The sequence below is a fragment of the Gymnoscopelus microlampas genome (genome assembly GCF_963454915.1).
Source record: "Gymnoscopelus microlampas genome assembly, chromosome: 14".
Classification (NCBI taxonomy): domain Eukaryota; kingdom Metazoa; phylum Chordata; class Actinopteri; order Myctophiformes; family Myctophidae; genus Gymnoscopelus; species Gymnoscopelus microlampas.
The window spans coordinates 10,507,866-10,782,865 of NC_139951.1; the positions used below are offsets into that span (position 1 = coordinate 10,507,866).

Sequence of the window (275,000 nt, forward strand, 5' to 3'; positions counted from 1 at the left end):
AAGTATTCTGGCAACGCGAACACCTGCCGTGAGTTCCTAACCCAAGTTCAGCTCACCTTTAATGCTCAGCCATTCCGGTTTGCCGAAGAGGCGGCCAAAATAGCCTTTATTGCCAATCTTCTGGAGGGCCCCCCCCTCAGTTACTTCAACGCCCTGCATGAGCAGGGTTCCCCCACAGTTCAGTCTTTCGCCCTTTTTGCCGGCGAGCTCAAGCGGATCTATGACCATCCCATTCGTGGACCACAGGCCGGTCAGCAGCTTTTGAGACTCCGGCAAGGCAGACGTTCTGTGAGAGAGTTCGCCAGCGAGTTCCGTTCCCTCACCGTCGAGTCTGGTTGGAATGACCAGGCGCTGCTCGCCGCTTTCCAGAGTGGGCTCAACCGAGTCATTGGCAGAGAGATCGCCCTGAGGGAGGTGCAGCTTTCCTTAGACGAGGCCATTATCACCGCCATCAAGATCTCTGACCAGATGGCCCAGTGGCAAGTGGAACCCCTTCCCCCAAGGTCCACAGCGTCCTCAGTGGGGGGAAACAGTGGATTTCTGCCGGAGGAACCCAGACGGCCCGTACTTCAAGCCTTGTCCCCCGGTCCCCCAGGTGAAGAGCCCATGCAACTAGGTCGCCTCTCTTCTGACGAGCGCCTTCGGCGGATTCAATCGAGGTTGTGCATCTACTGCGGGCAACAGGGCCATTTCCGTGCCTCCTGCCCCTTGCGACCAAAAGAGGAGGCTCACCAGTAGCAGTGGGGATTCTGGTGAGCCCAGCAGTCTCTTCCCCTGATTCCCGGTGTCGTATGCAGTTTTCTGCCACTCTTCGGTGGCACTCTCAGTCCTTGTCGTTGCTTGCCCTGGTTGATTCGGGGGCAGATGAAAACTTTATTGACTCAACTGTTGCCTCCCAGGCAGGCATATCCCTCGAGCCTCTTCCCTCGCCCCTGCGAGCCAATGCCCTCACTGGTCGCCTTCTTGCTCAAGTATCCCATCGCACCGTGCTTGTTCATCTCATTGTTTCTGGTAACCACCATGAACACATCCAGTTCCATGTCATATCCTCACCTCTTGCGCCCATTGTCCTTGGCCAACCCTGGTTAAGGCTCCACAACCCCCATATTGACTGGGCGGCAGGCAAGGTAGTGGGCTGGAGCTCCTACTGCCTCTCTACCTGTCTGCGCTCTGCCCGCTCTCCGTCTGAGAGCACCTGCTCCCCAGCCATCTATGAGCCTCCTGATCTGTCTAGAATTCCTACTGTTTACCATGACCTCGGTGAGGTATTCAGCAAACAGCGTGCTCTGTCACTCCCACCTCACCGGCCCTATGACTGTGCCATCCACCTGATGTCTGGAGCCCCACTCCCTTCTAGTCGACTGTACAATGTGTCCCGTCCTGAGAGAGAGAGCATGGAGAGGTACATTCATGAATCCCTGGCAGCGGGCCTCATCCGCCCTTCATCCTCCCCGGTGGGGGCCGGCTTCTTCTTTGTGGGTAAGAAGGATGGATCTCTCCGTCCCTGCATTGATTATCGTGGATTAAATGATGTCACTATTCACAACAAGTATCCATTACCGCTAATTGCCTCTGCTTTTGAGCCCCTTCAGGGAGCTACTATTTTCTCCAAGCTAGATTTACGTAATGCTTATCATTTAATTCGCATCAAGGCAGGAGATGAATGGAAAACTGCTTTCAAGACCCCCCTTGGTCATTTTGAATATCTTGTCATGCCCTTTGGGTTAACTAATGCACCAGCCGTTTTCCAAGCCCTTGTAAATGATGTCCTCCGTGATCTGCTAAATCGCTGTGTGTTTGTTTACCTAGATGACATCCTGATCTTTTCCCGCAACAAAGAGGAGCACGTTGAGCACGTCAGGCAGGTGCTTCAGCGTCTCCTGGAGAACAGACTCTACTGCAAGGCTGAGAAGTGTGAGTTCCATGTCACCTCAACTACATTCCTTGGGTTTATCATCGAGAGTGGCCGGATGAAAGCAGACCCTGCGAAGGTGCAAGCAGTGGAGGAATGGCCTCAACCCACTACACTGAAGGATCTTCAGCGTTTTTTGGGTTTTGCCAACTTCTACCGCCGTTTTATCAGAAACTACAGCCGTGTAGCTGCACCCCTTACCAAGCTGACGTCTACGTCCATTCGCTTTGCTTGGACTGCAGAGGCGGAGGCTGCCTTCAAGGAGCTGAAGAGGCGTTTCACCACGGCCCCTGTCCTCATTCACCCGGATCCTTCGCGTCAGTTCACTGTGGAGGTGGACGCCTCAGACTCCGGGGTGGGGGCCGTCCTGTCCCAGCGTTCAGCCGATGACCAGAAACTCCATCCCTGTGCATTCTTCTCCTATCGCCTGGACCCTGCTGAGCGCAACTACGACGTGGGGAACCGGGAACTGCTTGCAGTCAAGATGGCTTTGGAGGAGTGGAGACATTGGCTAGAGGGGGCAGAACACCCATTTGTTGTGTGGACAGATCACAAGAACCTCGCCTACATTCAATCTGCCAAGAGACTCAACTCCCGCCAAGCCCGGTGGGCGCTGTTCTTTGGCCGGTTCCGGTTCACCTTAACCTACCGTCCAGGCTCCCGCAATGTCAAACCTGATGCCCTGTCACGGCAATACTCCCCTGAGGGTTCCTCCAGTCCCGAGCCCATCCTTCCCTCGTCCTGTGTGGTGGCAGCAGTGACGTGGGAGATCGAGTCGCTGGTTCGTAGGGCTCAGCAGGATCAACCAGATCCAGGTATTGGCCCTGCTAACCGACTTTTTGTGCCTGATTCTGTCCGCTCTGAGGTCCTCCTCTGGGCTCACACGTCTCGCTTTGCTTGCCACCCAGGAATCAGCCGCACCCTGTCCCTCCTCAAGCGGCACTTCTGGTGGCCTACCATGACCGCCGATACACAGGCCTTTGTTTCCGCCTGCTCTGCATGTGCTCGAGGAAAGTCATCGAACCAGCCGCCTGCTGGTCTGCTCCGTCCCTTGCCAGTTCCTAGTCGCCCCTGGTCCCACTTGGCCCTAGACTTTGTTACTGGGCTCCCTCTGTCCCAAGGTAATACAGTTATACTCACCATTGTGGACAGATTTTCAAAAGCAGTTCATTTCGTGGCTCTCCCCAAGCTACCCTCAGCCCTTGAGACAGCTGACCTAATGGTGCACCATGTGTTCCGGCTCCATGGGATACCTGTGGACATCGTCTCTGACAGAGGACCCCAGTTCATCTCCCAGGTGTGGAAGGCCTTCTGTCGTGCCCTTGGGGCCTCTGTAAGCTTGTCATCTGGTTACCATCCTCAGACTAACGGGCAAACAGAACGGGCCAACCAGGATCTGGAAGTGGCCCTCCGGTGTGTCGCTGCCAAGAATCCCTCTGCCTGGAGCACCCACCTGGTGTGGATTGAATATGCCCACAATTCCCTGCCTTGCACTGCCACAGGTCTGTCACCGTTTGAGGGGTCCCTGGGTTACCAACCGCCACTGTTTCCAGCTGAAGAGGCCGACATTGCTGTTCCTTCAGTCCAGAATCACCTGCGGCGTTGTCGAAAGATGTGGAAGGATATGCGGGCCGCCCTGCTCGGCTCAGTGGACCGTAATCGGCGCTTTGCTGACCGCCATCGAACTCCAGCACCACTGTACCAGCCTGGCCAACGTGTGTGGCTGTCTTCCAAGGACCTCCCCTTGAAGACTGACTCCAGGAAGCTCTCGCCCCGTTTTGTTGGTCCTTATGAGATCCTCTCCATCGTCAACCCTACTGCGGTCAAGCTCAAGTTACCCCCTCACATGAAGATCCATCCCACCTTCCACGTCTCCCGGCTGAAACCAGTTGTGACCAGCCCACTTTCTCCTCCAGATGTGGCCCCCCCGCCCCCCCGTGTCATTGATGACCACCCAGCCTACACCGTCCGGCGGCTGCTGGACGTACGTCGCCGGGGTAGGGGGTTCCAGTATCTTGTGGATTGGGCAGGTTACGGGCCTGAGGAGCGATGCTGGGTGCCGCGTCGCTTCATACTGGATCCGTCCCTCATCTCAGATTTCCGCCGTGGGCACCCTGACAAGCCTGGTGGATCGCCTGGGGGCGTTCCTTAAGGGGGGGGCACTGTCATGGTCCCTGCCAGTGTCCTGTGTGTGTCTATGTATTTGTCTGTCTGTCTGTGTTTGGGCATGTGTGGGCGTAGGCTTCCTGGCTTCCCAGATTGACGCACCTGGCTCTGGTCATCTCATCTCACTCACCTGCCTGCCATCTGCTCATCAACCTCCACTCTATAAAAGCCCTGGTCTTCTGCTGACGCGCTGCCAGATCGTTTTCACAGTCTCCGTGCGTTGCCTGCCTGCTTGCCTGCCTACCTGCCCTCCTGTTTGCCTTCAGCTCAGCCTGCCTACAACCTTCACTCCAGAGGACTACACCTACCCCCCCCCCGTTCCTCTTTGTTGAATAAAGACCCTTGGACTATATTTAAGTGTCGTGTCTGCATTTGGGTCTGCCAGTTTTGCAAATCGTGACAAAGTTAGATAAAGGTGCGACTTTATCTTAGTATATTTGCAAAATCCTGTATATATATATATATGTATGCAAAGGGTGTTTAAACTATAGTAGGAAAGCACTACGTAGTTGACGTAGGCTACGTCCAGGAGCTCTTTACGCGCATGCTGCCTCCGGAGTGTAGTTTTAGCACAGACGTTAACACCGTGCGCTTGAGCACCTGCGAAGATGGTGTCTCCAGAAGCCAGTTAAGGGCACACACAGCTGCTACTAACGAAGATAGTGCGCAGCGGGGTTGCTACTGCGCAGCTGCGTTGCTACTGCGCAGCTGCGTGGAGGCTCCTACGCAGGTTCTAGGCTACGCACGAGCTCAAATTCGTTTGGGAAACCCGGCCCTTGACTATTAGCATATGAAAAGAATGACAGACTCTGGGACCTACATACTGAAATTCTCTATCACCTTTGGTGATTAACATGGTATGAGGAATGACGAATAGACCCTGGTCAGATGACCTTAGGGTCTTGCTGGGCACATAATATCGTTTTAGCAGGTCAGTTAAATATTCAGGTGCCTGAGCTCATGCAGAGCTCTAAAATTGAACACCAGGACCTTGAACTGAACCCTGAAACAAACAGAAAGCCAGTGCAAAGAGGCCAGATGAACTGGAAGTTTTATTGAGGCAGGTGAAAACTGCAGTAGTCAAGGCAAGAGGAAACAAAGGCACGGATAATCAATTGTAGGCCTAGGTCAGAGTGTGAGACTCACACACACACACACACACACACACACGTATGCGCACGCGCACACGCACACGCGCGCACACACACACACACACACACACGTATGCGCACGCGCACGCGCACACGCACACGCGCGCACACACACACACACACACACACACACACACACACACACACACACACACACACACACACACACACACACACACACACACACACACACACACACACTCACTCAATCCATCTGAACTTACTTTGATTGGAGATCTCTCTTTCTTCGCCTGTCTCAGAAAAGTGGAAGGCAGTGTTTATGAGTTGTTCGCTAGGAGCCTAAACCGATTCAACCATTGCAATGCCAGGTAATCTCTGAAGATCCATATACAGTAGTTGTCTTTGGCCTCCGGGTTCAAAGCAGCCAGTGTGCCAGTGCCAGTGAGCACTCTCCAAAATGTGCATTGATCTCTCCTTGCACAGCATCGATTTGATAACAATGTAGAATAATCTTATTGTCTGTGTATAATCTTATTGTCTAAAATAATCTTATTGTCTGTAACGTCTGTGTCGCTCTGTGAGTGTCCAACAGTTTCTTCAACTACAAATGCACAAAGGTTCTTGTTATGTGTGCGTCTTCTCTTGCTTGGACAGCTGGGACCTCCTGTCACAGACTTGTAGCACAGAGATTTCATAGTGTAGTAAACTCATTCTCTGTGCACAGTTTCGGTATGCATTCAAACGCAATGTTCACAAGTGCACCTGCAGTGATGTTTTCAAACATTTTCATGTCAATGCCAAACTGATATGTATTTGGTCGCAGACCCCCATCAGAAAAGATTGTTTGCCAGGGATCCCAGAAGAAAAGATTTGTGCAAATAATCCAAATTCAAAAATATTTAAAATAATATAATAATAAAATAAAAAAAGCAGATCTACAAGCTCACAATGCGCTGTGAGCTTGCAAATCGGCTATTTCTGAATCGCCTCAGTATACAATAGGGTTAAAGTGGTTAAATTGGTTGTGATGTTCTATTAACTATTGCTGGAGACCCCCTGGATCAACCCCCCTCACTATTCCACCACTACTCATCCTCCTCCTCTGATGTGGGCTTCATGCTCTGCCCACCAGGATCTTATTCGAACAGCTTGTGATTTTGGTCAAATGGCAGAGCACTGGACAGCTTATTTAATGCATTGCAGAGACATTTGTTCAAACTGTCAAAGTCATTTCTGTAGTCCGTACATTTCCAATCAGAGGTGTATTTTTCAACAAACGCAGCAACTTCATCAGACTCCAGTGTGGTCTTGAGCTCACAGAGGGCCTCCTCCACATCAGCATAGTCCTGACCAGGTCCTTTTTGCTTGATCGTCCCCAAGCGTTCCTCCAGCACTTCAACACGCTCGACCAGACACTGGCGCCGTTCCTTGTTGCGCATGGCACCCTCACGGAGAGGGGAGAGTGAAGCTGCTTTGTCCATGATAAGGTCTATGAGATCCATGACTGATTGAAAACAATGAGAGATAGTAGAAAGGGCGAAAGGGGGACAGATAGGTTAAAATACAATACAGTAGATTGAACCATAACATTCTTTTCTCATTATATTGAATAAGTGACAGCTGACTTTAAAGTTGTTTATTTACCTAAGCAATATTACACTTGAGGGTGTGCTTTACCATTATTGGCACTAACAGTGATGAGGTGTTTGTGCCAAGTGCTCTAAGCATCAGTGAAAAGCCAATAATGACAGTAAAGCACACCCTCAAGTGTAATACTGTGATAATAGAAAGGTTACCAAAAAATCTATCTATCTCTCTCTCTCTCTCTCTCTCTCTCTCTCTCTCTCTCTCTCTCTCTCTCTCTCTCTCTCTCTCTCTCTCTCTCTATATATATATATATATATATATATATATATATATATATATTGCTGACAGAGACAATTTCTAGTCCCTGTTGAGACAACCAGCCAACTAGACCTGTCCCCCAAACTGAAAAAATACCACGTGTAGAAAGACACAACTCCATTGTTAATTATTCTTGTGACTAAGATATCAGCTGAAATATAAACATTTTGCTACTACATCTTAATCGTAATAGACCCATCCTCTCACTTCTCTTCAGCTCCTCATGGTCCTCCTTCCTGTCTGCTTCATCCTCTGGCTGTTGAGAAGCTTTGTCGAACAGCTTGTCTAGTATATGATCGTGGTCAACCTGCAGAGCCTTGAAAAGCTTGTTCAATGCGCTGTTCAGACTGCTGTTCAAACTCCTAAACTCACTGCTGTCCTTGTAGTCTTTAAACACATGCTCGTGGAAAGTATCATAGATGAATTTTTTTACAACATCTTTTGCAGACTCCAGTGTTTTATTGAGATCACAGAGGGCCTCCTCCACAACAGCTGAGTTCTGACCAGGTCCTTTTTGCTTGATTGTCTTCACCGGTTCCTCCAGTCCTTCCACGCGCTCAACCAAACGCTGGCACTGCTTCTTGTTGCCCTTGACCTCCTCACAAAAATTGTAGAGTGAAGTTGCTTTGCCCACGATGGGGTCTATGAGATCCATGACTGATTGAAAAAAATGAGAGAAGGGAGAAAGGGGGACAGATAGGTTGAAACGCAATGGATTGAACCATAACATGCTTTTCTCATTATATTGACGAGAAGTGACAACTGATTTTAAAGTTGTTTACTAAAGCAATATTACACAAAAGGGTGTGCTTTACCATCATTATTGGCACAACAGTGATGAGGTGTTTGTGCCAAGTGCCCTAAGCATCAGTGAAGTGCCAATAATGACAGTAAAGCACACCCTGGAGTGTAATACTGTGATTATAGAAGGGTTACCATCTAAATAAAACATATCAAAAGTGTATTCTTATTGTGGGGAAATTTGCTTTCAAAACAAACTAGCTTTATCTACATTTCCCTGGAAACACATGGGGTCTGACAGAGACAATTTCTAGTCCCTGTCGAGACAACCAGCCAACTTGAGATAATGCTTTCTAGAGATTGTCATTTCTCAAACTGAATACCACGCGTAGAAAGACAAAACATCATTGTTAATTATTCTTGTGACTAAGATATCTGCTGAAATAAAACTCATCATAGACAGATTTTTCTAATAGTAGTAGAACCCGCCTCTCACTTCTCTTCAGCTCCTCATGGTCCTCCTCCCTGTCTGCTTCATCCTCTGCCTGTTGAGAAGCTTCTTCGAACAGCTTGTATAGTATATGATCGTGGTCAACCTGCGGAGCCTTGGAAAGCTTGTTGAATGCACTGTTCAGACCGAGGTTCAAACTCCTAAACTCACTATTGTCGTTGTAGTCTTTAAACACATGCTCGTGGAAACTATCAGAGATGTATTTTTTGACAACATCTTTTGCAGACTCCAGTGTCTTATTGAGATTATGGAGGCCCTCCTCCACATCGGCAGAATTCTGACCAGCTCTTATTCGCTTGATTTCCCCCACCAGTTCCTCCAGCCCTTTTACACGCTGGGCCAGACGCTGGCACTGTTTCTTGTTGCCTTTGACCTCCTCACAGAGAGTGCAGAGTGAAGTTGCTATGGCTATGATGGAGTCTATGAGATCCATGACTGATTGAAAAACATGAGAGAGGGGAGGAAAAAAGGGGGACAGATAGATTGAAATCATCATAACATGCTTTTCTAATTACTTTAAAGTTAATTGTTTACTTAAGCAATATTACACAAGAGGTTGTCCAATTAATTGATTAGTTAATTTGAGTTGGTTCATAATAGACCTCTACAGTATATTGGGTTTCTGACATTGAGCTCCCTAGACTCCTGGCTCCCCAAAAATGTCTCATGAATGTATTCAATTAATGCTGTTCATGTCTTTGTCTGGATTTTTTTACCAGACACACTACCTGCATCTCACATCTGTATCAGAATTACACATTCTGCACTTAAGGCTGTATCTTGTGTATTATTGTTGTAGTTATCTTGTATTAATTGTTTTGATTATTTGATAGGGACAGAGAACATTAATGAACACAACCCATATACAAATTTTAGAAGTAAACATGCTGGTGTTATTAGCAAGAATACTGATACATTCCTTGGGCCGGTAACAAAAAACAAAACAAACAAACCAAAAATTACAATGTTTTGTAATTTGTATTAAAAATCTAGTTTGGTGGAAATGGGTGTGGGATATTTGGGGAGTTGCGTCATGATGCAAGGAGTCCAGGGATAAATAACATGTTATTGTGTAAATTACGGAGACAGAGTTCTAAAAAAACAACAACAAAAAATCTGGCTTAAACTGTTGAAAACAAATAAGAAATAGCAGTTAAAATAATAACATAAACAGGACATGTAGTAACAGAAGAGAAACAGACATACCATTTGTTGAATCATGGTTGTTCCTGTCTGATGTTGATAGTAGAGGTAGGCCTACTAATGACACACACACACACACACACACACACACACACACACACACACACACACACACACACACACACACACACACACACACACACACACACACACACACACACACACACACACACACACACACACACACACACACACACAAACAAATGAGAAGCAGGTATCTTATAATGGTAAATCGGAGCTCTGTGTGCACATTTTATCAAATAAAACCCATAAGTACCTTCAGTTCCATCCCTTGGTGAAGATGCATCTGCATTTGTGGAGTAGAGAGGAAAATGTCAGTTTGTTTCACATAGTTACCGTCAAGTTAGTATATCAACATCAGGCAGCTCTAGGCTTATTTACTGTATGTCCCATATTTCTGTTGCTTTTGTCGTGTGATGAGATTACCCAGATATGTTGTGGACACTTCACACGATCACTCAATGTTTTATTGCTGTAATAATTGTTTTGGCTCGTATTCTCATTTATTATGAATGAATGAAACAGAATGTGTGTATGGTAGCCACTCTTGCTACTTTGTCTCCTTTACCATTATCTGTGCCACCTGCTGTGACAGCAGCTTGTTGTATAAACTTAGAAAACAACACATGAACTTAACCGCCCTCTGTGCATAGCATACGCACTGAAGCCAGTAGAGCCAAGGGACTCAACCAACTGCAATTTTATATTATTTTGAAAGTTAAATTGGACATGACCTACCCTACCACAGCGCTATAATTGATTTATTTATCTTTTATTGGAGGTGGACATTGGACATGAGTTGGAGGCTCAACTCGAAACTCCTATCACAAACTGCGCCCATAAAGTTCTCAAACAGAGTCAGACCCACATGAAGTCAACAACATACCCTTTATATGATCTGTTATGAAATTCAAACGCAATATAACACAATATAACATAACATGAACGCATGCACGTGCGCGCGCACACACACACACACACACACACACACACACACACACACACACACACACACACACACACACACACACACACACACACACACACACACACACACACACACACAGTGTAATTACACACATTAGAACCATGTAAAGATTACAACACGACTTTTGCTTGTGAAATTGCATGTAGCTATTTAGCAGTAACTTTGCAAGCATGTTGTATGTTATGTGTAACTTAAAATCAGAAGAGATACTTACTATCATATTTCAGCACCACCAAACCGATAAGGATGATGAGAGCAACAATAATCCCAACAATAATCCCTACAATAATACGATGCCGAGGTCCTTAAAATAAAAAAGACAAAAAAGCCTTTGTTATTACAGGGTCCAGTTTAATCTACTGTGTGTGTGTGTGTGTGTGTGCGTGTGCGTGTGCGTGTGCGTGTGCGTGTGCGTGTGCGTGTGTGTGTGTGTGTGTGTGTGTGCCTGTGCCTGTGCCTGTGCGTGGGCTAGGAAGAGTTGTGGAAGAGTCAGTGTTGTGTCAGTACATACAGTATGATTTAATTTATGTAGTGTGAATGACCTTCTAAAATGTGATGAATTGTAGAAAGCAATGTATTATCATTTATTTACAGCTGCAGCATCAATGGAGGCATCAACCACATAGAACTGATATAGGAATAAGAATTCATCTTTCACAGCGTGGCAAATATTCTCTTCCAATAAAACTGTAAAATGTATTTATTGAGATGGCATAACAGACAACAAGAAACACAAACATACCTTTAAGATAAAAGGGATCACTCTGCTTCACACTGACTGGGTTCTTCATTTCACAGCAGACCTTTTTATCGTCGGTAATAGTCCAGTTCTGTCCAGACACCATCCATTCCCCTTCATCTTTCTTCCAGCTATAGGTGACTGGACCTGAATCTGTGATGTTTCCTTCACAGACCAGTGAGCAGGTGGTGTTTTGAGGTGCACAAGGTTGTCTGTAAACCACTGATGGCTTTGGGACGTTCTCTGTTAAGGGAAAGAAGGAACACAACTCAGAAACTCATTGAAAACATCCCTTACCAGGTGGGGCTGTTGTCTTTCACACAATTCCTGAAAGAGTTCATTACTTTCTTTTCTCATCTGGTGACATATCAGAAAATACAGAAGTGCATTCAAAAGAATAAATAAATGAATGAATGAGTGAAAGCAGCCTTCACAGGACACAATTCATACGTACTGATCACCATAACATTGTAGGGCTTGTCCTCCGAGTTCTGATTTACAACAATGTAATATTTTCCATTGTCTTCTTTGGTCATATTTCTGATGACAATGACTCTGGTTTCTTTATCCAGTTCTGTGCGGCCTTCATATGTCCCATCATGTACTTTGTCTTTAGCAGGCGTGCTCCAATCCCACTCTGCCACCAAAGTTTGGCCTGAGGGTAGCTGTTTCCATAGGGCGACAGTGGTGATGTTGGAATTTGATTTTAGAGGTATTTCAAGGCGTCCTTCCAATGGTATGTATGTATCCACTGTGTAGAGAAAATTATTTCAGTCAGTTAAAGGGTATTTAACTTTAAAACACTTCTAGGGTCATTTTAACTTATCTACTCTGGCTTTTGGGTGCACCCCAGACAGTTAGTAGTTGCTTGATTCAAAATATAAATATTTGATATTCATTTGGTCAGACACACCCCCCTCCTATATAAACCCATTGTAACTTCAAACTCCATATTCCTTCTCCTTTTTTCTAGATTATTTTTTAGGCTTTTATGCCTTTATTGATAGGACAGTAGGCTGACAAGAAATGGGTAGAGAGATGGGGAGTGACATTCAGCAAAGGCCGTCGGGATCGGGACTCGAACCCGCGACGCGCTGTCAGGCTACACTGAGCCTAGGTACCTGGACCATTATGCGAGTGGCCCAGGCCAACTCTATCTTTTTTATGACGATCAAAAAACACATGTCCCTGGTTCTGGTGACTGATTTCAAAATATTTTTAAATAATTGTAAAATTAAATTAAATTAAAAAGTATTTAAACAGCTCTGTTAACAGTAAAATACAATGTGATGTGTTTCAGTAATGTATTGTTTTATAAAACAGAATCTGGCAAACTGGCTTATTCAGTTTGCCAGCTTCATACAAGTCTGAGGACTGAGGTGGCAACTCTAAACTCTAAACTCTACTACAGTAGATCACATCTTGAAACCCAATGCAGAAATATGCAAAATAGGTTATGCCTATGATGCATTTTATCAGACATCATATTGTCGTATTCGCAGTCCACTGCACAGCCGACTCTAATGAAATGGGAGGAAACAGTGACTTGTGTCTAACCGGTTCTACATCAGCTTGTAGATCGGCTACTTTCACATTGGATTGTAGATTGGCTATTTTCAAGTTGATGGCTATTTTCAAGTTGATGTCAAGGATCAAGGCAGGCCTTGATCCTTGACATCCTTGACTTGCCTCAAGCAGGCCTCAGAAGGACTGAGGAGTTTTGAGTTGTGACGTAGAAGGAGAAGAGACAAATGCTGCCTACACATCTGACACCAGAGGTAACCAAAGAGAAGAAGCTGGGAAAGTGAAGACTCAACGGAGGTAACTGCAGCAGCACAGAATTCGGAGTTGCACTGAAGCAATGAGAGTCAATCAACAGTACATGAGAGAGCTAGTGTGTGTGAAACATAATCTGAACTATTCAATGACTAATGTGATGTATTATTGTAATCTGGTTTGATTATTTTCTTTATGATGTGTATTGTCACTGATTATAGATGCAAAGCAGTTCTAGTAGAATCTGTGTATTAATGTGTATTCATTTGTCACTAATAACAATGTAATGCATGTCTAGTTGAAACTAAATGTATGTCACTGCTGAAGTTAGAAGCACTGGTAAGATGGTCCTATTTGTAATAGTAAACAACAAATAACAGTCAGATCTGAATGTGTGTAACCATAGCTACGGTGTCTGTTAACTGTGTAAGGTGAGTTTTCTGCAAGGGAAGCTATGTCATGGTAGACAATGGGGATTCCCAAACATTGTTAGAGAGAGAGTCACACTGCCTGAAGAGGCTGTGGAATTTCAAAACATGTGGTGTCTGACATCATGTAGCAGTAGCGAGGTCACAATGGCCCAGTTAACTGTAACCTTAAACCATGACATTGTGTCCATGGTGAGCACAGTAACCTTGAATGTTTGAAATGTTAAACGTTCAATGCCATAGTATTATTATTATGACAGTTCAAGGTAGTGGGATTTTAAACATGACACAGGTGCAAGGTCATGGTGTCTGGGTCATAGACAGTAACCATGAACATTGTCACTTTCATATTTGACACACTGACCTAACCCAGTGACTTGGGGGTCAGGAGACTGGGAGGAGACTAAGCTATTTTAAGATGATGTAATGGTTAGTAATGATGACTAAGAGGCAGGTGATAGATAGGAAGGAGGTAGAAGGAAGGGAGATTCCAACCCGAGATTCCAACCCCAAGGAGGATGAGTCAACAACCACCATGCAGCATGTTCCCCTGGGGAAATGTTTTGTTGTTACACTGAAAGATCTGTGGATGATTTGTTTTCCTGTTCTTATTTTATGAGTGCACAGCTTTTATTAAGGGGGTTAGTTTAGGTAGCTAAATTATACATAATTTATTATTTAGCTACCGTTACGTATGTTAGTCCTAATATAAATTTTTATATTGTTTTATAGGATTTATATTTCATAATATTTATTTACTATTGAGCATCACAAACGCACAAAACAATATTAGTATAGGCCCTATATATGCATTTAACATAACACCAGCTAATATTACAGTACAATCACATAATAAAGTTTAGTAATAGCCTAGACTGACATTAATGAGGCCCTCAATGTAGGCTATGCTACATTTGGTCTGGGATAATCCAAATTTAATCGTAGGATCGATTGATTGGTGCTTCAGAAACTCTAAATCATATGGCAATTAAATATGCCATCTGTCCTCATATGCAGTTTTCATGAGCACTTTTAAATGCTCACAACGAGTTAATGACTCTGTTACACTTCACTTCACTGTGTTATCGTGGTCTAAATCAGCAGACAGCAGCACTGAAACGCATGCTGTGTGTTGTAGGCCTATACTATGTGTAGGCTATTGTCAGAATCTCTTGGTCTATAAAACGAATTGTCCAATCATCATGAATAATAGCCATAGTATATTCTGAGTCGGACACAGCCTTAAACTATGTCTACATCATGGTGTAGGATATAAGGTGAAAAACAATATGAAATCTATCAAGTCAAGTGATGCATATTGGGTTAACTTATTAGCGTACATCTTCCCGCCAAGTAGACTAGTGTCACTTACTTAATGAAGCCATGCTGAGTCCAGCTGCTGCCAACAAGACACACCACAACAGAGCTCTCAGGATCCCCATGGTTTTGTCCTTACAGAGTGTATCCTAATTACGCGTATAAAGGAGAGTTGCTTATACGGCTCGCAAGCAAATTAATCAATAACTTTTCAAAATACACAACATCCCATAAAGGCGGCTTGGTTAAACTGTTACTATGATGTCATGCTGCTGCTGGAAAATCAAAGGTAAGAGTGGGCTGGCCCTCCTGCAGGTGTGCATGGTTACCGTGATTTGCAGCAGCGTTGCCAGATTATGGGATAGAAATAAGCAACCATGTCTAGGAAAACAAGCCCAAAAGAAGTGAGGGGACCACTGAGTGAGTGGGCCCCACTCGTCCAATGCATATAGGCCCAGTTATCCAGGTGCCCACATGTCCATAGTGCCCACTCATCCAAGGTGCCCCAGATGGTCCCTAGTGCCCAGATGGTTTTGGTGCCCACCTATCCTGTTTCCCACATGAGCACTTCAAACTTATGCATCGGCTATTTGAAAATAGACGATCTACAATCTCACAACACCTCGCATCTTTCAGATTAATCTTGAAAGAAATGTGACATTGACATGAACATATTTGAGAACCACTGGTTTAAACAACATTATTTACAAAACAAGCCCAAAAACCTGCAACCCGCAACTACTAATATTGATAAGCAACTTTACATAAAAAGAAGCCCAAAGTCGCTTATAATAAGCGGACATGGCAACACTGATTTGTAGACGCACAAATACACACAGAACACGTAGCCTGGGGTGTGCCAGTCTTTGAAATCCCCTACCTTTCAAGTTTTGCAATATATCTAGTCAGTGAGTGATAAGCTGTGGTGGAAAAAGTACTGCATTTTTTTTGTTGGCCTACTGCCATGCATACTATTACAAGTAAAAGTCCGGTAATAAAAATGTACTTGTAAAAGTACAAAAGTAATGGCATCAAAATATACTTAAAAGTACCAAAAGTAAAAGTAGCCTACTCACTATACAGAATGTTCCGTTTCACAAGGTATCATATTATGTATTAAATCGAACGGTATTCAAATATTTTGAAAGTAGATCTACAAGCTCCACATGTGGTGTCATGTTTTGAGCTTAGATTCGCTATTTTCAAATAGCCAAGTTTTGTAATAATAATTCAAATCTACAAAGTAACTAACTAGTAGCCTAACTAGTAGGTTTTCAATTAATTGTAGCGGAGTAAAAGTAGGCCTACAATATTTGCCTCTGAGATGTAGTGGAGTAGAAGTAGAAGTATTGAACATTGGAAATACTCCAGTAAAGTAAAAGTACCTCAAAATTATACTTAAGTACAGTACTTGAGTAAATGTAGCCTACTTTACTTTCCGCCACTGTTGATAAGAGAATGGGCCTATTGTTATATCTGGTATCGGATTTTCTTTCCCTGCAAAGGCTGCATTACAGTAAAGTCAATCAAAGTGATTTTATTTATAGCTGTTCTATTATTAGGCCTATGGGATATAGGCTACTTATTGCATAACTATTTTGTGAAAACACATAGGCCTATATATCGAGGTATATGATTTAAAAAAAAGAAAAGTAATATTTGGTCACATCATCCAGCACTACTTTTGTATTAATTGCTTATTTATGTTGTATTCATTCAAATCTATTAAACTGTGGGCCTACTGTATTCTTGCCTGATATGAATGTTGAAATCAGTGAGAAATAAATTACACTTTGCTAACATACGACCTCAAAATCACTGTAGCTTAAATAATTACTGTATAATAGACATGCAATATACTGTTAGTCTGTGTTGAAGTCTACACAGCTGATAGCCTAATATAGACCACGATTGTTTTAAATGTAAAACACGAAACATTTTTTAAATTAGAACAAAGTAAAAAAAAAAAAGAAGCTATATAGAATAAAGAATATCTATCATTAAATTAAGATTATAACATGTTTTAGAGTAGGCTATAATGATTGGATTAATACCTTTGTGGGCTAAAGAAATGCTATTGGTCCAAATTGATCCCAATAATAATAATAATAATACCTGGGATTTATATAGCGCTTTTCTGAGTACTCAAAGTCGCTTTACAAGGCTAAACTAAGTGGAACACAAGCAAAACAAAACAACTTTAATAGGAAAATACAGAGAATAAAAGGATAAAAAGATATGAAGCCTATAAAACCGTTGTTTTCACTCCACCAAAGGCCAAATGGAAAACACACCCCATGGGGCGCAGATGTGCAAGCAGGCCTAGATTTTTATTTTATTTTTTGAATTATGATAATTAATCAACATATCAGCGCTAGACACCGTTGTAAAGGTCAAGTAACAAAATAAGGAGAGCGACCAATTAAAAATCCTTTATTGTATTGGCTAATTCATTACAAGAAAGTTAAAAATGCACCCACACATTGCGGCAGACAGCCTTCATCAGGGTGACTAAACTTTAGTGAGGAACAAATAAGACTATAGGAAACAAGACCTTATAGGCTCATTACCATACTAGATTGAGCAGGTGAAAACACACACGCACGCACACACACGCACGCACGCACGCACACACACACACACACACACACACACACACACACACACACACACACACACACACACACACACACACACACACACACACACACACACACACACACACACACAAAGTTCCACTAGAGGTCAGGAGCATACCGTATATTACATGTTAAAAAACATAGTTAAAAGTGATGTGACATGTTGTCTTTGTTATAAATGACAGACATTCAGTTTCAATTAGGCCAGCTATAAGTATATAATCCATACCATCTTGTGGTTGTGATAAATGACGCGTGTTCAGTTAAAAGTATGTGATCACAAGTGTTAAATGTTAATGTCGAATAGGCTCTATGCACAGCAGCCATATCATCACTTCCTTCCCAGGTGTTACCAATCATACTAATGAAGGCTCTGTTCCATTTAGTGTAGCACAGTGGTTTCCACGACCCCCATAACTCTGAGAGTGTACAAATGGTACACTTTGTACACTCTCCGAGTTACACACCTGTAAGGGGCCATTTGGAAGCCCATGAGGGTCCCTGGACCCCAACTGTAGACCCACTTGTGTAACAGAGTGTTTCCAGTGAGCAAACATGCACAATATCAGCACCCTGACTCTGTTTGACCAGAATGGAACAGAGCCTTCATTAGTATCATTGGTAACACCTGTGAATGTCTTCATAATATGGCTGCTGTGAATAGAGCCTATTATTGTAGTGGAGTAAAAATTACAATAGCTGCCTCTGAGATGCAGTGGAGTAGAACTAGGATTAAAGTATTGAAAATGGAAATACTCAAGTACAGTAAAAAAGTATAGTACTTGAGTAAATGTATTTAGTTATTTTTTCACGATGGATTCTGTATCCATTAACTTAGAATGCCAATTATAAAGCCGAATGAATACGCAAATGTCAGTGACAAAGACCAAACAGCCAGAGATTGTCTGGTCACAGTTGATCACTCAAGTTCAGTTGGTTCTCCTCTGAAGTTCTTCTCTCTTGTTACGGTTGTACCCTGGTTACAACATTAAGACAAATGAGAGAACAGGCCAATCTATTTGACTGAAATATAAACCATATCAATATTATTCATGCAAGCAAGTTTTTATCATACTGATCGCATTCACAATACTCATTTTATCAACTGTTTTGTTTGTTAGAAACAGACATTTTTTTCTATCTCTATTATTATTTAAAGTTTCACCTTAAATCTATAATGTGTGTGTGTGTCTCTCCTAAACTGTCTCCCTCTCAGCTGTCTATCACTTGAAGCAGGGCTAGTTTATGTGTGTGTGTGTGTGTGTGTGTGTGTGTGTGTGTGTGTGTGTGTGTGTGTGTGTGTGTGTGTGTGTGTGTGCGCGCGCGTGTGCGTGTGCGTGTGTGACTGTAAAAAGTATTGAAGAATGGAAATACTCAAGTAAAATAAAAGCACCTCAAAACTGATCTTCAGTATAGCACTTGAGTATATATACTGTACTTGATGTTGATGTTACTTTCCACCACTGATGTTGACCTACCACCACAGACGGTTCCTATATAGTAGACACAGGGCAGCAGGAGAAGATTCATCGCTCTGGAGAGAACCAACAGGAGCCAGCTCACACCACAGTCACTGTCACTGCTGTTACTGGCGTTACTGTTGCCACTGCTGTTGCTGCTCACACTGCTGTCACAGTTGCAGACGCGGTCACCATGGTTAAGAGAATGATCTGTTCATAATGGATGAATAATGACACGTGGTGTTAGTAGGCTACAGTACATTTCTACTACAAACTAGTCCATGCAGCGATGCCCAACCTGTGGGCCGTTATGATATTACAAGTGGGCCCCCACATAATTGATATGAAAAGATTAATATAAAAACATTGTCATGGTATTTTTTTTCTTTAAAACCTTGAAAAATGTTTCAGTGTGATACCGATAAATAGAAACGAAGTATACTATAATTTTATTGATCCAAACCTGCACACAATCAATTGATTGCTGAAAATGCACACGACCTACCCATCTGACCACTTAAAGGTAGGGTAAGTGATATTTTTTGGTATATTTTCTTTTTGTTAAAAAGGTTAAAGTACTATATTCTGATAGTATTCATTGCTACAGATTGTTTGTTCGGTCACAGGGCTCTCTCCAGCTCTTTTGTAAACAGAATAATAGTACATTTTCAGGTAGGTGACATATTTTAAGCCAATCAGGAGAGAGTACTGAAAATGCATTTTCTGTTTAATAAAGAGCTGGAGAGACACTCTATAGTAATGAGTACTATCAGAATATAGAGCTATTTAACACTTATTTTAACCAAAGTAAAGCACTTACCCTACCTTTAACATAAGTGGTCAGTTGGGTATTATTCCAAAAGTTGTTGTTGAAAAGTTGTAACATGGTAAACATACTATATTAATTTCTAGTGAGTAAAATGCATAATCTGCCATAAAATGCAGATAAAAAACTGTTCTACATTGTTCAGACCCAAATCCACCACAGGTCTCCACTCTTCAGAAAAGGCAAAGGGCTTCTCAGTGTCCCAGTCTCGTACCAGGAGTCACTATTTGTAGGCCTATTGTAATTACCCTGTATCAATCATATTGGGAATACAGAATTCATTTTAAAAAATAGCATTTTTATAAACACTCTTATGGACATGTGGTCTTGTCTGCAACCATAAATTGACTAGTCTACTATTCTTTCTAAAATTAGTTACACCTCTGCACCTGATAGTACTGAATACATGAAAGGAAGCGTAGCACAATACTCACTGAATGAAATCCTTGTGGTGACGTTGCCATATTTGTAGAATGTTTTAACTTTTTCCTCCACAAACCAATGCTTGGTTCCACAGTAGTAGAGACCAAGGTCAGAATCAGTTACATTCTCTATCAGAAGATCAGAGGATTCACTAGATTTGTTATACTTTAAATTAGAAGGGGGGTTTTGTTCATTAATTTCAAGAGTAGGTTGGTTTTTATGAGAGCCGTTCCTGAACCACACTATGGAAATTCCAGGTGGCTTTCTGCAGTCACAGGAGAGAGTGATGTTGTCTCCTGGTCTGACTGTCAACTCCACTTCTAATCCAGAGACCCCATCCTGACTGATGTAAATGACACCTGGAACATGAAAACAATAAGAAATTAAATGAACCGCATCATACAGTACCACACACTTTGGTAACACCACAGTAAAAGAAGACCACCCATTCAAAAGAATACACACAAGAAATAACTACCTAAGAATGATAATTTATATCAAATTTCAATAAAAAGACCTCAAGTTTACCTAGTAGAGCAGCTAAAATCAGATGCAGCGTTGCCATGTCTGATGGTGGAACGAAGTTGACAGTGACAAAGCTCTTTGACACTGATGTCAAATATCATATGCACGCAGACTTCTACTAAACGATAAACAAATTGTGATTGGTTGGCTGAGTGGAAGGTTTTCATGTTGTGGTTCTTTTCTATGACAACAGAGCAGTATGAAGCTTTGCACCTTTTTGTGGTCAGTGTTTTAACATGCAGCGAAACAAACAAAAATAAACTCTCCACCCCTCAGACGTAACTAAATACCACACGTTCCATTGTACATTAATAATAATCCTGGCTGACTGATCCTTTGTGGCCCACTCAATGCTTTTGGCTTATATGGACAAAATGGCTCTAGATTCGAAAAATGGGCCAACTGAGACCCACTGCTTCAGCGCCTCCAGGCAACGCAGGCAACTATCTGGGGCACAGGGCAATACGGGCCTTCGATAAGGTCAGAAGGGCCCTATAGGATTGTATACTCAGGGGCCCCAACAGTCTCAACAATCACCTTTGCTCATGAAAGGCTACATACTACTGTTGACCTTCCTGACCTTTTTGGTCATGGGATGCACTTAGCCGTTTTTCAAGACGGGTGAAATATACATTCACCAGACTTTGAAAATCCTCACCGCTTTTACATTTTACATGCAAATACAGAAGTCAATTTAGTTTTATATGAACAAAAAAGGCAAAATAAATGATTCATGTGAAAATGCTGACCGAGTTTCATGAACGGTACACTTGGTTGAGATTTCAGTTCCTTCATCTTTCTTCAGCTGGGAAAATCGAGACAAATGGTTTGAGGTTTGTCCGAAAGCATCTTTGCAAGTTCCCTTTCTTCACTTCTTCTTCTTTCATGTATCCACAGATGGCCAGCTCAGTGTCGTGCAGCCATGAGCTCGTCTCTGGTCTTACGTTGAAAAAAGAATCTGTGTGTGTGTGTGTGTGTGTGTGTGTGTGTGTGTGTGTGTGTGTGTCAATGTGGTCACAGAAAGTCAGATGGGCTAAGACAGGATATCCTTGGAAGAGTTATTGTAGTTGCTGCAGAGCTGTAGGCTTAACCGTATGCTTAAGCATAATACCAATAAAGAGACTATGATAGTATGATCCTAAAATGTATTTCGTACACCAACAAGATGTTACACAGTTTAGTTCATTTGACATTTAAATCTAGCAAAACAATTATACAAACATGCATCAAATTGAATGCAGTCAGACTTTATTTGCAATGAAATAACACTGGAAAAAAATGTGCAAGATGATATCCAAAAAGGAGTCATAATACAGAACAACCCACACAGTAAACACGTTCATAGATATCCATAAAATCATATTGTTATATTGATGGTAAACCACATCTTACACTGTTCTGAGCTTACAAACAAATAGCAATTCAATTTGATGCATTATATGTTTATGGCAATATGTTTTAGCTCATCCAGAGAACTATTTAAACACCTGTTCCTCTGTTGTGAATACTTGGCTATGACACTCAGATTTAAACAGTCAGACATGCATGAGCAAGAATATATAATGTTAAACCAACAGCAGCAAATCCGACCACACCATACTTTAAAAACCAGTGAATTACACAGAGGTAATGTTACATACATTACATTACATTACATTACATTACATTTCAATGTTATGCACAAAGCATTAGATGAAACATTAAAGCTGCAGTCTGGAACTTATTCTAATGAATAAAACACCATTTCAACCATTTCTTATATTAGTATATTTATACAATATAACTAGTAGGCCTACATCTGTGGTTGGAAGTGTTCTCCCTGTTCTCCCTATTTCCTTGAGAAATGTAGACCCTGGTGTTGGGCAAGGCTATGTAAAGAAGGAAAGGTCATGTTCCCACGGCATGCGCCATAGACGCACTCAGTGGGAAACATACTCTGTGCTCTTTAGATACCTCAATACAATGCAACCCTATCGCCAGAGGAAACGTCATTGAAGTTTCTCCAGAAACGTTCAATGACAATGTTTTTGGACCACAAAAACGTTACATTTTTAGGTACGTTACATTTCAGGTAGGTTTAGGTTTATGGTTAGGTTTACGGGTTAAGATTAGGGTAAGGGTTAGGGTTAGCTGTGGTCCATAACCTAGAAGGGTTAGGGTTAGGTCCTTAAGGCTATGGGACTTTCGAGCCTTTGCGCCCGCACCACAGGCTGCATAGCCTCTCGTCTGCAGTAAATATAAAAATACAGTTTTATGGAGTTGAAAGCCAACTCTACTAAGTGGGAACCTCATGTCTAAAATACACCTTTTGGCCAAAATGTTTAATATTTTACCGGAAAGAAAACATTATTTAGTTACCTCGCTGCGCCCTCTATCAATGGAATTTTTCTATTGACAAGAACTGTAGAGACATCTACATTACATTACATAACAGTCATTTAGCAGACGCTTTTATCCAAAGCGACTTACAATAAGTGCATTCAACATAGGTAGGCAAGGAAACTACTAAACACCAGAAGTCTTAAGTGCATTCTCTTCTAAAACAAGCAACTAAGAGTATACCTAGCGCTAAGGTAAAAGTGCAATATATCAGCTACCTACTTTCTTAAACAGAGGAGACAAGTAGGAAAATCAAATGAGCAAGAGCTAAAACAAATACGTTGAAATAAATCGAATAAACAAGACCCAATAAGACAAGAGCTCGTACAACTAATTGACAACAAGTAGGCAAGACAAAGAGGAAGGGTAGTGCTTCCTGAAGAAGTGGGTTTTCAGCCTGTATCTATATGTCATTGTAGCCACTTTGAGCAGGTCAGCACTTGAAGACCTGAGGGGGCGGTTTGGAACATATCTATTAGGCAGGCAGTCATAGAGGTAGGAAGGTGCCGGACCATTGAGAGCTTTATAAACAAGTTAAAACATTTTTAAATCAATCCTAAAAACAACCGGGAGCCAATGGAGTGAAGCTAAAACTGGAGATGTCAACTTGACACATCAGAAGTTCAAAGCAGCTGATCACTCTAGAAGAAAAAGGAAAAGAAAAAACATGGAAGTTGCTGACAGACAGACAGACAGACGCGCGCACGCACGCACGCACGCACGCACGCACGCACGCACAATCAACTTTAATTGGAGCTCTCTCATTCTCCCTGTCTCAGTAAAGTGGCAGGCAGTGTTCCTGAGTTGTTTGGTCCCCAGAAACATGTGTACTCAGAGGATTCAACCATTTCAATGCCAGCTATACTCTGAAGATCCAAATAGTTGTCTTTGGCCTCTGGGTTCAAAGCGGCCAGCCTGTCGCTAGGTTAAAAATCCATCCAAATGTTTCTTCAACTACAAATGCACAAACTGGTTCTTGTTCGGTGTGTGTCTTCTCTTGTTTGGACAACTGGAACCTTCTGTCACGGGCAACGTACATTGTAGCACACCTTATGGTGCCTGGGCTGGAGCACAGAGATCTCATAGTGCAGTAAACCCATTCTTTGTGCAAAGTTTCTGTACGCATTCAAACGCAATGTTCATAAGTGTAACTGCAGTGAACAATTTCATGTTTTCGGCTCCCCCAGAAGAGAAGATCTGTGTGAACAATAGTCTAAATTATTTCCAAAATAGCCAATCAGCTATTTTGGAGTATATGTGTGAGGGCTCACACCTGCGTCGCACCGCCGATCTTACCGATATGTCTGAGTCATCAGCCTGATCTCACAGAACACATTTCAGTGAATGAAAATTCCGTAAATAGACGACTAGAAAACCTGAAAAGCTGTGCATATGAGCCGCGAATCCCACGGTGAAAGAACACAGGTTGCAACCCGGAAGCAGAGCTGTCCATACAACAAGATTTAGGATTCTGTCGGTTGAAGTCGGTCCGTCCCATATATGCACATGATGTGCATAACGGCCAGATCTGTGGCTCTGGACAACCGGATCTCCATATTCGCGTATATATGGGCGTATGGTGGTTTGTTTATGGTTATGTCTGAGTCAGAGTGACGTGGCTGAGGTCCGTCCGCCCGTCCGCCCGTCCGCCTGTACTCCCTCCAATTAGCCAATTTTAAAATAGGATAAAATATGGTTAAAGTGGTTAAACTGATTTTGATGCTGTGTTAGCTAATTTTTCTGGGGACCCCCTGAAATCCTTGGGGTCCTAGAAGGGGTTCAAGCCGCCCCCCCCCCTCATTATTCCGATACACATCCTCTTCCTCCCCGAGTGCTTCATCCTCTGCCCATCAAGGGTCTTCTTCAAACAGCTTGTGATTTTGGTAATCCGGCTGAGCACGGGACAGCTTATTTAATGCATTGCCGAGACGTTTGTTCAAACTGACAAACTCATTACCGTAGTCCGTACATAGGACATCAGAGGTGTATGTTTTAACAAACTTTGTAACTTCATCAGACTCCAGTGTGGTCTTGAGATCACAGAGGGCCTCCTCCACATCAGCAGATTTCTGACCAGGTCCTTTTTGCCTGATCGCCCCCAAGCGTTCCTCCAGCACCTCCACACGCTCGACCAGACACTGGCGCTGTTTCTTGTTCCGCATGGCATCCTTACAGAGAGGGGAGAGTGACGTTGCTTTGTCCAAGATGGGGTCTATGAGATCCATGACTGATTGAAAAAGACGAGAGAAGGGAAAAAGAGGGACAGACAGGTTGAGATACAATACATTGAACCACAACATTCTTTTCTCATTATATTGAATGAGAAGTGACAGCTGACTTTAAAGTTATGTATTTGCAATATCACACGAAAGGGTGTGCTTTGCCATCATTATTGCCCTAAGCATCAGTGAAATACGTGGCACTGGAAATACGTGGGGTCTGACAGACACAATTTCTAGTCCCTGTTGAGCCAACCAGCCAACTTATTAGCTAATGCTTTCTAGAGATTGTGATTTCCTAAACTGACTTAATACTACACATAGAAACACAAAATGCCATTGTTAATCAATCGTCTTTTAACTAAGATATCTGCTGAAATAAAATGATTTTTTTAATAGACAGATTTTTCTACTATATCTTCACATAGATTGTTAAAGTAGTAGAACCCGCCTCTCACTTCTCTTCAGCTCCTCATGATCCTCCTTCCTGTCTGCTTCATCCTCTACCTGTTGAGAAGCTTTGTTGAACATCTTGTATAGTTTATGATCGTGGTCAACCTGCAGAGCCTTGGAAAGCTTGTTGAATGTGCTGTTCAGACGGCCGTTCAAACTCCTAAATTCACTGTTGCCGTTGTAGTCTTTAAACACATGCTCGTGGAAACTATCATAGAAGTATTTTTTGACAACATCTTTTGCAGACTCCAGTGTTTCATTAAGATCACGGAGGTCCTTCTCCACATCGACAGAGTTCTGACCAGCTCCTTTTTGCATGATTGTCAGCACCAGTTCCTCCAGTCCTTCCACACGCTGGACCAGACGTTGACACTGCTTCTTGTTGCCCTGGACCTTTTTACAGTGATTGCAGAGTGAAGTTGCGTTGCCGTCGATGAGATCCATGACTGATTGAAAAACTTGAGAGAAGGGAGAAAGGGAGACAGATTGTTGAAATGCAATAGATTGAACCATAACATGCTTTTCTCATTATATTGAATGAAAATTGGCAACAGCCTTAAGCAATAATACACTCTAGGGTGTGTTTACCATCAGTATTGGCAGGACAATGGTCAGGACCGAGGTGTTCTGTATAAGCATCACTGGGGCCAATAATGACCCTAAAGCACACTCTAAAAGCACACTCTCACTCTAAAAAAGACAAAAAGCCATACAAAAATGTCCATACAAAAAGCCAATGTAAGCAAATGCATGTCCCACCCGTTTATGAAATACCGGTTGTACTAGTCATTAAAGTACCCCATGCATCAAATCCAATGCTTTGTAACTTTATGTAATCCTGTGTGTTTGTTTTACAGTTTAGGAAAACATTTTAGGAAACAACATTTTAGGAAACAAAGTACGAACAATAGTCCTGAAACATCATCCAGACCTTAGTAAAAATCTAATGCATAGGGCCTATTTTATTGTGTAAAATACGGTTCAAGAGTTAGAAGCCAAAATGTAAAGCAGGCTGGTGTAGTGCATGAGGCATGACATATAGACAGGTAATAAAAGAAGAGAAATAGACATACCATCTGCTGAATTTTGGTTGTTCTCCACCAGAAGTTGTTCTTGATACACACACACACACACACACACACACACACACACACACACACACACACACACACACACACACACACACACACACACACACACACACACACACACACACACACACACACACACACACACACACACACACACACACACACGTCAGAACTATTTCTGTGAACAAATGAGAAGCAGTTCTCTTATGATGCTAATTCTGAGTTCTGTGTTCACCAGAGGTACAACGGCAATTTAAAAAGGAAGACACAGATTAAATATTATTGTTCTTCATGGAGAAATGTCCTCCACAGCCATGCAGAGGTCTGAGCACATGGCCAGCCCTCCTAAGCATGTCTTGAATTATCTGTACTAGACCATACCCGGTGAAGGGCGCAGGCGAAAGTACAGACCTTGCTGCAAATAATAATGCTTGTCTGAGATTTGATGAAATTGAGAAACGGGCTTCGCAGTTAAGTTCAGATGGTAATGGGCAATGGCTGTGTGCAAAATCAGATCAAGTGCTCCAGCCAGTGAGGAGAAACGGGCACACAGTTTTGCTGACACGAAGACACCAAGACACCATGGCCACAGAGGTTTGTCAAATCATAGGAGGATATGTGATGTATATTTTTTTATCAAATAAAACACTTTTTATAGATAGAAAAAACATTAGGACCTTCATTAGTAACTTCATTGTTCTTGCTTGGTGGAGATGCATCTGTAGTTGGGGCTGCTGAGTAGACAGGCATCAGATCAGTTTGTTTCACATTATTGCAGACAACTTAGTAAACACCAGCAACCATATTTCTGTTTTATTGCCATGCGAGGAGACTACTCAGATGTTGGTGGTGAAAGGTCACATCACACTATTTTAGAACTCTGTTTTATTGCTGCAATGTCAGTTCTGGACTCATATTTATCAAGCCTCTCATGGTAGGAAAATCGGTCCTAAGTGCCCAGACATTTTATTTTATTATGTGTTCATATCTGTGTGAGCAGGTGTTCTCCAAACATCCAAATCACACAGCTAACAGCATGTGAGGCATCACTGCTTTGTTGAAATATACAACACTGTGATAAATAACACCAAGTGTTCTCACTTTATAGCAACTGTCTGCCAGCCATCACAGTTAGTAAGGAAGATTTGACGATTGGAAGTTTAATATGAAAACACAGATTTCATGGTTGTTATGTTATGGTCAATGATATTAATGATTAAATTTGTATTTATATTTATTATTTTAAGTTTGATATTCAACTCGAGACTAGTCTTCACAAACTGCTCCAATAAAGTTATCAAACTCACTCACCTTCACGAAGTTCAGGAACAGGGCACAACCCACATGAAGTCAACATACGCTTATGCTTTATACGATCTGTTATGAAATTCAAACACAATGATAATATAACAGTGATATGAGGTTAAAGGTGTAGGCTTGTTTGGATATATGTGCATGTACATGCACACAGAATCATGCACACACACACACACACACACACACACACACACACACACACACACACACACAGCAAAATGTTTGCTTGTGAAATTGCATGTAACTGTGTAACTTAAAATAAGTAGAGAAACTTACCACGATATTTCACACCCAGGAGGACCAAACCAACAGCAAGGATAAGAGCAACAATAATCCCTGCCACGGGTGTATCATTATCTTAAAATAAAAAGACAAAAGGCCTTTGTTATTACTGACCCGCCTCTCTTACGCTCGTCTCCCTAAACTCGGTTTATACAGCACGCCGAGCGCAAGCCGATCTGCAAGCCCACAACGCACCGCGGATGCAATGCGGTGTAGGCTTGTAGGTCAGCTCAGCTGTGTTCCCTGCGTGACACCATGTGAGTATAATATACTTAACAAAAAATATACAAAAATATATACTATATTTAAATTAAAAGTTTTATGATAAGAAAATAATTATATATATATATTTGTTTTTCTTTTTTTGGGGTTGAATAGTCCAAAAATCTTCGCCAGGGCTGTAAAATATTCAAATTTGACTTTTATCAGTTTCTGGCATCCTTAACTGTACACACACACACACACACACACAGTATACTGTATGAGAATAGTAGTTTAAGACTTCAAGTCTAAGACTATTCCTATAACAGCATGGCTTCACGTGGATCTCGGACATATTATGACTCCACTCATCTATGTATCTATCATGTTTGACTCCATATTTTGGCAAGGTTTCAGCCAGTTACTTCTACTTTTGCTAGTCACTTCCTTATAATAATAATAATAATAATGATAATAATAATCTACCTTATTATTAGTAGTAGTAGTAGTAGTAGTAGTAGTATAAAAAAAAGTAGTAGTAGTAGTAGTAGTAGTTAGGGGTGTGCCGACACTAATTTCACGAAACGATACGATACGATATTTGGCTCACAACTTCGATACGATTTCGATACGATACGATACGCACTTTTTTTATTATGAAAATATATGGAGGAGAAAAAAAGAAAATGCAAACAAATAATTCTGTTTTTGCATTATTCAGACATGCAAACAAGCTTTTCAGCTACAATAGCCGTTTTGAATACAAATAGTATGACACCTGACCCGAAAAAAAAACATGTTGTCACTCTTTTCACTTCGGGGCCGTTTACATGCCTGATTATTATGATTGTAAAAAAAAAAAAAAAAAAAAAAAAAAAAATTCAAAAACGATATTTTTTTTCTCCCAAAACGATACATATCGTCGCGAAAACGTATCGCGATATATCGCGGGACGATATATCGGCACACCCCTAGTAGTAGTAGTAGTAGTAGTAGTAGTAGTAGTAGTATTAGTATAACAAAAAGTAGTAGTAGTAGTAGTAGTAGTATTAGTATTATATATTCTATATATAATAATAATATTCTATATTCTATATTTAAGGAATCTGTCTGTGTGTCTATAACTCGAATTTTGTCCCTGGCCCAACTTGGACGGCATCCGACCGCCTGAAACTTGTGTTACCCTCGGTATTGTGTTTAGTGCATTTATAGGTGTGAATGACCCTTTAAAATGTGATTAGGATAATTGTAGTTGTGCAGATGTCATAACAGATAACAAGAAACACAAACACACCTTTGACATAAAATGGATCACTCTGGTCCACACTGACTGGGTTCTTCATTTCACAGAAGACTTTTTCAACCTTCTTCCATTTCTCATCGTTGGTAATAGTCCAGTTCTGTCCAGACTCCATCCATGTCCCATTATCTTTCTTCCAGCGATAGGTGACCGGACCTGAATCTGTGATGTTTCCTTCACAGACCAGTGAGCAGGTGGCAGATTGAGGTGAACAAGCTGTTGTGTAAACCACTGATGGCTTTGGGACTTTCTCTGTTAGGAAAAAGAGTGAAGACAACTAAGAAACTCATTGAAAACATCCCTTACCAGGAGGACATAGTGATGATTTTCCTTTCTTTTCTGATCATCAGAAAATACAGATGTGCATTCAAATGAAACCAGCGAACAGTTGGTAGATTGATGTGAACAAGGTTCCTTGAGAACCACTGATGGCTTTGGGACATCAGAAACTCATTTGTCTGTCAGAAACACATTGTCTGACTCAGAAACTGTCTGAAATTGTCTGACTCAGAAACTCATTTGTAGTAGCAGCAAAGAACTATAATTTTGGCTTTGGACATTCTCATCCAATAAAACTAAAATGAAAGTCTCTATAACGACATCCCTCACCAGGAGGGTCTGTTCTCTTTCAAACACTTCCTATCTAACAGAGAGGATTCTATTTGGATTCTACTACGTTTTTGTTGCAATTAATCAATTTGATTATTCAATCACAATAATGTATTATGGACAACATTTACAGTATAGACAATACATGCTAAATTCTACTAAACATATTTTATACTGTTTTCAGCAAACCCACACAGTTTCTACAGGAACTGCCTTTCCTAATTTCAGGTATTATTGTTGCTTAAAACGTTTAAATTAAATATAAATATACATTTTACTATCAGTTCAAATATAAAAACATTTCGGAAAATACAGATGTGCATTGAAATAAACAAACAAACTGTCTTAACAGGACACAATTCATACTTACCAATCACGTAAACCGTGTAATACTTCCATACCTTTTTATCATTTAGATTTAAAACCATGAAATAATCTCCACTATCTTCTTTGGTCATATTTTTGATGATGATGATTTTGTTTGTACTATCCAATTCTGTACGGTTTGTATATTTGTCATTGCTACCGGGCTTAGCAACAAAGTCCGGTGGCACCCAATGTCCCACAACATCTTGGGGTTCTTTAAATAGTTGGACAGCGGTGTTCCCATCTATAGGCAATTTAAGGCTTCCTCCCGGTGGTATGTATGTCTCCTCTGGATTGTCTGTGTGGAGAAAATGAGAAAATTACGCCCATTAATAGTCAATTAATGGGCGGTCAGATTGCACACAGACTCACGGTGGCCCTGCTGAAGCAGTGGCAGTAGGGTTCGGTTCACAGACACGGACAGAGGTGACGCATGATGAGTCCGTGTGAACCAGGACGCTCCCACCGGCTCACTCTGCGTTCCCGGTGAATTTTCCCCCTTCTTACTGTACACACCACATGTTTTACCCTTAAAAACTCAACGCCTTAAAAGTGTGCCTTGTTGTAGATCTGCTATTTTTGATTCGCCAAAGTATAAAATATGGTTAAAGTGGTTAAAATGATTGTAAAGCTGTATTAACTAATTTAGCTGGGGACCCCCCCTCCCAAGGACCCCTGGGGGGGCCCTCTTTGAGAACCAATAAGCTATAGTGTAAACTGGCTCTGGTGAAAACATTGTGCATCCCTGACCTGAGTTAAAAAATCACACCCTGTGTGAAGGAAGCGGTGCCTTTGGGGCGGGCCTTAACTCATTTCAGTTCGTCCCTATTGGTGGTCTGAGTCCACTTACCAAATTTGTACTGAAACTGGAGTTATAGCTGTTTAAAATCCCGTTCTCATCCCGTGCTCATACGCTGGGGGTCCCTGGACCCCTCTTTGATAACCAGTGGCGTGGCCAATGAGAGGAGAGATGGCATAGGCAATCTGCAAGTCCGTGTGTGTGTGTGTGTGTGTGTGCGTGTGTTTGTATGTGTTGCTTCTTTGCCGTGCTCATCCCGTGCTCACACAAACGGACGGACGGACGGACGGACGGACGGACGGACGGACGGACACGCAGACAGAGTCAAACGTAAAGCGGTTGGCACCGCTAAAAATAAATGCTTAAAAAATATGACAATATCAGACTTCTGGGGTACAGATAGTGCTCCACATAGCAGAGATAATAATAACTAGACGCGTCACAATTCTGGGAAATTGCAAAGTGTGGTTGCGCCGATGCCGGTCGTGGGTCGCGGCCGCCAGGACTCGAGGGATATGCCGGGAGGAATACCGTTGGAGGTTGCGTGACGTGCCATTCGAATCGGGTGCCGATCGGATCCTGCCTTCGTGATACGTGCCGTTTTGATTTTAGGAAATAGGCCCCTCCCACTAAATACATAAGCCCCTCCCACAAATGTAACGGGCGAATCATATTGCCACGTCACTCCTGATATCGCTTTTATTTCATTTTGAGAGGATTGATCCCCCCAAAAATCATGCATCAAACGGTTATGTGAACAGGGCCGAAATTGTATCACATTTGACTTGCAATTTGTTTGTACTATTGCACTCTTCTCCTTTAATAAATAATCCAGAATAAAACTCACAACAATAAAATATAAATGCACAATAAAGTGCTGGGTGCGTAATTACTGTGAGTCCTATCTGAACTAATTGTTTGTCGACTACGCCACTTTTGTTATAGAGGGAAGTCCCCTTTGAATACACTTTAACTTCTTCTTCAGGCTTTCACAGGTTCGAGGTTAACTGGTAAGTTTCAATACTTTTGGTTTTGAGAATACAACACTGGCATGAGAATATCCCTTTAAGAAACTGGACACGAATACAGTGTATCAAAAAAGGTAAGTCATATTTATTGGGTCCCTAATACATTGGCTTCTGTGCCTTAAAAACAATCAAATAAACACTATACTAATAAAACCTATATAAACATACAAAACACAATTAATCTACACAACAACTATAAAATAAATTATAAAGTTGTGCAAATTACGCGGGGCTTAATCACAAGGGTTCCTTAGCATGGGGGGTTTCTGTGCAACAAATACTTTTCAAGTAAAGTGCTGTGCCAATAAAGTGCTTCAAGATACTCAACACGGTTTGTTCAGGGGTAATGCTGCATGTCCATATATGGGGGTAAGATGGGAAAGGGTTTGAGGCCAGTCGTCTTCGTCTTCTCTCTTCTTTCTCTCCGCCTGCAATTATAGAGATCTAGACCAGTTCACTGTGCATTTACACGATACATTTGCGTTGTCTCAGGCAGTGGTTATACAGGGATTCAACGTTGCTTGTTCGAATACTCACTCGCCAGCCAGGTTTTTACACCTGGCGCTGAGTTGGTTGCGTATGCAACGTTATCGCCACTTTCCAGTCTCAGCGCTCCTTATATGTTCTGGTCTCACTCGTCTCTCATATGGTCTGGTCTCACTCGCCTCTTCCTCCCCTTCGGTTCGATCGCTTTCTCCTCTTGGTTTCTCCTTTGAATGTAGGCACACCTCGGCTTCCAAACTCCTAGGTGGCTGGTATGTCTACTTCATCTATGCACTCCTCTACTCCGTGTCTCGGCACAACCTTCCCCTCTGCTGTCCTTCTCCTCACTGACGCCTCTGTCACTTGGGTGCTCTGTTCTTTCTTTCAAACGGTCCCGCCTCCGCTTTTGTACCTGCCAAACCACACCTCCCTCTTCTTTCATTTGTCCGTGGTGACAGTCTGTCTGGGGACGTTGGCCATGACCGTGGCCTTGGGCGTGACCGCGTGACTGCCGCTCTGCCACTCAATGTCTCTCAATACATGTGACCAGGGGATCATGGGGAAAACAATTATAAACAATACAGTGCGTAATAATAATTGGTACAAAAATAATAAGATGGTGGGGTTAAATGAGGCAATTATACACATTAAGCACCAATAAAAACAAATTACAAAAGTTTTAAGAACCCCTCATTTCACCCTTGTCACATTCCCCCCTACTTTTTCGTTGGCAGTCCCTGGCAACTGGTTCTAAACGTCATGCCCGTACCTCTCAGGTGGCTGTCCTTGGTTCGCTCTTCCAGAGCGCCGCGGACCTTCAGGTTCCCTAGGACCGGGGAAAAACCCTACATAAGGCGGCCATATTGGTCCCACCGGTTCGGCTACTGGGGCAGGTTCGGGGCTCTCCATCGGTGACCTGGGGGCTATACACACTTTTAATGCATTCCTATGGATCGTTCTATCTCGCCCTCCTTTTTCAGGTCGGATCCTGTATACTAGGCCCGCATCCCCCACCCTCTCCAATACCACAAAAGGTTCTGGGTCCCACCATGGGCCCAGTTTACCTTGTCCCTGTCGGTTCCGGTTTCGTACCCACACCCTCTCTCCAGGTAACAATGGTGGCATACCGGCTCGGCGGTCATAGACCTGTTTACGCTGTCCTGCTATATGCACCATTTTTTTCTCGGCTGTCCTATACGCTGTGGCCATTCGTTTCTGGTGATCTTGCACCCAATCTCCCACTCCCATTCGATTTTGTGACAACGGTACTCCTAATGCTACATCTACCGGACGCCTCAGGTGGCGACCAAACATTAAGTACGCAGGCGCATAACCTGTCGCACCATGTTCAGTATTGTTATAAGCGTGTACTAACTCAGGTAAGTGTTCATTCCATCTGCCTTGGCGATCAGTATCTAGAGAGCGCAACATGTTTAACAGTGTTTGATTAAACCTCTCCACCCCCCCATTACCAGCTGGGTGGTAAGGGGTGGTGCGACTCTTAGTAATACCGTATGTATGACACAATTGCTGCATTAATTCGGATTCAAAATTCGGGCCTCGGTCCGAATGGAAACGAGCCGGGCAACCGAATGGCTGAATAATATGTGTCCAAAGCGCACGGACAGTCGTGGGCGCAGTTTGGTCACGCGTTGGAATAGCCCAACTGTACCTGGTGAATAAATCGGTTGCTACAAGAATATTCTGCCATGCGTCATTCGGCCTACCTAATGTGAGAAAATCAATAGCCACTACCTCCATAGGATACGATACTTCGAATGGCTGTAAGGGGGCCCTGGGCTCTATCCTGTCTTTCAGTAGGCTGCAGGCAACACAACCTCGCTGGAACTGTCGCACCGCCCCCTCCATGCCCGGCCAGTAGAACCGGCGCCGAAGCTGCGCCAAAGTCCGGTCCACTCCGGCGTGTGCCGAGGCCTCATGGAGTCCTTTCCACACCTCCTCTCGTCGCGCCCCTGGACAAACAAGCTGTAAGTAACATTCTTGTGTATGCTGATCAATCACTTGCCTATACAACACATTGTCTCTGATGCGCAACCGGTCCCACTGTCGTAACATTTGCCTGGCTTCCCGTGACCAACTCCTCTTCTCCATAAGGGTAGGCAGTTTCCTCCGCTCTACGCAACTCTTCACCATCTGGATGTCCGGATCTCGATCCTGTGTTCCCCGCCACTCAGCTCCAGCCCACCCGTCCTCTCTCTCCACCGGTGCCAACTCCACTACGGCCACTCCTACAGGTTGAACAGGGAACCTAGACAGGGCATCTGCGTTCGCATTGCTTTTTCCAGGTCGGTACTTTATATCATAGGTGAATGATGCTAGCTGGGCTGCCCAGCGCTGTTCCACCGCGCCTAGTCGAGCTGTTTGAAGATGCGCAACAGGATTGTTATCTGTATAAATCGTAAAATGAGCGCCAGTTAAGTAATCTTTAAATTTTTCGGTCACTGCCCATTTAAGTGCCAAGAGTTCTAATTTAAAGGAGCTATAATTTGCATCATTTTGTTCGGTAGGGTGTAGACTTCGGCTGGCGTAGGCGATTACTCGCTCCTGGCCATCTTGGACCTGTGCCAGAACGGCGCCGAGCCCGCGGCCACTCGCATCAGTATACACTACAAACGGTCGGTCATAATCTGCATAAGCCAGTATTGGAGCCTGCGTAAGGGCAGTTTTAAGAGCATCAAACGAGTTTTGGCATTCAGGGGACCACTCTATTTTACACTGATGGGACTTCACATCATTCGGGACTCCGATCAACAAACTATTTAACGGCCTAGCTATGGCAGCAAATGAGGACACGAAGCGGCGATAATAACCAGCCAGACCTAGAAAAGCGCGGACCTCGCGGACAGTCGAGGGTGGGTTCCAGTCTCTTACCGCAGCCAACTTTTCAGGGTCCGGGCGCACTCCCTCTTTGTCTACAACGTGGCCCAAGAACTTTACCTCCGGTTGGAGAAGCTTGCATTTATCGAGGCGCAGTTTCAATCCGTGTCTCCACAGCCGCTCGAAAACCTGGTCAAGGTGCTGCATGTGAGAGGAAAAGTCAGGTGAATATACAATAATGTCATCGAGGTACACTAATAATGACTCTGTCACCTGGCCACTCAAGCATCGCTGCATTAATCTTTGGAAGGTCGCGGGGGCGTTACATAAACCGAACGGCATACGTTGGAACTCGAACAGTCCTAAAGGGGTGGTAAACGCTGTCTTTTCTCGATCCCGAGGGTCCATACCCACCTGCCAATAACCGCTGGCCAGGTCGAGTGTGGAGAACCACTGAGCCTTGGTCAGGCTTGTTAAAGTCTCTTCAATCCGAGGTAAAGGGAAGGCATCTTTGTGCGTCACGGCATTCAGTTTACGGTAGTCGACACAGAAACGCCAGCTGCCATCTTTCTTCTTCACCAGGACAATGGGCGCTGCCCAGGGACTGCAACTCTCTTTTATCACTCCCTTGTCCAGCATGTCACTCAATAAGGTCTTCATTTCTCTATACATGGAGGGCGGCAGCGGTCGGTGCCTCTCGCGGATGGGTGCCGCGTCTCCAGTTGGTATTTGGTGTTGCACCACGTCCGTCTGCCCAAAATCTTCATTATGGACTGCAAACACCTTCTTCCATTTACACATCATCGCATGCAGCTCTTCTCTCTGCTGGTCAGGTAGGTCATCTCGCCGGGTCAACGCCTCCATCTCCTCAGGTAAGGTCTTCACGGGTCCCTCGTCTTCGATGCTCACCAGGGACACTTCCACGGCTCCGTCGGTTCCTAGGGACAGGTTCAGGTCTCGTCGTCCACGGACGTCGGCCTCCTCCACTGGATATAGCTTCCCTAACTTTTGATGTCTGCCCACGGTCACGCTATACGCGTGGGGGTTGCAGATGCGCACGGGGACTCGGCCATTACGCACGGTGACCAACGCTCGGGCCACTCCCAGATCAGTTCCTTCCGGCATGGCCTCCATCAGGGCCTCGTATTCGGCTCCATTTGGACCTTTCCAGGCACGGCCCCATACTACTAACTCACTGCGGGCGGGGACTCGGATTCTCCGTCGGCCGACAGGCCACACATAGCCCAATGCTCCGTCTTCGTGGGTCACTGCCTCCACTCTCCTACAGGCGGCGAATGCTTTTTTCCATGGTGTCCTCTCCTGTTGGCATGGAAACACAGACCTCCCAGAGAGTTTAAATAATGCATGCCACACTGCGTGGACTACGTTCATCCCAATGATCAGCGGCTCAATACAATGTTCATCTTTTACAATTACGATTCCTCTTCCCGGTATTTTCAGTCCTTCTAATTCTAAATCGAATATGGCATAGCCAGAATAGGGTAGATCAAGGCCGTTTGCTGCCCGTAGGCTAAACACCAGAGGCCCATTTTCCATTTTATCTTGCGAGAACTTTTCGTTAAACAAACTCTGCTGCATCAATGTGACTTGAGACCCCGTATCTAATAAACCCCTCATTTGGACTCCCCCCATTGTTATCCCAATTGTCGGACATTCCCCCACAAACACTTCATTGGCCCTTAACTTTTTTTGTGAACGTTGCACCTCTGCCCCCCGGACCTCGGCGACAGGGCGTACTAGTTTAACTGACTTCGGTCGGATCTACAGAATCTCGCTATATGACCCGCCTGTCTACACTGGCTACATATCGGCCTACCTCCTTCATCCCATTCGTAGCGCTGAGAGGCCGTATACCGTCGCTCAGGTGGCGGTGGAGTGCGCGCTCGTGCGTCATTGGTGCCAGTGCGGAGGAGCGGTCTGATTTCCTTCATGAGTTCCTGCGTGAATCCTTGCATTTGAGTTTTTACGTCGTCCATGATTTCCTGTTTTAATTTTTCTCTCCAAGCAGGGTCCTGAGAAGGGTAGGGGACAGAAATAGGATTAACAGCGTGGCACGTTATTTCAGTAGTTCCATGTTCAGCAGCTAACAGGTAGGCTTCTTCGCGTAAAGCAGCAAAATCTTCATCTGGGTGTCGTCGAGCATATATTTTTAAGGCTTGGCCCAGGGGGCCCTCAGCTAAACCCATAACAAACTGATCACGAAGAATGGCTTCGGAGGGAGCGGTGCTTGGGTCGTGCTGCCGCAGCCCACAGAACAGCTCTCTAAGTCTCAGGGTGTAAGTTTGTACATTCTCTCCTGCGCGCTGTGCGCACCGATAGAATAGTGAGCGCATTTCTGCGACAGAGACAGTTTCTTTATATAAATCATCTAAGTATTTAAAAACTTTTGCCACTGTGTCGCGTTCGCCCTCCTCAACCACACTAATCTGCCGTTTAGCTTCGTTGGTTAGCGTTTTAATTATAATAGCAACTTTCCTGATTTCTGGTAGTTCCTGGGTACTTAATAATCCTCTAATCTGGTCTTTCCATTCCCTATATTTACTCTCGCCTTCTGTTCCACCAAAGGTGGGTAACCATGGGGCACCGGGATACACCGCCATCATCATCATTCTGAATCCGTAAAGCAAAAAACAAAAAGCAACAAAAACAACAAAACAGTACAGTTTCTCTTAAGGGTATTCTCATGTGTTTGTTCTCAACCAGTCCTGCCGCCAACGCCAAATATGTGAACAGGGCCGAAATTGTATCACATTTGACTTGCAATTTGTTTGTACTATTGCACTCTTCTCCTTTAATAAATAATCCAGAATAAAACTCACAACAATAAAATATAAATGCACAATAAAGTGCTGGGTGCGTAATTACTGTGAGTCCTATCTGAACTAATTGTTTGTCGACTACGCCACTTTTGTTATAGAGGGAAGTCCCCTTTGAATACACTTTAACTTCTTCTTCAGGCTTTCACAGGTTCGAGGTTAACTGGTAAGTTTCAATACTTTTGGTTTTGAGAATACAACACTGGCATGAGAATATCCCTTTAAGAAACTGGACACGAATACAGTGTATCAAAAAAGGTAAGTCATATTTATTGGGTCCCTAATACATTGGCTTCTGTGCCTTAAAAACAATCAAATAAACACTATACTAATAAAACCTATATAAACATACAAAACACAATTAATCTACACAACAACTATAAAATAAATTATAAAGTTGTGCAAATTACGCGGGGCTTAATCACAAGGGTTCCTTAGCATGGGGGGTTTCTGTGCAACAAATACTTTTCAAGTAAAGTGCTGTGCCAATAAAGTGCTTCAAGATACTCAACACGGTTTGTTCAGGGGTAATGCTGCATGTCCATATATGGGGGTAAGATGGGAAAGGGTTTGAGGCCAGTCGTCTTCGTCTTCTCTCTTCTTTCTCTCCGCCTGCAATTATAGAGATCTAGACCAGTTCACTGTGCATTTACACGATACATTTGCGTTGTCTCAGGCAGTGGTTATACAGGGATTCAACGTTGCTTGTTCGAATACTCACTCGCCAGCCAGGTTTTTACACCTGGCGCTGAGTTGGTTGCGTATGCAACGTTATCGCCACTTTCCAGTCTCAGCGCTCCTTATATGTTCTGGTCTCACTCGTCTCTCATATGGTCTGGTCTCACTCGCCTCTTCCTCCCCTTCGGTTCGATCGCTTTCTCCTCTTGGTTTCTCCTTTGAATGTAGGCACACCTCGGCTTCCAAACTCCTAGGTGGCTGGTATGTCTACTTCATCTATGCACTCCTCTACTCCGTGTCTCGGCACAACCTTCCCCTCTGCTGTCCTTCTCCTCACTGACGCCTCTGTCACTTGGGTGCTCTGTTCTTTCTTTCAAACGGTCCCGCCTCCGCTTTTGTACCTGCCAAACCACACCTCCCTCTTCTTTCATTTGTCCGTGGTGACAGTCTGTCTGGGGACGTTGGCCATGACCGTGGCCTTGGGCGTGACCGCGTGACTGCCGCTCTGCCACTCAATGTCTCTCAATACATGTGACCAGGGGATCATGGGGAAAACAATTATAAACAATACAGTGCGTAATAATAATTGGTACAAAAATAATAAGATGGTGGGGTTAAATGAGGCAATTATACACATTAAGCACCAATAAAAACAAATTACAAAAGTTTTAAGAACCCCTCATTTCACCCTTGTCACAGTTACGTTTTGTGCATTTGTGGCACCTCCTATGGGTCAAAGTGGAAATGCTTGTGTATGTATTTGCATACATACACATGTCTGGCAACTGGCCCACCATCAGAGAAACCTACATGTATTCTGCCCTGCAAAGCCAAAGAGCAGTAACTACATTTTATGACACACTGACATATCTATTTGTCTATAAAAAATGTACCTTCATGGTTTTGGGGATAAACAATTAGCCTACTTCAAGTACAGATATAGGCTACAACTATTGAAATATCACTTGTGTCTGTAAAGTGTCTGTGTATGTAAAGCCCTTTTTATCAGTTTAATTATTTGCGTATAGTTAATATGAAGTTCATGTTAGCAATGAAGTTTGTGTGTTTCCCAAACGTTTTGGGACACACCCACAAAAGTGATGACGTCATGACGTTCACAATCAGTTTTGGTGAGCTTCGGAGCTACACCAAAACTGATTGTGAACGTCATGACATCACCTCCTGTTCATGTCCACCATGACCTCACCATCTAGCCACGGCCACCAATATTGTCCCCTCACTTTTCTGCCCCTGCCGTGCCGGCTTGATATTGGTCTATATAAGCCCACTGTCTCTAACCCCCAAGAGACAGTGGGGGCAGTAGCATGCCACATGGACACAGGCCGGGGTCTGATCAGCCTCGGTCGGGAGGAGAGTGTCTGTTGCAAGACCCGAAACACCCAGTGACTCCAGGAAACAACACTGATGATGTGTCCAAGTTTGAGCAGGTGAGTTACAAATTTCATCCAATCAGGATTAGAGAACCCCACAAAGATAATGTATCAGCTTGTGTTCCCGTTCCAATGTTGTCTGCTTATTGTTTCATCACTTCCAATTCCACTTGTTTATCCTGTAGCCTATATGAGTTCTTTCTCCTGAATGGATTAAATTAATTGGTATTCCAGCCTGACATTTTTCTGTTTACTAAAGAGCTGGAGAGATGGGGAGACACCCCTGAACACACACTAAAGCAATGATTACTATGGGAATATAGAACAATTTAACATTTTTTAAAGAACGAAATATCACTTACTGCACCTCTAAATAAAATGCAAAAGCGGTTGACTCCTGAGGATGACGCTCTTTCTGCACCTGTTCAGAGTTCGTAAACTAAAGTCATGAACTGCTAAATAAAAACCTATTTCAATTCATATAAACTGAAATTAACAAAATATTTACATTAATAAAATACTATAACCTACACTGTAACCAGTGTTGGGGAAATTACCATAAACGTGTTAAACGTATTACATAATTATTTAATACATTCAAATAAATGTAATATGGTACATTAACATATGTTATGTGCCAATTAAAGCATTATATTACTTTTGCATTACTGCCACAGAACACCGACAAATTAAGCCAAGCTCAAAGGAACTAGGCTAGGGATAATATTAAAGGGTCTCAACATTTTCATGTCAAGGACCCCCACATGGATACGTGTATTAGACAGTGGACCGCCATTTGAAATAGTTAGTGTCAGGCAGGGACGCAGGAGGGGGTGGGGGGGTTGGACATACTCAGTTCCATTGGGGGGAGGGATATGCCCCCCACTTTTGGGATAAAGAAAAAAGAAAAAGAAAAAACCTCCGACATCTACACTTCATGGAGTAAATTTTTTGTACCGAATTAACCAAATTAACCGAATTGAAGTAAAAAAAAAAAAAAAAAGTAACAAATCCGGGAAAAAAACAGCCTGCGTGCGTCCCCTTCGGTTCTAAAATGCCCTCTGCGTCCTTGTTGCCAGGGACACCCATAAGCTAGAGGTGGCAGAATTGACGATGCTATACGATTCTCCTTATAATGACAAGGATTGACAGGATCAGAAATTAGTACATTAGAGGATCATCTGATTGCCTCAAGACCTAATGATTTCCTTCCCCACTAGGCATGTGAACATACACAACAAATGCTGATCACCATTTTCACTGGATTTTCAGCTGTTCTAACCGCTTTTAGGCACTGCTGAGATATTTCCCCTTACATTTAGAATCATCCGCTGCCATGTACGTGCTACGTGACACTGCTTCTAGTGTAGTCAGGTGACAGGTGACAGCCTGTTGATGGTGTTATGGAAGATTCGTGATTTTGGCCTTCTTCTTTTCAATTTAATTTAGTTTTCAACCACAATTTCAAAGTTTATATATGTCTTTATTTTTTTTAAACCCCCCCCCCCCCCCCCCCCCCCCGCGTGCGGTGCATCGCTTGCTACTGACCATGATACTGACCATGATACTGACATGCACTGACCATGATACTGACATGCACTGACCATGATACTGACATGACACTGACATGATACTGACCATGATACTGACATGATACTGACCATGATACTGACCATGATACTGACCATGACACTGACATGATACTGACCATGATACTGACATGATACTGACATGATACTGACCATGCTACTGTACTGACCATGATACTGACATAATACTGACCATGATACTGACATGATACTGACCATGATACTGACCATACTGACATGCACTGACCATGATACTGACATGATACTGACATAATACTGACCATGATACTGACCATGATACTGACATGATACTGACCATGATACTGACCATGATACTGACATGATACTGACCATGATACTGACCATGATACTGACATGATACTGATACTGACCATGATACTGACCATCATACTGACATGATACTGACCATGAAACTGACCATCATAATGACATGATACTGACCATGATACTGGCCATGATACTGATCCATGATACTGGCCATGTTACTGGCCATGATACTGACATACTAGACTGAAAGAACGAGGCCATTCCATGGTCTCGAAGGGCGGATCCAAACCCAGGCGCCCGGAGCAGTGCGGCGCCTCCTATTGCTTCACCAATCTATGTCCCTGCCTCCCCTCCCCTCCCCCCCCCCCCAGTCTGTGCACGGAGCACGCTGACGTCACCAAATTTAGAGCGACGCCCCTCTGCACTCTGGTTGGTTAGGAGTTAACAAGGTCCTAAGACCATCGTTCCTGCGTCGTTCGCCCAGACTTTTTTTCTTTTGTAACAAAAAAAAAAGGATGGGTTTCCGAGGCTACTGACATACTGACTGACCATGATACTGACCGTGACACTGACATGGTAGTACCGACCGTGATTAACCATGATATTGATACCATGTTACAGATCATGAGGCACTCTGCTCTGCAATCTGATTGTACATAAACAAACACACACACGCACACACAGAGGACTGTGCATGTCGATGATCTGTATGTACAGATTATGGTCTCCATTTTGTATTTGTATTCACAATAATAATAATAACGTGCTCTCAGTGCTGAAGCACTTCTTGCCCTTTTCAACTCCACCTGTACTGACATTCTGGACTTCGTTACTCCCTTTAGCCACAACAAACGCACTAAAGCACTTCAACAAGCCCTGGTTAAATGACTCAACCTGTGTCCTCAGACGCCTCAGCAGGCGTGCTGAGCAAAAATGGCGCAAAGACAAGCTCACATTTTACGAGGTTGCCTCTTTACCAGAGAAAATTACCAGAGAGCATTGAAGGCTGCTAAATCATCCTACATCTCCAATCTCGTCACCATTAACAGCCATAGACCTCAGGTTCTCTTTAATATTTTCAACTCCCTCACTAACCCCCGTGATGCCCCTCCCATTGTCCCACCTCTGTATCAAGTTTCAAAAAAATGTTATTGCCAAAATCTCTGACCTCAGAGCAGCACTCTCATTTACCCTGACCCTGCCCTTTCTCCATATCCTGCCACTCTCTCTGTTCGAGCCAATAGCACTTTCTGCCCTTACGGAAGTGGTTATGCTCCTACGCCCGTCAAACTGTCCCTCCGACTGCATTCCCCCCCGCCTTCTCAAATCATATTTGAACTGGGGACCCCCCAAAATAATCATATTTGAACTGGGGAGGGACACCCCAAAATAATCATATTTGAACCCCCCACCCTGGCAAGCACTTGGAATTGTAGGAGTTGAGGCATTACATTTAGTTTGACTCTGTTGCACAGATAAATATTGTGAAAATAGCTGATCAACAAGCTCACAACACCTCGCAACACGGTTTTTTTTTTTTTCTCTTTCTTATATTATTTGACAATTTAGCCAATGTTTGACTATTTTTTATACTGTATAGGTTGTTGGTTGCTTGATGCAGTAATGGTCTATTTTCATTTCATTTTTTATGTATTTAAAAAGTCCTTAAATTGTCACTTTGTCCCATCATCTGGCAACCCCCCCAAAAAAGTCATGTGGGGAAGCCCTTGGTCCCGACCAACAGGTTGAGAACCACTGGGGTTAACCTAGCGTCACCAGTCTTTCCACCTCGGAGGAAAGCCTGGTATGCGTTATTAAAGACCCATATGATCCGGTCTAGGCCACGCCTACTGAAAAAAAAGAAAAGAAAAGAATCCTCTTTCCGGTTTTGCAGTGCCGCTTTGTTTTGGTTCCCCAATCCCTATTTAAATGGAATATAATTTCCCCGTGGGATAATACAGACGCTAAATAGTCTCCGGATAGTGCACGCACATTTATATTTAAAAAATAAGCTAAACTATGCCGCATCAAGGATTTTATTAGGACGGACCTATTTTGGGTTGACGTCTTTCTGGATCTGCCCATCCAGCCACCGCCAGCTTTCTAAGTGTGCTGCGTTTGTGTACCGGAAGTTGAGAGCTGGTTAAGTCCCGGGAAAGACGCACTGTGATTGGCCAGTAGTCACTTTGAGTGGCAGTTGGGGCAAACGCAGTCAGTGGGGCAGACGCAGTCCCCACCAAAAATATTCACTATTCTGTCCCTATCGGTACATAACTCGGACGGCGCTTAGTCGACTAGCAGACCATCGGCTGGTCGTCGCGGGCACTCGCGCCTGGCGTCCTAACTCTTCTATTGTAGAAGAAAGAAGTCCCCGCCCGCGCCCCCGCCCAAAAGGGGGCGCGGGCGGGGCATACACCATGCACTTACATATGTCACCCGGCCACCTGATGACGTGGATGACGCGCCTGGTGACGTAGAGTTACTTCCGCTCCTGACCGGATCATAGACACGAAAAGTTATGCTGCCCAGGCTAACTGGGGTAGTCCTCCGAGGTGGAAAGTCTGGTGACCCGAGGTTACTAGAGGAAGGATGTATGAGTCATACAGTATGACTGTATGTAGCATACAGTAAAGTACATGTAGCTTTTGATCAAGACTATGTATTTTATCGAGTCTGGCTTTTACTTTTGTATCAATCTATGCAAATGTCAAAATTGATAATAAAAAAAAATACATCTATGACAGTCTTGATCCAAGGCTTAAAGGAGTAGTATTTTTTGGGGTGAACTACCCCTTTAAGTAAATGCTGACTAAATACAGTCAGACAGGAACGCCCGCACAAACGTCAATTCGGTTTTAGCCTTGGGGTGAAACTGAAATGACCTTTCTGCCTCATAGTTACATTAAGTTACATCGTACACGATCGTTTGGATCACTTTCAGAGCGATTTTATGGACGATAGAAACATTGACAGCCAAGAAAAATCCATCAGAAGGACATCTGGAACGCAATCGTCCACTTGTCCTCGGAAAGTCGAGTTATTATTAAGATATATATGAGACTAAAAAGACCAAACATCTTCGACCAATATGAGCTACAGATTCAGCTCACTTACAACCACTGGCCCAAACTAATAGCTACCATACGATAGCCTACGGTACACATCACCAGTGTAAAAAGTACTCAAAGTTTTACTTAAGTAAAAGTATCAATACTACAATATATAAATACTCTGTTACAAATAAAAGTCCGGAATTCAAAATGTACTTGAGTAAAAGTACAAAAGTATCGGCATCAAATATACTTATAAGTACCAAAAGTAAAAGTACTCATTGTGCAGAATGTCCCATTTCACAGGTTCGAAATGTATAAATAATGTTTTGAAAATAGCAGATCTACAAGCTGTGGCATTGTGAGCTTGTAGATCAGCTATTTTCAAATGGCCGAAATATTTATAGCCCTGGCTGAAGTGGTTAGTGTGTTTTATAATAATAATAATAATAATAATAGTCAAAATCTACAAAGTATAACTAATAACTAAAGCTTTCATATCATTATGGAGTAAAAGTATAATATTTGGCTCTGAGATGTAGTGGAGTAGAAGTACATAAAATTGGAAATACTCCAGTAAAGTAAAAAAAAAAAACCTCAAAATTGTACTTATAAGTAGCCTACAGTAGTAGATGTACTTAGTTACCAGGGGTCTTCAACAGGGGGTCCGGGACCCCTAGGGGGTCCTTAGAGTTACTACAGGGGGTCCGCCAAATCTTTGTGTGATAGATTTTTTTTACATTAACCACTTGAACCCTATCCCTTTTCTGAGGAGAACTTTAGCCCAAAATAGCAGATCTACAAGCTCACAACGCCAAAGAGTTGTGTGTAGAGGGAAAAAAGAGCAGCAAAAGTTTATCTGAAACACAATTTTATACAATATAGAGGGGGTCCCTGCTTCATATCTCTCTCAGCTAGGGGGGTCCTTGGCCTGAAAACGTTGAAGACCCCTGCTTTACACAACTGCACCTCACCCCTCGGCCCCGTGGTTTCCCAGAAGAGCGGTTAGTGGTGGCATTTTTGTGGCTGGCATCAAAAGCGTCACCTACCTACCTTGTTCTGAGGCCATGATGAATGAAGCCACTGCCAACAGACAGACACACACCGGAGCGCTGTGGATTTCCATGTTTTTGTTGTCTCTGTAGTCTATCTAATAATCGCAAAAATAATAATGTTAAATCACGCAGCATATCCCTCGATGGCGGCTGGATAAATTGAAAGTAAAACACTTTGAAAACGCGTCTTCCAGTGGTGACTGGAGGACGATCACTGGAAGACGGTAACTGGAAGACTCGCCCCAAAACATGCCCAACCCATTTTCTTCCGCGGACCGGTCGCCCCCATGCAGCGGTTCTAGCTGTACAACTCTCGTAGACGTATTTATGATTCTGACGTTTTCAATCTACGAGAGTTGTAGGGTTCACCCCCCATGGACACAGGGACTTTCAGCACCATACCCCGTAGACACTCCAAACATGTACAAATTGGGGGGAAAAAGGTACTTACCTCAACGCCCCAAATGTTAACGCTTTCTACAGGGGGGCGTGGGGGTTTAGGCTAAACCTAACGTTATTCCTAAACAACTTAACCTCATAAAACTATGCCTAAACTTAACCTCAGTAAAACCAACGAATACAAGAACCACTGTAGCTGTAGAATACAACTCTCGTAGACGTATTTATGATTCTGACGTTTTCAAAAAGAGTTGTAGGGTTCACCCCCCATGGACACAGGGACTTTCAGCCCTTGACTATAGACTCTCCAAAAATGTACAAATTGAAAGCGTTAACATTTGGGGCGTTGAAGTAAGCACCTTTTTTAAATGTGTACACTGCAAACAGACAATTCCTAAACGTAACCTCAGTACAACTATGCCTAAACCGTTTAGGCATAGTTTTACTGAGGTTACTTTTAGGAATACCAGTGGTGGCGACCGTGCCGAGGTCGCCGCATTAGACTGTGTCCGGCACGAGCTTGTTTTGGGGCGAGCGTTCTTGTATTCGACAACAAAGTATACTCTGCCTCTGGGGTGGGGGTGGCTTCGCGAGTTCGACGCGGGTCTGTACTGGTCTGTACACGCACAATGGGCAGGTTTTAGGGTGCCCGGTGTTCCCAGAGTAGGCTACTACGCGTCCCTGGATAACCCTCTGGTTTCCAATATATCTGACTATCTGACTGTTCTTCTAGCTATTAGATGCCTTCACCATAGGTTATATTATAAATTGAATGTGTGTGTGTGTGTGTGTGTGTGTGTGTGTGTGTGTGTGTGTGTGTGTGTGTGTAGGGACAACTGGTGGCCACCAAAACCATCTGGGCAGTAGGAACATGTGTGGGCACCTGGACGAGTGGGCACCTGAATTAGGATTTGTGTCCACAAGTGTTTTTTTTTTTTACTTTACATAGCATGCTGCTTTGTTGTAGCAACAACAAGGTCAAAAGTACAATATAAGAGTTTATTTGGCAAAATAGTATTGAGGTCAAAGTACATTATGCGTCCATGCATTGGTATGGACTGGCCTTAAAACTGTTTTGTTGCAAGATGTTGTGACTAGTTGCATTGATACAGCCAAAGTAGCCTACTCATGAACAAATATCTTATCAAGTAAGGAAAATAAACAAAACTAGATCAGGAAGGAATGTAACTAAGGAATACTCTACAACTAAACTAACAAAGGAAACAACAAACTCTCTTACTAGGGCAGTGGTTCTCAACCTGTGGGTCAGGACCCCCCAGTGGGGTCCCCACATGATTTCTTTTTGGTGGGGGGGGGGTCCCCAGATGACAGTGAAGTGACAATTTAAGGACTTTTAAGACCTTTTTAATACCAAAAAAAGAAAGAAAAGAAAAAGACCATCAAAAGTAATCAAACTATACTATACAAACTGGTCAAACATTGGCCAAATTGTCAAATAAAATAAGAAAGAGGCAAACATTTTGAAAATAGCCGATCTACAATGTCTCGCAAGGTAAGATCTGCTATTTGCACAATATTTATCTGTGGAACCGAGTCAAACATTAGTGATTGCCTCAACTCAACATTCCAATTGTCAGGGTGGGGGGGTCCCAATTCAATTATGATTATTTGGGGGGGTCACGGCCTGAAAGGGTCGAGAAACACTGTACTAGGGAACAACGACTCCAGATCAAGTGCATGCAGAGTGCATACCATGCAAATGAGTGCCTTTTAAAGACCTTCTGCAATCCATTCAGGTGAGACTAATCAACTCACTCAGTTCAGGTGTGTCTATTAGGTAAGTGCCCAGTCTCTGGTTCCACCCACCCTGGACTAGGCAGGACATTTCCATTGTTAACAAACATAAATTGACATGCAGAGGATGCAGTATATTTTGTTAGAGTACATGTGAGACTGTGGCATGCAATGCATCAGACCCACAATGACGAAATCAACACAGTTGAACTGGTTTTGCATTTTGACTTATACAAGATCTAAATATGAGTTTACACCCAACCAGAAGACCAGAAACAAGTTCATTTGAAAGACTGTGAAGACTTTTCAGTTTTGCATACATACAAAGGCTATGAGTGTGAAATAAAGTTGTCTCCTGCTTTCTCTCACACATATGTGGCTGAAGTGTTCCACTAGAGGTCAGGAGAGGCTCACTAGGAAAAACATCAGGGCTACCGTATTCAAATCTACTCTTACTCTTAATAGTATACATGCCCAGTTTCAAGCATTGGAGATTGAAAATTATTATTGAAAAATATCTTTTGACTTAGACTTCCAATTGCAAATCATCACTATCAATATCACGATTAAAAAGCAAAAAAATGAACCATACTCAAATGTCAGTTCATTGACATTGAGAAAACAGCCAGAGATTGTCGGGTCACAGTTGTGATGTTTCAGACCACTGGTTCCTGGTTCAGTTGGTTCTCCTCTGAAGTTCTGCCTCTACGGTTGTACCCTGGTTACAACATGAAGACAAAGTACAGTAAATCCATCCCACTAAAATATAAATCATATACTGTACATACAATACAAATCATGCAGGTATGAGGGCTTTAATCATATCGATCACAATACTAATTTGATCAACTGTCCTGTTAGAATGTGTGTGTGTGTGTGTGTGTGTGTGTGTGTGTGTGTGTGTGTGTGTGTGTGTGTGTGTGTGTGTGTGTGTGTGTGTGTGTGTGTGTGTGTGTGTGCGAGCGTGCGTGCGTGCGTGTGCGTAATGTGCATGTGTAGGGGAGACTTAAGCCTTCATAATTCACAGACTACTTGAAATATGCCAGTCATCTTTTTCTATAAGAAACAAATATATGTGCCCTAATTAATAATACAATTTTTAAACTTTCACTAATAAGGACAAGACTGAAATATTATTTATTATTAATTTGAATGCAATCCTCATGTAACAGTGGTTGGGGGCAATTGTAACACTGTAAAAAATAAGTCATATTAACACACTTTATCTCAAATAAAAGCACATCACTAAGTAATATGTATTTCTAATAATTTAAAATTTTTACTTACGAATGTTTTATATACATAATTACAATTATTTTGTATTTTTATTCAAATGATTTTATTTTGTTTTATTTTTTATTTAAATGTATTTTTACTTTGAAATGTAGTGACATTTAGTGAAATATGTTCATTTACTAACATAAAAGTATGTAATCCCAGACAAAAAATCTGCTTGCATTGAAAACACATTGTTACAATTGACCCCGGTCACTGTGTTACAATTGCCCTCGATGGGGCAACCATGATAAAATCCCATATTCTAGCTAGAAACACCTATACTAGCATAGGCTGCTGACGTTAATTTGTGACCGATAACATAGAGATACAATTCATCTAAGTTTAAATCAGCTGACATCTTATCTTTATACAGCAGAAGCAAAATACCGTACACTCAAAAATGTGTTTACACCTCAAAATCAGTTTTTTTGTTGAAAACTTCTGCTGAGATGAAATGATCATTCTATCCTTCCATAGGCAGAGAGAGGACCCTACTGAGCATGTGCACAAGAAGAGTCACCCCTCTAGCTTATTTCTAATTAGAATTATTGAGTGTGTTACTTTTGTCCCCTGTTACTTTTGTCCCGGGTCTTCCCTACTGTAATTCTACTTTTCACTACTTTTACTTGTTGAATTACATTTGTAAATACATTTGTAATTCAACCAAATGATTCTCAATTGTAATCCAAAACAAAGTAAATATGAAATCTCTCACAATTAGCCAGGCTGAGTCTACATATTGACCTACCCCAGATGGTTCCTATATAGAAGGCACAGGGCAGCAGGAGAAGATTCATCGCTCTGGAGAGAACCAACAGGAGCCAGCTCATACCACAGTCACTAAGAGAATGATCTGTTGATAGTGGATCAATAATGACATTTGAGGGGGGGGGACACATAAACACTCAAACGCATTTCTGTCCCCTGAAAACTTTTTTGAAACCTCCAGCCACAGTGACATTTTTTTAAAACGCTCTTTTTGCATTGCTGTGTGGACAAGACAAACAGGGTCGTCTCCACGCGTCTCCGACTTACATTAAGTTACATCGTACACGATCGTTTGGATCACTTTCAGAGCGGTTTTATGGATGATAGACACATTGACAGCCAAGAAAAATCCATCAGAAGGACATCTGAACACAATCGTTCACTCACCCTCGGACAGTTGACTTATTATTAAGACATGAGACTAAAAACTAAGACCAAACATTACCAATCTATGAGCTTCACAGATTCAGCTCACTTACAACCACTGGCCCAAACTAAAGTAATAGCTACAACAGGGTACACCTCACCAGTATAAAAAGTACTAAAAGTTTTTACTTAAGTAAAAGTATCAATACTGCAATATGTAGATACTCTGTTACAAATAAAAGTCCGGAATTCAAAATGTACTTGAGTAAAAGTGCAAAAGTATCGGCATCAAAATGTACTTATAAGTACCAAAAGTAAAAGTACTCATTGTGTAGAATGTCCCATTTCACAGGTTCAAAATGTATAAAGAATCTTTTGAAAATAGCAGATCTACAAGCTGTGGCATTGTGAGCTTGTAGATCATCTATTTTCAAATGGCCGAAATATATATAGCCCTGGCTGAAGTGGTTAGTGTGTTTTAAAATAATAATAATAATAATAATCAAAATCTACAAAGTATAACTAGTAACTAAAGTTTTCATTTAATTGTAGTGGAGTAAAAGTATAATATTTGGCTCTGAGATGTAGTGGAGTAGAAGTAAAAGTACAGAAAATTGGAAATACTCTAGTAAAGTAAAAAAAAAAAACTCAAAATTGTACTTATAAGAAGATCTGCAAGCTCAAAATTATAGCTTGTAGATCGGCTATTTCCACTAAATTCTATTAAATTGTGTACGTTATTTGTCATATCTGCCCTTTGCACCTTTTGTTTACGAAGCCTATAAATGCCATAGTGTTCCTGCAATGTTCAATGACAGAAACACAATTAAATCGTTAATCGCAAATTCGCAATTATTTGAGAGAAATGAATCGTCATGTAACAATTCATAATCGTCGTACACACGGCACTCACTGAATTACATTTTTCGTTTTGAAAACGAAGGAGGAAAAACGTACTACGCAGCCAATGCTCCGTGTATCCATAGCCTCAGTCAGATCACAGTCACTGACAGTCACAATTCACAAGAGGGATTCAGACAGAGGCAGAGATATGCCACTGAAAAAAACGCAAGGAGGTGCTGAAAAGCTTCTACAAGAGATAAAAAACTTTCAAAAACTAGAGGCAGATGCCACCAAATGTTTAATATAAAATTTGCTGCTGCTTTAAGGGCTGCTGCCACTTCTGCACCCGAGAATGTACCTCCCCACTCATCATGTCTGCAGCAACAGCAGAGTGAAGAGAACACAGAGGTTGCTGGCCATGTGAAAAATGTGTTTGTTTCTAGTGCACAATTGAAATCAGGTAAGGTTTAGAACTTTCAACTAAGTATTGTCTGTTGTAGGTATGGATATGTCTAAATTTGTCATACCCATTCATCAGTCCATAAAAAATGTGCATCAGGACGCTCCCACTATGCTTTGCCTGTAGACTTGGGCCTCATGTTCCTGAGAATGTGGGCCTGTACAAAACGTACCCCCACACCTTTGAAATCAAAGGTGTGGGGATATAAGTTTGGATAAATAAATGAATTAAAGTAAGCGTTTAGAAATACTTACTGAATGAAATCCTTGTGGTGATGTTGCCATATTTGTAGGATGTTCCATTTCGTGTATAATGTCTGGTTCCACAGTAGTAGAGGCCCAGGTTAGAATCAGTTACATTCTCTATCAGCAGATCATAGGACTCACTAGATTTGTTATGCTTAAGATTAAAAAGGGGATTTTTATGTTCATTAATTTCAAGAGTAGGTTGGTTTTTATGAGAGCAGTTCCTGAACCACACTATTTCAACTCCAGCATGATCTCTGCAATCACAGTAGAGAGTGATGTTGTCTCCTGGTCTGACTGTCAACTCCACTTCTAATCCAGAGACCCCATCCTGACTGATGTAAATGACACCTGGAACACAAAAACAATAATAACATAACCCACTCACCTCAACACCACAGTAAAGACATAACCCACTCAAAAGTATACTACAGTTAATATTATTTAATTAGCAAAGCAACCTAAGAATTATAATTCATATCAAATCATAATACAATATTACAGTTTACCTATTAAAGCAGCTAAAAGCAGATGCAGCTTTGCCATGTCTGATGGTGGAATGAAGTTGACAGTGACAAAGCTCTTTGACACTGATGTCAGATATCATATGCAGGCTAGTCTCGCTAGCCAGACCCCACAGAAAATGAAAAACAGCGACCTCTGCTGTTTGTGATCATTGTCTGTGGGGTCTGGCCGGAGGCAAATGGAAGCCTAGTGCGCAGGGAAACACCGGTTTCATGTCTGCCTATAGCGCATCACTTCCGGTTGGTGCGACCATGTTTTCATTCCCACTAACAATATTTCTACACGGAACACTAACACCACTTCTCCCAGAGAACATGGATGGTTTTGGTTATAAGCCCACTTGTTTCTATGATGAAAGAGTAATTTAAAATGTGAATATCTTTCCGTGGTTTTGTCCGCTCCGAGGACGCTATTGTTAAATTAGTTTCGGCTAGTTTCGAGGGGGGGAGGGTGGATCATGGTGGATGGACACGTGAATCCCGCCCACTACATTTGATTGGGTAAAGCGCGGCCCACTTCCTGATCTGAAGGCACGCCCACTTGTATCCAATGAGCACTGGTTAGGACGAACCGCTCCGACAGATTCCACCGCAGGTCGGAATCTGTTCTTGAGAGATTATATGCAGGCAGACTTCCACTAAAATGATAAACACATTGTGATTGGTTAGATGAGTGGAACGTCTTCATGTTGTGGTTATTTTCTATGACAACAGAGCAGCAGTAGGAAGCTTTACCACCCTTCTGTGGTCAGTGTTTTAACATGCAATGAAACAACCCAACCCCCCCCCCCCCCCCACCCCACAAGTCTAACTCAACACTGCATTTTCAGAATCAGAATCAGGTTTATTGTCACATCACAGGTTTACAAGGTAAAAAAGTGGGTGAAATTCGTTTTTGTACATCGTTCCCATCGCAACGTTAATTTCCATAGAAAGAAGGGGGGGGGGGAAGAAGAGGGGTGGGGGGCAAGTGGGAAGGAGATCAAACAAGAGAACAACAGAAGGCCAAACAAGTTCAACATATTTACAAAGTACCTGAGATAATAAAAACTAAGGTGCCTGAGCATAGCAGCAATGTATGTATACTGTGCATGATATACTTATGGACGTTAAGGTGCTTAGAGAAAAAAGAGCACAATAAAAAAAAAAAAGACAAAAAAGTCAGTGCGTTATACATGGGATTAAGGTGCAAAAGGTCAGTGCGTGTCCACCTAGGGTGGACTGACCCTGGTATAATCCGCAAGTAGCTCCATGAGGGAGAGCAACAAAAAAAAGTCATTTGTACCTGGTGTAGTCCACAGGTATGTCCGAGGGGGGCTAAGTCCAAGTCATTTGTCCCTGGTATAATCCACAGGTGTGTTCAGGAAGAGCCAGAAAAAGTCTGCAACCAGCTGGACAGTACCTTGCCTGTCAGGCTGCTGAACAAGGCTCATGCCTCATTCAGCATTCTGACAGCAGCCGGATTAAAACTGCACCAGAACCTGGTAGTGGAACTCTTGATACTGCGGCCGCAGTTGTTGTAGGGTTTGGAACAGTTTGTGACTTGGGTGATGATGCGCTTGGCTTTGACCACGCACCGCTTTTTGTACAGATCCTGGAGCTCTGGGAGCTCGTCTCCCATTATTCGCTCTGCCGATCGCACTACTCGCTGTAGGCTGATCTTTTCTCGGGCAGTGCAGTTTCCATACCAGGCCGTGACACAGCCTGTTAGGACGCCTTCAACCGAGCTGTTGTAATACAGCCTGAGGATGCGCTGTCCTACTCTGAGCTTCTTCAGGCGGCGGAGCCAGTACAGTCGCTGCTGAGCCTTTTTCTTCACGCGTGTGGTGTGCGTCTCCCATTTGAGGTCCTCCTCGATGTGTACTCCGAGGAACTTGAACTCGCTGACCCTTTCCACTGCAGCACCGTCGATGAGGATGGGCGCATGGTCTCTCCGCGGCCTCCTGAAGTCCACGACCAGTTCTTTGGTCTTGTCGACGTTAAGACATGTGTGGCTATGCAGTCATACGTGTACAGGGAGTAGAGGAGAGGGCTCAGCACGCATCCCTGGGGTGCTCCGGTGTAGAGGGTCAGGGGGTCAGATGTGATGCTGCCCATTCTCACCACGTGATGTCGGTTGGACAAGAAGTCTTGTATCCAGTCACACATGCTTGGGTGTAGCCCTAGGTCTCTGAGCTTTTTGTCAAGTATTGCTGGGACAATGTTGTTGAATGCTGAGCTGTAGTCCACGAACAGCATACGTACATGCTGAGCTGTAGTCCACGAACAGCATACGTACATATTTGTCCTTCAGCAGCTTGTTGTCCATGTGCGAGAGGACGGTGTTTTCTATTTGACATAATAATGGCCCGGCAGATGATTTGTGGGCCCTTCAATGCTTTTTGGCCTTATATTACATATAGGCAAAATCAAAATTGATATTTTGAAGCCAATACAAAATACACAACAGACTGAGACTTCTCAAAAGGTCCATAGGGATATCTTGTGATAAAGGTGAAGTTTAGTAAAATGATGAGCCCTAAACATGAGATGTTGCAGGTTTATACTTTAACTTAAAAACAAATGTAACTGTGTTTAGCCCTTTAGCATTTTGTATGGATAGTAGTATATAAACAGAACAAAATATGCAAAAAAGGGAGCAATTAAAAAAACACTGCCTCTTGTATTCTGTGTACAGGGAGTAGAGAAGGAGGCCCAGAACACATCTCTGGGGGACTCCTGTGCCGAGGGTCAGGGGGGTAGAGGTTTTAGATCCAATCCTCACCTCCTGCAGTCATTCTGACAGAAAGTCCAGGATCTAGCTGTACAGGCTGGGGTTGAGCTTGGTATGAAGTCTGAGGGGGACACTATGGTGTTGAACGCAGTCAAAGTATGGATCCGTTTTGTCAGTAGGCAAATTGGTGTTTTTTCTTTTATTTGAATGTTTATTTTGAATAAAGCAATGTTAAAACAAATATAACAAAGTAAATGAATACTGCAAAATAACGAAAAGGAGTGAGAAGAAGCATAACTTATTGCTCACACACCTTATCCATCAATAATAGATATCAATAACAAGCTTCCACGCTAGTCTATCTCTATCTAAAATAAATACTTATCTATCTATGCTATTTATACATATATTATATTATAATGTATAATGGGCCGCCAGTCATTTAGACCAGTTATACTGTCCTATAACCCACCCCCGTTGTCTGATCAGAGCATTCCCTCTCTCCACCGTAGTCACAACAAATGTTGGTGTAAGGATTGACCTTCAACCACATGAAAAACTCTGTAATTCTTCCTTGACCTCAAGACCATCACCAGATTCGGACCCACCATGACCCACTTAAAGAAGTCGACCCATAGAGTAATTTGTTCATTTGATAGGGCTATTTGGTTCCATTTGTACACGCTTCTGAGTTAAATTAACACAGTAGAGTAAAAGTTACACACGAGCAAAATTCTTTGGTTTTAGTTCCTCAACATTGTATCAGAAATAACAATAACAAAGAAATAATTAAGTATAGCAACAATAGTAAGTAGAAGGTAACGAAAAATAGCCAAGTATGTACATGTACATGTGCAGTGTTCATGGTATCTACTAAATATTATAAATAGGTGTCTGTGCACACTGCACAGTACGTGTGGATAAGTATTTATATACTGTACACACATGCATTTATGTATATGTTTGTGTGCAGTCTTAATATGCAAAGTGTCATGTGCCAGTGTTTAAATATTTAGGTAGTTGTGGATATATGTGTTAAGTGCGTAGATATGTTCCTTATTGCAAATGGCTCACTTCCCTTTACTGGAAGCGCATTTTGTCCAAATGTGGTGCTCCATTTTGCATGGTTGCAGTTCTCAATATCATGCACAGATGAACCATATCTTGATCTGTCTCTAGTTCACAAACTTTAATAGTGCCATTAATCAACTAGTCTCTATACTCATTACTCAATGTACATCTGTAGCCCACACAATCTTTCTTGAAAAAGAAGCTTGGGCCCAACACTACAACATATTTAAAGCAAGGAGCATACTGTCAAGACTTAAATGATGTTAGGGAACCTGTTCAGACAGATCAGGTGCAATGGAGGGTTGGGGGGCATAGAGAGCTTCTAATGCTGTTGGTTTTAACTTGCTCTCCACACAGAAGTGGAGGGCCCATATTGGTTAACACACAACTAGAGTTGTAAGTACATTTTGGCCTTATTATCATGTCCTAGTCTGCACGAACGTCACCTGCCTATTTCACTCAAGGTGATAGACCTACCAAAGACGCCTAGAACCCAGACCAGTTTTTTTTTCTTGGGAAAGCGCATTGAAAATTTAGGGCCTACCGAATAAAACCCTTGATGCTGCGTAGTTTAGCTTGTAGAAATAATTTGTTTGGTATATCGATCCTTTATTCCAACTCGTAGCGACTGGCGAGACTAAACTAGTAGTTATACTCGATTTAGCATTTAAATGCTAACAGGGGGAACCAAAACGAAGCGGCACCGAAAAAACGAATAACGAATACCAGGCTTTCCTCCGAGGTGGAAAGTCTGGTGACGCAAGGTTACTCCAGTGGTGTCTGAGATAGCTCTGCACACAGACACAGACAGACAGACAGACAGACACACACCCACACACACACACACCCACACACACGGGCAAATAGTCTTCGCCTCCCTGCCTGGAGAAGACAAATATAATTCCAATCATTCCCAAACACTTGACACTCAACACCTCATTACTCTTATGTAGCCCTGTGAGGTTCTCAGCCATGCATCTGATTCGAATTCTGATTCAACCTCAAGGTTTGCGAAAGTGCAATGGTGATGTAAACCTTAAGCTATTCTTCATGTAGACATTTAAGCTAGATTACATCCTCCTATGTGATGAACATTGAAGAACGTGAACACCTCCAGCAGGTCACTTCTCTGAAAGCTCACATGGCTCACATGTTGAGCACTTAAGTAGCATGAACAGGGACGTGCTGGACCCCTAGTTCAGCCTGGGAATCTCAGATAGAGGCCTGTAAGGCTAAAAAAAAAAAGAACAATAATAATAATAATACTTTTTTATTTTTTTTAAAGCCGGCCTGGAATGGAGCGGCCGTTCGGGAATTGTCCCAAATTTCCCAGTGGCCAGCACTTCCCTGAGCATGACACAATGTACAGTGTGATTTTCCTGTGTGAACATCATGTTAGTTATTATATTATGGAGTGCTCTAACATCTTGGAAATTAAAGATGGTCATAGAAATGTTTTACATATTCATTTATGTATTTTCTTGGGGGTCAAGTCAAACAATAACCTTTAAAATTTCTCAGATACTATCAACATCTTATTTTAAAAACAATTCTCTACAAGAATCAATACACAAGGAGCCAGATGGAATTGGATTCTCATAGGCCTGTTGGGCCTATTCAGAAGCTGAAACAAAAGGACCCCCACATACAGAGGTATATTTTAGGAACAGGCAAAGTAGGCAACTATACCGCCCAGAGCAATACGGGGCTCATTCAAGATGGTCAGAGGGGCCCTATGGGCATTTCTACAGAGGGTCCCAACAGTCTCAACAATCACCTCTGCTCATGGCCCTTTCTGGTTGCCCACAGCCCCTGGGCCATTCTGAGCAGTGCTACCCAAAAGAGAAATGTTATGTCTCCCCGGGACCCAAACTAGTGAAAATAGACAATCTACAAGCTCACAACACGTTACAGGGATTGTAGGGACTGCTATTTTTAAAGCACAGCTCATGTCATAGTAACAGTTGACCCTGTACTGGGTGTGAGGCAGTCTCAGGCCCAGTGTCCCATGGACTCAGGATCTGGCCTTGACGTTTGCTAATTAACAGCCCTTTGTACTGAGCAGGCAGGGCTTAAAGGGGAAGACCACTCATTTTCAACACTGAACTATGTCTTTAATACACCTTAGAGCTGTTGTGTGGAAATAAGAAAAAAGTCCCCAACCCCCCCCCCCCCCCCCCCCCCCTCTATGTTGCCTAGAACTGGATAATTGATTGAGGTCATGTGATCAGTGACATACGCAGGGTGTACTTTTGGCTGAGGGGGCGGAGCCAACACTACGTAAGACCGTTTACCTATGATATTACTCTCATTTATCTCTTTGTGAGCCGAAACACAGTTTCTGTCCGTTTTATGGAGAAAACGGAACTGGTGTGTTCAACTCAAAGTGAAGTCGTCAGCAGTCAGTAAATGAAGAACATACTTGTATTTACTTCTACTTTTGCAGAAGGAAACTGACTAATTTCCTTATAGCGTTTCTGAGATGTGGGTGTGAACCCACCAGTCTCACACATCATGCCCATATGTAACCTGCTAGGTTCTGTTGATAGGCATTTTAACAGGTTAAACAGTACACAAATAATATATGCATCAGTATGGCTGGGCAAGAGGCCAGCTGTGCGCGTGCGTGCGTGCGTGTGTGTGTGTGTGTCCAGAGCTAATCTCACAAACCGCTGGACTGATCAGTGCCAAACTTTGTGTGCACAATGCCAGCAGGCCATAGATGTACAGTACCTCCACTAATTGATGTACGCAACATGCTAGCTATGTGCTGAACATTGTGATGCACATTGAAGAAAAGAATGCCAACACCTTCAGGCAGAGAGAGACATGTAGAGGTTCAGTATACATCTCTATAAACACATAATGGGGGCGGGGGTGGGGGTCAGCCTGGAAATTTAAGGTACAGCAGTTGTAACACATGCGCCACTTAAAGACATGCACACACACACGCGCACACACACACACACACACACACACACACGTAACATGCAGTCCTGCGAGGCGCACCGTTGCAACACATGTGCCACTTAAAGACATGCACACACACAAGCCAGCATTGCACACGTACGCGCACACAGACACACACACGTAACATGCGGACCTGCTAGGCGCACCATTGCAAATCATGCACCACTTCAAGACACACACACAAGCCAGCACTGAACACGTGCAAGCCAGGACTGCATACGTGCGCACGCACGTGCACACACACACACACACACACACACACACACACACGCACACGTAACATGCAGACCTGCGAAGCGCTGCACATGTGCACTGCACACGTGCACTGCACACAAGCAAGCCAGGACTGCACATGTACGTGCGCACGCACACGAGTAACATGCAGACATGCGAGGCGCACCGTGCACACACGCGCGCCAGACGCACACGGACACGCACACACAGAACTCCCACCATGAATCTTGCACCACACAGGTGCAAGATCTCTATGATGAGCTGAGGGGTTGCCTATGTCAGGTTTCAATCATTGTCAATTAAGAGTCAAGGCAGTCACAACAGTACCCTGCCTCCACCAGGCCTAACACTACAACAGCACCCACACCACAAAAATTAAAGACAGCAATTGTTTTCCACCACTTCCCTGTCTCTGTGTCTGCTTTTGGGTACCCACCCTGTCAGCTATGACAATTGTTTCTCTAGTTCATATATAGCCCAATTAAATAAGCTAATCAAAGGCACCGCTTCCTTCACACAGGGTGTGATTTTTATAAATACAAATAATAAAGCAGTGAAAGCACATCAATCAGCTGATCAGTAAAATAAAATGAATAAAGGGCCACAGAACTTATGTGAAATCTCATATTTTCCCCCACTCTATAGGAGGAAACTGATGACAAAAAGAGAAAGTGAAGTATGATTAAGTTACAGAAGCTGTAAAAATGTTATCATCAACCCTTATATCCATTTGTTTAAATAAATAAAAATATTAAAATAATGTAGTAAAAAAAATAACATCAATCAGTTGATCAGTCAGTCTATCAAAGAAACACAAACTAATGGGCCGCCTATGGTCCGACCCTATGGTCGGTTTGCAAACCACATTATTGTACTGCATACAAAATATATAAATTTAAGACAGGGACGTGCTGGGCCCCTAGTTCAGCCTGGGAATCTCAGATAGAGGCCCGTAAGGCTAAAAAAAAGAAAGTAAAAAAAAAAGAAAAATAATAATAATACTTTTTTATTTTTTTTAAAGCCGGCCTGGTCGGCCTGGAATGGAGCGGCCGTTCGGGAATTGTCCCAAATTTCCCAGTGGCCAGCACTTCCCTCAGTTCCTGAGTATGACACAATGTACAGTGTGATTTTCCTGTGTGAACATCATGTTAGTTATTATATTATGGAGTGCTCTAACTTCTTGGAAATTAAAGATGGTCATAGAAATGTTTTACATATTCATTTATTTATTTTCTTGGGGGTCAATTCAAACAATAACCTTTCTAATTTTCTCAGATTCTATCAACATCTGATTTTAAAAACAATTCTCTGTAGGTACAAGAATCAATACACGAGGAGCCAGATGGAATGGGATTCTCATGAAAGCATGAGAATCAATATGATAAGTGAGGAAAGCAATATTACATTTTATGACCACCACACACACATTCTTGTGTAGACGTGTTGATCAGCGCCGGTCAAATATTCCAGTTTACTGTATACACAGGCAAGTGCACACACAGGGGCCAGCCAGTTTCCGAGGCAGAGCTGGATCCCTGAACAGGCCTGTTGGGCCTATTCAGAAGCTGAACCAAAAGGACCCCCACATACAGAGCAGAGGTATATTTTAGGAACAGGCAAAGTAGGCAACTATACTGCCCAGAGCAATACGGGCCTCATTCAAGATGGTCAGAGGGGCCCTATGGGAATTTCTACAGAGGGTCCCAACAGTCTCAACAATCACCTCTGCTCATGAAAGGATACATATTTAATTCTGCGGCCCTTTCTGGTTGCCCACAGCCCCTGGGCCATTCTGACTCTAGAGCAGTGGTACCCAAAAGAGAAATGTGATGTCTCCCTGGGACACAAACTAGTGAAAATAGACAATATACACAACACGTCGCAGGGATTGTAGATCTGCTATTCTTAAAGCACAGCTCATGTCATTATGTAACAGTTGACCCTGGGTCTGAGGCAGTCCCAGGCTCAGTGTCCCATGGACTCGGGATCTGGCGCTGACATTTGCTAATTAACAGCCCTTCGTACTGAGCAGGCAGGGCTTCCTGTTTCTACAAAAGGCTTGGCTAGGTCAGTTTAGAGAAGAAATAAGGGATGAACTCAAAGGTCTTCAGCAGACCTAAAAGGCACAACATAGCAAATGAAGTCATCAGCACTTGCAAACACTATTAATAACAATTTGCTACGACAGACTTCCAAAGCTTGCAGGCCCTCTAGGCAACAAGACCTTGCAGAGACTTGTGCTCAGAGGAGCACATGTTTCGAGTTAATGCGGAGCTGTACTGCTCTACTCACACTATACACTGGCTTCCTGGCCCTGTGACTCAAAAGAAAATAGTAAGGAAAAGCATTCATTCACACAAAATCTGTAAAATATCAAAAGGAATAAAACACAAGGCCAGCTATAATACAAAATAATTACAGGCAGTAATTTATTGTCCTATTTATTTTTGCTTTGCCATGACTGTCATAATTACTGCATGAGGACATTATGCTTTAGAATGGCATTAAAGTCATGCTTTGTTGCTCACTTTATCTCAAGCTAAGTGGTAGGTCTGGTGTGGTTTTAGTTATAAGAATAATGCCTTGAATTCACGTAACTGCAGAGCAGGCTGTTTCCAAACACTACGTAAGACACTTTACCTACGCAATAACTCTCATTTATCTCTTTGTGAACCTAAACACAGTTTCTGTCCGTTTTATGCAGAAAACGGAACTAGTGAGTTCAACTAAAAGTGAAGTCGTCAGCAGTCAGTAAATGATGTACATACTTGTATTTACTTCTACTTTTGCAGAAGGAAACAGACACATTTCCTTATAGCGTTTCTGAGATGTGGGTGTGAACCCACCAGTCTCACACATCATGCCCATGTGTAACCTGCTAGGTTCTGTTGACAGGCATTTTAACAGGTTAAACAGTACACAAATAATATATGCATCAGTATGGCTCGGCAAGAGGCCAGCTGTGCGTGTGTGTGTGTGTGTGTGTGTCCAGAGCTAATCTCATAAACCGCTGGACTGATCAGTGCCAAACTTTGTGTGCACAGTGCCAGCAGGCCATAGATGTATCTCCACTAATTGATGTACGCAACATGCCAGCTATGCGCTGAACATTGTGATGCACATTGAAGAAAATAATACCAACACCTTCAGGCAGAGAGAGAGACACGTAGAGGTTCAGTATATATTTCCATGAACACATAATGGGGGCGGGGGGTCAGCCTGGGAATTTAAGGTACAGCGGCCCTAACATGTGTAATTTTGTATAAATAAAAATAGTAAAGCAGTGAATGCACATCAATCAGCTGGTCAGTAAAATAAAATGAATAAAGGGCCACAAAACTTACGTGAAATCTCATATTTTCCCCCACTCTATAGGAGGAAACTGATGACAAAAAGATAAAGTGAAGTATGACTAAGTTACAGAAGCTGTATACTTTTTATCATCAACTTATCAACAAAAATCTGCGACCCTTATATCTAATATTTTTAATGAATTAAATATAATGTAGTAAAAGCATATCAATCAGCTGATCAGTCAGTCTATCAAAGAAACACAAACTAATGGGCCGCAACATGATGGGAGAAGTCCCCTATGGTCGGTTTGCAAACCACAGTAATGTACTGCACAGGCTTTTCAGATGCTATGGGAGGAAACTGGTGAGAAAAAGATAAAAAAAGAGAGAAGTATGACTGTCTAGTAGATCATATCTCACACTAAACACGCAGGACCTGGCCCTGACTTCTGCTAACAGCCGAGTCCTTCGACAAAGGCTTGGCTAGGTCAGTTTGAACAGGAAACAAGGGAGATAGACAACGCATCTCATGCACGTCATGCTGTTTGACTGTTTGCAAACTACAGTATTGCACTGGGAGGAAACTGGTGCCAAATTGATTTAAAAAAAGAGAGAAGTATGACTGCATTACACAATAATTTTATCATATTGAAATTAGCTGTCCAGTAGATCTTATCTCACACTAAACAAAATGGTGTTAAATAGCCTCTTTGTCAAATGGTTCTATATAGAACCATTAGAGGTGTCTAAACTAACCTGAAGACCCAGTAGAGAACCCTTAAAGAAACATACAGGGGCTTAACAGGTTCTTTGTATGGCAGTGGTACTCTATACTGTATACACCTCAACCACTGCAAAGGGCCTGAGGAAAAAACTTTTTTTTTTGTGTGTGTGAATGGACAAAAAAAGTGAGAAAATAATTATCTAAAGTAGATACAAAATATTTAAATTTAAGAGAGTTAAATTAAATAGTGTGCAAAAGGAACTAACTTAAGCCTAAAGTTCTACTTGCGGAAAAAAGAATTGGAAGACACACTAAGGTGGACTCGCATAATAACACCTGAGCTTTTATTTCATCCCTATGACAGCTAGTATCAGTATATGAGGGAAGTCAAGCCACGTTGTGTGAGTCTTTTTCATTTAATGAAAAACAAACAAACAGGGTCCAATGGAGTTTAGTATTTGACAATTAAAATCTTCGTCATACAACAAATAGCAAAAATAGCCAGTCTACAAGCTCAGAAGGCATTGCATCGATGCACTGTGAGCTTGCAGATCTGCTATTTTTGAAAAAAAAGGAGAAAATAATTGTTTTATAGGCAGTCAGGGTTAATGTAGTTCAGAGCTATTGAGGTTTGAAGACCTGAATCTGTAGAATATCGCACCAATATTGATTTAATTACAAACTATTGCAAAAAAAGAAAATATAACACAAAACTGAAAAACGTTAATAAAAACTATATAGACAATTGCCAGGATTTTCTCTGCAATTACTTTAGCCGTCATCTCCCTGAAAGAGTGCTTATTTATGTCCATTGCTCTTCTCATACTTAACACAACCATTTGGACGTGTTTATCCAGTTTTTAAATCCACCACGTCTAAACATATCCTCATCTCCAAGTGCAAAATGCTGACAAATCTTCCAAAACACAGCATCACACCCAAGATAGCGCCGCCCATGGCTGCTGTGGTGCTGGGGAGTGTTGTTTCTGTCTGTTGTAAACTGTGCTCTGCTGTACCAAGTCTAATTCCTAACATGTTCACATGTCATGGCAATAAAGTCTTCTGATTCTGATTCTGATTCTGATCTTGACTAATGCTGTACTCGATAAATGCAAATTGGTCATACCAGCGGATTGAAAAGCTGCTGGACTGTCCGTTAATCACTGTAGGTGGGAAGCGGTTTAGTTTGGGATGAGCTGCCGGTTCGTCTATAGCAGACAGGTCTATTGGAGCAGCCGAGCCACAGGTGCCTGAGTCTGGGAAGCGGGCCGCTGCTGCCCCAGCGGTTCTGCTGGTGGTCTTGCCGGTCGGGGTAGTTGCTGTTGTTCCCGGCGCCGCAGTGAGCTACTGGGCGCTGTCGGCACCAAGGTCTTGCTGGCGGTGGTGAAATGTAGCGTCTTCTGGATGAACCTCTTCTTTGCTGGTGGTCTCTTCATCTTGTAGTTCAATAATGAGTGGCTCAAGCTACTCTCAGAGCCTTTTATACTGTACCTGCCAGTCAAGTACAGATGATGGCAAATCACATGCTGTGTTCATGATTTGAGGCATTTTGTTCAAAACGGACCACTCCTGCAAACTCTTCAATCTTAGCCAATCAGCATGGAATATGAAAAATCCGACAGACCCGTTTAGTTTAATGACTATAGATACTGTGTACCGATTTGCGCAATGTTTGGACAAAATCTGTAGGAGTAACATAAAAAAAAATCGGCCTCCTGGTGGCACTATAACAGGCCCATGTGAAACATTTGGGGCAGCGGTTATGCTGGGATGGTGTGCACCTTTTCACATCGATCAGAGATTACTGCTCACAGATGGACGGACGGATGGACACAAAGGGTGCAAAACATAGTCTCGGCCACGCCTTCGGCCTGGTGGAGACAATAATTATAATGGAGGCAATATTAATTTATAATAATCAGATAAAAGCAAATCAAAATTCCCATGAGAATAGGCGTGGCTACGGCGGTCTAGTCTAGGGGAATTGCGAGGGAAACTCCATAATAGATACAACTGGTGACATCATGATATGTCAACGAATAGTCTGTTTATAACAGCCCCAGAGCTCACACAATGTCGTTTGGACAACAGAGATAGCTACTGGTAACATAAAATAATATAAAGGATACTAAAGAATAGGAAATTTGTTATTTTTAACATAATTATTCTTTCTTTGATTATCTTTAAGAACTGCAATTCGTGAAAGCTTGCATGTGGAAAGTAATTTCACCAACTTTTACATCTTTAAACTTGTGAACAATTCACTACAAGTTAAAGTTGAACTTTAAATTGACAAGTCATGGAAATGTACAGCGATTACATGATGACTACCACTGAGAACAGCACAGTCAACGAGGCACTGGAGTTAGAGAACGAGGCAGAGGAGGAGGAGGAGAAAATGGTGGAAGAGGCGAAGAGGAAACTGAAGGCTTGGGGAGACAGTTTAGATGAGTCAGAGATGGCTTTGTTTAAGATGGTAACAATGAAGATTGTGGAAAGGACGATTTTATGAAGAGGGAGGTGAAAAAGCTGAAAGAGGAGAAGGAGAAACTGCAGGCTTGGGGAGACAATTTAGATGACCGGGAGATGGCGTTGGTGGAGTTGGAAATGAAGCTCGCCGCGAGGGAGGAGTTTTGTGGAGAAGGAAGAGAAAAAGCTGGGAGAGCAGGAGATGCAACTGAAGATCATCATAATGGAGGTGGACAAGATGAAGTCGAAGGTGGTCGAACGGGAGAACAAAGTGAGGGAGGAGGCCGAAAAACAGGCACAGCTTAGGAAGCCCACCGCCCACCAGCTGTTCGTGGGAAACATCCCTCACGACGTGGACAAGGCTGAACTCATGGAGTTCTTCGAGCAGTTCGGTAGAGTCCTGGAGCTCATTATCAAGAACGGTGGGAAGCTCCCAAACTTTGGCTTTGTGGTGTTTGACGACTCGGAACCTGTTCAGCAGATCCTCAGTCAGAGGCCCATAAAGATCCGTGGTAACTGGCATCTCAATGTGGAGGAGATGAAAACTAATTCAGCTGCTAGGAGGGGGGGTCCATGGGGACAACAAACCCAAGCACAGAAAACCTTTGGCTACACACAGGGTGCGGGCCAGGAGGAAGAAGAGGAAAAGTCTGCGGCGACTGCCAGCCCTGAACTTTTGGCGGAGGCCGAGAAGGTGGCGCAGGCTGAAGCCTTGCATTCGAAAGCAGACCCCACCACTGTCGTCCCCACCCCCACCGCTGATGCCTTCCATGAACAATGGCCAGAGCCAGGGGTCCGAATGGTTGAAGACAAGTCTCGGGGGCTTGCCAGGTCTGAACCCTCCAAAGAGGCTGAGAAAGTGGCGAAGCCTGCATCCATGCAGGTAAAAGCAGACACCCTGCTGGAACCTCAGCCAGAGAGAGACGCAGCTGAGGAACCCTTAGAGAAGTGGCCCACCCCTGTTCCCGAAACACAGAGAGATCAGAGACCTGGAGGCTCTCCAGCTCTACATAGGGGAACCAGGCCAGTGTGGGAAGGGAAGCAGTGGGTAGCACAGGTCAGGAAACCCACCGCCCACCAACTGTTTGTGGGAAACATCCCTCAGGACGTGGACGAGGCTGAGCTCACAGTGTTCTTTGAGCAATATGGTAGAGTCCTGGAGCTCACTATCAAGAGTGCTGAGAACAAAAAGCTCCCCAACTTTGGCTTCGTGCTGTTTGACAGCGCTGAACCCGTACAGCTGATCCTCGGCAAGAGGCCCATAAAGTTCTGTGGTCACCGGCATCTCAACGTGGAGGAGATTAAAACTAAGTCTGCAAGGAAGGTAGTTCCACGGGACTCCCCAACCTATGTACAGGCACCTAGCTTTGGTTCCAGGCAGGGTGTAGGCCAGGAGGACGAGGAGAAGTCTGTGGCGACTGCCAGCCCTGAACCCTTGGTGGAGGCCGAGAAGGTGGCAGAGCCTGCAGCCATGCAACTGAAAACAGATCCCATCCTTGTTCCTGTCCCCACTGCTGCTGCTGCTTTCTACCAACCGATACCCTGGTTAGAGCGAGGGGTCCCAGCGGTCGAGGATGAGTCTACATTGACTGCCAGCCCTGAACCCTCAGCAGAGTTTGAGGAAGAGGTTGAGCCTGCGGTCCTGGACCCAAATTGGCTGTCAGTCTTCAAGCTGGCTTACAATTGGTCTAAATATGGCCAGCAGCTGAATGACTGTGGAGGCGTTAATGCATCTGTGTAGCAAGCTCATTATCAAGCTTGAGGACACCTTTCAAGGGAATAGGTCGACAGAAAAGAACAGGGCGGCAGCGTCCATTGAGTTCGGAGCAGTGGCGCCATGTTATATTCGGTTCCGCTTTCTTGATACTGGAAGCAGGGGCGTGTATGGAGTCTGACAAAAAAAAAAAGCAACTTAAGAATGATTACATTTTGTCGCTCACTGGTTTGCCTGGACAAACACGGTTCAGACCGGCACCAAAGCGCTACTCTGTGAAAACACGGTTCAGACCGTGTTTGGCACCCGATGTGTTAAGAATGATTAAATGTTGTCGCTCACTGGTTTGCCTGGACACAGATAGAAACAGATTGAAAAAAAAACCATTGAATAATGTGAATGTCGTGTCGCCAACATGGATCTCAGACTTCATGTGGCCAGGCTGTGACCGTCGTTTATAATGTATCTATGACACATGACTCCAAATTTGCCAAGTTTGTCCATCCATCCATCTTGTCTAAGATTAGAATGTGTTTGTTGAGGTGATAGGTGACTTATAATGTCAGTGTACCGTAAGACTTGGCCACAGGGCGGTAGATCAGATGAAGACTGAAAGCTGTCATTCTCAAAAACTGCTCATCGTTAAAATGTCGACTTGGTGAAACAGACAAATGGATATTGTTATCTAAAGCAGACAAATGGATATTGTTGTCTAAAAAATAAGATAATCCAGGTAGAAATCCTGTCCCAGAGAAGGGATGTTGCTATAATGGGGATGTGTTGCCGGTCTAGCCTACATAGATCGCCGTGGAAACGTATAACTCCATAATTGGTGTGGCTGGTGACATCACGGTATGCCATGGAATAATTGGTAAATAGCACCTCCCCAAACGTAACACTATGCCATTTGAGCAGTAAAGGTAGTTATTAAAATATTAATATTAAGGAGACCGACTAATAATATAAGACGGAAGAATATTTGTATCTTCTGAACTGCAATTCGTGGAATCTTGTAAGGAGAATAATTTCATGTGCTCTTTATACACCTGTAAAATTGTGAATGTGACAATAAACTTGAAAGTTGAAGTTGAACTTTTAATTGACAAGTCATGGAAATGTACAGCGATTGCATGATGACTACCACTGAGAACAGCACAGTCAATGAGGCACTGGAGTTAGAGAACGAGGCAGAGGAGGAGGAGGAGAAAATGGTGGAAGAGGCGAAGAGGAAACTGAAGGCTTGGGGAGACAGTTTAGATGAGTCAGAGATGGCTTTGATTAAGATGGTAACAATGACGATTGTTGAGAGGGACGATTTTATGAAGAGGGAGGTGAAAAAGCTGAAAGAGGAGAAGGAGAAACTGAAGGCTTGGGGAGACAATTTAGATGACCGGGAGATGGCGTTGGTGGAGTTGGAAATGAAGCTCGCCGCGAGGGAGGAGTTTGTGGAGAAGGAAGAGAAAAAGCTGGGAGAGCAGGAGATGCAACTGAAGATCATCATAATGGAGGTGGAGAAGATGAAGTCGAAGGTGGTCGAACGGGAGAACAAAGTGAGGGAGGAGGCCGAGAAGCAGGCACAGCTCAGGAAACCCACCGCCCACCAGCTGTTCGTGGGAAACATCCCTCACGACGTGGACAAGGCTGAACTCATGGAGTTCTTCGAGCAGTTCGGTAGAGTCCTGGAGCTCATTATCAAGAACTGTGGGAAGCTCCCAAACTTTGGCTTTGTGGTGTTTGACGACTCGGAACCTGTTCAGCAGATCCTCAGTCAGAAGCCCATAAGAATTCGTGATAACTGGCATCTCAATGTGGAGGAGATGAAAACTAATTCAGCAACAAGGAGAGGAGGTCCATGGGGTCAACAAACCAATGTACAGAAACAGAGCTTTGGTTCCAGACAGGGTGCGGGCCAGGAGGCTGCGGCAACTACCAGCCCTGAACTTTTGGCGGAGGCCGAGAAGGCGACAAAGCCTGCACCGTGGCAGCCGAAAGCAGGCCCCACCACTGACGTCCCCGCCCCCACTGCTTATGATTTTTATGAGGACATACCCATGTCAAAACCAGCGGTCCTAACGGCCGAGGATGAGTTTGCGGCGGCTGCCAGGCCTGAACCTTCTGCGGAGGCTATGAAGGTGGCCAAGCCTACAGCATCCATGCAGCTGAAAGACTTCCTGCTCGAACCCCGACTAGATGCGCACACCCCTGATGAGCCCAGAGAGAAGGGGCACACGCCCGTGCCCGAAACACAGAGCGATCAGAGACTTGGGGGCCCTCCGGCTGTACATAGGGGACCCAGGCCAGTAGTGTGGGAAGGGAAGCAGTTGGTAACACAGGTCAGAAAACCCACTGCCCACCAACTGTTTGTGGGAAACATCCCCCATGATGTGGACGAGGCTGAGCTCACAGTGTTCTTTGAGACATATGGTAGAGTCCTGGAGCTCACCATCAAGAGCGCCGAGAACAAGAACCTCCCCAACTTTGGCTTCGTGCTGTTTGAGAGCGCCGAACCTGTGCAGCAGATCCTCAATTGCAGGCCCATAAAGTTCTGTGGTCACCGGCATCTCAACGTGGAGGAGATTAAAACTAAGTCCGCAAGGAAGGGAGTTCCACGGGACCCCCCGACATATGTACAGGCACCTAGCTTTGGTTCCAGGCAGGGTGTAGGCCAGGAGGACGAGGAGAAGTCTGTGGCGACAGACAGCCCCGAACTCTTGGTGGAGGCCGAGAAGGCGGCAAAGCCTGCAACCATGCAGCTGAAACCAGACCCCATACCTGTCCCCATTGCTGCTGCTTTCTACCAACAGATACCCTGGTTGGAGCCAGAGGTCCCAGCGGCAGAGGACGAGTTCACCGTGGCTACCGGCCCTGAGCCCTCAGCAGAGGGTGAGGAAGAGGTGGAGCCCCCCGCCATAGACCCAAATTGGCTGTCGGTCTTCAAGCTGGCTTGCAATTGGCCTAAATACAGCCTTCTGCATGACTACGGAAGCGTCAATGCATCGGTGTAGTAACGCCATTATACTGGAAGCATGTATGGAGACTGACACGAGACGCAACGAGGGAATGATTCGATCTTGTGATTGTGCCCTGGTTTGCCTGGACAGAAAATGTAAAATTGAAACATGTGGATCTCGGGATCGCATGGATCTAATCGATCAAATTTGGGCAATGTTTCCTAGTGACTTCCATCAATTATAAAATTCAAGTGACATAACAAAAAAAGTATAAAACATTCTTTGAGTTACACATGTAAATGTGGGGTTGTGGCCAAATCCGGCATTGTCTTGGAGGTGCAAACAACACGTGTATCAGCAGTTTGTGTGATGGTTCGAATACAGTTACATACTGTATCTTCTGTCCTAGTGCGTAACCATGCTCAAGTATTGTAGTGCAGGGACCTGCAACCACCACCATCTTATGGAAATTGAACACGGGACGTCCAAATATTGATCCTTCAAGCTCACAAGCCACTTGAAGGAGCCATATCCACACAAGAAGCACCTTTGTTTCCACCTCCAACACAATCAACATGACGTTGATTCCCTTTACCTATTTGCACATACTGAGGCGTGATGTCACTGTAGATAAAAGAATATGGTGGGGGAAAAAAAAAAGTTGGTGGTACCAAGTTATCCCCGAGCCATCGAGATTGAAAGGGTTGCGTAGTTCCAAATACTTTGATACATGAACCACGTGATCAGTAGTGTTTCTGACCCTCACTGACGCAACTTTCTCAGTGGCTCCGAGTCAGGCTATTGGCAGCGTTGCCCCGGAACTTTGACACTGATCGGTCAGTCCTTCACTTTGCAACAATAGTTCTGGACAAAACACACAGGCAGTGAGACCGACCCTCTTTTAGACGGCTCACATTTTAGAAATTTGGTCCCCACTGCGGGAATGAATGGCTGCTGGGATTTATATATATAAAGATATATAAACAATAATATATAAATATATACTGTATATATAAAATGTCAATAAACGAAGAAATAATAATAATAATAATAATAATACAAATTGATAAATGAAAAAAGATATGCATTGCCTTGCAAAAGTACTGTGAAAAGCCAAAAAGAAGAATTCAGTTTTGCAAGACACTGTATATGTGCCTCTCAAAACCCAACCCTACGTCCTCGCCGTGAGAGGTGGAAGCAGGTCATGCTGACTGACAGGGCTCTGGTCAAACTGCAGGATAATTCACCTGTGCAGTGGATACATTATTATATTTCTGCTGTCGGGCAGAAATCTCCATATTCTAACTTTTTTTTATTTCTTTTTTTCATAAATGAATGCCCTACTTCAGTGCTTCGCAAACATTTTCGTACCAAGGAAATGTTGTGCTAGGGACTCTAAGAAGAGAGTATATACAAGCAGATATGCAAGCTCACAAGATGATACAAGCACAAAGTGACGTGCTGTGAGCTTGTAGATCTGATTATCAAATAGCAAACATATAAATGGATAAAGGGGTTAAAATTTGTGATGCTATGTTAACTACCTTTGCTGGACCCCAGTTTGAGAACCAAAGCGCTACTTGGATCATACTACAGCGTCAAACAAAAGCATCAAAAGTAGAAGATCTGCAAGCTCGAAACGCGGCACGAAGCGACGAATGACAAAGCCATTATGGACTGAGGAACAGAAGACTGTGTGACGCTGCCCTGTGGATGTCCTTAATTACACCTATTTGATACCGCAGGAGAAATTCAGTTCAAGTCAGTTTCACCCAACTAATAGAATATGCACAGCAGCTGTATTCGAAAGAAATTGGGCCTCTTCCTTACTTCCTTCACAGGTGTTACCAATGGCAATTATATTAATTAAGGCTCTGTTCCATTCTGGTCAAACAGAGTCATGTCGTGATGCGACGCATTGTGACGCAAACTATTTCTTATAGTTTTTACTTTATGGATTTTTAAAAATTCTTTTGAATAATGTCTGAAATGTTCATAAAATGTTAAGATCTTTTTTTGATTTTGGAAAATCTTTTGAAATAATATTTTAACAAATTGTAGGAAACTTTAAAAAATATATATTTACAACCCAAAACTGGGCCCCAACTCATTGTTGGGGAACCACTGATCTATGAAATATGACTCCAAATTGGGAAAGACTTCCATCCAATCAGATCTGGACAAACAAAAACTCACTAGAGCCACACCGTAATGACAAAGGACGATGTTCTCCAAACCTGACCAACTTTCAGCCTTAAAGGGATGAGGGATATTTCACTACGAATAAAAGCATTAACTATATGGCTGGTTTTCATGCCAAATATTCTGCAGTGATTTAGGTTGATTTTATTTCATCATCCTTCCCAGCATGTAATAGTCTCGCGTTACCAGACTGTTGGCTCCCACAATTTACAAATGTTTCCGGCATACAGTCTGGGACTCTGATAATGCGTAAGGGGAAAGCGGATGCCCCTCCCCTACCCACTTCCGTTTTAGCATTGTGCAGTTGGTCGAATGTCTTTCCGGTCTGAACAACTTCCGTTACGCAGCTTTCGGGAAGTGGAGTTCCAGACTCTATATAGCATTCAGAGATTGTGGAATAGTTGTCTGGTGACGCGAGACTAAGCATGTAAAGACAGATGATCATATAATCTTCCCCCTGCTAAGCCCACCTACCGTTAGATGCATGTAAACCATTAACTTCAACTTGTTGAATACAACAATTTAAAAAATGTAGATCTTTATTATATATCCAAAATGTCATCTTGCAACTACATACAAATCTCAGAAAAAAAACATATATATAAACAATAGCCCCAAGACACTTTACAAACGGAGAACGCTTTACAAAAATATAAATAAATAATGTTGTACAGTGCAAATGGTATAGCTGTTTTGGGGAAACATCCATAGCAGGAATAAAATACACAAACCAGTTTTATTGCAGTCAACACATTAAATAAAAGTAGAGTTGATTGAATCAGTGCAATATATTAATTCCCTTCAAAAAGAGAAATAGCAATATGTACACAAATCTATGTACACGAATCTAAGGAACACTTATAGGAGCACACTTAAGACAAGACGCTCACACTACTGATACCAGTGTGTACATTCCTGACACTAGACACAGTGTTTACATTCCTCCCAGGTTATGACGAGGAATCTGTGATCCTCGCACCGCCAAGCGATCCATTTGCGTAAGAACATGGCCGGTCTCTTTAGTGGCAGGGGTTTGTGCTTGGTCATTAAATTTGTAGACTGAGAGAACGAGAGCAATCCATGGTCTCGAAGGGCGGATCCAAACCCAGGCGCCCGGAGCAGGCGCGTCCTCCGATTGCTTCACCAATCTATGTCCCCGCCTCCCCCCCCCTCCCCCCTCCCCCCCCCCCGGTCTGTGCACGGAGCAGGCTGACGTCACCAAATTTAGAGCGACGCCCCTCTGCACTCTGAATGGTTAGGAGATAACAAGCTTCAAAGACCATCGTTCCTGCATCGTTCCCCCAGACTTTTTTCTTTTGTAACAAAAAAAATGGCTGGGTTTCCGAGGCTATTAAATTTGTACAAGCATTAGAATGTGAGGAAATCCCTCGGTTAGATAAGATAAGAAAATTCAACTGGCAAAATGCCAATAATAACAGAAGCCGGTTTTGCTAGGGCAGGACCTCCCATGCCCCTACCTCTTCCCAACCAGAGAGTCCAGAAAGAGTCCGGAAAATAAATAAAACTAGTGAAGACCACCAGCTCTGCTTCAGCTTTCAGTCGGTCAGGGAGAAACATGAAGGCCAAATAGTTCATGAGCGTCCAGAATAGTCAAAATATGATCACATAATGAGGCAGGTAGGTGCCAGCCTAGAGCCTGCAGGGGTGTGTGTGTGCATTTAAGTTCTTTGCAGAGCAACAGTGTGTGTATGAACAAAGGAGAAATATTACCCTCACATACACACACAATCTCTCCGCTGTCTTTTTTTGCAGAATACGACCCGATGTCAACAACTGACGGGATTTTGTCAGATTAATGACACGCCAGTAGAGTACACAGTAAAACCGGTGTTCATTTAACTCAGAAGTGTGTGCAAATGGAACCAAAAGGACGCATAGGGTCCATTTGTGCACGCTTCGTAGGTAAATGAACAAGGAGGGTTTTACCGTGTAGTAGTGCCTTGCGCGCTCAGTTGTTGCTGGGCTTGCCGTGCACTCGGAAACGGTACATGCACGTGTACTCCAGGTGGCCCCAGTTGGAGAGCACCTGTACCTCTACGATCTGGAAGGTTCGCTCGTTCTGCTCCTGGTGAGACACATGAGGAGGATGAAGCAGATAACAGCATGGTCACATCAATGCCAGTCATCATACAAATAGCAGCTGGACCTAAACATCTAGTTGAATTTCAACACTGGGTTCCTTTTACAATATTTGTTGTTTTTTTATATGTTGTTGTCTAGTACGTTCGTCAGTCAGTCAATACAGGGAAAATGTTGGCTATGGGCTATGGCGCTATCCTGGGCACCTCGCTTAGAAGGTTTCCTTTCGGATGTAAATAATAAATATTGCACTAGACACAGAAAACGTGAATCCAACATTGAGAGCCTGTCTAAATGTTCCCTTAACCCATTAAGACCTGAGGCCGATTCTACAAATGTCTTCTAGATCCCAACAGTTTTCTGAAACACTTATGTTGCTATAATATCAGTGGTTCTCAAACCTTTTCATGTCACGGACCCCCCAAATTATATGTATTTGGCCGCGGACCCCCATCTCAAAATGTATTGTTCTAGGGACCCCCAGAAGCAAAGATTTGAGTTAAAAAATGTTCGCTTTAAAAATATATCATATTCAGAGATTTGCACAATTAAGGCACAATTAGTGTGCCTTAATTATTAGCTACCTGGCATGAATGCATCACTTGTCAACAATTCCAAACATTTATTAGTAAAATAGTTTTGGTTGGAAGGCCCTCTAGTGGACAGAACCAACCACACGCTATAGCCTTTAGTAGGGTACTGTATGCCTATAAGCATTGGTATAAAGTAAATACTGTAATAATTTTAATGAATTGAGATTATAGAGGAATATATTTGATGATCAAATATCTGCCCAAACTTAATCGCTCCATTATATGAATGATAATAAGGACATTATGTCGTAGGTGTAAAGCCCCTTTTACCCCATGGAATCTATAATATTGCAGGATAAACAATATTCACACACTGGCCTCCTTTATGGACAAGTTCCATATGGTATCAGGTCCTGTTCCCACATTACACCATTATGGAATATTGGATTAACAGCTTTCAGAGAGAACTTACAGTCACGGTGTAAGTCTGCTTTCGGAGAGAACTTACAGTCACAGCGTAGGTCTGCATTCAGAGAGAACTTACGGTCACAGTGTAGGTCTGCAGGGCCTCTCCATCCTCTTCATAAGTGTACCGGCCCAGGAACGTCCCGTTCACCTGGTTCTCATCATCCAGACCCTACCAACACAACAGACAGTCATTCAACCACATGGTCAGAACACACTGTCCCACGTGGAAGATGGAAAGATGTACTGTATGGATTAAAGCAAAAATAAAATCTCATGACTGAAAAGAATGTGTCAGGTCATGTCCTAATATGTGATTTGAATTGTGAAACAGTGTGAAAGGAGCCCCCCACACACTAGTGCTGTGTTTCATAAACAATATGTACAATACTAGAGGTGCGGGTCGCTACGCGACCCTTCCGTCTAGTCGCTGGCGCGAGGCTCTCGTGTAGTAGGCTGTAGACGTTTTCGACGCGCAAACCAAAAGCGAGAGCAACAGTGTTTCGAGACGCAAACCGAAAACGAAAGCAAACTGAGAGACTGACACATTTCACCCGTTCATCTATCTATGTATTCACACAGGCTCTTGCAGGACCAGAATGTGCGGCACAGATTGATGAAGCAGCCCGCTCAGCCCAGCAAGACGGCGTTCGCTGCGTTCAACCCTCCCAAAGAGTCAGACAGACAGTATTTGGATGGGGGCGGGGTTGCCGGGGTTGCCATGTCCAGGAGTTGTAAGCGTGAAGTGGCGTGTAATTGGTTAGGGAAAGTGCGTCCACGCATGCGCAGTGTGCAGCGCGGTGTTTTTGCATAAAGCTGGTTGCTTGTTGCTCGCGCGCAATCTGGCTATCAATAGGCTATCTATTCTACAGTAGCCTATTTTCGGCGCATTGCCATTGCATGCTTCCATAGAAGACATGCTGACTTCTATGGAATCCAAGTGACTGAAATCAGTCGTGGCGACTGAGAACTTTAATCCATGAAGATGTAACCCCTTGCTGTAATGTTTGCACAGGTAAAAAGACTGGTTGTACTGGGCAGTAATAGATGGTGGGTATACCGGGAATTGAAGACTGGATATACTGGGCAGCAGGACAATGGTTGTACTGGGTAGTCAATGACAGAAGTTACACTGGAAGTAGATACATGTGTGTGGGTGCATGTGTGCATTCCATGATAAGACATCAGTCTGGCGTCCCCATTTTGGGGGAGAACTAGCGTTGTGAGCTTGTAGATTGTATTTTTACACGTATTTCACTTGTATTTTTTGTTATTCGGCATAGGACATAGTATAAAGTGGTCGGTGTGTGAGTCTCTCTTACATAGACAATGAAGTCCTTGGGAGCGCTGTTTAGCTTCCCAGTGGGAGCCAGGGCTTTGGGCATGTGCTCCATGGAGAAGGCTGTGGGAACGACCCTCATGGACAGACGGATCACCAGGTAACCCTGGGAACCTTTGAACGCCCAGCAGTTCCCTGGCTGGATGTCAGGCTGGGGGGGAAAAAAACAGACAGTTGTATGACATACACCTATTTATTGACACGTTTTAATACTGTATGAGGAGTGGCAAGTCATGTACATGTAAGCCTAATTCATACATCCGCTTGTTTAATTTAACCACTTGAACCCCTAGCATCCCTGTTCTGGGTTGAACATTTGGCGAAAAAAGCCAATTTGCAAGCTCAGATCGGCTTGTAGATCGGCTATCTTCGCTGAAGATACTTAGGCAAGGTAAGTTTATTTGTATAGCACATTTCCACAACAAGGCAATTCAATGTGCTTTACATAAAACATGTAGATCAAAGACAGGAAGCGAGCCTAGTACAGAGCCCTGGGGACTCCAGTCAACTAAGTATATTTTCTTAAAGAGGGAAAATAATGTATAATGGGAAAATAACCGCCATCAGATTGAAATTGCCTAGCCTTAAAAATCCCCTCATGAGGGCTGATAATGATGCATCTTTTAAAAAATATTGCTGGAAGCCTTAAGGTTCATATTAACATTTGAAAACAAAAAGTGAATCTAAGTGAGGAACAACTTGAATCTGTAGTGCACTTAAAGCAGGGGTATTCAACTAGATTAGACAGGGAGCCAAAATTGTTAAATTAATTGAGGTCGGGGGCCACAGGCCTATGTAAACAAAAAAATAACAAAATATTCATGGTTAACCGTTGAACCGGTAACTGTCAAGACATTTGTAACCAGTTAATACCATTACGTTAATATGTATTTGTCATTTAATTGTTAGTGCAAACTTTTCCCCCCCAACCTAAAGTGGTGCCTGGAGGCAGCCACCACGTAAGACTGCAATTTTGCCTTAAGTTAAACTCAGGGAAATAAAATATCATGCACACTTCAAGACAAGCTGAAAATAGACCTGAAGGCTGTGGGATATCCTTTTCAAAACTTTTTTGTTGGGAATCTTTTCTGAGAAATGTCCTGATCATCTGCACCCACACACGTATGCATGCACCCACACACGTATGCATGCACCCACACACGTATGCACACGCACACACACACACACACACACACACACACACACGGCTGTATCAGAACATGGTCATGCTGTTTTGTATTTTTGTATAGGCATTCTAAAAGCCAGTCAATAGGTGGTTTCAGAGAGTTAATAAGTCAACAATACAATCAACAATACAGCAAAACTATTACTTTTGAACACCTAAATATTTTAAGTAAGTACTCCTGTACTTTTACTTAATAGTAATATTTGACCCGGAGTATCTAGTCTATACTTTGTGTTGTGCAAGTAACAGCTGCATACTTTGACTTTTTGTTGTGACGAGAGTCATTTACTGGAAATGGCCTGATCTTCTGTAAAGCAGAGGTTGTGTAATGAACACTGAACATTGTATTGTCATAGTAACAAGGCAGACAGCTGACAACTTTCACTTTGACTTGTGTCTAGAGTCATTTACTGGAAATCACTTGATCTGCTGTAACCCCCCCCCCCCCCCCCCAACAACTGCTTTAACAAAATATCTATAAGCCAGAGAGGGTTGCTTGTAAAAAAAAAGAAAAGAAAAAAGCTTTGGCTTTCATGCTATCTTACATTTGAATAGATGTAGACCAGAGTCATTCAAGGAGAGTTGAGTCACCTCTGTTCACTTCATCGGGCTTCTACATAGCCGTCTATTGGCGAATAGTGACAAAGCCCTAAACCGGAGGTTTATAGAATGCACTGAAGTCAATAGCTCCTTGTACCTAGTTTTGTTTACATGAACCACGTGACTGGCGCTGTTTCTGCCCCCTCATTGGCACAACTCTCTAATACAAGGCTCTGATGTAGACCTATTTGACAGTGCAGAAACATAATTGCCTAACGAGCGACAACGAGCATCAGCTGGACAAATACACACACACACCTCCCCTCTGCAGTGCTCTAAAGTGTCTCATTTCCCTCCAAAAGCCCTTGAATATGATTATTAAGGATTACTGTGATTGTGGTAAGCTCACATTTTATATCGCACACACCATACCTGTAACTTTCACTAACCCCCCAAAAAACATTTTTTATTAATTGAAAATCGACTATTTGCTCCAGGGGCCACAAGAAAGGTCCCTGTGGGCCGCATTTGGCCCACGAGCCGCCAGTTGAATATCCATGACTTAAAGGCTCTTATCCAGAGAGCTACGACACTCTTTGATCCTGCCACCACGTAATCACAAGTAACTGCCTGAGGTGTTTGTTACCTGGATGACAACACGAGGTGACTGTGTGAAGTACCACAGAGAAACACCAAACAGACTCAGCAGTGCCGTCTTTGTCTCATGCGTCTCAGAGCACCGCGTGCTCAGGATGCTGCCCCCTGCAGGGACAAACACGCACACACAGAAGATTCATGTACTGGCAATATATTAATTTTACTCACACATGCACAAAACCACTGTCATAGAAAAATCATCATCAAGATAATATGGTGACATAAGATGCACAGACAAGTAAATGTGACCAAATTTGCAACCAATAATTGTTACTTAGAAGATCCATCTTCTTATTAAGATAATAAAAATATCTACTAAAATAACCTGAGAAATATCTGTCATAATCACACAGCACCGGGATCGGGAGTCGAACCCGCGACACGCTGTCAGGCTGGCATTGCAGCCTAGGGTGCCTGGACCGCCACGCTGCGGCCCAGGCCCACACAGCAGTATTCTAACACTGACAATGTATTGCATTCTGATGACAGGGTTTTGATGAAGTCAGGTATAGTCTATGTGATAAAACAAAATCAGTCTCACCTCCAGACTCCAGGGCAAAGTCTGGCATGCTGGTCCGATCCTCAGAGTACTGTCTGAGAGCATCCTTCACTATGAGCTTCACCTCCTGTGGGAGGACAGCAGAGGAAGAGTCATTTAATGGAAGTCTGATTTGCACTATTTTGAATATCTGCAGCAGGACTACTACTACACAGTATTTGAATGAGGCAGATATATTCAAAACAATAAATTAGGGCTGTAAAAATTACCTTCAAATGAAAATGTGCTAATTCATTGCCATTTTAACCCATTAAAACCAGGAAAGCATCTGTGTCATTTTTGATTTTAGCAACATTTTTTAGAACTTTTTTTTAGAAAGGATTTAGAACAGTTGTTTTCAAAGATAGCAGATGTACAAGCTCGCAGTGCGCCACTTCATGCCGCGCTGCGAGCTGGTACATCTGCTATTTTAGAACATTTCTAAACAATTTAGATTTTTTTAAAAACACAAATCTTTTCTTCTGGGGGTCCCTGGCACAAAAAAAAATCATATGGGGGTCCGCAGCCAAATACATATCATTTTGAGGGTTCTCGACACGAAAAAGTTTGAGAACTACTGATTTAGAAGCAATTGTAGGATCGGCCTCAGGTCTTAATGGGTTCAAATAAAATATTGCAAAAGTCAGTCAGTCAGTCTGTCTTACCTCTTCTGTCATGGAGGTGCAGAGTTCTGACTCTCTTCCCTCTGTCCCCAGTCCTGCCTCTCTGCTCCGTCTCTCCATCTGCAGGTTCATCTTCTCCTGCGTCTCCATCTTCAGGCTGATCTTCTCCAGGATGCCGAGCTCCAGACTGTCCAGGTCGGCCTGCAGGTCATCCCTGCTGACGTAGCGCTCCGTCAGCCACTGGAGGAGGGATTCGTGGGGCAGCCGGGACTGGGCCGGATCCCCCGTAGACGCCTCCCATCCCGTGGTCGGGGTCAGCTGGTTGCCATAGAACAAGACGCGCAGCTCCTCACGAACCTGTGCCTTGACCCGGGCTGAAATCTGACCAATAGACAAAAAAATGAATTAGATAGATAGGCCGTAGACGGACAGATATTATATAGATATATACTTCTCTATTTTGACTCTATTCTTCATTTTCATCATGTTTTATTTATCATACACAATCGGTTTTATTTCCCTCGTTTATAATTCATCATATTTGCCAGACCCAGGGGGTCGGGCCTACATGAGGCTTTGTACCTGTTTTCTCCATACATGGGCATTCCCCCTTTCTCCTTAGGCCCCAGCCATAAAAGTCTGTCCCCCTTCCGTCCATACATGGGCATGCCCCCTTTGCCCTTAGGCCCCAGCCATAAAGGTCTGTCCCCCTTTCGTCCATACATGGGCATAAAAGAGGTCTGTCTTCTGTCCTCTTTTTGATTGGCCAAGCTTAGCGTGACCTATTGCTCTGATCTTTCAACCACTAGGGGTCTGGCAGTACCAGGTCTCCTGGTTCCCTTGTTTTTAGCGGCGCTAGCCGCTCTATACCTTTAGGTATAGAGCGGTAGCCCTCTATACCTGGCTTTTGCGTCAACGTTCTGATTGGTCAGACACGTCAACAAAGTGATTGGTCAAGCTTCACGTGACACGTGGCTATAAACACATTATAAACACTTATTGATGACAAAATGTATCAAAGGCGCCGCTACCTTCACACAGGTGTGATTTTTATTTATTATCATTATTTTCCTGTTTTGTTTGTGTTACGTTTCTGGTATCGTCCTGTTTTGCACTGTATTGTCCTTTGTCTTGTCACAAAACGCAAAAAAAACAACAAATTATTATAAATAATAGACAAGGGCAATAAAAAACACAGCTAACACAATACCAGTAACACACACACAGTGTCCATGGGGTGAGTGTCTCTCACCGTCTCCTGTATGTCCTCCTGTTGTTCACAGCGCTCCTGGAATCCCATGAGCCCTTGCAGGTCCTGCCTGACGTCCTCTAGAGTCGACTTCAGCCCGTCAACTTCTGCCAGCAAAGCATTGTGGGAATCGCGGTCCACACCCACACTGAACAAGAGAAAAATATATACATAATTAAATAAGAACATCAGATATCGTCTCTGACGGATGTTCAAAACTGTTACTTTTCAGCATTCAAATTAAAAATAGCTTAAGTAGCAGATCCGCATATATTTTTTTGTGTATTATTATTATTATTATTATTATTACTTTTTAATTCAATTTAAATCCTTCTTTAATCATATATATATCCTACTGTGTATACTTTATTTATTTTTTTGTATTTATTTATTTTTTGACTTGTTTGTATTGTTCTTTGTGTTAATGGTACAGTACAATAAGATACCAGGGTTGTGGCTCTTTCGGAGGGGGAACTTTGGGGGGGTGGGAGGGGTAACATACATTCACAGTTTTTGTACGCCTTTTGTTATTTGACCAGTATGTGAAAATATAAAATAAAATAAAACCTTGAACAAAAAAAAAGTAGCAGATCCGCAAGCTTTCAAGCTTGCGGATCTGCTACTTTTGATGCTTTTGTGTGACTCTGTAGTACGATCAAGTAGGGCGTTAATTTACGAAAAGACAATGCCCGACAGCAACGATATGCATATTGTATGAGAAACAAGCATCTGTATTACTCAGTAAAATCCTCAGTGTTAGATTATCCATTTGTCCCACCTGACTGGGACTGGGAGTGTTGAGGGAGACGGTGCCACTGTTGCAGTGATGGCCTCCTGTCTTCTCTGAAACTCCTGCAGATGGACCAAAGCAATCTGTGTTCAACTCCATGACAATGTGCGTGTACACATTCTATATGATTAGAACAAATGCACAGACGTAAACAAGGACCATACCAGTCTAATATAGACTTCTAGTTCAAGCCATTAGCAGAGATTGCAACAAGAATATCATAAATCGTCCCATCCCTATACCGCAGTACCCCACGGGTCTATACCAGGCCCCCTCTTTTTTTAGTCTACACCAAATCTCTTTCCTGATAACAGCAAATCTACAATATGAGCTTGTAGATCTGCTATTTTTGCCAAATGTTCACACCAGAATAGGGACACTAGTGTTCAAGTGGTTAATGGCATGCAACAAGCTTAAAGGAGTAGTTCACCCACAACAAATCTTATTTTCTATCAATTACACACCCCACATTCATTCAAATTCATGGAGATTTTTTTAGTTTTGGTCACATTCCTAAGCCAATAATTTGATAACCAGCGGAGACTCAAAGAGTCTCCTACTGAGTCTCCTATTGACCGATGACCCGGTCATCAAATTATTGGCTCAGGAATGCGACAAAAAATAATAAATCTCCATGAATTCAATGCTTCATGGGGTGTGTAATTGATAGAAAATAAGTAATTTTTTGGGTGAACTACTCCTTTAAGATGTAGCATTTTAGAATAAAGTAGACCCAAATGAATGAACGAACGAATGAATGTATAAACAGAGTGCGTACCTCTGTCTTCACTGTCAGTGACTTTAGAAGGAGTTCCAGCTCAGCCAGATGAGATGCCTGTTTCTCCTGCTGCAACGCATACTGCTGCTGGGACTAGAGATGCAGACACAGACACAGGAAACGATTATGTTGGAGTGTTGGTTTCATTACAGATCTCGACTCCCTACCCAAACTCAAAACTAACCTAAAAGAATGGCTGATTATATGGATCATGTGTGGTCCATTGTACTCAATTCATCAGTAATACATACTCGTTGCTGTCCGGCAGAAACCAGTTAACTCCATTTTGACGCTTTTGCATTTTTTTCCATAAATCAGGGCCATTGAACACCCCAAAATATTGAACCAATGAAAAGCATTAAAAAGCGTGCGCTTCTGACAAAACCAGCTAACTCGATTGGATCCTCAAACTTTCTGCTAAACCAGCTAACTCCACCAAAGGGGGGTGGAGTTAGCTGGTTGTGCTGACTCCAGGCTCCACCCCCTTTTGACCTCCAACCTCATTGTGAGCTTGGAGGTCAATTTAGCTGTTCTTATCAATGATGAACAAAACCTCCTAACTCCACTTTTTTTCATTTCCTGAAAAATGATCATTTTGGAGTTGGTGGTTGCTGGTTTCTGCCGGACAGCAGAGATATTATATATTACTGATGAATTGAGTACAATGGTGGAAACAAGCCCCCGGGGCTTACAGTACCTGTTCCCTGCTCTGTCCCTCCTCTTCCAGCTGTCTTCGGAGCCCGTCCAGTCTGTCCTCCAGCAGGCCAGAGACCCAGGGCTCCAGGGCCTGTCTGCTGTGGGCCCGGACCTGTTGTTGGAGGTCCTGGAACAGCTTCAGCACGTCCCCGTGTCTCTGCTCCACCCTGCGTCCGCTCACTTCCACCTGCTGCCACAGCTGGGAGATGCTCTGCTCCAACCGCAGCAGACGATTCGAGTCGCCCGACGTCATCGACGCCGCGTCACCGTCTACTCCTTCCTGTGAGGGAAGAGAGCAAGTGGATCTCAAAACGTTTTCGTTTTCGTGCCAGGGACCTCCAGAAGAGAAGGTTTAAGTTGAAAAAAAATGGGAAAATGATTCAACATTTTCCAAACATCTTTGATATTTTTCAAATATTTTCAAAAATAGCAGATGTACAAGCTTATATATCTGCTGTTTTTGAATAGCCAACGTATAAATGGATAAAGTGGGGACCCCCTGGAACCCCCCCCCCCATTTTGAAATATCTAGCTAGAGGAAAGGTCTCCAAAATCAAGTGCGTCCTTTTTAAGGAATGAAGGTGCACAACAAATTCCATGGCAATCGTATATACCTATAGTTTTGTAGGTATATTTCTTGTTTGGGACAATGGTGGTCAGACATCAAACCTTAAAAGGGATTCAAACCCCGGTTTCCCGCACAAACGCCAAAAGTTATAACGGAAAGCCCATTTTGGAAGGCAAGATACCATATACTGTAACATAACCCGTTGAGCTTCATGCAATACCATTTATCAACCTGTAGGTGTCCTACCCAACCACAGGATCTAAATCAGGGGTAGGCAATTGAGATAAGCCTAGGGCCAATATCACTCCCAGACATTCCATCGCGGGCCGGGCCTCCCCGCGAACATGCACGCGCGCGCAGCGCGCGTGCATGTTTTGCAATTTTTCGGGTCTAATTCGGGTCTAACTCGGTCTAATTCGGGTCTAATTTGGGTCTAATTCGGTTCTGTTTGACCAATATAAATCAACATTTTTTCCGGTTTAAATATCAGCACAGGCGATTTTTCTGGTGATTTTTTTTTTTCTTCTCCATTTTCCTCTAATCTAGCTATAAAATGTTATAAATCCTTTAAAATGCATCGTGTTTATGAGTGCATGATTTCAAAAGTGGGTTCAGGTTCTATGAAATAAGTATTTATAATTATTTTAACATTAATTTTTAATACTTTTTTTATAACACTTTTCAGTAAATCATTCATACTGTATCTTTCTGTATTTGGATATAATAGATATAATAGCGGCCTATATGTGAGACTATCGGTCTGATACTGTATAAAAATAAAATCCCTCCCCCCGAAAAAAAAAATAAAAAATATTTTAAAAAAAAAATTTTTTTTTTTTTTTTTTTTTTCCAAAATTATCTCACGGGCCAGATATTATTTCTGGGGGGCCAATTTCGGCCCGCGGGCCGCCTATTGCCGACCCCTGATCTAAATGTCTCCATAGACGAGTAGGGAGACCACCTCAAACCACTGCAGATGTACTAGTTATATGGTATTTACATACTCTACCATACAGATTGGTTAAAATAATGTTTGATTCATTAAAACTGCAGATTTAAAAACATAAATAAAATAAAGCATTAATGTATTGATTGTGATTAATTACCATGTCCAAGAAAAACACTGGGTCAGCCCTAGTCCACTTTGTCAAAGTACTTAATTTCTGGGTGAATGATGCTTGATGGAAAGTGTCATGGTGACATACAGTAAGTATTGCCTTTACAGTGAGTGAACAGGTAGGCTCAGTGTCTATCAAGGGCACTTTGTCAGAACACAGTACACATCTCATTTGAGTACACCGTTACTAAACTAGGATCCACATAGAACCAGCTGGGCTCCAATGTGGATGTCAAGACTTCATGTGACCAGCCTGAGTGACATCACGTCATCCATGACATCAGTAATTTATGACACATCTATGACGTATGACTCCAGATCTGGGCAAGGTTTCAGCATGATCACAGCCCCTTTGACTTCCATTATTAAATTCAAGTATTAAAGTAGTCCCTATTTTGGGCATGTTATTATAGATAGATGAATATAAAAAATCACACCCTGTGTGAAGGTAGCGGCGCCTTTGATACATTTTGTCATCGATATGTGTTTATAATGTGTTTATAGCCACGTGTCACGTGAAGCTTGACCAATCACTTTGTTGACGGGTCTGACCAATCAGAACGTTGACGGGTCTGACCAATCAGAACGTTGACGGGTCTGACCAATCAGAACGTTGACACTTATGGGGGGGAAAATTGTGTTTATATATCAAAGACCATGCCAACAACATTTGTTTATGATATTTTGACAGAATTGAGGGAAGTTTCTCTATTGTATAATCACACAAAAGTACAAATTTAAGGCCTCCAAACTTAGAGAAGATATAGTTAGGTATAAAGTTCCAAATCGAAGTAGGATTATTAAGGAACTGCTAAATATTATTAGTACACCTTATGTTGTATCCTATTGGTCCAGATTTGTTGATAGTCTGAACTGGAAAGTTATTTGGAAGCTTCCATATAAATATCTTCTTACCAATAAAGTGAGGGAAGTTTCGTTTAAAATCCTGCATAGGTATTATCCTACAAGTCATTATCTTCTTAAGTTCAAGAAAAAAAAAAGAAAGAAAAAAATCAGAACGTTGACGGTGAACACGGACAAAGTCAGGTATAGAGCAGGATCCACTCTATACCTAAAGGTATAGAGCGGCTAGCGCCGCTAAAAATATATATGTTTTTTCTAAAGGAAGTGAAAGTAGATCTACAAGCTCAACTCATCATGATGAGAACGTTGTGAGCTCATATAGTTCTACAATTTTTTCAAGAAAAACATACGGCTCGAGTGGTTACATTTCTTCATCTCAGTGCTTTACCATCACTATATCAGCTGAATCTAAATTAAGTTCAAGGGTTTGTCCCGACTGGGACATTTGGTTTGCAAATGGGAGGTTTGGTGGGATGTTGTTGCAGCATCTAGAGTAGGATGTCCTTATTTGCCTTGTAGGTCATCACCATTGTTTTGAATTGGAATAAAAATAGTGGGACGTCCAAACATGCAAATGCTTGGAACACACCCACACACACACCTACCTGTGAGTGAGCTGTTGGAGGAGGGGGGAAGTGAGGTGTCTCTACAGACGCCTGTACGTCCGTGGTGGTCTCATGAACGGCGCTGTCAGGAGAGCTGTAGGACCACAGGGAAGGCAGGCTGGACGGGGACAGAGATGTCCCCCATTGTGTCACGTTGACGGCAGGCAGGACGGACAGTAGACCACCTGGACCACACAACCACCACAGACCTGATAAGACAGACCAATGAGAATGCATGTAACCGTTATTTAACCAGGAGAGTCATGCTTTATGAGACCTGGCCAAGACAGAGCCAAAGCAGTACAACCGATTACAAAATGATAGCAAAGAGTAACAAATTCAACCAAAAACGATCAAATACAACAAAAAAACATCTACCAATACCACAATAGTACTCTAAATTTTAAAACGTGATAAGGACATGGCCATTATCCGACTGTTAAAATCCTGAAGTGAGATAAGGTGATCAAATTTAAGTTTGGCCAGCAAATCATTCCACGACAATGGTCCTTCCTTGCTTGGTAAAACAAGCTTGCCCGCCTGAATTCGAGCAGCAGGTACCGTACAGTGCAACCATTTCTGTGAGCGTAAATTGTTGTGAACTGTTCTGTGAAAATGAAAGCTTAGCATTTATGTACACCGGCATCAACCATCATGAACATTCATTCAGATAGTGTTCTGTTCTGCCAGATGACTGCATTTCAGTAGTTCACCAACAAACCGGATTGTTTTTTTAAAGATTATGTTTTATGGAACTTCTGACGTGTTTGTGTAGAAAGGGACCCCTGGTGACAAGTGTCATCATTTGGACAACACATAATAAACTGAACTGGGGGTGCACATAATGACTAAAACCCATAACAAGGTTGAAAGACACATCAGCTGCATAACTGCCTGATATCGATGTTGTCAAAAAGTCAAATAAGGCCTGATAACTTACCACACAGGAGTAGAGGGATGACAACCAGGAGGAGTGGCAGCAGCTTCCGAAGGCTCCTGGTAGAACATATACAGTACACAAGATGTGACAGACAGACAGACGGGTGAGTTATGTGGATCAGGGCTTTACCACTGTAGCAGTCAAATGGATTTAAAACACTCAACCAAATCAACCCTAGTGTCCTAATTCTGGGGGCTAACAGATGGCAAAATTTGCCGATCTACAACCTTGCGACGCATTGTGAGCTTGTAAAACAGCTATTTTTTGCAGAGATTTGGTGTAATATGGGGGAAAAAGGAGCTGACCTAGTGCCCTGGGGTACCCCGGTTAAAGTACGACAAAGAGCAAAAATAGCCAATATACTTTTCGTTGCTGTCGGGCAGAAACCTTCTATTTCCATATTCTAACTTTTTGTGTTTTTTTCATAAATTAATGCCCAATTCTAACTTTTTGTGTTTTTTTCATAAATTAATGCCCAACTTGATCATACTACAACGTCACACAAAAGCATCAAAAGCAGCAGATCCTAAAGCTCGAAACGCGCCGTGAAGCAGCGTGTTTTGAGCTTGTAAACCTGCTACTTCTGCTATTTTTGAATTTGAATCCTAAAAAGTAACAGTTTTGGGCATACAAGGTTTCCACCCGAAAGAGAGTTTTGTTTTTTGAAGATCTGCCATTTTCGACTACAAGGTCAAAATAGTGACACCAGTTTTAAAGTGACAAATGCTCTGATGAAGGCTCATAACCGAAACGCGTAAGCGTTTGTTTATTGTTATGTGCCAATAAAAAAATGTGAATGGAATGGAAATGTGAGTACTTTGTCCTCCATTGATTTCAAATTTGGGATTTTTTGGATTTTTTCAATTCCTACTTTTTATATGTATACTGGATTTTGGGTCTAGCACTCCAATGAGAAAAGACATGGTTGATGCGCAACCTCTTTTTCTTATTTGGTTAACAAGTGTGTGACAGTGTGTAACCAGGACAACGAGTTCCACAGTGAAGAAGAACGTTTATTTGATTGTACTCAAATAAGTGGAAATCTTACCGTGTCGTGAGGACGTTTTTGAGGGAGGCAGTCAAGGTGACCAGATGATGCCAGGCCTTCCCTGCAGAGACACAGACAAACACACAGGTCAAGGACTAGATTAGTTCGAGTTGCAGCAGGGTCAGGAGAGAGAGTGAGAGAGAGTGTGGTTTACTGCAACACATGTGGACGATTACAGCAGTAAATACATGGCGCAGTTAAGGTTGACAGGCTGTGGGTGAGTACTTAGACAAGCAAAGTTATTTCAGCGATGTTAGTTCCGCACTGGACTAGCGCACGCTCACTGCCTGGACAAACACCTACAGTACATCTATCACAGACAGAAACATGCAAGAAGATAAAAGGGAATTATTTGCTGAGAAGATCCAGAAGACCCAGCTCAATGCTGCGGGGGAGCAGGGAGAGGTCTACCAGAGACACAAGGCTAAACTCCATGCATACACACAGTACATACACATGCCGAGCTAGAGAGACAATGAGGCTGCGAAACTCAGGAAAGATCAGCAAAGTTATGTCTGGTGAGGGAAACGAAAGCAACCTAGCAACCATTGGTCTGTGGACCACTTGAACCCAAGCATCCCTACACTGGGGGAACATTCGCCAACAATAGCAGATTTACAAAGATTGGCTATTTTTGGCAAATCTATTTAGTGTTGAGTGAAACAAGGTGGGGCCCTAGTATAGAGCCCTTGGGAATCCGGTCAACTGAGTATAGGGTTTAAGTGGTTATTTAAAAAATGGCTGATGTATAAATCCTAATAGCCAAATCCTCAAATTTCTGTCCACCTACAGTACTTCCTCCAGCATGGCGGTGTTACGGTGAAATTGGTGACTTGCCAAAATAATGTTACCATCTTGTGGACTTCACAAAACGTCAATGAGTTTAAAACTAGTTTGTCGCTGTCTGGCAGAAATCAGCTAACTAAATCTTTCTGCTTTTTTTTCATAAATCAGTGCAATTGAACAACCTTTACGCCTACGTGTTGGTTAAAAACAATATTGAACCAATGACAAGCATTAAAAAGCGCTTCTGACAAAACCAGCTGACTCCATTGGATCCTCAAACTTTCTGCTAAACCAGCTAACTCCACCAAAGGGGGGGGTGGAGTTAGCTGGTTTTGCCGACTCCAGGCTCCACCGCCTTTTGACCTCCAACCTCATTGTGAGCTTGGTGGTCCATTCAGCTGTTCTTATCAATGATGAACAAAACCTCCTAATTCCACATTTTTCTTTTTTCATTTCCTGAAAAATTAACATTTTGGAGTTATCTGGTTTCTGCCCGACAGCAGAGATATTCTGAAAGTTGAAGATTGGAATTTGGCTTCTGCGTTTATTTTTTTCCTGCAGAAAAGTACATTTTCAAACACCAAGGGTGCAGGTCAATTTCTATAATACAAGGTCTGTCCAATAACAAGCTGCCACATCACTCCTTATGGCCAGTTGGAAAAAACAATGAGTGAAGACACGCATCCCTCTTTGGGACAGAGCCATGATGCAGTAAGCATGCAGTATAAAGCAGGACGTCTACAACAGCCACAGATTAACGGGTTACAGGTTGTTAACCTGGAGACTGGACAGCGGACCAGACAGAAGACAGCAGGTTCTTGGATGAATCCCAGCCGGTAGACCCTGCCGTCTGAGCCAGCCACGACAGACATGTACCTGGTGGGAAGCAACGAGGGGTGAGATAGACCCCAACGTTAAAATAAAGGATACAATATCCTTATTTGTACAGTATTTAAAAATTCTATATGATTTCTATTAAATACTATCAGGGTGCCAAGTCAAATGTGTGACTGCTAAAGCACCTAAAAGGAATCCTTGGTATCCTTGCATGCATAGTTGGATACATGAATGCATATTTGGTTACATGCATGTGTCCAATACTGAATGCATGTATCCAATAACGCAGGCATATGACCAATAATACATGCACAATTGCACATGTCTAATGATGCATGCATAAAAACCCACCCGAACAATGCGAGTGTGTTTTTTTTAAAGGTTTATGGTAGGTCAGGTAACCTGTATAGAGAGTAGCACTCCATAACAACCCCAACAAGTAGGAAGAAGACCATGGTGGTGATGATGGTGATGAAGATGTGACAGTGTGGTGTTTCTCCTTGCAGTCGTCACCTGTTGCCACCGGTAGCGAAGGTAAACAAGACACTTAAATAAAACACCACTTGGTGAAGAAGATAAAAATCTTGAAAGTGAATGGTGATAATACAGATAATTTGTACATGTTTAAATTTAAGCACGCTTTCAAGCTCCTTCACCTCCTTAAAGATGCAATCTGTAAGTTTTATGTCCTACCAGGAATTTGAACCCGGTTCCCCAATGCGAGCGCCAACATTTCTACTCTTAAGCTATAACGGAAAGCCTGTTTTGGCAGAGGATAAATTGTGCCTTCATGCAATACCTCTTGGCAACCAGTAGTGGTCCTATCCAACCACATTTACCTCCTAACCTCAACCAACCAGTCTTCCAAAAAAAAAAAGGTTCTTTGTGGCAGATTGTGGAAGTAAAACAATATAAATCTCGAGCGCATTGAGCTTCTGTCTCGGCGGAGGTGTTCAGAAAAGTTTAACTTTGTTTTTGGAGTATGCTGATGTCTTAAGTCTCTGCGTGTCTGATTGCGTGCATTGAAACTTTGGGTTGATTGTACTCACACAGAGATCCGTTACAGTCGAGTTGCTCCCCGTTGGTCCCCATCCCCTTAACGTTGACGACCCCACAGTACTGGGAAGGCTCTGACAGAGAGAGAGAGACACAATCACATGAATCAGTAATCACAGCATCATCTCAGCAGGGATGACGATATCCACCTGTACACTTCCCATCACCTGTGTAATGAACAGCAAGAGGCTGCACAGAGAGAGAGAGACACTGTGAGGACGAGAGAGAGAATAAGAGAGAGAGACAGATTTGCCTTTCTCCAAGGCAACAGCCAAAGCAAATATATTTGTTTATTTGTTTGGAAGGCAAACAGCAGAAGAATGGGATAGGGACACATTAGGAGAATAGAAATATTATGGAAAAATAATAGACAAGGTTTTTTTTTTATATGCACAGGATTACTATCATGGTGACAGCTGATAAAGGATGTGTTGTTTAGTGCATCAAGGGCACCGTGCAGGGAGAAACAGAGAAACCAGAGAAGTTTAAAATAGATAAACATCTACAGTATGCAAATGTAAAAGTACGACCAGCATAATGAAAACAGAACCCTGGTGGAAAGAGGACCCTGAGAAGTGATGGAAATGAAGGCAGGGTTAAAAGTCAGGATGCATTTTCTTTTCTACAGATCAGAAAGGAAAACGGTTATGTTAATGGAGATCAGTTGGAGACAGTCTGCCTCCTAAGAGAGGTACAATATTCATAAGAAAGAGAGATGCAACATTCATGATTAAGCCCGTTAACAGACCAGGCACGACAGATGCCTGTGAGTGTGAACAAAACCAAACCCTGGTGCACAAAACACACTAAAAAAATATATATATATATACACAGGGTTTAACCTGTGGAGTCACTGTCAAGCCTCTGCCCGTTGCAGGAGTGAGCCTGCGTGTTGAACCTTTGCTTCCAGGTGCGCTGGACGGTCTGCGAGGCACGCTGGGCCTGGCTGTGGCAGGCCAGTGAGACTAAGGTTAGTATCCAGACTATGGAGGTTACGGCTCGACTGCAATACTGCAGCCCGGACTCCCAAAATGACCACATCATACCTGAGGAAATAACCAGTTACATGTTTAAGACTGACAGGACGAGACTAGGGCTGGGCAATTCACTGGAAATATATCGAAACCGATGTTTAGAACAACACTTAATCTGGGTCAGGTAGGTTAATTGCTTAATCCATTAACCAATAAATATGCCTTATATATTAAGGAATCGACACGAAAACATTCCAATTAATTTTTTATAATTGACTAACCACTTAACCCTGGATTACACTTTGTTGTACAAAAATGGCATACAAAAATTGCCGATTTACAAGCTCAAAACCTGTTGCTATGCAGCGTGAGCTTGTAGAATTCCATTTTTAAAAATAAATGTATTAAGCGTAATCGAGGTAAAAGTTTGAAATAATCAGGATATTGATTTGAAGTCATATCGCCCAGCCCAAGACGAGACACAGATACATGCATGTATAGATGGAGACTGATAGCACAGACAGAAAGACAGAGATGGACAGATAAATTGTGCCACAGTGGAAATGACTTTGACAGAGAAAGTGATGATTTGTATAGCACTGGCAGGCTCAGTATAAAGTCCTTACAAAGTCTAGCTGTCACGCAATTATTTACCAAGTAGAGATTTATGCATCACTGAATTAAAAAACGGGTTGCACCACACAAACGTGTTCCTTACGTAGATAGTAGATACTTAGTTGTTACTCAGCATTTACACCTATTAACTACTAGGTGTAACTGTTGCAGGATCTTGGCAACTCAGTCTTCTTGGTATAAATTTGTTTTTCAATGAGCAGGCTCCATCACCTCGTCAGCAATACATAATAACAAACCTGCCATCATGTTTTTTGTAACACTACAGGTTAGATATCTTTGGATAAGCTATGGCTAAAAACCTAATGTTATACTGTAGCAATCATTTAAGATGGTATTCCTAGTTTAACATGACAGTAGGCTAGATTAGGATGCTGCAATAACTTCCATGTTTACATTGTTCATTTTGCTTTATGACTGGATGCATCCATACAGATGTTTCTTAGTAACCATGTACACATTACTAAGGCTTTACTAGCTAAGACATTCATTACATTTGAGCTCCACAACCTCTCTAGTTTGACACTACTGTTATCTAGTAGTTTAGAAACTTTGTACAGACTTTACACACAAACTTTGTAATGGATATATGAAATGCTGGGGAAAACCTGCCCAGAGTACAAGAACGGGTGAACAGCACAAGTTAATGCAGAGACTGTGATACCGGGTGAACAGTGTCAGTTAATGCAGAGACTATCAGACGAGGTGAAGGTGAACAATGTCAGTTAATGGACAGAGTGAGACCAAGTGAACAGTGTCAGTTAATGCAGAGACTGAGACCTGTTGAACATATTATGAGTTAAAGTCGTGGTGAAATAGCTTATTTGGTCATCTCAATCTGGTCTCAACCAATCAGAAGGTCCCATCTCTTAAGGCTATGGGACGCTGGAATCTCACTAGCCACTGCAGCTTTGTGGCCTGCCGCTCAGGCTGCCCAAGAGAGAGAGAGACGGCCAGTGTGAAGCATGTTTGTTACGACGTTGCTTATTTCTAACCCAAATTGTTTTCAGATACAATTTTTGTGTGTAGTGTTTAGTGCCGATTAAGTTTAAAATGAGTAATACACCCGTCTGGACGTCATCTTGACTGAGATTCAAGACGGAGTAGCTCTGTAATTAAAAGCAGGTGTGTTTGGAGGAACGTGAGCTATGGGGAATCAAACGGGTGAATGAAATCAAGATTAATTTATATTCATAAGAGTCCATGTCATCACACAGTACATTTTCGTTTGACAGGAAGTAATTAAGATTGACTTTTTAGGGACTTTTGATATAAGAATACAAAACAATTGTTTAATAATCAGTTCTATTGGCATCTATTGTCAGGTACGTCCATAATGTGACCACAGATATGCTCTAAAACTGTGAAAAACATATTTTTAATTTCACCACGTCTTTAATGCAGAGCCTGTGATACCGGGTTGGTGAACAGTCTCAGTTAATGCAGAGACTGTGAGACCAGGTGAACAGTGTCAGTTGGTGCAGTGATGGACCCCAGGTGCACACAGTAAAGAGTAAATGCTGACTCAGTCCGCTACCTGCGCCATCGTGTCGTATCTTCAGCAGCACGTTGATGTAAAACAGGGTGAGGAGGCGAGACACACAGCCTGCCCACCTCCTGATCACACGCACACCGGTGTCCCCCACAGACACCGGCCCACCTGATGACACTATAGTTGCAGTAGTGGTGAGTAATGATTATTGTCACAGAGTTGCAGTAGTGGCGAGTGGTTCAATTTATGCTGGCTCTGATAGCGGTACAGAACTATACTACTATAAATGACAAGCCTGTGTGGGAGGTTTCTGTACCTAGGGCTCAGCTGTTCAACTTTACCAAAATGTGAATGTTTGTCTTCATTCCATATTATAAATATTATATAGAAGATTAATGGTTTCATGGTTATGCTAGATTAAAAACAAATACCATTTGAGTTGGGGTTAAAATAGCACATTTCATGGTCTCAATCAGTGGTTTTCAACCCTTTTCATATCAAGTTCCATTATTTATTCGGTATTTGAGCCACGGAACCACCATTTGATGAGATTTAGACTCTCAGACCCAATACTTAGAATATTTTGGCAAAATAACAAGTCTTCTACAGTCTCTAATTGTAAATTAATTGTAAATTAAGTAATGCAGATGTTTAACAATAATTTAACTCTTGGGAGAGTTAATACATTCCATTACGGGTCCATTTGGGTTCATTTTACTGTCTCAAGTTAAAGATCTATAAGGGTTCATTTGGTTACCAACCCTCCATCATTTAGCTGGGGACCACCTGGAAACTCTTCAAGGACCACTGGTGGTCCCCGGACCACTGGTTGAGAACCACTGGTCTAAATTAATCACAGATTGAGCAATAATAAAAAACAACAAAATCTATTATTAAAGTAATTAAATAAAGTAGTTTCAGCCATACTCAGGACCACAGGGAGGACTCACACACACAACACTTTACAGTCAGTATGTATGTAAATACTGCACATTCTAACAATACGAGCAGTGATAATGACAGAGAGACACATATACAGTAGATAAAGAGAGACAGATACACAGAGAGAGAGAAGCAGTAATAAACAACAGTTTTAACCAGAAAATCACATCACCTTTTCTGTTCTTGCGAATCTTATCCCGACCGTGGATGGTAGTAGTCGGGTGGCTTGCCTGACCGCCTCCAAACGCGTGGTCCGCCCCGGACAGTCCGGCGTGGCTGGATGTAGAGAAGCGGTCGGCGGAGGCGGTGGTGTTGGCGGTGAGCGCCTCCTTCCTGTCCGAGCGGAGGACGCAGTCGGAGCAGTAGTGGTGTCCGTTGATGATGGAGGTCTGCGTCTGGTTGGGGTGTTTGGGACACAGGACGTCACAGCTGGACAGCACGGTGCTGTTGGCACTGGGGTCTGCAAGGAGGGTGCTTTCTACAAACAAGAAAACATGAAAAACATTGTTTGTGTAATGTGTAGCGGATCAGTGGTTCTCAAGGTCTTTAAATTGAAGGCCCCCCGGTTTCGCATGTATTAGGGCCATGGACCCCCATTACTCTGAGAGGGTACAAATGGAACCAAATGGACCCGCCTTACGGGTTCATTTGGTTCCATTTGTACCCTCTCAGAGTTACTGACTTGTAAGGGTCAATTTGGTTCCTAAGTATCAATTACTTTGAGAACCACTGAAGTACATCTATAAAACAAGAGCATGCACAAGGATAATAGGATAGCAAAATCACTTTACATTTTCTTCTCAAGACATTTTTATAGACTAGTTTTGATTGTTGATTTTATGATAATATCTATTGCTTTGTATAGGGATGTCCGATTTTATCGGCCTCCCGATATTATCGGCCGATATTAGCATAAAAATTGATATCGGGAAAATATCGGTATCGGTTTTTGAAAAAAAAAAATTTTTTTTTTTTTTTTTTTTTTTTTTTTGCTTTATAAATAAGTTACAGGAGTTTTTACTGTATATGGTGTGTGTGATATGAAATTTGAGCTTACCCTAATCACAATAATCCCCGCATATATCGGTATCGGTTGATATCGGTATCGGTAATTAAGAGTTGGACAATATCGGTATATCGGTTATCGGTAAAAAAGCCAATATCGGACAACCCTAGCTTTGTATAATATTTTTATTAAATATAAACCACTTTGCAACTCAATTCTGAAATGCTATAAATAAGCGTGGTAACACTTTACTTAAAGGTCGGGTCTATAATGCATTATAAGCGCATTTATATTGCACTTACTGTATAAGGCATTATAACACTTGTTATAAATGTTTATGATCATGTACGACAACTTATAAAGTATTATAAGCACTGGTCATAAAGCATTTTAACCCATTAAAACCGGGAAAGCATCTGCATATTTTTTTTATATCTGTGAAGCACTGCAAGCTTGTAGATCTGCTATTTTTGAACAAAAAGAATCTTTAAAGTGTGAGAACTACTGATTTAGAAGCCATTTGTAGAATCAGCCTCAGGTCTTATTGTGTTAAGCTCAGCGGAACAGAACATGAGAACTACCATAACTTGGTCAGTTACTGTATAATGACACTTTTTCCCCACCTTTTTATAGAAGATTTACCCCCAAAAAAGTACTGGTGTAACACAGAATGTTTGGCCTACACATCAGCTTGCATGTTAAGAAGACAAAAGGGCCCGTTACCTGTGGGATCGCCATCCTGGTCCAGACCTGAGAGACAGACAATGATACAGTCAGTCATCACAATAAACACATGCGAGAAGAAGAGTTAATAGGCTCTATGCACAGCAGCCATATTGGAAAGAAATTGGGCATATTCCTTACTTCCTTCACAGGTGTTACCAATGATACTAATGAAGGCTCTGTTCCATTCTGGTCAAACAGAGTCAGGGTGCTGATATTGTGCATGTTGGCTCACTGGAAACACTCTGCTCCCATTCTCAGAGTGGGGTCCAGGGACCCTTCGTGGTTCCTTGAGAGTGTACAAATGGACCCTTACGGGTCCATTTGTACACTCTCAGAGTTATGGGGGTCCTTGAAATTAAAAAGGTTTGAGAACCACTGTGCCACACTAAATGGAACAGAGCCTTCATTAGAATCATTGTTAACACCTGCCGTAGGGTGTTCTCACTTCCTGAACCATTGTACAGCCTTGTCGTTCACAGTGCCCGTAGCTTTAAAAGTACAGAATTAAAAACAAGATTGTACTTCAAATGAATGATAGAATGAATGATAGAATGAATGAAAGTAAAGAACTCAAGTCACCCCAGAAGCTGTCCAGCACGGTCTTCTCCTCCATGGCGGACTCCTCCAACATGGAGGAGAGCAGAGAGGCGTCGGAGGCGGCCGCGCTGTGGAACGACTGGCTGCCATGTTGCCTGTACGAGGCAGGGGGCGGGGTCTGGTGGAGGAGCGACTGGGAGCAGGAGACCGACAGCTGCTGGGAGCGACGAGACTTCAGTCCCCTGGGGGAGAGGACGGAGAGAGAGAGATGGGTAAAACGAAGGAAAATAAGTTACACAGTCTGGCTCCACACGCAGTGATTTATATTGGTTGATTTATCGTCCCGTTGGCTTCCTCAGAATCAACAAGTGAGAGGTACCATCAATAAGTGAAAAAGAAAGGCCACATACAGTACACACTGCCAAGTTTTGGAAAATACAGTATATCGTTGCCGTCAGGCAGAAACCTCTTATCTCCATATTTTAACAAATTGTGTTTTTTCGTAAATGAATGCCCTAATTGATCATACTACAGCGTCACACAAAAGCATCAAAAGTAGCAGATCTACAGCTCAAAAGCTCGTTTTGAGCTGTAGATTTGATACTTTTGAACATGAAAAGTAACAGTTTTGGACAACTCAACAGAGACGATATACTACTGTGTAGAGCAGGGGTCTTCAACAGGGGGTCCTCAGAGTTACTACAGGGGGGCCGCCAAATCTTTGTGTGACAGATTTGTTTTTTTACATTAACCACTTGAACCCTCGCATCCCTATTCTGAGAACTTTTAGCCAAAAATAGCAGATCTACAAGCTCTCAACGCCTCGCACTCTGTCACCTCCTGTCTGCCTGTCTTCTTTGTCTGTCTGACAGTCTGTCTATCCTAATCCCAGTCAGAGGTTCTCAAAGTGGGGTCCAGGGACCCTCAGGGGTCCTTGAGGAGGTTTCAAATGGACCCTTTCCATGTCTGTAACTGTGTGTGTACACATTTCTACACTAAGGGTTATGTGGGTCTTTGAAATTAAAGAGTATAGGAGAAGCACTGACTGATCTATCCTGTTCCTATCTGTCCAAACTGCCCTGTCTGTCTATTTGGCTGTCTCTGCCCGTCCGTCTCTCCACTGAGTGAAGCTGAAACCCTTGCCTTACCTGTTGCCAGAAGAGCTTCCTCTCCCCAGGCTGTGGGGGGAGCTGCTGTAGGGCTGCGCGCTGCGGTCTAGGAAGCTCTCGTCCCCATAGCGCTCTTTGTTGGGCAGGCGCAGGCTGCGTCTGGACATGACGGGAGGCTGGAAGACACCGCTCTGCCGCTCCTTCTCACAGGAGGAATAACTGGAGCTGACAGGAGGAGTACAGAGTGAGAGAGGGAGGGAATGAGAGAGGGAGAGAGGAGAGATGGAAGGATGAAGATATAAGAGGTTGAGCTGTTAGCTGTTAGCGTAGAGACCATGTACATTTTACATTACAGTAGGGGTGCAACAGTTATCAAACTAATCCATTATAAAAAGATATTGATAATCAATAATCTTGTAAAATAATTGATTAGTAATTGATCCCTATTTTGCGCATGTCATTTTCAATATAATGATCTACAAGCTCAACACACAGATCAGTAGATTGTAGACAATTTGTATTGTGCAACATCATCAAGTATGAAATATGGGTTAGGGTATGAGTCGCTATTCGTTGATTTATAAAACATTTCGAAAATATTCAAAACAAAAACATGCTTCTGGATCATTCGATAGTTTCAGCCCTACATTACAGTTAGAAGAACACACAAACTCATGGACCAACCCACCCTATTCTATTATGTTGGGATCAATCCTTTTCTTTAATCAGGTTAGTAAAGAGACAGGAAACAGAGTGCAGTGAATGTTAGGGACATGCAACACAGGTCTAGAATCAAACAGGGGATGCTGCGTTAAGGTGGTCATCCACTGGCCCCAACTCATACAATTCTAATGGTTCTGAATTCTGATTCTAGTGGCTGGTAGTTAGATCAGGCTATGTCCTGTAGTAGAGGTATTCATAACAATAGGTGTCCTGGTTGTGCTTGTAGTGTGTTCTATACTATTCCCCAGAGTGCCCTGTCCTCCTGAATGCGGGGCAGGTTCCAAAGGACACAGCTGGTGGTAATGATGATGATATTTTAAACAGCACAGTGAAGACAGGAAAACACAGTGGGGGATAACATCAAGTCTAAACATGGAAGCGACTAGCCTCGGGAACGCATGCATTTTTGGAAGCGACAATGACGACCAAATTGTACCAGAAAACAAGATGATACTGAGACTGCCTGGCCTGCCATCAAATGCACACGCACACACACACACACACACACACACACACACACACACACACACATTATAAAATATTACATTTTTAATTGGATTTCTCAGGCAGGAGAACAGAGTGAGACAGAGACAGGGCAGTAAGTGAGCCAGCCTGGCATTAAAATCGACTCCATATGCCCTGCACCACATTCTAGCACAGCTGAGGTTGGACTCACAGATCTGTGCCAGGGAGAAAATAGTCTCAGTCGATAACGACAACTGTACCGGCTCCCCCTGTTCACACTCATGAACTTTGGAATCAGTGCTGCCTGCCTGGCATATGAAGCTAACACCCAAAGTTCGCCTTAGCTGACCTGCCTTAAAGAGCGGTTTGTATAGGGCAACATTAACTGTCTGAGCAGAGTTCTGCAACTGAAGACACTGACAGAACTTTGAAAGTTCATCTCCAGACTCCAGTACCAACTAAAGTATTCCGACGGCCATAGGGTGATCAAAGTACAGCAACAGCTCATGGGATCTCTAAACACAAACTAGCTATTGTGTGACCCTGTGGGGCATAACATCCAAAGCTCCATGAAATAATTTCTACAAGCAGACAAAGAAATAGCAATACCACAAACTCCAAAATGAAATGCAGAATCACATTGAAGTCTAACTTTCTATGGGGGGGAAATCGTCTGGGGAATACAGTTTACTGCTGGTTCTCTTGTTACACAGCCTTGAAACTGAATCCGTAGCTATAGCTTTTCTCACGCAGACAAACCCAGAGCAGTACACACAGACTGCACAGGTAAACATTGTAAACGACCAAGCAGACAAGATACGTTTTAAGCAATCTAAATAGTCCAACCAAAGCATCCAACAAAGGACAAGAAGAGATCATTTCACAGGTTAATCTCACTTAACCAAACAAAAAGTCCAAGCACAGAACAAGGTTCAATGTGTAGATCAGCAGCGATATAGCGAAATAGACCAAGTGCAACGAAGCACACAGATAAGACAGTCACGACCCAGTTAACATCCCCGGGATTGTAGAAAGATCCTATCTTTAAAGGGCAGAATAAGGAAATAAAAACAGTACTGATACACACAGGTCTGTCCAGCCCCAACTCTCCAAGTCCACCTCTTCATCAGAGACACTCATCCCAGGTTAAAGTGCTGCAAACGGTCATCTTTAGCACTACACAGCCAGTCACATACACACAGCAACTCTCAACGGTAGAGTAGAGAAAGCACCTTAGCCCTGCTTAACGTACCGTACCATACAACTGCTGCAGTGATCACTTCCTGTTAGGACGGCAGTGGACGGACCAGCTGCTTAAGAGTGTGTGTGTGTGTGTGTGTGTGTGTGTGTGTGTGTGTGTGTGTGTGTGTGTGTGTGTGTGTGTGTGTGTGTGTGTGTGTGTGTGTGTGTGTGTGTGTGTACACACACACACACACAACTCCCCTCCCTCTTTTCCCACCTGCTACATGTTCTCATCACCTTCTCATATCTCACGGATGCTCTCTTACACCCAGATACATGTACTGTACAGCTAAGTGGGCAGAAATTAACGGGAACTCAGTGAACTTTAAAAACAGGGAAGATATTCTCCTCAAAGTTAAACTGCAATCAATACAATGGGAGGAGGATACGCTGTTATAGACAGTGTCATCTTTTCAGGGGGTAATTGGAACTGACATGCAAGTGAGTTACCATTACCAAAGGGACAATAGTTTCCTCAAAACTGCAGTGTATTTGTTTACATTCACACCCTTTACCTGCAACAACTCTTGAATACTGGGCTATTATGAAAAAAAGCCATCTATCTAAAGCACTTTAGGCTGTATGAAAGCTGCTTTAAAGAATAATAGTGCATTTTATTATAACGATTATGACGACAGGTTATGTCCGTTCCTCTGTCCTACCGAAGATGGCAACTCTCTCTGTCCCATTTAGTATTAAGCCTCTCTGAGATTACCAAGCAACCTTAGCCATGAACCAATTAAAGGACTTTAAAGAAAACTGCAGCCCTACAGTACAGCAGCAGTTCCCTTTATTAGCCTACAGAGGGTGATTAAAACCCAGTTTTCATTTATGGCTCTCGTCACTGGATATTATATAACTAAACTATGTTACAGCCAATGTTCTCAAATTCAATGCATTGCACAGCCCCAGTAGACAGTAGACTCAATAGGTTATGCCAGTGGGCTGGCAGTATAATATTAAGCATATCAGGACAGGGGACTCGGATTAACTCAAATGACCTCCTACTGAACATGCTCAAATTACACATGCTTATTACTTACATGTGATATACAGTATACACTACATGTATACAAATACAGCTGTAACTTCCTCTGTACAGTACACTGCTCCAGTTGACACAGATAAGATAATGTTACCAAAGCTCACAAGTTGATAAGAAAACAGCTCTGTATTTATCTCACCTCAATTTCACCGACCGTTACCCAGCCCAGTTTGTTTTTAACCAAACCCAGTGGTTATTTGGTGTCTGCTACCTCATAGATAAAACGTCAAAAAAGAAATTACATTTTCTGTCACTTGCGTTTGATTTTCTGGCATGAGGCATAGGATGTTGTATGTCTACTATACAGATAACCTCAGATTGAATACTGTTTAACAAGTGTCTAATGCTGGAGATGGACAAATAAAGATATGGCACAAATCTGTAGGCTAAAGCAGGGGTGGCCAGCATTTATTTCCAAAGCGCCATACTGACTTCAATAAAGTGAGTGAGGGGCCACACATTGTACAATTGAATTGAAACTTGAAACACATAGTGCTGAAGTATGTTAAAACTGCATGAATTTGGTAGACATGCCAGACTACTTTACAATAAGGTCCTTGCTTTCACAACAACAATTTTCAGTTACAAAATGATGATTTATTTTCGGCTGCACTGTACTGTATCACTCTGGTGTACTTTGTACGAGATTACAATGAAGATTACTTACATAAAACAATCCACGTCAATGCCGTATCAGCTTTTGAATGAGCCTATACATTTAGACTTAATTGATATGCACCACTCCAAAGGTCATTGATAAAAACACATTGCATTATGTTATGAATATGGACTCAAGGCAGACTGTTCCAGTCTCTTACATTATAAACATAATACATTTGAGTACAATTTGGATGGAAGAAATGGTAAGTATTAATTACTATTAATTGGAGTCGAGTTAAATTAATTTGTCCCGAAACCATTAACATATGGCAGCCTTTTAGAATGTAGATTTTTTTGGGGGTGTCATTTATCTTTTTTTTTAGGACTTTGACTTGAGATGGTCAAAGGGCCGGGTCCAGCCCCCAGGCAATATGTTGCCCATGGCCATGGGTGGGCTAATGCCATCTATTATATTATTTATACACAGCCCCCACAATGTGACAAAGTCCAGTACTTAATTAATGACACCCCCCCCTAGGATCAATAAAGTGCAGTTCTAGTCTAATCTAATAAGAGTTTAAAAGAGTGAACAAAAATAAACCACTGAGATTAATGACTTGCATAAATAACTCCTAGTCTAACAAATGTTAGATTTTTCCCCAAGACACTAGTCAAGTCAAATGTATTTATATAGCACATTTAAAAACAACAGCAGCTGACCCAAAGTGCTTTCCAAACAAATAGCAAGAACAAATAGACCTTAGTCTATTTACAAACTAGTGTGCGTTTGTAAGCAGCTAATGTACAACAGTTAGAGAACACGTTGTTTTCACAACATGTGTGTTCCCGGCGTTACCTCCCAATGTCACTTCCCTCCCAGGGTTGTATTGCTTCACCAACACGATTTGGTTAAATAATCAAATGTTAGTCCATCAACCGCAAGGTCAAGAGTAAATTAAGCCAACCCATTCTCCCAGCCTTGAGACTGGCACAGTGCAAGCACCACCAGGGGTTAAGCCAAGCCAGTAGGTCACTCACCTGCGGCAGTAGGTATAGCCAGTATTGACCACATGCTGAGGTGGTTTGAGTGGATTAAGCATAGAGCGTTCCATGACGAGAAGATTCAACTGAGCTCTCACTTACAACTGTGACTAAAAGAGTCAAACCAGGAAGTTTTATTATCTACAGTACAGCCCCCTCTCCCACACACACACAAATCACACTCACGTGTGAAAATTGACAGTCTCACACACACACACACACACACACACACACACACACACACACACACACACACACACTTTTACAAGCAGGACAGTTGCTTCCTGTGGCAGCCAAGTATGACAACACAGTCACACCAAGCTAATAATAATATCATAACCCCACCTTTTCTCTCACTCTTTAAAAGCTCATCTGTGGCAAAGACAAAAGATCTCACTGTACTTTCTAACAGGGCATTCAGAGGGAGAACCCGGCAAGTCCTAGAACCAGTCCTGTATCCCCGTAGGAGTCACCACCAGTCCTCACATCACACCAGTGAACACATGGCTTGGACACAAGTCAAGTCACACCCCACAGAGACAGCCATACACGCACCCAGAAGGCTGGGTGAGAGAGAGTCAGTATACTGTTGTATACTAGAGTTTTATATTTACAACTTATAAGAATTCAGAGCACTGGTGCATTGGTTCTCAAACATTTTCAAGTCAAGGACCTCCTGAACCCCCCTCAAGGACCCCTGGGGGTCCCCAGACACCACTTTGAGAACCACTGTTCTAGTGGTCTTACAGAGCTTTATGTATCCCATAAAAGGCCTCACACACATACGCTCCTGTTCTGCATTAAAATACCAGTTAAAATCAGAGATCAGAATAACTTTATTGCCAAATATTGGACAAACAGGAATTGGCTTTGGTCACTCAAGATGCAAAACCCATATGACAATGACATAATGTAAACAAGCCTAAAATGTAGTAATATCTATGAAATTAATCAGTATCAGTATGTTTGCTGTTTGGCTATTTTCAAAAGATTTGTATACATTTTACACATTTGAAAACTTGTGAAATGGGACATTCTGCATAATGAGCACTAGCACTTTTACTCTTGGTACTTTAAGTAATATGTTGATGCCAATATTTTTGTACTTTTACTCCAGTAAATTTTGATTACCGGACTTTTACTTGTAACAGGGTATGTCTACATTGCAGTATTGATACTTTTACTAACTTTGGCATTGTTAGTATCAAACAATGCCAGTTCTTTTTCCCACCACTGCTTGGTTAGGATCTCCAGTTGTTGAAAAGGTTCTTTGACAGAAAGCACGTGTGCTTGCGTGGTTTGACTGACATGACTAAACAGCCAATCAGAGTGGAAGCTGCCGCGCCTGTCAACCAATCAACGTCCCCGGTGGGCGGGGTACCGCGAAAAACGAACCGCTAGAAGAGGTTAGCATTAGCTTGTAGCTTCCCAACATTGTGAACATTAGCCATGGTTCACATGACGCTCGTCTGTCACAAGCGTCATGGACCCACTTGGTCCTGGTTTTCGATTATTTTTACATTTACAACTCACATGTACACAAACGTTCAGATTTCAAATATAAAGTGCTGACCCCCATGCCACGGATGTAACAAGTTGAGTCGCAAAAGGTCTAAGTACCTGTATGTTTCCTATTGTTCAATAAAACGCTTTTTAATCCGATCGCCGGCCATTTTCTCCAACGTTTTCAACTGTGCGACACTACCGGTTGGGAGGTGTATTGCACTCTGATACATTACAAAATAATTATAGAAAATGGCCGCCGATCGGATTAAAATCATTTTTATTGAACAATACGGCAGATACGGGTACTTATCGCGGACCCGCTCAACTTGTTACATCCGTGGCTCGGGGGAAAGCACTTTATATTTGAAATCTGAACGTTTATGTACATGTGAGAGTTGTGAATGTAAAACAATCGAAAACCAGGAACAAGTGGGTCACGTCATGTTTCAGGGCTAAAGGCGAACGTGTTCCCACAATTCCCCAAAATAGCAAACAAAAAACAATAGCAGATCCACAAGCTCACAACGCTTGAGAGGCACGACGCGTTGTGAGCTTGTAGATCTGCCATTTCGCCCCCGCCAGTGGCAGACAAAGTACTCAAATGTTTTACTTGAGTAAAAGTATCAATAAATACCACAATGTAGAAATAGTTATACTCCGTTACAAGACACAGTAACTCATAGTGGAGTAGAAGTAAAAGTACTGAATATTTGAAATACTTCAGTAAAGTAAAAGTACCTCAACATTGTACTTATAAGTACAGTACTTGAGTAATTGTAGTTACTTTACACCACTCATTCAGCAAATAGAATCACTCACAACCCGATGCATAAATAAATGATACAATAACACCACAGCTGTGGTTACTCACCTTGTGAACGTGCAATTGACGCAGAATGTAATGTTGTTGTTGTGGTTTAAAGGTTTGTTTCTGCTGAAGGTTTGTTTGTTTGTTTGTTTGTTTGTTTGGTGGCGACGCGGGGTGTTGTTCTTCTTTTAAATATAGTGTTGGTAGTCAAGCCGTTTATCGCGCACTACCGCCACCTTCAGGACTGGGATGGAACATTTGACAGACTCTCCACCGGTGTGAGAAGCCCCCATAATAGAGGTATAATATAACGTTTGGTGAATATAATATTAATATATAATAATATATAATAATATACGTCAGAATCATAAATACGTCTACGAGAGTTGTATTCTACAGTTAATTTCATACATGAAATGTATGTAAGATCACAGACATTCTAGGGCTAGAAAAGTGCTATATATTATTATTATTATTAAAACATTTCTGGGCTTTATCAGGGCATATTCTATTTATTCATTAGCACTTTTACTGTTAATTTGTAAATATTTATCTTTGTATTAATTAGTTTGTAATTGTAAAGTAATCTGTGGTTTATTTACGATACTTTCTCATGAAAATGTACAGGGTACTTTTATTGTTGAAGGCCGCGTGACGCACAATACGTGCGCCGGAAGTAGCTTCTTAATTCAACAACTGCATGGTGTTGACGTCGCACGTGTGGCTGGAAATAAACCCACTGGAAACAGGTCAGAATAACTTTGTATTATTTAAACCTAAACAGCTCTTTATATCACACTTCTACAGCTTAGATATACTTATATTGTTGAATTATAGTGTCATTGTTCCCGAGGTGTTCTTATTTAATGAAGCCACCTTAGTACTTTGAGAATGAAGGACTCTGCTATCTGAACTGCCTCCAGAGTGAAATCCAGTCAGTGGTGGAAAAAGTATAAATACTGCAATGTAGAAATACTCTGTTACAAGTTAAAGTCTGGAATTCAACATTTACTAGAGTAAAAGTACAAAAGTATTGGTATCAAAATGTACTTAAAGTATCAAAAGTAGAAAGTACTCATTATACAGAATGTCCCATTTCACAAGTTTAGTTGTCAAATGTATACTAATCTTTTGAACTAGCATTGTGAGCTTGTAGATCTGCTTTTTTGAAATGGCCAAAATGTACATACATATAGGGCTGAAGTGGTATGTTACATATATGTATGTTTTGCAATAATAATCAAAATCTACAAAGTAACTAGTAACTAAAGTTTTAAAATAATTGCAGTGGAATAAAAGTATAATATTTGCCTCTGAGATGTAATGGAGTAGAAGTAAAAGTACTGAAAATTGGAAATACTCCAGTAAAGTAAAAAAATACCTCAAAATTGTACTTAAAGTACAGTACTTACGTAAATGTACTTAGTTACTTTACACCACTGTGAAGAAGTAGTAATCAAACCTTTCAATTTCAAGGACTCTGAGGGAGGGTACAAATGGAACCAAATGGACCCATTTGGTTCCATTTGTAAGCTGTCAGTTACAAACCTGTCAGGGTCCATTTAGAAGCCCCTGGAGGAATGCTGAGGGTCCCTGGACCCCACTTTGAGCACCACTGAAATAGAGCCCTGGCAGGACTGAAGAAGTGCTTCTGGTCTCTGAAGATCTGCATTACCAGGCATTAATTATATAAATGTTGATGATTAGACCATTGGCTAACATTAAATCATTTAATAACTTGATATATCCTGGTCATATAACCAGGTCGTCTTAACTATACGTTACAAATAAATATTCATTTTTGACGAATTGAATACACAGGACCCCAATGGAAACAAGCCATAGTGCTTTCTTAGGTTTAATTATTTTTGTATGGAACTGTACCGATCTGCTTTTTATGCAAACTGTTAATAAAGTATTCAATCAACTTATTAGCCCGCGGACCCCCATTTGAAAAGATATTCCAGGGACCCCCCCATAAGAGAAGATTTGTATGGTTATAGCAGTGATTCTCAACCATTTTAATATGAAGGACCCCCAGTTTGACATGAATTAGGCTACGGACCCCCATTTATATTGTAAAATCTATATTAATTTAACTCAGAGTGTACAAATGTTTGTACACTCTCTGAGTTACAGACCCATAAGGGTCCATTTGGTTCCTAACTATCTATCATTAGCTGGGGACCCCTGGAAGTTCCTCAGGGACCCCTCCGGGTCCCCGGACCCCACTTTGAGAACCACTGGTCTACGTAACATGGGATCTTAACATGATTCTTACCCTGGTTGTGTTTTCTCTTGACAGATTGACATCCAGTCACAACCATGACGTCTTTAGCGCACCAGCTGAAGAAGCTCGCGTTGCCCCAGAATGACCCCAACCTGTTGACACGGAAGGAGGTGGCCTCCTTGCTGTTCGACCCGAAAGATGCCTCCACCATGGACAGGAGCACCTTCTATGCCCTCGGTGTGTGTCCCCAGTCTTAAATACGTAGAGGACCTCTGTGTGTGTGTGTGTGTGTGTGTGTGTGTGTGTGTGTGTGTGTGTGTGTGTGTGTGTGTGTGTGTGTGTGTGTGTGTGTGTGTGTGTGTGTGTGTGTGTGTGTGTGTGTGTGTGTGTGTCTTTGTCTGTTGTGTGTGGGAGTGCAACAGTTACAGTAATAGGCTCTATTCACAGCAGCCATATTGTGAAGACATTCACAGGTGTTACCAATGATTCTAATGAAGGCTCTGTTCCATTCTGGTCAAACAGAGTCAGGGTGCTGATATTATGCATGTCGACTCACTGGAAACACTGCTACACCAGTGGGACTAAAATGTGGGTCCTTAAGGGGGTTCCAAATGGCCCCTTACGGGTGTGTAACTCTGAGAGTGTACAAATGTACATTTGTACACTCTCAGAGTTATGGGGGTTGTGGAAATTGAAAGATCTGAGAACCACTGTGCTACACGAAATGGAACAGAGCCTTCATTAGTATCATTGGTAACACCTGTTAAGGACGTGAAAATATGGCTGCTGTGAATAGAGCCTATTGAACTATAATTTAACAAAATAATCTATTATGGGTAAAACGTTTCTAAAAAGTACAATAACTTTCAAAAATACTTAAAGTTAAAATAGCAGATATTCATGCCTTGCACGTTGGGTTGAAAAATTCCTAAGCTCACAACGCGTCACGACACAATGTGAGCTTGTAGATCTGTTAGTTTAACTATTTTTTCCATAACATCCATTGTGTGACATTGTCTAAAATAGCGTCCTAGGAAAAACAATATTGCTTCCTGTACGTCCGTCCTTAAACAACATCATCACTATCTAATATTTCCACCTTTCTCTGTCCCGGATCCTTCCTCCACGCGCCGTACCTCCCCATCCCCCAGGTTGCAACGGGCTAGAAGCGCTCCTGGGGATCGAACCCAAGTTCCTAGAGTTCCAGAACACCCTGTTCAGCCCGTCGTCTCTGACCTTGGAGAGGAGCGTCCAGTCCCGAGTGGTCAACGAAAAACTGGATGCAGGAATCTCACTGTTCCTCACCCGCCTGTCTCCCTACTTCCTGCTCAGACCCGCTCAGAAGTGCATCGAGTGGCTCATACACAGGTGGGTGTCTTTGTTAATGAGTGTTTTTTTAATGTGTTCAGTGTGCTGTAGTTATCAATTTAATTCCCAATGTACTCTGTATAATTTATCACACTGCGCTTTGTCTATGTCAGCTGTAATATAAAGAGACATTATCCACAATTTAACAGCAACAAAGCAGAAATGTGTTTACTGTGTAGCAAGGGCCAAAATGTCTGTAGTGTGGAGATATTTTGGGGAAATTCCAATCTTTTACAGACATAGCGATCGTCTCTAACGAAATCCAATCACTGTAAATATGTCAGTCATTTATGTTGTTTGTCATATCTGCCATATGCAACTTTTGTTTACAAAGCCTAAAAGCCAAACAGAAATGTAATCTGTAGTTATAAAAACACACTTAAAAAATCCTTGATTGCAATTATTTGTGTGACACTTAATCATCAAGTACAATTTCATCGGGGGTAAACAAGCCGGTGTGATTCCAAATGCAAAGAAATTATGATAAGATAATGTAATGTTTTGTGGACAGTCATTTGCTTTCACTGCCAATGCCGCTGGATTACCTGTATGTTTGATCTGCTGCAAGAAGTTATCATATTTAATGAATGCTTGTATACATGCATTTGTATTTAGTCATTTTGATAGAGTAATATACACTTAATAGCCCGTGTTGCCTTCATTATAAGGCTCAAATATGTTTGCGGCTCCAGACAGATTTTGTATTTATTCTTTTGGTTCAAAATGGCTCTTTTGATATTTAAGGTTGCTGTAGATATGCAAAAGGGCGCTTACAGTGGGCATTATTTGTTGGACATCCCTAACGTGTACACGTGTCGGTTGCAGGTTCCACATCCAGCTGTACAACGTGGACAGCCTGGTGGCCTGTGTTCTGCCCTACCATGAGACCAAGGTGTTTGTTAGGGTGGTGCAGCTCCTCAACCTTAAAGAGCCCACCAACCGCTGGAACTGGCTGCAGTGTCTACAGGTTGGTGTGTATGTGTGTGTTTCTGGTTGAGGTTAATGTTTGCGCTATAGGTGTTGGCAGCTAGTTTATCCCATTAAGACCGGGAAGGCATCTGTGTCATTTTAAGATATACAAGCTCATAGCACGACACTCGGTGCCACGCTATAAGCTTGTAGATCTGCTATTTCTTTTGAAATAAATCATGAAAATGTGTAGAAATCTTATATACATTTTTAACTCAAATCTTTGCTTCTGGGGGTCCCTGGAACAAAATATTTTCAGATGGGGGTCCGCGGCCAAATACATATCATTTTGCGGGTCCTTGACACGAAAAAGTTTGAGAACCACTGATATAATAACGTACGTTTATTTAAAAAAACCTGTTAGGATTTAGAAGACATTTGTAGAATCACCAGAAGCAAAGATTTGAGTTACAAATGTTTGCTTTAAAAAACATACCTGTTCAAAGATTTCCAAGAATGTTCACGATTTTTCAAAAATAGCAGATCTACTGTAGCCTGGTAAACCCTCCCTCCGGAAATCTCATTTCAATTCGATTTCAGAAAGGAGTCTGGTCTGAAACGCCTTTCTCCAATAATCGCTCTGCTCGCCGAGCCGACGAGCCTATCAGCGTCGTCGCTCATTGTTCTGTGATTGACAGCGACAGTTGGCCAATCAGGTGGCGAGTTCGAGTGAGCCCGAATGAACCCGAGTGCAGCCTGAGAGCCGCCGAAAAAAGACGAACGGCAGCCATTGTTGTTTGTGCGAGTGCCTTCACTTCTTACTTTCAGTTTTATAACGCTTTCAAACTTCTTTTTTGAGGCACGGAATTTACTTATAAGATATCGTTTGGATAGAATTTAGTTGTTTAACTTCATATATGTGGTCAATTAATCATGACAGAGCCTATTTAAAAATATAAATTTAGAGAACCGGCAGGGGCGGGGAGTGACACGCATGTATCCCAATAAGGCAACCTATTTTCGGCATGGCCGTCCCAAAAGTCCCGTTGCGTCACATAGTCTGGAGCTCGTCAAATTGAACTGCTCATTGGCTGAAGGGGAAAAACGATCATTGGTTGAAGGGGTTGTCAGTCAACGGTATTACTCCCGCCCAACTCCAGCCCACAGCGATTATTGCAGAAAGGCGTTTCAGACCAGACTCCTTTCTGAAATCGAATTGAAATGAGATTTCCGGAGGGAGGGTTTACCAGGCTAGATCTACTGAGCTTGTATATCTGCTATTTTTGAATAGCCAAATAAATCTAAAATGACACACAGATGCTTTATCTGTCTTAATACTGTAGGTTATTCATAATACATACTCTTGCCTCTCATGTCACACGATTTGACACTACAGTAGTGTCCAAGTAGGTGAGTGTTATTCTACCTGTTTAATGCAAATATTGACATAGCCTCATAATCTGAATGGAAAGACCAGAAATGCAAATCTAATACTCCCACCACATCTAAATAGAACAACATTTACACTTGGATAAGGAGATAGGGTTGCAATAAAGGGTGATAATTATGACACACCAGTAATGTATACCTGATAGAGGGCTTTTATTAGCCTGGCATTGGCCAGACTGATAACGTGGATTCACTCTCACATTCCTCTCCGGTATCAGTCTAGACTTCGGCCCATAGGGAGTGAGTATGAGAAATCGGATTTATTTTTTATGCTTTTCACTGTTGTACGGACAGCATTGGCCCGATCATTTTCTGATTTCTCATACATATGGGCCGAAGTCCAGACTGATACCGGGGAGGAACGTGAGAGTGAATCCACGTTATCAGTCTGGCCAATGCCAGGCTACACTTTTATGACCTCTCTTATGAGTAATACTTTTGGATTTATAGACCGTACTGTAAATGCAGACTCCATCACTGTTTGTGTTTGTCTGGCGTTCTTTTGATTACATAAATAGTTAACATTATTTACTTAGCACCTTTTCTTAAACAGTGTTTACAACATGCTACAGAATTAAAACAGAAAAAATGAGAATGAAACCGTGAGAAATTAGGAACAATAAAATAACCAGTATAATGAATGATGTAGTGTTGGTATGCCCTCTCCTCGAATATGAGTATAACAGTAGTTAGTGCAAACACACATTGATTTGCATACTCTTTTGCTGACCTTTGGAAATTAGCTTTAGATTTGCTCAACATTTGGATGGAAACTTTTTGTGTTTACGTTGTGTTCAGAAACCAGGTGTACCTTTGGCCAAAGGAACTCTGATCACACACTGTCACAAGGACCTGGGCTTCCTGGACTTCATCTGTAGCATGGTGACCAACTCTGTCAAGGTACACAACCAACATCTGCTGTGCTCCAACATACCTGCTTTTAGGTCCATCTTCATATTCTTTTTTTAATCAAATGTTTTAATCACAGCAATGCTGTTATTATTTACTTCGGGATTCATTTATTTCCTTGCACATCCAGTTTACATGTTAGATATTTCACTGATTTGTTAAAGTTATAGTTCACCCCCAAAATGACTTTCCCATGGAGGCTTGAAGTCATTGAGATTTTTTGTTTTTTGTCCCATTCCTAAGCCAATAATTTGATGACCGGCAGCAGTTCCGGTAGGAGACACAAAGAGTCTCCTTTGTGTCTCCTACTGGAACCGATACCATCAATAGTATTGGCTTAGGAATGCAAAAAAAAAAAAAAAAAAAAAAACATGAATTCAAGTCTCCATGGGGTGAGTTATCACCCAAAAAGTAACCCTTTTTCTATCGAACTATCCCTTTAACTACTGTCAATGCATTGGAAAAAGTAAGCAACCATCTAATCAATTAACTATACATGATGGAGTATTACTTTTTTCATGTTTTATATTGTGAGTTGTCACCTAACTGATGTGATAAGGCCTCGCTTTTCCAACTAAACAATCCCATCTCCTTCATTTGTGTGTGTGTGCGTGTGTGTGTAGGCTTATTCAGGTACCTCTGGTAACTGTTCTCAGCTCAGCGTGATGTTCTCGTTCTACGCCTCCACCGTGGTTCTGGCGCTGGACACAGTGGAGAAAGTCACAGACAACATCATAGCCAAACTGCTGCCTTACATACAGAAGGTAACAGGGTTTACACCAAGAGTTTCCTCCTAATTACATTTCACACAAGTTATGTTTTCTATAGCAGCAGTTCTCAAACCTTTTCGTGCCAAGGACCTCCAAATTAATAAGTATTTGGCCGCGGACCCCCATCTGAATATGTTTTGTTTTGACTCCCGGAAGAGAAGATTTATGTTACATTTCTTTCAAAATGATTCAAAAGTTTTTTATATTGTTCGAAGAATTTAAAAAATAGCAGAGTACAAGCTTGCAGTGAGGCACGGTCTATTGTGCTATGTTTATTTAAGGTTATGGATAATTCGGCTTGAGTTTCACTCTAAACGAGTTGATACAGTAGTTATGTCAACATCATCTTTCATATCGTTTTCCATAAGCGCTGCCATGATGCAACACGTGGTTAGCTTGTAGATCAGTTATTTTTTGGGCGACACCATCGTATTTTGACCAATCTTTATTGCTGCGTAAGTTAATATTATTGGATTTACAACATTTCATAGCTTGTAGTTGGTCTCCCTGCTCTTCTGATGAGAAATTAAGATCCTATGGTCAGGTAGGACACCTACTGGTTGACACATGGTACTGCAGGGGTGTTCTATTACCGGTAGTTAGGTTGTAGAAATTGCAGCACTCGTATGAGATGCTGCAATTTGTGGTGGAAAAAGTACTCAGATATTTTACTTAAGTAAAAGTATCAATACCACAGTGTAGAAATAGTAAAAGGCCTGTGTTCAAAATGTTACTTGAGTAAAAGTACAAAAGTATTGGCATCAAAATGTACCAAAAGTAAAAGTAACTAAAATGTTTGACAATAGCAGATCTGACGCGTTGTGAGCTTGTAGATAGGCTATTTTCAGATAGCTTATGTATAAAATGAGGGCTAAAGTGGTTAATGTATGTTTTATAATATAATCATTTATATCTGCAAAGGAACTAGTAACTTAAATCATTGTAGTGTAGTAAAAGTACAATATTTGCCTCTGAGATGTAGTATAGTAGAAGTAGAAGTATTGACCATTGGAAATACTCCAGTAAAGTACAGCACTTTAGTAAATGTATTTAGTTATTTTACACCACGGGACCCGGGTTCGAATCTGCAGTCGGGACATGATGAGTTACGGATTGTAGCTTTTAAAGTGCTCTCTTCTACCTGTCCCCAGGGCCTGTCGTCACCACTGACGGACCACAAGGCCGCCACCTACATGATGGTCTGCCAGCTGGCCGTGAAGGTGGTGCTGGAGCCCGGCCTGGTGGACACGCTGGCTCTGCAGATCTGCAAGTCCCTGGTCCGAGAGCCCGTCCTGGGGAAAGAGGGCCTCGGCTGCCTCATCGTCCTGCTGCAGAACCAGAGGGAGGGAGCCGTGGGACCCAAGTGAGTACTGCTGCGCTACGAGAGGAAAGGCTCTATGCACAGCAGCCATATTGGGAATGAATTGGGCCCCTTCCGTACTTCCTTCACAGGTGTTACCAATGATACTAATTAAGGCTCTGTTCCATTTAGTGTGGTGTAGTGGTTGTCTTATTTTCAAGGACCCCCATAACTCTGAGAGTGTACAAATGGAACCAAATGGACCCGTAAGGGTCCATTTGGTTCCATTTGTACACTCTCAGAGTTACACACTCACCATAAGGGGCCCTTTGGAAACCAAAATGGAGTGTTTCTAGTGAGCCAACATGCACGATATCAGCACCCTGACAAGAATGGAACAGAGCCTTCATATTAGTACCATTGGTAACACCTGTGAAGGAAGTAAGAAGAGGCCCAATTTCTTTCCAATATGGCTGCTGTGCATAGAGCCTATTGCAACCTTTTTTTTGGTTTTATCCAGGTTAGGTTCGCTGAGGATGAATGGTCTTTCTCAGCGACGTCCTGCTTCGCACTTATACCAGTTAAAGGGGAATACCACTCATTTTCAACATTGAACCATGTCATAATATCACTTAGAGCTGTTGTGTGGAAATAAGAAAAACAAAGTGACATACGGAAGGTGGACTCTTTGGCCCTCCCTCTAGGCTGCCTCATTCACTAGAATGGGGAATTACGAGGGGACATCATATCAAAGATATAGGTAGAGGCCAGCCCATGCAGGGCTTTATAAGTAATAAGTAACATTTTTAAATCACTCCTGGAGCTCACAGGCAGCCAATGAAGGGCTGCCTGTGCGTGACCCCAACCCGGGCTGAACGATATTATTATTATTATTATGTTGTCATGCAGACATGAACATGCAAGAGATATTAAAGGAGGAGTTCACCCAAAAAAATACTTATTTTCTATCAATTACACACCCCATGAAGCCTCGATTTCATGGATTTATTTTTGTTTTTGTGGCATTCCTAAGACAATAATTTGATGACCGTGTGTATTTCCGGTAGGAGACACAAATAATCTACTTTGTGTCTCCTACCGGATACATTAGCCGGTAGGAGACGGGAATCAAATTATTAGCTTAAGAATGCGACAAAAACAAAGAAGAATCCATGGATTCAAGGCTTCATAGGGTGTGCAATTGATAGAAAATAAGTAATTTTTTGGGTGAACTCTTCCTTTAACATTGCAAAAGGCAACAATATGGAGGATATACATTCATTAATTATATGTTTGTGTTGCGGTACCTCTCAGAGCCTTCCGGCGCCTGTCCTCCATGTCCTCTCTGGTGGACACCCTGCAGACCATGGCAGCGGTCCATGACGTCAGTCCCCTGCTACGCTACATGGTCCCCCACCTGGTCCACGATGTGGTCACCACCGCTGGTAAGACACAGTAGGAAGGTAGTCTATCGAAATCGCTTTAGTAATTAATCTGTCAGTAACCACATCGGTATGTACAACAGATCATACAGGAAATCTCACACACATACAAATATTAGTTTATTTCCCCTTTACATTTTGCATATCTCCAAACCAGCTAACTCCAAAATGTTTTTCAGGAAATGAAAAAACGAAATATAAAATTTTCAGGAAATGAAAAAAAAACGTATATATTTTTAAAGGGGCTACACCATGAATTAAAAAAAATATATTATATATAAATATTGCCCCCTAATACGTTTTAAACAGGTTGTAAGCCTAAAAAACATCCAGATATTTTTTCTCACAATCTGACTGTCTGTCATTCCAAGCTTTTTCAGCTGCAATACCAAAACGTCCTATTGGGCAGGGGGGAGCTACTGAGCAATTCTGTCTGGCCATCGTCAATGCAAAATCAGTGCAAGTGACATCACTTGCACAGCCATTCTGAAATGGCCTGTTCAGACACGCCCATTCAGGAAATCCATGAAATGAGCATGAATGACTGAATGTTAAAAAAATAAATAATTTGGGTACAAGAGACACTGGGGAGCCCAAAAAATACTAAAAACCTAAAAAAAAATGAAATTCATGGTGTAGCCCCTTTAAAACAAAGCAATACTGCCTCATCAACGTTGGTATTGTGACTATATATTGTCAGATACTTGCATGTGTCATTATATTATCACCACTTTACTCTAATCCAGCTCAGGTGGAGTTTTGTCCAGCATTATAACAGCTGACAATGGATCCTCAAGCTCACAATGCATCACAACACGTGAATTAATGCCCTGATGCTTCAGGACACTGCTTATATAGGCCTACAATAATAAGCAGGACGTTAAATATTTCAATAACTTCTGCAAAGAGGGGTTCACAGAGTTGCAGTTTCAGTAGAACTAGCGAGAGTAATGCTATATGAACTCATTTCTTGTCACATTGCTCTCCTCAGAAAACTAGATTTTAGAAATGGAATTAATTGTTTTCATAACATTAGCGTCAGTGCTAAGTTTGATAAACGGGTACACTGCATGGTTACTTTTAAAAGACTACGGGGGAAAACCCTGCCTCTTTAAAGTTAAAGATAATGAACTGATGAATGAGTGAATGAGTCATATCCCTGTCATGTCTGTTTCCCAGATGAGACGGAGTCTGAATCGTCCAGTCCTAGTCGTATGTTCGAATCCCTCCTGCAGGCTGTTCCACTGACCAAAGACCTGGACAACACCGTGGCCAGGTGAACTCACATGATCTAAAATGAACCATTTTAACCCTGGCGTCCCAATTTTAGGTATGTCAGTATAGGCAATAAAAACAATATTGAAGATAAAAAAGGCCAATCTACAAGCTCACAACCCATCGCCACATGATAGCTGTAGATCAGCTATTTTTGAAATAATGTAGAATTTGTTTTGTGGTTAAGTGGCTAATAAATCTAGTTAAAGACTTAAGGGATAGTTCACCCAAAAAAAAAAGGCAGTGGTTCCGGTAGGAGACACAAAGGAAACTCTTTGTGTCTCCTACCGGAACCACTGCCGGTCATCAAATTATTGGCATGGAATGCGACAAAAACAATTCAAGTCTCCATGGGGTGACTAAACGATAGAAAAAAAGTCATTTTGGGGGTGAACTATCCCTCTAAGAGATTTAGTGTGAGGAATTCTTATGCAATGTCCACCCAGAAAGAATGAAGGAACCATCTCCAGCTCACTAAATTATCACAGCTTCTCCGATTTTGAACCCGAGATGATTTCACGTAGTAGGTTGGCATAGAATTCCATCTCTTGACACACAGAATGCGATGTGAAGAGTTATGCCAGGCTATCACATCAATTTACTATTACAATTTGACATTTATCAGCTATAGCGAGGCGTCTGGTTGTCTTGACCCCCTCCCCAGACCAACAGTGGAGGTGCTGTGTTGTTTTTTGTAGATTACTGCTGGATGAGTACATGGCTCAGGGTCAACGCTCTGCCCAATCCATCCCGGCCCTCGACCAGCGTCTGCTGCCTCTGATGCGTCTCTTTGAATCCAAGTAAGTACTGATCATTTACACGTTTATATATTTCAGGCATGTAGCTGATGTTGCTGTTTATTCACTTTGAATGAGCTCATTAAGACGCATCTGTCATTTTAGATTTTAACCACTTTAACCATTGTCTTATACTTTGGCTATTCAAAAATAGCAGATATACAAGCTCATAGCGCGGCACTGAGTGCAGCGCCATGAGCTTGTAGATCTGCAATTTTTTTTAAAATCCTGAAAATGTGTGCAAATCTTTGAATGTATATTTTTTAAAGCAAACATTTGTAACTCAAATATTTATATTCAAAGATTTGCACAAATGTTCACTATTTTTCAAAAATAGCAGATCTACAAGCTCATAGCGCGGCACTCAGGTGCCGTGCTATGAGCTTGTAGATCTGATATTTTTGAATAGCCAAAGAAATCTAAAATGACTGAGATGTGTCCCCGGATTGAATGGGTTAAATGAAATGTATGTACTGTATGTATGTATTTATGTAATCCCTCATGGATTGTTGTGTGCTCTGATCCAGGTACAGTGGAGCGATGGATGGGGTTCTGTCATCTTATGTCAGTGACGGCTTCAATGCTGAGCAGAAACAACTGTTGCATCAGTTCATCTCTCTGACCATGAGCGGTGGCAAATACCAGGTACTTTTTCTGTGTGTGTGTGCATGCGTGCGCATGTGTATGTCTGTAGATACTACTTCTTCCTATGTGTAAGTGTGCGCATCGCTTAAACCTTTGTGGCTCAACCAACACAGAATAGAACCAAAAGATTGAGTGCTAAACTATTGTGATGAGTCTGTCTGTCTATAATATATTATGTACTGTAACTGTATAGTATGTCCCAAACGTGGTTGTTACAGAGCCATGTACAGAGAGAGTCGTGACAACGAAAGTCCACATTGAGTGATCATCACTTGGCTTCGCGTAGACCTCAGATAGCTCCAGTTACATGTTAAATTGATTCAGACGTGGTTATGATATGGAATCTAATTATTTAAACATCTTATCTTTTAAAAGCAAATACTAGTGTATTCTGCTCCAACACTACTGTACTGCTAGTGTTTGCTGCTAACTTCCGGGAGCATCGCTGTAAAACTCTTTTCTAGGTTACATATCAAAAGTAGGAATTGAAAAAATACCAAAAAGGCAGCACATCCAACATTTCAAGTCAATGGAGGACAAAGTACTCACATTTTTCATTTTCATTTTTTTATTGGCACACACCAATAAATGAACACTTTTCAAGGTTGTTCATTGTTTAATTCTCTTGTTGTCTTAATGTCTTTCTTTGCTTCATTCCTGGTATTACAGTGTGGCTTTTCTTTCCCGTAATATTTCTAGTTGTTCAAATGTATCAAGCTGAGCTAAATGTAAGTGCTTATTTCTGGTGATAGCTCCTTGGAGATTCGGACACCTCCCTGCTCCTCAGCCTGTCTCACCCCGTGCCGTCTGTCAGAACCTTAGCTGTGGAACACCTGGTCAACGCCATGACCTCTGGACAGGTACAATACATCCCACAGCATCCTCTGTTAACCTTCCACAAACACTTGATTAGCCATACTGGAAGAGATGGACATTGGTGCAGAGCAAAGCATTTGAAAAGAGTATTTGGGTTTTCACATTTTAGATATCATGGTATCAAATGTTCAATGATAAAATAAACCGTAATAATAATTATATTAAACCTCCCTTGATGCCTGTCAAAGCATGAGGTTTTTACTCTTCTATGTTTTTTCTCCGACAGCGGGACAGTTTAGACGAGGCCTTTGTGACGGAGGTTTTACTGGACAGGATGAAGGACGACGTTCCAACGGTCGTAGCTGCTGCTCTCAAAGCCCTGGAGGTCAGTACTGGTTCAACACTAGGGGGGTGCTACATTTACTCAATACGATTAGTGCTACTGAGGGGGCTACATGTGTCTACTGTAGGTGTTAGACAGGGGGGGTTATGACCAAAAGGTTGCCGGTGGAAGTATTCATATTTATTGTTGCCTCGAGCGTATCCCAGGCATGCAAACAGCCGCGAAGTGAAAAACATGTTTTTTTTCTGGTCAGGTGTCACACAATTGCCCTATTTGGATTCAAAACGACTATTGTAATTGAAAAGCTACAGGTTTGCATGTCTGATATCCAGTAAAGTAATGGAATGTTTTTTTTTTCCCCTTCTTCTTTTAGCTCTTTTTAGACCGTTTAGATGCAGAAAAGGCCATAGCCTGTTTATTGTCAGTGCTGCAGAGAACTGAGCTCTCATTGGATGGAGAGTGGTTAGTAACACACACACACATGAAAATAAACCTCAAACTATAATAATCAAAATCAATAACTTATAGGTTCTATTTTGCTGGCTGCCAGAGATGGTGCTTTAAGCACCACCTGTGGTGGTCATTTGGGATTCGCAGAGCCACATTTTAATTCATTTGTTTTCTCCCCCAGGTTGCCAGTTCTGCAGGAGGCAGTGCGGGTGCTGTGTGACTCCAGACTAGGACTGGGGTCGCCAGATCTGAGGTTGAATTTGGGCTGGAAGCTTCTTCCCTTCCTGGTCATCACCAGCAGTCAGCCAGAGTCCCCTGAACTCCAGCTGGCGTCGTGCGTGGCCCGCTCCGCTGTCATGACCCAGCACCCACTCACACTGGACTGGGCCAAAGGTTCGAGTCACAATCATTTGAACCCATTAAGACCTGACGCCGATTCTACAAATGCCTTCTAAATCAGTTGTTTTCACTCTTTCAATTCACTCTTTCACGCAAAAATCTAAAATGACACGGATGCTTTCCTGGTTTGTACACAGGAAAATCATCAACGTTAATTTAACTCTGAGAGTGCACAGAACTACAGATGTAACCAAATGCACCATTACAGGTCCATTTGGTCGCATTTGTATTCTCTCAGAGTTAGAAATTGATAAGTTAATACACAATGCTTTGACTTCACTCATAATAAATATAGATTCAGTGCGCTGAATAGATTCAGTGCGCTGAATACTTGTGTGTGTTAAGTGCCCACAAACCACCTCGGCATAACTTCATGCTTCATGTATCTGGTAAATGAACTGCATGTTGTATACTGTAGCACCTTTCTTGTCTTTGCGACCATTCAAAGCGCTTTATTACAATGTATTTCACAATCACCCATTCACACACCGACGGCAGAGAATACCGTTACCACATTTCTGTACCAGAATCGATCAAAGAATGAATCTATGAATAAACGTATTGTAATTCACTGTGAGAAACTTCTGTTAGTGGATGACATTTAGACGCTGTTAGTTTAACCCCAGTATGGTTTCCTGCCCTTGCCTCTCTCTTTACAGAGTTGGAGGAAGTACTGAAGAGAAGCTCTGAGCGGGACTTCCTGGGTTCAGCCAATCAGCAGCTCGTCTCCACTCTCACCGAGAAGCTGGCGAGCATGGACCACATCTCCAAACGAGATGCCGTAAGTCACTTCTTGCCGAAATAATCTTGAGATTAAATAGGGGCCCTAGGGCCTAGGCCACTTTTGTGAGTTTACCGCCATCTAAAAAAAAATGCTAGGCTGATCTTTGTGTAGCAGGATAAACGGCGAATTAAATGAATAATGGGTGTGTTCAATTTTGGTGTGCCAATGTGCAAGTAATGATAACAGTAGAGGACATTGCCATGGTGACAAGGTTTTTCGTATCCTCCAAAAGCCTCCTGCTTGGCTGGGCATTGGTGGAGAGGGGAAGGCATTCTCTGTCACTGCACTAGTACTGCTACTGGATGTCTTTTCAGCAAAGAACTGGGAGGAATAGCGTGTTCATTGGCAGTCAAATCCAGTGAAACTCCTCACCCTGTCAGTTGAAGAGAAGCAGCTGGTGACATAATGTGTCAGAGGAGACGTGGTTCCCAAACCTTTTAGCTCGTAGCTTAACGTGGGAAAAAAGAAGTGGAGCATGCTTGAACGTTTCAACCCATAGAGGGCAGTGCAGCACTATGTGACTCAGTATGATTTACCCTTTTAAAAAAATGGAACCATGCCTTTAATCATGGTGTTTGTCTCTTCCTCGCCCTCAGCTGGATAATCTTGCCCAGGTGGTGGAGGAGCAGCGTGGCACGGGTCCCAGGGCGAGGGCGGCCTTCCTGGTCCTGACCCAGGCCTTGCTGCAGGGCCTGGGAGGAGCGCTGAGCCACACCCTGCACCTCCTCACCGCCCAGCGGGTCTACGCCATGCTGGAGCGCCCCCTGTTGGAGCTCAGCGGTCTTCACAGTGTCTCGGCCACACAGGTAAAAAGACCCAGCATGACTTTGATTTAAGCCAGGGGGGGTTCCTTTGACAGGAAAATGTATGACCTGTTCTGAGCAAATCTGTCACAAACAAAAACACATTTTATTGAATGTTTGAGCATTTTGGGGGTTTTCATTTTATCGGATTTTAACCACAGGAACCCTAGTGCAGTGGTTCTCAAACTTTTTCATGTCAAGGACCCACAAATGATATGTATTTGGCCACGTTGTGAGCTTGTAGATCTGCTATTTTCAAAAGAGAAAATAAAAAACAACACAAATCTTTTATGCGGGTCCCTGGCACAAACTATTTTCAGGCATTAGGAAACAAGCCCAAATAAGCAACTGCACTTTAGAAACGAGCCCAAAGTCGCTTATAATAACCGGACATGGCAACCAAACAAACAGCTGTGATTGTACGTATGCGCGACTGGTCTATCTGGAAGCGCGTCACTGCCACCTAGCCACTTGGCATGCACACTGCATCATTTTCAATCACTGGTGAGTCACTGTGTAAACTAAGAATAAAAAGTGAGAACGGAACGGCACTTTGCCGTTTTCTGTGTTGATCGTTGCCGTGTAAACGTGGCCTTAGTTACCGAAGCTGTGCTACTCATACACTGTCTGAGTTTGCGGTGCCAGGGATCGAACACAGAACTTTGTGGTCAACGGCGAGTGCTCTACCTACTGAGTTACCTGGCCTTACTAACTTCATATACTAACAAACATCTTACAAACTGTTAATGCCATTGAATACTGAGCATGTTGTTTCTCTTTAAGGCATCTGAGGAGGGTTCTGCTCCCTCGTTCTCTGAGGCCATGGCTGCGTACCTCCAGCCCGCCAATACAAAAGTCAAGTCTGCTGACGGGAAGTATGCCAAAACAAAAGTCGAGGACGGGAAGTACGGCGCTGTCCTCCTGGCCCTGCTGAGAGAATTCATCTCCTCGCTCAGCTGTGATGACAAGTCCTTCACAGGTAAGATGACATGTCCTTCACAGATAAACATCTACACTCACAACCTTCTCTGGAGTATGGGTGTGACGGTGTGGCTTGACCAGGTCATTATTTGTAAAACAGAATGTGTTGCCGATGAGAGGATAAATTAGAAATATTGACCAAAAAGAACACATTTGTAGCATTATGCTCCTAAAATAGGGATCAATGTCATTGTATTTGCTATTACTTGTACAAATGGTCTTTGTTACATTATATTTTTATAATGTTATATTATAGCTTATTATATAATCGATGTATAGATAGTTCACCTAACTTGTGTTTGGTTGTGTGTGTGCCTGTCAGCTGAGGTGTGGTGGAACCCAGAGAAGATGGACTCCAACGCCTGTTGTTACCTGCGTCTCCTCTGTCATCTGTTTGAGCTCCTTCTCAGGGGGGCCTCGGGGGGCCCTGCGGCCCCCAGGTTCAGAGAGCTCATGAAACTCTTCTTCCAGGTAAACGATCAAACTCTGCTGAGTGTATGCCTTGTCTTCAGTATTTGAACAACTTGTTGAAGTCTTATCTTTTGCAGATGCTTCTGTTGTAAACCAATAAATAGAAACATTAAAGTAAACTAATTTACTTTAGCTTAAATAAATTGTATATCTTACCAGGGTAAAAAGTAAAAAATAAAAGTAATGTATTTGTCTACATAAAATGTTATCAATATGACCTTTTATAAAGCAGATAGTGGCCCAGTCTGAAAGTCATCTCTGGCATTGCAGTGGTCAGAGATGATATTTAAAAGGGCCCACAGTGATCTGGCATGTTGTGCTTATCTCCTGTCCTCATGGCAGTATGATAAAACCCATGTGCCTACATTTTCTATTCCCTTGGGTGAAAATAGCCGATCTACAAGCTCACAACGTGTCGCATTTTGAGTTGTGAACTTGTACATTTACACAACGGGGGTCTAACGAATAAATGATACGGCAATGCAAAATACTTCCCAGGCAAATGCTTTGCATCAAAACCTTTCATAAAGTTAATGCCTCATTCATACAGACTGATAAATTAATTTGTGGTGCAGGACCAACAGTTGATCAAGGCAGGATAAAAAATTGTCAGCACACTGTGACTTTGCAAACACTCCCAATCAAGGCTTTATTGATTTAAGTTTCGACTCACAGTCTTCTTCAGAATGAGGATTCTGAAGAAGACTGTGTGAGTCAAAACGTTCACAGTGTGCAGACTTCTATTTTTTAATCCTGCAGAAGCTTAGAAAACCTTTACCTTGTTCCAAATTGAAAATATGTTGCTTTATCGGCACGTAATATACGCGTTCTATGTGGATGTACTCATGACACACACAAATATATATTTTTGGCGAATTAATCACACGGGGGAAAAACAACGAACAAAAAAACACCTCATGTGTCTTTCTGTGTTGGGAGCCTGTCTATGAGCCAAAGACGCATCCATTCCATTTTAAACTAAACTGGACAATGACGTTTTTTGGGATTTTGGCAAAAGCTAAATACTGGATATTCAAGGGATATAAAAGAAAACGGTCAAAATGCTTTGTGTTCATTTGTAACTCTGAGAGTAAAATTTGTACACAATCAGACTTACATTCGTGATTTTACATTTTCTCACTATTGATTTGACCTGTGTATCTCTGTTCGATCCAAGGTGCACCTGAAAGAGCCGGCCTCCGTGTTTAATTTCCTGTGTGTACTGTGGGGGTACGGCGCCAACCAGGGGGACCAGTTGGACCTGCGGGTCAGTGCCATCCTCCAGACTCAGGCCCTGTACGTGGGCAGAGCCCTGCTCAGCACCCAGCCTGCCAAAACACTGGCGGAGCTGGCTTCAGTCAACTCACCAGGTAAACATCCGACTCATGCTAAGGCTAATGACTGGATGATCGCTAGTTGGAATCCCTGCAACAGAGAGCAGGAATCCCTGCTAAGGTTGCCATCCCTAACAAAAACGGAAGCAATTGATTATGGCTGCTCCCAAATCAATAGAGCACCGAAGTCTGACGTAATTTGCACATCCTACCTGGGTCGCTTCCCCCCTCCATTCCGAATTCCCATAGATGTGTTTAATATCGCGTCATATAAGAACTGTGTTCCAAAAATTAAACGAATGATCCCGGCGGTTTGACTCATATGGATATGAAGCATCAACTGACGGTGAGAAAACGCTAATGTTACTTCCGCCGAATTAGTTACATTTTCGCCAGAAACAGACTGTATCAAATATGAGTGACTGACTCTCATAAATGATACAGAGACACCTCCCTGACAATATCACCGAGACCGTTTGTTTATTTTTGGACCACAATTCTTATATGACGATTCTAAGATGACCCAATGTTATTCTCCATAGAGAAATAACTTCCGCGACCCAGGGGATGAACGAGTGACGTCAGAACTTCTGTGCTCTATAATTTTGGACCCAACTAAATTATTTAAATGATTATCTAACAATCTTGGTGTGTGGGATGGTGGGTAATTGTATTTATTTCAGAAGCTTTGTGGATTGTTTTATTTTTTATTTGTCTACATAAAATGTTATCAATATGACCTTATAAAGCAAGTAGTGGCCCAGTCTGAAAGTCATCTCTGGCGTTGCAGTGGTTAGAGATGATATTAAAAGGGCCCACAGTGATCTGGCATGTTGTGCTTATCTCCTGTCCTCATGGCAGCATGATAAAACCCATGTGCCTACATTTTCTATTCCCTGGGGGAAAAATAGCCGATCTACAAGCTCACAACGTGTCGCGTTGTGAGTTGTGAGCTTATACATAAGGGAATAGCATTGGGAACAAAATGTGACTCAGGAGCCTACCTCCTGTTGTCTTAGCAACAGGAGGTACTGTAGTACAAGTACATCCCCTAGACATGACGCTAGTATGTCACAGGGACTTGCCCCCTAATCCAACTATTGATGCTGAGTGCCAAGCAGGGAGGCATTGGGTACCGTTTTAAGTCTTTGGTATGAACGGCCAGGGGTTTGCCCCCTGTGACAGGGAGGTCAGGGTACAAACACTCAGGGCATGAGCTCGTAGATGTGCCATTTTCGCCGAAGATATTTGGTGTATAGGTAAAACAGGAGGTAGTCTAGTATAGAACCCTGGGGGACTCAACAGAATACATTGGGTTTAAGTGGTTAGCTACTTTCAATCTGGAGTCCCTGCTTTGGGCTTGTCATTATAGGGAAAAATCCTCTAAAATAAATGTAAAAATAGTGAAAATATCAGATATTCAAGGTCATGTGCTGTGTGTAGATTGGCTATTTTGCATATATTGGAAAATCATACAACAAAGTCTAAAAATGAATTTATGAAAAAACATGAAAGGATGAAATGAAGATACCCGATTCCTGTCCAACAGTGATGATATGATAAAAAATATTACAGGTTAAGTATGTAACTGCCAAAAGAAAAGAGTCTCTCTCTCTCTCTCTTCCCAGTGGTCCATTCCTTACTGGGTTGTCTGTGTTCTCCGACTCGAGAGGTCCGTGAGGCGGCCGTCGGCTGTCTCCAGAGCCTATCAGGAGCTGACGCCTCTCCCTTGCAGCCAATCATAGAGCGGCTTTTAAAGAACACCGAGGAGATCGTAGCTGACCCCTCCCACCTCAGCCAGGTGAGACTGACTGTCACGCACACACACACCCGTACACACATACTTTGTTCTCAGAAATTCATACTACAATACACAATTGGGGCAATTACGATTTTTTTTTTAGTTTTTAGCATTGATTTCATGTCATTTGTTGAACTAATAATAATAACTAATGACGATAATTGTGCTGTCTTATTTAATTTCCTAAATGTAATCTAGATACTGTGCTCCGTGTATGAGGAGTGTGTTTTTACATTTCCTCTCTGGCACATGGATATCATTTTATATGAAAGTGTTTGTTTTCCATCCTAGGTCCTAGGTTCGGTGCATGAGGACTGTGTGTCTGGTAAACTCAAAGGCCAGCAGCAGAAGAGACTCGTGTCATCCATGGATCAGCTGATCCAGAGCGTCCAGGCTCAGGACTGTCCCTCCTACAGCGCCAGCACCCTGCTCAGAACCCTGGAGCTGGTCCACGGAGAGGTGAGTGGATGAGCCACATAGCATTGAGCTGATCTGTTGTGTTGAAGTGTGTGTGTGTGTGTGTGTGTGTGTGTGTGTGTGTGTGTGTGTGTGTGTGTGTGTGTGTGTGTGTGTGTGTCATAGCGTTGAGCTGATCTGTTGTGTTGAAGTGTCTGTTTGAAGTTATGACATTCATTTACCTTTGTCCCTTTTGCCTCAAGGTTGAAGTCGCATATCATGAACCAGCTCAGAGAATAGCACTGTGCCAGTTTTTAGGGGGAGATATTCAGCACCTTTTTAGTAATTTTGGTTACATAAATCTTACATAAACCTTTTTTTTCTTTTTCTTCTTTTTTCTAAGCACCTTAACTAACGTCCATTCCATAAGTATATCATACACACTATACATTGCTGCTATGCTCACGCACCTTTTATATCTCATCTCAGGTACTAGTGTAAATATGTAGATAACTTGTTTTTTTCTTTTGTTTGATCTCCTTTTCCACTTGCCCCCCGACAACTATACATGAAAACGAATTTCACCCACTTCTTTACTTCTGTAAACCTGTGATGTGACAATAAACCTGATTCTGATAGTGGCCCATTCTGAAAGTCATCTCTGGCGTTGCAGAGGTCAGAGATGATATTAAAAGGGCGGACAGTGAACTGGCGCATTGTGCTTATCTCCTGTTCCCGTGGCAGTATGATAAAACCCATGTGCCTACAATGACTGTTTGTCCCCTTTGCCTCAGGGTTGAAATGACATGTCATTAATAGGAATTAAGTGGTTTAACACTCCTTTTTTTTATAAACCTCTATCTTCAACTCCACATTCTCTCTTCCAGTCCGTTCTGTCGGCCATGTTGCCGGTTCTGGAGTGTCTCCTGGAGCAGAGCAGTCCGGAGAGGCCCACCCTCCTGCGGGACAAGGCCCAGTTGATGTGCCTGGTCCTGGAGAAGTTCAGCGAGGCCTCGGCCCCTCTGCTGGCCAAGGACCCGGCGTGTCTGGAGCTCTTCATCAGAGCTCTGAGGACCACGGCCCAGCCCTACCCAGACATCCCCAGCTGTCAGATACAAGCGTTGGAACAGGTACCGCTTTGGGTTTGCGTCAATTCATTTGAACAGTGATGAAATGTAGAAATTAAGTGATAAAATGCTGACAGTGTTGACTAAATCTACAGTTGATTTAGTCGACTAAAATGTATTTTGGTGGACCTTGATGGTATCGTATAATGGCATATTTTACACTGTGGTTGCGTGCTGAAAATAGCCGATTTACAAGCTCAGAATGCGTTGCAGCGCGACGCATTGTGAGCTTGTAGAACTGATATTTTCAGAGCGAAACACCCGAGCGCAACCAAACCTAAAATGACATGTCTTAGTTCTACTGGATCTCTTCTCCACTAGTCACTCCATAACATTTTAGTCTAGTTTTTATTTGTTGACGAAATTGTGAATATATTTAGTCTTAGTTTTAGTCATTGTAGCTTAGTTTTTATTTAGTCTTTATTTAGTTTCCGTTAGTGAAAAAAGGTAGTCACGAACATTTTTCGTCATAGTTTCAGTCAACGAAATCAACACTGGGAGATTTGTGATATTGTTTGTGATATGGCATAAGCGTTAGCTGTTCTACTACTTGCCTTTACCCACTTACGGTAGTTATTATATAGGCATTACTGATGATGTTTATCAAATCTCACTGTTCTAATATTTTGTGACAGCACCAATAGTCATCACCACAATATTGTCACAATATCAATATTGAGGTATTTTGTCAAGAATATAGATTTTGTCCATATCGACCAGCCTTTTAGCAGTCGCCTCGGGAATAAAACCTTCTTTAAAAATGCGTGTACAAATGTCGCCTTCCAGTAGCATCCGATTATGATGCGATGACAAAGTCTTTAAGCTCATAGCATTTTGTGCCATTAATGAAAAATGTAGCCGGACAAGCTTGGGTTTATTGTAACAAAACTGACAGTTATGAGCGATAGCTGATGGTTGTTTGGTGTCATGCTGTCATAACCTGGTCTCTGTGGTCCTCAGATCACCAAGCCGTTCTTCTCAGCGTTGGGGGAGGAGAAGGTGCAGCAGAGACTGCTGGGAGTGATGTTTGACCTGCTGACTGACAGCAGGACCCCTGCCGTCTCCAACACCATCAGCAGTGTCTTCAAAGGGGTATGTTTGGCTTAGAGCAGCGCTTCTCAACCTTCTCATGCCGCGACCCCCCAAAATAATCATATTTGAACTGTGCGCAAGTGATCCACTGTTTACCGCGTGCACGGCTCAGCAGATCAGTTCATTGTCAGCAAAAGAACTGCCAGCACTCACAGGATTGTGCTTCAGGTACTTTCATTCACAAATAAGCACGGACAACAGAAACACGTTGATGGTTTTCCCGTGCCTATTTGTGAATAAAAGTACCTGTGGGACATTTCCATGAGAGCTGGCAGTTCTTTTGCTGATATTGTCTACATTTATGAACCACTTGAATCCTAGCATCTCCATTCTGGGGTGAACATTCGGCATTCGGACAAAATAGGCAATCTACAAGCTGAGATGTGTTTCAGCTTGTAGAATGGCTATTTTTAGGAGCAGAACTATTATAGAGCTCTGGGATACCCCGGACAACTATAGGGTTTAAATTAATAATATACAGTAAATATGAATTACTTATTATCTCAAGAAGATGAATATAGTTTTAGAGGTCAACACAGAACAGCGGTTTGGTATGGTTTAGTCGTGTGATGCTAGAACACAAGAAAAGACTCGCAGTAAACTGAAAATTTAAGTGGGAAAACGTGCTTGTCCACCTTTGACAGTTATTTCAACCAGACAGGTTTTATTGAACGTTATTTCTTTCTGTGTGGGACTCCATAGATTGCGGTGGACGGTCAGCTGGTTGCCAACGAGCTCACTCCTCCAGAGAAACCTAAAGTGACAGTAACCATCCAACAGACACGCAGGAGCACACTGCTGCAGAGGTGAGGACTCGCTTTATGTGTCTGTTACAGCATTTACTGTGGTTATAATTCTAATTTAAGTAAGACACCCACGCTCACATGAGTGAAATAACAAACCAAAAATATAGCTGCAAGCAGCGATAATACGGGGCCAGGAGAGAGAAAGAGAAATGATAATTCCTTTAACAGGTCAGTTCATGAAAGTCCTTGCGGTCTTGTTTCCAATGAGGGCCTGTGAGCAATTAGGGGTTAAGAGTCTTGCTCAGGGACAAATTTCATTTCGTCGACACATTTGCTGACCTGGCCTGGAATCGTACCTGGGTCAACCAGAGCCTCGACCCTCAGAGAGAGAGAGAGAGAGAGAGAGAGAGAGAGAGAGAGAGAGAGAGAGAGAGAGAGAGAGAGAGAGAGAGAGAGAGAGAGAGAGAGAGAGAGAGAGAGAGAGAGAGAGAGAGAGAGAGAGAGAGAGAGAGAGAGAGAGAGAGAGAGAGAGAGAGAGAGAGAGAGAGAGAGAGAGAGAGAGAGAGAGAGAGAGAGAGAGAGAGAGATGGAAACGGAATAGATTGAAGAGAGAGAGAGAGCCATGGAAACGGAATAGATTGAGTCATGTTTTTTGCAATTCAACTTAAATGAGTCTGCATCAAGTGAGGCTTGAACCGGAAACCTTGCGATCGTGAGGCACTCTTAGGTAGCTGCAACACTACCTATAGTGCTATAGCTTTGTCTAGGCTGCTATTGTCTGTTGAGGATCACAAACTCTTGCCTTCTGTCATGACCCAAGCCCCTGTTTCACTAACACAAAGATCACTCGTTCACAAACCATTTACCAATGAAGAAATTGTACATCTCCTCAGAACTAAAACTAGTGAAAGTAGCCGATCTACAAGCTCACAAACCATTAAAAGTTGTCAGATTGTACATCGGCTATTTTCACAATGAAGTATGTTATACATTGAAAAAACATACTCTCATTGCTATCTGAAAAGTTGTGAGATTGTAGATCAGCTATTTTCACAATGAAGTATGTAAAAAACACTCAATTAAGTATTTCATGTTATCTTTAACAATTGCAGATGTATTCATTGATAGTCATGTTGTGTGAAATGCAACTTAGATGAAGTCTGCACCAAGTGAGGCTTGAACTGGTGACCTTCAGGTTGTGGGGCACACATTTAAGCGAGAAGCCACCAACAGACAAGAACCTGTGAAAGGAGATCACACAGATGATACAGTTTCACGCAAATAGCTGAAAAATCCTGGGTTTAAGTGTTTTTCAAACTGCTCAAGATTGCGGACAATATAAGGGCGGTGCTTACTGGTTAACGTGATAGATGTGTTCCTCATTAGTCAAGGCACATGTGTAAGCAGGTCTAATGGCTGTCGGCCAAACGAGGCATGACTTTTGCCTGTTTAAAGTTTCAATTTTCAAAAAATTGCTATAGCGCCCCCGTTTGACCAATTGGAGTAAGATTGGTTTCAGTGATATTTGGAATGGCCCTTTACATTTCTGCAAAGTTTCAAAGAATGGTAAGTCTGCATGTATGTGTTAGGGGCAGATGAATAATTGTCATAAAACTGCAATATTCATTGGCTCATTAAAGCTTCATTTTTTCACTTATGGAAGATATTTTGCAAACGTTTTTTGGTATAGGTCCAAAGTTCATGTGTAAAAAGTTTCGTGCAGATTACTCAAAAATCCCAGGAGGAGATAGGTTTTAACTGTTTTTCATATAATTCGAAATGGTGGGAGATCTAAGGGTCAGAGGTCAAAAGTCAGAGTGTGAAAGTTGTTCATCATGAGGAGACGCATGTGTGTATTGAAGTTTTATGGCTGTAGGTAAAACAGGGCATGAGTTGTACCTGTTCAAAGTTGGCATTTTCAACTGAGTGCTATAGCGCCACCTTTTGACGAAAGATTGTGAGATTTATTTTTTGATCGTTTTTCATGACCATCTATCATATGGCCGAGTTTCATAAAAAGCGTATGCACGGTTCAGCCAGAACTGGAAAAAACGGCAGAAGAAATGGAATAATGCGAATAACAATACGGGTCCATGCTGGAAGCCTGGCCCCGTAATTCTGTTTGATATCAAAGGAATGCAGGGAGCTCAAATCCTTAGCGTGCCAAATTAAAACGTTAACCGACAGAATCATCTGTGTTTTAAAAGTATTCATGCCTTTTATTTTCTTGTGTTTTTTTTTTTCATACAAGACACAAAAACACAAGAACATACTGTAGGCATAAATACAAATAAACAAAAAGAACTGATTTGTCTTTTTGTCTGCTATTTTGGCCAGGTCTTACTTTAAAACTTTAAAAGTGACTACCTGGTTAAATTATGATAAAAAATGTGTATGTTTAAAAAAAATATGTAATATTGGAATAGATGTAATTAAGCTTATTAGAACAGTACTTGTCATATAGATCTGAAATGTCCTATACCTTTTTTTTTTTTGTAGGAAAGCTGCAGACAGTGGCGATTCCCCACCAGAGGAGGGTGCCATACCCTGGCAGAGGGTGACGCTCATCCTGGAGCTGCTGCAGCACAAGAAGAAGCTGAAGAGACCCCACCTGTTGGTGCCGGCTCTGTTCACACTGCTCTCCAGGTAAACAGTATAAACTGTCATGTCAGCAATATGGAAACACAGGATAGCATCACGCAGCAAAACAAATATTAATATGTTTTACATTTCACTTATAATATGCCCTAAATAGGTACGTCAGTTTGGAAGTTTTTAATGCAAAGTCACTGTGACCTCCAATATTGAGACGTACTGTAGTTCAGTGGTTTACAACCTGTGGGTCGGGACCCCCAGAGGGTTCTCCACACCACACCATGAGTGTACAGAAATGTAAAAAAAAAAAAACTATTTTCACAATATTTATCTGTGGAACCATGTCAGACTAAATGTAATGCCTCGACTCCTACAATTCCAAGTGCTTCATGGTGGGGAGCCCCCAGTTCAAATATGATTATGTTGGGGGGGGCCCCCAGTTCAATTATGATTCTTTTTCGGGGGTCACAGCCTGAAAAGGATCAGAACCACTGCTGTAGTTGATAATGTTGAACTGACGGATGTCCATGATGTGTTGTGTTCAGGAGTCTGGAGCCGTGCACATCAGAGCACAGCAACACGGAGTACACCAGACAACTGCTCCTCCAGTGTCTGCTCAACATCTGTCAGAAAGTGTCCCCTGATGGAGGACTCATAGCTGCAGGTATGCATGTCCTACACACATGGGTTCATAAGCAGTGGCAGGGGCTATACTACACATGGGGTGGGGTTGGGAGCAAAATGGAGGGCAGGAGATAAAGAAAACATTATTTAGAAGAAATGTTATGCACATTTTTCCCATTTGAAAAAAAGAACACCACCTCCTCTAACCCATTGAGACCTGAAGCCGATTCTACATGTCTCCTAAATCCCAACAGTTTTCTGAAAAACGTATGTTTCTATATCAGTGGTGCTCAATCTTTTTCATGTCAAGGACCCCCAAAATGATATGTATTTGGCCGCGGACCCCCATCAAAATATTTTGTTCCAGGGACCCCCCAGAAGCAAAGATTTGAGTTAAAAATGTTGGCTTTAAAAATATATATATTCAAAGATTTGCACACATTTTCACGATTTTTCAAAAATAGCAGATCTACAAGCTCGTAGCGCGGCACTCGGTGCCGCGCTATGAGCTTGTATATCTGCTATTTTTGAATAGCCCAAAGTGTAAAATAATGCTTTTTAGCTCAAATCTAAAAATGAGACAGTTCCAGGTCTCAATGGGCTAATGACGGTAACATTGTGAATCACACTATTTGGGCGGGACTGCATACGATACCATTTAGTTCCTAGTGTGACCATGAGTGTGCTTGTCTCTGCGCAGACATCCTGCACGAGGATCAGTTCAACGTGGAGCTGGTGGTCCAGTGTGTCCGCGTGTCAGAGATGCCCCAGACCCACCACCACGCTCTGCTGCTGCTAGGGGCTGGAGCAGGAATGTTCCCTGTGAGTACTGAGTACATCCACACAATCTGCCCTGGGATGTTGCATTTACAAAACACCTACCGGTACTCATCTATTCTGAGTTCAATGGTGCATTAGACTTTACATCTATCTACACATCTACCCTTGGGTCCCCCGGTACATAGACGCTTGGGGGTTATGAAAACATCCACACGGGAAATGTGTAAATTCTTAATAATCAAATATTATCCATTGATGTGTCTGATGGGGTGAATAAAAGAGCTATTTCAGTTTCCTTATATTTAAAAATAATAATAATTATTATTAGCCTATCTATTTCTATTGCACCATTCATACAAAACAATCAGCTCAATTTGCTTTACATTAAAGAGATAAAACAAAAACGCATTTTCGTGTTTATGTATAATATAAACCTTGTATAGATGCATATCATCATCTGAGAATATTAGGTTTATCAAATAATTGTTGCAAGTTTGTTAGTTATGGAAACTCATGGGAAAAGTAAAGTCATCTTAGCATTCATTTGGAGTGGGAACCCAGGATTATCATACAAACACCAGCTAAACATTTCGAAAGACAAAATAAGTCTAAAATTCATTGTGTATTACTTAAAAACTCTGTCCTTGTCCTCTTGTCTCCAGGAGAAGGTCCTTCACAACATCATGCCTATTTTCACCTTCATGGGTGCCGGTATCATGCGTCTGGACGATGCCTACAGCTTCCAGGTGATCAACAGGACAGTACAGACGGTCATACCTGCCCTCCTCAAGGTGAGACCACAACCCCTCTCTACTTCACTATTACTCTGTCTGTTGAAAGCAGCTTGACGGCTTGTATAATGGTTTGATATCACTACAGTACAATTACTAGGGGCGGAAATCGCTAGGTACCTGACGATTCGATTCAGAGGGCTACGATTCGATTATATTCCGATTATTGCGATTCGTGATGCATCGCGATTCCAATACATGATTTATTTCCCCCTCACTGTGTGACTAATAAACACAGTTTATTAGATACTTCCATTATCTTTTATTGATAATAAAAACAAAATGGAAGAGATGTGTCACTGTCAACTGGAAGGTTATATTTGCCAACATTAACACATTGAGTGCCAATCGCGTAGATCTACGCGAACCTATTTAAAGCCGCAGCGTGCCAATCGCGTAGATCTACGCGAAGTGGTCTTTTTTGTAGTTTACATTAGATTAAGTCATTACCTACATTGACAAGAAATTTCATCCATCTAGACCACAGAAAAGTTGTAAAATATCATTATCTGGTCAAGTGATAATATAAAACTTGTTATTCAAAACACTAAAGTCACATAAAGTCATATTAAACTGAAAGTCTGATCCGAGCAGCAAGCAGCTGCCTGTGTTGAGTGAGGCAGCAGCACCCGTGGCAAGCAAAAAAAAAAAAAAAATGCGCACTGGACGTTAGATTACCCCCTCAGGCACAAAATATCATCCATCTAGACCACTAAACCTATTATTACAAAGCACTGAATCTGCATAAGAGCAGGGGGTCCGCGAATCTGTATCACACCGAAGATTTTATCTGTTTTTATAAAGTTTATCCGACTCCGAGCGATCAGCGTCTCTCCCCCTGCTTAGCTGCAGCAGCCCTCACGGATCACTGAGTGCACACACACACACACACACACACACACACACACACACACACACACACACACACACACACACACGCCAAAGCCTGTCATCGGGGACCCCCAGTCCACGGCCAGGGACCCCCTGGGGGGTCCCCGATCGATACACAAGCACAAGCCTGTCGCCTCTTTTTTCTCCAAAAAAACAACACGCTCCGACCGCAACCCCCCCTCCCACACACACACACACACACACACACACACACATAGCCCTGGTTCAGAGCGTACACACACACAACCTCCACACACACACACACAACCTCCAACCCCCAGGCGGGGACCCCCAGTCCACGGCCAGGGACCCCCTGGCCACCTGGGGGTCCGAGGGTCCGAACGATCCGCACCTCCCCCCACACACACACACACACACACACACACACACACACACACACACACACACACACACACACACACACACACACACACACACACACACACACACAAAACCTCCAACCGCCCAGGGACCCCCCCACTGGAGGGTCCACCTCCAGTGAAAAATAACCTCAGCCTACCTTTAGCAGTTTTCTGCAACACGATGGCAAAGTTGGCAAACGGTGGGATGTCCATATAAAAAATAAACTCCATGGACACGGTCGCCTTTTGTTTTTTCCTCCAAGGAAAGACTGGTGATGCGAGGTTACTCGCATCTACGTTGTAGCCATCGCTACAACGTAGCGATGGCCAACTACACACACACACACACACACACACACACCCTACAAGTCCAGGGGGTCCCAGGGGGTCCCTGGGCTCCGCACCGATCACGGCGAACGGATTTATCCATAAAACTCCAGACGTAACTCGTGTGTATACGCGAGGCTGCGAGCAGCCTGTAGCGAGGTGGACGCGCGCGCGCGCACACACACACACACACACACACACACACACACACACACACACACACACAGAAACAACATAGCGATCATGGACAACTACACACGCGCGCGCGCACACACACACAGGATTCATGGCGACTGACTGAGTTTTTCTTTATTTTTTTCAAAGTAATGATAGCGAGGCAACCACATCTCTCGTTTGTTTTGGGCTTGTTTTCATAGACCTGGTTGCTTATTTCTCTCTCACAACCTGGCAACAATGTGTCCCACGTGGCCACTAGAAGAGGGTGTTCAACCTGCGGGTTGCGATCTCGGGTTGGGAACGAGAGAGAGAGAGAGAGAGAGAAACAAAGGGCTGGCTTGTAGGCCTAGATCTGCTATTTTCAAACAAAATGAGGTCCCCAGTTCAAATATGATTATTTTGGGGGGGTCACAGTCTGAAGCCTGACTGACAGACAGACAGACAGACTTATTTTTATTTATTTATTTATTTTCACAAATCATGATAAATGAATGGCATAAAAGAAAAAAAAAAGCTGATCTAAAAGCTCAGTAAAAGCTAGTAGATCTGCTATTTGCTGCTATGAATACAGGTGTGGCTTGAGATTTTGACTTGTGTGGGCAAAAAGTTTGGAAAAGGAAGCTCTCGATGAATGTATTGATGTTGCACTTTGAACTTTGAATTATTATTTATTATTTGGGGGAAAAAACACTTTGAAAAAAAAATTACAGTGAATAATGTTGTTTGAAATGAGCTGAAATAAGCTTGCACTTTGGAAACAGTGATAAATGTACAATCGAAAGCATTTTTTTTTAAATGTCTTTTTATAAACAAGTATTGTTTACATGACTGATGTCAATGAAGGGGCAAAATAAATGTCAAACACTTTTGAAATCATTTTATGCATCTAAAGTGTGTCCTTTTACTAAAACCCTCATAACTCTGAATCTAAACAAAAAGGTCTGTTTTTGGTGAAGACCAAGCTGTATTCAACTACCTCTAGCTAAAGAACGGAACATGCTATCAACTGACTTTTTTTTTCAGAAAAAAGAAGAGATTCTAAGCTTTTTTTTGAGATATTCCATTTGTTTATAGTCATAACACAAAATGTTCTGTGAGTCCTCAAATATGAGTCAGAATGGTCAAAATTCCTGGCACTGGCTGATCCTGTTATAGAAAAACCTCTGGCAGTCAATGTGTTAACAATTGCAGAAGACCAACAAGAAAATAAACAAGTCCTTTTTTGTAAAATAATACTGACTTATAACAAAGGCTTCTCAATATTCTGATAACCAACCAAAATCTGGCTGCTGCTCTATGCAATTAGCAATATGATGATGATAAAAAATAAATAAAACATGTGTGAATCGATTTTATTTTCCGCCCCTAACAATTACACTAGAATTTAGCTCTAATGCCTAAATTGTAGATTGTAGTTGAACATATTTGGCCAACAAGGATACATGTCATTCCACTAGACCAGGCCAGGCCGCTCACCTTAACACATCGGGTGCCAGCATTTCTTCATAACAACTTACGTTGGGTGCCAGCATTCTCCCCATTGACTGCGCTTTACTGTTTAAATCTGTAGACTCCGCGACGAGCAAATCCACGTTAAAAAAAAGCATCCATTCATGTTGAGCGATGACCCTGGCTACAGCCTGGAACCATAACATTTCACTTGCAAGTTACAACGGGGGGGGATCGCCCATCGCGCATGACCGGTTTTCACCACAGGAAACGGATTCGGAGATATAGGTGTTTTAAAGAAGGAAATAGACAGGAAGCGGATGGAAGCCATGTTTTTGTTTCCGGTGATCCATTTGGCGTATCCTTCTTAGGATCACAATGGGTACTCCCAGGGCTGCTCTAGCCCCGCCCGTGCGGAGAGAAAGAAAAAAACAAAAAGACTGAAATCACGGTCCAGACCGTGAACGGCACCAGAGCGCCACTATGTAAACACACGGTTCAGACCGTGATCGGCACCCGATGTGTTAAGAGTTGATTTTTATTGACAAAGGCTTCATAATGTTCCCATTATATGAGTGTTCATTTCTCATCTGTCTGCTATCCCCCTCCCAGGCCCACAAGGGCAGCGGTGAGTCGGGTGACTCTTCGGCGCGCATGGAGGCGGTGGTGACGAAGATGATGCACGTGTTCACGGACGCTCTGCCTCACGTGCCCGAGCACCGCCGCCTGCCCATCATGTCCGAGCTGACCAGCACCCTGGGCCCGGCCCGCTTCCTCTGGGTGCTGCTGCTGCTGCTGTTCAAGCAGCACGCCACACAGACGACCGGCGCCGCCAGCGAGAAGGTGAGGAAGAGTAGTAGCCGTGAGGCGCTGCTTTAACACATTGACCTCCAGGCCCATAGCCTACGGGCCGATAAATCCAACCGTAAAGCGCCGATCCCGTAGCCTACGGGCTATGCGCCAACTGGTGCTTTTTCCTTTTTTTCAAAAATAAAAAAAACTTTTTTCAATTTTCGATACGGCACATTTCATTGTAACACCACCGGAAACGGAATTATTCGGGATCCGGTTTTGCCGATCCCGTCGGCCCCCGTTCTAATGACGAAACTGAAACTCCATTTTCTCTTTGTAGTTTTTTCTCCTCGCTAATCACTGTTTAACATAAACCGTTCTAACTACAACATGGATGCCCTGTTTGACACGTGGTCTTCACTGGTAGAAGCAGGGAGATGTCCACGAACAAAACAAACAGTGCACAGCTCAATCTTAAGGATTTTAACAAGGTCTATGGCGACGTGAAAAAAACAACAATAAAACGTTGGGATTAACCTCTGGCATGGAATGTGTTAAATGATCTAGATCAGTGGTTCTCTCACATTTTTTATTTCAAGTGCCCCATAACTCTGAGAGTGTACAGATGGAACCAAATTGTGCACTCTCAGAGTGACATATCTGTGAGATTTGTTTATTTTGTTTATTTATAAGGATCCCCATTAGCTGTGCCCTGAAGCACCGCTAGTCTTCCTGGGGTCCATCTAAAAACAATACATTTTACAAACATGTGTCATACATTTAAAAACAAATTACAAAAAGGAACAAAAACAAAAAGCAATAAACAGAAACAAATCATAAGCATAAAAAGAAAAAATATATATATTTGGCTATGTGATCCATTCACATTGTGCTATGGAACACATAAGATTAATTAAAAACAGTTTAAAAAAAAATATATATATATATGTATATATATATCTAGTAGCCTACATTTCATCACAAGTATGTTCCAAGGTGTTTTTTTACAAGTTTTTTGAATCTTGATTTCTGTATTATTTTGGTTATTGGCAGTGGCAAGGAGTTCCATGTAATCATTTTTCTGTATTTTACTGTGCTTTTCAGGTAGTTTGTGTTTGCCTTGGGAAGTGAGAATCGGCCTTGTGTTGCCTGTCTGGTGGCATATGTATATGACTCTAAATGATGTTTTAGCTGTCTGTACAGGTATATTGGGGATTTGGATTGCAAAACCTTCCATGTTGACATTATCAGTGTGGCAGTGATTTTATCCTCAACTTTTAGCCATTGTAGATCAGAGTGCATGGTGTTGATGCTAGTTCTAAAAGGACATTGGAGGGCTAGCCGTGCTGCCTTATTCTGCACTAACTGGAGTTTATTTAAATCTCTCTTTGTGGCGTTCGACCATATTATTTGACAGTAATCGAGCTGCGAAAGAACAAGTGTGTTTACTACCAGTTTAATTAGATCAGGTGTAAAGTGTGATTTGCATCTCCTTACCACTGCCAGTGACCTTCCCATTTTCTTCACAACATCGTCTATATGATTTGACCAGGACAATTTGTTATCAAGGGTGATTCCCAGGAGCTTAGTTTCCTTTACTTGCTGAATGGGTTTGTTATTTATGAAAAGTTTGAGCTCTGGCTCTTTCCTTAAAGAGATTGAGTGAGTGGTTGAGTGAGTGATTGAAACAGGCAAATAACAATAAATGTGAAACCAGTCCATGACCGGGCGTGTGCGCACTCAAACTACGTGCAAACTTGGTACCTCAACTGTGACACTACAGGCCAATGGCAAAAATGCTGATGAGCAGCTTAAATTGGGGAAAAGTGAAACTTTGTTCTATCAACCCACTAAGGTGAGAACAGCCACACAACTATAAAAGTCCTAAAAACTATTTAATTTGAGTCCCCAACAGCCAATTGGTCATTATGTCACTGAAGCGCACCGAGTGCTACCGTGGGCTGTTGCAGACACAACTGATGAGGCTGTTTTGTAATTAAGCTTCAGCTCTTTGACTACACGCACATACATGAACAACCAAGTGACAGTCATGCTGGGGCTGCTGCTTGGCCATGCATCTAAATTCAAATAACTTTGCACCAATAAGTAAGCTCTCTAGCTCTCCTTGTGTCTCTGCTGGCATTCTCTCTCTGGCCTTGTGTGTACATAGCCGTGAGCCCAGGTCCAATCACGCTACTAAAAAGGCATGGTCACACATGCAGACATGTCCCCTTCTCAACAGCTCATCTGCCCCATGTCAGCTACTCATAAATTAACTTAAGTATAGTCATATACATGTTCATCTGATGGAAAACTATTTTTTTGCTGTGCTCTGTGTCAGTGGTTCTCAACCTGTGGGTCAGGGACCCTCCTCAAAAATGGTCAAACATTGGTCAAATTGAAATTGTCTAATATTACCTAAGAAAGAGGCAACAAATAGCCAATGGAATGTTTATAACTGAGTCAAACTAAAGATAATGCCTCAACTTGTCAGGGTGGGGGCACTGGGGGGGTCCCCAGTTCAAAAAGTATGATTATTTTGGGGGTTCGCGGTCTGAAAAGTTAAAGAGTCTGTGTTGCCTTTGCAGTCAGAAGACTTTGTCTAGTTCTCTCTTATCGTTGTGTTCACGTTGCGGCTGAGCATTCCGTTCTGCTGAGGCTACTGTGCGGCCAAGGTCAAGATGATAACAATAAGCTGTGTGTGGTATTAGGATATGCTGGTGAAAAGATAACAGCAGCCTTGTCTATAAATAATGTTTAATGTAAATGTACTGAGGAACACTGAGACACACTTCTGAGGTGAACAGCTGTCAGACAAGCTCATAGCGTGTCACTCGTGACGTGCTATGAGCTTGTATATCTGCTATAAAATATGGATAAAGTGATTGTGACGCTATATTAACACATTTTGCTGGGGACCCTCTGGTACCCCCCACCAGTCTATACAATGGATGAAAGATGTCAGAAGGTAACTAACACTTGTTTGATATGACTTGAAAACAACAAAGTTCACTACAAGGTAAATAGCCCTAACAATCAGTCATACAGTATGTAACTGTATGTGTGTTCTCAGGATGCTGCTCTGGAGAGAGACGTGGAGTTCTGGATCTCGCTGTCCTGTGAGTTTGAGGTGTCGGACCAGCTGACCGCTCTCATCCAGGTCCTCCATTACCTCATGCAGCTCCCCCAGGACAAAGATGAAGGTGAGACGCTGCCTTTTGACGTCACGCCTTGTGAACTTGTAAATCGGCTATTTCCAGCGTGCGACAAGTGTTAGGGCTGCAACTATTGATTATTTTCTTAGTGATTATCCTATCAATTACTTTTTTTATTAATCTAGAAGCGCGTTTTCTTTGATTTGTTTTATTTTTTTAATATCAACGAATAATTATGAATTTATTTGTATAATCACTTTTCCAAACAAGGTTACAAAGTGCTTTACAGAACAAGGTAAAAAAGGACAAGAATAGCAAAAAATATCAGATTTACAAGCTCACAACGTGTCTCATCGCTATTGAGACACGTTATTTGCTATTTTAAAATAATTATTGTAAAAAAAAAAAGAAATCCATTTTTATTCAATTTTTTTTTTTCATAAACTATTAATTCGATTAACAGTTGCACCCAATGAAGTACAAATCAGGCTTAACTCCTAACCTGTATATTGTCCTATGGACATTTCTCTTGTTCCTGTGCAGCTCCAGTGAAAGCGGCCGCGGGCCGCCGTGGAGCTAAGAAGAACGTGGAGGAGAGGATGGAGGACCTGATCTTCAACCCAGAGGACCACAGCAGCAAGCAGCTCAGACACTTGAAGTTCCTCTCCGTGTCCTTCATGGCTCAGCTCCTCTCCTCTGCTAGCTTCATAGAAAAGGTAGGCCAGGGTACCCGCTTAAAAATGTATCTCTCTTGCTACCAAGCCTACCGACCGTAATAACAGTGAATGTTCCATCACCTGTTCCATTTCCTGCATACTAAACAAACAAGAATAAAAGCCCCTCTAGCTATTAATGTCAAAATGTGTAGGGTAAGTTTACTGTATGTGCACTGAAGAATTAATACATGTTGTAAACGTAATGTAAAACTAATTATAAAGTAGTATAATAAAAGAACATATTGACCAAATGGATCATGTTGGCAAATGGATCTTCTTCATGAAAAGCTATTTGATTGAAATCCAGCAAAAAGCAAGTGGGAGCATATTACCAGTGTGCCCACATTATTATTGTGTGTACCTTCGCAATTATGTTCACCTTCTGCTTGTCCTGCGCCTAAAGTGAATGTGCATCATCCACTATCTCCCATATCTAAAAACAGACATCTTACCCAAGATGATAAATATTGGGTAAAGCCATTTTCTCTGTTTTTGTTTGGGAGGAAAGAGGAATCAAGGTTCTAACATGGTTTCTATGTTGTGTTGTGAAATAATGTAGTTCTGATGATGAACGTCTCCCAGATAGTCATTCCATTGTATTAAAGCAGCTACAGTATGTAATCCTATTTGATGTGAGGCTGTGTTGTGTCTGTCATCACAGGTTGCAGATGATGTTGACGTCGGAGATGAGTCTCTACAGCAGCTGCAACAGAGGTGAACTGTGGTTCATATCAATCATGGGATTTTAAACTCTTTTTGCATTGAACCGTTCATTTTTTTTGTTTCGGTAATAACTCTCCTGATGTTGTGTTTTAGTCTTCTGGAGGAGATCCTGCGCTACATCCACACTGTTGCTCGCTGCGTGGAGGAGAACGCAGACAAACCCACTGCCAAGTTCTGGAGAGCTCTGCTCACCAAGGCGTATGATGTTCTGGACAAGGTACTTGTATACTACTATACTATACAGTAGGCCTACACTGGAAAATAGTTAGTTTGTAGAAAATAGATGACACAATTATTACTAGCACCTATACCAGCTTTATTTTAAAAATATGGCTTAAGTGGTTTCTTACTAATTCATTTATTACCGTAATAAGTAATACAATTAGTCATTATTTTGGTGGTTGTAGTTAGGATATTAATACAACCTTTTCGATGATAATGGGGAATAATTGTCCATGTTAAATCTCTGTTGCTCACATCTTAGTAGAGACCCGGTTACCTCACACTGCCACCGCTTTGACCCGGTTGTTCTGTCTCCCAGGTGAACGCCCTGTTGCCGACGGATACCTTCATCCCAGTGATCAGGGGGCTGATGGGTAATGAGCTGCCATCGGTCCGTAGGAAGGCCATGGACCTGCTGAATAATAAACTACAGCAAAGGACAAAGTGGGAGGAGCAACAGGTACACACACACACACACACACACTGACCTGCTGAATAATAAACTACAGCACAGGACACAGTGGGAGGAGCAACAGACACACACACACACACACACACACACACACACACACACACACAGCACTTGTTTGTTTTTTCATAAATTGACGCTCTACTTAATCATATTACAGTATCACGCAAAAGTAGCAGATCTACATGCTCGAAATGCAGCGCGAAGCGGCACGTTTTGAGCTTGTAGATCTGCTACTTTTGGATTTGAATCCTGAAAGGTAAAAGTTTTGGACATATGAGGTTTCGACCCGACAGAGACGACTTATTAGTGTTGATATGTGCAGTAATAATAATACCACTTATTCCCAAGCATTAGCCACTGTCAATGTCATTATAGGCAAAATAAACCATCAATAATAGCGAATCTACAAGCTCACAATTGCGATGCGATTGCGTGAACTTGTAGATCAGCTGTTTTTGCCATGTGGCACCATTTATACGACAAAGTATAAAATAGGTCTTCAACTGCAACTTCGAACGTTATTGTCACATCGCAAGTTTACGGGTGTAAAAGAGTGGGTGAGATGATCTTTTGTCCAAGCTGCCAATTTTTGAAATTTCAATGAAATAAAATGATCATATGGGTAAAGAAATGAGAATGAAAGAAAACAAGGACAAAGAAGTCGGATAACAAGGACTTAAACGTTTAATAGGAGAAAAAACGTAGTATAGTTTCTTGTATTGACTGTTATCTTTACCTCTCCCCCTTGTCTCCATCACAGGTTACCGTTCTCCTCCAACTGATCGGCGACCTGCTGAGCATCGTGGGCAAGGGTCACGGCAAGGTGGCGGAGAAGGAGGAGCAGGAGGATCAGGCCATCAACCGGCAGACGGCCCTCTACAGTCTCAAGCTGCTCTGCCGCAACTTCGGCTCGAGCCACCAGGAGGCGTTCGTCCCCGTGCTGGTGCGCGCCGTGGAGCTGGTGACCGGCGCGGAGGAGGAGAAGAACGTGATGGGCAGCGCCCTGCTCTGTATCGCCGAGGTGGTCACGACGCTCAAGGCCCGCGCCATCTCACAGCTACCCAAGTACGCCACCGGCAAACTGAAGCCAATTAACTCATTTAGACCGGGAACGCATCCGTTTCTCATTTTAAGATTTCCTTGGCTATATATTTTTTTAAATCGTGAAAATGTGTGTAAAATCTTTTAATATATTTATATTTTTTTAAAGCAGATTTGTTTTACTCAAATCTTTGCTTCCGGGGATTTTACAAATGTCTTCTAAATCCTAACAGTTTTTTGAAAAGACTTATGTTGCCATGAGTGGTTCTCAAACACACAGGCTGTGTGTTGATACAAAAACAATGGAACCAATAAAAAGTATTAAAAAGCGCTTCTGACAAAACCAGCTAACTCCATTGGATCCTCAAACTTTCTGCTAAACTACCAAAGGGGGGTGGAGTTAACTGGTTTTGCCTACTCCAGGCTCCGCCCCCTTTTGACCTCCAACCTCATTGTGAGCTTGGAGGTCCATTCTTCAGCTGTTCTTATCAATGATGAACAAAACCTCCTAACTCCACTTTTGGTTTTGTTTTTGTCATTTCCTGAAAAAATGAACATTTTGGAGTTAGCTGGTTTCTGCCCGACAGCAGAGATAACATAAAATGTAAACAAAAAATTTGACTGGACCAACTGGACCACAGCCACATTTTGCAGCATTCAACTAGCAACCGGCAGTCATCGATGATTTCTGTTGTCTGGCATACATTGTTTGTGACGGTGTCCTCTACTTTGTACCACAGGCTGATGCCAGCGGTTCTTCAAACCCTGAAGGACAGGAAAGACATCATGTCCAATGAGATCTACCTGCTGAGTGCAGTGACCGCCCTGCATCGCCTGGTGGAGACCCTGCACCACTTCATCAGCCCCTATCTCCATGAAACAACGCTACAGGTAACCCTACCAACACAAAACAACCCCACAGAGCTGTATTTTATAATGTAGTGTTGTAACCTTGTATGTCACAACTGTTAGTTTTCAGGAAATGGGACCTCGTTGATACTTTACATTTGTTCATTATTTATAAAACCCACAGACACACTTTCACTCTGAAAATATATCTAAAATAGCAATCTCCTATTTTTGCTACTTATGTGCAACATTCTTGTAGGGCATTAATTTACAAAAGTGCATACATATTTTACCAATAGCGACAGCAATGAAAGATGCAATATCGTCACCTTGCTAAACTACTGGCCTAAGTCATTTTTTAAAGCTTTTCAGAAAAAAGAAAAATCTGATCCAAAACAAAACTATATGATTTCTTAATCATTTCACCCAAAACCTTTATAACAAATTATGACTATTAAAATAAAAACAACACTGTCTGTCAGTTATGTAACATAAGAGGTTTAAATAGGATTAAATCTGACTTAGGCCAAATGATTTACTGATTTAGGCCATTGTTTGGGTGGGGGAAATGCCTATTTTGGCCTAAGTCACACTAGGGCAGGGGTCTTCAACCTTTTCAGGCCAGGGACCCCCAAACTGATGGGGAGATGGAGCAGGGGACCTAACCCTAGGGGGGGCTACCACATACATTGTATATTTATGCATACAATTGTGTTTTATATTGCCTGCTCCTACACACCTGCCCCAGTAGGTGTGCAAAAAAAAATCTCTACAAAATATGTATAAACATACCATGTTATTGTGCATTGTGCCTCCATTTATCTGTTTGCTATGGATTCATGTTATGTTTAAAGACAATTTGACTTTTTTTTTCAAACAAAAATATTGTTTAATCAAACAACAATTTCGCGACAATTTCGGGGTCGAAGACCTCTGCACTAGGGAGTTAGGCCATTATACTAAAAGGGGAGGGAACAACATGATCCTTTTAAATTAGGAGATAAGCAATTTTACCAGAGGTGGCCAGTGTCATAAGGAGCTGACTTACAGTAGGCAAAAATATAAATTTCCTCAAAAAATGACTTGGGCTTGAGTTTAACAAGGTGACGTATGATTAAAGTTGATTGTTGTTCTCTCCATCAGGTGTGTCGTCTGAGTCATCTGGCTGAGACCACCTCCACCTCCCCCCAGCTGTCTGTCCGCCTGGCCTCTCTCAGAGACACCTTGGCCACCAAGGTGTCCCCTAGGGTCCTGTTGCCCACCCTCACCAAGTGTTACAGCGACCTGGTCAGCGACAAGCAGGTGATTTACATTTATTTAACCCATTAAGACCTGAAGTTGCATCTGTGTCACATTTTCATTTGAGCTAAAAAGCATTATTTTACTCTTTGGCTTTTCAAAAATAGCAGATCTACAAGCTCATAGCGCGGCACCGAGTGCCGCGCTATGAGCTTGTAGATCTGCTATTTTTGAAAAATCGTGAAAATATGTGAAAATCTTTGAATATATATTGTTTTAAACATTTTTAACTCAAATCTTCGCTTCTGAGGGTCCTTGGGACAAAATATTTTGAGATGGGGGTCCGTGGCCAAATACATATCATTTTGGGGTCCTTGACATGAACATTTCTGAGCACCACTGATATAGAAACATACGTTTTTTCAGAATACTGTTGCGATTTAGAAGACATTTGTAGAATCGGAACCTCAGGCCTTAATGGGTTGAGGTCTTATTAGAAGCCAGTTACAAGTAAAAACATTGAAATGGCCTTCAATTCCTACCTCATCAGTATTCCTAGCAGCCACTATGAAATAAAGTGTAGTAAACTATGTATAGTAAAGTGTGTGTGTGTGTGTGTGTGTGTGTGTGTGTGTGTGTGTGTGTGTGTGTGTGTGTGTGTGTGTGTGTGTGTGTGTGTGTGTGTGTGTGTGTGTGTGTGTGTGTGTGTGTGTGTGTTGGGGTCCTGTCAGAGTCACCTGGCTCCTCTGATGAGCGTCCTGAAAGAACACATCACTCACATGGAGAAAGAGCAGCTCACTGCCAGCCAATCAGAGCTCACCACCTTCTTTCTCATCGCTCTAGACTTCAGAGCGCAACACTGCCAGGTATGTCTGTCTGTCTGTCTCTCTCTCTGCAGGCCTGTCGGTATGTCTGCTCGTCTGCATGCCTGTATAGTGCACAGCAAAAAATCCTGAAGGGGGCGTCAACAAGTGTCACTTGGTAGCGGCGGGCATCTTGGGGGATCATAAACAGTTTGACTTAACATTGACTCTTACCCCCCCCCATATGTCTGCAGATACTATGCCACACCCCCGGGGTGATGACACGTTGCCAACCACTATATCGACTACGCTGTTGAGGGGGGGGGGGGCTTGTATGTCCACAACTGTTACTTTTCAATCAGACAGAAAGTCAGAAATACGAATAATCTGACCAGATAAAGGAAACGTATCACCGGTCACCCTGATAACTACAATCAGTTATTAGACCCTGTGCTGTGTGACCTCATGGCTCTGCTGTCTCTGATAGGGTGACCTGGACAAGACCCAGGAAGTGGAGGGCAACGTCATCGACTGTCTCATCGCCATGGTGATGAAGCTGTCCGAGCAGACCTTCAGACCGCTTTTCTTCAAGGTAAGGACGCTCGGTCGGGGACATTGTCTTTTGACATGGACATGTCTCCTGTCCAATGATCTGTTCTCCTTTCTTTTCAGTGAAATGTTGCTTTTGTGGACAGATTTCAAAATTGGAAAAAAAAGGCACGTGCACTTTTATGGACGAAATGATGTAGAAAATGAATGCTCAGGGTTGCATTTCTTGCAGGTTGTGTTTGAAATTGTGTAGAAGGCGATTAGTTTTCTAACAGATGAAACTGAAATGAATGGAGGAAGTGTCAACATTGACCGTTAAGTTTTGTTGTGCATCTGGATAGCTCTTTCTATGTTAACTACTTGAACCCTAGTGTCCCTATTCTGGGGAGAACATTAGGCGAAAATATTTGATGTATTGGGAAATACCAGCAGACCTAGTATAGAGCCGTGGGGGAACCCTGGTCAACTAAGTATATAGCGTTTAAGTGGTTAACAAATAAGTCTCTGTCTGTCCCGTAGCTGTTTGACTGGAGTAAGACGGAGACGGACGGCAAGGAGCGTCTCCTGACATTCTACCGCCTGGCCGACTGCATCGCCGACCGACTGAAGGGCCTGTTCGTCCTCTTCGCCGGGAACCTGGTCAAGCCCTTCTCCGACCTCCTCCGACGGACCAACGTCGCCAAAACAGGTGAGTCTTCGAGACAAACGGAGGCTACGGAAATCTGGGGAAGAAAGACAAATAATTAGTTGACATGTCAGGAGGGAATTTGAATGGATTCTTTCTTTGCTGGACAGTAGATTGGACATTTGTGTTTATCGATTCCAAAGCCAGTTGCTGTGATTGGCCGAGATGCGTCTAGGGCAGTGGTTCATTTGGGCCCTGGCCCTTGGCCCCTTGGGTTACGGGTCCATTTGGTTTCAATTTGCGCTCTCAAGAGTTAGATTATTGTTAAACATCTGCATTACTTAACTCATTCAGTGCCAGACTTATTTCTGGCTGATTCTCTTACCTTTTCAAGTAGTCACAGAATCTCAGGTCATCGCGACCTCGTTGACATTTGTTGTCCGCCTATGAAAATAGCATGTTTCACTCAAAAATACAGTTATTATTTTAACAGTTAATCTTTGGATCGTGTTTTCTCTCCGGACTCTTTGTGATAAACGGGGAAAAGAAATAAAAAATAAATTATTCGATCATGTAGAAGAATTGGTATTTTTGATCAATGTTTGCCAGCTATCTGTCCTATGGTAGCCTACCAACATCAAAGTCTTATCCAATATTCTAAGTTTTGGGTCTGAGAGGCTAAATCTCGTTAAAATGGTGGTTCAGTGGCTCAAATGCCGAATAAATAATGGACCTTGATAATGAAAAGGGTTGAAAACCACTGGTCTAGAGAGCTCCTGTTTTGGTCCACATGATGACCTAATCCATCCACCATGGCTTGCCAACTTGGACAGCGTGCTTGTTGATGCCACAAGGCCACTGACCGCTTGGCACGGGCACTCTTATCGCCTGGCAACCCTCTCAGGCACACCGCGTAAGCCTCAAGGCCTTGCTGTTAGCGCGCCTGCCAGGACCAAGCCAAAACAAGCGCTCCCAAAAGCATTTGCTTTGGGAGTCACTTTGCAGACAGGACAGAGAAAGGGCAGTTACTCACTACTACTCACACCATTCAAACCCTAGGACGTTGTAGTTGGTTTCTTTTATTGAACCAGTCATAATGAGCCCTTGCCAAGAAAGCAGCATGTAACATGTTTCAGGCAAACAACACAATATTACGTACAGATAATAAACCATAAATATTAGTGGTGGGCAAAAATGTTCATTCCAGTGAACGAACGATTTCGTTCGCGTTCACGGCCATGGCAATGATTCGTTCAAATGATTCGTTCACTTTCTCGTTCAGTAGTAGCGCTTTTTCTAGTGTAAAACACCATCGCGGGAGCGATAGTGTGTTCACACTATAGCTCCCGTATATAACTGTTTCAGAAAGTGAACAAGCTTGTTCACGTTAACGGCAAAGAACTAGTTCTTTTGAACGAATCGATCATGAACGACACATCACTAATAAATATATAGAGCGGACATTTCCATTTATAGCATCACTGTGCTTCTCTGGCAAACATGGAAGAGGAAGTAATCAATCCATGGTGGTCTCTATGACACGTTTATTCCATAAGAAGATGCTTTGGTTATGGTAACCATAGCAATGTAAGCATCACACTGCAAAGTAGGTGACCGTGAACACAGAAGTTAGAAAAGCTTATGATGTATCTTTTTATAGCTTTGAGATGAATTAATAATTTATCACTACCCCCTTAAATTCCTCCTTCCCTCTTTCTCCTCCTCGCTCCTTCCCTAACTCACCTCTCCTTACTCTTTTCCCTTTATCACATCCTACCTCACTTTCTTCCTCCCTCCCTCATTCTCCTCTCCCCCCCCCCCTCTCTCTCTTCCTTCACCTCCTCTGTCCTCCCCTCCTCTCCTGTGCAGACGAGGCGTTCTTTGACTCTGAGGATGAAGATGGAGTGAAGAAGACCAGCATGTTGTTGCAGTATGTTCTGGACTGCATGTTCAAGATCTTCCTGTACGACACGCACAAGTTCCTGAGTACGGAGAGGAGCGAGAACCTGCTGGGACCGCTGGTCGACCAGGTCAGTGTCGGATTCCAATGGCTTTTAATCAGAGCACCTGTTTTCAATTAGAGAATCCCAACCTGTCCAGGGATTAATAAGTTAACTGTAGCGTTATCTTGCGTGTGTGTTTTGTCCCTGTGTGCGTGCCGTAGCTGGAGAACACACTGGGAGGAGACGAGGCGTGCCAGAGCAGAGTGACCTCTCACCTGCTGCCATGCATCGGTCAATTCGCCGTGGCCATGGGAGACGACAGCCAGTGGAAGCCGCTGAACTACCAGATCCTCCTCAAGACGAGACACGACTCCGCCAAGGTACCGCACACATACACACACACACACACACACACACACACACACACACTCATATTTTACTCTAAAATTCCTTACACACTAGGAACGATGCGAAAATGCGTCAGCGAATATTACACACAAAGCTATTAATTTGGAGATGCCTCATTCATACAGGGGGATGAAAAATCAACCTTGCTTTATCGCTGCATAATACTTGCGTACTGTGTGGATGTACTCATGACATAAACAGCAGTTTGAATGAATCGCATTAAATAAACTCTCTTGTTGTGTAAAGACCCTAAGAGTGGAACCAAATGAACCCTTGAGAGTCTGTAACTTTTTTTGGGGTTCCATTTGTACACACTCCGAGTTAAATCAACACTTAGGATTTTACAGTGTACAGATACACACAGCACAGCATGGATGTTACAGATCCACTCATAGAGCTTAAAGGGGAAATCCACCCATTTTCAATATTTAACTATGTCATTAATATAGCATAAAGGAGTTGTGTGGAAATAAGAAAAAAGTTCCCCCCTTTCTGTGTTGCCTTGAACTGGAGGATTGATTGTGGGTTTAACATTGCAAATTACAACATGATGACTCATCATGTTGCTATATTAATGACATAGTTAAATATTGAAAATGGGTGGATTTCCCCTTTAACCAAGGTGACACACACTGACACTCATCCAGGCATAACTGAAAATGTCCTGTCGTGCTCATGTTAATTGACGTCCTCCTCTCTGGTCCAGGTGCGTTTCTCGTCCTTGCTGGCGCTGATGGAGTTGACGGGTAAACTGAGGGAGAACTACAGTGTTCTGCTTCCAGAGACCATCCCCTTCCTGGCTGAACTCATGGAGGGTGAGTGTACTGGCTTTACTGAGCCACCCATCGAAATCACCAGGGCCCAACAGTTCAAAATGTCCAATCCCTATCCAAGGGTCAGATTTGGATTTTGGCGTGTTAAATATATTATTGGATTAATCAAACATATATTTCTTATTGTTATAATGTTTGCTGATATAATTCTATGATCACTGATCGTATATCAAAGTCATCCCAATCCTTTTTTATGGTGTTGAACTATCCATTTGGATAGGGATTAAAAGTTTAGAACTCTTGGACCCAGATGTTCAGTATAGATATAAGATTGGGTAATTTCAGTAATTGCCTTCTTGTCACCCTTTTTGTCTGGCTTTTAATTTGAAATGGTGGATATAGGAAGCGGCGACTGTGGAGTTCAGCTTTAGCATAGCTTAAAGCCATCAGTCTGTGTTATGTTGAGGTTTTTGTGTTATCCCTGTAGAGGCTTTTGCTCCAGCCAATTTAACCCTGATTCTACTGCTACTTCTAGAATTTGATCAATGTCTGTGTGTGATCAGTAGTACTCCGGTTATTATTGCCTGATTTCGCTATTTGTCGTACAATAAAGTATATGGGGCTTAAGTGGTTCATATATTCCTTCGTTCCGATGGATGTGTTAGTTCCTCCATTTAAAAATTCAACCTGTTCCTTTAAGGCTGCCCTGAACGTAGCAGCGGGGCTAACAAGATGTTAGCGACTGTGACATTTGTGTGGATTACACCTGCAGGGGCCAATTTACTCCCACAGAATGTGGATAATTTGTGTTTGGGGAACTGTAACTGTACACTATGAAATGTACCATTATGCAGAAGGAAGACCAACCTAGCCTTCTGTCCAATGATTGGTTTGACAGTCTATATAAAGAATCCGAGACGGGCAGGAGAGCTGGAAAACCTGTTTAGAGCGAGATTTGATCGTTTTTTAATCATCTTTCATCTTGTGTGTGTCAGATGAGTCCGAGGAGGTGGAGCAGCAGGTGCAGAAAGTCCTACAGGAGATGGAGGCTATTCTGGGAGAACCAATGCAGCAATACTTCTAACACACAACGCCTGAATTGTCAACGTCACGCGACGCAGGGACAACCGGGAACGCTGAAAAGCGACGTAACAGGGGAAGCCTGTTTTTTGTCAGACGTCTGACTCTTGGTCAGGTGTTGCACAACTTGTCCCTATACTGTAGTGAGACTATCTGGTCTCACCACCATCCAGCAGAACAGATAGTTCCTGCTGAAAACCAACTCCAGTTCACTGGTTTACAGATTAACTGTGCGTACGTCAGTGTGACACTCTCTCTCACACACACACACACACACACACACACACACACACAGCAGACAGTTACCCTTTAGCTTTCTTTGTATTGATTGGCACACTGTGATGTGGATATGAGGGTTACAGAGTAATGTTCAGTTAGAATTCAAACTTGTTTTGGGAGACAGATTTATCTCACACTTTTGCATGTGAAAACCCCACCCCCTGTTTGAAAAGATTTTGTGACCCTCATAACATTTGTGGAGTTAAAGTTTTTCAAGATTATTCAACAAATTCCTTCCACAATTAAAAAAGAATTGCAGATCTACAAGCTCACAATGTGTTGCGATGTGACACACTGTGAGCTATAATAGCTATTGCTATTTTTGGTGCGTATACGGCATGCAACCAAGTAATGTACAATAACATCAGTTATTATCACAGTTAGACAGTGTTTGTGACAGAGAGTAACATAACTGTCAATAAGCGTTTCAAATGTATTTAAAACAAGACTGTTACTGTATGCAGTTCTATAATGATTTATTAATGTAGGTATCACCTTGTAGGTGTCAAGGATTCTTTGTTTTTGTGTGTTAAATATTTTTGTGTTATATTTGACACATCCTTGGCTCACACTCATGCAGTTGCATATTTGATACATTATATTAAATGTAAAACATTGTAAAGATGTCTTTGAATAAAATAATGGAACTTTCTTTGAGCTTGTCGCCTTGCATCTTGTTATTAAAATAATGATTTACCTGTTTCATTCTCAGATACTAGGCCTATGCTTTTGATGCTCTTCTCTCTGTTATGTTCTCATATTTCTCATATATGCCCTTAATCAGTGGTTCTCTTAACATTTTCATGTCAAAAGGATGACCAAATTGGTATTTAGCTACGGACCCCCATCTGAAAATATTTTTATGCCAGGGACCCCCAGAAGAAAAGATGTGTCTAAAATGTAACACTTTTTTTTTTACTTTTTCAAAAATGCCAGATCTACAAGTGCTGTGAGTTTGAAGATTGGCTATTTAGAAAATAGGGTTAAAGTGGTTGAGCTGATTTCATTGCTATACTAATTACTAATTTGATTTAGCTGGGAACCCCCTCAATGAACCCTGGAGAACCACTGCTCTAAATAATGGTATTGTTGGTAAAGTAATTGTAATTTACAGTAATTTGTGTATATAATGCTATAATTCAGCCAATTTCTCCCCTCTGGATAAATATTCTCATCTGACATCTAAGAGGGATTGTAAATGCAACTTGGTAACCACCAAGAATAGGATATTTTACAATACTACTTCGGTACATCTGTTAGGTTTAAATAATCCACGGTACTGATGTGTGGACGGATCATGGAACCTGCGGAACTACTACATTCCTGTGTTGTTGACACCGGACCTCAATTGTAAGACATGCAGTTAACTCAATTTATTGGCTAGCCTAAAACTAGCTCCAATCGGATATTGTCGTGACGCAATACATATATGATTTATTTATTTTATTGCATTGAACTTTAAGCCTCTTATTTACGCACGGAAGTAGCCCTGATACTACATGACTGACAGTCATGAATGAACTTCAACATAGTGTTTGTACTTTCTCCCTTTTTGGTCCGTACATCTACATAAACGTTCAGACTTCAAATATAAAGTGTTTATCCCATGGCCATGGATGTTACAACTATGTTCGGGCCCTCAGAAGTACCCTTATATTCCGTATTGATCAATAAAAAACATTTGAATCCGATCGGTGGACATTTTCCCGCTGTGCTTTCAACAACGCGACCCTATCGGTTGGAAGGTGTATTGCACTCTGATACCTTATAACTATGAGAAAATGGCCACCGATCGGATTAAAATGCTTTTCATTGAACAATACGGAACATACGAGTACTTCTGAGGGCCCGAACATAACTGTAACATCCGTAGCCATGAGGTAAGTACTTTACATTTGAAATATGAACGTTTATGGTAGATGAACGGACCAAAAATGGAGAAAGAGCAAACACCAGGTTGAAGTTCATCCATGACTGTCATGATATGACAGTCACGTTCCAGTTTGCTACGTCAGGGGCGGTGCCGACGAGCCTCTCTCTCCACCTGTCCCGTTGAACATGAGCCATGCTTCTCTCTCTTTCGTTCTCTCTCTCTCTCCTCCTCCTCTCTTCTCTCTATCGTTACTCCTGTGCGTGTGATACAGCTAAAAGCGTGCGCGTCCTCCGTCGCCCTGCAGTCCGTCTGTCATCATGGTGTTCAGAAGCACCCAGATCAGGGGATTACAATTCGCTTTTAGGACCATCTGTAAGCGGAACAACCATCACCATCACCAGCCTGTCTCAGTGGGCATCGTAGGAGCGCCTTTCTCCAAGGGACAAGTGAGATCAATGATTGAATTATTCAACATGGAAACTATAAATGCAACATCTCACCTTAAAGGGACATCAGGGCTCGACGGTCATTGGCAGCACTTGTTTCATGTGACTTTAATAACTAGGCTATAATATATCAGTGCCATGAATAGCCAGCTAATGTGTTGTTGTTGTTGTTGTTATTATTATTATTATTCTTGTTTTAGCTTATTTATAATATGATATTAATATTTATTTTGTATTATTATTAGACTATTATTATTACTATTATTATTATTTAGCCTATTTATAATAGTAGGCTATATTAATAATATTATATTAATAATGTTAATATGACTATTATTATTATTATTTAGTCTATTTATAATAGTATATTGATATTAATAATATTAATATATTGTATTCATTTTGTAACCTTTCATTAGCCTATTATTATTATTACCATTATTATCATAGAGTAATGTGTTGTTGTGCTGCATGCAGCCCAGAGGTGGAGTGGAGAAGGGACCAGACCTGATCCGAGCAGCAGGCTTGGTGGACAGACTGGAGGCACTGGGTGAGTCTGCAGAACTCTGTGTACCATGTATAGAACCCTGCAAATCATGGCTTCATTCAGGGGTTCTACTTGCATTGGCTCTTCATTTCACTGGATGTGTGTGCTGCGGTGCATTCAGCATCCAGTAGATCAGTGGTTCCCAAACTGGGGGTTGGGGGGGTCCCCAAATTAGTATCATTTTTTTTGGGGGGGGGGGGGGTCCCCCCAGATGATTAGCTTAATGTGCAACATTGCTTTCTCACTCAACAGTGAACAAACCAACAGCGTAAGTGTTCACAGCTAGGATATCTGCATATTTCCAAAGTTATGATTTAATGACTTTGAAGACCTTTTTAATACCAAATTGGCCAAGTTGTCAAATATTATGCAAGAAGGCAAATATTGCGAGGCGTAGTGAGCTTGTAGTTCGGCTATTTTCACAATATCTATCTGTGGAACCGAGTCAAACTATTTGTAATGCCTACAATTCCAAGTGCTTTTCTAGGTGGGGGGGTCCCCAGTTCAAATGATTATTTTGGGGGGTCGCGGCCTGAAAAGTTTGAGAACCCTTGCAGTAGATGTAGGTAATGCATCATTATTTATCTTTACATGTGTCTGGTTCTCAAAGTGGGGTCCCGGAACCCCCAGGGTCCTTGAGGGGATTCCAGGGGTCCCCAGCTAACTCATTGATAGTTACGTACCGAATGGACCATTATAGGTCTGTAACTCTGAGAGTGTACAAATGGAACCAAATGGAACCTTATAGGTCTGGTCTGTAACTCTAAGAGTGTACAAATGGAACCAAATGGAACCTTATAGGTCTGTAACTCTAAGAGTGTACAAATGGAACCAAAATGGACCCGGGCCCCAAATAGATACATTTAGGCTGCAGACCCCAGGGACCCCCATAAGAGCAGATTATTGTGTTGTTAGATTAGATTTAGAACATCATTGCAGCTGTGGGAAAAAACATAACAATGAAATGAATCAAATGGGTTATTCAAATCAAATGGGTTATGTTGACCATAGGACAGTATTAACAGAATAGGTTTATTGTAAGACGAGATAAGCCTATCCCCTGTTACAAAATGTTGGATAGAATCAATCTTTAAAAACATGATAAAACTCTTGAAAAATTGTGGAGGGAAAGACAAAAATCTTCTCTTTTGGGGGTCCCTGGCACAACATATTTTCAGATGGGGGTATACGTGGCCAAATTCATATCAATGTGGGGGTCCTTGACATGAAAATATTTGAGAACCAGTGATGTTGAGGCTTGACCTCATCAGATGGGGCCTCAATAATACTTCATACAGCGCTTTATAACAGTGTATACAGTAGCACGCATACATAATTGGTGTTGACAGGGACATAAGTAGGATTAGATTTAGTTTAGTGTGTGTGTGTGTGTGTGTGTGTGTGTGTGTGTGTGTGTGTGTGTGTGTGTGTGTGTGTGTGTGTGTGTGTGTGTGTGTGTGTGTGTGTGTGTGGGTTTGTGTGTGTGTGTGTGTGTGTGTGTGTGTGTGTGTGTGTGTGTGTGTGTGTGTGTGTGTGTGTGTGTGTTTATTTACTTATACAAATGGTGTGTCAGAGCAGAGGCGTGGTAAACAGTGTGTGTGCGCGCATGTGTTGGTCAGTCATGCTGTTGGCCACACATTGTGTTGTTATTAATGGAACACAAGGGGTGTGATCTGATAGGTCCAACTCATCTGACCTTGGTACACACCCCCTTGGAAAGCGCTGTGTGTGTGTGTGTGTGTGTGTGTGTGTGTGTGTGTGTGTGTGTGTGTGTGTGTGTGTGTGTGTGTGTGTGTGTGTGTGTGTGTGTGTGTGTGTGTGTGTATGTATGTGTGCCAGTGAAGCCACGCCTCCCCTCTCTCTCGTGCACCGTGCCAGGATTAGGAAGGACACCGTGCAGGACGGCAGGTTACAGTCTGCCTGCGTCATGCTCAAGTTCAACTGTTTCCACGTACTGTACATGCCACACACAGGGCACTGTAGAGACCACAGGTGGGGGGGCAGGTGCTCAAAGTTTTTATTTATTTTGGGGCTTTTATGCCTTTATTTATAGGACAGTAGTCTGACAGGAAACGGGGAGAGAGAGAGATTGGGGGTGACGTGCAGCAAAGGCCGTCAGGTGTCAAGTGTTGCAATAAATAATAATGTTCATCTGAGCCAGTCCTTCATTCTGAGCTCAAGCTGGGGAACATTGGACTGTAAAGGAGGGGGAAGAAAGAAGGGAAAAGGAGAGAAATTGAGAGAAAAAGGAAGGGAATGGCTGCAATTCTAACTCAGCTTCATGTAAAATCCTGCTGCAAGCAATTATGTACACTGTATCCGAATATTTTCAAAAAGCACTGAAATGTTAAAACTAGCGTTTCTAAGAAGGGGAAGTATGGATCCCAAGGTCGCCAATTCGATCCCCGCTTTGACCAAAAGTAAGCTGACACTAACAAGTGCTCATGCTGTGTTTTAGATCATTTTACACAATGACAAATGTGATGTGAAATGTAAATAAGTGTAGAGAGCTGTCCCTCCACACCAAGACCGTAGAACCATTTACAGTTATCGTTCTTGCCAAGAACGATAACTGTAAATGGTTCTACGGCTATAGAGTCTATACCACAACTAATGGTAATGACAGTAGACAATGACAGTGGTGAACAACAATTGTTAGAGTAATTTGATGAATAATGCAAATGCAAATGGCCAATCAAAATCCTTCTGTATTTTCAGGGCATCTGTATAGGCTACCACCATGTGTTTACAGAAGGTCATCATTCATCCTGCTCACATCATTAGTTATCATTCTTGGTAACTCGTCCTTAGATGTGTCAATTCATTGTTATGAGTCCTAACACATCTTTCAAATATCACTTAATATGTGACACAGATGAGTTTGATTGCTTGCATGTAATAGCTACTTCTGTTGATGCACATTTCTCATCATTTAATTTTGCTTGACTCCATTATTCTTACAGATCGTTTTAGTAGGAACAAGTCAATAGGCTACAGCTGTAGAAATATTGTGTTAGGTTATTACAAAATATACACCCTATGTATCTCTCAAGCACACTGCACACATACTATAGGCTGTAGGCTAATAGCAAACACAAATAGCTCTAAATGAATGAAATAATTGTACATGATAAATAAAAACGAAATAATGTTCCTACATTTCAAGGTTTCAAGCCAGGATGACGTGCATTCAATAATGACATCAAAGTGCTTGAGTGAGCATTACTTTCTGTGGGACATCATTTACAGTGCAATGAATCATCAGAATCAGAAGACTTTATTGCCATGACATGTGAACATGTTAGGAATTAGACTTGGTACAGCGGAGCACAGTTTACAACAGACAGAAACAACACTCCCCAACACCACAGCAGCCATGGGCGGCGCTATCTTGGGCGGGATGCCCGTTCCCTCTTTGCAAGAATATTGTGGGGGGGGGGGGGGGGGATGGGATGGGCAAAAAAGCACTACTCTCACGCCCTGCCTCAGGGGGGACAGTGCGTGAGGGGAGCGAAAAAAAAGGAGCCCAGGGGGGGAGGAGCAGGGGGGGGGGGGGGGGGAGCAGGGGGGGGGGGGGGGGGGAGCAGGGGGTGGGGGAGGAGCGGGTGCGAGGAAGCGAAGGCGTGTGTGTGTGCGGGTTATGTTAACTTCATGAGAACCATGTGTTCGTGTGTGTAGAGAGTATAGCCTGAAGTTTGCCCTTGGTGTTTTCACCCAGTCTAGTTATCTCATGCGCTGGTGTCAGAGCGATAACACAGCGAGTTGTGAGGCTGTGGGAGACGTCCTTGATTGGGTTCCGACCCAGAGTCATAACAACAGGTGGCCATGGGGGGGGGGGGGGTGATCTTGCGGGGGGGGGGGGGGTCTTCTCCACATTGTAGCCACCGGAGATCCATAATCCATAGTCATCCCGAGCAGACAATTTATCTACTCCCATCCTGGCTCATCCAGCCTGGTTCTAACCATGTTCATATCGCCCCGCAGAGCAGTAACTCTCTCAGCGATGATCTCCGTTGTGCGGCCACTGGCCGAGATGTCGTCCACAACGCGTTTCAGGTCCGCGATCGATGTCTTGATGTTGTCCCACATGTGTTCTTTCTCAGAGAGAGACGCCAGCTTGGTGTCTAGCTTGGACTCTCTCTCCAAGATCGATGCCAGGATGGTGTCCAGCTTGATGTCCAGCTTGTGGACTCTCTCGTTGACGATGTTATCCGTGTCGCGCCTCAGTTCGGTGATGTTGTCCACGATGTTATTCGTGTCGCGTTTCAGTTCAGCGGTCACACCCGCCTGAGTTGTCAGCACTCTGCCAATCTCCATTGTTCGTGGGTACAGTGTAGAGAAGCGAGGTGGAGGAGTGGAGAGATAAGGGTCAGGAGGAAAGAAAAGTGCGACCGCCTTCGTCAGCAAGCAGAGAGAAGAAGATGTACACAATGAAAACCCTATCTAATTCAAAGTATTTTATAAATTGCCATCATTTTGGTCTGCTGCCACGGATAGGAGTTTATTATTCCATCAAGAAATACAAATATATAATAAACAAAGCATGCACACCCACAAGCGATCAAATGCACAGCAACATCCTATGCTTGAACCACAATGAAATTAAAACATGCAGTCAGTAAAGTTGCAACTTTACTAAGAATAGAGGTTTTAAGTGAAAATATCAATACCACAATATATGCTTTGCATCTAAATTCTAAAAGGATAAGTATTTCCCTCCCATCTGAATGTTTCATGTCTCTGTGGCTCAAGAGATGTGTCACTGTTTATGAATCAAAGATTTTAAGGTTCAAAGCTCCTAAAGAACATTTTCACTGTCCATCCAAATTCTAAAAGGTGGGTTAAGTATTACATCCTCCCATGCATTTTCCATGCCAGCGTAGCTGAAGAGATAATTCCAGGGTTTATAAACGTAAAATTTAGGATTCAAAGCTCCCACAGAACATTTTCATTGTATGTCTAAATTCTACTATTATTTTCTCAGTTGCATCTTTCATGCGACCATGGCTCAAGAGAAAACTCTGGGGTTTATAAACCGAAGGTTTAAGGTTCGAAACTCCTGGAGCACATTTTCACTGTCTATCTAAATTCTAAAAGGTGGTTTAAGTATTACATTCTCATTTGTATTGTCCATACCTGTGTGGCTCAAGAGATAAATCCAGGGTCTGAAAGTAGAAGGTTTAGGGTTCAAACCTCCTGTAGAACATTTTCCCTGTCCATCTAAATTCAATATGGTGGGTTAAGTATGACGTTCCCAATTGTACTTTGCATGCCAGCGTGGCTTAAAAGATAAATATGTGGTTCATAAACCCAGGGTTCCTGGTTCAAAGCTCACTCAAAACAACTCAAACAACAACTAAACAAAAACTGAAAGGGTAAAACAACTAAAATGAAACTGTGGTCAATACAAACTGGTGATGGAAAAAAAAACACTAAACAATAAAAAAAAAACACTAAACAATACAAAAAATACCTCAATCAAATTAATGTGAAAAAAACAGCGTTCATAAAATCACAAAACTAAAAAAAAAAAAACATTGCATAATATGTACATTTCTTAAGCTCCTCCCCCTGGGGGTGGGCTCCCTCCATGCTCCTCCCTCTCCTACCAGATTATTAAGCTCCTCCCCCTGGAGGTGGGCTCCCTCCATGCTCCTCCCTCTCCTACCGGAGCTAAAAGAGGGCGTGAGGAGGGAGGCGGGCTTCATCCATGCTTCTCGCCTTAAAAAGACCGAAAATTTAGATCTTCCCTGACCAAGATTCAAACCCACAACCTTCCACTTATGAAGCCTATGCTTTTCTCTTGCACCACCATGCCTTTCACATTAATTAGGATTTCGAGGTTATATTTAAAGTTCAAGCAAGAGGTGACAGGTCAAAAGACGAAAACCCACAGCAAACACCTCTACCCCTGACAGAATGACTGAATCTACTGTACTAGATACACCCTCTGATGATGAAGGGTTCATTATGACACAACTGAGATTTAGGTTGTTTAAAATCATCTGTTAGAAAACGTTTACTCTGACTGAGTCTGAACCCAGATTTACACCTTCATTGAAAGCAAACAGAGAGATGCGTTGTAATGTCATAAAAATTCATACCCTTTTTGTCATTTATAAATTCCTTAGTTTCAGATGATCAAAACTATAGCAGTTTTGGTGTTAAATCAAGTAGGCTACATTGTTCTCACTTCGGACTGGATGTCCGTAAAGTGTTCAACTATAGTTCCTCAAACAGTGCTGTATTATGACCACAGATCCTCTTTGATTAGCTGAATTAAGTTTAAGAAAATACCACTTTGCACTCATGGCATGCAGCATATCAATCAAATCAATGATCAATTATAGGCTGAGCTCCATACTTCGTTTTGAGGTATTCTAGTGACTCAGGGATAACAAATTACGTAAATTGAATCCAACCACTTAAATGTAATGTATTTATTGCAACAACCAACCAAGAGTGTTGCAAACGGCTGAGTTTGTAACAAAAGGAGGAAACTCACACAAACAAAGAACGTTTAAATTATTTTATTAAAACTAACTTGACCCCATATGGGTAACCGGTGTCCCTCAGGGCTCAATACTAGTGTATTTTCTGTTTTGTGTTATTGTGGGGAAAGCTTTGGCTGAAAATAGCCGATCGACAAGCTCACGTGTCGTAGTGAGCTTGTCGATCGGCTATTTTCTGCTAAAGCTATCCCCACAATACGGATACTGGGGTGGTTAACAGTGCTTAAAGAGAAAGACCACTTGGTAGACGTTTGGGTTGTGTAGTTACCTTGCCATGATGCATCTCCAAAGGTAGGCAAGAAATCTAAAATAATTGCTCCATTGATAATAAAAAAAATATGCTCCTCATTGAATTACATTGTAGGCTGAAACAGCTCTCAAAGTCACTCTTTTAGCTGTCCATCTAAATTCTAAAAGGCGGGTTAAGGATGACGTTCCCAATTGTACTTTCCATGCCAGCGTGGCTCAAGAGATAAACACAGGGTCTGAAAGCAGAAGGTTTGGGGTTCAAAGCTCCTGAAGAACATTTTCACTGGCCATCTAAATTCTAAAAGGCGGGTGAAGGATGACGTTCCCAATTGTTACTTCCATGCCAGCGTGGCTCAATAGATAAACACAGGGTCTGAAAGCAGAAGGTTTAGGGTTCAAGGCTCCTGAAGAACATTTTCACTGTCCATCTAAATTCTAAAAGGCGGGTTAAGGATGACGTTCCCAATTGTACTTTCCATGCCAGCGTGGCTCAAGAGTTAAACACAGGGTCTGAAAGCAGAAGGTTTGGAGTTCAAAGCTCCTGAAGAACATTTTCACTGGCCATCTAAATTCTAAAAGGCGGGTGAAGGATGACGTTCCCAATTGTTACTTGCATGCCAGCGTGGCTCAAGAGATAAACACAGGGTCTGAAAGCAGAAGGTTTGGGGTTCAAGGCTCCTGAAGAACCTTTTCACTGTCCATCTAAATTCTAAAAGGCGGGTTAAGGATGACGTTCCCAATTGTACCTTCCATGCCAGCGTGGCTTAAAAGATAAATCAAAGGTTCACAAACTAAAGGTTCGAGGTTCAAAGCTCACTCAAAACAACTCAAAAAACTACTAAATAAAAACTAAAAGGGTAATACAACAAAAAAACAATGGAGGTGTGGTCAATACAAACTGGTGATGAAAAAAAAAACAATAAAGAAATGTCTCAAACAAATTCATGTGAAAAAAAACAGTGGCCATAAAATCACAAAAAATACTAAAATAAAAATATTTAATTAATATGTACATTTATTAAGCTCCTCCCCCTGGAGGTGGGCTCCCTCCATGCTCCTCCCTCTCCTACCGGAGCTAAAAGAGGGCGTGAGGAGGGAGGCGGGCTTCATCCATGGTTCTCGCCTTAAAATGACCGAAAATTGAGATCTTCCTTGACCAAGATTCAAACCCACAACCATCCGTTTGTGAAGCCTATGCTTTACTCTTGCACCACCAGGCCTTTCACATTAATTAGGATTTCGAGGTTATATTTAAAGTTAAAGCGAGAGGTGACAGGTCAAAAGATGAAAATCCACAGCAAACACCTCTACCCCTGACAGAATGACTGGATCTACTAGACACACCCTCTGATGATCAGGGAAAGGGTTCATTATGACACGACTGAGATTTAGGTTGTTTAAAACCATCTGTTAGAAAACGTTTACTCTGGCTGAGTCTGAACCCAGATTTACACTTTCATTGAAAGGAAACAGAGAGATGTTTCGTAATGTCATAAAAATTCATACCCTTTTTGTCATTTATAAATTCCTTAGTTTCAGATGATCAAAACTATAGCAGTTTTGGTGTTAAATCAAGTAGGCTACATTGTTCTCACTTTGGACTGGATTAAAATATATGTCTTAAGTTTTCAACTATAGTTCCTCAAACAGTGCTGTATTATGACCACAGATCCTCTATGATTAACTGAATTAAGTTTAAGAAAATACCACTTCGCACTCATGGCATGCAGCATATCAATCAAAACAATGATCAATTATAGGCCGAGCTCCATACTTCGTTTTGAAGTATTCTAGTGACTCAGGGATAACAAATTACATAAATTCAACCACTTAAATGTAATGTATTTATTGCAACAACCAACCAAGAGTTGCAAACGGCTGAACAAAATGAGGAAACTCACACAAACAAAGAACGTTTAAATTATTTTATTAAAACTAACTTAACCCCATGTGGGTAACCGGTGAGCCTCAGGGCTCAATACTAGTGTATTTTCTGTTTTGTGTTATGAGGAAAGTTTGACTGAAAATAGCCGATCGACAAGCTCAATTGTCGCAGTGAGCTTGTCGATCGGCTATTTTCTGCTAAAGCTATCCCCACAATACGGATACTGGGGTGGTTAACAGTGCTTAAAGGGCAAGACCACTTTGGTAGAGGTTTGGGTTGTGTAGTTACCTTGCCATGATGCATCTCCAAAGGTGGGCAAGAAATCTAAAATAATTGCTCCATTGATAATTCAAAATATGCTCATTGAATGTATGCTGAAACAGCTCTCAAAGTCACTTTTAGCACAAACGAACGCAAATAAAGTTGATTTAGACAATATAAAATATCACCAAACCCAGTACCGTTTGTTTCTGAAATAAGGCTAACATCCTGTTGATTTTGCCATTTTTATTAAAAAGAAAACCCGGACTGGATCCGCAGACCAGGATTCGGATCTTCAAATAGTAAAATCAGCAGGAAGTTGACATTCTTTTTTTTTTTTTAAACAATACTGGGTTTGGTGAGGTTCTATATTGACTGAATCGCTTTGTGTTCCTTTATGTGCTAAACGCGTGACTTTGAGAGCTGTTTTACCGTACAATGTAAGCATATTTTGAATGATCAATTTCTACTCAATGGCGCAATTTAAATTTCTTGTTCACCTTTGGAGTTACATCATGGCAAGGTAACTAACTACACAACGCAAACCTCTACCAAAGTGGTCTTGTCCTTTAACAACCAAAATCCAAAAGGCGGGAGTGCTTCCAGTGAGCTTCATGGTGAGAGTGAGGACAAGAGTAAAGTACAGCCACCTATTTTATAGAGGACAATCCAGGTGGGACAGATCTCCACTGATGACACACTCCGCCCTCCAATCAATCTGAAACACATGACACATGGTTAGTAACCATGACAACCACGCCAGTTACCCTGACAACCCCCAGGATTGTTACAAGAATTAAATATAAAAATAGATAGCTGTGCTGTAAACAATTTAGGCTGACAAGAACAAAGTATTATGGCATTGAATAGCTTTCTTTCTTCTTTTCTGTATGGCATTTTGTTTAAACTAAAGTATTGTATGACTTCATTCTTTATGACACAGTTGATTTCTTATACATGGGGTCTTCAACCTTTTCAGGCCAAGGACCCCTTAGCTGAGACAGAGATGAAGCAGAGACCCCCTCTACATATTGTATAAAATTGTGTTTCAGATTAAACTTTATTGTTTACTTGGTCTGCTCTTTTTTCCCTCTACACCTATCTCTTTGCCAAAAAATAGCCGATCTACAAGTTCACAATGTGAGTTTGTAGATCTGATATTTTTGGCTAAAGTTCACCTCAGAAAAGGGATGCTAGGGTTCAAGTGGTTAAAGTAAAAAAAAATCATATCACACAAAGATTTGGCGGACCCCCTGTAGTAACTCTGAGGACCCCCCAGGGGTCCCGGACCCCCTGTTGAAGACCCCTGTCTTATACTATACTATATATACTAACAAGCTAAACTCCTTTTTGCATCAACTCCTCCAAGGAACAGGCCATGTGATGTAGTTGGCAGTGCTTCATTGAAGAAAAGGTGACAATAAAAACAAACAATTAGACAAATAATCATACATATACATTGATGATGATAATGAAGTGCACATTAGCATTCACACTGACTTACATTTCAACAGTAAAGTCACATCAGACAATGAGCATGATCTGTCACTTTTACACACAGTAATAAAAGTTATCTTTGCCTGGGCTTACCTCTGTGCTGGAGGCTGACGACAGGGGAACAGGTTCTCCTGAGAGAAATGATCTGCGATGGAGAGATGAGTGAAAGACATGGTCCAAGGACTGGGTAGGAGTAGGAGCTGGGTAGGAGTGCCGCTTTTTCCACTTGGGTGGTATTTGAATCTGGCCCATATATCTGACAATATTTTAAAACATTGGTACTTCAACCTTTTCATGTCAAGGACCCCCAAATTAATAAGCATTTGGCTATTTTTAAAATATTTTGTGCCAGGGGACCCCCATACACAAGATTTGTGTTGCTAAAATGTTTAAAAAATATTCCAAATTTTCCCACACTTTTTCAAGATTAAAAAAAGAATAGCCGATCTAGAATTGCTATTTTCAAATCTCTGATTTTTATGGTTATTGGTGGTTAGTCCATTAAGACTGGGAATGCATCTCTGTCATTTTAGATTTCTTTGGCTATTCAAAAATAACAGATCTACAAGCTCATAGCACGGCACCGGGTGTGTGTGTGTGTGTGTGTGTGTGTGTGTGTGTGTGTGTGTGTGTGTGTGTTTGTGTGTGTGTGTGTGTGTGTGTGTGTGTGTGTGTGTGTGTGTGTGTGTGTGTGTGTGTGTGTGTGTGTGTGTGTGTGTGTGTGTGTGTGTGTGTGTGTGTGTGTGCGTGCACATGTAAGTGCATTACACATATTCGACTCAAGTTCATAAGTCATGTATTTCTTCAGGCCAGGGCAATGTTTGCTTTTTGTGTTTGTTCAAAACTTGCAAAAGGGAAGTATTTCCACATGGCTGTCACATGCTGATGTTATGAAACCCTACTGTATGACAGTTTTATATTCAATCTATTCAAAAATAGCCGATCTAAAAGCTCACAACGCATCTCCATGCGACGCTTTGCAAGCTTTTTCTTTTCTTTTGACGTTAACATTTTGACATAATTAACAACACAAATCTTCTCTTCTGAGCGTCCCTTGCACAACATCTAGAACCACAGATCTCAGTTTGTCTCAGCCAGTTTAGAGGCCATAAATTGCTTGCTCACTGTGATGCTTGAGCAGAAAGCAAAAATCTTACATTTGTCCTACACAATTTCTCTTAAGGATGTAGCACAAGAACGATATCTATAGCAATGAGCCGTAGAAATGGTACCTCTACAAATGATTGAATTTGATTAACAACAGACCTTTTGTAAGGTAAACACAGATGTCCAATGATACTAATTAAAGTTGCGTTCCATCCAGGTCATAAAGAGTCAGGGTGCCGCTAGTGTGCATGTTTGCCCACTGGAAAGACTACACCGGGTGTCTTCAACTGGGGGCCATTGTTACTACAGGGGGTCCACCAAATATTTGTGTGGCATGCCAGGATTCTAATTGAATGCAGTGTCACAATAGTTTAATGCGAAGGAATCTAACTTTGATCATAGCTGAGCTAACTTTTAGGTTGGAGAAGGAACCAGTCTGATTGAGAATTATTAGAGTTGTTATTGTCACTAGTGGACACTTTGAAACACTGTCTCTCAACTAACGACAACCAGCTTTACTTGTCCAGTTCTGCCCTCCTTTGCCTTGGTAGCAAATTCTTCTGAACAGATGATGACCTGCCTTCTGTTTTTGCTCTTTTCCTGCACCATTTTCTCACTGTGGTTGACTTTTAAAAAATGTGCCACAGACATAGATAGACATGTCTTGCCACGGACACGTTTGTCTGTGTACGGACATGTTGATGACCTCTGGACCCCTGCTCTACACTAAATGATACAGAACTTAGGTCAATTGGTAACACCTGCACAAGATGTAACATTATTACCCTATTTAAAGGACAAGTAAGTTAAAGGAGTAGTTCAGCTAAAAAAATACTTATTTTCTATCAATTACACACCCCATGAAGCATTGAGCCCTAATGTATCCGGTAGGAGACACAAACGGTCTCCTTTGTGTCTCCTACCAGATACATTAGGGTCTTCATTATTATCATAAAATTATTGGCTCAGGAATGCGACAAAAACATCTCCATGAATTCAACGCTTCAGGGGTGTGTAATTGATAGAAAATAATTCATAAACTACTCCTTCAAGGTCCATTTAGTTCCATTGGTATATTCTCAGAGTTACAGACCCACAAGGGTCCATGTGATTCCTAACTATCAATTATTTATCTGGGGACCCGCTCTGAGCTGCTGAAGTAATGTATGACCTGAAGGTAACTTAAAGAGATGAGTAGCTGGTTGGTTTAAAGGTACCACTTCATCGTTCAATTGTTACGCTCATCATTGTTTAACCCAGGTTGTGCAGTGAGAGACTATGGCAACGTGACGTTTGAAGAGCTGCCCAGCGACGAACCCGTGGGTCGGGTGAAGAGACCCAGGGCGGTGGGCAGCGCCAACCAGAGACTGGCAGAGGCCGTCCATAATGTGAAGAGAGACGGGCACACTTCTGTGATGCTGGGCGGAGACCACAGGTTTGTGTGCGTGTGTGTGTGTGTGTGTGTGTGTGTGTGTGTGTGTGTGTGTGTGTGCGTGGTTGAGGACCATTTCCCTGGTCCTCACGAAAGAAAAAAAAACAGATTTTTAGAGCTAGGCTTACATTCAGGAAAATATTCTGTAGTTTTGCCCTACTTCATCATACAAGAGTGTCGCACAAAAGTAGAGAAAATAGGCGATGTACAAGCTCACAACACATCGTGATGCGATGTGTTGTGAGCTTGTAGATCATTTTCACTATTTAATGTATTTAATTAAAAGGAACGGGTTTGGACATACAAGGTTTCCACCTGACAGGGACGATATGTAATAGATATACTTAACTTAACCACTTTGATCCTGGTATCCCTGGCGTACTGTATGTCATTATAGGCAAACACATTCAAAATGTGTGATTTTTTTTAAATGGTGTCAACAGATCTACAACCCCACAACGCATCACAGTGACAATAATAAAAAAATGTGCCCCGTGCAATTTTTTATTACGAAGCCTCACAACCAAACAGAAATTAAAATTGTATTCATATTGTCAGGGACCCGGGTGTTTTTGGACCCATAAGCAGGAAATCAACTGAAAGTAGAGGCTGGAAACAAAGGACAGTTTAACGACGACTTTACTTAAATTAACAAACAAAGGTGCACCTCACAGGGCGAAATACATTACACAGGGGAAATACAGGGACCCAGAAACAAGCAACAAGACACTACAATGCACCAACACAGGGTGCAGTCATCGGCAGTGATAAATAGTCTCTGGGGCTCATTAGCCAACTAGGCACAGCTGACACCCACAGGTGAGTCCACTCAAGGGAATCAGAGACCAAAGAGGAGAGGGGAGGGGCTGGGGACAGACCCAGGACGTGAGACACATGTTCCGATGTTCAATTCCCAAAACAGAGTTAAATCGTTAATCTCAAGTATTTGTGTGGCAATTCATCGTCAACTTAAAGGAGTAGTTCACCCAAAAAATGACTTATTTTCTATCAATTACACACCCCATGAAGCCTTGAATTCATAGAGATTTTTCAGTTTTTGTCGCATTCCTGAGCCAATAATTTGATGACTGGGTGTATTTCCAATAGGAGACTCAAAGAGACTCCTTTGAGTCTCCTACTGGATACATTTGCATCTTTCCGCCGGTAATCCAATTATTGGCTTAGGAATGCGCCAAAAAAAAACACAACTCCATGAATTCAATGCTTCATCGGGTGTGTAATTGATAGAAAATAAGTCATTTTTTGGGTGAACTACTCCTTTAAATTTGTAATCGCGACAGCTCTAACTGTCTGGTGTGTTGTGGTGTCTATAGCCTGGCGATAGGTTCCATCCACGGTCACGCCACAGCCATCCAGAAGGAGTTGAGTGTGGTTTGGGTGGATGCCCACGCAGACATCAACACGCCTCTGACCTCGCCGACGGGCAACGTCCACGGACAGCCCATGTCCTACCTCATCCACGAGCTCCGCTCAAAGGTAACGCAGGCAAGAGTCTGTGTTTTACATCACGTCTGTATTGTCGTTCCTTTAAGGCAGGGGTCTTCCAACGTTTTTTTCGCCCAAGGACCTATCTGAGAGAGAGATGAAGCAGGGACCCCCACTATATATTGCATAACATTCTGTTGCAGATTAAACCTTTTCATAGATGTTGGATTCATGTTAATGTGTATTTTCAGACATTTAAAGGGGAAATCCACCCATTTTCAATATTTAACTATGTCATTAATATAGCATAAAGGAGTTGTGTGGAAATAAGAAAAAAGTTCCCCCCTTTCTGTGTTGCCTTGAATTGTGGGTTTAACATTGCAAATTACAACATGATGACTCATCATGTTGTAATTTGCAATGTTAAACCCACAATCAATCCTCCAGTTCAAGGCAACACAGAAAGGGGGGAACTTTTTTCTTATTTCCACACAACTCCTTTATGCTATATTAATGACATAGTTAAATATTGAAAATGGGTGGATTTCCCCTTTAACCACATTAAACCGTCGATACCTAGTAAACTTGACCTTTCACTCTGACCCCCTGTTGAAGACCCCTGCTTTAAGGTTATGTTCAGACCGGCAGCCTAAATACATTTTTGGCCTATCCAAAGTGGAATCCGTTTTGATCAAGTCTGAACAATAAAAAAACAAACAAATACTCTGATTTGATTATTGATTGATGATCCTATAGTATAGGCTGTTTGAAATGCGATTCAAATCTAATTTCTAAAGATGTGTCTGGCTGATCCGATACAAATCCGATATTATCATTTGCAGATAACAGTGTGGACAGTCAGTCCTATGAAGATCATGATTGATAAACAAATCGGATTTGCCGGAAGTCTGAAGAAAGCCTGTGTTTTGTTCCCCTTCTTTATGTCACTAGATCCCTCCCTTGCCAAACTTCTCGTGGATCAAACCCTGTGTGTCTGCCAGAGATCTGGTTTACATCGGCCTGAGAGACGTGGACCCAGAGGAACAGTAGGAGTCTTTAATATCGTCTCTGTCGGATGTCCAAAACTGTTATTTTTCAGGATTCAGAAAAAGTAGCAGATCTACAAGCTTGTGGATCTGCTACTTTTGATTCTTTTGTGTAGTATGATCAAGTAGGGCATTAATTTATGGAAAAACACACAAAGTTAAAATATGGAGATAAGAGGTTTCTGTTTTTTTCTTCTTTTTTTTTCATAGCAACGGATGACAGGGTATTGTAATCACTCCTGTCTGTGTATCTGTCCATCTTTGAACAACATCACAGTGCAGACAGTGGTTCTCAAGGTCCTTGAGGAGGTTTCAGAGGGTCCCCAGCAAAATGAATAGTTTAAACATTCAAAACGTATTTATGCTTTGGTATATTCAGAGATTTGCACACATTTTCAAGATTTTTCAAAAAATAGCAGATCTACAAGCTCATGGTGCGGCACTCAGTGAGGCGCTATGAGCATGTAGATCTGCTATTTTTGAGTAGCCAAAGTATAAAATAATGGTTATTGCTAAAATCTAAAATGGCACAATATGGGTTAATATTCTGTTCTTTGTTGATCGAGGCAGCTATAGCTGGCCGTTGGAAATTGTTTCAGTTGACTGAAATGAAACGGGTCATCTCTCTCTCTCTCCCTCCATCAGTTACATCCTGAAGCTCCTCGGCATCAAGGTGTTCTCCATGACGGAGGTGGACAGGCTGGGCATCCACAGGGTGATGGAGGAAACTTGTGACTACCTCTCCTCAACGTAAGATGATGACTCTGTCTCTGACTCTGTTCACTGCAATGATGCCTGACTGATGAGGTTTATGTTCATCTCAGTACATGTTAGAGCCTGACCGATGCAAGACATTTTGGTCCAAAGCTGTGGTTCAAGACCACCATTTGGTACATTTTCACTCCATCTAAGTTTTACAAGGTTGAGCATTTTGTTCTCACTTCCATCTTCCACGTGTCGGTGGCACGAGAGCTGTGTCGGTGCTTTAAAAGGATCCCTGGCTAATAAGCCAAATATGCCTTAATACATTATAATTGCCCTCTATAACTAGAATAAAATACCTTAAATTACGGGGCCAGAGCTCTGCTCTGGAACCGTATTGTTATTGGCAGTATTCTGTCACTTCTTCTTCTGCCACTTTTCGCAGTTCTGGCTGAACCGTGCAGTCGCTTTTTACGAAACTCGGCCATATGGTAGATGGTCATGAAAAACGATCAAAAAATAATTCTCACAATCTTTCGTCAAAAGGTGGCGCTATAGCACTCAATTGAAAATGCCAACTTTGAACAGGTACAACTCATGCCCTGTTTGACCTAGAGCCATGAAACTTGGATACACATATGCGTCTCCTCATGCTGAACAACTTTCACCCTCTGACTTTTGACCTCTGACCTTTAGATCTCCCACCATTTTCAATTATATGAAAAACAGTCATTGGCTCCTAACTTCTGCATTTTTTCACTTATGGAAAATCCGTTGGAAATTTTTGTAGGCAGAGGTCCAAAGTTCAAGTGTGAAACGTTTCGTGCAGATTGCTCAAAAATCCCAGGAGGAGATAGATTTTAACTATTACAGTTTTATGAACATTATTCATCTGTGCCTAAAACATACATGCAGACTCACATTTCTTTGAAACTTTGCAGAAATGTACAGGGTCATTCCAAATATCACTGAAACCAATCTTACTCCAATTGGCCAAAAGGGGGCGCTATAGCAATTTTTTGAAAAGGCAGACTTTAAACAGGCATAAGTCATGCCTCGTTTGGCCGAAAGTCGTGAAACTTGCTTACACATGTGCCTTGACTCATGAGGAACACACGTATCAATTTGACCATTAAGCTCCGCCCTTAGATTTTCCGCAATTTTGAGCAGTTTGAAAAATACTTGTTTTTGCCAGTTCTGGCTTAACCGTGCATACGCTTTTTACGAAACTCGGCCATATGGTAGATGCTCATGAAAAACTACCAAGAAATAATTCTCACACTCATTCGTCAAAGGGTGGCGCTATAGCACTCAATTGAAAGTGCCAACTTTGAACAGGTACAACTCATGCCCTGTTTGACCTACAACCATGAAACTTCGATACACACATGCGTCTCTTCATGCCCGACAACTTTCGTGGTCTGACTTTTGACCTCTGACCTTTAGATCGCCCACCATTTTGAATTATATGAAAAACAGCCATTGGCTCATAACTTCTGCATTTTTTCACTTATGGAAAATCCGTTGGAAATTTTTGTAGGCAGAGGTCCAAAGTTCAAGTGTTAAACGTTTCGTGCAGATTGTCAAAAATCCCAGGAGGAGATAGATTTGAACTATTTTATTACAGTTTTATGAAAATTATTCATCTGTGCCTAAAACATACATGCAGACTCACATTTCTTTGAAACTTTGCAGAAATGTACAGGGTCATTCCAAATATCACTGAAACCAATCTTACTCCAATTGGCCAAAAGGGGGCGCTATAGCAATTTTTTTGAAAAGGCAGACTTTAAACAGGCATAAGTCATGCCTCGTTTGGCCGAAAGTCGTGAAACTTGCTTACACATGTGCCTTGACTCATGAGGAACACATCTATCGCTTTGACCAGTAAGCTCCGCCCGTAGATTGTCCGCAATTTTGAGCAGTTTGAAAAACACTTAAACCCAGGATTTTTCAGCTATTTGCGTGAAACTGTATCATCTGTGTACTCTCCTTTTTCATAGTTCCTTGTCTGTTGGTCCAATGGCGTCTCCCTTAAATGAGTGCCTCACAATCTCAAGGTCGCCAGTTCAAGCCTCACTTGATGCAGACTTAATTTAAGTTGAATTGCAAACAACATGACTGTATCAATGAATACATGTGCAAATGGTAAAGATAACCTGAAATGCTTATTTGAGAGTACGATTTCTCAATGTATGACATACTTCATTCTGAAAATAGCCGATCTACAATCTCAAAACTTTTCAGATAGCAACGTGTTTCTGAGCTTGTAGATCGGCTGCTTTCACTGTTTTCGGTAGCGAGGAGACATACAATTTCTCTATTGGTAAATGGTTTGTGAACGAGTGATCTTAGTGTTGGCTTGGTTCATGACAGAAGGCAAGAGTTTATGATCTTCAACAGACAACATCAGCCTGGACAAAGCTGTAGCACTATAGGTAGTGTTGCAGCCTATTAGCCTATCATGGGGCGGCCATAGCTGGGTGGTTAGTGAGCATGCCTAGGGAACCAGAGGCCCTGGTTGCCCCAGGTTCGATTCCAGGCCATCCCAGCATATGCGTCGATGAAATTAAATTTGTCCCTGAGCAAGACTCTTAACCCCTAATTGCTCACAGGTTCTCATTGGAAACAAGACCACAAGGACTTTCATGAACGACCTGTTAAAAGGAATTATCCTAGTCCGAAGGTTGAGAGTTCGATTCCTGTTAATGGCAATAGGTTGAGATGTCCAATCTATCCATTCTGTTTCCATCTCTCTCTCTCTCATCAATCTATTCCGTTTCCATGTCTCTCTTCAATCTATTCCGTTTCCATGGCTCTCTCTCTCTCTCTCTCTCTCTCTCCAGTTTCCATCTCTCTCTCTCTCTCTCTCTCTCTCTCTCTCTCTCTCTCTCTCTCTCTCTCTCTCTCTCTCTCTCTCTCTCTCTCTCTCTCTCTCTCTCTCTCTCTCTCTCTCTCTCTCTCTCTCTCCAGTTTCCATGTCTGTCTCTCTCTCACTGGCCCCGTATTATCGCTGCTTGCAGCTATATTATTTTATTTATTTTAGAAACTGTTCATCTTTTACTCAATAGGGTCAATGCCCGTCACAAGTTGTCATTTGTCTATGTATGGTCCAGCCCTATGGAATTTATGGAATGCATGTGCAAATAAAACATGTTTAAAATATTGACTTGATGCTCATATTAACCTTAAGAAGTATTACGTTGTTTTTTATTTTCACATGCAATCCATACATTCCATAGGGCTAGACCATAGACATATAAAGGTAGACGCCTCCTTCGGCTCTGAGGCATTGGTATCTCGGGCGCCATTTTCGCGTAGGCAAGCTGTAGGCAAGCTTCCGCGTGTGTCACAGAAGGGGGCGTTCGGTAGGCCAATCAGAGGCAGGTGGGGGTGGGACAACTAGATTCTGACAAGTCTTGGAAAAGACTAACTATTTCTAGTTATAGAGGACAATTATAATGTATTAAGGCATATTTGGCTTAATAGCCAGGAATCCTTTTTAAGGTTTGGGTTTCAAGATCACCATTAGGCACATTTTCACATTTCCACTCTCCATCTAAGTTCTACAAGGTTGAATATTTCGTTCTCACTTGCATCTTCCATGCCAGCATGGCACAAAGACATCATGTTAGAGCCCATCTGCTCATGCACAGTAGTTTTACTACACGTTTAAAGCCTTTTGTCCATTCTCGGTCTGCAGAGTGAAAAAACCCATCCATCTAAGCTACGACATAGACGCAATTGACCCCGCGGTGACCCCAGCAACCGGGACCCCCGTGGTGGGGGGGCTCACCTACAGGGAGGGGCTGTACGTCACAGAATACCTCTGTCAGACAGGTAGGACCAAACATCAACATCGACAAACATTCCATTGCTGTTCAGCATAACTTCATGTTAAATTTGGAGTGCCACATGGCAGACCTATTACTTCCTCTAGTGGTTCTCAACCTTGCAGCTTGCAGATCAGCTCATTTTGCCTAACATTTTGCAGAAACTCTTTCAAGTCAAGGACCCCCAAATTGATATGTATTTGGCTGCGGACCCTCATCTGAAAAGGTTTTGTGCCAGGGAGGGACACCCAGAAAAGAAGATTTATGTAAAGGAAAGGAATCAAAATGATTCAACATTTCCAAAACATTTTCGATATTTTTCAAAAACTTTAAAAAATAGCAGATGTACAAGCTTGCAGCGTCGCACGAAGTGACGAGCTGTGAGCTTGTAGATCTGCTATTTTTGAATAGCCAACGTATAAATGGATAGAGTGGTTAAAATGATCGTGATGCTACTTTTGCTGGGGAACCCCTGGCCTGGAAACTCCCCAAGGACCCCTGGGGGTCCCCAGACCTCACTTTGAGAACCACTGCTGTAGGGACACCAAGGTTCATGTTGTTTAAATTAGTAGTTCACCCAAAACATTACTTATTTTCTATCAATTACACACACCATGAAGCTTTGATTTTGTGGAGTTTTTTTTTTTTGTTACACATTCCTAAGCCAATAATTCGAAGTCTGCTCAGTAGTGTGCCTAGACACAGGAACGCGACAAAAACAAAACAATTGATAGAAGGTTTTTTTTGGGTGAACTACTCCTTTAGCCCATTTAGACCGGGAAAGTATCTGTGCCATTTTAGATTTCTTTGGCTATTCAAAAATAGCAGATCTTTTTTTTTTTATCGTGAAAATGTGTGCAAATCTTTGAATATATATTTTTTAAAGTGAAAAATGGTGTTTAAAACAATATATGTACTCAAGGATTTGCACAAATGTTCAAGATAAAAAAAAAAAAAAATGCAGATCTACTAGTTTTGAATAGCCCAAAGTATAAAACAACGGTTATAGCTAAAAATAGAAAATGACACCGATGCGTTTCCCTGTCTGAAAGGGTTATCTATAATTTGTTTATTATAGTCTGACGTAACATTCTCTCTGAATGGACGTCCGTCCGTCCATCAGGTCTCCTGTCAGCCGTGGACCTGGTGGAGGTGAACCCGGACAGAGGGAGGACAGAAGCGGAGGTCCAGTCCACCGTGAGCACGGCGCTGGACGTGGTTCTGGGCTGCTTCGGACGCCTCCGCCAGGGGAACCACCCAGCGGACTACTGCATGCCCGAACCTTGACCTCAGTCCACTAGGGGGGGCATGGATGGACCCCCGGACCCCCAAAGGATCCATTTGGACCCCACCCCGGACCCTATGTTGAGAAACAATGCACTAATAGATTGAACGAAACGAGATGACTCCCCAAGTTAAAGGGATATTTCAGTCGACTCAGGTTTTTGTGAGCACCCCAGACCCCAGAGTTTGTACGTTTTTAGCGGCGCTAGCCGCTCCTGCTCTATACCGGATCCTGCTCTATACCTGACTTTGTCCGTGTTCACCGTCAACGTTCTGATTGGTCAGACCCGTCAACGTTCTGATTGGTCAGACCCGTCAACGTTCTGATTGGTCAGACCCGTCAACCGCTCTATACCTAAAGGTATAGCGCTCTATACCTTTAGGTATAGAGCGGATCCTGCTCTATACCTGACTTTGTCCGTGTTCACCGTCAACGTTCTGATGGGTCAGACCCGTCAACGTTCTGATTGGTCAGACCCGTCAACAAAGTGATTGGTCAAGCTTCACGTGACACATGGCTATAAACACATTATAAACACATATCGATATATTGTATCAAAGGCGCCGCTACCTTCACACAGGGTGTGATGTTACATCCACTGATGTCGTCCTTCTAATACGTGAGGGGGCTGTGTTTTTTCAATAACCTTTTTCATTTAATTACATTTTTACATTCTATAAAAAAAAACATTTTCTCCAAAAATTAAAAAACAAAATTTAAAGAATAATTGAAACAGTCCCCTCACGTATTACAAGGACAATATCAGTCACCAGAACCAAGGACGGGTGCTTTTGATGAATCTATAACATGGTTAAAATGGAGTTTGAAGTTACAATGGCTTTGTATAGGAAGGGGGCGTGTCTGATAAAATGAACATCAAATATCTAAATACTGAATCAAGCAACTTAGAAACTGTCTGGGGTGTTCACAAAAGCCTGAGTAGATTTTAAAATGAACCCAAACACGTCTGAAAGTGAAATATCCCTTTAAATGCTTAATTTATGATTCACCACACGACCGCGTCGCTCGACAAGAATGACTTGCTGGGGAAAAAAGCGGACGCTTTCCACGTTGATAAATAAATGTAATTATCTAAATTTGCCTTAATGTTGGGATCTTTGGAACGTTGTGGGAACACCACACTGCACTACACCACCTGCCTTGCTATGAAGTTTCATATTCCACACTAAATGGATTCTGAACATTAAAATGCTTCTGTTGTTCTGTATACTGCTGACGTCTGTGAAAGTTTGTATGTACTGTCTGTAAGGGTGCTTTCAAACAGGATCTGGTCATGGGGGACTGAATCTCTGACCTTTCATTTACGTACTTAACTGTTTTTTTTTTCTTTTTTGTCTTTTAATTTAGAGTAGTATCGTTTTCCCACCTTTTTCTTCCAGTGTAGTCGTTATGCCAGTTCTTGCATTCCCCACACATTTCTGTGTAGTCTTGTCACTGCTTCCCCGACTGGCTCATGTGGCAGCCCATTGGAGTCGATAAGATCTCCCTCTCCAGAACACGGCCAATTTAGTTCGCATAGATACTCAGCAGTGGTAGAAAAAGTACTCAAATGTTTTACTTAAGTAAAAGTATCAATACTGCAATGTAGAAGTACTCTGTTACAAGTAAAAGTCCGGAATTCAAAGTTTACTTGAGTAAAAGTACAAAAGTATTGGTATCAAAATGCATTTAAAGTACCAAAAGTAAAAATACTAAATGTTTGAAAATAGCAGATCTACAAGCTCACAACGCGTCGCGATGCGACACGTTGTGAGCTTGTAGATCGGCTATTTTCAACTAGCCTAGGTATAAAATAGGGCTAAAGTGGTTAATGTATGTTTTAGAATGTAATCATTTATATCTGCATATCAGTAACTAGTAAAGTTTTCAAATAATAGTGGAGTAAAAGTACAATATTTGCCTCTGAGATGTAGTGGAGTAGAAGTAAAAGTATAGACAATTGGAAATATCCAGTAAAGTAAAAGTACCTCACAATTGTACTTGAGTAAATCTACTTGGTTACTTTACACCACTGATCCTCAGCCAAGCCGGATGCACCACGGTGTGGATTCTAACTCGCGGCACAGGTCTTGCCAACCGATAGTTCACCCGACTGCCTTGCACATTATGGGATGTTAAAGTTGTGTTGCATAACACAGAACACATCACACACCATATCACACTGGATTATAATATTCACATCAAATTTATTTATCTATAAAATAGTTCTTTCTCTGCATACATAGAGGTAAAACCACACACACAAACATACATACATACATACATACAGTACACACACACAGATGCATAAAATAACCGGCGAGCTGTTTGTTTTTGCAAAGTAACATCTCTCCTCTTTTACACAGGGTACAGATCAGTACAGCTCAACGATGGAGGGATAAATGAATGGATGGAAAGATTAATACAAAAATACTTTACATTACATAACGTCTTTATTACCGACACAACCGGGGCCAAATGAAAGCAGTGTTTCAATGACCTTTGACACTTCCAAGCTAAAATCCCCATGATGGAAGCACTAACAGAAAACTGCATCAGAGCATCACGTTGCACTTTCTGCAGATTCTATTCGTTATGAGGAGAAAAACATGAACTAGTAAGCATGATGGTTGACATGGCTGTGTTTGGAGTGGTTTAACCCTTTGAGACTGGGAAAGCATCATCTGTGTCATTTTCAGATTTCTTTGGCTATTCAAAAATAGCAGATATACAAGCTCATTGAGTGCCGCACTATGAGCATGTAGATCTGCTATTTTTTTTTTAAATCGTGTAGATTTTAGCAAATCTTGTAATATATATATTTTTAAAGCTAACATTTGTAAAATATTTTGTTCCAGGGACCCCCAGAAGCAAAGATTTGAGTTACAAATGTCCCAAAAAAAAATCTAATATTTGCAAAGAACATCATGATTTTTCAAAATAGCCAAAGAAATCTAAAATGACAGAGATGCATTCCCGGATTGAATGGGTTAATTTGTAAAAGTCCTCCTTCATGCATTTCTTACGCCTCTATCCTGAATTGGTACTGCAAAACACGGCATTCTTTATCAACGGTATAACTTGGCATAGTGCAACACTAGACTCAAATAGGCTCTCAACCAGGTAGCCTACTGATAGATCATTCAGTGTGACTTCCACTGGCTGAAAACACCACTAGACTAATTGGCTCTTTTCGACTACAAAAGGGTAAATCATAACCTTGCACTTTTCAGAACCCGTGGAGTTCTGTGATTTTGTCATCGTTTAAGTTTCCATTACAACCACAACCAGGGAGGTACACTATATGAATAAAACTAATGAAAAAAGAAGCTGAAAATAGCCAATCTACAAGCTCACAGTAGATGACCTTATAGATCGGCAATTTTCGCTATTTTCGAAAAAACCCTGAGAACTCTGGGTTAGCACTACCTCGTAGGCAGGGCCCAAATTAGATTCAGAGAACCTTATCTGAAACCTATGTAGTGTCTGGAAACAGAACCTGTGAAATACCCTTTTACTGTAAAGGCACGGTACACTTAGTCCTTGTAGTCGAAAAAAAAAGCCATATGATCCCTGAACATTAAACTCAGGGTTCACGCAAAAAGTGTCAGCATATTATAAAGGACAAACTGCTCCTAATATTTTAGTGCATTTTTCTGGTAACTCTGCTCCTTTCAAATGAGGGAGGAGTGGTTGACAGGCACAGAGAGACACAGTGTTCTTTCCTTTAGCTACAAATATCAGTGTTTTATCTGCTGTTTCTCCCTGAAGCACGGTAAATGACCTCAGGGCTGAAATAGACACACACACACAAACACACATACACACACGGTATTGGTGGAAGAGAGGGGGGCGTGTTATCCAGGATTAATACGACGGAGAGATTCACGTTTTAATTGAATATTGTCAGTATATTTTCCTCTCACGTTGCAGGTGCATGACATTTATGTGGTCAGGGGGCGGGTCTTAATGGAGAACTGTCCAATAGCCTCTATGCACAGCAGCCATATTGTGAAGAAATTAGGCTGCTTCCTTACTTACTGCACAAGTGTTATCAATCATACTAATTAAGGCTCTGTTCCATTTAGCACAGTGGTTCTCAAACATTTCAATTTCAAGGACCCCCATAACTCTGAGTGTGTACAAATGGAACCAAATGGACCCTTACGGGTCCATTTGGTTCCATTTGTACACTCTCAGAGTTACATACCAGTAAGGGGCCATTTGGAATGCCCACTGGAGTAGTGTTTACAGTGAGCCAACATGAACAACACTATCAGCACCATGTTTGGAACACAACCTTAATTAGCATCATTGGTAACACATGTGAACATCGGACAATGCAGGACAGAAGGTAAACCCGAACAGTGCTGATTGGAGACAGCGTTGCAGTGACAAGAGGACATCACTGACACACACTGTCACTAGAGCAGTGGTTCTCAGATTTTTATGTCAAGGACCCCCAATTTAAGGTATATTTGTCCAAAGACCCCCATCTGAAAATATGTTGTCCCAGGAAGGGACCCCCATGCAAGATTTGCGTTGATAAATGATTTAAAAAATATTCAAAATGGTTAAAAATCTTGTATATCTGCAATTTTCAAACAGCCGGTGTATATATACGTTTTAAAGTGGTGAAACAAATGTTGCAGTGGGGAACCTCCTCAAGGACCCCTGGGTGTCCCCGGACCCTAGTTTGAGAACCACTTGCACTAGAGTAACTTCAACACTAACAGCGCAACGCCATTAATTAGACTTGTATGTATGTAAAGACGTGAGAAAAATGTCTGCCGTGTGAATATTATGGTCAATATTTAGGAGAGTCGAGGTGAAGGGAGTGTGCAAAAACCCACACAGTCAAATCCTCAGCATTCATTCAACTCAGAGAGTGAGACCCATAGAGTGTGGTCTTAAAAGGGATAGTTCACCCCCCAAATTTTTTTTTTCCAATCGATTAGTCACCCTGTGGACACTTGAATACATGGATAGAAAAAAAAGTATTTTTGGGGGTGAACTATCCCTTTAATCTCCTCTATGTGTAAAGTGTCGTGAAGATAACATTTTGTAGTGATTTGGCAGCTATGTAAATAAAACTGACTGGATCATGAAGGATCCAACTGGGTCCATTTTTAACCCTCCCAGAGATAAATGAACACTGAGGATTTTACTGTGCACAAAAGAAGGCACTAACTTGACACACACACACACACACACACACACACACACACACAAACAAAAAATCCACGCTGAGTCAGGCATATATACATACATACACATACATACATACATACACACACACACACACACACACACACACACACACACACACACATACTAACGAACACACACATACTTCAGATAAAAATAGAGGTGTCACTTCAGAGTCAGCAGTCAAAGGAACAGGAAGTGGAAGAGGATGGGTGGAGGGCGAGGACGGGCCCCTCAAAGAGGAGTGCGGGGCGTCAGACCGTCTCCGTCAGGTCACAGCGTCTCCTGAACTCCTGACCTCGCTCGTGGATCCATTTGTTAGAAACTGAAGACAAAGAGAGTACAGTTAAGAGGCGTCGCACACACACACCTGTTTGATGTCAATCCGGGGATGTCAATCTCTGTCATTTTAGATGTCTTTGGGGTATTCAAAAATAGCAGATATATAAGCTCATAGCGCGGCACCGAGTGAGCTTGTAGCTCTGCACTTTTTTTTTTTTTTTATATTGAAAATTTAAAGCAAACATTTTTAACTCAAATCTTTGCATCTGGGGATTCTACAAATGTCTTCAAAATCCTAACAGTTTTTTGTTTTAACTTATATTGCTATAATCAGTGGTTCTCAAACTTTTTCATGTCAACGACCTCCCAAAATGATATTCATTTGGCTGCGGACCCCCTTCTGAAAATATTTTGTTCCAGGGACCCCCCAGAAGCAAAGATTTGAGTTACAAATGTTCGCTTTGAAAATACATATTCAAAGATTTGCACAAACTTTGACGATTTTTCAAAAATAGCAGATATACAAGCTCGTATATATCTGCTATTTTTGAATAGCCAAAGTATAAAATAATGGTTCACGTGGTTACACAGATGCGTTCCCGGTTTTAACGGATTAAAGCCTGGTTTATACATAATACAACAGAGTAAATAAATGATGGCCAACTCACCCCATTTGTTCCCCACCAGTACGGGACAGGCTGCATGTCTGGTTCTGTAATCTCCTTCTCCATCGGGATAAAGGTTGTACCAGAACACTGCCGACCCCTAAACAACAACACAACAAACAAACAAACAGACTCTTAACCACTTATAGACAAAGTGGATTGGATTGATAGCCACATGCTGCTACTGAGCAGCATGTGGTGTAGATGTGTTGTGATTTGTACCTTTCTGGGCACCACGGCCGCCCCTATGTCTGTGAAGACGGTGGCGCCCCCCGAGGCCACGTCGCTCATCTGCAGCACAGAGGAGAAGAGCACATGATAGTGTGAATTAGATTTGATTTCGTCAACTAAAAGACGAAAAATGTTCGTCGACTACCTTTTTTCACTGACGGAAACTACATAAACACTAAATAAAAACTAAGCTATGATGACCAAAACTAACAAACTAAATATATTGACAATTTCGTCAACAAATAAAAACTAGACTAAAATGTTATTGAGGGACTAGTGGAGAAGAGATCCAGTAGAACTAAACGACAAGTCACTTTATGTTTGGTTGCGCTCAGGTGTTGAGCTCTGAAAAAAGCAGATCTACAAGCTCACAACGCGTCGTGCTGCGACACGTTGTGAGCTTGTAGATCTGCTATTTTCAGCATGCAACAAAGTGAAAAATCAGCCATTACGACGCCATCAAGGCACCACCAAAATACATTTAAGTCGACCAAATCAACTGTAGATTTAGTCGACTATAATCTTATGATATTTAGTCGACTGAAACTAGACAAAAACTAATACTTTTCAGATGACTAAAACTAAATGGAATTTCATTCAAAAGACTGAATCAAAATTTGCTGTCAACTAAAACTGAATCAAAATTTGCTGTCAAAATCAACACTGATGTGAATTCACACAACCAGCATGGTTTACCAGGCTAGCATCGGTCACAGCGTTGACAATGTGATTTATTAAACCGCTACTAACATATAGGAGCCAGGTGGCGATGCGGTTTCCTGTGCCCAGCTCCTTGAAGGCATCTGGCTCATCTTTCTGTGGAAGCAAGACAACAGAGAGGACAGTTGAGCAATAAACAAAATGGTCATTGGTTCAAAACCTGCTGGTCATGACCTCTTACTACAGTGGAACTTGTCCGCTTTCCTTTATTAAGCTGCATTTTATACTTGAAGCCATTGGAATAGTTTGTGACTCACGTCTAAGTCTCGACCCAGAGTCCTCTTAGGGTAACACATCATTACATGGGTATGTGTTCCAATATACGGTTTATTATGAGCATGTTTACATTTTAAGATGGTACATTAGTAAAGGAAGTCCTTTACTGATGTCCTACTTAGTTGCACAGGTGCGTAGGAGTGACCAGCCAACGCATTGGAAGATGAAAGAAATACTGCACACTGTCTTCACTTACAGCCAGTGCTTAATTTTTAAATAATTAGGTGCCGGAGCTCATGAACCTGTTAGTCTCCCTCTCTCTCTCTCTGTATTGTATGTGCATTTGAGGTGACGGTACGCCTTCTAGGTACCGGAGCGCAGGAGGGAGGTTCCGGAGCCGAGCTCCGGCATTAATTAAGCACTGCTTACAGCAAAGTTTATGGAAGGTCAAACTGAGCTTCAGTGTGAGGGATGTTTTCCCTCTTCCTAAGATCAATACATTGCAATTGAGACCTTCTATGATGCAGTCAAGTCAAATGTGCATCAAATGGTCCCACAGGAATGTATACTAGAAAACATTGGTAACGCTCTACCTATATATTAAGTGAACTGGTGAACACCAGTGCTCACTGCGCCATCTGCTGGCTACTCTGAGAAGAGCGCCAATGTTGTACTGAGGTGCAGCTTCTACGGAGGTCTGCATGAAGACACCCTGTGTGTGCACACCCTGGTACATGAAACACCTTTAACGTTACTGCATCTGCACAACTGTATACTGTTAGTGGTCCAATTTGCACACAGGACTCAATTTAAGTGATCTGAGAGTGAGCCAGGAATGGACCAAAGAAACTGGTTCTTACCCGTCCAAAGTCAAAGTGAGGCTCATACTGTCCTCCAACTCCATAGTTGGCCACCTGCACACAAACACACAATACAGAATGCAGTTAAAGTCATTTTTCTTTCAATTACCATGTCAATTGGGTGCCGTTAGAAGTTAATTCATACAGAATCAGTGTCGCTGTGATAAGTTATAATGTCACTGACACTGTATTTTGACAACCCTGAGTGTATGATGAATGTATGATGTATTTACGATGTAAAATGTAAGCAGTTAGCAGACGCTCAGCAAGCAAGGTAAACGCATACATCAAATGCAGAGAGACAGTGCAGTGCCTCAGTAAATATAATATCAGAATAATCTGTACATTGAAACTACTGTATAGGTTACCAGGTAAACAATGAACCTAGCATCCGTCTAAAATAACATGCAATCTAAATGATATTTTAACCTTAGCATAAGTCTGCATGGTCGTCAAGACTAGGTCAAGTGCTACGGGCTAAGGTGTCTGAAGAGAATCTTAAAGGGAGACTTCGCCCAAAAAAAAATATTTTTTTAGTTTTTGTCTCATTCCTAAGACAATAATTTGATGACCAGCGGACCGGTAGGCAGCGGTTCCGGTAGGAGACACAGCGGAGACTCGTTGTGTCTCCTACCGGAACCGCTGACGGTCATCAAATTATTGTCTTAGGACAAAAAAAAAAAAAAATATCCATGAATTCAAGTCTCCATGGGGTGACTAATCCATTGAAACAACGTTTTTTTTTGGGTGAAGTGTCCCTTTAAGATCACGGGTGGAAAAGGTTTGTCACCTGTAGCTCCTCTGCGGTGGTGATGTCCAGACCGGTGAGGTCTTCAATCCTCTGGTTGATGCGATCCACCACCGGATGTTCATATTCTGCCAGCCACGCACTGGAGCACAGAACACAACACACACACACACACACACACACACACACACACACACACACACACACACACACACACACACACACACACACACACACACACACACACACACACACACACACACACACACACACACACACACACACACACACACACACACACACACACACACACACACACACACACACACACACACCATCAATGCCTACACTGACAACACAGCACCACTGGCAGCAGGTGAGCCTGCCGTTTGGGAAGGCTCATATTTTACCAATTATTATACAGCGCCAGGATGAAGTGCCTGACCATGAAATAAGATTCATTAATATAACCATGCCCCAAATAATGCTAAATAACAACACAACAAGGCGCCAGTTTCAAAAGCAAAACACATCTATTAATCAGACCACTTCAATGATTATCTGTTCAAATCATGTCGGAAGGTCTGTCTGTCTGTCTGTCTGTCTGTCTGTCTTCCCTCGTTTATCTTCGGTCTGTGTGGATTGCGACCGAATGGAATTATTTCCATTTACGACCACAAACAGCAGCTAAAATTGTTTATCGTGTATCAATCTGTTCCGTCTGTTCCGTGGTGTTGTTTTTGATAACGTGGTGCACGGCCGGGCGCACCACCGGGTACACACAACACCACACCGAATGCTTTATTTTTTTCTCCCAAATGAAGGGAGCGTGGGTTGGATTCCCACCTTAGTGTTACCTACCACTCCCCAGGTCATCGCTCCTCACTTTTACATATTCTTTCAACCTAAATTCACGACGATATGACGGTTTGTAAACAGTGTGAAGGTAACTTTAGGCTCTTACCTCTTGGACACTCTGTAGTGAGCAGTGGTCAGTTTTCCTGTCTGTGGGTCATGAACTGTGGCACGTCTTAACTGAGAGAGAGAGAGAGAGAGAGAGAGAGAGACAGTTATCAACTGAGAGAGAGAGAGAGAGACAGTTATCACATTACAATTCAATTCAAATGAGCATTATTGGCATGAAAAAACATACTTTTACATTGCCAAAGCAAAAGGGGAACAAAACAATCAAAACAAAACAATGTATGTGCAGTTACATATTAAAGGAGTAGTTCACCCAAAAAATAACTTATTTTCTATCAATTGCACACCCCATGAAGCCTTGAATTCAAGGATTATTTTTGTTTTTGTCGCATTCCTAGGGTAATAATTTGGTTAGCGTCCTAATGTATCCGGTAGGAAACACAAAATAGACTCTTTGTGTCTCCTACCGGAAATATACCCGGTCATCAAATTATTGGCTTATGAATGTGACAAAAAAAAAAGATCCATGAATTCAAGGCTTCATGGGGTGTGCAATTGATAGAAAATAAGTAGTTTTTTGGGTGAACTACTCCTTTAAATATAAATGGGAATAAATAAAAGTGTAAACAGAGCTGTGTTACATTGCAACTTAGAAACTATACAAAACTATAAAACTTTCTGTCAGAAATAGAACATCCATATAGGAAAGGTTTGTTTGGTATAACCTTTTGAAAGTTGACGACGTTACTTCATTTACTACTAATAAAGGTCGTGGTGCCCTCTAGTGGTGATGGTGTGAAGTCTCACCCTGGGCTTGGCCAGCTCTTTGACCTTGTTCATCTCCTGCTCTGACACAATGTCCAGGTAGCGCACGATGTGGGGGCTGTCCCACTCGTCCTCCTGCTTCACCGGACCAATCACGTACACCGGATGGTGGCCGTTGTCGTAGTAACGGCAGAACAGGCGGCTCTGCCTGCGGGGGGTCTGAGGGGGGAGAGAGAGAGAGAGAGAGAGTGAGAGAGAGGTAGAGGTAGAGAGCGAGAGCGAGAGCGAGAGCGAGAGCGAGAGCGAGAGAGAGAGAGAGAGAGAGAGAGAGAGAGTGAGAGAGAGAGAGAGAGAGAGAGAGAGGCAGAGAGAGAGAAGGGCAGAGAGAGAGAGAGAGAGAGAGGTAGAGAGAGGTAGAGAGAGAGAGGTAGAGAGAGAGGGGTAGAGAGAGAGAGCGAGGTAGAGAGTGAGAGCGAGAGAGAGAGAGAGAGTGAGTCAGTGAGGCAGAAAGAAAGAGACAGACAGATTGTATGGGTCAATGTGAGCATATTTGCGTACAGTATGTCAATGAGGGAGTGAGTGAATAGTCAGGGGATATTAGCAGAATATTTTCCAATCTTGGAATACAATTTTCGCACTATAAGCCGCACCTGAATATAAGCCGCAGCAGCTAAATTGAATGATTTGTACATATATAAGCCGCACTGGACTATAAGCCGCGGGTGTAAAATCCCTAGATTTAGGAGGTCCCCTAGTGGCCGTTAGCTATAAAAATCCATAGATAAGCCGCACCGTTATATAAGCCGCAGGGTCGAAAAATGGGAAAAAAGTCGCGGCTTATAGTCCGAAATTTACGGTAAATTCCTTACCAAAAAAAATCTTCACCAATGTGTTTGTAAAGGTGTCTAGTAACACATCTCACAAAGACTGAAATGCAGTCCCCCTAGGAGAATTTTTGACAGCTCCTTAAAGTTGGGGTACCCACCATAACCTTGGTTTAAAAAAATAAAATTAAAAAAAATTGGTTTTAAGTAGCATGTGAGGGGTCAAACTAGGGTGTTTTTATGATTCTGAATCCATGCTTTGCACCAAAACCACTCCTTGGGCTAAAAACGGCCATAGCCATCCTTTTCCAGGTATACTTTTTGTGTAAAAAAACCATTGAGATTGGGACGTTTTTAGCCCAAGGAGTGGTTTTGGTGCAAAACAAATGCTTGCAATGGATTCAGAATCATAAAAACACCTTAGTTTGACACCTCACAAGCTACTTAAAACAGAATTAAATTTAGATTTTTTTTGGTTTTTTTTTTTTTTTTAAACCAAGGTTATGGTGGGTACCCCAACTTTAAGGAGCTGTCAAAAATTCTCCTAGGGGGACTGCATTTCAGTCTTTGTGAGATGTGTTACTAGACACCTTTACAAACACATTGGTGAAGATTTATTTTGGTAAGGAATTTATTCCAAGATTTTTTTGATATCCCCTGACTAGAAGGAGTGAGTGTGTGTTACTACTGTATATTTGCAAGGGCCAAATATCCCCACAAGTAAAGTAGAATTTGAGTGTGTGAGTGTATGTGTGTATGTGTGTGTGTGTGTGTGTGTGTGTGTGTGTGTGTGTGTGTGTGTGTGTGTGTGTGTGTGTGTGTGTGGGCGTGTTTGTGCGTGCGTGCGTGCCCTACCATCTTGAGTCCTTCTCCTCGGCACAGCTTCTCGTATTTCATCCTCTCGGGCAGGTAGTCTGTGGAGAATGTGGGACGACCTTTCTGACCTTTCTCCTTGACCGCCTCCCTCTTCTCTCTCTCCGCTCCCTTCCCTTCTTTTTCTTCTTCTTTCCTCTCCTCCTCCTCTGCCTTCTTCTGCTTGATCAGCTGGTACTCAAAGTACTTGAGGTTACCGTTGGCCCGCTGGTGTTCAGGGTCTGAGCACACATAATACAGTACAGAGAGAGAGACATGAGGAGACAGGTATTAACACATTCAAACCTGACATTCTACAAATGCCTTCGAAATCCTAACAGTTTTCTGAAAAACTTATGTTCCTATTTTCATGTCAGTGGTTGTCAAACTTTTCAATGTCAAGGACCCCCAAAATTATATATTTTATAAATATTTTGTTCCAGGGACCCCCAGAAGCTAGGTTTTGAGTAAAAAACGGTTTGCTTAAAAAAATATATTCAAAGATTTGCACATTACATTTTCACGATTTTTCAAAAATAGCAGATCTACAAGCTCATAGCGCTGCACGAAGTTTGTGGATCTGCTATTTTTAATTTATTGTGAAAATGTGTGCAAATCTTTGAATATTATACATTTTTAAAGCAAATACTTTTAACTCAAATCTTTGCTTCTGGGGGTCAAATACATATAATTTTGGGGGTCCTTGACACGAAAAAGTTTGAGCACCACTGATATAGAAACATACGTTTTTCAGAAAACTTAGGACTCACGACTGAAAACTTGTCTTTAGGCCAAGTCCCAATGTGTGATTTGTGAAGCAGTGTGAAAGGAGTCCTCCACACTAATGTTGTGTTTCATAAACAATTAGCACAATATGTAGAATAGGTATTGTCATTCTAAACCTATGTTTTTGCTGTTCTACATGCAGCCAACCCAGTTGAAGAAATTGCAGATTGAGGCTTTAACCTTTGCGTTTATGACCATTAGGGTTGTATGGAGGATGCTTCTGAACATCAGTTTACAATCTAAGTAATATTGCCATTTTGACCCATTCTAATATGCTTTAATCTTATGAAATGACTGGAATCGTGGTGGCTGACAACTTTAATCCATGCATGATGATGAAGATAATTTATAGTCAGAATACGCTGAAATATGTTGTGCATCGTCAGTAACAGCGAAGACAACATCAACAAAACAATAGACACATATTTAACATATCACAATCACCTAATGCACGACGAGGCCCTTCAACATACATCTGGTCTGGGATTATGCTCCAATTTCAGGATTAACTGGTGCACAAAAGAGTGCCTCAGGCTCAGTCTAACCATATTACATCATGGAACCTCGCATTGACTGTTTAATGGTAACAATTCCTATTCACTGTTCAGAACATGGTTGGGATCAGAGGCTATGTCAAGCCTTAATTAATGTCTTGTTATGGTAGGCTGAGTTTCTCAATGAATCGGTTGGCCAACACTCTTGGAGCAGACTTTTATTTGGTGGAGCAGTTTTGACACACTGCTGGTTTCGTCAGATGATCTACCTCACAGGTTTTCAAAGCGTCTGGGAAACAGAAAAGCCCTGGGTTCGATTCCCGGCCCCCGGCAATGTGTCAAGGTGTCACTGAGCAGCAATCAGCTAGGTGAAGCTGAAAACGATCCCTAACGGTTTCTATCAGCTTGGAATCCCCCATCAATGGTATTGTTGGCCCTCCTCTGAGACACAGAATGAGTAGACAGAAATGGTGGAATCAAAAAATCAAGCAACCACAAGTTCTGGGCTTCACTACGCTTCACTGCTCGTTCTCGGTTCTGGGCCGGAACCGAGAGGGAGCAGCGAAGCGCATTGGACTTGCTGGCCAACCAAAGGTACTGCAGCTTATTACGGCTGGGGCCAGACACATAAATGAGTGAAATTGGTTTCGACCAATGGGCTCGACTCATGAGCTTGCGCACAGGGTTGCGCACGGAGGTGACGCAAAACGTCACATAGGGCCTCTTCCTTACTTCCTTCACAGATCATTAACTTTTTAATATCAAGGACCCCCATAATAACTCTGAGAGCGGGTCCATTTGGTTCCATTTGTTCACTCTCAGAGTTACACGCCCATAAGGGACCATTTAGAACCCCTGGCTTAAAGGAACCATGAGGGTCCCTGGACCACACTTTGAGCAGAGTGTTTCCAGTGAGCCAACATGCACAATATCAGCACCCTGACTCTGTTTGACCAGAATGGAACAGAGCCTTAATTAGCATCATTGGTAACACCTGTGAAGGAAGTGAAGGAAGTGGCCCAATTTCCTTCCAATATGGCTGCTGTGCATAGAGCCTATCACATGGAGATAAGGCTCAAATAGGTGAAATACTTTTAAGTACTGGGGCTTAACGTACTCTTGTCCACCAAACCACTCACCCAGCAGCAGCAGTCTCTTGGTGTGCTCCAGGGCCCTCTCCAGCTGCCCCTGCTGGTAGATGGCGTAGCTGAGGTAGTCCAGGACGGTGACGGCGTCCACCGCGGTGTCGGTGGCTTCGCCCTGGTCCAGCTGGGCGAGGGCCTCCTCCATCCACAGCTCCGTGTGGTAGTAGTCAGCCTCCGAGTACGCCACCTTCCCCAGGTCAAAGCAGTCGTCCGCCGTCAGCTTGCTCCTGTACCTCCAATCATCTGAGGACGTTCCTGGAGAGAGACGGAGAGACAGAGAGACAGAGAGACAGATGGAGGGACAGAAGCTGTTATAAATGTAATGCTTTTTCCCCCAGGTTCTTATATGGTTGTCTATTTGTCGATTTGGTTTACAGAAATGTTTTTTTAATTTCATTTTGTAGTGCATTTACTTTTTGTAATGTCTTATGGATTATGATACTATATAGCTGTTGTCGGGCAGAAACCTCTCATCTCCATATTCTAACTTTAATGCCCTACTTGATCACACTACAGCGTCACACAAAAGCATCAAAAGTAGCAGATGCACAAGCTCGAAACCTTTTGAGCTTGTAAATCTGCTACTTTTGCTACTTTGAATTTGAATCCTGAAAAGTAACAATTTTGGACATAAGAGGTTTGTTGTCTTTTCATATTTGCAATGTTTATATTTGATTTCATTAAACAAAACAATTCTATCGATTAGTCACCCCATGGAGACTTGAATTCATGCATATTTATTTATTTTTTGTCGCATTCCTAAGCCAATAATTTGATGACCAGCGGATCGGTAGGCAGCGGTTCCGGTAGGAGAGACAAAGGAGACTCTTTATGTCTCCTACCGGAACCGCTGCCGGTCATCATATTATTGGCTTAGGAATGAGACAAAAACAAAAGAATATCAATGAATTCAAGTCTGAACTATAACTTTAAGGGAGTCCCTGGCCTAATGCATATCAAACTGGGGGTTCCTTGAAATGAAAAGCTTTCAGAACCATGGCCTAAGTGACTTGTATCAACCTGTGATGTTGACATAAGCGTTCAGGGTAAACGCAGATCGAAGACCTGATTTACAACATCCAAAATAGAAAAGTTCCAGGAAGCACAAACTGTCGGTCTGCGCTCCTAAAAACAACCCGATTCCGTTTTGGAAACTAAAACAATTTGGAGCATAAAAACAGCCTGCTAAAGTTATGGATTGGATTAAAAGTAACTGTTCTGTTGACTTTTCATCAACTTTAAATTAAAAAAAGGTATCTTGCAGGCATCCGTCTTCAACATTTTAATTTCACTTTCAGCAGCCGCGGAGAGCCGAGGCGGCATTCAATCCCACGGACATGACTCATGTTATCTCAGGTGAACAGGCTGAATCGTTGGATCAGATTCATGGAGGAGATTAAAATGTCATCCGCTGGAGGCACATAATTCAACAGGTCCAAACAACCATTTTGGCACTACTGTATAGCTGCCAGCAGATACAGTCTCAAGCCCAGTTATATTTTTGGTTAAAACTAAGAGTGTAAAAATTATGTTAAAGCTCTATATTCTGATAGTAATCATTACTATATTTGTTCAGTAACAGGGGTCTCCCCGTCTCTCCAGCTTTGTAGTAAACGGAATACATTTTCAGCTCGGGATACCAATTCTATTTAATTGGTATCCAGAGAACTCATTTATCAGCTTCAATTCCAATTTTCTATTCCAAGAGTTCCAATTCCAGTTTTGTCTGCTTGGTCTTTTTGTTTGTTTTTGTCGTTACCTCCAATTTCACTTGCTTATGCTCATATCCTGCATGAGTTCTCGCTTCTGATTGGATGAAATTGGTATCCCGACCTGAAAACGTATTTTCTGTTCATTAAAAAGCTAGAGAGACGGGGAGACCACTGTTACTGAACACTCTTCTGGTTGGTTGGTTGACAGGTCACGCTGCAACGCGTTGCCAGCTCGTAGATTGGCTATTTTCGTTGCACCACACCGGCATATAAATTAGGCACAACTCCCAACCCCAGACCATATGCCTAATCCTAACCTGACTATTTTCCTCTATAGATCCCTTACCAGGCAGTTGTCCAGTAGATATGGTGTTGGTGGCCAGCTGGTAGGTGTCCTGCAGTCTCATGAGGGCCTTGGCAGCACCGACCTGGTCGTCATCGTTGGGGAAGTGCTGCCTCTGGATGGTCAGGTTGGAGATAAACGCTGAACGCAGCACAAAGAGAGAACACATGTTAACCACACAGGGCCGCACACAGTTTGAAGCTCCAAAAACGTACTTTATTACTGGCGCAACGTTTTAAAACCTTTTAAGCCTTCCTCAGGCAAATATCATACTGACAGAAAAATAAACATATATTTACAAATCATTGGCTAATGATAATATACAACACCTGGCAGTCAGAAGGAGCAAAGCACGCTACTTCTATAGACCATATTCACACAGCGGCCATGTTTCTATGAAGTCAATGAAAGTAGCCACCCCAGGTGGCGGCACTTTCAATGTTAAATTCCAATATGGCCGCCATGTGAATATGGTCTATAGGTGAGAGACTGAACTGGACGTGAGTTACAACTATATTTTGAACACTTCTTCCGGCTACACCAAATCCCTTCTCCAAACAATAGCCAAGCTTGTAGATCGGCTATTTTTGGCTAATGTTCCCCGCAGAATAGGGACGCTGGGGGAGAGTGGGGCTCTTGGTACAAGACCACTGCAGGTTTTCTATTAAACCTGTGTGTGTGTGTGTGTGTGTGTGTGTGTGTCTGTGTGTGTGTGTGTGTGTGTGTGTCTGTGTGTGTGTGTGTGTGTGTGTGTGTGTGTGTGTACCATCAGACATGTCGGTGAGGACCAGGCTCTCCAGCTCTCCCCACTCGGTGTTGAGTCTCTTCATGAGTTTGAAGGCGTTGACAGGATGACCCAGGAAGCCCTCTGGATCCTGAGTCGCCGTGGTCGACAGCACATCCAGCTTCTCTGCCCACCTACACACACACACACACACACACACACACACACACACACACACACACACACACACACACACACACACACACACACACACACACACACACACACACACACACACACACACACACACACACACACACACACACACACACACACAATTTGGGCATTTAGCAGACACTCTTATGCAGAGAAACTTACAAGTTGAGAGCCCTGCAGTCTACCAATGCTTTTACAAATGGACTAAAAACAAACCTTTTTAACAAAGCGTTTTCTTCGTTTTTTTCCATAGGTCTTTTTTATCTGCCTTGATTTGAATTTAAATTGAATTTAGTTTTGAATCAACTTTTTTTTTTACCCCAGGTAGGGTCTTATGTTGTTTTTTTCCCTTTGCTGTTTTTTTTGCCATTGTTTTTAAACCCTGTAGCACTTTGAGATTTGTAAAAACTGTAAGTGCGTTACAAGTAAAATGTATTATTATTATTATGTATTATTACAAGTGCAAAATCTGAGTAAATGGCATGAATCCTACTTCTAACAAACGACTGGTCACATAGGTGTAGTCAGCTATTAAGTGCTACCAAGTAAACAACGTGCTACTGTATCTAAATAACATGCTTTGCATCTGTGGTCAAGCAAAAACTGTTATTTGCAGTTACTGCAAGTAAATAACACAATGTGAACAAGTAACCAACCTACAGTAGATGTGTATAGTATAACTATTATCTATCTCACACACACACACACACACACACACACACACACACACACACACAGTAACTGTAGCTACAAAATCTGTGTAGGTGTGTTTTGCTAATGCATGCATTGCACGCAGCCACGCACACACACACAATCACACGCGCACGCACACGCACACACACACACACACACACACACACACACAAAAGTAGGGGAAAGTTTCTGTTTTGTTTTTATCATCGATATGAAAATGAAACTGTACTGTGATGTCTCTCGACAACACTGCAAATGAGGGCAACCTCAATGTCCTTCGAGAATAAATAAAGGTTTGAAATGAAATGAATGACAGACACAGACACACAGACACACACACACACACACAGACACACACACACACACACACACACACACACACACACACACACACACACACACACACACACACACACACACACACACACACACACACACACACACACACACACACACACACACACACACACACACACACACACACACACACACACACACACACACACACCCCTTTTCCCACGTTCCCTGAGGTGGTTATAATTCAATATGTTTGAACAAACGTCAGGCACACCCTGCCTGCCACTAGGCTCTCAGGTTCTGTGGTCTCTGTAGAGAACTAACTCTGCTTTAGAACCAACACAATTGTCACACTGAGGGACTGCAGCAACATGATCCACCACTACTGTACCTACCGAACGTTTAAGAAGCAGGCCATAGTCCCTGATGAACCTCAGCTAAAACTCTATTTGTTACATACAACAGGAGAGATGTGCATGGTAACATATTAAATGTCTGGAACTAATCCACAATGCTGTCTTTGTAGGTGTGGATGGGTGGGAGGGGTTTGGTGCTTAAAGGCCTCTACACACTGCCCGACATTTGAAATGGTCAGCGAGTGAACAGATCGTTAAGCATTTCACGAGTTTCTCTCTTGAAATCGGGCTAAATATATCGTTGTGATTCTCGCACGATTGATTGGTCGGCGACAGGGATTCACTGATTGCAAGATATCCCGTGGTATATGCGCGAGACCGAGACAGGACGCTAATGATTGACATTAAATAACACACACACACACACACACACACACACACACACACACACACACACACACACACACACACACACACACACACACACACACACACACACACACACACACACACACACACACACACACACACACACACACACACACACCTCTCTGTCTGCAAGCCCTATTCCTCTCTAATATTAAACAGCCCCATCGTCAAGCAGGCTCACTCACTCACTCTATCAATCTGTTTTATCATGTTTAACTTAATACAAGACTGGACTGTCTGGGCAGTAATATTGCGGTTCTATGCGGGAGGACTAGCCACGGTGCGTGGCTGTAATGTGCTCTCAGTGGCTGTAGCGTGCACTAGATCGGGGCCGATAGCCCCAAATATCCAACAAGTTTGAATTCTAAAAGTTGTTGGGAACACCTCGCCGACCGTACTTTATCGGGGTGTTTCTTCACGGAGTACCTTACACACACTGCGCGATCAACACCTCGCCGAGGAACGCCCGATCTTGACTCATATCGGTGGTTTTGACGGCGATCACCAAAAAAGCTCCCCGACAGACAAATCGGGTCAAATATCGTACAGTGTGTAGGGGTCTTTACTCCCCATTAGCACTTGCCTAAGCATGGCTATTCTTCCTGGGGTCCGTCACACCCAAATACACATCATACAAAACAACATACTACAGATCTAACACACCAATAATAGTTCGCCTACAAAAGTTAAGAAATACATTTCCGAAATTCACATTTCATGATAAATTGTACATTTCATGGCAGGAATGGCAGGAGGTAGGAATTTTAGGCAGGCCACGAAGGCCTTCGTCGTCGTTGCCCCTCAGTTTGGCCTAGTGCCCTCAAAACATGGCATGCCCTGAGGCCACAGTGGCCTTAATGCCCCAGCTGACTGTACCACTTTCTCCTCTGTCTCTTTCTTGTCAGTATGAGGACACCAGTGTCTCTTTCTTGTCATGTAGACACCAGTGTCTTTTGTTGAGATTCTGAATTCTTAACTCCCCTGAGTCCCCATTTTTAAACCAACCCAGTGACTTGTGACTTGGTGCCGGGCTGAGCATGGATCAGATTGTAATTTGTAAATACCATAATTTATTTATTTCACTGCAGATAGTCTACATATTCAAATCCTTAACCTTTAAATTCAATTAATTATTTCAATTGACTAAAATCTTGTTTTATTTGATGGCCTTCCTGCCCTGGCATTTGTGCCCTAAAAAAATGGACAACACCAAAGGCGAAGTGGTCTTGCCCCTAAAATGACAAAATTCCAGGCCTGCCCACACCTCTTACAGTTTTACAACAAATCATACATTTCATTTATGTTTTCATTTTTTCTTTCTTTTCCCTCTGTTTCTTCAACCTACCAATATCAAATTAACAAGAAATAATGATAATAATAATAATGATTAAAGAAAATAAACAAAATGAATAAAAAAAGTAAATGAAATTATATAATTATGATTAAACCCAAATCAGTCAAGTTCATGAAATATTGGAAGACACTGTTTTACCATAATTTTTAATCCTTCTTTTGTATTGGCTTGAATAATATAACCTGGCAATCAATTCCATTCTATTATATTATATAATATCCTTGGAGACTTGTGTGACTTTTATGTTTATGAAAAAATAAGTGGACCATTGACTAACAGTCAACTATCTCAGACTGTCATGCATGTCCTTTACATTAGTTCTGTTAGTTCTGTAGGAACAATTTCACGCACAACGTGCTGCTTTATTTTGAACAACTGCTGGTCGATATGGACAAAATATATAAATATTGTGACAATAATATTGTATTGTTACGATTGTGCATCAACGAAGTAAGTACCTCCACAGATGTGTTGGTTAATTTACACTAAAATCGATGCTTGAAAATCAGTTGCTAGGGAAGCATCAAATTACGGAGTATACAATACATTAGGCTGTGTCCCTATTTTGGGCATTCCATTAGAGACGGAAACTTTCCAAAATGCTTGAAAATAGAATTAAATGATACACATTTAAAGAAAAACTACAAAATAGGGCTTAAGTGGTTAAGGCTGCAAATCTTAACACGCAGGTTGGAAAGGCTGCGTTTACAGTCTGTCATTATGACCACAAAGCAGTGGTGCTACTGTAAATACAGAGGATTTACGGTGTTTTCACTGTGATGAGAGATCACCTCTGAGCTCCATAAACAATGTAACATCTGTACTGTCAGAGGTGTGTCCCCACAAGATTTGGTGTAGCTGGAAAACGTGTTCAAAGTACAGTTGTAACTCATGTCCAGTTCAGTCTCTCACCTCTGAGGGGTGGAGAGACAGGTATTTTGTCCCTGTGATTGGAGTAGCGTGCTGTGCTCCTTCTGACTCCCAGGTGTTGTATATTATCATTAGCCAATGACTTTAGTATAAGTTCCTTTCTTTGTCTGTCAGTATAATATTTGCCCGATGAAGGCCTAAAAGGTCGAAACGTTGCGGCAGTAATAAAGTATGTTTTTGGAGCTTCAAACTATGTGCGGATGTTTTATCTTCTCCTCAGTTCTCTAAGAAAACAGGGGTTTAAGTGGTTAACTTAACATGTGTTCTCTCTTTGTGCTGTGCTCAGCGTTTATCTCCAACTTGACCATCGAGAGGCAGCACTTCCCCAACCGTCTCCCTGTCAGCTTTCCTACGGCCTGTCTCTTTGTCATACTGTCTCTCTGTCCTATACCGTCTGTGGTGTGGGTGGACATGCAGTCTTACTTTTTGACCTGTTCCAGCTTCTTTTCCTCCGCTTTGATGTAGTCCTTCAGCGACGTCAGCAGGTCCTTCTCTGTGAAGACCAGGTCAATCATCTGGCCTGTTGGAGCGCGCACACATACACAGGAAAACACTGTTTTACATCTAGAAAGTGAAATGTCTTAAACTAGAGGGTCGGGGCGCTGCGCGCCCCTCCCCCCTAGCCGCTGCGCGGTGCTTTGTGTTTGTTGGTCTCTATAATATATAAAGCCATAATAGGAGATGTTCCCAATGGAGCTATGCCCAAATATGGAGTGTGTTGTCTGACCTCACTTGGGTCTCGTTGGGCGGTTATATAAAGCCATAATAGGAGATGTTCCCTAATAGGAGATGTTCCCAATGGAGCTATGCCCAAATATGGAGTGTGTTGTCTGACCTCACTTGGGTCTCGTTGGGCGGTGGTCGGCGATGACGCTAAGGAACAACATGGCCGACTGTAATGTTGTGAGTTTGTGTTGGCCGCAATTAATTATGCTGCGAGGGGGCAGATGTGTGCTGAGCAGTATGAAGTGGCCTACAGACTGCGCGTAGTAATTCTGCACGTTGTGGCGTGTCTTGTTAGTGACATTGATATGTTGTTTTTGTGTTTAGTCCCACACAGTGGCAGGTTTTTTTGGGGGGTTTTGGGTTTAGAAATGTATATATAGATATCTATCTATCTATCTATCTATCTATCTATCTATCTATCGATCCATCTATCCATCCATGTTTGATGTTACAGTGTGTGGTTGAAAGGAAGAATACGCACCGATGGAGGAGAAGAAGTCAGGGCTGTCAGCGGCGGAGGAGACAGAACAGGACAGCAGACTGTGGATCAGCACACACCAACACACTGCCTGCATCTAGAGAGAGAGAGAGAGAAAGTACTTTGTCAGTCCAGAGCACATTAAATTACACACTGATAACAAGGAGATAGAGGATCAGCCTTCATCACCCATAGAGTCTCTAGTACAATCCAACTTTAGCATGAGGACATTGTCAAGAGAAGCGATGAAAATCAACAATGACCACCAGGCTTGTGAACGACCAGACCAGGGGAAAACTAAACAAATGCCTTAAACGGTGCTCAGTGAAAGCCAGTGTGATTCCCAGCCACGGCACAGATCGATTTGTATAACTTAGGAGGAGTAGGAAACCTTAAACATAGCACCTTCAAGCACCTTAACCCATTAAGACCCGAGGCCGATTCTACAAATGCTAATCTAAATAAGTAGTTCTCACATTTTCAGGAGTTTTCGAAAATGTTCAAAAATAGCAGATGTACAAGCTTGCAGCGCTTGTAGATCTGCTATTTTTGAATAGCCAACGGTAAAATCTAAAATGACACTGCTGACATTCTTTCCCGGTTTTAATGGGCTAAAGGAGCACTTCACCCGTTTTCAACCGTATCTTTATAATTGGTCCTCACTTATTCTGATGATAAGGGGGCACCATTTCTGTTTACTCGCTCCGTGTCTCAGAGGTGGACTATGGACAGTTCAGAAACCTGCTTCTATACATCATCTATGGAGATTTCAAGCTAATAGAAACTACAGCCTTTCTCTTCCTGCGAAGTTGCCACAGAATATTTAACTCTCTTTTGAATTGACCAAACCATACCGGTATGTAAGTTTCTCAATTGTCCGCACAGCCTAGCCTGGTAAACCCCCCTCCCTTACAAATGAGATTTCCGGAGGGAGGGGTTTACCAGGCTACGCACAGCCCTCCACTGAGATCCGATGCGAGAGGACAGAAATGGTGCCATCTTATAATGAACATTAGTGAGGACCAAATACCGGTATATGAAGACAAGGTTGAAACTCGGTTCATTTTAAAGGGATAGTTCACCCAAAAAGATACTTTTTTTCTATTGATTAGTCACCCCATGGAGACCTGAATTCATGGATGTTTTTTAGTTTTTGTCGCATTCCTAAGCCAATAATTTGATGGCCAGCTTACCAGACCGGTAAGCAGCGGTTCCGGTAAGAGACACAAAGGAGACTCTTTGTGTCTCCTACCGGAACCGCAGCCGGTCATGAAATTATTGGCTTAAAAAAATGACTTCATGTCTCCATGGGGTGACTAATCAATAGAAAAAAAGTAATTTTGGGGGTGAACTATCCCTTTAAAAGAACCCGGTTCAACTCATCAAACCAGAGGAGTTTTGGAACGTCACTACATTTGACACACGGACCTCCGGAGACTTCCATGACCACTGCATGCTTCAACACTGACTCACGATTCAATTACACTCTAACAGACATACAAATATCATCAAGTGAGTGTTTGACCTGTATATTCGGCCAATCCTCAGTAGAGGAAACAGCTGCAACGTTTCAAAATGAACTCATTGGCCCGAGACACCACTTTGTGTGACCCCTTGCTCACCCTAACCTTCAACTAAACACAACCCAGGCGTTACACACTGACAGTCCTGACTTTCTTCAGTGACGTCATTTTGGCATCGTGCCCACACAGAATGTTCATTTGAGCCGGCACGGATCCAAGCGGGAAATATTTGTCTTTTCAACAACACTAGTCTTCAAGGCCAGCGGGACGCAGCAAACAGCTTAGAAGTTGACCAACCAAAAAGGACTGTTACAGTGTCCAAGTGTCCAAGTCCAAGTGCCTTGAATGTCCTCTTGACTGAAATACACCTCTGTCTGCATGACAACTTAAAATAAATGTTAGTCTCACTTTTAATGTCTTTGTAAGCAGTTTTCTTTTCATCCTTTCTTGTTGTTGCGTGTACTGCCTCTCTGTTTGAAACCAAGGACCACAACGGAAATAAGTGTTGACTTTATTGTGTTTGTTTAAACCCATTAAAAGCATCTTAGATTTTAGCGTTGGCTATTCAAAAATAGCAGATCTACAAGCTCACAGCGCATTTTTTGAAAAATCTTTAGTGTGAGAACTACTTTGATCTATTTGACTGACAATGTCAAATAAATCAAATCAAACTTCTACTCACAGTTCTCATGCACCTAGTATTACAATACTAGACATTCTGTACAGATATTAAGAATAAACCTGTTAAACCACTGCTCTCTCAGCAGCCAGAGACCATGACAAACTACAGTAAATCATCAAGTACACAGTACAATCCTCATTCAACTCTGAGAGTGTTGCAAAATGCAACGTTATATACTGTATATACAGTATGTATGTTCTCAGTTACAATATGGGATAAATTAACAGTGAGGATTTCGCTGTGCAGGGAACTAATGCCAAGGTCAAGAATATATAATAATTAATATATAAGACGCATGATGCTGTTTAGACACACTGGCAGTAGTATACAGTATGGCATTCTACTACTCTGCCACCAAAAGCAGTGGTTCCCAAACAGTGGGTCGGGACCCATGTTTGGATCGTGGACCCATTCTTATGGTTCAGTAAATATCTTTTTTTTTTCTTTGTTTGTTTACTAATTTTCTTTTAATTATTATCATTATTTGTTTTAATTAAAAAGACATTTCAAATTTGTTTCAAGCGAATTTCTAGAATTAAAAAAAAGAAAAATGTAATTAAAGAAATTCCATGAATTAAAAAAAAGAAAAGAAAAAACTTTACTAGTGAAAAAATCCCTGCTCTGTGAGCTTGTAGATCGGCTATTTTCACTAGTTTGGGTCCTGGGGAGACATCAAATTTCTCTTTTGGGTCTTGGGCTACAACGTTTGGGAACCACTGCAAGGATTTCTTTCACAACTGGCCTGAAAAAAACATCTATCAGGAGACTATCTATCAAAGGGGAGGTAAATGTAATTTCCCAATCTCTTTTGCACAATATAGTGTTGATGACATGTTTAAGTGTTCATTTTGTTATGCTATATTGGTGAATTGAATACATAGGACCACAGTTTTATCCTTTTCGCCTTAATGTCTTACTGTTTACATTTCTGACTAATATTCAATCAATCAAACCTGTGACTTCACAGTAACTGCCAGCTTCTCTACCCTAATATGAAATGATGTGACTCCATCAACAGCTGTTTCTGGTCACACTGACTGTAATTATAAAACAATACTGGGCAACAGTGGGAACCATTGAGAAGTTGAGAACTAATTCAGTCACGTTCATAGACACACTTATTCTGTCTCATCCACATACACAATCATTTCCAAATATATCATCTCTGTTGGGTGGAAACCAAAACAGTTACTTTTCAGGATTTCAATTCAAAAATAGCTAAAGTAGCTGATTGACAAGCTCAAAACGCGGCGTGATGCCTTTCGAACTTGTACATCTGCTACTTTTGAGCGACGCTGTAGGGCGTTAATTTACGAAAAAACACCAAAGGTTATAATATGGAGATAAAAGGTTTCCCCACAGCAACGATATACAAATAACATGCACATGCATGCACACGCACGCAAGCACAGTCGCACACACACATACTTTCTCTGACACGCATAAATGCATGCTCCCGCTCTCTCCCCCCCTACACACACACACACACACACACACACACACACACACACACACACACACACACACACACACACACACACACACACACACACACACACACACACACACACACACACACACACACACACACACACACACACACACACACACACACACACACACACACACACACACACACACACACACCCCTTCCGACTGGTTTGTGGGGCTCTCCCAGTTATTTACGAGGGGTATTCACAGTAAATGTAGCACAGCACAGGTTCAATGACGTGCTGGGACTCCATTTCCAGCCCAGCTCTGAATCTCAATTAGCTTAGTTTATTTACAACAAGGCAATTCAAGGTGCTTTACACAGGACATTAAGCATTAACTCATTCAGACACACAAGGCTGTGCAGAACAACAGTATTCAGCTGTAACAGACCGGAAGGTTTCTGGGAGTTTGCTCCAGATATGTGGTGCATAAAAGTGGAAGCGTCATTTCAGACAGAAAAGTAGAGGGTAGCAAAAAAGTAACCACTTACGTAAGCTCTATTTCAAGAATAGCAGAAAATAGCCTCTCTACAAGTTCACAACGAGTCGCAATGAGACACATTGGGAACTTGTTTAGAGAGAGAAACTTTATTTAAATATTTACCTATAATAGAAACACCAGGTTGAAAGGTAGTTAATTAATGAATGGTTGCTGACAAACACACGCGTGTTTGTTAAATGTGTCACATAAAAAGAAGTTGTGCATAAAAATAACATAATTTAAGGTAAACTGCAAATGCTAGGGGCCAGGAGTGCATGGCAATTGCCCTCGCCGAAGACAGTGGTTCTCAACTTTTTCAGGCCGTGACACCCCCCCCCCCAAAAAAAACAAAAAATAAAAATAAATAAAATGAATAATAATAATCAGAACTGGGGACCCCCTACCCTGAGCACTTGGAATGTAGGAGTTAGGGCATTCAATTTTGTTTGACTCGGTTCCACAGATAAATATTGAGGCTTGTAGATCGGCTATTTTCTAAATGTTTGCGTCTTTCTTATATTATTTGATAATTTGGCCAATGTTTGACCATCTGTTATAGTATAGTTTGTTGATTACTTTTGATGCAGTAATGGTCTTTTTTCTTTTACATGTTTTGAGGTATTAAAAAGGTCTTAAAAGTCCTTAAATTGTTTCTTCTGGGGACCCCCCCCCCAAAAAAAAATAATGTGGGGACCCCCCTGAGGGTCCCGACCCTCAGGTTGAGAACCACTGGCCTAAAAGACCCGAACACTGCTTCTCCATGTTGAGCCGTGACTCTGGGTTCATAAAGCAGACCTTAAAGTTCCTCTCTCTACTCCCCAGCAGTACAGTTCACACCCGGGTCGTTTAAGGATAGCGAGACTAGTGTTGAGGAGCGAGAACGTTGCAATGTGGGAACTTGGGGAGAACTACAAAAGATGGAGTGTGGTTATGTCAGGAGTGAGGACATACTGCACATCCCACTTCTGGCCCAGACCTCGTTTATGATTTATGGACAAATTCGTCTTTAAAACTAACACACATGAACCCGGCGGCCTCCCTCTCCGCTTTCTGTCTAACTTGCCCATCAGTGTCACACATTAAAACTTCAATGTATCCATTTGTAACTCAGACAATGAACAAAATGTAACCAACTACATTTTGTGCGTCTGAGTTAACCCATTAAAACCGGGAAAGCATCTGTGTCATTTACAATGTTTGCGTTGGCTATTTAAAAATAGCAGATATAGAAGCTCGCAGCGCGTCACTTCGAGCCGCGCTGCGAGCTTGTACATCTGCTATTTTTTTACATTTTTGAAAATTCTTGAAATTGTGAGAACTACTGATTTAGAACTTAGAAGGCATTTGTAGAATCGGCCTCGGGTTTTAAATGAACTGTGGGGAATGTAGTTTGTACTTTGTTCCTTTAAAGGGCAAGACCACTTTGGGTAGAGGTTTGGGTTGTGTAGTTACCTTGCCATGATGTAACTCCAACTTAGGTGGACAAGAAGTCAAAAAGAATTGTTCCAGTGATTAGAAATTGAGAATTCAAAATATGCTCCTTGTTGACTTACATCAGGGGTCTTCAACAGGGGGTCCGGGACCCCTAGGGGGTCCTCAGAGCTACTATTGGGGGTCCGCCAAATCTTTGTGTGATTTTTTACATTAACCACTTGAACCCTAGAATTCCTTTTCTGAGGGGAACATTAGCCGAAAATAGCAGTGCGAGGCGTTCAGAGACTAAGTAAAAATAAATAAATCTGAAACACAATTTTATACAATATAGAGTAGGGGGTCCCTGCTTCATCTCTCTCTCAGCTAGGGGGTCCTTGGCCTGAAAACGTTGAAGACCCCTGACTTACATTGTACGGTGAAACAGCTCTCAAAGTCACTCTTTTAGCCAACAAACGCAAACAAAGTTGATTCAGACAACATAGAGCGTCACCAAACCCAGTAGTGTTTGTTTTTTAAATAAAAAATGGTAACTTCCTGTTAAAGTTTTCCTCCATTTTTATTAGGAAGAAAACCCGGACTGGATCCAGATCTTCAAATAGTAAAATCAACAGGAAGTTAACATTTTTTATGAATTATAAAAACAGTACTGGGTTTGGTGATGCTCTATTGTCTGAATCAACTTTGTTTGCATTTGTTTATGTGCTAAAAGAGTGACTTTGAGAGCAGCGTGCAATGTAAGTCAATGAGGAGCATATTTTGAAGTATACATTTCTAATCAATGGAGCAATTATTTTTCATTTCTTGTCCACCTTTGGAGTTACATCATGGCAAGGTAAACTACACAACTCAAACCTCTACTGAAGTGGTCTTGCCCTTTAAGCAACAAAAAAAAAGAGGTATTTTCTAAAATGAGGATAATAACAAAATCCCTTAATAGCACTGTGTGGCATTTACACTGATCTGCTGTCTTTCACTTTATAGCCATAAGCCATGAGCTTCTTCTTGGCACCCAGCAGCCTAATCTGCCGCAGACAGAAGGAGAATGTCAAATTTAACAGCTGAAACGAGGCTTGTCCTGACATAACCCCCATGCGACTAGGAATGTCTCCAAGGTTGAGGAGGATTTTACCCCTGGTGGAGAGACAACAAGTAGACTGCCACGTCCTTCACCCCCCCCCCCCCCCCCCCCCCCCAATCCAGCACTACGGAGACGCTTCATTTTGGGGGTAGGTGGTACGCCTGCATCGGTGACCTAACGAATTCGGTGACTCTTTTGGGCACAGTGGTGGAAAGTAACGAAGTACATTTACTGAAGTACTGCACCTAAGCACAATTTTGAGGTACGTTTACTTTACTGTGGTATTTCCGATTTTCACTATGGTACAATTTAAGTACATTGTGATACCAATACTTTTGTACTTTTACTCAAGTATTATACTCTGTTACAGACCTGTAACAGAGTAATTCTACATTGCAGTATTGATACTTTTACTTAAGTAAAACATTTGTGTACTTTTTCCACCACTGCTCTTTTGGGGTATTCTTCAGTGCAAAAAGTCTAAAAAAAAGATGAGAGGATTATCAGCTTAGGGTTATGGTTGATGATGATGATGATGATGAGGTTGTTTGTGAATTCTGGTAGTTAAATTCAGTTCAAACTCTGATGGGAATGTGTGGAGAACTTTGATGTTTTGGGGTCAGGATCGCTCACAAACAATTTGTAAATACTTTCTAAAACTTTTGGACTATATCCTTGTTGTCCTAGCACTGATTATTTGACAAAATGAGCTGATGCAATATGGCATGACATTTAAATATACCCTTTATTTCAACTCATGAAAAGTATGTTTAGCTCTACTAAGCTAGCTCTACTAGTTTCCCATAGTAAATATATTTATTATAGTTTAAAAACTAAAAACTAAAACAGAAACACTAAAAGCCAGAGACATCTCGGGTAACCCACTTCGATAGGTCACTAAGTATGATGTAACGCCCATCAAAAATAGCAGCGGTATTGGGAATAGTTTCCAGTGAGCTTGTGTCGGTGTAGGAAAGTTAAAGAGTTATACTTAATGTTTTACATCAAACTTCAAACAAACCCCGTCGGAAGACTGGGTTTGTTTGAAGTTTGATGTACAACATTTGTATAACTGTAAAGGAAAGGGACTCTAAAGTTGGCAACATTAACAATAACAACAATATCAGTTATAGCCTATTATACATCACCAAGTCTAACACATACAAAAACACTCATTTTCTACACTTAAAAAAACAAGCCACAAAACACAGACTGTCCCTTTACACAGCTTCAACTTCTAAGTTATGTTTTTTTTCTCTTTCTAATCGCCATGAGGACAAATAAAAACAAACAGTGGCACAAATAAAACGCGCCTGTGGATTTATTTAAAGATCAATTGATTGTCATTATGTATTGACAAACAATCAATCGATCAGCTACTCTACTTAGCATGGGTATAAGTATCTCTAACGGTTTTATTATATGGGAGAAGAAGCCCATAAAGAAGCAGCAATAGTAAATCACAGGAATTTCCTAGATGTTTAGCCTGAGCACCAGCATTGCGTTCCCATCCGTTTTAATGGTTCATTTTGACAGTGGTGGATTTTAAAATGTACTCGAGTAAAAGTGCAAAGGTGTTGGTATAAAATGTACCTAAAGTAGAAAGTACTCATTATGCAGAAATGTCCCATTTGAGGTTTCCTAAATGTATAGAAATCTTTTGAAATGAGCAGATCTACAAGCTCTCAACGGGTTGCATCGCAACGCGTTGTGAGCTTGTAGATCGGCTATTGTCAAATAGCCGAGGTATATAGGGCTGAAGAGGTAAAAGTATGTTTTGTAAGCATAACAAAACGTTATATATCTACGAAGTAACTAAGTATCTAAAGTATTCAAATAATAGTGGAGTAAAAGTACAATGTTTGCCTCTGAGATGAGATATTAAAGAAATGGAAATACTCCAGTAAAAGTAACAGTACCTCAAGATTGTACTTGAGTAAATGTACTTAGCTACTTTACACCACTGCATTTTAATGTAGTGTCAACCGATCATGTCATTGTGATCACACAGCACTGAACCGTTATTACACTCCAGCAGTTTACCTTGTGTCTGGGCCGGCGGGTCGCTGCTAAGGTGGAGCGCAGCACAGAGGTGTGTGGACTGTGTGGAGTTCCCTGGTTGTTTTGAAACAGCACTACAGATCAGATCGACAAATCCTCCTCCTGTCCCTGACTGTCCCGTTAACAGTGAACCAGCCAGACCCGAAGCCTGCATAAACACTGACTGACCGGTGTTGCCAGACTTGATGTTGTGAGAGAAATAAGTAACCAGGTCTATGAAAACAAGACCACAAGAAGCCACAGCACCTACAGTATAAATACACTGGAGACGCTATATATTTGGAAAATTGCCGCTCTACAAGCTCACAACGAGCGTGTAGATCTGATATTTTCAAAATAAATGTTGAAATAAAATGAGGAATATTTGGATTTTTTTTTTTTTGGAAACATTCCATCACCACAAATCTGGCACAAAACATTTTCAGATGGGGGTTGGGGACAAATACATATTCATTTGGGGGTCCTTGACATGAAAATATTTGAGAACCCTAACCCTAACCCTAACCCTTTGAGAAATAATAATAATTGTACAAAATGGAAGCAGGCCTAAATAAGCAAATAGGCCTACACTTACAGAAACAAGCAGAAATATTTACAAGCAACTTTACAGAAAAACTAGCCCAAATATTTACAAACAACTTACAGAAAAACGAGCCCAAATATTAAGCAACTTTACAGGGAAAACAACCCCTGAGTCGCTTATAATAAGCGGACATGGCAACGCTGACACCGCGCCAGCAACAGCCCCTTCCTGTCGCCATGCAATCCCATGTTTCACAATAAAAGACTACACCAGGCACGCGCGTGCACGCACGCGCAGTTTTATTGCAACTCTTTGTTTTTTTTTTTAATATAGGAAGAGAGAGTTAAAGAAATGAAAGGTCCCTTAAGTTCCCTTTAAATGTTTAGCATGCTGTTTAACATAGCATTATCATTCTCATGTAGCCTAAGATATCAGTGTGATCAGATATTATTGAAGGTGATACAATACAACGAATGAACAAAAATATAAAAACCTGATTTATCAAATACAAATGTAAATCTATCTTTCCATTATTAATGACTGCAAACGTTAATGCATCAACCCTCATTTACAGCAATCACAGTAAATAATTAATCAGTTTATTATGTAGCCTATATAGATTATTACTATTGTTCATAGAGACTTTATATTGCATTAATATTATCCATGACAGCGTATAACAATGAGTAGGCTATACGATTTAAGTGGTCCACATAATGCAGATTATACATAAACGTTGATTCTTCTTTTCTTTTTTTTTCAAGTCCACAGATTTACAGTGGAATATTCTGAGCATTAATCTCTCTGACCACGGTTCTTTGTAAGCAACATGGAAATTGGAGAAGTACTCTAGCCCCACCTTGTGGCGGTTGAATGCTTTACTAAATGGGGTCTTCAACGTTTTTTAGGCCAAGGACCCCTCAGCTGAAAGAGAGATAAAGCAGGGGCCCCCACTATACACATATTGCATACAATTGTGCTGCATATTAAAACTTCATTTTTTAAAAATGAAAACCATCCATGCAACTTGATAAAAGGGTTTCAAAGTATGTAGCCGATTGTCTCATCAATGTCCGGTGACTGTTGAGATTTGAGACCGTATACACTGCTCAAAATAATTAAGGGAACACTTTGATCCCTTAATTCTTTTGAGCAGTTTTTGATAGCAGTATGTACACAGTTCATGAAAACTCAAAATAATTATGGGATCAAAGTGTTCCCTACATTTCTTTGAGGAGTATTAGCTTTGAAGTATTTATTTTTTAGTGACTATGGGTTGTCTCCATGTAATGCTGCAGCTTTGATGGCTTATAGATTTGTTTGACAGCACGATCATCAGTGTCGGGATAAATTAGAAGATGGAACTGAAATATTAGAAAACAGTTTCAGCTACTACACTCTAGCCAAACTTAAATACTCTATACGCTACACTTACGGATATGTTTAAAACAGAGCTTTTAATTAAAATGGCAACAGAGCAAGCAAGCTACTGTCATCAACTGTAACAGACTTTTATAAATCTGTACAGTTTACACATTCAGATATAGAGGTCAATTCTGAACTTCAAAGTTTCTTTCGAAACATTAAACTCACTCAGTTGACTAACACAGCAATGACAGAACTTGAACCAACAATAGAAGCTGATATTACATTGGATATAAAGCACTGGTTCTCAAAGAGGGGTCTAGTGTACCCCCAGGGGTCCTTGGGGGTTCCAGGGGGTCCCCAGCTAGTTAGCAAGGGGCCTGCACAAATCGATGTTGTTAAGCAGGCAGGCAGGCAGCGGTTTGTGTTGTGTATGGTGTCAGACCAGTCTATATAAGGGGTTGTTTCACCGTTTTACCGTTTTCACCATTTCATAATAAAACTTATAGAAGCACAGGACAGTGAGTGATAGCATAAATCATCGCAAACGGACAAGGTTCACATTTCATATCCTTCACGCAGGCAAGTCTGTATGACACAAACAGCCTGGAAGACTAGAAGTTTCCACAGTCTATACTTACAAAACCTAGACCCTCTATTATACAGAATCCATGAAATCCAAAGTGAATGGCAAGACGCTGGAACAGCTCTACAACAGATACAAGGACCCCCAGGATGAGAGCAAGATAGACAGCGACGGGATCAAGCGGTTCTGCGATGACCTCTCCTTGAGCCCCTCCAGCATGAGCGTTCTGGTGGTGGCGTGGAAGTTTGGAGCCGCCACGCAGTGCGAGTTTAGCAGGAAAGAGTTCCTGGACGGCATGACTAAGCTAGGCTGTGACACTGCCAAGAAGCTGAAGGCGATCGTCCCCAAACTGGAGCAGGACCTGAAAGAGACGGATAAGTTCAAGAACTTCTACCAATTCACCTTTGACTTTGCCAAGACCCCAGGCCAGAAGGGCTTAGACCCGGACATGGCCTTGGCTTACTGGGAACTGGTTCTGACCGGTCGCTTCAAGTTATTAAACCTCTGGACCCGCTTTGTGACAGAACATCACAAGCGGAAAATCCCTAAGGACACCTGGAACCTGCTTCTGGAGTTTTCCAATAAGATAAAAGAAGATATGTCCAACTACGAGGTCGACGGGGCATGGCCTGTCCTCATAGACGACTTTGTAGAGTTTGCGCGGCCAATTGTCACGGGAGAGGACAAGCTGCAGTTTAAACTCCTACTGGTCGATGGGGGCGCCTCTTCCACGGGGAACCCGGCGGCCGTCGTGGAAAAACTCGCAGACATTGACCTCAAAGAGAAGGCTGCGTTTCAGCTCGAAGATAAGATGGAAGTGTCTTCCAAGACAAGGAAAAGAGGGAGAGACACTGCGGATGACATGGAAACAGATGGACACAATGACAAAGTTATGCGCACCAGACAGTCATTGCCCAGAGGGGGCTCTACTTAGGCCTTGCTAAACGTCTGGCCTCAGGAGGCACATGGTATATCGTCCAGTGGTTCCTTGAGGGGGTTCCAGGGGGTCCCCTGCTAAATAGTTGATAGTTAGGAACCAAATGGAATCTTTACGGATATACACAGTTAAATGAACTCCCAATGAACCCCAGAGTTAAATGAACACTGAGGATTTTACAGAGTAGGTTGGGGTCTGAGATATCAAACGGGGGTCCGTGGTCTAATCCAATACAAATTGACATTCAAAATGTTGAGAATCACTCGTATAGTCTACACTCCAAACAGAGAATATCAGCACTCACGGAACTGTCCTTAATTCCCTTTTATTACTAAATAATACAGTTGGTGTGGTAAACTGCAGCCAAAATACCCACCCCAGGCCCAATGTGGGGGCGACCACAGGCAAACTACAGTTCACAGGAGCAATTGAAAATGACTAAATTGGGAGAAAAACAAAAAGTAATCAATTCATTATAAAAACACAGTGGACCACTGGGCGAGAGATTCGATTTTTTTTTATATATATTCTCTATTATAAACATAAATCTCTGTCTTAGATTTGTCATCTAACCACAAACAATAAGAGATCTTTGTGAGTCTTTTTTTTTACGCTCACGTTTGTATGTCCCCCAAATGTTTGTACGTCCTTGTGTCTGTCTGTCTGTCTGTCTGTCCACAGCTAATCTCACAAATCCAAAACAAAGCCAATCACTTTTTTTCTTACATTTAATGTAACTAGACCTGGGCCCGTCGGGCACCGGCCTACTTGGGAACGATGAAAATAGGGAATGCATGCCCCACCCTGTTATGCAGTACCCGTTATACCCGTTGTCATAGCACCCGTTTTAACCGCCTGTCCGTCTGTGACCCTTCTGTGCCCATATATGGAGATATCTGTATCTGTCTGTCTGCCTGTATCACTGTTATGCCCATATATGGAGACTATGTCTGTCTGTCCTTGTCCCTTTCATACCCACATATGGAGGTCTCTGATGATATCAGTATATGGGCATAATAGGCTTTATGCACAGCAGCCATATTGGAAGGAAATTGGGCCTCTTCCTTACTTCCTTCACAGGTGTTACCACTTACCAGTGATACTAATGAAGGCTCTGTTCCATTTCGTGTAGCACAGTGGTTCTCAAACTTTTAGGTTTCAAGGAGCCCGTAACTTCCATTTGTACACTCAGAGTTACACTCCCGTAAGGGGCCATTTGGAACCATTACATTTTTTTTACAGTCATTTAGCAGACGCTTTTATCCAAAGCGACTTACAATAAGTGCATTCAACATAGGTAGGCAACGAAAACTACTAATCACCAGAAGTCTTAAGTGCATTTCCTGCAAAAACAAGCAACCAAGAGTATACCTAGCGCTAAGGTAAAAGTGCAATATATCAGCTACCTACTTTCTTAAACAGATGAGACAAAATGGCAAAAAACAAATAAGTGTATCGACTAAACAAGATCCAATAACACAATACAACAATAAAACAAGAGTTCGTACAACTAGTTAACAACAAGGCAAAGAGAACCCACCTGGAACCATGAAGGTCCCTGGACCACACTTTGATACCCACTGGTGTAGCAGAGTGTTTCTAGTGAGCCATCATGAACTATCATTGGTAACACCTGTGAAGGTCTTTCCAATATGTTTGCTGTGCATAGAACCTATATGGGGGGATCAGCAGTTGTGAAAAGTCCTTATGCAGTGGTAAAAGTCTGTGGAGAGTGTGTGGAAAATCAAATGGCAGGTGTGGGGAAATCAAGCTAAGGCTGGGGTTGCCATGGCAATCAATTGTCTCATTTGGGCCACGACCAGAGCCTTATTTTCTGGTGGTTCTGGATAACCGCCCATCCGACCGACTCCGGGGACTGCCCTCCCTCGGGTCGTCTGCGACGCGTGTGTCGAATTTGACGTACGTACATAGGCTACATACATACATACATACAGTAGCTACATACAGAGTTTTGGTGCATTTATTGTAGGATAACATTTTGTGTCATCAAAGATTCATGAAGGCTCGTACTGTAGGTATTAAACATTTTGCAGCATGGCTCTGAAAGAGGCGCTAGCTGTCTCTACAAGAGGGTATGTCTGGCAGTGCATGTATGCATCCACTGCATGCGTGTATGCATTCATGCATGCATGCGTGTTAATGATGCCACATGGAAAGAAAGATGAAAGTAGATTGAATTTCAAATGTATAGACCAATTAATTGTTTATTATTACTAACATTGAGACTGGATGCGCAGGTGATTGTTTCACGCAATCAATTTCCAACCTGTTGTTTCGGGGTGCGCTAGTTTCAGCACACCCCAACCCCCTCTTGTGTGTTGGCTAGTGTGGCACGTCCTGGCGAGACCTGATAGAATGGGTTTCATTTAGCGCATACTGGTTGCACGCATACTGGTTCTTATCAGTGTGACATCGTCTGTTAAGGGGTCTATCACTTTAAATATATTTAATAATAGTAATTATTATTATTATCAGTATTATAATATGTATGTGGGTGATGGGGACCTTGGCTGGTGAATTTATACATTCTCTTATAGAAGAGGGGTGACAGTCTGCACAATCATTATTAATACCACGCAACTAAAATAATACCACTATATATCAAACTAGCTAACATTTGCTTAGATTGAAGCTACAGGCAACCAGCTACTTGGCAAAATCCCCTGACAGTTTAAAGGGATAGTTCACCCCCAAAATGACTTATTTTCTATCGATTAGTCACCCTGTGGAGACTTGAATTCATGGATATTTTTTTTATTTTGTCGCATTCCTATAAGCCAATAAGGTAAGATCCATCTTGCTTTCAGAACCTCTTGAAGCATGGCAGTTTCCCAGCTTTGTGGATGTAGAGCAAGGGATGGACAATCCCTGACATCATGACTATTATACAATGACCTCAGCAACTGGGCTGGAATATATCTGTAGTATAGACAGAACAAGGGTAATATAGCTCATCATAATCACTAGCATTATGATCAAGCTGATCAGAGACATTTCCCTCCCCACTGTACCTCTGTCCTCCTGGTCTAGGCTGTTTAAGAGCTCTGAGGACCGAGAAGCAGCAGTAGGACATCACAAAAATGCGTAAAAGTACAAAAGTATTGGTATCAAAATGTACTTAAAAAAACAAAAGTAAAAGTACTAAAATGTTTGAAAATAGCAGATCTACAAGCTCACAAGGCTTGTGCTATTGCAGCTTGTAGATCGGCTATTTTCAAATGTAGGATAACATTTTGTGTCATCAAAGATTCATGACGCCTCGTAGGTATTAAACCTTTTGCAGCATGGCTCTGAAAGAGGCACTAGCTGTCTCGATAAGATGGTATGTTTGGCAGTGGTATAAAATAGGGCTAAAGTGGTTAATGTATGTTTTATAATGTAATAATTGATATCTGCAAAGTAAGTAGTAGGCTAACTCAAGTTTTCAAATCATTGTAGTGGAGTAAAAGTACAATATTTGCCTCTTAGATAGTGGAGTAGAAAGAAGTAAAAGTCAATTGGAAATACTCCACTAAAGTAAAAGTACCTCAAAATTGTACTTAAGTACTTGAGTAAATGTACTTGGTTACTTTACACCACTGGTGAAAGGCCAGTGTTTGATCATGATTTGCTATAGCCAACATCTAATATGTTGTGATAGCTCAACATGCTTTTCATTCAAGAGATAAGAACACCAGGAAACATAAAAAGAAGAAAATGAGGAAAAACATGTTTTGCATTTTGATTCTAAACAGAAACAAATATTGAGCACATAATCGATAAATAAGAAATTAAAATGGAAAATTAAATGCTCAACAGTAAGATGGTAAGAAATGATGAGAAATACTGTACATGCGTAAAAACTTCTGTACTGTTTTAAGAAGAAGACACACACTTTATTGATCTGCATGAAACATCAGAATCAGCTTTATTTTCACATCACAGGTTTACACAAGTAAAAAAGTTAGTTTTCGTGCATAGTTTCCATCGTATCGTTATTTCCATAGAAAAAAAGCAGGGGAAGAAGAAGAGGGGGGGGGGGGGGGGCAAGTGGGGAAGGAGATCAAACAAGAGAACGAAAAAAAAGAAAGAAAATTATCTACATACATGGTAAAATAATGGAACAGATGGCTGGTAGTTTAAAGGTAGTCTAAGTGATACTTTTGGTTAAAACAAAAAGTTATTGCTCAAGTTTAAGAGCTCTTTATTATGATAGTAAGCATTGCTATAGAGTGTTGGTTCTCCTGCTCTTTGATGATAAACAGAAAATACATTTTCAGGCGGGCTACCAATTCATCCTATCAGGAGAGAGAACCCCAAAAAGATAATTTATCGGCACGTGTTCCAGTTAAAATGTTGTCTGCTCATTTATATTTCTCATCACTTCAAATTTCACTTGTTTATCGTATACGAGTTCGCTCTCCTGATTGGATTAAATTGGTATCCTGACCAGAAAACTTTACTAGACGGAGACATTTGGAGACCCCTGTTACTGAAAAAACACTCTATATAGCAATGATTTCTATGGTCCCCCAGAATAGGGATGCTAGGGTTCATACATTAAAAAAAAATCACACCCTGTGTGAAGGAAGCGGTGCCTTTGGGGCGGGGCTTAACTCATTTCAGTTCGTCCCTATTGGTGGTCTGAGTCCACGTACCAAATTGTTACTCCGTAGCATGCTGCGAACTTGAGTTATGGCTGTTTGAAGGCCAGCCAATGGGAAGACAGAGGGGGCGGGGCTTCAGCAATTCATGCTGGTCCCTATTGGTGGTCTAAGTCCACATACCAAATGTGGACTTGGTGGCATGCTGCAAACTGGAGTTATAGCTGTTTAAAATCCCGTGCTCATACGGGCGCTGGGGGTCCCTGGACCCCTCTTTGATAACTTCAGCAATGCATGCTCGTCCCTATTGGTGGTCTAAGTCCACATACCAAATTTGGCCTTGGTGGCATGATGCAAACTGGAGTTATAGCTGTTTAAAATCCCGTGCTCATCCGGACACACGGACATACGGACAAAGTCAAGCTTAGAGCGGTTGGCACCGCTAAAAAATCACACCCTGTGTGAAGGAAGCGGTGCCTTTGGGGCGGGCCTTAACTCATTTCAGTTCGTCCCTATTGGTGGTCTGAGTCCACTTACCAAATTTGTACTTGGTAGCATGCTGCAAACTGGAATGATGGCTGTTTAAAGCCCAGCCAATGGGCAGACAGAGGGGGCGGGGCTTAAGTAATGACAGTTAGTCCCTATTGCTGGCTTTAGTCCATGTACGAAATTTGTACTCCATAGCATGCTGCGAACTTAAGTTATGGCTGTTTGAAGGCCAGCCAATGGGAAGACAGAGGGGGCGGGGCTTCAGCAATTCATGCTGGTCCCTATTGGTGGTCTAAGTCCACATACCAAATGTGGACTTGGTGGCATGCTGCAAACTGGAGTTATAGCTGTTTAAAATCCCGTGCTCATCCCGTGCTCATCCGGACACACGGACATACGGACAAAGTCAAGCTTAGAGCGGTTGGCACCGCTAAAAAATCACACCCTGTGTGAAGGAAGCGGTGCCTTTGGGGCGGGCCTTAACTCATTTCAGTTCGTCCCTATTGGTGGTCTGAGTCCACTTACCAAATTTGTACTTGGTAGCATGCTGCAAACTGGAATGATGGCTGTTTAAAGCCCAGCCAATGGGCAGACAGAGGGGGCGGGGCTTAAGTAATGACAGTTAGTCCCTATTGCTGGCTTTAGTCCATGTACGAAATTTGTACTCCATAGCATGCTGCGAACTTAAGTTATGGCTGTTTGAAGGCCAGCCAATGGGAAGACAGAGGGGGCGGGGCTTCAGCAATTCATGCTGGTCCCTATTGGTGGTCTAAGTCCACATACCAAATGTGGACTTGGTGGCATGCTGCAAACTGGAGTTATAGCTGTTTAAAATCCCGTGCTCATCCCGTGCTCATACGGGCGCTGGGGGTCCCTGGACCCCTCTTTGATAACTTCATCAATTCATGCTCGTGCCTATTGGTGGTCTAAGTTCACATACCAAATGTGGACTTGGTGGCATTCTGCAAACTGGAGTTATAGCTGTTTAAAATCCCGTGCTCATCCCGTGCTCATACGGGCGCTGGGGGTCCCTGGACCCCTCTTTGATAACGTCATCAATTCATGCTCGTCCCTATTGGTGGTCTAAGTCCACATACCAAATTTGGACTTGGTGGCATGCTGCAAACTGAAGTTATAGCTGTTTGCTTCTTTGCCGTGCTCATCCCGTGCTCACACAAACGGACCCACGGACCCACGGACCCACACGCAGACAGAGTCAAACGTAGAGCGGTTGGCACCGCTAAAAATCACACCAGTGTGAAGTTGGCGGTGTGTGGTCATCACAACATGACTCACTTAAAAAAACATAAATGTGTTTTTTTTTAAGTCCATACTGCTATTCATAGGGCTGCACATGTGTCATGTGTTTCGCTAGCCAATCACAGTCCTGAATTTGCAAAGTCAGCCAATCACATTACAGCTAGTGGTGATGACACTAGCTGTAATGTGATTGGCTGACTTTGCAAAAGTATAGATTTGCATTGACTGTGGAAGGGTTAGGGTTGTAGACTGCGTTGTAGACTATTGGCCAATCACGGTGCAGGATTGGTCAGTGTCCAAAACTCACTTAAAATCACACCCTGTGTGAAGAGAGTGGTGCCTTTGATGAGCCCCGTATTGATGTTGTCATCAATTTTTGTTTATTGGACATACATACACCCGGACACACAGACAAAGTCAGATATAGGAGTGGTTGGCACCACTCAAAAAATCACACCCAGTGTGAAGTGGTCGGTGTGGTCATCACAGTGGTCATCACAGTGATGGAAGCTCACTTAAAAAAAACCTGTTTTTTTTAAGTGCATAGTCCTATTTATAGGTTATTAATTTCATCATAATTTCATCATGTGTCTCGTGTGCTGAATGGAGTCAGCGGGGAATAGAATCAGCGGGGGTGTCCAGGGGCCACCCATTGTGGGTGGAAGGGGTGTACAATGGGTGGCCAATCACAGTGCAGGGTTAGGGGGGATACAATGGGTGGCCAATCACAGTGCAGCAAATGTCAATGTCCCAACCTCACATATAGGGGCGGCTACACCACCCAAAAATAGTTCCTATCACACTTTTAGATTTAGCAACCCCCTGTAGGAACTCTAAGGACTTCCTAGGGGTACGGGACCCCCTGTTGAAGACCCATGCACTAGAGAGCTCTTTCACAGATCCAATAGCAGATTGGATGTATGCATGATGCGTCGTGCCATCCTCTGCGATTCCCGTTCACGTTAAGAAAAACAACACAGTCTCCATCTCCAAGCCTTTTATCAGGCTCACCACGGGCCCAGTACCTGGAGAAGTAACAACATTTAATTCATTATAATAGACAGAACTAGAAACTACTCCTATAAAATACAATAGCTAAAGTTCTAGAGACTTTATTTTATATTATGAAAACGTCCATAGACATTCTAACTGGAAGTAGAGTACCAGTTGTTTGTTTACAAACAGTCACTTCTGATCGGGTCTACTGTATATACCTAACATGGATGGTTTTCATTATCAATATTTTAGTTTTTATTCATGACCTCAAATGATAATGATGATGGAAATTAACTGCACAGTAAAATAACAGGTACATATTATTTATCGTCTCTGTAGGGTGAAAACCTCAAATGTCCAGAACTGTTACTTTTCAGGACTTAACTTCAAAAACTGCAAAAGTAGCAGATCTACAAGCTCAAAACCTGTCGCTTCGCGCTGCATTGTAGATCTGCTACTTTTGATGTTTTACTGTGACACTGTAGTATGATCAAGTAGGGCATTCATTTACGAAGAATTTGAAAATGGAGATTTTCTGCAGGATTCTGCAACGATATGTGAAATGTAATTAAAATGTTTGTTGAAATTAACTAGAGAAGAATGAAGGTAAAATGAAGATGCAGTCTTACGTCGGGTAGGTCAGGTGTGTTCCATCCACCCACTTAAATGATCCTTCTACCTCTCTGTCACTCATACCCAGCCACACGTATTGGTTGACACCTTCAACAAAGTTCTGGACAGAAATTGTTCTTGTTAACTTCTAGGTTACCGCGCGCGCGCGCACACGCACACACACATGCACGCACGCACGCACGCACGCACGCACACACACACACACACACACACACACACACCACACACACCACACACACCACACACACACCACACACACCACACACACCACACACACCACACACACACACCACACACACACCACACACACACACACACACACACACACACACACACACACACACACCTGTTTTTCTATGCTGTTTACGACAATCAGGTTTGATTGTCTGGCAATACAGTCTTGTCTTGCCCCCTCCCAGGTTGCCTTCCAAGTAGAGATGTAATAACAGTGATTGCCATTAGGTGTAAAGCCGCCTGATTCTAACAACAACAACAAAACAATAATGTAAGCAACTGTTTTCATTTTTCATTTGCTCAAATTAATGACAGCATGATATAACAATGAAGAAAACCAGTAATGTTTCACTGACCACACTTTTGCTTCCTCTTCAGGTTATCTTGCACTTCAGTTATTGCAGTGCTAGTGTTACATCTTGTCTGTAACTCGTGAAAACGGGTCCTCAACTGGTCACGCTCTTGAGCTATGTCGTTATATCTGGTCTGTAACTGGGCTCGGTCATCAGTCAGGTTGTTATACCTGTTCTGTAAGTCGTCAAATCTGGTCTGTAAGCTGGTCAGCTCTCGCTCTTCTATCAGTTTCTGGTCTGTATGGACACAATATTTCCAAAATGGGAGATAAAACATTTATTTACAAAACATTTTGTCTAGCACCCTCACAGCAAGAAGGTCCTAGGTTCAGAAAGAGGAGGCTTTCTGTCTGTAATTTGCATGTTTTCCTTGTACAACACACTTTAGTGTACTTTACTGCAATGGTAACGCCCCAGGCAATTTTTATTGGATGTCGCTTCATTGGTTGGTGCCGCCCACCTCGCTTCATTGGTTGGTGCCGCCCACCCCAGGCGAGAATGTAGCTGCAAATGTATTTGCCCTACTTTCATTGTGAAGTACTACGTGCATTTTCTAAATACAGTTTTTGAGTCAACAACGATGTAGAAACATTTACTTTCATTGTCACATGGGCTACTACTGTCCGTGAAATTTATATCGTTACACAACTCGAATAGCACTTAGCCAACAGCTCGGCCATCGGACCTCTCGGCCAACGACTTGTGCTGTAAGAAGCCATTAATCAAAATGTTATCAGAAACAACTTTTGTTGTCTCTTTTGTATGAAAGAGACAATAGACAATTGACAGTCCTTATTGGTTATCTTCTTCGGCTGTATCTTTGCGTTAAGCTATGCCCGTGGCCATGACATTGAGGTCAGTCAATGAAATACCTGGAGGCGTGGTGATGACACAGACAAAGACTCACAAGTAATCTTCTAGCCAAGACTAAACTGGCGTTCTCAGCTGGACTGAACTCAGCTGGACTGAGCTCACAATGCGTCGCGATGCGATGCATTGTGAGCTTTTAGATCGGCTATTTTCAAAAGATTTTTATACATTTCATACATTTGAAAACTTCTGAAATGGGACCTTCTGCATTCTTTTTTTTATTTTAATTTTGATCCCGCAATTTTGTAACCCTTATTTTTTTTCACCCGGTGCCAATTTTCTAAGTCATCCTGGGCGCTACACTCCCCTCACCACTCACGTAGCGCGTGGAAGGAACACGTTATTCCAACCAGTTCCCTTCTCCTCCATCAGGCGCCCCGGCTGTCATGGGGAGGCGGTATAGCAACCAGGATTACTACATGTTTTTGTGAGGGTATTAACTACCCTGAGAGACATGGGGAGAACATGCAAAATCCACACAGAGACCTTCTGCATTCTAATTTTGGAACTTTAAGTACATTTAGATACCAATACTTTTGTACTTTTACTCAAGTACATTTTGAATTCCGGACTTTTACTTGTAACAGAGGATTTCTGCATTGCAGTATTGATACTTTTACGTAAGTAAAACAAAATTAGTACATTTTCCACCACTGTACACGTGCACACACACACACACACACACACACACACACACACACACACACACACACACACACACACACACACACACACACACACACGCACACACAGGTGTTTGTACCTGGCATACAGCGAGGACTCTCGTACCCCCGGAGACACTGACACTGGAAGGACCCTTCGGTGTTCAGGCAGTGCCCGCCTTGCTGGCACGGATTGGCACCTGAAAACATCAATCAATACCAGTGTCGTCATGTTTTATGTTAAAGGAGTAGTTCACCCAAATAATTACTTATTTTATATCAATTACACAACCCATGAAGCCTTGAATTCATGGAATATTTTTTGTATTTGTCGTATTCCTGAGCCAATAACTTGATGACCGGCGGAAAGATGCTAATGTACCTGGTAGGAGACAACCAGAAACGCATCAAATTATTGGCTCAGGAATGCGACAAAAACAGAAAAATGTCCATGAATTCAAGGCTTCATGGTGTAACTAAGTACATTTACTCAAGTACTGTACTTGAGTACAATTTGGAGGTATTTTTTTTTACTTTACTGGAGTATTTCCAATTGTCAGTACTTTTACTTATACTCCACTACATCTCAGAGACAAATATTGTACTTTTACACCACTAAAATTATATGAAAACTTTAGTTACTAGTTACTTTGTAGATTTTTTTTTGTAGATTATCATTACAAAATACATACGGTAACCACTTCAGCCCTATATACATTTCGGCCATTTGAAAATAGCAGATCTACAAGCTCGACGCATTGTGAGCTTGTAGATCTCCTATTTTCAAAAGATAGATACATTTTGAAAACTTGAAATGGGACATTTCTGCATAATGAGTACTTTTACTTGAAGCACATTTTGATACCCATACTTTTGTACTTTCACTCAAGTACATTTTTTTTCTGGACTTGCAACAGAGTATTTCTACATTTCAGTATTGATACTTTTACTTAAGTAAAAAAAAATTGAGTACTTTTTTCCACCTCTGGGTGATTCCCAGAAGATCCAGTAAGCACTTACCCACAGTGCACTCGTTAACGTCCACGTTGCAGGCTGAGCCGGTGTAGCCAGGGGGACACGTGCAGACGGCCTTACCGTTGACCGGGTTGACCTTTCGGGGTCCCCTCGGGCAAGGGAGCGGCCCGAGGGTAGGGAGCGGCCCTGAGAGCAAGAACAACAGATACGACTGAATCTCTGAATCTCTTTAGCAATACGTTTTACTTGTGTTAAGGGTAGGTGTTGTGGTAGGGTAAGTGATATTTTTTGGTATTCTTTTTTTCTTTGTTATAAAGGTCAAAGTCAAATATTGTACTTTTACTCCACTACAACTATATGAAAACTTTAGTTAATAGTTACTTTGTAGATTTTGATTATTATTACAAAAGATACATTACATTACGCATGCCAAATTATGAGCGGGCTCCTGGGTGCGAAACCCAAATCAAGCAAGCCCCCGCCGCAGCCCAAAAAAAAAGGTGAAGTCCCCATGAAGACAAAGCCGCATACGTTTGCATGCATGGGAGCGCGCCCCACCAATGAATGGATGTTTCTATTTAGAAATGCACAAACATTATACTGTGTGACACACAGTATATTTGACCATTGCTAAACAAGCAGTGTATGTATATCACCTATGATGCAATCAGTTTCAATTATTAACTTTTTTTTTTGTGTGCAACCAGATACAAAATAAAAAACAGCTTCCATGTTCACAAACAAGAATCAAGAATAGAAGGTTTTATCTGTCACTATATAGGAACAGGAAGCAAAATGCAAGTATGTGTGGTCCTCTAAAACAGTGGTTCTCAAACTGTTCAGATTTAACCCCCCAAAATAATCATATTTGAACTGGGGACCCCCCACCCTGACAAGCACTTGGAATTGTAGAAGTTGAGCATTTACATTTAGTTTGACTCGGTTCCACAGATATTGTGAAAATAGCTGATCGACAAGATCGGCTATTTTCTACATTTTTGCCTATTTCTTAGGTAATATCTGACAATTTCGCCAATGTTTGACCATTTTTTCATAGTATAGTTTGTTGATTACTTTTGACGCAATAAAGGTCAATAAATAAATGTTTTACTTATTTTAAAAGGTATTAAAAAGTTCATCAAAGTAATTAAATTGTCACTTTAGAAATGTCCACATACCCTGTATACAGCACTTCTACCTTATGTTGGTTTGTTTACTGTTGAGCGAGAAAACAATGTTGCACATTTAGCGATAATCTGGGGACCCCCCTAAAATCATTTGGGGACCCCCAGGGGGTCCCAGCCCACAGGTTGAGAACCACTGCTCTAATGTATCGTGCCACAGCAACAATGACAGTACTAGAAACTAATACGATAAAAAATACAAAAAATAAATATATTAGGCTATTAATAATAAGAAGCCCTCCGCAAGTATCCACATCAACATATAGCCTAATAATGGCAAGAGAAAAAAGTATAAGTGTAACTTATAACTTTACCCCCTGTCCCCGTCTGTAGACTGGCCAGCTGCCGCTCTGCAGCCTTCAGCCTGGCTTCCATGGCACCAACCGTAATCAGAAATTCGCATGCATCAAGCTGACAGATCTCTTCTGCGATCACCCCACTGATTTCACAGCAGCAAAACAGAAACATCGGTGCAATTAGAAAGGCTCTCATTCTGTATAAATGTTGTTCTGTCTGGCCCTTAGACTGTCAATACTGGTGCTGTTTCAAACCTTTATACTTGCTGGTGAGACTCCAGGTGTTACACAACCCCAGTATAACCACATGTTGACATCTGAACAGAGTGTCTGATCTAGTTTACCGGTAGTGATGGATCTAGTTTACCGGTAAGTCCAAAGTGTGCAGTCCCCTGAACAGTGTTTGTGCCAAGTTTGGTGCTGATCGGAGCAATCTACCGTCGACCCACTATCTAGGCAATTTTATGGGGAGAGATTTGTCTCAAAATTATTTGTGAATCCAATACCATGATGCACAAATACTCCATGATTTACAAATGTGTTTCCATGATTTACAAATGTGTTTTGTAATCTACAAACACAAATCATTTATTTGTGACTTTTGTAAATATGAATTTGTAATCTTTACAAAAAAAGAATTATACTTGTGTGTGCATTTATCATAAAATATCACTTGTAAGTCATCAATTCTGCGTGTGAATTGTTGAATCTGCATTTGTGAGTAGACCAACACACGCATACAGTACATTCCTTTTCCCTGTTACATAATTTTGAAACAAACGTCACGCTTTTTTAAGAACATTTTTTACAAATGTATTTTCCTATCTGCAAACTTACTTATAGCTTGTAAATTGGCATTTAAATACATGTGCTATGATTAATACAAATATATGACTATTAGTGAATATGTAATTTGCATTTGTGAGTACACCAACACAGCATTCAGTTTTGAGACAAGCTTCACACTCTTTTGGTGAGATTCACTCACAAATACCTTTTTGTAACAAAAAAAAAGCCATGGGTTTCCGAGGCTACAAATACCTTGACCCACCCCATGGCAATTACAGCCAGGTGGGCACTGCCACTTAGACAGGAGGGATTTCAGGGAAAAATATATTTGGGGGTAAAAGTTGGGAAGCTGAACAAAAAAAAAACTATTTTACATAATTCAAGGGTGCTGAATCTGAAAAACATGGTTCCGAAACAAATTTTATTGTTTTTAACCTTCTAATACATACGATCAGCACCAAACTTGGCATAAACACTAATCAGGGGTCTGCCATCAGAATAGCCACACCAGGGGCCCCCAAATGTATTTTAAAATATGCATCTCTGTGACAGTAGTATTTTCTTGCTGGCATATCTGAAAAATATGTACAGGGCATGGTTCGAGCCAGAAAATGACATGAGACATGAGACTCCACATTAGCCAAGAAGAGACAGACATGGACCACCCGTAATCATGCCATGAAAAACAGTTCACTCAATGACTTGGTGACCTCAGATGACCCGTCAATGTAGTCGACAGCAGTTGGAAGTAGGAGGTCAAGAACTTGCACAGAAAAGGGAGTTAGAATCTCAAGAAGGGGAAGTGTACCGGGTTGCCTTAGTTATCATTATTAGGAAATGTGGCCATGTAATAATAGGGTGTGTCTGCTCACTTATACATAAGTTACAAATAAGTATATCAGTTAATATCAGTTTTGTTCCTCAATTGTTGTTTGTCAAACTTTTTGGGCTGACCCCATGTCCAGCTGACCTTTAGTCTAGTTATCTCCCATCATCACTCTAAAGGGTAATGTTTCAACCAAACTGAAATGAAGATGTCCCTTGTTAACATAGAACAATCAGTCAAGCAGAGGGCGCTGTTTTTTCCTTTTTTTGACGATGGGTTCCCATATTGGTCACGAGACTCCACATCATTTCACAGTTGCAGTTTACACTGTACAGACTCATATGTAATTAAAACTGCTCCTAAACATTATTTTTCTGAGGCAGAATAGACCACGATCCAACTGGTGTTCACAAGGGCTTTTTTATTTTTATGTCCTTGTTGGCAGCCAATTGTCGTCTTTATAAATGTCCATGAATTGACCATATCATAAATGAAATTGTCCATATTTCAGTTGCATAAACACCTTAAATTAGGAAACATGTTTGTATAGGAAATGTTTTTTAGCTTAGTTTTAGGGGGGGGGGCACGTTAGCGTGCACGTGCCTGCACTGTACCGTGCCTTACCGTGAAAAAAAATCACTGGCCACACACCTACTCCGTGTGGCCTCCATGACACCACCACTGACTACAATGAAGATAACTTGTACAGACAAATAGACATACCCGTGTGCGCCTTCTGCACAGAATATGTAGGAGTAGTTACTGTAGTACTTTTTATCCTTTTATGTAATTTGGTAGATTCTTCTTGACATAGAAAGAGCTCCTTTCAGCTCTGAACCGCTGTTCTGATTACCTGCACCTTAGCTCACACAGGTGAACCCAATGTTTCGGTGATTGGTGTTATATCTGCCCAGGTAATACAAGAACATGACATGAACAGTAGATGGCACTATAATGTAAAAAATAATCAATACTGCTGATCACACAAATATAAACCACATTCACAATTTTCAGAAAAATAAAATAAAATACCACAAAATTCATTCCATCTCTGGGACAGCTACAGTAATGAAGACTTGACTGAATTTCTCCAGGTAGTCTAGGACCTGGCTAAGATATGTATGCACTTAATTTAGGAGAGAATATCTCAACTGTTCTTGGCTAATATGACCCCAGGGAACAATTTAGGAACTGTGACTAATTCTCTATCCAGGACGGAATACACGAAAATGACCACGCCCTTTTTAAAATGACCATAACTGGTGCACTACTTCCAACATGGCTCTATCTGCTAAACCGTTGGAGCTACAGATTTACTGAGGTTGTTGTTCAGAATACTTATGTTTAGGGAAACATAGTAAGTGTAAAATTTCTAATTTGATATTTGACAGAACAGCTAAAAGAAACCGCTAAAAACGTATTACAGTCCAGGGCCATTTGTCCCAGATGTAACCCAGGGCATGATCTAATGATTTAGCAAGGGCGCCCGAGCCAGCGACCTCCAGGGTCATCATAGTGGCCAAATCCAATATGGCCGCCCACCTGACAAAGTTTTTGGCTATAAAGTTTGAACCACATTGCACATTTTGAGCTATGAATGCAAACTTTGTGTCTAAATCATGTTTTTTTGACAATTAGAAACGTGTTTGAATGCGTATCTTTATGATTTAATCTATCTAGAGGACACTACTTTGATTATCACAAATATGGCCACTATGTTATGAAACAACCAATTTATCTTACAATGAAATTTGTATTGAAACAAGAATGATTTAACAGTAGAACTAATTCCTATGCTGATAGGCCTACAGCTACAGCTAATACAGTATGTTCAACAATGCTTAGCATAAGATGTAATACTATATAGTATTACTATTCTATACACCATTGACTAGTATGATATCATACAGTACTAGTCAAAGGTGTATAGAATTGTTTACAATATGTTTATATCACATTATGGTCTTTGTGTTACAAGAGCAACAGCTTTACTGGCAGATAGGTCCAGTTAGGTTCACACTAGTTATGGAGTCCCAGTACCAGCCCAATTTGAAATCTGGGATATTTTGTTGGACGGAGGTTGTCTGATTCCAATAGGAGCTGGTCTGCAGCAGTTTTTACATGCTGAATCAGTGCAGCTTGGGTGGGAGGAATGTTCTTGAGGGACTGAGATAAGCCACTGTCAGGATTCATCTACTCTGCCGTGGCCACCACGGCTCTTGCCGTACAGTGTATGATGATGACCATATACTCCAATATTTGGACATGGAAAGTCGATATTTTCAGGCTCCAAGGTGAGGGTGACCAGAGTTTCTTTGAGATACCTGCACTCCTTTTCCCATAGTCAGGGAAGGCTGATGTTGGTCAAATGGTACCAGGTCCCTTGAGAACCTTCCTCCCACCCAAGCTGCACTGATTCAGCATGTCAGAACCTGGGAACCTTACTGGACCCATCTTGCAGATGCCAGTAAAGCTTGCGCCATCCTCCTCCACTGTGGCTGCAAATGTCATGTAGTGGACACAGCAAATGCTGCAAAACTGGAGTCTGTTGCATCTCGATATATAGATGTATGATTAGGACATTAAAAACAGTCATCACCCCGAGGAGTCAAAAGGACTGAGCACATGCAACTGTGTGTGTGTGTGTGTGTGTGTGTGTGTGTGTGTGTGTGTGTGTGTGTGTGTGTGTGTGTGTGTGTGTGTGTGTGTGTGTGTGTGTGTGTGTGTGTGTGTGTGTGTGTGTGTGTGTGTGTGTGTGTGTGTGTTTCCATACACCTTTGACTATTATGATAGTATTCACTTTATGCTGAGCATTGATGTGCATACTGCTGTATCCTTTGGATTCTATAGTCATATTACATTGTTTCGATAGAATTACATTGTTTTCTCCAGTTTGATCTTAACTCATTCCTACAACTACTGTATACACTCAATCTGGATGAAACTTTATGTTACATAACATGTTTGGTATAGTGGCCATTATTTGTAATATATGAGGGGCCGTTTAGGCCAAAAATAATGAAACACTTTCACACACGCTAACGAGACAGTCTTATACTTACTACTGAAATGCTTATACATTCAATTTTGAGACACTTTCACACACGCTGATGAGACACTCTTACATATACTACTGAAATGATATACGTTCAATATTGAAACACTTGCACACTCACTACTGAAACACTCTCACATACATACATACTTTGTAAATCGATGCACGTTCATATATGAAACTTTATACATACTCATCTGAACACTTACGCATACATATGAGAAACACATACACATACATATATACTTCTGTGTCATATACACATGCATATGAAATGCTTGCACGCATACAAGTTAAACATTTATACATTTATATCTGAAACACTCACACATACACGTATGAAAAGGCTGCATGCATATTGCTGAACACTTGTACATTTACAACTGAATTTCTTGTATATTATTACAAACTAAAATGAAAACTTTAGTTGCATGTGCAAGCCTTTCACATGTATTCATACGAGTAATTTCAGTAGTATGTATAAATAAATTCAATAATATACATACACATAATTTCAGTGATATGTATAAGTGAGTTCGGTATAATGTATAAAAGAGTTTCACATGTATTCATACAAGTGATTTCAGTAGTATGTATAAATGATTTCAATAACATACATACACATAATTTCATTATAATGTATACAAGAGTTTTACATGTATTCATACAAGTGATTTCAGTAGTATGTATAAATGATTTCAATAGTATATATACATACTTTCAATAGCATGTATAGATCATTTCACTATTATGTATACAATAATTTCACATGTACGCATACAAGAAATCTCAGTAGCATACGGAAGTGGTTTCAAGGTGACCCTTGTGACCCCATAGTACAGCAGATTAATGGCATTACAAAATAATCGTTCACTTTGTGATGCCAGCATGTAATTTGGCACAGATACTCTCTAAGGGCCACTCTTATGGAAAAAGGCGCTGGCCACAAAAAATTCAAGATGGCGCCCATTCTTTTCAAGATGGCCGCTACCTTAGCAGAGAAGATAGTGATATAATCTTTCAGGTTGTGATACAAGGATGAAATTTGGCACACATACTCTGTAAGGGTCACTCTTATGGAAAAAGGCGCTGGCCGATCAAAAATCCAAGATGGCGACCATTTTTTCCAAGATGGCCACCACCTTAGCGAAGCAGTAGTGATATAATCTTTCAGGTTGTGATACAAGGATGAAATTTGGCACACATACTCTGTAAGGGTCACTCTTATGGAAAAAGGCGCTGGCCGATCAAAAATCCAAGATGGCGACCATTTTTTCCAAGATGGCCACCACCTTAGCGAAGCAGTAGTGATATAATCTTTCAGGTTGTGATACAAGGATGAAATTTGGCACACATACTCTGTAAGGGTCACTCTTATGGAAAAAGGGGCTGGCCACTAAAAATCCAAGATGGCAACCATTTTTGAAGATGGCTGCCACCTTAGTGGAGCATATAGTGATATAATCTTTCAGGTTGTGATACAAGGATGACATTTGGCACACATACTCTATAAGGGCAACTCCTATGGAAAAAGGGGCTGGCCACAAAAAATCCAAGATGGCAACCATTTTTTAAGATGGCTGCCACCTTAGCGGAGCAGGTAGTGATATAATCGTTCAGGTGCCTCTGTGGATGGAATCAAATGCGTTTTTTAAAGTCTCTGAGGCATAGTACAGCAGTCAGGTTATCCTTCTTCACCTCCTCTATCAATCTCCTTAGGGCCAAGATCTGGGTTACGTACTTCTCCCCTCCAGAAAGCCATTTTGGTTCTCTCTCAGGTGAGGGTCGATGGCCTGCCGAATCCTGTTTAGTATCATTCTGTTGTACACCTTTGCGGTGATACATGTCAGGCTGATGCCTCTGTAGTTGTCAGGCTTTGAGAGGTCTCCAACTGTAGGCACTGGGATGATGTTGGAGAGAGACCATATTTCAGGCTGGTTGTTGTGCAGTAGAGCAAAACACCAACACACCTAGCACCTAGCCCGATCATTCATCCAGTGCCATTTAAGTCCCATGTGATCTATACACCTTCCGGATAAGTATAGATACAAGTTATGAATAGCCCCGCTTACCCTTGGCTCGGCTCTTCCGTGCTGGCACACCCTGTCAATTCAGGCACGGGTATCTAACTACATCTACTAACTATTACTAGCTAATTGACCAGAGCTGTTAGACAGCATTTGGGACACTGATAAGCTATACTATTACTACAGTATTAGTAAAACTAGCATTTGGGACACTGATATAAGCTATACTATTACTACAGTATTAGTAAAACTAGCATTTGGGACACTGATAAGCTATACTATTACTACAGTACTAGTAAAACTAGATTAGCTGACATTGAGTTACACAGCAGTGATGCCACAATTGTGCCCTGGTTGCTCAATGACATTCACTCTATTATAATAAGCTATATACTGTAAGACAGTGGTACAACTCCTGGAAGTCACCTTGACTGGCGGCCATGTTGATTTTTTGGGGTGGTCAGCTCTCCTTTTCATAAGAGTGGACCTTGAAGAGTATTTGTGCCAAGTTTCATCCTTGTATCACAACCTAAAAGATTATATCACTATCTGCTCCGGTAAGGTGGCAGCCATCTTAAAAATGGTTGCCATATTGGATTTTTAAGTGGCCAGCGTCTTTTTCCATAAGAGTGGCCCTTACAAAGTATGTGTAACAAATTTTATCCTTGTATCGCAACCTGAAAGATTATATCACTATCTGCTCTGCTAAGGTGGCAGCCATCTTAAAAAATGGTTGCCATCTTGGATTTTTAGTGGCCAGCCCCTTTTTCCATAAGAGTGGCCCTTACAGAGTATGTGTGCCAAATGTCATCCTTGTATCACAACCTGAAAGATTATATCACTACTGCTCCGCTAAGGTGGCAGCCATCTTAAAAAATGGTTGCCATCCTGGATTTTTGATCAGCCACTGCTTTTTTTCCATAAGAGTGGCCCTTACAAAGTATTTGTGCCAAATTTCATTCTTGTATCACAACCTGAAAGATTATATCACTATCTGCTCAGCTAAAGTGTCTTGAAAAAAATGGTCGCCATCTTGGATTTTTGAGTGGCCAGCGCCTTTTTCCATAAGAGTGGCTCTTATAGAGTATGTGTGCCAAATTTCATCCTTGTATCATAACCTGAAAGATTATATCACTATCTGCTCCGCTAAGCTGGTGGCCATCTTGAAAAAAATCGTCGCCATCTTGGATTTTTGATCGGCCAGTTACTTTTTCCATAAGAGTGACCCTTACGAAGTATGTTTGCCAAATTTCATCCTTGTATCACAACCTGAAAGATTATATCACTACTGCTTCTCTGCTAAGGTAGCGGCCATCTTGAAAAGAATGGGCGCCATCTTGGATTTTTTAGTGGCGAGCGCCCTTTTCCATAAGAGTGGCCCTTAGAGAGTATCTGTGCCAAATTACATGCTTGCATCACAAAGGGAACGATTCTTTTGTAATTTGCCATTAATCTGCTGTACTACTGGGGTCACAAGGGTCATCTTGAAACCACTTACGTATGCTACTGAGATTTCTTGTATGCGTACATGTGAAATTATTGTATACATAATAGTGAAATGATCTATACATGCTATTGAAATTATGTATATATACTATTGAAATCATTTATACATACTACTGAAATCACTTGTATGAATACATGTAAAACTCTTGTATATATTATAATGAAATTATGTGTATGTATGTTATTGAAATCATTTATACATACTACTGAAATCACTTGTATGAATACATGTGAAACTCTTTTATACATTATACCGAACTCACTTATACATATCACTGAAATTATGTGTATGTATATTATTGAATTTATTTATACATACTACTGAAATTACTCGTATGAATACATGTGAAAGGCTTGCACATGCAACTAAAGTTTTCATTTTAGTTTGTAATAATATACAAGAAATTCAGTTGTAAATGTACAAGTGTTCAGCAATATGCATGCAGCCTTTTCATACGTGTATGTGTGAGTGTTTCAGATATAAATGTATAAATGTTTAACTTGTATGCGTGCAAGCATTTCATATGCATGTGTATATGACACAGAAGTATATATGTATGTGTATGTGTTTCTCATATGTATGCGTAAGTGTTCAGATGAGTATGTATAAAGTTTCATATATGAACGTGCATCGATTTACAAAGTATGTATGTATGTGAGAGTGTTTCAGTAGTGAGTGTGCAAGTGTTTCAATATTGAACGTATATCATTTCAGTAGTATATGTAAGAGTGTCTCATAAGCGTGTGTGAAAGTGTCTCAAAATTGAATGTATAAGCATTTCAGTAGTAAGTATAAGACTGTCTCGTTAGCGTGTGTGAAAGTGTTTCATTATTTTTGGCCTAAACGGCCCCTCATAGTAATAAGCAAGTCAGAGTGCTTTAGATGGATTCAATCATACATATGAGCATTCCAATGTGTTTCTAATGCTCAAAAAGCATTAAGTAGACACTAAGGTTGCCAAAAATGACAAAGATTAAGGTAAGTGAAACAAATTTGCTAAACTAATATTTCTTTGAAATATGCAAAATAGAGGTCCAGCCACACCCAGTCATAAAGATAAGCATTCCAACATGTTTCTAATTGTCAAAAAACATGATTTAGACACCAAGTTTGCTCATTTATAGCTCATCTGGTTCAAAAGCTTTAGCCAAAAGCTTTTTCAGGTGGTGGCCATATTAGAGTTGGCCACAATGATGACCCAGAGCGTTGCTGGCTCAGGTACCCTTGCTAAATCATTAGAGCTTGCCCTGGGTTACATCAATTTAGGTGCTTTTAGACTGATTCACACAAAATTATTCCTATAGCCCTGGACTGTAATATGTTAGCAGTTTCTTTTGCGTTCTTTAGCTGTTCTGTCATAAAATATCAAATTAGAAATATTACACTTTACTTTGTTTCCCTAAACATAAGTATTCTGAACATTTTGAGCACCTAAGTCCAACGGCTCCAACGGTTTAGCAGAGACTTTTTCTAGTTCTCCATTTGTTCTGTCTGGTCCATACTGCCAACACTGGTCCTGTTGCAAACCTTTATACTTACTGGTGAGAGTCTTGGTATGAGTCATACCATATAAAGCGAGAATTTTATCATGATTTGCTGTAGCCAACATCTAATATGTTGTGATAGCTCAACATGCTTTTCATTCAAGATAGAAGAACACCGGGAAAAAATAAGCAAATGAGGAAAAACATTTGTTTTGCATTTTGATTCTAAACAGAAACAAATATTGAGCACATAATCAATCAATAAGAAAATAAAACGGAAAATTAAATGCTCAACAGTAAGATGGTAAGAAATACTGTAGATGCGTAAAAACTTCTCCTGTACTGTTTTAAGAATAAGACACACACTTTATTGATCTGCATGAAACATCAGAATCAGCTTTATTTTCACATCAGACGTTTACACAAGTAAAAAAGTTAGTTTTCGTGCATAGTTCCCATCGTATCGTTATTTCCATAGAAAAAAAGAAGGGGAAGAAGAAGGGGGGGGGGGGCAAGTGGGGAAGGAGATCAAACAAGAGAAAAAAAAGAAAAAAAAAAGTTATCTACATACGTGGTAATATAATGGAACAGATGGCTGGTAGTTTAAAGGTAGTCTATGTGATATTTTTGGTTAAAACAAAAGGTTATTGCTCAAGTTCAAGCTCTTTATTATGATAGTAAACATTGCTATAGAGTGTTGGTTCTCCTGCTCTTTGATGATAAACAGAAAATACATTTTCAGGCGGGCTACCAATTCATCCTATCAGGAGAGAGAACCCCAAAGAGATCATTTATCGGCACGTGTTTATAATATATAAGTTCGCTCTCCTGATTGGATTAAATTGGTATCCTGACCAGAAAATGTAATTTGACTAATTAGACTTGGATTAGATTTGGAGACCCCTGTTACTGAACAAACACTCTATACAGCAATGATTTCTATGGTCCCCCCGGAATAGGGATGCTAGGGTTCAAGTGGTTAATACATAAACAAAAAAAAAGTTCCTGACACTTTTAGATTTAGTAACCCCCTGTAGGAACTCTAAGGACTTCCTAGCGGTACGGGACCCACCGTTGAAGACCCATGCACTAGAAAGCTCTTTCACAGATCCAATAGCAGATTGGATTTTGGCAATCTGCGTCGTGCCATCCTCTGTGATGTGAATTCACATTAAGAAAAACAACACAGTCTCCATCTCCAAGCAGTTTATCAGGCTGCCCAGGGGCCCAGTACCTGGAGAAGTATAGCAACATTTAATTCATTGTAATAGACAGAACTATAAACTACTACTATAAACTACTATAGCGTTGTTGTCCGGCAGAAACCAGCTAACTCCATTTTGACGCTTTTGCATTTTTTCCCCATAAATCAGGGCCATTGAACACCCTTTACGTCTGTGTGTTGGTTAAAAAAAAGGCATTACAAAGCGCTTCTGACAAAACCAGCTAACTCCATTGGATCCTCAAACTTTCTTCTAAACCAGCTAACTACACCGGAGTTAGCTGGTTTTGCTGACTTCAGGCTCCACCCCCTTTTGACCTCCGACCTCATTGTGAGCTTGGAGGTCCATTCAGCTGTTCTTATCAATGATGAACAAAACCTCCTTTTGGAGTTAGCTGGTTTCTGCCGGACAGCAGAGATAGCTAAAGTTCTGGACACTTTATTTTATATTGTGAAAATGTCCATAGACATTCTAACTGGAAGTACCAGTTGTTTGTTTACAAACAGTCACTTCTTTTTTTTTTTATCCCTTTTGTAACCCTTATTTTTCACCCGGTGCCAATTTCTAAGTGATCCTGGGCGCTACACTCCCCTCACCAGCCTAGGGAGCCCAGGGCCGAGCTCATGCCTCCTTCAATGCATGAGAGCCAACTGACCTTCTTGTCACCTGACAGGGGGGAGTTTCCCTGGTTGGACGTAGCGCGTGGAAGGAACACGTTATTCCAACCAGTTCCCTTCTCCTCCATCAGGCTGTCATGGGGGAGGCGGTATAGCGACCAGGATTACTACATGTTTTTGTGAGGGTATTAACTACCCTAGGTCAGGAGACACGGGGAGAACATGCAAACTCTACACAGAGTAGGCTTTCGCCAACCCCACCTAGGGTATGGGCGCTGATGACGAGGAGGAGAAGACACGCCCCCAGCGCCCACAGCGTCCCCGGTGGGAATAGAACCCAGGACCTTCTAGCTGTGAGGCGACAGCGCTGCCGACTGCACCAGCCACCGTGCCCTCTACAAACAGTCACTTCTGATCAGGTCTACTGTATATACCTAACATGGATGGTTTTCACTATCAATATTTTAGTTTTTATTCATGACCTCAAATGATATTGATGATGGAAATTAACTGCACAGTAAAATAACAACAGGTACGTATTATTTATCGTCTCTGCAGGGTGAAAACCTCATTATGTCCCGAACTGTTACTTTTCAGGACTCAACTTCAAAAACTGCAAAAGTAGCAGATCCACAAGCTCAAAACGTGTCGCTTCGTGCCGCGTTGTCGATCTGCTACTTTTGATGTTTTACTGTGACACTGTAGTATGATCAAGTAGGGCATTCATTTACGAAAAAAACACAAAAAGTTTGAAAATGGAGATAGGAGGATTCTGCAATGATATGTGAAATGTAATTAAAATGTTTGTTGAAATGAACAAGAGAAGAATGAAGGTAAAATGAAGATGCAGTCTTACGTGGGGTAGGTCAGGTGTTTTCCATCCACCCACTTAAATGATCCTTCTACCTCTCTGTCACTCATACCCAGCCACACGTATTGGTTGACACCTTCAACAAAGGTCTGGACAGTGGACAGAAATGGTTCTTGTTAGCTTCTAGGTTACAACACACACACACACACACACGCGCACACGCGCACGCACGCACGCACGCACGCACGCACGCACGCACGCACGCACGCACGCACGCACGCACGCACACACACACACACACACACACACACACACACACACACACACACACACACACACACACACCTGTTTTTCTCTGCTGTTTACGACTATCAGGTTTGATTGTCTGGCAATACAGTCTTGTCTTGCACCCTCCCAGGTTGCCTTCCAAGTAGAGATGTAATAACAGTGATTGCCATTAGGTGTAAAGCCGCCTGATTCTAACAACAACAACAAAAAAAATAATGTAAGCAACTGTTTTCATTTTTCATTTGCTCAAATTAATGACAGCATGATATAACAATGAAGAAAACCAGTAATGTTTCACTGACCACACTTTTGCTTCCTCTTCAGGTTTTCTTGCTCTACAGTTGTTGCACTGTTACATGTTGTCTGTAACTCGTTAAAACGGGTCCTCAACTGGTCACGCTCTTGAGCTATGTCGTTATATCTGGTCTGTAACTTGGCTCGGTCATCAGTCAGGTTGTTATACCTGTTCTGTAAGTCGTCAAATCTGGTCTGTAAGCTGGCCAGCTCTCGCTCTTGTATCAGTTTCTGGTCTGTATGGAAACAATATTTCCAAAATGGGAGATAAAACATTTATTTACAAAACAGTTTGGCTAGCACCCTCACAGCAAGAAGGTCCTGGGTTCATTAAGAGGAGGCTTTCTGTGTGTAGTTTGCATGTTTTCCTTGCATAATCTTTTCCCCAACACACTTTAGTGTACTTTACTGCAATGGTAACGCCCCAGGCAATTTTTATTGGATGTCGCTTCATTGGTTGGTGCCGCCCACACCAGGCGAGAAAGAACAGCACAGCTTTTTCAATGTAGCTGCAAATGTATTTGCCCTACTTTCATTGTGAAGTATTACGTGCATTTTCAAAATACAGTTTTTGAGGCAACAACGATGTAGGTACATTTACTTTCATTGTCACATGGGCTAATACTGTATGTGAAATTTATATCGTTGTATATACTCGAATAGCACTTAGTCAACAACTCGGCCATCGGACCTCTCGGCCAACGACTTTTGCTGTAAGAAGCCATTAATCTAAATGTTATCAGAAACAACTTTTGTTGTCTGCATTCTAACGTTGGTACTTTAAGTACATTTTGATACCAATACTTTTGTACTTTCACTCAAGTACATTTTGAATTCCGGACTTTTATTTGTAACAGAGTATTTCTGCATTGCAGTGTTGATACTTTTACTTAAGTAAAAAAATGGAGTACTTTTCCCACCACTGCGCGCACACACACACACACAGACACAGACACAGACACACACACACACACACACACACACACACACACACACACACACACACACACACACACACACACACACACACACACACACACACACACACACACACACACACACACACACAGGTGTTTGTACCTGGCATACAGCGCGGACTCTCGTACCCCCGGAGACACTGACACTGGAAGGACCCTTCGGTGTTCAGGCAGTGCCCGCCTTGCTCGCATGGATTGGCACCTGAAAACATCAATCGATACCAGTGTCGTCATGTTTTATATTAAGCTTATTCAATGCAAAGTCATACAAATAAAAACAATATTAATTCACCAAAAATACACAAAAGGTTAGAATAGGGAGATAAAGAGGTTTCCGCCCGACAGCAACGAGACACAGGTCGATTCCAGTGGTGTAAAGTACATTTACTCAAGTACTGTACTTAAGTACAATTTGGAGGTATTCTTTTACTTTACTGGAGTATTTCCAATTGTCAGTACTTTTACTTCTACTCCACTACATCTCAGAGGCAAATCATGTATTTTTACTCCACTACAATTAAATGAAAACTTTAGTTACTAGTTACTTCGTAGATTTTGATTATTATTACAAAATATATACAGTAACCACTTCAGCCCTATATACTGTACATTTCGGCCATTTGAAAATAGCCGATCTACAAGCTCTACTGAGCTTGTAGATCTGATATTTTCAAAAGATATCGATACATTTTGAAAACTATAAATGGGACATCTCTGCATAATGAGTACTTTTACTTTTGGTACTTTAAGTCCATTTTGATACCCATACTTTTGTACTTTTACTCAAGTCAATTTTTGATTCCGGACTTGCAACAGAGAATTTCTACATTTCAGTATTGATACTTTTACTTAAGTAAAAAATAAATTGTGAGTACTTTTTCCACCACTGGGCGATTCCCAAGAAGATCCAGTAAAGCCACTTACCCACAGTGCACTCGTTAATGTCCACGTTGCAGGCTGAGCCGGTGTAGCCGGGGGTACACGTGCAGACGGCCTTGCCGTTGACCGGGTTGGTGGTGCATTTGGAGCCTCTCGGACACGGGTTGCTGAAGCAGGCATCGCCGACGGGACGGAGCGGCCCTGAGAGCAAGAACAGCAGATACGACTGAACCTCTGGATATTTAGCAATACGTTTCACTTGTGTTAATAAGCTCTATTCACAGCAGCCATATTGTGAAGAAATTCACAGGTGTTACCAATGATACTAAAGAAGGCTCTGTTCCATTCTGGTCAAACATTCATGGTTCCTTAAGGGGTTTCCAAATGGCCCCTTACGGGTGTGTAGCTCTGAGAGTGTACAAATGGAACCAAAGGGTCCATTTGGTTCCATTTGTACACTCTCAGAGTTATGGGAGTCGTGGAAATTGAAAAATCTGAGAACCACTGTGCTACACTAAATGGAACAGAGCCTTCATTAGTATCATTGGTAACACCTGTGAAGGAAGTGATAATATGGCTGCTGTGCATAGAGCCTATTGAGGTCCTGAAGGGCCCCCGTTGTGGCCCACAAGGGGGGCCCAGACCTCTCCCCCCCCCCCCCCCCCCGGACGGAGCGGCAAAGATCACATTTACATTACTTTTTACTTTACTCAAGTACTGTACTTAAGCACAATGTTGAGGTATCTTTACTGTACTGGGGTATTTCCAATTGCAGTACATTTACTTCTACTCCACTACATCTCAGAGGCATATATCATACTTTTAATCGACTGCAATTACTTGAAAACTTTTGTTTCTAGTTACTTTGTAGATTTTGATTTGTCTGTCTGTCAACATGTCCTTTAAATCCTCACTTAAACCAAACAGCAAGGTACATTTAGCACCACTGACACTGTGGAAGTGGAATGTGATTGGAATTACTGGGTTGTGTTTAATGATTTCTATTTATAAATGCACAAACATTATACTGTGGGACATACAGTATATTTGACCATTTCTAAACAAACAGTGTTTGTATTTGACCTATGATGCAATCAGTTTCAATTCTTTTTCTGTAACTTTTTTTTTTGTTCCTAACTGAAGTGCAACCAGATACAAAATGTAACCGCTGTAACAGCTTCCATGTTCACAAACAAGAATCAAGAATAGAAGGTTTTATCCGTCACTATGCATATAGGAGCAGGAAGCAAAATGCAAGTATGTGTGGTCCTCTAAAAGGCAATGGTTCTCAAACTGTTCAGATTTAATCCCCAAAATAATCATATTTGAACTGGGGACCCCCCCCCCCCCTGACAAGCACTTGGAATTGTAGAAGTTGAGCAGATATTCCACAGATATTGTGAAAATAGCTGATCTTCAAGTTCAGCTATTTTAAAAATGTTTGCCTCTTTCTCAGTTAATATTTGACAATGTGGCCAATGTTTGACCATTTCTTCATAGTAGGAGTTTGTTGATTACTTTTGACGCAATAATGGTGTTATTCTATTATTATTATTTTAAAGGTATTAAAAAGTTCTTAAAAGTAATTAAATTGTCACTTTAGAAATGTCCACATACCCTGTATACACTTCTACTGTATGTTGGTTTGTTTACTGTTGAGCGAGAAAACAATGTCGCACATTTAGCAATAATCTGGGAACCCCCCTAAAATCATTTAGGGACCCCCAGGGGGTCCCAGCTCACAGGTTGAGAACCACTGCTCTACTGTATTGTGCCACAGCAACATACATTGAAACGAATAAGATAAAAAATACAATATATATATATGTATTAGGTTACTATAATAAGAAGCTCTCAGCAAGTATCCACATCAACATATAGCCTAATAGGCTCTATGCACAGCAGCCATATTATCACTTCCTTCCCAGGCGTTACCAATGATACTAATGAAGGCTCTGTTCCATTTAGTCTAGCACAGTGGTTTCCACGACCCCCATAACTCTGAGAGTGTACAAATGGGGCCTGATGGGGCCTGAGAGTGTACAATGGGGCCTGATGGGGCCTGAGAGTGTACAAATGGAACCAAATGGACCCTTACGGGTCCATTTGGTTCCATTTGTACACTCTCAGAGTTAGAGTTACACACCTGTAAGGGGCCATTTGGAAGCCCATGAGGGTCCCTGGACCCCAACTGTAGACCCACTGGTGTAGCAGTGTTTCCAGTGAGCCAACATGCACAATATCAGCACCCTGACTCTGTTTGACCAGAATGGAGCAGAGCCTCCATTAGTATCATTGGTAACACCTGTGAATGTCTTCATAATATGGCTGCTGTGAATAGAGCCTATAATGGCAAGAGAAAAAAGTACAAGTGTAACTTATAACTTTACCCCCTGTCCCCGTCTGTAGACTGGCCAGCTGCCGCTCTGCAGCCTTCAGCCTGGCTTCCATGGCACCAACCGTCATCAGAAATTCGCACGGTTCAAGCTGACAGATCTCTTCTGCGATCACCTCACTCATTTCACAGCAGCAAAACAGAAACATCGGTACAATTAGAAAGGCCTTCATTCTGTATTAATTTTGTTCTGTCTGGCCCTTAGTCAATACTGATCCTGTTTCAGACCTTTATACTTGCTGGTGAGACTCCTCCTGGTATTACCCAACCCCAGTATAATGTTGACAACTGAACAGAGCAGTTCTTTTTTAAGCGTGAAAGGCCAGTGATTGATCTAGCTTATGGGGAACTCCAAAGTGTGCACTGCAGTCCCCTGAACAGTGTCCATCCACCGTCGACCCACTATCTAGACAATTTTATGGGGAGAGATTTGTCTCAAAATCATTTGTGAATCCAATACCATGATGCACAAATATTCCATAATTTACAAATGTGTTTCCATGATTTACAAATGTGTGTGACTTTTGTAAAAATACATTTGTAGTTTTTGCAAAAGATAATTATACTTGTGTGTGCATTTATCATAAAATATCATTTGTAAGTAATCAATTATGCATTGTTGTACTATATCTGCATTTGTGAGTACACCAACACACCCATTCAGTTTTGAGACAAGCTTCACACTCTTTTGTTGAGATTCACTCACAAATGGACTGCCACTAATCAGGGAAGGGATTTAAGAAAAAATAGGTATTTGGGGGTAAAAGCTGAAAAAAAAAAAACAACAACACTGGTCCGGGATCTGCCATGACCATAGTCACATACAAAATGTAATAATTTGCACCTGGTTCTTCCGCATGGGAGCCAAGAGGAAATCCCCATTTGGCAGGGGAGATATTGGGTGTATGTAGGAGCTTCAGGAATGGCTACTTGTCAACCTGTTAGGTGTCGGACTCGTACCTAACACCAGGGAAAAGACACTAGTATAAAGTGGGGGCCTCCGGTCAACCATATAGAGTTTAAGACAAGTGGTTAGATATTGTTCACTTTAAATAGAATATCCGTTCCCATTACGTGTCGAAATACATGACTTTCAGATCAGCCTTTAAACTCTGCTTCCCTTAACCTTGGGTATACCTTGGACCCCTTATGGTAAATCCCAGGGCAGGTGATAACGGTCTCCATGTCTGCCTATAGACCATATTCACACGGCGGCCATGTTTCTATGAAGTCAATGAAAGTAGCCACCCTGGGTGGAGGCACTTTCAATGTTAAATTCCAATATGGCCGCCGTGTGAATATGGTCCATTAGGCTCTATGCACAGCAGCCATATTGTGAAGACATTCACAGGTACCATTGATGCTAATGAAGGCTCTCTTTCATTCTGGTCAAACAGAGTCAGGGTGTTGATATTGTGCATGTTGGCTCACTGGAAACACTCTGCTACACCAGTGGGTCTAAAATTTGGGTCCAGGGACCCTCATAGTTCCTTAAGGGGTTTCCATATGGACCCGTAAGGGTCTATTTGGTTCCATTTGTACACTCTCAGAGTTATTGGGGGTGTGGAAATAGAAAAATCTGAGAACCACTGTGCAACACGAAATGGAACAGAGCCTTCATTAGTATCATTGGTAACACCTATGAAGGAAGTGATAATATAGCTGCTGTGCATAGAGCCTATTAGGCCTACTAAACAATGGTCAAAGAAGAGAATAATTAATAGGAAAGAGAATAGTACAGCGGGGCTCATAAACCTTGCTTATAAGCTTACAATAATGAAGAATGAATCAAATCACTTTACTGCATAATGCTGTGTGTGTATTGCATATTAAAGTGACACATCTTGGGGACAGGATGTTACTGCAATACATACACACCTAAAGTTACTGGTTACTGGACGCGCATTGGGTCATGATAGGGCCTCGTGTGACACAGGAGAGGTCGACAGGACTGGTCACTCAGTGGCAAACAGGATGAAGAAATAGATGAGAATATAATCTGAATATAATCTGTAATTTGGTTGTGTTATACCGTAGAACCAATTATAAATTATGCTAAAGTGTGATATTAATGATCTGAACTCATTTTACCATGATATACTATGATTTTGACAAAGGGTTATTATTGTGAATTATTGTTGATTTAAGTCATTTTTTATCATTTTTATACTTTGGGACTATGAGTCAGTCATTCCTTAATATTACTTTATTGATCCTGAAGAAATAATCAAGAATTTGATTATATTATTTTGGTTTCTTTTATTTTCATACACACAGGCACACGCACACACATAGACTGGGTGTGAGGCACGAATGCTGGGATACAGAGACACACTCATATGGGAGATGTACTGGGCCATTACAAAACCACAGGGGGAGCGGGGTCAAGAAAGAGGATCTTGACTGTAATGAAGCAGAGTGGCAGATCCAATGCTGGACATGATGAAAATTATGATTATTTGAATAATGTAATTGAATCAACAGTATCGATCATGCTGAGGTATGAAACTATCTAATGGTATGAAAACAACACTGATAATGAAATGGAGAAGTGATCTGTTTCTTATAATATGAGTGATAGAATTAATTGTTTATTACAATAGAAATGTGGAATTAATCATGACTGATTGTTTTATGTTAACAAAGGACATCTGCATTTCAGTTTGGTTGTAACATAACCCTATAGAGTGATGATGAGAGATTACCAGACTTAAAGTCAGCTGGGGTCAGCCTGAAAAGTTTGACAAACAACAATTGAGGAACCATTAACCAAACTCATATTAACTGATATACTGATTTGTAACTTACGTGAGCAGACACACCCTATTACATGGGCACATTTCCCAATAATGACAACTACGGCAATCTTGTACACTCCCCCTTCTTGAGATTCTAACTCCCTTTTATGTGGAAGTTCATGACCTCTTACTTCCCTGTAACTGCTGTCAACTACATCAATGTGTCATCTTAGGTCACCAGGTCATTGAGTAAACTGTTTTTCATGGCATGGTTACGGGTGGTCCATGTCTGTCTCTTCTTGGCTAATGTGGAGTCTCGTGTGTTAAGTTATTTTCTGGCTCGAACCATGCCCTTTACATATTCTTCAGGTATGCCAGCATGAAAATACTACTGTCACAGAGATACGTAGTTACAAAAGGTCAAATACATTAGGGAGCCCTTGGTGTGACAATTGTCATGGCAGACCCCTGTGTTTGTGCCAATTTTGGTGCAGATTGGGGCAACGGTGCACCTGTGGCACCCCAGGGGGCCCTGATGTGACCCCTGAGGGCTTGTTTGGGAACCATGTTATTCAGATTCAGCACCCTTGAATTATGTAAAATAGTCAGCATCCCAACTTTTACCCCCAAATACCATTTTATTCTGAAATGCCTCCCGTCTAACTGATTAGTGGCAGTGCCCACCTGGCTGTAATTACCATGGGGTGGGGGTTGGGCAGTCCAAGCACACGTGTGGATCTGCAGGTACATTTGAGTGAATCTCACCAAAAGAGTGTGAAGCAGAAGCTTGTCTCAAAACTGAATGCGTGTGTTGGTGTACTCACAAATGCAGATACAATTCACACGCAGAATTGATTTACAAATGATATTTTATGATAAATGCGCCTGCACGTATAAATTAATTTTGCAAATTGCAAATTATATATTTACAAATAGTCATATATTTGTACAAATCATAGTACATGTATTTAAATGCCAACTTACAAGTTACAACTAAGTTTGCAGATAGGAATATACATTTTGTAAAAATGTTCCTAAAATGCGTGACGTTTGTCTCAAAATGATGTAACAGGAAAAAGGAATGTATGCGTGTATTAGTCTACTCACGAATGCAGACTCAACAATTGACACATTTGTAAATCATGGAAACACATTTGAAAATCATGGAATATTTGTGCATCATGGTATTGGATTCACAAATCACTTTGAGACAACTCTATCCCCATACCTTTCTGCCCCTGTGTCTCCATGCCCATCTGTGATACTAATCTCTGTGTTGTTTTGAGCTGTGCATTGCCTTCCAGAAAGAGCTGGTGCGAGGCTCTATGTCCAGGCTGTTGTTGTTTCAGTCAGAGGCAGAGGCTGTGAGACATTTTTGTTTAGTCTTCATGGCAGGTGTCCTTCTACAGTATGCTGACCACCTGGCCAACACATGACTGCCCATATCCCCCTGGAACGAATAGTAGCGGGATCACTGCATCTCCCCTTCCATCTATCGACAATAATATGGAGGAGAAATGTTGTTACGCCCCCTTTAACCTTGGCTCGCTCGCACAAAGGACCACAACATAAAGGAAATAGTCAGGTTTTTTCACACTTCGTGGAAGTTTATTGTACCATACAGCATATAACAGCAGGTGTGTAATATTTTATGCACCAGGAAATACTGTGTTGAATAATACTAGGAAGACTCATGACTTGCAACAAAAACCTAACTAAAATCCTAACAAAGTAAAGTGATGGGCTGGCCAAACTCAAAAAGTGGGGAGTCTGGTGAGCCAAACACTATGTGCTCGTCGTCTCAGCAGACTCCCATAAACTACCAAAACAAAACAACAAACTAAACTAATCGATAAGGAAAACTCATACCAAACAATACTTACGGCCAGCACATCGAAAATGAAAGAAACAACATACAAAAGTCAGGGGAACAAAATAACTGTTGCACGGTGCTGGGGGAGATAATGAGAGCTGGCCACAGCTAAAGCAAAGCAAAGCAAAGTTTGTTGTTTACCCAGGGTGTCGGACTAAGTACGAAACTTGTTTCCAGCCGGACCCTGCATAGAAGCCTTGCTCAAGGGCTATTCAGCGGTGATTTATGATCGATGTGATGAATTGGGGAATCGAACTAGGGACCTTCCGGTATCAAGGCCGCCCCTCCACTAGGCCACCGCTGCCACAAAGCTCACTTTATACCCTGGACCCTAATTCCTCATGAAGGACAGCTGGGACAGGGGCGGAGCAGCCAGCTCAATCACAGATGAGTGACAGCCACAGACCACAGCAGCAATGCAGAGTAGACACTGAAAAACAAAGAACCATTAGTGACCCAATAATAATATGAGCTAAACTGAGGTGTTTTAACTGTGCAAGCACATAACAAATGTATAAACAAAGTTCAATATAAAGAAAAGAAAATAAGCTGACGTGGTGTGTTTTCACACATCTCTGTGTAAGAGCTTATTACCTCCACTAAAAGTATTTGATTATAACTTTGTCATTACCCAAACGTATCTATCCAAGGTCAGGCCTATCATCACAGGCCCAATGCCTTGTTTATTCACAAAGTCATTGACATTACTGGCAAGTGGCAACGAGGAACTCCCCCAGCAAACAGAAGTGAACTCGGAACGCAAATCAGCCAAAGCAGTACTAATCCTTAATCATATTCCATCATATTCAAGGGCTTTTGGAGAGAAATGAGACAGACTCCAATCAGTTTAGAGCACTGCAGAGGGCAGGTGTGTGTGTGTATCTGTGTCCAGCTGACGCTCATTGACGCTCGTTAATGTTATATGCATTAAGGCAATTATTGCTTCTGCGCTGTCAAAAAGGTCAACATCTAATCTAAGATTGCATCAAAGCCATAGATCTTTTTACAAGCGACCCTCTCTGGGCTGGCTCTATATTTTGTTCAAGCTGTTGTTAATAAAAAATAATATATTTTCTTTTTATGATTTGTACTTTATTTTATTTTATTCTCCCCTGAGTAATAACATACAAATACAAACACAAACACATCAACAACAGCAAACAACAATCACATGAAACACATACAATTAATAATAATAATAATAATAATAATAATAATAATAATAAGGGTAATAATAATAATAATAGTAATAATAATAATAATAATGATAATAAACAAATACATTACAGACAACACATAAACATTGAAACAGATAATACAGTGCACAGAAGCATACAGCAGTCCACCTCAGCCATAGCCCAGGCATATATTTATCTAAAAAGATCCTTTTCCAGTAAACGTAGCTTACTTAGTGCCGGAAACGTCGTCAAAGTCCCTCAGCCATAGTCCAGGCAAATATTTATAATATTGATCTGGGCGGCTATTCAATCTTCTCTGCCTACCTGTTCATTCTGGCTTCTCTCCAGTGGTGGAAAAAGTACTCAAATTGTGTACTTAAGTAGAAGTATCAATACTGCAATGTAGAAATAATCTGTTACAAGTAAAAGTCTGGAATTCAAAATTTACTTGAATAAAAGTACAAAAGAATTGGCATAAAAATGTACTTCAAGTACCAAAAGTAAAATCATTATGCAGAATGTCCCATCCATTTCAAGTTTTCAAATGTATACACATCTTTTGAAAATAGCGGATCTACAAGCTCACAATGCGTCGCATCGCGACGCATTGTGAGCTCGTATCGGCTATTTTCAAATGGCCTAAATGTATATAGAGCTGAAGTGGTTAATGTATGTTTTGTATTAAAAATCAAAATCTACAAAGTAACTAGTAACTAAAGTTTTCAAATAATTGTAGTGGAGTAAAAGTACAATATTTGCCTCTGAGATGTAGTGGAGTAGAAGTAAAAGTATTGGAAATTGGAGATACTCAAGTAAAGTACAAAGACCTCAAAATTGTACTTAAGTACAGTACTTGAGTAAATGTACTTTCGACCACTGCTTCTCTCTGGCTGTGCTCTCATGCTGCTTGCTGTTGCTCTCCTCTGCTGTCATCGCCGTCTCCTGCCGTATCATCTGCTGTCTGTCGCTTACCTCGCTGTCTGCTGCTGCCCATGAAAATTCTCAATCCCACCGCCTCCCCGGCATGCACCTGTAGGCTCTGTTTCTAGATTCCCATTGGGGGTCTTAATTCATTCCCGGTAAATTCTATTTGGCATGTAACAATTATTAAAATGTTCATGCTTACAGGGAATGAATAGATTCAGAGCCCTGGCGCCAAACTCTGCTTCAGATATATGCTCAATTATGCTCAATAAAAATATATTCTAAATTGAATCCAAGAGTTGTCTGACTGAAATCTAAAAAGATCCTTTTCCAGCAAACGTAGCTTACTTAGAGCCGGAAACATTGTCAAAGTCCCGACATGTGTAGATGATAATGTCCCCATTTTAAGGTCATAATATTGTCCATCTTGTTAAGCAACCTACATGATAGTCACTCATAGGCGGCCAATTGTCCAAGAGAGGTGAACCAGAAAGACGGAACAGGCACAGATGAGGCCTTCCAGTCCTTAACCAACAGCCTCCTACCTAACATGAGGGCAGTCTGGATCCATTGGGCTAAAGGAGGAGATACCGTCCTTAAAGTAGTAGGGTCCCCCAGAATGAACAGCCTGGGGGAGAATAGAATGACCAGGCCTGTTATTCTCTCCAAACTCTCATGTATAGCAGACCAAGAGTCCTGGACTTTTGGACAGCTCCAGAGCATATGTACTGAAGTATCATCCCTATTCTGACACCTCCAACACTCAGCACCCTCAGTCAAGCCCACTCTGAAAGCCTTGATGGCATCCAGTATATTCTACAGTGGTGGAAAAAGTACTCAAATGTTTTACTTAAGTAATAGTATCAATACTGCAGTGTAGAAATAGTCTGTTACAAAGTCTCAACGACATGCAGTCACATTACTCACACCAATATCAAATATCTCCATTATGCAACTATGACGTAAAATGTTACATACATTGTTGGTTAGTAATGGATAAATGTTTCTTCGTTACTTCAACATTAAACACACAATTTGACATACATTGTGGGTAGTTGGCAATGAATATGGTATTGAATACATTGGAAGGGGTCCTCCTTGGGGCCAAAAAAGTTTGGGACTATTGCTGTACAGCACAGCACACAACCCAAAGTCTGTTAATACTTTGACTGCACACATCCCTGGGTACGGACCAGTCAACATAAATCACCAAATGAACACCATGACACAAAGCTACACTTAAAGGCCCACCTCATAATCCCCCAATGACTCCCATAGTTAAATAACAACATTCAGGTGTAAGGATATTTGCTTCCTGACACCAAAGTGCATCATGGGAAATCAACAGAGAGATTCAGCTTGTGCAAATCGGCACTGTTAGGCATCCATGGCAATGGTTTGTGTTGTGTGTGATGTCAGACCAGAGCTCTGGTCAGCTAATATAAAGCGCAGTATGCCTTAGTCGTAATGCGTATCGCAAAAAGCAATCAGACATCAACCGAAATGAGCAGTGCACCTAGAATGCGTAACCTGAAGTCCGGGCAGAAGGACAAAGTTCGGGAATTCATGTCCGTCACGCAGGCAGGGGAGACGGCAGCCATCCTCAGCCTGACACAGAGTGGCTGGAAAGTAGATCTTGCCGCAGACAGCTACTTCCAAAACCCAAACAACTTCAAACAATCCAAGAAAACCCTGCACGCCTCGACACTCGAACATCTCTACAACAAATACAAAGACAAGGAGGATGAGAACAAGATAGACGTTCATGGGGTCAAGAGGTTCTTTGACGACCTCGCCCTGGACCCAACCAGCATGAGCGTTCTGGTGGTGGCCTGGAAGTTCCGAGCTGCCACGCAGTGCGAGTTCAGCAGGAAAGAGTTCATGGAAGGCATGAATGAGCTAGGCTGTGACACTCCCACAAAGCTGAAGGCGAGCCTCCCCAAACTGGAGCAGGAACTAAGAGACAAAGACAAGTTCAAGGACTTCTACCAATTCACCTTTGGCTTTGCCAAGACCCCAGGCCAGAAGGGCTTAGACTCAAAGATGGCTGTGGACTACTGGAAACTGGTTCTGACTGGTCGCTTCAAGTTCTTAGACCTATGGAATCGCTTTGTACTGGATCATCACAAGCGACCGATTCCTCGGGACACCTGGAACCTGCTTCTGGACTTTGTCAATATGATAGCAAATGACATGTCAAACTATGAAGTTGAGGGGTCATCATGGCCTGTCCTCATAGACGACTTTGTAGAGTTTGCTCGGCCAATTGTGACAGGGGGCAAGAGCAAAACCAAGTAGTCCTGCCCTGGCTCCAAGCTAGGGGTTTAGTTTTAGTGTTTCTCCCATTTCTTTGGGGAATAGGCTACTACTTGTCAATAAGCCCCTAGGATTGTCCTGCCAATTCAATGAGAGACCGGGTCGTTGGGGATTGACCTGGAACAGCCCTATCCGTTTCTTTTTTTCCCCCCCTTTGCCTACAATTTGACTGGCAGGGAGGGCGTATACAATATTCCTCGCTGAGCAAGTGTGATGGCTTAGAGCTGCTACCCCCGGTCTGGTAGTGAAGAAGGGATGAAACCACCAGAACGTGTGTTTTCTGCACATGATAAGGTTTTGGTATGTCCTCTTATGTTGGAAATTGCGAATTGCTGTTAAATTCTGCATGCTTTTTTTCCTACTTGCATTAAGCAGTGACAAGATCAGGAGGAACCACAATGGGTTCAGTGGCGTTGCTCTCATGTCGCTCTCAGACTTCACGTGGCCAGCGTTATCGGTCGTCAATGATAAAGAGTAAGACACTTGGGCCCAAAAAAGTGTATACGTATATATTATATTTAATAAATACAGAATATATTTTTAAAAATGCATGGAGGCACTTTCTTGGCCTACCGGCAGCATGCACAAAAACAATCTGGCAATGAACCAGTATTTTGCGAGATCAACCCCAGACAAACAAAAAAACGCTTCTAGAGCTATAGCCAAGGCATAAAAACAGTAATGTACTGTATTTACACTTAAAAGGTTGTTGAATGTATGGTTCAACACAATCACATTCAGTCAGTGGTGAAAAAGAAAAAAAAGACACAGCCACGCTGTGAAAATGGAAAACGTGTGGAAGTAAAAGTACCTGAAAAGTGTTGGCTACTTAAGTACAGTAATTTTAGTAAATATCACTTACAGTACTTACGTTCACCCTCACTGCATTAGGGCTGAACAAGACGAGGTCTAATAATGGTGTGGCTTCCGTGTGGCCTGTCTATGACATCAAGTATTATGATGTCCGTCATCCCCATATCTGGGCAAAGTTTCAGTCAAATCCCTCTTCCATTGAGAAGAAAGGGAATTCCATCGCGCCTCAGCCAAGTCAAGGCCGGTCCTGGTGCGTCACAGGAGCGGGACACAACAAACATGGTAGGAAACACTTGCCCGAGCAATCAGCTCGGGCAAGTGCAATAAGCCTCTTTGTTAAAGGTAATGAGTATATATAGGACAAAAATACCTAGTCTATTATTAAAGGTGTTGGGTATATAGGACAAAAATACAGTCTTTTATTAAAGGTGCTGAGTATAAAGGAGCAAAAAATATTTTTGTCTATTTATTGTGGGATCGCTTTAGCGATCATTGTGGGATCGCTTTAGTGATCCCATGTTATCTTCACTATTTATTATTATTATTATTATTCCGCCTGTGAAGAGGACCGTCTTAGCGGCTGGAAGGATGTACAGAGGCACTTGTAGGATGTAACCCGAAGGTGTATTTGTTTCACCAACACAGATCAAAACATACCAAGACATTTAGCTGAATCACTCAATCCTGGTGGTGGTCACAGTCTGCTCTCTGATGAAATGGCAGCTGCTTTTTATACCCAGCTGAAGCTAATCAGTCTGGACTATACCATTACTGCACCATTCACAGGGTTGTTCTAAGACATTATAAATATCTAACGAAACATAAATACATGTACATAAATAGCCTTAAAACACAAGTATTACAAGTCTCATTAACTACACAGGTTATTCAATAATTCCTTCTTCACACTACAACATCATTTACCATTCACACCACCACATCATAACCCCCCCAGCTATCCTAATATGGTCCAGCCCAATCATGCTGAAACACACAGGCAATTGTTAGGTATTCAATCAGACCTTAACAATAAAACTTATATTGCACCTCAACCATATTGCACCGAGTCTCCATTGCACCTATAACACACATTACACTTGCCCATCATGATTGTCAACACCTTCTCCCCAGGTGGAACTCGTTGGCTGAGTGGCCATCTCAGTCATCAGGGAACAAATCAATGTATTCAACAATAAAATAATGACTGTGCAAGATACGCTGTGCAAATTACTAAAGTGCTAATACAGTACTTTGTGCAATTAAATCAACTTGGGTTCACAATATATGCGCAACATTTGTAACAGAGGTCCTCTCTGTTACACCGCCCTTCATACCCATTCATTTCAATGGAGAAATGGTCAGTCAGTGATGTCATCGTGTATGGTACTCTAATGACGTCATCATGTCTCTGTAATGACATCATCTTAGCGATCCCACACTGTTTCTTCAGGAACAGTACTTTCTAGTATACTATATAATATTGAGGATGTTTCCATCCTCCGTTGACTTCCAGTATTAAAGAAGTTTTAAAAAGTAAACAAGACTGGACCTAATAACAGTGTGCTGTGGCTCCATGTGGGATCCGTCTATGATGTCAGTCTTCTATGACGTATGAGCATCCCTATGATGCAGTTTTGGTCAAGATTTCGGCACAATCCAACCACTGTTCAAAACTTTATTCTCAAAAAGACAAGTTGAGGCTAAACCAATGTCAATCAAAGAACAATAAAATGCAATCCTTCGATCTTTAAAATGTGTTGATTGGTTTATTGATTTGATTGATTGATTGACAATTGTGTTGACTGTGTTTTATGCTTCACGGAAGCGTAAAACAATAATTATTGACTTGGTGGGGTGCGTAGAAAAGACATACAGAAAAATAAAATAAAATATAGCTGCAAGCAGCGATAATACGGGGCCAGGAGAGAGAAAGAGAAATGATAATTCCTTTAACAGGTCAGTTCATGAAAGTCCTTGCGGTCTTGTTTCCAATGAGAGCCTGTGAGCAATTAGGGGTTAAGAGTCTTGCTCAGGGACAAATTTCATTTCATCGACACATTTGCTGATCTGGCCTGGAATCGTACCTGGGGCAACCAGAGCCTCTGGCTCCCTAGGCGGGCTCACTAACCACTCAGCTATGGCCGCCCCTCAGAGAGAGAGAGAGAGAGAGAGAGAGAGAGAGAGAGAGAGAGAGAGAGAGAGAGAGAGAGAGAGAGAGAGAGAGAGAGAGAGAGAGAGAGAGAGAGAGAGAGAGAGAGAGAGAGAGAGAGAGAGAGAGAGAGAGAGAGAGAGAGAGAGACACACACACACGGAATAGATTGAAGAGACAGACATGGAAACTGAATAGATTGAAGAGAAAGACATGGAAACGGAATAGATTGAAGAGAGAGAGCTATGGAAACGGAATAGATTGAGTCATATTTTTTGCAATTCAACTTAAATGAATCTGCATCAAGTGAGGCTTGAACCGGCAACCTTGCTGTCGTGAGGCACTCTTAGGTAGCTGCAACACTACCTATAGTGCTATAGCTTTGTCCAGGCTGATATTGTCTGTTGAGGATCACAAACTCTTGCCTTCTGTCATGACCCAAGCCCCTGTTTCACTAACACTAAGATCACTCGTTCACAAACCATTTACCAATGAAGAAATTGTACATCTCCTCAGAAGCAAAACTAGTGAAAGTAGCCGATCTACAAGCTCACAAACCATTAAAAGTTGTCAGATTGTACATCGGCTATTTTCACAATGAATTATGTTATACATTGAAAAAACACTCTCATTGCTATCTGAAAAGTTGTGAGATTGTAGATCAGCTATTTTCACAATGAAGTATGTAAAAAACACTCAATTAAGTATTTCATGTTATCTTTAACAATTGCAGATGTATTCATTGATAGTCATGTTGTGTGAAATGCAACTTAGATGAAGTCTGCACCAAGTGAGGCTGGAACCTGTGACCTTGAGGTTGTGAGACATACACTTAAGCGGGACGCTATTGGACCAACAGACAAACCTCTGAAAAAAGAGATCACACTGATCATACAGTTTCACGCAAATAGCTGAAAAATCCTGGGTTTAAGTGTTTTTCAAACTGCTCAAGATTGCCGACAATCTAAGGGCGGTGCTTACTGGTCAACGTGATAGATGTGTTCCTCATTAGTCAAGGCACATGTGTAAGCAGGTCTAATGGCTGTCGGCCAAACGAGGCATGACTTTTGCCTGTTTAAAGTTTGCATTTTCAAAAAATTGCCATAGCGCCCCCGTTTGACCAATTGGAGTAAGATTGGTTTCAGTGATATTTGGAATGGCCCTTTACATTTTTGCAAAGTTTCAAAGAATGGTAAGTCTGCATGTATGTGTTAGGGGCAGATGAATAATTGTCATAAAACTGCAATATTCATTGGCTCATTAAAGCTTCATTTTTTCACTTATGGAAAATCCGCTGCAAACGTTTGTCGGCATAGGTCCAAAGTTCATGTGTAAAACGTTTCGTGCAGATTGCTCAAAAATCCCAGGAGGAGATAGGTTTTAAATGTTTTTCATATAATTCAAAATGGTGGGAGATCTAAAGGTCAGAGGTCAAAAGTCAGAGTGTGAAAGTTGTTCAGCATGAGGAGACGCATATGTGTATTGAAGTTTCATGGCTGTAGGTCAAATAGGGCATGAGTTGTACCTGTTCAAAGTTGGCATTTTTCAATTGAGTGCTATAGCGCCACCTTTTGACGAAAGATTGTGAGAATTATTTCTTGATCGTTTTTCATGACCATCTATCATATGGCCGAGTTTCGTAAAAAGCGACAGCACGGTTCAGCCAGAACTGCGAAAAGTGGCAGAAGAAGAAGAAACGGAATAATGCCAATAACAAAACGGGTCCATGCTGGAAGCCTGGCCCCGTAATAATAAATCATACAATTTCCAATGTAATAGACAACTAAAAGAGCAAAAAAACACGTGGGTACTGTACAGTATATGGAACCCGTTAAATGGACTTGAATATTATTATTAAAGGGTGATTTGGAGACAGGATGATAATCATTTAGATAATCGACAAAAAAATAACAACTTTATGCAGAGGACAATGTGTGCAGATTTCCAATGATTTATAATTAAGTGTGCCTACCATGTTAATGGTAGAGGCACACTTATTGAGATCCGCCGGATTTATTAATCCATAATATTTAACGCACCAAAATTCGGTCGTCCGTACAGGCCGCACGGTTTACACTACCGCCGCAATATATATATCAAAACGTGCGGCTTGGCCGGGAATAGTGTGCTCGGAAATTAATTTCCGTTACGAGTTACCATGGCGACGTTATTAGCAAAAAACAGCGAAACTCCGCCCCTTTTGGCCGCACGTACCGCGCAAAACGCTTCTCCTCCCACACGGTTTACTCGTTAGTCGCAATGTATATATCAAAACGTGCGGGACGACCGTCCCACTTACCGCATTACTTTTTTCGCCGTTTCGCGTTACCACGCCCACGTTATTAGCAAAAACATGTAGCCGCGCCCCCTTTCAGTCCCAAATTCAGACTCATTAAGTGTGCCTGCCATGTTAATGGCAAGGGCACACTTGTTGAGATCCGCCAGATTTATTAATCCATAATATTTCACGCCGCAAAAGTTCGTCCGTCCGTACAGGCCGCACGGTTTACACTACCGCAACAATATATACATCAAAACGTGCGGCTTGGTCGGGAATCGTGTGCTCGGAAATGATTTTCCGTCACGCGTTACCATGGCGACGTTATTAGCAAAAAACCTCGAAACTCCGCCCCTTTTGGCCGCACGTACCGCGCAAAACGCTTCTCCTCCCACACGGTTTACTCGTTAGTCGCAATGTATATATCAAAACGTGCGGGACGACCGCCCCACTTACCGCATTACTTTTTTCGCCGTTTCGCGTTACCACGCCCACGTTATTAGCAAAAACATGTAGCCGCGCCCCCTTTTCAGTCCCAAATTCACACTCATTCTGACTTGACTTACTCTTCATCATCATCCTCCATTCACACCCATGTTAACCATCATCATCCTCACTCCCCCATTCACTCCCATGTTAACGGTTACAGGGAGGGGGGGAAACCACCCAGAGACTCTAGGGCTCCTGCTATAATCCATGTGGCAGCTGTAACCACCAATGAGCTTCGTGTGTTGAAGCTCCGCCCCCTCTGCCTTCCTATTGGCCGAGCTTTAAATGGCCGTAACTTCTGTTTGCAGCATGGTACCGCCCCCAAACTTTGTCATGGACTTTATTTTTTTACGAACTTTTTTTTTTTCCAAATTTTTTTTTTTTCCGACAAATTTTTTTTTTTCTTAATTTTTTTTTTCGATTTTTTTTTTTTTTTACACCAAAACACTTTTTGAAGGGTATGCAACTCGATGGTCCAACCCGGACTTGGACCTCTTCACTTCCGCTTTGAAAAGTGGCCAAAATGCTCTGAAACTTCGCCTACCCCCCCTAAATTGGGTTCTGCGAACACAACCGTCACAACAGGAAGTGGATTTATCACTTCCGGTTTTGAAAAGTGCCCAGAATGCTCCCAAACTTCGCCTACCCCCCCTAAATGAGGGACTGCGAACAATTGTATATTTGCCACTTTTTGCGTCAGACCTTCAGAAGTGGGCGAAACAAGCACTCAAACCATGTATTCACTTCCGGTTTCTGAACATTTCCCGAAATGCTCCCAAACTTTGCCTACCCCCCCTAAATGGGGGACTGCAAACAATAGTATAATGGGCACTTTTTGCGTCAGACCTTCAGAAGTGGGTGAAACAAGCACTCAAACCCATTTAAGTAATTGTTTATATATTTCTAAAAATTATTACATTTTTTTAAAATCTTGTTTTAGATGCTCATTTTTACTTTCCATTTTTCTGTTTTTTAATTTTCCTTTTTTGACTTTCCGTTCATTTTTTATTAATTTTTGAAAAAATATTTTGCTGTTTTTATCTTTACTTTTTTGGCCGCCCGAGGGGATAAAAATGCTACTCCTCCCACACGGTTAACACGACCCCGCCAATGTATACATCAAAACGTGCGGGACGACCGGCCCACTTACCGCATTACTTTTTACACCGTTTCGCGGTACCACGGCGACAAAACCCCCAGCCAACGCAGGCACACTTAAATTTTCGTAGGAAATTTCTTTCTAGTTCTCACTTGACTTACTCTTCATCATCATCCCCCATTCACACCCATGTTAACCATCATCATCCTCACTCCCCCATTCACTCCCATGTTAACGGTTACGGGGAGGGGGGGAAACCACCCAGAGACTCTAGGGCTCCTGCTATAATCCATGTGGCAGCTTTAACCACCAATGAGCTTCGTGTGTTGAAGCTCCGCCCCCTCTGCCTTCCTATTGGCCGAGCTTTAAATGGCCGTAACTTCTGTTTGCAGCATGGTACCGCCCCCAAACTTTGTCATGGACTTTATTTTTTTACGAACTTTTTTTTTTCCGATTTTTTTTTTTTTTTTCAACATTTTTTTTTTTTTCTTATTTTTTTTTTACGAACTTTTTTTTTTCTAATTTTTTTTTTTTTCACCAAAACACTTTTTGAAGGGTATGCAACTCGATGGTCCAACCCGGACTTGGACCTCTTCACTTCCGGTTTGAAAAGTGCCCAAAATGATCTGAAATTTCGCCTACCCCCCCTAAATTTGGGTATGCGAACACAACCGTCACAACAGGAAGTGGATATATCACTTCCGGTTTGGAAAAGTGCCCGAAATGCTCCGAAACTTCGCCCACCCCCACTAAATGGGGGACTGCAAACAATAGTACAAATGGGCACTTTTTGCGTCAGACCTTCAGAAGTGGGTGAAACAAGCACTCAAACCCATTTAAGTAATTGTTTATATATTTTTAAAAATTATTAAAAAAAATTCAAATGTTGTTTCAGATGCTCATTTTCACCTTAAATTTTTCAGTTTTTTAATTTTCCTTTTTTGACTTTCGGTTTATTTTTTATGAATTTTATAAACATTATTTTGCTGTTCTTTTCTTTACTTTTTTGGCCGCCCGAGGGGATCAAAATGCTACTCCTCCCACACGGTTGACACGGCCCCGCCAATGTATACATCAAAACGTGCGGGACGACCGGCCCACTTACCGCATTACTTTTTACACCGTTTCGCGGTACCACGGCGACAAAACCCCCAGCCAACGTAGGCACACTTAAATTTTCGTAGGAAATTTCTTTCTAGTGTAATCTGCATCTCAACATCTGTGAAAAATTACACTGGTTGACACTCACTGGTTGAGCTCAAGGAGTGTAGATTTTGGACCAGTGTTTGTCAGTCAGTATTAACCAATCGCCCAGGTCTGCAAAGGGTGCATGCTTCTAGGTCTCATGCCCTAATGCGCATGCTCTTTGTCATCAAGATGATAACCAAATCCAGAAGGAGGGTGTACTTCCGAGGGAATACACACTGGGTGAGCAACTTACATTGAAATGAGTGGGCAGGTATTTTCTTTCCCTCTCCAGGTCTTTAATGACTTTAAGTTACCCTTTTGTCGTACTTCATAACGAAATAACATCACATGGATGCACCTGGGACGTATCATCAGTGTTGTTGTAGCCTGGGGTCAACAGGTGTTTCGGGTCTCGCAACATATACCCTCGCCCAGGTGACCCAGCCGGGGTTGATCAAGCCCCGATTTACGTCCCAGGTAGCTACCCACGGTCAGTCCTCTTAGGGCAAGACAGTGCCACTCGGGACTGAGGGAGAAGAGAGGCTCTGGTATGTGGACATGTGGAGAGCTGGGCTCTGTGGATGGCCTCCTGGCCGGGCTCCTCCTCCGTCTCACCAGGTCCAGGACCTGAGCGTTGCACCAGACTCCCCCGCTCCAAACATTTCATTCTGGCGTAATGGTTTCTTGGGTCGTGGTGGTACTGCAGGCTCCCCTTGCGGCTTGCTTGAATGGCCCTCCTTAAAAGCCTCACCGTGGATTTTTGGGCTTCTTCCTCACGGACGACACAGGCTGGGACGCCAACCCATACTGCTCCCGGATGCCATCTACATTCCGGCTGTCACCCGTCTCTGCGGTGGTCACCAAACTATTCCTGGTTGTCACGTAGTCTATTCCTATGAGCCACTATAAATAGAATAACTAGGCCCTCAGTTGTGGAACTGTATAGACACATCACTAAAGTCATCACTATCCTCGCCAATATTTAAGAAAAAATATATCTTATTTCTTCCTCACTGTAGTCTAAATGATTTAGTTCAGATGTGAAGCCTTACTCATTAGTTCTTCTGTCTTTTTCATTCTGTGTATTTACATTTCTTTATCGCACTGCTGGTCCCCTTGTAAGCTTAATTATTTTGTATTGTTCTTATTGAACTTGTAGTGTATTTCTTTAATTGTCTCTTCTACTGTATTAAGGAAAGGATTCTAAATAAGCCTATTGGCTTCTTCCTTTACTTGCACAATAACTTTTTTTTTGATATGTAGTTTCTATTTACAATTACAATTACAATGTGCTAATAAAACTAAACTAAACTTATATACTGTGCCTCAATGGTATTAACCAGGAATCCTTCCTACTTCCACTGTAAACCACCATGCTGGCTTCTTAATTCTGACACGGAACAGCGGCGCTAGCAGTGATGGTCCGACAGCGCATTCCTCCGACAGCGCAGCGCTCCGACGTTTCAATACTAAACCCGAACCAAACCCGCACCCTAACCCTAACCGCACGCGGATGCCACATAGTCGGAGAAAAGGTCTGTCGGATTATCGCATGCCTCCCGCAGTGATGTACCGTGTAGCTAACAGTTAGCTTTCCGTTAGGCATTTGATGAGCTGCAAGGGCACCTGCACAAATCTGCGTTGTTGAGTATTTATGGCAACGGTTTGTGTTCTGTGTGAAATCTGACCCAAGCTGTAGTCAGCCTATATAAGGTTCTGTATGCCTATATGCATACAGACATACATTACATGACATGAGTAATGATACTATTAAAGCACTCTCCATTTCCCCTTGACTGAATTAATTGCATACACGATAGTCAAAACGTAACATTCATAAGCTGAAGTCATTGCCAAAGAATAGGTTTAGGCAGTTCATGTCTTTCACGCCGGCAGGGTTAGAGGACAGCCGTGTACTGCCTGACACAGACTGACTGGAAACTACACGTTACTACAGACAACTACATCCACAACCCAGACCTCTATTATAAAGAGTCCATGAGAAACAATGTGGATCGCAAGAAGCTGGAACAGCTCTACAACAGATACAAAGACCCCCAGGACGAGAACAAGATAGGCATTGATGGGATCCAGCAGTTCTGTGATGACCTCGCCCTGAACCCAGCCAGCTTGAGCGTTCTGGTGGTGGCTTGGAAGTTCCGAGCCGCCACGCAGTGCGAGTTCGGCAGGAAAGAGTTCATGGACGGCATGAGCGAGCTAGGCTGTGACACTGCCAAGAAGCTGAAGGCGATCCTCCCCAAACTGGAGCAGGACCTGAAAGACCCGGCGAAGTTTAAGGACTTCTACCAGTTCACCTTCAGCTTTGCCAAGAACCCGGGCCAGAAGGGCTTAGACCTCGAGATGGCTGTGGATTACTGGAAACTGGTTCTGACCGGTCGATTCAAGTTCTTAGACCTCTGGAACCGCTTTCTATTGGAACATCACAAGCGGTCGATTACTAAGGACACCTGGAACCTGCTTCTGGACTTTGGCAATGTGATAGCAAATGACATGTCAAACTATGACGGGGAAGGAGCGTGGCCTGTCCTCATAGACGACTTTGTCGAGTTTGCTAGGCCGATTGTGATGGAGGGGAAGTGCAAAGCCATATAGTCCTGCCCGAGCTCCAAGTTAGAGGTGCAGTTTTTGTCTTTCTCCCATCTCTAATCTGATTTATACAACGTGGCCCTGTAGAGGTGAGCCATCTACACAATGGGCCTGTCTGTTTTTATCCGGGGCTAATCTCGCAAACCACTGGACAAATCTGTGAACTTTCTTGTGCATGATGCCAGTAGGCCCAAGGACCTCCCTCCACACATTTTTTGTTGCATACTGTATATTGTTAATATTGTTTGAAATAACTAACATTAATCTAACATACATAAATGGTAAATGGTGGATTTATGTAGCGCCTTTATCCAAGGCGCTTTACAATGATTGTGCATTAGATTCACACATTCATACACCGATGGCGGAGGATACCATGCAAGGCAGCAACCTGCTGTTCGGGGGCAATTAGGGGTTCAGCGTCTTGCTCAAGGACACTTCGACACTAACTCTGGGGGAGCCCAGGATCGAACTGTGAACCTTCCGGTTCCCAAGCGGCCGCTGTACCTCCTGAGCCACTGCCACGTTTAATGATGGGAGTGAATCGCAGTCAGTTCGTGCTGAAATTAGACTACTTGTCAATAAGCCTTTATGTAGGTTGTGAGACTGTCAACTGAATGAGAGACTATTGTTGGAGAGGGACCGGTGAGGGTGTTTTATGGCGCTGCACAATGGGGGTGATCCGTCTATTAGAGGGTCTGTGCACAGTATGTTTGCGTATGTGTGGACTGATATCGCCACATCTCTCGTGCATGCTGCCAATAGGCCAAGGAAGTAAATCCAGAATATTGTTTACCTATTGCAATTTTTGTTTCCTGTGTGAATTATCTATAATATTTTGTTCAGTTCATAATTCTCACATCCAGAGATCCACATGGAAGTCACGCCGTTATTAGATCACATCTCGTTTTGTTTTGTTTGTTTTTTTGCTGCCATTTGACTGCCAGGGTGTCTAGTATTCTTGTCTGGTGATGTCTTGGAACCGCTGCTGCTCTTGACTTGTAAAGATCTAATTTGGTTTCATTGTAAGGTGGAAAAAGATCAGTTGATGATCCACATTAAAAGTTCACATTCAGATATTGTCAGTTGTAAGATACTGTAGCCATAGAATCCGTGTTTATGTATTTTTAGCTCCAGGAGAATAAAAGTTGAAAAAGTGTCAGAAAGCCTGTCAGTGATGCCTAGTGTCATGACATAGAACCCCACAGTTGCACTTTGTAGAGTTAGGGAGTTCTGTGTACAGGTAGAAAAGCCTGGCTCTGGACTGATTACCGCCGTGTTGCATTGTCACTTCAAACTTTTTCAGTGTGGTTCTGCGTTGGTCCATTTTTAGTTCTGTTATTTTTTCTTCTTTTTTTCCAGTGTGTAAAGTTTAAACCGACCAGCACATTGGCTGTTTTTCTTCTCATATCCATGTGAAGAATTGTCTCGCACTCGACAACTCTACCACCAGCTGCCCACTGATTGACACGTTTTATGTTCTGGATCACTGTTTCTCAATGCCAGGTCCAAGGCCCACCAGGGGTCCAAACATACCCTTACGGGTCTGTAACTCTGAGAGTGTGCAAATGGAACCAAATATTTCCATTTCTACAGTCTCAGAGTTACAGATCTGAAAGGGTCCATTTTGAAACCGCATTCTAGATTATCTAGTTTATCTCATGTGTATTGAATTCTTCTGTGAACATTGTTTTGAAATGTGCTATACAAATAAAGAATATTGTTATTATTATTATCACCTTGTAGCTAAAGGTTTGTCATGACTGGAATACTTGAATATGAATGAATAAGACATGTCACAGAAATGTCTCTGTCCCCTTAGTGCCATCCTTGTTGGAGACGTGTCCATAATGCATGCCCATGCCACCCGGCTGCCACGTTTTAGTTTCTGTCTGTCTGTCTGTCTGTCTGTCTGTCTGTCTGTCTGTCTGTCTGTCTGTGTGTCTCTCCTGCATGATGGGGGGGGGAGGGTCTGTATTTGTAAACAGATATGACATTGAGGCGTGTCCGATAAAATGGATATCAAATATCTCAATACCGAATCAAGCTACTTAAAAACTGTCTGGGGTGCTCACAAAAGCCAGAGTAGACGTTAAAATGACCCCAAACATGTTTGAAAGTGAAATATCCCCGTCATATTATTACTCCCTGCTAACAGTAACTACAGTACTCATACACTTATCATGGCAGCCATCCGGCTTCTAAAGAAAGAAAGAAATACTGTGACATTCTTCTGTACATCATTTGTTTTATATTAATGTTTAAAATCATAGTATTTTGCCAATTATTTGGGGGCCCGCTTGCAATAAATAGCCTCACGGCCCACCAGTGAGCCCCGGCCCACAGGTTGAGAATCACTACATTAGACGAACTGCAATGGTGGGCTGCACGGCAATGGTTTGTGTTGTGTGTGTTATGTCAGACTAGAGCTCTGCTCAGTCTATGTTAAAAAGTGTTGAAGACACCATTTAGACATCTATTTCAACATCTATTTCAACTGTGCTCAGATGTAAATTGGGATCAAGAGACACAGGATAGAGACCCCTTCTCTGACACAACCAAATTAATTAAGAGTTTGAGAGGATAAGACGTGTGCAAACCAGTTAAAATTAGTTATTCAGGCGAAAAGGGTGTCTTTGAAGACCTGAGGACTTATTTTTCTTACACAGAGTGGAACCAGTTGGCCGACAGTGACAGAAACATTTGTCTGAACATCATGAAAAAGTATTTATTTAAACTCTCCGTAGGTCTGACGTCTGTGCCTCCGGATTTTATGACGAGAGATGACGACGACATGGCCAGGAAAGCGTCCCAACATGAGGAGTGGACTATTCATCTGTCTGATGCTCATACAGAAGCAGACCACACGACACATTCAACAAAAGATGACACAGAACGGGAAGCTGCAGCGGGCGACCACATTATCTGTGATTTGTGTGATCAGTTCTATTTAGAGGAGTGTGAGGAGCATCTAAACAGTGCGACAACAGTTTCAGTCAGTTAGAGCAACCTAAGACACACCAGCCTGTCCACGACAGAGAAAGACCGTTCCACTGCAATCAGTGTGACAAACATTTCGTCCGGTTAAGTGACCTGAAAAGACACCAGCGTATCCACACCAGGGAGAAACCTTTCCAATGTAGCCTACACAGTGCCTCAAGAGTTTCAGTGAGCTAGGTGCCCTGAGCAGACACCAGCACAGACACCAGAAGCCTCTCCACTGTTCACATTGTGACAAGAGCTTCAGTCAGCTAGGCCCCAAGAAGGCACACCAGCGCATGCACACTGGAGAAAAACCTTTCCATTGTACGGAGTGTGACAGGAGCTTCAGTCAGCTAGCTGGCCTGGGCAAACACAGGTTTGTCCACACTGGAGAGAAACGTTCAAAGTAGAAATAACGCACGTCCTCTGTTTTTTTGGTGCTGAGCTAAACTGTAAAAATAGAATCATGAGCTCGGCAACTCACTTTTAAATGCTCCAAATTCAGTACGGCTGCCGAGAATAAAAACTTGTACTGTAGCATTTGAAAGTGAGTTGCGAGCCCACCTTGTTTTTCACACTGGAGAGAACCTTCTATTGTACGCAGTGTAACAAGAGCTTCAGACACTAGTTAATCTGAAGGCACACCAGCGTGATTGGCATAGCTGAGCTCAGAAATTACATTTCAATGTTAAAAAACGGCCCATTTTGAAATGATGCAATTGTGAAGAACAAGCTTACAAAAGATATGATAATATAATATTTCTTTCATGTCTGACAACATCAAAGTACAACTTTCACAAGGCAAAAACAGTGGGTCAATCTGATATATATTTTTATAATAGTTATTTTCAAAGCCGACGACTTGTGGGCGATTCCAAACCATGTATCAGGAACCGGGCTGTGACCTGCAGAAGACAGAGATGAGCTACAGCAAAATGAGAGCAGGTGGACGGGTGCTTGCTCGTTTGATTGTATACTCACGTTATTCTTTTTAGCGGCGCTAGCCGCGGATCCTGCTCTATACCTGACTTTGTCCGTGTGCGTACGTCAACGTTCTGATTGGTCAGGTACGTCAACAAAGTGATTGGTCAAGCTTCACGTGACACGTGGCTATAAACACATTATAAACACATATCGATGAGGCGCCGCTACCTTCACACAGGGTGTGATTTTTTTAAGTAGAACCGACAGACAGACAGATAGATATATACAGTAGATACATACGCATATACACATACACAGACACATTTCCATGGCCCTATCAGAATTGAAGTGTAGGTGTTTTATTTATTCATATAAATTAATTTAACGTATCACGAGGAAATGCATCTGTCCCCTCCTTGGTGACGTACGTGTCAATTTGCCCCGCCCACCAGGCAGCCACATTTACGCCAGATATCCTGACAACTGAGGCTGGCATCACAGATACTTGAATGTTGAGATTGCGATTCATTGTCTCGATAAGTTACACAAATCATTATCCTCGGTCGTCTTAACAATGCAAACCAGAGACAAGTTATATAATCGACTGAAAGAGCTGTCAGCATAACACTAATAACAGTGTGATATTTGCTTAAAAGAGAAAAAGGGGCAAATGAAAATGTCAGTGATTAGTTACAAAAATAAAAATCACACCCAGTGTGAAGTGGGCGGTGTGTGGTCATCACAACATGACTCACTTTAAAAAAAGGATAAATGACTTTTTTTTAAAGTCCATACTGCTATTCATAGGGCTGCACATGTGTCATGTGTTTCGCTAGCCAATCACAGTCCTGAATTTGCAAAGTCAGCCAATCACATTACAGTTAGTGGTGATGACACTAGCTGTAATGTGATTGGCTGATATAAAAAAAGTATCGATTTGCATTAACAATGGAAGGGTTAGGGGGTACACCATTTTTTTGGTCGGTGTCCAAAACTCACTTATAGGGGGCGGCTACACCGCCCCAAAAATACATCTTTAAATCCTCTTCTCTGGTGCTTGACTTGAACGGTTATGTGCAGGATGCAATTACATTTTTTACTTTTTAAATGTATATACTAATAAAGCAAAACAGACGAGGAGGGAGACCATCACAGTATAATGCAAAAAGTGCATCTCAGCGCTTATATAGGCGCTCGCGCGTGCGCACACACACGCACACACACACACACACGCGCACGCATGCACGCACGCGCACACACACACACACACACACACACACACACACACACACACGCGCACACACACACGTGCTTAAGTAAAGGGCTTAAAAACATGCAGACAACTCAGGCAACGCATTTTGAGTCAACAACTCTTTGTCAGTCTTTGTCATGGTAAGCGTATGAAACCCTGTCAAATATAGGAGAGGAGGAAGATTACTGTCTAAAGTTAGAACAGGGGGATGAGGGGTGTACCATAAAGTGTTACAAAAGGTCAGGAGGAAAAAGGAAAATGATGACCAAGATTGCATAAAACAAGGATTTATCAATAAACTAAACACAATAATTGACAACAAAACCACAAATAATGAATCACTAAAGAAATGCACCTACAAGTAACAAAATGAGTAACTGTATAATGCAATAAAGAACACAGACAACTTACATAAGTTGGAACCAAAATAACTCACTCCTTTAATAGACACAGTTCCCTTTCACTGAATGGTTTAAGGGTCAAAATAGAGTTCTGATCTTGAGCGGCAAGAAACATGTAGCACAGACACACACCAAAACTCTGAACCCACGTAACACTTATAAATAATGGTGTGAGTACGATATGACTAGAGGTTCGGGCCGCTTTGCGGCCCTCACATCTAGGCCCGATCAGCTACATCACAGCTACGTTGCACCGGTGATCCAACTGATATGGCCATATATGGAGATGCGCAGTAGGGTGGGGTCCTAGCGACCAAGAACAAAATGCTACGGCCAAAAAGAAGGAATGATGCTGTGGCTAAGCTTTCCGGTTAATATGTTGGCTTTCCCACGTGGAAAGCCAACATATTAACCCAGGTTCAGAGTTTTGGTGTGTGTCTGTGCTACATGTTTCTTGCCGCTCAAGATCAGAACTCTATTTTGGCCCTTAAACCATTCAGTGAAAGGGAACTGTGTCTATTAAGGATTCAAACCCTGATCTCTCACGTGGAAAGCCAACATATTAACCGCTAGCCTAAAGGGAAATGCCCCCTTGGCCAAGGGAGATATTAGGCTTTTGGCTCATCATGCAGGAGCTCTGAGCCACTCTGCTACATATGCATCTAGAAAAATAATACATACACATTAAGCATGTAACGATATCGAAAACTCACGGTACGATAATATCAGGATACAAAGTCGATATAATAGAAGGACATGACTGAAATCTGTAGAACACAACTTTCCATTTCCATTTGGATGTCATAACATAATAATAACAATAATAATAATAAAAATAATAACTTGAATTTATATAGCTCTGAAACCCAAGGACGCTTTATAGTACACAAAATAAACAAATTAATTGCCAAAAGCCTAAGTAAATAAGTGTCTCTTCAGTGCGGACTTGAAAGAGTCCAGTGTTGGCGTCTGGCGAATCTCCATGGGGAGAGAGTTCCAGAGGTCAGGGGCTGCCACACTGAAAGCTCCGAAACATGAGCTGTGACTAGCTCTGAGTATCTTGTGAGTATCTCCACCCTGTGGGTAATGAAATACACTCTGCAACAAGGGTGGCAGATCTATAGGTTCACAAGACATAGACCTGTTTTGATTATTGTTTTGGCTTGCATTAGCACTGGACGAACAGTAATGGTGCCTGCGAAAATTGGCGTTGCTAGGCTTGCATGGCAATAGTTTGGGTTGTGTGCAATGTCAGACCAGAGCTCTGCTCAGCCTATATCAAGTGTTGAGGATTGCCTATAGACATCCATTTCATCCGTGGTCCATCTAAGCTGCCGGAGATAAATAGAGAGCAGCAGGGGCAGAGAAGCCTGTTCTCTGGCGTGAAACCAAGTTAATAAAGAGGTTGAGAAGATAAGACAACAGTGCGTGCAAACCAATTAAAATGGGTAATTCTGGCGAAAGGGATGTCTTTGAAGACCTGAGGACGTGTTTTTCTATCACAGAGTGGAACCAGCTGGCCGACAGTGACAAAATAAGATATCGGAATATCATGAAAAACCATTTATTTAAGCTCTCCATAGGTCTGAGGTCTGTGCCTCCGGATTTTATGACGACGAGAGACGATGACATGACGGGGAAAGCGTCCTTACCTAAGCCAAGCGAGGAGGAAGTGGCGACCGAGGAGGAGGAGGAAGAAGTAGAGGAGAAGCAAGATGAGGAGTGGAGTCACCATCTGTTTGATGCTCATACGGAAACAGACGGGAAGACCACGAGACCTTCCACAAAAGATGACGCAGAACAGGAAGTTCCAACGGGCGACCACAACATCTTCTGTGATTTGTGCAAGCAGTTCTTTTTAGAGGAGTGTGAGATACATGGACCCCCCGTGTTCATGGCAGAGAGCCACATAACTGTAGAAGAGATTCACAGGGCCAGAGTTGAGATTAGCCATTCAAATGCATGTCTACGAGTGTTTTACTGTGAGGACTATGAGGTTTCTGTCAGGACAGAGGAAGTTGTGCAGATTGATTATTCCGTGGAGAGAAACAACCGTGGCTACCTCGCTAAGGAAGAGGCTTCGACGCGGCCAGGAGAAGTAAAGACACATCAGCTGAGTTACACAGGAAGAAAAACCCACATCTGTAAGCAGTGTGACAAAAACTTCAGTCACTTAGGCGACCTGAACAGACACCAGCTTATCCACACCGGAGAAAAACCCTTCCACTGTAAACATTGCGAGAAGAGCTTCAGTCGGTTCGACACGCTTAACACGCACCAGCGTATTCACACGGGAGAAAGACCTTTTCACTGTAAACAGTGCGTCAAAAGCTTCAGTCATTTAGATTCCCTCAAGAGACACCAGCGTGTCCATACGGGAGAAAAGCCCTTCCATTGTAAACAGTGTGAGAAGAGCTTCAGTCATTTGGATACGCTGAAGAGACACCAGCGCGTCCATGACGGGGAGAAACCGTTTCATTGCACGCGGTGTGAGAAGAGCTTCAGTCAGTTATGCAACCTGAAGACCCACCAGCGCTTACACACCGGGGAGAAACCCTTTCACTGTCAACGGTGTGATAGGAGTTTCAACGTATTTGCCCACCTGAAGACTCACCAACGTCAACACATCGTAGGTAACATTGGTGAAAAGCCTCTTTGCATCACGGTGTGACAATGTGTTTCGGTACTCGAACCTCAGCATGCCTATTTCTGGGGGGAACATTCGGTAAAAATAGCAGATCCACAAAGCTCATAAGTGTTGTAGATCTGCTATTTTTGGCGAAGAGATTTGCGGTCCAAGTGCAGTTGTAACTCAGGTCCGTCTCACTGAGACTAGAGGGTTTAAGTGTTCAAGTGACCTGAAGACAAACCAACGTCTCCGCACTAGTGTATCAATTAATAAGGTCCCTCGAAGAGACACCGGAAAAAGGTGTTTCTCCACACAAAAGGTCTCTACTTTAAACAGTCTGAGAATCAGCTCACTGTGATCATCAAATTAACCATCTGTACGTTTGGTAGGGACTCTGCATTAAACAAGCAAAACTATTATGGATATTAATGCACACGAACGAGTAGTTCTCTACCAGAGAAAATATAAGTGCAAGAAAAGCAAAGAAGAAATTCGGGGCATTCCAAACAGAGTCCATTGCCGCGCGGTGCGCGGCGAATTTGCGGCACCGGTTTGAGACGTTGCAGCATAAAGATGGTGTTGCATACAGGCAGCGTCCTATCAGATCAATGGATGCATTTCACCAGGTGGAGGAGAGCCAATCAAGAATGCTTATTGAGTTTAGTGTGTCCAAATTGAAATCGCCAAGAGGACGTTTGCGGGTGAATGCAAATATCATACCGTATATGTCAGGCGTCATATCAGACAGACTAGTCTGTGCCTTGTTTAACCTGCAGGAAAATGGAGAAGTGAGTGGGATCCTTTCATGCAGGATATCATTTATGCGTGAAAGATTAACCGAGGGGTGGGAGGGAGAAATTATATATATTAATGACAAAAAAGAAAAATTACAAAAAAAACAAGAGAAATGAAAACAAATGTATGATTGTGTACAATGCCTGGCAAAAGTACTGTGGGGGGGGGGGAGAAAGAAGTGTTTTCTCTAGAAGTCTGAATACTTTTGCAAGACACTGTATATGTGCCTCTCAAAACCCAACCCTACGTCCTCGCCGTGAGAGGTGGAAGCAGGTCATGCTGACTGACAGGGCTCTGGTCAAGGTTTCCACCCGACAGAGATGATATGGATTTCACTGTACAGGTGATTAGCCTGATAAAGTTCTCCTGCAATGAATCAATTCATTCAAATGAAAGCCAACGTGGCTTGGAGACCCAAATAATCTAGATTAGACTAAGTTTTTGCAATAGGAACCAAATGTTTGGGCAGCGAAGTAAATACCGAATATATTAAAGAACACAATATTCCTCTGAGCGACAGTAATTGTTTTTTGTTAAATGGTTATAATAACCCTGTCCGAATGAAGGAAATGTCAGAATTTAGTTTCTAAAGATCATTCAGTCAGAAAAGTTGAAGTATGGCAGAGACATCGTGCTTATAAAAAAGAGTGCGAAGTAGAGAATTTACTACGTCCTATATTATCGATATTGATATATATATTTTCCATTAAGTCCACTAGATAAGAAGAAAGGTTACTAGATTTTGGTCCATGGAAATGGACCATGGAAAATATAACTAATTTATGTGAAATGCATAACCTCTCAAGTGTAAATAATATTTTTTACAGGATGTGCTTAGACGAGCACTTCACCCATTTTCAACCTATCATCGTATAATTTTCATTTCAAACAAGGTTTAAAAATTATTATAATATTTTTTTATGAATGCAAGAACAATGGCTTCTATTGAAGCAAATGCTGACGTTCCAGGAATAGATAGTCTGTA

General features: G+C 42.1%; 8 protein-coding genes and 2 pseudogenes across 12 annotated transcripts in view; 5 read left to right on the forward strand and 5 right to left on the reverse strand.

Annotated features, from left to right (window-relative positions):
- Positions 1–6,673, reverse strand: part of LOC311060620 (uncharacterized protein) — a 21,696-nt gene extending 15,023 nt beyond the window's left edge. Inside the window, exons 1-2 of the mRNA XM_084078858.1 lie at positions 6,320–6,673; positions 5,454–6,287 (exon numbers count right to left, since the gene is read on the reverse strand). The gene's annotated coding sequence lies outside the window, so the exon portion shown is untranslated. The remainder of the gene's footprint in view (positions 1–5,453; positions 6,288–6,319) is intronic.
- Positions 4,598–10,834, reverse strand: LOC311059544 (uncharacterized protein; the record flags this gene model as incomplete). The annotated part of the gene is made up of 7 exons (XM_084077556.1): positions 10,774–10,834; positions 9,828–9,857; positions 9,554–9,607; positions 8,333–8,782; positions 7,303–7,752; positions 6,437–6,694; positions 4,598–4,728 (listed from the first exon to the last, which is right to left on the reverse strand). Exons 4-7 carry the CDS (start codon positions 8,778–8,780, stop codon positions 4,598–4,600), a joined length of 1,287 nt encoding a protein of 428 aa, XP_083933682.1. The 5' UTR covers positions 8,781–8,782; positions 9,554–9,607; positions 9,828–9,857; positions 10,774–10,834.
- Positions 10,835–21,923: 11,089 nt separating this feature from the next.
- LOC311059861 (uncharacterized protein) lies at positions 21,924–30,054 on the reverse strand. The gene is made up of 7 exons (XM_084077961.1): positions 29,929–30,054; positions 28,428–28,508; positions 28,146–28,211; positions 27,512–27,565; positions 26,817–26,855; positions 25,749–26,201; positions 21,924–25,298 (listed from the first exon to the last, which is right to left on the reverse strand). The coding sequence occupies exons 1-7, from the start codon at positions 30,047–30,049 to the stop codon at positions 24,922–24,924; spliced, it is 1,191 nt and encodes a 396-aa protein (XP_083934087.1). The 5' UTR covers positions 30,050–30,054; the 3' UTR covers positions 21,924–24,921.
- Positions 30,055–75,127: 45,073 nt separating this feature from the next.
- On the reverse strand, positions 75,128–105,872 carry LOC311060952 (SUN domain-containing protein 1-like). 3 transcript variants are annotated; one of them, XM_084079371.1, is made up of 22 exons: positions 102,934–103,057; positions 100,698–100,883; positions 99,592–99,791; positions 99,010–99,036; positions 97,453–97,758; positions 94,082–94,285; positions 93,233–93,313; positions 92,586–92,696; positions 92,124–92,222; positions 90,561–90,621; positions 89,513–89,568; positions 88,573–88,781; positions 85,420–85,698; positions 84,723–84,815; positions 83,933–84,006; positions 83,158–83,302; positions 81,948–82,286; positions 81,286–81,370; positions 80,734–80,849; positions 78,345–78,512; positions 77,102–77,194; positions 75,128–76,010 (listed from the first exon to the last, which is right to left on the reverse strand). In XM_084079371.1, the coding sequence occupies exons 1-22, from the start codon at positions 102,984–102,986 to the stop codon at positions 75,894–75,896; spliced, it is 3,102 nt and encodes a 1,033-aa protein (XP_083935497.1). In that variant the 5' UTR covers positions 102,987–103,057; the 3' UTR covers positions 75,128–75,893. The 3 variants fall into 3 exon arrangements, with proteins under 3 accessions (XP_083935497.1, XP_083935498.1, XP_083935499.1); XM_084079372.1 differs by lacking the exons at positions 94,082–94,285; positions 102,934–103,057 and adding an exon at positions 105,772–105,872; XM_084079373.1 differs by lacking the exons at positions 92,124–92,222; positions 92,586–92,696; positions 94,082–94,285; positions 102,934–103,057 and adding an exon at positions 105,772–105,872.
- Positions 105,873–108,788: 2,916 nt separating this feature from the next.
- On the forward strand, positions 108,789–157,042 carry heatr1 (HEAT repeat containing 1). Its single transcript, XM_084078723.1, has 45 exons — positions 108,789–108,837; positions 110,394–110,555; positions 111,470–111,686; positions 112,512–112,653; positions 114,843–114,944; positions 115,577–115,717; positions 116,875–117,086; positions 118,338–118,468; positions 119,645–119,741; positions 120,439–120,540; positions 121,065–121,182; positions 121,935–122,042; positions 122,285–122,383; positions 122,715–122,803; positions 122,973–123,184; positions 123,850–123,971; positions 124,571–124,780; positions 125,561–125,756; positions 126,081–126,229; positions 127,407–127,599; positions 129,192–129,364; positions 129,656–129,823; positions 130,648–130,890; positions 131,848–131,979; positions 132,682–132,785; positions 135,225–135,371; positions 135,866–135,984; positions 136,645–136,766; positions 137,387–137,515; positions 141,334–141,564; positions 144,587–144,716; positions 145,212–145,384; positions 146,046–146,098; positions 146,201–146,324; positions 146,649–146,789; positions 147,562–147,866; positions 148,583–148,733; positions 149,835–149,993; positions 150,662–150,796; positions 151,221–151,325; positions 151,802–151,970; positions 153,777–153,937; positions 154,072–154,230; positions 154,965–155,073; positions 156,027–157,042. Exons 2-45 carry the CDS (start codon positions 110,414–110,416, stop codon positions 156,113–156,115), a joined length of 6,513 nt encoding a protein of 2,170 aa, XP_083934849.1. The 5' UTR covers positions 108,789–108,837; positions 110,394–110,413; the 3' UTR covers positions 156,116–157,042.
- Positions 157,043–158,542: 1,500 nt separating this feature from the next.
- On the forward strand, positions 158,543–181,739 carry arg1 (arginase 1). The gene is made up of 8 exons (XM_084079499.1): positions 158,543–158,709; positions 159,187–159,259; positions 172,028–172,202; positions 173,534–173,696; positions 174,597–174,691; positions 175,337–175,441; positions 179,097–179,233; positions 180,350–181,739. Exons 1-8 carry the CDS (start codon positions 158,581–158,583, stop codon positions 180,511–180,513), a joined length of 1,041 nt encoding a protein of 346 aa, XP_083935625.1. The 5' UTR covers positions 158,543–158,580; the 3' UTR covers positions 180,514–181,739.
- Positions 181,740–184,705: 2,966 nt separating this feature from the next.
- On the reverse strand, positions 184,706–212,360 carry p4ha1a (prolyl 4-hydroxylase, alpha polypeptide I a). The gene is made up of 15 exons (XM_084078697.1): positions 212,224–212,360; positions 203,493–203,586; positions 202,709–202,805; positions 198,053–198,204; positions 197,290–197,427; positions 195,226–195,486; positions 192,810–193,048; positions 191,173–191,349; positions 190,406–190,476; positions 189,484–189,583; positions 188,694–188,747; positions 187,648–187,713; positions 186,889–186,957; positions 186,670–186,766; positions 184,706–186,044 (listed from the first exon to the last, which is right to left on the reverse strand). Exons 2-15 carry the CDS (start codon positions 203,584–203,586, stop codon positions 185,974–185,976), a joined length of 1,686 nt encoding a protein of 561 aa, XP_083934823.1. The 5' UTR covers positions 212,224–212,360; the 3' UTR covers positions 184,706–185,973.
- Positions 212,361–214,721: 2,361 nt separating this feature from the next.
- Positions 214,722–215,649, forward strand: LOC311060029 (DCN1-like protein 2; annotated as a pseudogene). The gene has a single exon. The product of its transcript is annotated as a DCN1-like protein 2 (transcript).
- A 37,965-nt stretch (positions 215,650–253,614) lies between these two features.
- Positions 253,615–254,391, forward strand: LOC311060030 (DCN1-like protein 2; the record flags this gene model as incomplete). The annotated part of the gene is made up of 1 exon (XM_084078153.1): positions 253,615–254,391. The coding sequence occupies one exon, from the start codon at positions 253,615–253,617 to the stop codon at positions 254,389–254,391; it is 777 nt and encodes a 258-aa protein (XP_083934279.1).
- A 9,908-nt stretch (positions 254,392–264,299) lies between these two features.
- Positions 264,300–265,038, forward strand: LOC311060561 (DCN1-like protein 2; annotated as a pseudogene). The gene has a single exon. The product of its transcript is annotated as a DCN1-like protein 2 (transcript).
- Positions 265,039–275,000: the final 9,962 nt, after the last annotated feature.

What these genes read in the sequence shown, in the direction of transcription:
- arg1 (XM_084079499.1), top strand. Translation starts at nt 158,581, where the DNA reads ATGGTGTTCAGAAGCACCCAGATCAGGGGATTACAATTCGCTTTTAGG. An exon ending in GGACAGACTGGAGGCACTGG is followed by an intron (nt 159,260 to 172,027) that starts GTGAGTCTGCAG and finishes TGTTTAACCCAG; the next exon opens with GTTGTGCAGTGAGAGACTAT. An exon ending in TCCACGAGCTCCGCTCAAAG is followed by an intron (nt 173,697 to 174,596) that starts GTAACGCAGGCA and finishes TTATGTCACTAG; the next exon opens with ATCCCTCCCTTGCCAAACTT.
- LOC311060952 (XM_084079371.1), bottom strand. Translation starts at nt 102,986, where the DNA reads ATGAGTGTCTCTGATGAAGAGGTGGACTTGGAGAGTTGGGGCTGGACA. An exon ending in GATTCGCAAGAACAGAAAAG is followed by an intron (nt 94,286 to 97,452) that starts GTGATGTGATTT and finishes TTATTTCCTCAG; the next exon opens with GTATGATGTGGTCATTTTGG. An exon ending in GCTTGACAGTGACTCCACAG is followed by an intron (nt 93,314 to 94,081) that starts GTTAAACCCTGT and finishes TCTCTCTGTCAG; the next exon opens with AGCCTTCCCAGTACTGTGGG.
- LOC311059861 (XM_084077961.1), bottom strand. Translation starts at nt 30,049, where the DNA reads ATGGAGTCTGGACAGAACTGGACTATTACCAACGATGAGAAATGGAAG. An exon ending in TGATCCATTTTATGTCAAAG is followed by an intron (nt 28,509 to 29,928) that starts GTGTGTTTGTGT and finishes TTTTATTTTAAG; the next exon opens with ATAATGATACACCCGTGGCA. An exon ending in CAATGAAGTTACTAATGAAG is followed by an intron (nt 26,856 to 27,511) that starts GTCCTAATGTTT and finishes GTGTGTATCAAG; the next exon opens with AACAACTTCTGGTGGAGAAC.
- heatr1 (XM_084078723.1), top strand. Translation starts at nt 110,414, where the DNA reads ATGACGTCTTTAGCGCACCAGCTGAAGAAGCTCGCGTTGCCCCAGAAT. An exon ending in ACGCCATGACCTCTGGACAG is followed by an intron (nt 122,043 to 122,284) that starts GTACAATACATC and finishes TTTCTCCGACAG; the next exon opens with CGGGACAGTTTAGACGAGGC. An exon ending in CGAGACACGACTCCGCCAAG is followed by an intron (nt 154,231 to 154,964) that starts GTACCGCACACA and finishes TCTCTGGTCCAG; the next exon opens with GTGCGTTTCTCGTCCTTGCT.
- p4ha1a (XM_084078697.1), bottom strand. Translation starts at nt 203,586, where the DNA reads ATGCAGGCAGTGTGTTGGTGTGTGCTGATCCACAGTCTGCTGTCCTGT. An exon ending in GAGGAGAAGGACTCAAGATG is followed by an intron (nt 191,350 to 192,809) that starts GTAGGGCACGCA and finishes CTCCCCCCTCAG; the next exon opens with ACCCCCCGCAGGCAGAGCCG. An exon ending in CACTACAGAGTGTCCAAGAG is followed by an intron (nt 189,584 to 190,405) that starts GTAAGAGCCTAA and finishes TCTGTGCTCCAG; the next exon opens with TGCGTGGCTGGCAGAATATG.